General features: G+C 47.4%; 4 protein-coding genes and 1 long non-coding RNA gene across 37 annotated transcripts; 3 read left to right on the top strand and 2 right to left on the bottom strand.

The window, feature by feature from the left end:
• Nucleotides 1-12,639: 12,639 nt before the first annotated feature.
• LOC146396449 (uncharacterized) lies at nt 12,640-31,475 on the top strand. Its single transcript, XR_014828340.1, has 3 exons — nt 12,640-12,718; nt 20,859-20,923; nt 31,266-31,475. It is a non-coding gene; the product is annotated as an uncharacterized LOC146396449 (long non-coding RNA).
• Nucleotides 31,476-59,891: 28,416 nt separating this feature from the next.
• Nucleotides 59,892-98,798, top strand: ENTPD4 (ectonucleoside triphosphate diphosphohydrolase 4). 30 transcript variants are annotated; one of them, XR_014828325.1, is made up of 15 exons: nt 59,892-60,068; nt 61,733-61,934; nt 69,124-69,354; nt 71,018-71,215; nt 71,721-71,926; nt 76,793-76,943; nt 77,468-77,571; nt 82,023-82,082; nt 82,335-82,489; nt 84,067-84,233; nt 88,249-88,573; nt 90,757-90,842; nt 92,692-92,853; nt 94,237-97,123; nt 97,501-98,798. XR_014828325.1 is itself a non-coding variant. In XM_084997651.1 (15 exons), exons 4-15 carry the CDS (start codon nt 69,347-69,349, stop codon nt 94,463-94,465), a joined length of 1,851 nt encoding a protein of 616 aa, XP_084853777.1. In that variant the 5' UTR covers nt 59,892-60,068; nt 61,733-61,934; nt 66,950-67,253; nt 69,124-69,346; the 3' UTR covers nt 94,466-98,798. The 30 variants fall into 30 exon arrangements, 14 of the variants coding, with proteins under 14 accessions (XP_084853777.1, XP_084853776.1, XP_084853778.1 ...); XM_084997651.1 differs by adding an exon at nt 66,950-67,253 and having other exon boundaries at nt 94,237-98,798; XR_014828331.1 differs by lacking the exon at nt 61,733-61,934 and having other exon boundaries at nt 69,258-69,354; nt 82,335-82,465; nt 94,237-97,084; nt 97,567-98,798.
• Nucleotides 98,799-123,651: 24,853 nt separating this feature from the next.
• On the top strand, nt 123,652-228,825 carry LOXL2 (lysyl oxidase like 2). Of its 4 annotated transcripts, XM_021074115.2 has the most exons (15): nt 123,652-123,992; nt 124,203-124,344; nt 155,974-156,398; nt 164,504-164,679; nt 180,886-181,097; nt 186,946-187,168; nt 190,819-191,002; nt 199,730-199,881; nt 208,119-208,286; nt 210,089-210,251; nt 213,848-214,091; nt 220,853-220,968; nt 222,418-222,554; nt 226,981-227,092; nt 227,885-228,825. In XM_021074115.2, exons 3-15 carry the CDS (start codon nt 156,044-156,046, stop codon nt 227,962-227,964), a joined length of 2,322 nt encoding a protein of 773 aa, XP_020929774.2. In that variant the 5' UTR covers nt 123,652-123,992; nt 124,203-124,344; nt 155,974-156,043; the 3' UTR covers nt 227,965-228,825. The 4 variants fall into 4 exon arrangements, 2 of the variants coding, with proteins under 2 accessions (XP_020929774.2, XP_020929773.2); XR_014828318.1 differs by lacking the exon at nt 124,203-124,344 and having other exon boundaries at nt 222,418-223,729; nt 224,764-227,092; XM_021074114.2 differs by lacking the exon at nt 124,203-124,344.
• Nucleotides 228,826-229,769: 944 nt separating this feature from the next.
• R3HCC1 (R3H domain and coiled-coil containing 1) lies at nt 229,770-238,722 on the bottom strand. The gene is made up of 8 exons (NM_001435766.1): nt 238,665-238,722; nt 238,192-238,319; nt 237,596-237,733; nt 235,574-236,177; nt 234,469-234,641; nt 232,571-232,641; nt 231,068-231,163; nt 229,770-230,083 (listed from the first exon to the last, which is right to left on the bottom strand). The coding sequence occupies exons 2-8, from the start codon at nt 238,299-238,301 to the stop codon at nt 229,947-229,949; spliced, it is 1,329 nt and encodes a 442-aa protein (NP_001422695.1). The 5' UTR covers nt 238,302-238,319; nt 238,665-238,722; the 3' UTR covers nt 229,770-229,946.
• A 22,383-nt stretch (nt 238,723-261,105) lies between these two features.
• Nucleotides 261,106-274,602, bottom strand: CHMP7 (charged multivesicular body protein 7). The gene is made up of 10 exons (XM_021074113.2): nt 274,249-274,602; nt 272,227-272,398; nt 265,490-265,675; nt 265,219-265,352; nt 264,418-264,466; nt 264,066-264,185; nt 263,681-263,779; nt 263,412-263,472; nt 262,754-262,933; nt 261,106-262,550 (listed from the first exon to the last, which is right to left on the bottom strand). Exons 1-10 carry the CDS (start codon nt 274,545-274,547, stop codon nt 262,498-262,500), a joined length of 1,353 nt encoding a protein of 450 aa, XP_020929772.1. The 5' UTR covers nt 274,548-274,602; the 3' UTR covers nt 261,106-262,497.
• Between the last annotated feature and the right edge of the window lie 12,276 nt (nt 274,603-286,878).

The raw sequence follows: 286,878 nt of genomic DNA, 5'->3' as shown, positions 1-286,878 counted from the left end.
TGCACCCCTCTTTGGCCTCACCCTGGGCCCAAGATTCAGGTCACAACAACCCAGGAAGCTCTCAGGGATTTAAGGTTCAGTGATGTGAGCAATGTCAATAGAGGCTTCAAGGCCAAGGGCACCATCTCCCCGTTTTTGGTAGCTGCCAATAGTTCCTCCCAAGATGGGCTAGGTGGAAACAAGCTCTGTATTTAGTGATTGTTGGAGAAAAATTTCCCTGTTCTTACCAAAAGTGGTTTTTCAAGCAAGGTTGGTCAACACCTGTTGATACTCTATAAAAATGGATACCCTTTAACCAGTACATATTAACCCTTTTGCCCACTTCAGAGAATGTGACACAAGAGTCTAAGATAGGCATAACACTCTTCAAAGCATTATTTACAGTAATGAATAATGGAAAACAACCAAAATGTTCAACTGGAGAGGAATGGCTAATTAAATGATAATACCTGAATGAGTGAAATATTATGGGGCCATTAAAATTGTGGTTATGTTAGGCAACAACATGGGCAATGATTATGATGGAATGTTAGGTGAAAAATCAGAACAAAATTTTATGAACATTACATTTGCAAAGATGTAAATACACACATGAAAAGGGTAAAGTGGTTATTGCGATAGTGATGTAGGCATATAGGTATTTTCACTATATTTTTTCAGGCAAATAATGTTTGTATTATTTCTATAATTTTAAAAAAATGAAGGGAGTTCCTGTGTGGCTCAGAAGGTTAAGAACCCGACTAGTATCCATGAGGATGCCAGTTCCATCCCTGGTCTTGCTTAGTGGGTTAAGGATCCAACATTGCCTTGAGCTGTGGTGAAAGTCGCAGATGTGGCTTGGATCTGGCGTTGCTGCAGCTGTGGCCTAGGCCAGCAGCTATAGTTCTGATTCAACCCCTAGCCTGGGAACTTCCATATTGCCGCAGATATGGCCATAAAAAGTGAAAAGAAAAGAAAAGGAAAGAAAAGAACGAAAATGTGTCATTCTTTCTAGGATATAATCTCCCAATGCATATGAAACTCCCTAAACTCTGAAATGGTGATATTAGTGGTAAGAAGTGTCAGCCTTCAGATGGTTAAGAGGACTCCTAGCACTTGTGAACATGCCCATAAAACTTCAGAAACATGAGTTTTTTGTTTTTTGTTTGTTTGGTTGGTTGGTTGGTTTTTTAGAGCCGCACCCATGGCATATGGAGGTTCCCAGGCTAGGGGTCTAATCGGAGCTGTTGCTGCCAGCCTACGCCAGAGCCACAGCAATGCCAGATCCGAGTCGTGTCTGTAACCTACACCACAGCTCACAGCAATCCTTAACCCACTGAGCAAGGCCAGGGATTGAACCCGAAACCTCATGGTTCCTAGTCGGGTTCATTTCCGCTGTGCCACAACGGGAACTCTGAGACATGAGATTTTTTTTAAAAAAAATATTAAATAAATGTTAAACCAGAATCCTTTTGAAAATCCTTGGAATATTTATTATGAATATTCAATATTTTTTCTCACCAGTCTAGTAGAGGTGGTAGTTTGGCCCCTAGCATTCATTCATCTTAATCTTTTCCTTGTACGGTAGTGGCCAGAAAATTTTAAACCACATTTCCCAGACTTGTTTGTAGCTAGGAGTCTAGATGTGATTTACATTCTGCCAGTTGGATGAACTGGGGAGTTCTGGGAGGTGGAAGGCACATGAAGGCCACCTTCCTGCTGCTTTCATGTAATCTGCTGCCTTGGCAAAGTCACAGACTCTTGGGTTCAGAGCAGTTGGCTGGGCACAGCATTGCAGTGTCTGGACAGCATATTCCTGAATGTTGAGAGGCAGCTGTGGCCTTGGGAGCAGCAGAAGAGATGGTGGGAGCCTCCTGATCCCTGCATTGTCGCTTCAATAGGTGGTCTTCTTCACCTTTGAGGACACGGCGGAGGTTCCCTTGGGAAGCCAGTTTGACGATATGGGTCTGAGAGTCATCTTGGGAGACCCAGCCTAGGTTTCAGCTCCTTCTTCCATCCAACAATACTGTGTAGTGTAGCCAATAGGCATCGTAATGAAGGAGGCACTCCTGGATGTCAGGATACAGGAGCTGGCCCTGGTCCTAGACGCCAGTGGAGGGTCTGCTTGGAGGAGGGTGAGATCCCAGATACCAGAACCCAGTGCTTTGGCCATACCGCCAACAAGGAGGCAGCAGCAGGGAGGACCCAGGAGCAGAGCAGCCATCCTGCCCTGTGAGGTGGACCAGGAGACTCAGAAATGACTTGTTGGTTCCACCCAAGTCTTACATAAAGTTCCTGAACGTTGAAGATGTCATCATGCTGCCTTCACCCAACAGGGAGTCAAGCTCCACTTCGAAACAGGAAGCTACAGGAGGCAGAGGGTGAAGAGTTGGAGTCACGGACCTGTTCAAGCCCTGGTTCCACCACTTACCAGCTATGCGGTGCTGGCCCTTTTGGTTGGCATGCTTCCTCACCTGTTGACCATGAGTGTTGACACTTAACACACAGTGAAAGAAATATAGAAAGCTCATGGCGAAGTATTTATAATGTGAGGGTGCTGGGAGGAAAGAGGACAGAAAGGAGTTAGGAGTACAGAGGTAAGGAGTTCCCATCGTGGCTCAGCGGAAACGAATCTGAATAGTATCCATGAGGGTGCGGGTTCAATCCCTGGCCTCATTCAGTGCCGAGGGATCTGGCATTGCCGTGAGTTGTGGTGTAGACTGCAGATGCAGCTCAGATCCCTTAGTGCTGTTGCTGTGGTATAGGCCAGCCACTGTAGCTCTAACTCGACCCTTAGCCTGGGAACTTCCATGTGCCTAGAGTGCAGCCCTAAAAAGCAAAAACAAAAAAGAACAACAACAACAACAAAAAAAAACCAACAACAACAAAAAAGAAACAAGAGTACAGAGGTAAGAGGTCTAGGCTCTCTGCAAAAATCTTAGTTTTTTCACAGTAATTACCCAAGCCCTGGCATCCACCTGCCCACCCAAGCCACACACAGGTATATTAACACCCCATCCAGAATGTAGCCAATGCTGTGTCTCCCCCTGGAGCCCCAGAACCCCTCTTTCAGAGGGAGGCTGAGGCCATGGAGGACTGGCAGCTGGTAGGATGGCTCCTTGAGCATCATGTGCTGGGTAGCAGGAGGAGTGATGTGCGTTTTGTCTTTGTTTTTTGAAATGTGCACTCATCCACAGCTGCATTAATTTTTTTTTTTTTTTTTTTTTTTTTTTTTTTTTTTTTTTTGGCTGAACCCATGGCATGTGGAAATCCTGGGTCCAGAGATTGAACCCATGCCACAGCAGCAAACCAAGCCTCTGCAGGGACAAAGCCAGATCCCTAAGCCACTGCCTCACAAGAGAACTCCCATACACCTCTACTCCTTTAAAGTCAAGAGTAGGAGTTCTCCTTGTGGCTTAGCAGTAACAAACCCGACTAATAATCATGAGTTTGCGGGTTTAATCCCTGCCTCACTCAGTGGGTTAAGTATCTGGCCTTGCTGTGTATTGTGGTGTAGATCACAGATGCAGTTCGGAACTGGCATTGCTGTGGCTGTGGTGTAGGTGGGCAGCGGCAACTCCGATTTGACCTCTAGCCTGGGAACTTTCATATGCCGCAGGTGTGGCCCTCAAAAATAAATAAATAAATATAGTCAAGAGCATATGTTGGGAGGGCTGTGAGGTCCTCTAGACATGCAGGGTTCCTCCTTCCTATGCACATCGGCCCTGTAATCCTGGAACCCTTCACTTTCCCAAAGTCGGTACTGCGTTTTCCCTAAAAGCTCCGTCTGTGATTCATCCTCAAAGATGAGTCTTCCCGTGAGATGGAAGAAATGGAGGCAAAAGCTGACCGGCCCCCTCCAGAGCCCCCATCAAATAAGGAAGGGATGGGGGAGAGCCGCCAGGCGCAGAGAACAGAGAGCTGCCTCAGTGTACCCGGCTTCCTTTTACAAAGGGTGGTGCTCAGCAATGGTCAGAGCTGGCGGCTTAGTCAGTGGGTTGCGAGAGGAGCGATGCCCAGATCTGTCTCCCCAGAGTCTGCCGGGCTCAGCTGCTGCAGAGCCTATTGCCTGAGTCCCTTGTGATGGGGCTGGGCCCCCTGCCGAGACATTCCCCCCCCCTCCAATTCCTATGCCATCCTCCTGAGCAGCCGTCCCCTGCACTATCACGGACAGGACCCGTGATGCCAGCTGCCCCCTCTTCACCTCTGGTCTCCACACTGCAGTTGTTCCCACTCTCACTCAAGAATCCATCACTGAGAGGATGTTTCAGGGCCCCTGAAAGGGGGGAGGGGGAGCAGGGGCAGGGGGATGGGGGGTGGTCGAGGAGCCCCAGAGTGGAAGCAAAGCATTAGCTGAATTGTGGGTGGGGTGTGTTTTCCTGGGGGACCTTGGTCTATCTGCAGCCCCCCACCAAAACAGCTGGCATCTGTCATCTTTCCCTCTCCTCAGCTTTCTCCACAAATAAACTCAATCCTCTGGAGCCTAAGAAAATCCCTCTTCCCTGCTCTATGTCTCTCCTCCATCCTGAAGTCCCAGGAAAAAACGACTGCCCCTGCCCATTTCTCCCTACAATGCACTCACTCCTGAAACCTTCATGTGGCTTCTTACTCCTACACTTTTCTAAGGAAGCTCTTGGAAAGGTCGCCAGTGACCTCACTGCCAAATCAGCCCGCCTTTCCCGCACCAGCCTCTTGACCTCGGCCTCCTCTGGAATTTGTCCGACTTCCGCCCTCCTTCTGCCCTTCCCACAGCGCCCTTGGCCTCCTACTCGGCCTCTCCTTCCTCCCCACAGCCTGGCCTCACAGCCCCTTCTTCTCTGCCTGTTTGGTCCTCACTCCCATCCCGACGTTCCCGTTCCCAACCCTAGCTCTGTTTTATTTTATTTTATTTTATTTTTTGTCTTTTTGTCTTTTTAGGGCTGCACCCGCAGCATATGGAGGTTCCCAGGCTAGGGGCCCAATCGGAGCTGTAGCCACCGGCCTATGCCAGAGCCACAGCCAACGTGGGATCCCAGCTGCATCTGTGACCTATATCACAGCTCACGGCAATGCCGGATCCTTAACCCACTGAGTGAGGCCAGGGATCGAACCCGCAACCTCATGGTTCTTAGTCGGGTTTGTTAACCACTGAGCCACAACAGAAACTCCCCCTCGCTCTGTTTTAAATTCTGACTGTTCCTCTGCCCTCCAGCCCCAGATTTTTTTGTGCCTCCCAGGCAACTCCACCAGAAACTCACATTGTGGATCAGTGTCCTCAAGACCCCTCAGAAAACACCACAAAGGGGCAGCTCGAAACAACAGCAATATGCTCTTTCAGGGCTCTGGAGGCTAGAAGTCCAAGATCAAGGTGTTGGCAGGGCCATACTCCCTCCAAAGGCTCAAAGGCAGGATCCATCCTTACCTTTTCCCAGCCTCTCAACAATCTTGGACATTCCTTGACTTTATATGTGTCACTCTTGCCTCTGCCCCTGTTGTCACATCCCTGTGCGTCCCCATGTCCATGGCCAGATTTCCTTCTTCTTATAAGAACATATTGGATTAGGAGACCACATTAGCCAGGATGGCTTCGTCTTGATTATAATTTGCAAAGATATTTCTGAATAGGGCACCTTCCCAGGTTCCAAGCAGACATGAATTCTGGGGGGCAGGGGGCACAACTGAGCTCAGGACAGTGAGGGAGACAGGCAGCTGAAGATTATGGGCAAGGGGGCCTGGGTTCCAGTCCCAATGGATATCCTTTGTCCAGGCCCTTTATCTTCCAAAGCGGGAGTTGGACCCTGTGCTGCCCATCCCCCTCCAGCTCTGTCTTTCTGATGGAAAACTGAATTCATAATCTTTTCTGCTAATCGCCAACTCCTTGTAATGCTACTTCCTCCTGTATTTTATCTCTGTTTTACCTGGCAAGTGGCTGGCAAGTTTAGTCATTCCTAATTCTCCTCTTCTCCTCTCTAATCCTATCAGCCATGGGGAGATTTGGCCTCTGAAAGAGACACTTAGAGCTACAGTGACTGCATAATTTATCATCCAACCTAAGATGAGTTTTGAGAGTGACAAGGGGGAAGTTCCCATTGTGGCTCAGCAGTAATGGACCTGGCTAGTATCCATGAGGCCTCGCAGGGTGGGTTAAGGAGCTGGCTTTGCCATGAGCTGTGGTGTAGGTGGCAGACAAGGCTTGGATTTGGCATTGCTGTGGCTGTGGTGTAGGCTGGCAGCTACAGCTCTGATTGGACCCCTAGCCTGGGAACCTCCATATGCCACACAGTCCCTTTAAAAAGAGAAAGTGTGGCAAGGAGCCCTGGTAAGAATTACACCAGGACAGAAGGTATAAACTGAGACTGCCCTGGGAAAACTAAGACATATAGTCAACCGGCTTATAGCCAGCCCTTGCTTCCCATCCCAAAAACTCCTCCCACCCCCATGGTCCTGCCCCCTCCTAAGGGAGAGCTCTCAGGTCTCCACCTGTAGGAGGAACTCATTCTCAGCTCAGATGGCCCCTCTTCCGTGAAGCCTTTTCCAACCCGCATGAAGTGAACTTGAGGATGTAAAGTGAGTGAGTGATGAATATTTATTAAAGGAATAAGCATTTCCTTCAAAGGAGCTCCATGTTCCTATTAATTCATGGTCTCGAGGAAATGAAGACACGTTGCACCATAGCTTCCAAGGCTCTAAATGCAGACAGTTGGTGGAGAAGAGGGAAAAAAGTGACTTTCTCAAACCATTTTTTTTAATTGAAGTATAGTTGACTTGGCAATGTTGTGTTAGTTTCAAGTGTGCGGCAGATTGATTCGGTTGTAGATATATATATATATATATATATACACACACACACACACACACACACATACATATATATATATATATATGTCCTTTTCCAGATTCTTTTCCATTATAGGTTATTACAAGATACTGAATATAGTTCATGGGGTAAGACAGTAAGTCCTTGTTTCTTTATCTTTTTTATATATAGTAGTATGGACATGTTAAGTCCAAACTCCAAATATATTTCCGCCCTCCACTTGCTGTCCCCTTTGGTAACCATAAGTTTGTTTTCTATGTCTGTGTGTCCATTTCTGTTTTGTAAATAAGTTCGTTTCTATCATTCTTTTAGATTTCACATATAAGTGATACCAAATGACACTTATCTTTCTCTGATTTACTTAGTATGATAATCTCTAGATCCACCCATGTTGCTACAAATGAAATTATTTCATTCTTTTCTAGTCCATTGTATATATGTATCACATCTGCTTTATCCATTCACCTGTTGATGGACACTTAGGTTGCTTAAAAAGTGACATTTTATTTTCTTCTAAAGTACAAATGCTAAATAAAAGTACTACTTTTCTTAGGAGCCTGGGTTGGAAAGCCCAGGAACTGGAAGAGGCCTAGAATATGATCTAGTCTATATAAGTCCGATCTCACAGGGGACCAAAGAGATCTAAGAGGTAAGGTAACTTGTCCATGGACCCAGGGGTGGAGAGTGGCAGTACTTTTTCATTCACCCACCTTTGAAACAACCCTGGAGACTGATAAGACTCCTTTATTGCTGGTATTCGTCTTATCTCAGGTGCCTGCTCTGTAAAAAAATCAATAGTCACCAATGCTCCACTCTGCCAGGTCCACATGACACAGCACATTAGCACAGAGCCATATTGGCCACATTCCACAGGTGAGTTTCACCCTATCCTCATTGAGAAGAGTTTGTGGATCAGGATCCTCCAGGCAACATAGTTGCCATATTTCCAATGTCTCAAATAGACTGCTGAGCATAGATGAGGCGCTCTTTAGGAGAGTGGAAATGATATAGCAGAATAATAAAAAGCATGGTCTTTGGAGTCAGACCAGAATTAGGTAAATAAATACATGCTGTGTCCAGGAGTTGTTCTTCCTTGGTTGCTGGTGGAGCACCAACCACTGGGATTTTCCACTTGGGTTCCATATTTGTTTTCTCTGCCCTCAGCATCCTGCTATGCATGGCATGTCTCTCTTGACCTTTAATCACATGTGCCTCTCAAGTGTGAACCTCAGTTTCAGCTACTACTAGAAGACAATTGCAGAGCAATTGTGAATTTACAAGTGACACAACTGTGCTCAGGGCCACTAGTGAACAAGGCAGTGGCTCAGTTAACACAAGAGGTCTCTCGGAGAGAGAGAGGTTTAACCAAGGATAACCACTGCATTGTTCATCTCTGTGGTTCAGAAATGGAGGGTAGAAGGAAAGAGCCCTGTGAGTGGCCTCAAAAGAGCTGGACTGAACCCCTCACCTGCTGTGTTGGGGGCTGGAGCACAAGCTTGGCTATGCTAGAATGGGCTGGAAGCTACCTTCTCCCTAAATTAAAGCTCCAGGCTATGGGGAAAATCCAGCCTCACACCAACTCTGAAGTCCTTAATTCTGCTTTGTTAATTACCAGAGTTCCTTTTAATATAAGAAATGTATCCTCAGAGTTCCTGTTGTGGCTCAGCAAGTTAAGAACCCAGCCAGTATCCATGAGGATGCAGGTTTATTTCCTGGCCTCGATCAATGGGTTAAGGATCCGGCGTTGCTGTGAGCTGTGTTGTAGGTCACAGACTCGGTTCAGATCCCAGTGTTACTGTGGTGTAAGCCAGCAGCTGCAGCTCCCATTCAACCCTTGGCCTGGGAACCTCCATATGCCATGGGTATAGCCCTAAAAAGGCAAAAAAATAAATAAATAAATAAATAAAAAGGCAAAAAAAAGAGAGAGAGAGAGAGAGAAATACATTCTCAGATTAGCCCAAATTGTGATAATTCACGAAGCTTGTCTATGTAGCAGTATGCTACATAGGTTTTCCCAAGAAATTTGCCTACTTAAGGCAGGTTATCGAAAGCTAGTATTTGGATAGCATCATCAGAAGGAGCATTTTTAATCCATTTTTTTAAACTCCCCGTAACTATATAACCATTTGAAAAACGGTCTGACAGCCCTGACTGTCCTTGAACATACATGTATCCTCGGACCTGGCAAATCTGGACATATGTTAACGTACCCAGCAGAGGCTCATATTTTGTGTACCAGGTACAAAAACGCTTGTGGCAGCACATGTTGCAATTGTCCAGAAATAGAAAGAACCCAATTGTCCACCAAGGGCAGAATGTTATGGAGCAACCAGGATGAATGATGTCTGACTTGAGGCCACCGCATGAATGAAGCTCACATCCAGAATGATGAGCAAAAGAAGCCAGATGCAAAATAGTGGACAAAATGCAATCCTTGTTCTATAAAGTTCAAAAACAGAGCCAATCAATAGCATTAGAAATCAGCACAGCTGTTTCTCTTGTAACAGCAGAAAAACCTAAGATTCTGGCTGGGTTCTGTCTCTTTACCTGGGTACTAGTTACACAAGTGTGTTCATTTTGTGGAAATTTGTTGAGCTCAGCCCTTATGACTTCTGCACTTTTCCACATGAATGAATCAATACATGACTATGAATACAGAATTATTCATATATTTTGGAGGAAAAATAGAATATCTCTTCATGCGCTGATGAGACTTAAGGAGGATAGATCCAGAATTATCCCTTCCTGAATACTCCTCTTTCCCCTTCTCCATGCAGACGAGGGTGAGCTATGTGGGGAACCAGTGCGATGGAAAATCCCCCGACGTATAGAACCAAATATAGGGGGACAACCACTGCTCCTAAGCCTCCCAGGATGGCCCCCAAGTAGGAACAGAGGAACCTTCAGGTTCCCCCCACCCCATATCTCTACTCCTTCCTTCATTCCCTAAGCTGCACATTCTCTCAGGACCACATAGCCCTGGTGGTTCTCAGTGCCCCAGAGGCTAAAGCCATACTGACCCAGGCCCTGCATGGTCCAGGCCTCCTATCTGGCTTCCCCCTTGGGGCTCTGTACTTACTGCTCCCTCTGCCTGGAACACCCAGTGCCAGCTCTCCCTATGGACAGGTTCTGGTCTTCCAAGAACCGGCTCTAATGTTACTTCCTCAGAAAGAACAATTGAAAACCATTCCCACGGTCACTTTAAAAAGAAATGTGTAGCATGCAATACTTTCTTAAATGATCGTATTTGTTTATTCTCTCTCTCTTGCTCTCTCTATACACAAACACACACACACAAAATGTAAGTTTCAAGAAAACAGACACTGGGTGTCAGTCACATCTTCACAGCTCTGTCCCCCATACCTGGCACAGAGTAGGCTATGACTGAATACATGCAAATGAATAAATGCCACCTCCTCCAGGAAGCCTTCCCTGACCCTGATAACCCACACACATCTCTCTCCACTGACCTTCTCTAAGATCTGTGTGCTCTCTCACCCACAGGATGTTATCACTCACTTCCTTGTACTGTAGTTGGTTTCAGTACATGCTGCAGTCCCACAGCTAGATCTTATGTCCTGGAGAGCAGAATTTTGGGTTTATGCTCCTTCATAGCTCCAGAACCTAGTGCAGATTCCTGCACATGACAGGAAAGCAATAAACATGGGTTCAATCGATTGAGGAGGAAGGAGAACACAGCAGAAAAGGTGAACTGTGAACTCAGAAGTCCTGACTTTCCACTTACTACCTAGCTGTGTGTCCTTGGAAAAATTACACAGCATCTCTGAGTCTAGCTTCTCAATTTTAAAGCAGGCACATTAATTTTTATTTTATAGAATTTAAAAAGAAGCTATATAAAGCACTATATATATTCCTGTGTGTGTGTTGTGTGTATGTGTGTATATATATGTATATATATGTGTGTGTGTATACATATATGTGTGTATATGTGTGTGTATGTATATATGTGTGTGCATATATATATAAACATATATATTCAGAAATTTTATACATATATATACATATACTCAGAAGTGTCAGGAATTCCCATTGTGGCTCAGTGGTAATGAACCCAACTAGTATCCATGAGGATGCGGGTTCGATCCCTGGCCCCAATCAGTGGGTTGATGATTTGGTGTTGCTCTGAGCTGTGATGTCGGTTGAAGTTGCGGCTTGGATCCCACGTTGCTGTGGCCAAGGTATAGCTCTGATATTTGACTCCTAGGCTGGGAACTTCCATATGCCACAGGTGTGGTCCTAAAAAAAAAGCAAAAGGCAAAAAGAAAAAGAAAAGAAATGTCAGTCCCTCATTGGTGTTTGACAAATGTTTGTCAGCTCTTACTGTAGACATGGACATTTTTCATAACATGCTGATTTTTTTTTTTTTTGGTCTTTTCTATGGCTACACCTGTGGTATATGGAGGTTCCCAGGCTTGGTGTCTAATCAGAGCTGTAGCTGCTGGCCTATGCCATAGCCACAGCAACACAGTATCCAAGCCGCATCTGCAACCTACATCACAGCTCAGGGCAACACCAGATCCCTAACCCACTAAGCAAGGCCAGGGATCGAACCTGCAACCTCATGGTTCCTAGTCGGATTCATTAACCACTGAGGCACAACAGGAACTAGATAACATGCTGATGTTCAACAAAAATTTTCTATCTCTTAATCATCAGTCAGTTCTACTTTTTAAGTGCAAGTCTACAAAAGTTTTGTCAAAATGTTTTTGATAAGTGCAAGTATATAAAACTGGGCATGAGCAACTTGCCACATTTAATCGACTTCAATATTATACCAATTATTACCAATTCAAATTCTCACCATATGCTTCACAGTCAACAAAGTTACTTTAAGAGCTATAGCCATCTTTCAAACTGATCAGCTTGGTGCAAGTAAAGCATGTTTCCTTTAAAAGTCTATGCACTTGCCAAGATGTAAGGCTATTACAATATAACACATTTATACAGGTAGAAATACAGAGAGACTGGCCTGTCCTTTAATCACCTGTTCTGCACTGTGACACCACTGGGCTCACTTAGTCCCCATGTCTTTCATTTCCAGAATTTTGGCAACCAAGTCTCACTAAGATTAGCAACTCGGAGAACTCTGGAGAACTTACAAGCATTTATCTTATCTCATTTGATCCTTAGAGCTGTTATACAGTAAGATGGAGAAATGCAAGCCACATGGTATTATCTACTGGTTGGACTGATTTGTAGCTGTACTACCCAAGGAGGTTGATTAATGAGGCCAGTATTAGCAAGAAGGGAAGTGTGACACAGTACACTGTCCTTGACCAGGTTCAGTTCAACTATTTTTTTTTTTTAAATCAGCTATTGCAAAAAGTCATGGAATGCAAAGTTATCAGCCTCTTAGGAGACACAATACTAAGAGGAGTAGCTTTTCGGAATGCTAAAAGTCAAGGTTGTTTTCAAAATCTCTAAAAACGTAAAATTTTACCCTTAAATCCTGAAGCTGATGGACATGCAAGGCAGGACAGAGCCCTCCAAGACCTCACATGATGCTGGTGTCGCCCATCAGCTTAGCACAAGCCCCAGCTCCCAGAACATTTTTTCCTGGCTCTCTTTACTTGGGTGCCCGCTGCTTGTCCCTCCAGCCCTCATTTAGACGGCACTTCCTCTGGCAAGTGTCCTGCCCTCATAGTTTGCTTCTAGTTGCTCAAGCCCAAACCCTTGGAGTCACCCCAAAGTCCTCATTGTCACTCACATAGAACCTATGATCTATCAAGAATCATGCCAGCCCTGCCTCCAGGAGACAACAGAGTTGTATTTATTAATTAATATCCAATCTGATTTTTATTATGTATAGTGTATTCATTATGTTTTTGTCTGTCTCCTGCCAGTGGAATGTAAGCCTCCCAGGAGAGAAATCTTTGTTTTGTCATGGATACATCCCAGAATCAACACTAGTACCTAACATTGGTAAGAACCCAATAAGTACTTGTTTTATTTATTTATTTTGTTTTTTTAGGGCCACACTCATGGCATATGGAGGGTCCCAGGCTAGGAGTCGAATTGGAGCTGTAGCTGCTGACCTATACCACAGCCACAATAACACCAGATCCGAGCCGCATCTGCAACCTACACCACAGCTCACAGCAACTCCAGATCTTGAACCCACTGAGTGAGGCCAGGAATTGAACCTGCATCCTCATGGATACTAGTCAGATTTGTTTCCACTGAGCCACAACAGGAACTCCAATAAGTATTTATTTTTGTTTTTTTTTTTTTTTAAATATTTTGTAGACTTGTGGCTGCCTGATGGGAGAGGAAGGGAGTGGGAGGGATCGGGAGCTTGGGGTTATCAGACACAATTTAGAATGGATTTACAAGGAGATCCTGCTGAGTAGCATTGAGAATTATGTCTAGATACTCATATTGCAACAGAACAAAGGGTGGGGGGAAAAAGGTATACATGTAAGGATAACTTGATCCCCTTGCTGTACAGTGGGGTAAAAATATATTTTGTTGATGCATAGTTGATTTATTATGTTCTGTCAATTTCTGGTGCACAGCAGATTCAGTCATGCATACATATGATAGTGTGCATCTACTAATCCCAAACTCCCACTCTATCCCTCCCACACTCCTCCTTGGCAACGAGTCTGTCTCTATGTCTTTGAGTCTCTTTCCATTTTGTAGATAAATTCGCTTGTACCACTTTGTTTTGTCTTGTTTGTCTTTTTTTTTTTTTTTTTTTTTTTTTTAGGACCACACCACAGCATATGGAGGTTCCCAGGCTAGGAGTCGAATCGGAGCTACAGCTGCTGGCCTACGCCACAGCCACAGCCACATCAGATCTGAGCCACGTCTGCAACCTACACCACAGCTCAAGGCAATGCCGGATCTTTAACCCACTGAGCTAGGCCGGGGATTGAACCCACACCCTCATGGATACTAGCTAGGTTCTTAACCCACTGAGCCACAATGGGAACTCCCTTGTGTTATATTTTAGATCCCACATGTAAGTGATATCATATGGTATTTTTCTTTCTCTGACTGACTTATTTCTCTTAGTATGATAATCTCTAGGTCCATCCATGTTGCTACAAATGGCATTATTTCAAACTTTCTTGTGGCTGAGTAGTATTCTCTTATATATCTGTACCACATCTTCTTTATCCAGTCCTTTATCAATGGACATTTAAGTTGCTTCCATGTCTTGGCTATTGTAAATAGTTCCGCTATAAACTTAAGGGTGCATGAATCTTTTTTTTTTTTTTTTTTGTCTTTTTGCCATTCCTTGGGCCACTCCCGTGGCATATGGAGGTTCCCAGGCTAGGGGGCTAATCAGAGCTGTAGCTGCCAGCCTACACCAGAGCCACAGCAACGCAGGATCCGAGCCATGTCTGCGACCTATACCACAGCTCATGGCAACGCCAGATCCTTAACCCACTGAGCAAGACCAGGGATCAAACCCACAACCTCATGGTTCCTAGTCAGGTTTGTTAACCACTGCCCCACAACAGGAACTCCATGAATCTTTTTGAAATAGAGTTTTGTCTAGATATATGCCCAGGCAACTCTATTTTTAAGGTTTTTTTTTTTTTTTTTTTGAGGACCCTCCCTACCGTTCTCCATAGTGCTCATTTTTAATGAATGAATGAGTGAATAAGTGAGGGTGAGTTAGGTGCCCCATTGCCAGACCCCATCTCATCCGGCCATCCTCTCATCGTAAGACTCTGTACACTTTAGTGTAATTGGGGTTTATTCCTACTTAAAAACCTATCTTTTAATTATACGTTTGCCCATGAATAAACTCTTGTTGTCCTGTAACGGTTTGCTTGTCCGACCGTTTTGCTAGACTGCAAACCACAAAGAGCCCAGAGCTGGTATGCCTGGCCAACTGCTTGCCCCCAGCACCTGGCACAGTGTCCTACACAGAGAAATAACACATGTATTGAGTGCCAGGCACTCTTCTAATGTTTGCTGTGCACTAATTCATATAAGCCTCACAACCACCCAACGAGGCCTGTTCTATTCTTCTTCTTATTTTATAGATAAGAAAACAAGGAGTTCCCATCGTGGCGCAGTGGTTAACGAATCTGACTAGGAACCATGAGGTTGCGGGTTCGGTCCCTGCCCTTGCTCAGTGGGTTAACGATCCGGCGTTGCCGTGAGCTGTGGTGTAGGTTGCAGACGCGGCTCAGATCCTGCGTTGCTGTGGCTCTGGTGTAGGCCGGCGGCTACAGCTCCGATTAGACCCCTAGCCTGGGAACCTTCATATGCCGCGGGAGAGGCTCAAGAAATGGCAAAAAGACAAAAAAAAAAAAAAAAAGAAAAGAAAAGAAAAGAAAGAAAACAAGACCCCAGGATGTTGAGGCCCAGAGGCACACAGAAAGGGATGGATCTTGGACTCTGACCTAGGACGTCTGGCCCCAGAGTTCAAGCTCTAAACTACTAACTGAATTGCCTCACCTTTATGAGCCACCCAGTAAAACCTGTTTGATAAATGAATCAATGAAATAGGGCTGCCGAGGAAAAGGCAATGCATTCTTTTTGTTGTTGTTGTCTTTTTCTAGGGTCGCACCCACGGCATATGGAGGTTCCCAGGCTAGGGGTCTGAACGGAGCTACAGCTGCAGGCCTATGCCACAGCCACAGCAACACGGGACCCAAGCCACATGTGCGACCCACACCACAGGTCACGGCAACGTCGGATCCTTAACCCACTCAGCGAGGCCTGGGATCGAACCTGCAACCTCTTGTTCCTAGTCGGATTCATTAAACACTGAGCCACGACAGGAACTCCCGGCATTCTTAGACTGTGTAAGTAAAGGGTCAAGATAAGGGAGGCTTGTCCTAGAGGAGACTACATGTCAGGTCAGTTTAGGATGATTCCTTCTGAAAAGGAGATCAGTATGTTGAAGTGGGTCCCTAGACATTAAACCACAATGGCATCCGGTCTAGAGATTGTGAAAGAGTCAGAGACTGCTTTGAGGAGGTGGTGGTTCAAGTTCAGGGAATCCTGTGGGAAGGGGGCCAGTCTGATGCTCTGCCCCAAGCGCAGACCTGGGCTGATGGGTTTAAGTCATGTTAAAAGAGGTCGCTCACTGGGTAGAGGAACTGATAGAGACATTGAAAACCTGGGGGTCCATCAGTGGATGAATGGATAAACAAAAGGCGGTATTCACGTACTATGGGATATCATCCAGCCTTAAGAAGGAAGGAAAAACCTTTTTTTTTTTTTAATTGCTTTTTAGGGCCACACTCTCGGCATATGGAAGTTCCCAGGCTAGGGGTTCCGTCGGAGCTACAGCGCCAGCCACAGCCACAGCCACGCTGGATCTGAGCTGTGTCTGTGACCTACACCACAGCTCACAGCAATGCCAGATCCTTACCCCACTGAGTGAGGCCAGGGATCGAACCACAACTTCATGATTCCTAGTTGGATTCGTTTCCGCTGTGCCACATCAGGGAACTCCAAAAGAAGGCAATTCTGATATGTTTACAGTGTGGATGAATCTTGAAGATAATGTGCTAAGTGAAATAAGCCAGGCACAAAGGAACAAATCTATAGAATTCCGCTTCCTTAAGTTACCTAGAGCAGTCAAATTCACAGAGATAGAAAGACCAGTGGTTACCAGGGTATGAGGGGACAGAGGAAAAGGGAGCTATAGCTTAATAGGTATAATTTCTGTTTGGGATGATGAAAAAGTTCTGGAGCTGAATGGTGGGAAGTTTGCGTTACAATGTGAATGTACTTAACGCCACAGAGCTGGACAGTTAAAAATGGTTAAGATGGTGACATTTATGTTATGTATTTTACCACAATAAAATAAAATCAACAAGGTCTACCCTGTGAGGTAGTGAGGTCCCCATCACTGGCAGTGAACAAGGGGAGGCTGGACATCAGGGAAAACATGGGGGCATTCTTGAGTTTGGGTGGGAGTTGGACTGGATGGCCCTTAAGAGCCCTTTCCATTGATTAAGTTTTCATGTAACACTTATTGGGCACTCGCTAGGCAGGCATTATCTCACTGACTCTCCACCACTCTGTAAGATAGCGCTGCCCTAACCCCACCTCATACACAGGAAGTGGAGGCTTAGAGATCTCAAGTCATTTGCTCAAGGCCTCCCAGGTACTTAGCATAAAGCAGAGGATGGAAACTCCAGGGAGAAGGATGGAAGCTATAGAACACAGATGACACTGAGGAGGAAAACCAGAGGGTGGTGACTTACATAAGGTCAAACTGACCTTGTATCTGTGCCCAGGTCTTCCAGTACCGTCTGGGGCTCTTCCAGTAACTCCATCCTGCCTCTCCACTCTTCCCTCCTCCACCCTGGGCATCAAAGGCTGCATGGGGACCCTTCTGTTCAGTCCCAGAAGGGGCTACGCTGTCCTCAGCAAGACACGTCCTCAAACAGCTTCTGAGGATGTTACTAAGACCAGGATGTCCTATGAGAGGAATAAAGCCTGGACCAACTCTGCTGCACCATTACTGTTCTTTCAGGGGCAATGTTCCTGATTAATAAGCAGGTTATCTTGTTTTTTCCATCATTAGTTCCCATGGTACAACCTCTGCATTCCCTCACTTAAAAGGTGATTATAAACTGTGGTGTGAGAATACAAGCTCTTCCATGGACTCGAAGTCCATTTTAATTTTAGGAGCCTTGCACATTGTATTTGAGAGGGTCTTTAAACACTTTGAAGCAGCATTTTGTACCTATAGGAGGTGAGGGATGCACACAAAATTTATTGTGGTGGTCATGATTTTGCCGTGTATGTACATCAAGTCATTATGCTGTACACCTTACACTCATACAGTGCTGTTTGTCAATTATATATCTCTGTCTCTTTTTTTCTTTTTATGGCTGCACCTGCAGCATATGGAAGTTCCTGGGCTAGGGTTCAAATCAGAGCTGCAGCTGTCAGCAACAGCCACAGCAACCCGGATCCAAGCTATGTCTGCCACCTACGCTGCAGCTTATGGCAACGCCTGATCCTTAACCCACTGATCAAGGCCAGGAGTCAAACCCGCATCCTCACAGACACTATGTCGGGTTCTTGACCCGTTGAGCCACAACAGGAACTCCTGTCAATTATATCTCAATAAAACTGGGGTGGGGGAGGAAATGGGCTAGTCAGAAATGGTCTTGAAATCTGAAGTAAGAGTCACAGATAGAAACCTCAGTGGCACCTGTCTGTGCAGAGATGATGAGGCAGCTTGCCGCAAAGCCTCACGGTCCCATCTTATGACGTGGATGAAGCCAGGACACAAAGGGGACGAGAGTGCTGGTGGCATGACCACATTTCGGTGCCATTGGCTGGACGGTTGTGCAAAGCCCGGTTGCTTGTCCTGAGGCTACAAAACATCTGATTCATCTGGTTCCCATGGTTCTGGCTCTGTGGTCACCAGGTCACCCTCTGACTTCCATGAAGGTTTCCCTGCAGAGAGGGGCCATGCAAGGCCTCGCACATTTATTTTTCACTGTGATGCATGGGTAATCTGGCATTCACATGCCACATATTAATTTTGTGGGTCTGATAAATATGAACCAGTCCCCGAGAAATCAAAATACTCTCAGGGCACCAACAAAAGCAAGTGTCTGAGTTTAGAGGGCGTGGCCTATACCTTGGACTGTGTGGTCAGTCACCTTGCTGTCAGTGAAGGCCACCCACAGGAAGTAGCTACACCTCCAGTGGTCACACCCAGAGAATGGCTTATTCATTTGACACAACGTTTTTCAACACCATCTTAGCTGCTAGCCACTGTGCTGAGCTGAGAGGACACCAGGCCTCTGCTTTCTCCTAGCCTCTTGTTTTGTTTTCTAAAGCAACTTTCAGAGAAATTCCAGTGACAGCCCTTTCTTACCTCTTCGCAGACCAAAAAACTACCTTGTAAAAAAATAAAAGATCTGCAGTCCTATTTTGTAAAACCTTTGGGGTGGCTGACATGAAGTTTGTCTTTTTTTTCTCTCTCTCTGTCTTTTAGGGCTGCACCTGCAGCATATGGAAGTTCCCAGGCTAGGGGTCGAATTGGAGCTGCAGCTGTCTGCCTACACCACAGCCACAGCAATACCAGATCTGAGCCGCATCTGCAACCTATACTGCAGCTTGTGGCAACAACAGATCCTTAACCCACTGAGCGAGGCCACAGATCTACCTCATGGATACTAGTCAGGTTCTTAACCCACTGAGCCACAACAGGAACTCCCAAGGCTGTCTTCTAATGAGTGGTTCTCCCTGATGGGGCCCTTCTTGAAATCCAGCTCCGTCTTTGCTGATGATGCCAGGACAGAGGAGCCAGAGGGAGCTGCCATGGTTCTGACTCCAGCAGGACTGTCTGGAGCCAGGTGAGGACCTCCTGGAAAGCGTGCAGGATGCATGGGTGCCGTGGGGGTGCAAGAGCACTCAAGAGACAAACTCTCCCACAGCTCCAAGCTGTTATGGAGTAACCAGGGATCCAGCTGGGTTCTGAGGTTTTCCCTTTCAGACTAACTCTGTTCAGCAGTGTCCAGCATAGTTGATGCCATTGTTCAAAGAAGGGCTCCTTAGCGGGTGTGAGACGGAAGCTGCTGGCAATTCCATCACTTGTTCATGTACCATATTTAACCTCCCAAGAGGCTCCTACAGGGAAGATCTCAGCTCTATTTATCTCCCAAGGACTTGCAGGTCCTTAGGGTTGATTAAGGGAAGGGCGGGTTCAGCCTTGTATCAGAAACCATCCGCTCTCAGGCTGGAGACACGTGTGTGAAGGGAGATGTCTCAGAGAGGTGGCGGGGACAGTAAGATAAGCTGGGAGTGACCAGCCAAGGTGAGCACACCCATCCCAGAACCCAGGGGTTGGGGGGAGGCTCTTAAAGGGGCTATGTGAGTTGTTTTTGTTTCCCAGATGTGCTTTGATTGTTGAGAACATTCAACTGTATGACGGTGGCCTACAGGGTGAGAGGATGACTGTCCATCCATCATTGAGGGCATGGCAGGCATCATCCGGGGCAACTAATAGCATTTGTTCTTTTCATAGTCTCTACGGGACCGTTTGTAAAGTGTCGCCACTCTACATAGGTCATTCAGAAGCAAGAGTTCAAGGTGTTGTTGAAATAAAGCAGGGCTGCACAAGAATTGCTTCCTACTAAAATACAGATTCTGGAGTTCCCATCGTGGCTCAGCAGTAACAAACCCAACTAGTATCCATGAAGATAAGGGTTCGATCCCTGGCCTCACTCAGTGGGTTAAGGATCCGGTGATGCCAAGCTGTGGTGTAGGTCAGAGACGTGGCTCTGATCTGGTGTTGCTGTGGCTGTGGTGTAGGCTGGCAGCTACAGCTCCAATTTTGACCTCTAGCCTGGGAATTTCCATATGCTGCGGGTGAGGCCTTAAAAAGACCAAAATAATAATAATAATAATAATACAGATTTCCAGGGACTGCTCCCAAAGATTCTGATTCAGCAGGTCTGGGGTAGGACCCAGTATGCACTTTAGCAACTCTCCTCACCACTACCACTGCCTCTCTGACACACCCACACACACTCCAGGTGATTCTGACATGCAATATCTGAGGACCCCACTTTGCAAAGGCCTGTAAATAGGGCCCTGGGCTTGTCAATTAAAGGCCTGGATTTGGGAGAAGCTGTGTGACTTCGGAGAAGCCCCTTTCCCTCTCTGGGCCTTCCTTTCTGGGTCTCTAGAATGAGGGAACCCATCTTTGGACCCTCTCCAGGACCAATATTCTAAGAGTTTAAGCCCACTGGCAATACCCTCCCAAGGCCCTGGGAGTTCCAAAGTTCTTAGAATGGGAACTGACCCTCAGACTGAGCTCTCCCCTAAAGAGGGTCAGGTGACAAATCACAGAGCTTTCTCCCATTCCCTTCTCAGACTTAGGTCTCTCAGGAGAGACAAGACCACACTTCAGTCTAATACAACCCCCTTCCTCCCGGAGTAAGTCTAAGCCCTTCCACAGGCATAATTTATTTTTAGACTTGTGTAAGGCAGGGCAAAGGATGAGCCTCCCCTTTTACTGGAAAGACTGAGGCTCACTGAGATGGGCAAGCCAAGGGACAGCCCATCTCTCCTGGATTCCTAGGCGCTTATCTCCATCCTCTTGGCTTTTTTGTTGCAGTGACATTGACTCACTGGGAGCCACCCTCTGCTCGGCATCAGCTAGAGATAAAGACATCACCCTGGGTAAGGCTTATGAACAGGCCTTCTCTCTTCCACAGTATTTCTATGCATTGACCTCCCATATACACATCGCAGGAATGATCTGCACAGACCCTGCACCGTTCATAATAAGTGAGACCCTCCTTTTGAAAGGAATTTGGAACTTTTGTCCTATGTGTTTTCATTAGATCTGGACACCACCAACTGATAACATTAAATGAGCCATAATTTCCTACACTCAGAGCCTTGGAATGTAGTTGGAAATCACCACCCCTCCTTGTCACTGCCTGGTCATTGCAAAAGGAAAGAAAAATGAAGAACTGGACATACACATAAGAAAATCTTTATCTGTGATACTTGAGTTTCGGGGCTTCGTTTTATACCCTCCCTTCCCTGCCCTCATCTGGTTTTGAAAGAGTAGGACTGATATAATATTCCCAGCTCTGCAAACCCTCCTGGGCCCCCAGTTTTCTCAGATGTATAAGGTTGTTACAAAGGCTTCACTAAGAATCCCTTGCTGGAGTTGCCGTTGTGGCTCAGTGGGTTAAGAACCTGACATAGTGCTTGTGAGGATGCAGGTTCCATCCCTGGCCTCGCTCAGTGGGTTAAGGATCCAGCATTGCTTGCAAGCTGCAACATAGGTTGCACATGTGGTTTGGATCCGGCATTGCTGTGGCTGCGGTGCAGGCCTCAGCTGCAGCTCCAATTCAACTCCTAGCCCAGGAATTTCCATATGCTGCAGGTGCAGCCGTAAAAAAAAAAAAAAAAAAAAAAAACACAAAAAACTCTTGCTGTATCTTGGGAAATTCTTGTATAAAACCACAAAATCTTCCAGTAGATGCTGTATAACTGTTCTAAGTTTACAGTTTCTATCTTAGGGTTATTCACACATTTCATCTATTGGCAACTCGGTTCTGTGGCAAGAGCCCTGTGTCAAGAGCAAAAGCCTTGACCTTGATAGAGAACACAGCTTTGTAATAAATGAAGCTGTTCTTTCTTTTCTACCTGTACCACCTTCCAGACTTGAAGCCAGCACTTCAGAACATCACCAAAAGCCAGAAAAGAAGTGGAGGGAAAAAAAGGGGGTTGGGGAACAGCCAAAATAGATGCCATGAAGCATGTGTGTTCCTTTATCTTAGGGAATCCTCTTAGTGTGAACCCCACACACTGATTATTTTACAAACAATTCCAAGAAAACAATTCCTGCTAAAGCCATCAGCAAGAAAGAGGATGTTGCTTATAGACAGGCACTGACAGCACAACTTGTAGCAACTCTTAGAAATAGCAGAGCTGGGAAAGCTGTAACTAGATACTGTGTTCTCTTTAAGTACATAGAACATTCTAGAAATTTTTCTAGTCCAAATCATTACAATGTAAAAACGTCAAAGAAATTAAAAACTCTCACCTGAGAAGACTCGTTCACCAGAAAGTGGTTAAGTTTAACTGTAGTTAAATATTTATTATCAGTAGCTCTTAAGTCAAGTCCCTGGAGTGTGCTGGTTAATAGAATACAGGTGAGTAGAAAACAAGAGCTGTTTCCCTAGAACCCCCTGAACCAGGCTTGGCTAAATGACTCCCAGAACCTTTTTCTATATTTTTAGACTTTGAGGAATTATCTAATTTTGCAATAGAACCTGCCACTCTTTCCAAACATAGTGTTATCTATTTAAGTTTGGGGAGGGGTGAGGGTATAGTTAAAAGTAAACTAAAACTAACTTTTAAAGAATTTCTTAACTCTCTGCAATCCTTGAAAAATAACTGGTTTCTTATTACAAATGTGATTGTCAAATGTTGTGAAAATTTCAGGAAACAGATAAGGAAACCCAACGGGGAGTTCCCGTTGTGGCTCAGTGAGTTAAGAATCTGATATAGTGTCCATGAGGATTCAAGTTCAATCCCTGGCCTCACTCAGGTGGGTTAAGGATCCAGCATTGCCACGAGCTACGACATAGGTCACAGATGCAGCTCGGATCCTATGTTGCTGTGGCTGTGGTGTAGGCTGGCAGTTGCAGCTCTGATTTGAGCCCCCCTAGCCTAGGAATTTCTGTATGCCACAGGTGTGGCCCTAAAAAAAAAAAAAAAAAAAAAAGTAAAACTTATAATTTCATCCAAAGAGTTTGGGCTATGGACATACATCCTTCCAATCTTTCAAAGCATTTTAATTGAACAAGAGGTACATAAATACATATACCTTTTAAACACAATTAGAGCATCATATATAAAAGGAAATTTCCCGTTGACCATCTTTCATAATCCTAGACCCTTCCCTCTATTGAATTGACCAACCATTCTTGGGAGTTTGGTGTGTTTTCTTTCAGACCTTATAATTATTATATTAATGTATGTGCATATTATGTGTCGTGTTTACACAAGAGGCATCATGCTATAAGTATGATTTTGAAATTTAACAATGTTTTGGATATCTAATCGTGTTACTCTATAGACCAAGTATGTTTCTTTTAACTGCTGATACTGTATTTTATTTATTACTTTCTCTCCTTTTAGTAGATACTTAGGCTCGTTAACAATTTTTCACTACCTCCAACAGTGTTGCCATAAATGTCTTATATGTATTTTCCGTATCTTGAGAGTGTAAATTCCCACCAGAGGAAATTGGGGATTTAAAGCTATGCCCACATTGCCTCCCAGGTGGCTGAGCCTTTTTGGAGTATGAAAACAGAGTCTAAAATTTCCTTGTTCTCAGACTCTCTGTGACTCTTCACCTACCAGACGTTTCACAGTGGCCAGTGTATTAGGGGTAAAGCGATATTTCTTCAAAGTTTTCATTAGTGGTTACCCAGTAAAAACTGTGTTCAAGCATCTTCTTACATGTTTTTCCTCTTTTATAAATTGCCTATTCATATTCTTTGCTCATTTTTCTAAAGGGTGTTTAGCTCTTTTCCACATTTATCTGTTATACTCATTCCCTCTGTTACATAAGTTGCAAAATTTTCTTCCAGTCTTTAACTCATCTTTCACATTGTTTGAAGGAACTTTTTATATGGTTCCTTTTTTTTTTTTACAGTTTAGATGACATTTATTCATTAATTTAATTTAAATTGTTCAGCCTTTTACTATATGAGTTTTTATTTCCATGACTTATTTAAGATTTCTCTTTCCCTGGGATCATAATGATATTTCCCTACACTTTTTCCCCAAATACTTTAAAATTTATGTTTTGAGAATTAAGGTTTTTAATTCATCTAAACTATAATTTTGTGTATCATGTAAGGTAGGGATTTATTTTTTATTTGGTCAACATACAGCCGATTCTCTTAATACCATTTGTGGAATAGACCATTTTCCCTGCCCAAGTGAAATACTGTCTGTATCATATACTAATTTCCTATCATTGTTTCTGGATTTTTTTTTTTCTTTTTCTTTTTCTTTTTACAACTATACCTACAGCATATGGAAATTCCCAGGCTAGGGGTTGAATCAGACCTGCAGCTGCCAACCTACACCACAGCCACAACAATAAATCTGAGCTGCATCTATGACCTATGCCACGGCTTGCAGCAGTGCCAGATCCTTAACCCACTGAGTGGGGCCAGGGATTGAACTTGAATCCTCATGGACACTATGTCAGGTTCTTAACCTGCTAAACCACAACGGGAATTACCGGATTCTTTTTTTTTTTTTTTTTAATATTTTTTTTATTTTTTATTTTCCCACTGTTTTTTTATATATATTTTTAATATTTTTTTACCAGATTCTTTCTTAAATCATGTATTACTGACCTAGTTCTAGTCTAGTCTTATAAGAAAATGACACTGATTTACTTGCTCTGCAGTGTATGTGTGTGTGTGTTTACAACCTGGTTTTGTTTTACAATCTGCTGTTTTTACTGAAAAACTGCAGCAGGAGAGTGGATCCATTCTGAGAATCATACAATGACTCTCAGACAGTAACAATTAAAGGAAACTGGAGTTCCTGTCGTGGCACAGCAGAAACAATCCAACTAGGAACCATGAGGTTGGGGGTTCGATCCCTGGCCTCGCTCAGTGGGTTAAGGATCCGGCGTTGCCGTGAGCTGTGGAGTAGGTCACAGATGCACCTCTTATCCGGTGTTGCTGTGGCTCTGGCGTAGGCAAGCAGCTGTAGCTCCGATATAGACCCCTAGCCCAGGAACCTTCTTATGCTGCCAGTGCAGCCCTAAAAAAGGACAAAAGACAGGAAAAAAAAAAAAAGAAAAAGAAAAACAATTAAAAGATACTAAAAACAATTAAAAGAAACTAAAGCTATGCATATCCACATGGCTAATTTCCCAAAGGTAACACTGAGCAAAAGAAAAAAAAAAAAAAAAACAAGCTGCATAAACATGTAATGAAGAATAACATTTATATAAAGCTTAAAAACATGTAAAACAATATTTGAATAGTTAAGGAATACACATGTAATGCAAACTAAAAGGAAATGAACGTGAATGATAAAAACCAAATTCAAGGTTAAAGGTGGATATACCATGAAGCTTATGAAGCTTAAGTTCAAGCCTATTACTTAGGCAGAACCCTTTTGAGATCCTGTACTTGAATTTGATTTCATAACTGTGTACTTTTTTTCCTTGTTTTTGTCTTTTTGAGGACCGCACTGGCGGCATATAGAGGTTCCCAGGCTAGGGGTCTAATCTAATTATAGCCATTGCCGCCGGCCTACGCACAGCCACAGCAACGCCAGATCCAAGCCACATCTGCAACCTACACCACAGCTCAGGGTAACGCCAGATCCTTAACCCACTGAGCAAGGCCAGGGATCAAACCCCCAACCTCATGGTTCCTAGTCGGATTCGTTTCTGCTGCGTCATGATGGGAACTCCCTTTTTTTTTTCTCCTTCTTGAAGAGGCTCTCCTCTTCCAAACTGTATCAGACTCAAGCTTATCCCTAGAGGAGAATAGAAAAGGGGGAGGGGTGGAGGGAGGAGAGAAAAGGAAAATAGGGGAAAACAAAGAGCCTCTTCCAAAAGATGCTTGTTCCTCAGTGCCTGACTTGGCATTACCGGCCAGCCCTTGGGCACTTGTGCATGAAGCTATGTTTATGATAAACCAGAGAGTATAGCAGCTCTTGGATTGGACAGTGCAGTTCCTTGTACAGCTCCAGGCCTGGAGGACATTTAACACAAGTCACCTGCGGGGGAGGAGTTCCCAGGAGAGCTGCCTGCTGCTATACTTCACCCTTACTTGGTCCCTTCTTCCAGCCCTGGTGTGTCATTCATGCAAACACAGTGCTCAAAACACACAGTGTGGCCAGAGAAGTCCTCCAGGCCAGAGGCTGAGTGCTTTGGGATTGCATCCAGGAGGACAGTTTGAGACACGAGGGCACACTAGAACCACGATTCTCTTTCAGTTTCTTAAGCTTCCAAACTAAATCTCACTTCTTTTACTCACAGCATATACGTTTTCTTCTTTAAACAAACCAACGAGAATAAAACAAATGACAGTGAATTTAACAACAGAAATGTACATTATGAACATCTTTCCATGTTATTAAATATTCTTCTACTTTTTTTTTTTTTTTAAGCCATGCCCATGGCATGAGGAAGTTCCCAGGTCAGGGATAAAGCTGCACCACAGCAGTGACAAAGCAGAATCCTTAACTGCTAGGCCACAAGGGATCTCCTCTTCTGGAACATTTTTAAAAGCTACCTAGGACATGTCAAAATTGATTAGTCACTATTAGACATTTAGATTGGTTCCAGTTTTTGCTCAATGCAAACATCACTTCAACAAACCTCCGGCATACAGCCCTAATTATTTTTTTAGAAAAAAATTCCCATGAGTGGACTTCCTTTGTCAAACCCACTGAATAGGAGTTCCTGCTGGGACCAGTGGCTTAAGGATCTGGCATTGCTACAGCTGTGGTATAGGTAGCAGCTTTGGCTTGAATTCCATCCGCGGCCCGGGAACTTCCATATGCCACAGGTGCAGCCGAAAAAGAAAAAACAAACAAACAAGCAAACCACACAGAATATGTTCAAGGCTTTTGAGATAGGTTGACAAGTAAACCTCCAAAAAGGTTGCATTAATATACATGTCAGTATATGAATATTCTGTTCCCCAAACTGAAACCAATGCTAAATGTTTACATTAAACAAACACATGCTGTCCGTTGGATAGACCAAAAAAAAAAAAAAAAAAAAAAAAAAGCATCTCATAGCTTTAATTTGCCATCAGTCCAAGATTCGATTGCCACATGTTCACTGGACGTGTTTCTTCTGAGTTGATTCACTTTTCTTGTGTTTTGCTCTGTCCTCCTTTGAGACATTCCTTTTTCTCGTGGTTTATAAGAGCGTCTTATAACATTAACTCTTTCTTTTCCATGTACGTTAATACTTTCCTTTCTGTTTTGCCATTTGCCTATACATTTATTGTTGTTTTGACATACAAACATTTTAAAACCAGATATGTAAATTTTTCTTTTTTTTTTTTTTTTTTTTTTTGCTTTTTAGGGCTGCACCAGTGGCATATGGAGGTTCCCAGGCTAGGGGTCAAATCAGAGCTACAGCTGCCGGCCTACACCGCAGCCACAGCAACGCAGGATCCAAGGTGCATCCTTCGCCTACACCACAGCTCATGGCAATGTTGGATCCTTAACCCACTGAGCAAGGCCAGGGATTGACCCCAAAACCTCGTGATTACTAGTCAGATTCGTATCCACTGAGCCACAATGGGAATTCCTCAATTTTTTTTTTAATTTCTGATTCTGTCTTGGGTATTTTTAAAGAGTCTTTTGCCCAAAGAGTATTTAAATGTTCACCAATACTTTCCCCCAGTACTTCCATGGTTTTATTTTTGAAACTCTCTTTTTTTCCAAACAGTTTAATCATTTCATGAAAGTCACCTTTTTCTTACTGACTTTAAATGGGACTTTAATTATATACTGACTTGGATCTCTCTCTGGACTTTTCTGTCTTAACTGATGTGTATTCTTTTGCTAGCGTTATGTTAATTATTGTAATTATGGTGTACCCAATTCTAGTATTATGGAAAGTCCTCATTATTTCTTTATTTTGGGATTTGGTTTTCTTGGTTTTGTTTCAAGAATAGTTTGGTTATACTTGGATGTGTGTTCCTCCAGAATTTTTTTCTTTATTTTGTAATATTATGAGCGTTAATGATTTTTCTTCAACCCAAATGTGGTCTTGACCAAATGATGTGGTTGGAGAAGAGAGAAAAAGTATAAAGAAACACTTATCAAACTAGGTAAAATCTTACAGATTTTTTTTGCTCTAAGCATTTCCAAATAACCAGACCTTAAATTCTTCCAATATGTTCCAAAGTCCTACCACCCATGTGATAAATGAGAACCTTCTGTGTAAAAGGAGAAATGGAGACAATACAAGGCCGTCAGGGTGGAAATAAAAGAATAAGAACAGAATCTGAAATTAAGAGGAACACAAAGACACAGGAAATCAAAATGCTGAAAGGAACCTAAAAAAATTATCCAAGGTTTTCATTTTCATTCATTTTTCATTTCTATAAACAAAAACTCTGTTTTTAAAGAAACCACTGACATTTTTTAGTATATCCCCTAATCTAATCTGTGGTACATAGGACTTAGATTTCAGGGAGACGCAGAATTACAGAATCTTCGAGTTCATGTTCTGCCCAATGAAGGAATCTGCTTGTAGCTCTTCTAGGGGTCTGTCCAGCCTCTGCACGCCTACTGCTTGCCAAGGCCCTAATTCACTACTTCACTAAGCTCTTTTATGTTTAAACAGTCTAATTATTAGAAGGTTCTTGCTGCTATAATGTGACAGTCTGGCTCCTAGGATTCCCCTCCCCCACTCTTTGACCTGTTTTTGCATTTTCGAGCCAACATAGGACTTCACTGCTTTGGAGCCGGCTCTTCCGTCCCCCTTCTTTTTTTTTTTTTTTTTTTTTTTGTCTTTTTGTCTTTTTGTCGTTGTTGCTATTTCTTGGGCCGCTCCCGCGGCATATGGAGGTTCCCAGGCTAGGGGTCCAATCGGAGCTGTAGCCACCGGCCTACGCCAGAGCCACAGCAACGCGGGATCCGAGCCGCGTCTGCAACCTACACCACAGCTCACGGCAACGCCGGATCGTTAACCCACTGAGCAAGGGCAGGGACTGAACCCGCAACCTCATGGTTCCTAGTCGGATTCGTTAACCACTGCGCCACGACGGGAACACCTTCGCCATGACGGGAACTCCCCCCTTCAGTTTTATCTTCCACAGGCTTGTCATTCCTGATTAGTCCTTTGGGGACCTAGTTCTTGATTCTCTACACCCCGGCCTCTCCTCTGCAAGTGTTGGAAAATAGCTAATATTTCTTTTAAAGGGGAAATGCAGAAGCAATTCTCCAGATTGCATCAGACCAGTGCCATAAATTGGGAGTACTTCATTCCTTACTTGGTGAATGCACCTCAGGTTATAGTTGTGTTTGAGATAACAAACTCAAGCTTCAGCCATCGGACCTTGTCATCAAGGAAACAAGTTTGGTCCTTTGCACCAAAGCAAGAGAAGAGATCTCACGGGGGAAGATGAACTCCCAACAGACTTTGGTGAAATATGGGGGGAGTCTTTAAAGCTGAGAAATGGGAGAGGGAGGACCTTTCCTTGGAAACCTGAAGACTCCAGGCTGTGGAATCATGGGTGCTGTGAAAGCTCCTGTGCCCAGGGAAAGTGGGAGCCTGCCCACCAAAGAAGATACTCCTGGATGCATCACTTTGGGGGCTCCTTGTTCCAGGCATAGGTTTCTGCCCAGGCAGGCAGCTTTTGGGAATTGAGCTTTTGCCACTTTTCAGTCTCAGGATTGGTTGGGAGCAGGGAGGACTTAAATTTCTGTTTTGTCTATGCCAACATGTATGCCTGTCTACGCAAAATGGAAATTAATACTCAGGCCCCAATTACTCTGCGACTAGTACACTTGGGGTCCTGCAGAGCCTCAGTCGGGCCCTTCAGGCATCTCCTCTCTAATCCACAGAGAGCCTGACACCTGGGATCCCTCCTCCGGCTCATCTTTCCCTTTCCCTCCCCCACGGAGCCTGCCATCAGCACCTCAGGCCGACTGCGCAGGCGTGGGGGCAGGAGGCTGGCGGGACCCCTCCATGGAGCCGTGGCCCTGGGCTACGCCACAGCAGCGGTGCAGATCCAGAAACTGGCGGCCTCTCTGGAGCGTCTGATCGGCCCTCTCCTGCTGCCTTCAGACCGGAAAAAATCAGGCAGAGTCACAAATCGGCCCTGCTTGAAATTCACCGGGAGGCCTAATTACAGAGCTAGGGATCTCAGTTTTCTGTGTTGCCCTAAATCCCGGCATAGACCTTAGTGAATTAAGTCAGAAACTAAACATTGGCTTTCCGGCGAGGGAGGAGGCAAGAGGAGGGTGTGGGGGAGGGCGGGACCTCTTTGAGCTTCCATTGGTAGACGAGGAGCATGTGATCCTAAGGGATCCAGGATCTTCCTGAGCACAAAGCACACAGATGAGTCTTCCACTAGTTCATTGTTCGAGGGCCACGCCCACCTCACCTTTTGAGGGGCTTTGTTCTCTCAATCTGTCTCCAATGTGAAATTCATTTTGGAGGAGATTACATACATATCATACACTGCTAGTCTTCCTGGAAAATTAAGTCACTGAAAAAATACACGACAAACGGATTTGTCTGAACTTTCCCACCATCTAAGGATGAGAGATGGGGTTAAGAGGTGCTTTCTTGCTTTGGTTCAAGCCAGCTGGGAAGAAGGTCTCCCTTTGCCACGTATGCAGCGGAGCCCAGGGCTAATGCTTATAGAAATAAAGGGAAGGAGAGAGGGGGGGCAGCATCCTGTTTTCACATCTGCCCCAGGCTCAGCCCTGAGCCCCAAGACTCTCAGGTGAGAAGGAGTGAGTATGGAAAAAGAGAGCATAAGCGCTACGCAGGGGGACACAACCCAAGCCCTCCCTTTTACCCCCTTAGCCTCCACTAAGGTTTGAGATGTTTGTGGAAGGGTTGCCTTGTGTGCCTAACTTTTGTGTATCTTTTCTCCCAAACTCATACTCACAACTCATCCCTGGTCTCCAGATAAAAACAAGTCTTGAATGAATGAAGAAACCTCTAATGCTCATCCCACAGGTTCTCAGTGAGAGGCTGGGGTCTTTGGGGATGTTTCCGCTGACTGATCAACACTGGGGAAGCTTTTTAGCTATAGATAGATGGATGGGTGGATGGTTAGATAGATAGATAGATAGATAGATAGATAGATAGATAGAATATTATTTTTAAATAATAATAAATAAATAACCCAATCAAGAGTTGGGTTTGCTTTCTGTTCTAGACTGGACATTTACACTCTGGGTTAGAATATTCCCACAAAGCTCATGCACAAGTTATCTAACGACTTGAGTTTTTTTTTTTTTTTTTTTAATGTTTTAGCATGGCAAGTATCCAGCAAATACAAGAGAAGAGAGAGCCCCCTGTATCCATCGCTCGGCTTCAAGAAATTCAACTCACCGCTGATTTTGTGCCATTTACACTGCATCCGTTCACTATGCACCCTTCTCCCCAACCAGGATTATTCTGAAGCAAACAAAACACATCACTGTTATTTTATCCCTAAATATAGAGTGTATCTCTAACAGATAACATCTCATTTTGAATAATCACTTCTGTGCTGTTATTGAAGTGCTCTGATCTTTGAGGCAGAGCCTGAAGGCTGATTAGCTCCTTTAAGATATGCCTGGGTCAGGCGCCTATTATTGTCACATGGGACTCATGCGTGCACTAAAATCTTGGTTTATACGTACTCTACCACTACTCCCCATTTCCCAGTTGCCCATACTCTGGGGAACTGGCTTCTTCTTCTCCTTTTCCTTCTTTTTCTTCCCACATCTGCGGCATATAAAAGTGTCCAGGCTAGGGGTCAAATCTGAGCTGCGGCTTCCAGCCTACGACACAGCCAGAGCAACAAGGGATCCGAGCCATTCTGTGAACTATGCCACAGCTGCAGCCACACCAGATCATTAACCCACTGATCAAGGCCAGAGATTGAACCATATTCTCACAGAGACTATGCTGGGTTCTTAACCCACTGAGCCACACTGGGAACTCTGGAATGGTCTTCTTAAGAGAGGGCTACATGGTAGACTCAGAAGCCAGATTGGCTTAGAAATCTAGCTCTAGCACTTCCCGGTTCTGTGACTTTGGGCAAGACACTCAACCTCTCTGTGCCTCAATATTCTCATCTAAAACCTAAGTTAATTAATTTAAGCTCATACAACACAACGACAAAAAACAAACAACCCACTCGAAAAATGGGCGGAAGATCTAAATAGACATTTCTCCAAAGAAGACATACAGATGGCCACAGGCAAATGAAAAGATGCTCAATGTTGCTAATCATTAGAGAAGTGCAAATCAAAAACCAGGAAGGTACCAACTCACACCAGTCAGAATGGCCATCATTAAAAAAAAAAATCTACAAATAAATGCTGAAGAGGGTATGGAGAAAAAGGAACCCTCCTACATTGTTGGTGGGAATGTAAATTAGTGCAGCCACTGTGGAAAGCAGAGTTTTCCTCAAAAAACTAAAAACAGAATTGCCATATGATCCAGCAATCCCACTCCTGGACATTAATCCAGACAAAACTATAACCAAAAAAGATACATGTACCCCAATGATTAAGCAGTGCTGTTTACAACAGCCAAGACGTAGAAACAACCTAAATGTCCTTCAACAGACAAGTGGATAAAGAATACTACTCAGCCATAAAAAAAGACTGAAATGATGCCATTTGCAGCAACATGGATGGACTTAGAGATTCTCATACTAAGTGAAGTAAATCAGAAAGAGAAAGACGAATACCATGTGATATCACTTTTATGTGGAATCTAAAATATGATGCAAATCCACTTATTTACCAAACTGAAACAGACTCACATAGAGAACAGACTTGTGGTTGTAAAGGGTGGGGGGAAGGGATGGAATGGGAGTTTGGGATTAGGAGAAGCAACCTATTATACATGAAATGGATAAAAAACAAGGTCCTGCCATTTAGCACAGGGAACTATATTCCTGTGATAAACCATAACGGAAAAGAATATGAAGAAGAATGTACATATACGCATAACTGATTCAGTGTTAGCAGAAACTAACGCAACATTGTGAATCAACTCCACTTCAATAAATTTTTAAAAATAAAAATAAATAAAAGCTAGGTTAATTAATAGTACTCACTTCATAGAGTTGTTTTAAGGATAGGATTAAAAATGTTAAAAATAACATGAAGCTCTTGGAACAGTACCTGGCACAGGAAAGTACCATGTTATGGGTTTGCTTGTATTATTATTCTTTTATTTTTTTGGCTTTTTAGGGCCACACTTACGGCATATGGAGGTTCCCAGGCTAGGGGTCGGAGCTGTAGCTGCTAGCCTACCCCACAGCCACAGCAACATGAGATCCAAGGTGTGTCTGTGACCTACACCGCAGCTCACGGCAATGCTGGATTCTTAACCCACTGAGGGAGGCCAGGGATGGAACCTGGGTCCTCATGAATGCTGGTCAGATGCATTTCCACTAAGCCACGACAGGAATGCCTATTATGATTCTTTACTTTATACATGCATCATTTCCATCAATACCACCTACTCCCTGAGTTAACTGACAGACAATAATCCCTCACATGTATGTATTTCTCAAAGTACTTTCATACATGTTATCAAGTGCCATCTCCCTGTAACCTAGGATGGTGCCACGCCTGGGAGATTCAGAGGTGTTAACAAGGGAACTGCAAAGATTTAGCTACAATTATCCCTGTTTAGGACGAGGAAGAACTGCATTCAAGTCAAAGGGGTAACAGTAGAGATTGCTTAAATAAAATACATCTCATCTGTATGTCCTATCATCATAAATGTGGCAAAAGAACACATGATGATGTAAAAATTATTCATGCCAAATTAAATGAAAAAGGAAAAGTTACTCAAAAGTACAGAAAGTATGAATCTCTTGTGGTTTTTCTTTCCCTTTTGGTATATTATGTTTATTAAAAAGACCAGAAAGACAACATCAAAATATTAATGTTTGTTATTGCTGAAGAGAGCAAAGCTAAGTCATTTTCCTTCTTTGGGTTTGAATTTTCTGAATGTTACAGAATGAACACATATGACTTAGTCATTATGGAAAGGTTACTGTTTAAGAACAGAATACGTAATTCAGTTATATTTAAAAGAGCAGTAGATTAACGGAAGAACTAAGCGGCGCGCGCGGGGGGAGGGGAGTTCTTTGTATTTTTCAGGCTTTTCCAAATTTTCTGTTCTGAGAGCAATATGTTTGGGGAAGATGGTTCAGAGAGGAAACTGAGGCACGGCAGGCCGACGGGGAGGCTCTCGGGTCCCACCCACACCTCTGCCTGCCCTGCCAGAACTAGAGCAGGTGGGGTCAGTTCTCCCCAGCGCTGCCTCCTTTCGGGTTCATTCCTGACCCCTGACTTAGAGCTCCAGGCTGTGACTGTCCCATAATAACAGGGTGCAGTCCCGAGCCTTTCTGCGCATTCCTGACCAAAGAGCAGCGAGATGAGGCCAAGGGAGGAGAAGAGAAACGGGCTGCAAAACCTGGTGTGTGTTTCGGTGATGGTGGGGACGCTGGCCCCATCCCCCACCCCACCACACCCCACCCCTACTACCCACCCCCTACCGGCCCCACCACACCACGTCCCCCACCCCCCAAGAGACGTCACCCAGACAGTCCTTAGGGGCGGGGAGCCAGCCCGAAGATGCAGATTCGCAGCCATAGCGCCATCGCGCCATCGCAGTTGCCAGCAGGAGGGAGGAGTGAGCCGCGCAGCCAGGCGTGTCCACAGGAGATAGCCGCCCACCAGCCCAGATATGTGGGCCCCCCTGGGCTACTTCCCCAACCCGTGTGTCTGGAACAAAAAAACAAAAAGGGAACAAACAAAAACAAACAGTCATGGGAAACAAGAACATAAGGAAAAAAAGAAAAGAAAGAATGAGAGAAAAATACTTTCTCGATTTGATGGCAACCTAGGAGACAGGCAGCAAGGAGAGTGCTGTGGCCAACAGGCAAAGCTGCGGGTTAGAGCCACGGGCCAAGTGTCCCTGTTTCACCCACTGCTTACAACTATATGACCCAAGGTATGTCCCCGTCCCTTGGCAGTGCCCCTTTTGCAAGAGGCCAGCATCACCAAAGGGATAAGAAGGTCTCCTTGCTTCCGGAAGGGGTTTACTGTTGCATGTGGGCCTCCATGCCCAGGAAAGGAGCCAGGGGTTTGGCCACTTATGCCTGTTTGGACCGATTGACAAGGAAGATGGCTGTCACTGTCAGGCTCACTGCTTCCAGGTCTGCAGGGGAACAAAGAGCTCCCAGCTTGGCGATGCCACACAGGGAGGCTCTGGCTGGGTGGCCAGCCCTTGCCCTGTTCTGTCCTGTGTATGAGGACAGAGTCAGGCCCGGGCTGCTCTCCCAGGACAGGCCAATCAATTGAGAGACAAGCTGTCGGGACAAGGAATAACGACTTTATTCTGAAAGCCAGCAGACCAAGAAGATGGTGGACTTGAGTCCCGAAGAATCATGGCCGAGTTAGACATCAGGCTTCTTTGGGAAGAGGGTAAGTCCTGGTTTAGGCCAGTCTCTGGAGGGGATATGTTAATTTCTCCCTTCCTGCAGCCCTTCACAGGTGGGCCTGGTCAGGATGTTTCCTGGGGAGGCGGGGTTCCCAGAGATGGGCCATTGAGTATAAAATAAGTTTTTGGGCAACATCCCTTTAGTGATTAACTTGTAACACAAAGGTCCTTCCCTATTACACCTTGACTTGCGCCTTAGACTGTGCTGATTAGATTTTTGCATTATACTGTTCAAACCCGTGTTCATCAGCAAAAGGATTGCAATCAAAACGGTCATTATTTCAGGCAGTAATTCATAGAGTCGGTGGTTATTCCAAGAAGATAATATGTGTGATAAATGTCATCATTGTGACTCACAATTACACAAAAAGCACAAACACATCCAAGACCTATTGCAAAACTGAAATGCACATGTTAGCTCCTTCTCAAAGAAGAAATAATAAACCATGAATTGTCTTTCTGTTTACACATCTGGTCCCAAAGCTAAGATGCCTCATTCCAGTCACTCCTCCAAACACCAGTGCCATTTCTTGTTCCAAAGAAAATGGTTTAGAAATGGCTGGTGTGGCGCTTTTCTGCTCTCTGGGCACCCTGCAGTACCCTGGAAGTGAAAGGGTCAGAAGCAACCTGCTTACTTTTCCTTGAGCGCCCAAGAACTAAAGGGAATGCACACCAGGATGACGCTTGCTTAGGCTTTGTCAGAGTCAAAAGGATGGAGAAGTAAATGCACCCCCTCACCCCTCACTGGGCCCCCACTGGGCTTATTCTTGAGTGTTAGTCCTATTCTTTGTAACAAAGCCATTTTCTTCGGAGGGTGAAATCTGATGGTTTTCTTTCCTGGCTTTGCTCCAGCTCTTTTCTGGGATGGTCCTAATCCCTGGGCCTCAGCATCCCCACCTTCTAATTAGCAAGGCGAGCTCAGGTGATCATAAATGAGTGGGACTGGGAGTTCCCGTCGTGGCTCAGTGGTTAACAAATCCAAGTAGGAACCATGAGGTTGCGGGTTCGATCCCTGGCCTTTCTCAGTGGGCTAGGAAACCAGCATTGCCGTGAGCTGTGGTGTAGGTCGCAGACGCGGCTCGGATCCCGCGTTGCTGTGGCTCTGGCGTAGGCCGGTGGCTACAGCTCCGATTAGACCCCTAGCCTGGGAACCTCCATATGCCACGGAAGTGGCCCAAAAAATGGCAAAAAGACAAAAAATAAAAATAAATAATAATAAAATAAATGAATGGGACTGTACTTCCCAATTCTGATGCAACCCCCCCATTTTGCAGATAAGGAGACTGAGGCTCAGACACAGGAAGTGACTTGGCAGGGGTCACCCAGGGTTGAATTTCTATATGTCTTTGTCCTGTCTCCTCAGTAGGCTTGCCTGCCTCCTGAGTCCTTCCAGGGGTTCAGACCCAGAGTGGGATTCTGTAAGCCCTTGTGGACTCAGGGGACTGGCAAATGGAGCCAGACTGATTGGAGAGAAATTGCCAAGAGTGAGCCAGACTGTGAAGCAGACCCACATGGGCAGGTGTGGCTGGGGTGGGGGCCCTGGTTAGCCACTTATCACCTGGGTGACGATGGACAAGTTTCTTGACTTTTCTAAGCCACCGTTTCTTCAACTATAAGATACAGACGATAATACTTGTTCCACGCTGAAGGGATACTGACAAAGTTGGGGGCAGAACTCCCCTCTTACCCTGGAAAAAATGGTAGCAGGAGAGACAGATGGATTGGGAGTTCCTGCTGTGGTGCGACAGGATGAGCAATGCCTTGGGAGCGCTGAGACGCAGGTTCCATCCCAGACCCAGCCCAGCGGGTTGAAGGATCCAGAGCTGCCGCAGCTGCAGCTTAGGTCACAACTGTGGCTAGGATCTGATCCCTGGCCTGGGAACTCCAAATGCCATAGGGTAGCCAAAAAGAAAAAAAAAAAAGAGAGAGAGAGACAAAGATGGTTGTAAGACACATTTGAGGAAATCCCATCTCTGGGGTCAAAATATAGAGACTAACACCTAGATTAGCTCAGAGAATGGTTTCCAGCAGTGTGGCCATGATGACATATGGGCCACCAGGTCATTCCCAGGGTCTGCCCTTCTTCCAGAGAATCCTCTTCCCACTCAGGTGGCCTGTAGCCTTCAGGAATCCCTAAAGGTGGGATCAGAGTTAGATAATAACTCTACTAGTTTCTGGAAGCTGATGTGTTAGCCTCGTGGCGAGGGTGGTAGAAGGGACGTGTGTGTGTGTGTGTGTGTGTGTGTGTGTGTGTAGGTGAGAAAAGGAGAGAGATTTCAGGGCAGGGGAAAGGGGAGGGGATGTGTGGGGTGGGGACAGCAAGGAGGAGGCTTATTCAGTCTTTCATTCAAAGCTGCTGTCTGAGAGGTGACAGTCCAGGGAGAGAGGCAGGGAAAGGGAAAATGAGACGGGGCGGGGGGGAGCGGGGGGGGGAGAAAGAGCTGGGAAGGAAGGCTGTTTGAAAGAACATGCAGAGCTGTAGAGGCCAGGCAGGTGGCTAGGCAGGAGAGTCACTTTATCCTTCAAGCAATTAAAGGGACTCTTGCCTGAAAAGCATCAGCAGCCTGAACCAGTTCCTGATCCTCGGCAGGTGCTCAGCAAAGAGCAGCAAAATCCCAGGGAGGCTCCAGCCTCAACTCTCCAAATAAAGCTGAGTCTGGGTCAGACCAAGTTTTATAGCCTTGAAGCCCAGGGGGGAGCCTGGTTTCCTTTGTGGCTCCCTGAGGGCCTGGCCTGGGCCACCCTGGGACTGGGAATGCTTCCAACTCGAGGAGACCACTTCCTGTAGACACAGGCATATAATTTGCACACAGACTCTGCAAGGCGGCAGAGAGCACAGGCCATCTCAGTAAGTGAATATCAAAATGCCCTTCTCTAAGAATTAGGCAGGGCACCCCCAGGCCTTGCTTCGCTCATCCTCAGACCCCTCCTAGGAGTCTAGGGGAATTCACTTTAGCCAGCTGACCTTTACTGTGTATGTCCTGTCTGCCAGGCAGTGCGCTAGGTGCCGGAATACAATCCATTCCACACATTTCAGCAGCTGTCAATCTCATAGGAGAGAATACAATCTTATCTGTCTTATGGAGAAACTGATGCCATCTGTGATGTCATTAAAACATCCATTTGTTCTTTCTTTCACTCATTTATTCAGAAAACTTGCACTGAGGCTATGCAAGGTGCCAGGCCCCACGCTGGGCGCTGTAAGCTGATACTGAGAAGAGTCAGGCTCATTCTGCCCCACGTGATCACCTACATAGACAATGACAAATCTGTGGGACTTCAGGGGTTTAGATTTTGGTCATGCGCTGGAGCCTTATGACTTTCATCTATGTAGCTTTGGTTTCATCATATAAATGCCATTCGGTGGGGTAATTGGAAACTATGATACACACGCACAGAGGCTGTTGACATTGCTGCCTCAGATCCCAGGTTGGGGGAAGAAGGATGACTGGAGAATGACATAAGAAAAGAAAACCATCGCCAGTTGGACTAGTGGGGTGGCCTCTGCAGGAGGAGGGGAGACAGTATGGCCCAGAGCACAGACCGAGTATTCAACCTGCATCACGATCATGGTAAGAGTGTGGATTGGGGATGGGCAACACTCAATGGATCTGCCATTTGGTAGCCTTGGAGTCTTGAGGAAATGGCTCCATCTCTCCAAATCTCCTGACCTATAAAGTGAGGATAACTATCGATATCTCTCAAGGTGGGTACAGACCTCGTTGTGAAGAGTCACTGAAATGCTCTACGTAATGTGACTGGTGTGCCGAGGGAACTCAGTGAGATAGTCACCCCACAGTGTCGCCATCGTTACCAAAAGCGCCCCGTGGAGATGGCGTAGGAGTAAGAGAGGGTGACGGTGATGGAAGGGGAGATTTTTCCGGTTGGAGCAAGCTGGGGAATGAGTGATAGGAGCCCCCCCCATCCCATCTCTTTGAGGATTTCAAGCACCTGCAGGAAAGACCCTCATCCTGGGCTGGACCCTCGGGGCCAACCTGCATCTGGCTGGAGGGAGTGTGTTCAATCCGACAGTGAGTGAGTGGGGCTGGGGAGTCCCTGCTCTGGGGGTGGGGCCCCGGGGCCCTTGAACAAGGACAGCTGTTTGTTATGCTCGTCTCCACCCAACCCTGGGAGCCTCCCAGAAAGAGATAAACTCAGCTCATCAGTCTCCCTCCCCTAGAGCAGATACATTTTATTTTAAAACAACTGTACATTTTTTTTCTATTTAGACAAATAATAAATGCTATATTTGGAACTATATAAAAGTCAATTTAATAAAAAATTCTAAAAAGTAAAATTAATTTTAAAAATAAATTTAAATTTTTTTTTAAATTTTAATAAAAAAATTTAAATAGGAGTTCCCATTGTGGCACAGCAGAAACGAATCCAGTTGGTAACCCCTCACTCAGTGGGTTAAGGATCTGGCGTTGCTGTGGTGTAGGTCGCAGAAGTGGCGCAGATCCCATGTTGCTGTGGCTGTGGTGTAGGCTGGCAGCTATAGCTCTGATTCAACCCCTAGTCATGGGTGCAGCCCTAAAAAGCAAAAAAGAAAAAAAAATGAAATAGAAAATAAAATTTAAAAGTTTTAAATTAAAATTTTTAAATTTAAAAAGTTAAGAAATAAAATAAGTTTAAAAATAAAAAATAAAAATAAAATTTTTAAAAGGTGAGAATAACATTTACAATTACACTGAGTCTCACCACCTGAAATAATCACCTCCTGTATTCTAGATTATTAGTACATTAATTATTTTTGCTTAGTAAAAAATAATATAGTTATAAGAATATAATTTTATGCTTCTCTCATTTAATATTACATCATGATCTTTTGTTATAGACTTTATACACACAATTTGAAAAGTCTGCCTTTGGGAGTTCCTGTTGTGGCTCAGTGGTAACAAACCCAGCTAGTATCCATGAGATGTGGGTTCCATCCCTGGTCTTGCTCAGTGGGTTAAGGATCCAACGTTGCTGTGAGCTGTGCTGTGGGTCGCAGATGTGGCTTGGATCTGACGTTGCTGTGGCTGTGGCATAGGCTAGCGGCTACAGCTCTGATTCAACCCCTAGCCTGGGAACCTCTGCATGCCACCCATACGGCCCTAAGAAGCAAAAAACCAAAAAAGCAAAACAAAACCAAAAAACCCCAAAACCAAACACTTTGTTGTTAAAAAATGCTAACCACCATCTGAATGGTAATCTTTTGGCTGGTAGAGGGTCTTGCCTCAATTTGATGGCTGCTGACTGATCAAATGGTGATTGCAAACAGCTGGGGTGTCAGTGACAATTTCTTAAAAGGAGACAACAGTAAAGCTGGCCGAATTGATTGACTCTTCCTTTCACAAACAATCTCCCTGCAGCATGCAATGCTGTTTGATAGCATTTTCCCCCAATTCTTTCAAAACTGGAGTCAGTCCTCTCAAATCCTACTGCTTTATCTACTAAGTTTATGTATTATTCTCAATTCTTTGCTGTCATTCCAACAATCTTCACAGCATCTTCACCAAGAGTAGGTTCCATTTCAGGAAACCACTTTCCTTGCTTATCCATAAGAAGCAACTCCTCATCCATTAAAGTTTAATCCTGAGATTTCAGCAAGTTTGTCACATCTTCTGACTCTACTTCTAAATCTAGTTCTCTTGTCTTATCTGCAGCCGCTTCCTCCACTGAAGGCTTGAACTTTCAAAGTTATCCATGAAGTTTGGAATCAACTTCTTCCAAATTCCTGTTACTGTTGATATTTTAACCCATTCCCATGAATCATGATATTTTTAATGGCAGCTAAAATGGCAAATCCTTTCTAGAAGGTTTTCAATTGCCTTTGCCCAGATCCTGCAGAGGAATCACTATCTATGTCAGCTATAGCCCTACAAAATGACTTTTTGGTTTTGGATTTGTTTATTTTAGGACTGAACCCACAGCATATGGAAGTTCCCAGACTAGGGGGTAAAATTGGAGCTGCAGGTGCCAGCCTATGCCACAGCCACAGCAATGCCAGATCCCAGCCGCAACTGCAACCTACACCACAACTCAGGGTAACGCCAGATCCTTAACCCACTGAGCAAGGCCAAGGATCAAACCCACATCCTCATGGACACTAGTGGGGTTCATAACCGGCTGAGCCACAGCAGGAACTCCCCCAAATGTGTTTCTTAATAAGACTTGAAAGTCAGAATGACTCCTTGATCCATTAGCAGGAGCGAAAACATCACTAATCTCATTGTCCCCCTCCATCAGAGCTCTTGGGTGACCAGGTGCATTGTCAGGGAAGAGTAATATTTTTCTGAGCAGGAGGTCTCAACCGTGGGCTTAAAATATTCAGTAAACCATCTTATAAAGATATGTGTTGTCCTCCAGACTTTGTTGTTCCATTTGTAGAGCACAGGCAGAGGAGATTTTTGCATTTTGGGAGCGGGGGTGGGGGGGGGAGTGGTAAATGAGCACTGGCTTCAACTTAAAGTCACCAGCTGTGTTAGCCCCTGCCAAGAGAGTCAGCCTGCCCTTTGAAGCTTTGAAGCCAGGCATGAGTTCCCCTCTCTAGCTATGAAAGTCTTAGCTGGCATCTTCTTCCAACATAAGGCTGTTTTGTCTGCATCGACAAGCTGTTGTTTAGACTCACTTTCATTAATGATCTCAGCCAGATCTTCTGGATGACTTGCCTTGGCTTCTACACCAGCACATGCTGCTTCCCATTGTGCTTTTGGCTTTTGTGTTACGGCGTTAAACCTCACGAACCAATCTCTGCTGGCTTCAAACTTTTCTTCGGCAGCTTTCTCACCTCTCTCACCCTTCACAGAATTAAAGGCAGTTAGGCCCTTGCTCTGGATTAGGTTTTGGCCAAAGGGAATGTTGTGGCTGGTTTGACCATCTATCCAGACACTGAAACTTTCTCCGTATCGGTAATAAGGCTGTTTTGCTCTCTGATCACTTGTGTATTCACTGGAGTAGCACTTTTCATTTTCTTTAAGAACTTTTCCTTAGCATTCACGACTTGGCTGTCTGGCCGAGAGGCCTCGCTTTCGTCCAGTCTCAGCTTTCAATGTGCCTTCTTCACTAAGTTTAATCATTTCTAGCTTTTAATTCAGAGACAAGCGACTCTTCCTTTCACTTGACTACTTGGAGGTCATAGGAGGGTTACTGATTAGCCTAATGTCAGTACACTTTGTTTCAGGGAATAGGGAGGACCAAGGGGCAGGGGGATGGGGGAGAGAGAGAGGGAGAGAGAGAGGAAGAGAGAGAGGTGCAGGGGAATGGCCAGTCAGTGGATCAGTCCAAACACACACAACATTTATTAAATTCATGGTCTTATGGGAGTGGGCCTCCCCTCCCCTCCCTGGGTCTCTCTGGTCCACTCTCCTCTGTGCAGCCTCTATTCTCAGGCAGCCTCCCCCCATCCAACATCAGATGGCTTCCCAACAGCTCCAGGTGGACAAGCCCCACAGCGCCTGCTTCTTCCCTTCCATACCTGGGAAACTCAATCTGAACCATCCACGGTGGCTAGTGTGAGGAGATCTCGAAGTGGCCATGCCTGGGTGCACTGCCCACCCCTGGTGGACGGAACACACCAGAACCTCATGTTGGCAAGAAATAGCATGGTGTTTCGGCAGAAAACCTCAATGCTGTCATCATGAGGGGGAGGGCAGGGTACATCCTGGGCAAAACACAGGATGTCCACATTGGGTATCTACAGAGCAAGCTGGGGATGAGGGTCAGACAGCACTGAATCCCTGCAGAGGCAGGGCTTTGGACTTCTGGTGGTCACAGGGATGTGTGGCACGATAGGGTTGGCACTGATAACTTCTTAGGGGAAGTGGGGGATCATGTTATGGTCAAGTTTGTCCTGAATACCTAGAGCACCAGAATGGGGCCGTGGGGCCATCTAGTGCTGAGTGCTGGCGCAGTGGGGGAAGCCAGGGCACAAGACGGCCTCTCCCTGACGGCTCACTCCTTCAGTGCCAGATAGTTTGTGGTCTAGGAGGGGCAAGGGTCATTTGAAAATGTCTGAAGGTAGTGGGGGAAGTTTGGGGATGATGTGATTGGAAGCAGCTCTTGGCAATTGGAAGAACTGACCTCTGGAAGAGGGAGGACATGTGATCTGCGGGGCCCCGGAGCAGAATCAGCACCAATGCGAAGAAGCTGGAGGGCGGTTTTTAGCTAATAATTATAGTCAAACCGTCTAATGAAGAAGCAGGGTTTTCCTCCAAGACAGTGAGTTCCCTGTCCTTAGAAGCGTTTAAGTGGTGATTTGAATGCCTCTAGTCAGAGATACTATATACAGGCTCCTATTTGGGGTGTGAGAGCAAGCCAGATCATTTTTAAGTAGCTCCCAGATTTAAACTCTGTGACCTTGTTCACACTCAGAAGGAGGAAGAAATCCTCAGCCAAATGGCACAAGGGCTAACTGTTGCCTTCGACACCCTCCCACTTCCCATTTTGGACCCCTTTTTTTCTGTCTTCAGTCACCTCCATCTCATCCCTAGGAGCCTGCTGCTCTCCTGATGCCTACTGGATTCCCAGCCAGGTCTGCCTTTTAAACACAATGTCCCTGCCCCCAGATGAGTCCCCTTCTTCCCCTTCGAAACATCAGAATCTAACCGCCTACTATCAACAAACAAAGCAGATGTTAACTAACACCAGGAATGAGAGATTTTGAGAAACTGAGCACTGTCAGAGGAACTGTAAACTTAATGATAACCAGTCTGTATCATTCATTCTGAATCATTTTTCATTTTTTAGCTTCTATGTTCACCCTTAAATACGTTTTTGTTCCTCTTGCCTCCTTTAATGAGACAGTTAGAATCTGTAGGCAGAAGCTATATGATATAATATTCTGAATGCTGCACAAAACTTTGTATTTCAGTAATAGGAAATGAGTGGATTAAAATCAAGGTGAGTCAGCTTTATTCGTGAGATGGTTTGTTCATTTGTTCACAATGTCTACCATCCACACCCCAGGCACTGAGACACCTGAGAGGGTGTGGAGGTGAGTGAGATGGGGCCCTCGCTCCATGTGGAGAAGAAGTGAGACAGAAAGTGCCTACTAAGCTCTGGGCACTATACTAGATGCAAGGGGGCAGTCTTGTCACATTGGACTCTTCGACAACCCCATCAGGCAGGGATGGTTCGTTTCCTTTTTTTTTTTTTTTTTTTAGGGCCTCACTTGCAGCATATGGAGGTTTCCAGACTAGGGGTCAAATCGGAGCTGCAGCTATAGCTGCCAGCCTATGCCACAGCCACAGCAATGTCAGATTTGAGACATGTCTGCAAACTACATCACAGCTCACGGCAAGGCCGGATCCTTAACCCACTAATTGAGGCCAGGGATCAAACCTGCGTCTTCGTGGATGCTAGTCATTCACTTCCGCTGAGCCACGATGGGAACTCCAGTTGTTTTCTTTTTGACGTAAGAAAATTGAGCCCTAGAAATGATTGCCCAGAAAATAAGAGCCAAAACTCAAACCCAAGTCACTCTAGCTCCGTGTTGTCCGTAAACAAATAAGCAAAATACAATTACCAAACAATCAATTTTCAACGGGGCAGATAAAATTTCTTTCCTGAGCCGCAGGAAGAAGAGCCTTTTTTTTTTTTTTTTTAAACCTATGATTGGATCCACAGAGTAGAGCAAAAACTGCCTTCTAGGGGATGCCAAAATGAAATTCAGCAAAACCAGGGACAGGAGTGGCTGCGTCTCACCAGGTGGAACTCTGTGACTGCGTGCAGCCAGATGATCGCCCAGCTCCTCGTAGGAGCCTCACCTTCCCCCGGTTCTGGCCCCGCTTCCTGCGCTCCACGGTTCGGGCGCCATCTAGTGGTGAGTCAGAGGCCTCTCTGTAGCGCTCGGAAAAGGATCTGGTGCCAACACGCCTCATGATCCCTAAAGGGCTAAGGTTCAAGAGACCGCTGAAAGGGGTGGGTCCTGAATCCCAGGCCCGGAACCCATCGTAGCATCTCCAAAGACATTCATTCTCTGCCCATTTGCCATCTTATCCATATCCCTGAACACGGTGGCCTCTCTCAGCCCATACCGTCCCCTTCCAGGGTTTCTGGAAAGAAATTTGAATTCCCTTCTCTACTCTGCTTTTGTATTTCTATTCCTGTTAGTCACAAACAGAAAAAAAAAAACAAAAAACAAAAAACAAAAAAAAAACCTCAGTTAATCTAGTCTTGCAGCTACACACACACACACACACACCCCACCTTTGGCATGATCATTCATCAGAGAGTCTCCTCTTCAGGGGAATTTTTTCTAAACACAAGATCCAGGTGGGGAGAATCCAGCAGCTTGGGAAAGCGAAAGGATAAGGACCACCAAGGAAGAAAATGCTCTTGCAAAAGGAACTTCTGTAAACAGCTGCATCCTCAGCAGCCCCTCAAGGTATCAGGGTCTCCCTCCTGCTTTTCTGTCCCCTCTCTTTGCCTGGTATCCCACCCCTCAGACCCAGCCACCTGCCAATAGGGTAGGCACTTGTGCAGAGCCTGGATCTGGACAAGAAGGGAGACTGGCTGTCTCAGTAGTCCAGAGATGTGGGCTTAACTTTGGTATCAGGGGTGATGGAGAGGCATCCTGGAGGATGTCCTCTGGGTACCACTCGGTGATGAATGCTTCTCCAGGCTCACACTGACTTTTGTATTTGAGTCACCCAATTTAATCATTCATTATATAAGTGAACGAGTAATGTTATATGTTCTGCAAATGCGTATATTTTTTATTTAAAAATATATGTCCATTTTAGATCTTGTAGTAAGCAGAATAATCCCCTCCCTCCAAAAATGTCCACATGTTAATCCCCAGAACTTGTGAATATGTTACATAGACTTTATAGATGTGATTACGGTTAAAGGCCTAGAGATGGGGAGATTGTCTTGAATTACCCAGGCAGGCCCAGCGTAATCATATTAGCTCTGTAAAAGCAGAGAACCAGTGGAATGGACTGGGAATTTGGGGTTAGTAGATGCCAACGATTACACTTAGAATGGATAAGCAATGAGGTCCTGCTGTACAGCACAGGAAACTATACCAGTCTCTTGGAATAGAACGTGATGGAAGATAATATAAGAAAGGGAATGTGTATATATGTGTGACTGGGTCACTTTGCTGTACAGCAGAAATTGGCACAATATTGTAAATCAGCTGTACTTTGATTTGAAAAAATATATATAATAAAAATAAATAACAGCAGAGAACCTTTGCAGACTACGGCCAGAAAGAGGGAGAGAGAGAGAGAGTTGACAGCAGAAGAGAGAAATGTAACGTGGCTAGCTTTGAAGGTGGAAAAAGGAGATCACGCCCAACCAAGGAATGTGGGCAGCCTCTGGAAGCTGGAAAAAGCAAGGAAAAGCATCGCCTCCTAGAGTCTCCAGACAAGAATGCAGCCTTGTAGATTTTGGCCCAGCTATTAGGACCATGTCCAGACTTCTGCCCAACTGTAACATAATTTGCATCATTGTAAGCCACTAACTTTGTGGGAACTTGTTAGAGGAGCAATAAAAGCTAATACAGGCCTTCTTTTTTTTTTTAAAGGTTTGGAGATCTCATAGTCTCATTTGGCATCAAAGCAAGGACCTCCTGGAGCTGTGTTGCCTCTTTGCTCCGATGGGAGCCATGGTTTTGGGATTTTGGTTTCATGACCTGGGGGAAAGGCACCATTTCTGTTAATAATCTATTTTATTGTTCAGAAACGCAGAGACCGATTGTGTCCCAACTGGTGACAATCTGATGAATGTCTTCAGATTCTTCAAGGAGTTCTGAATTAAGGGACTCTTGGGACCTAGAGATTCTCATCCTAAGTGAAGCGAGCCAGACAAAGACAAATACCATGTGATATTGCTTATATGTGAGATCTAAACAAAAAAGATACAACTGAACTTATACGCAAAAAAGAAATAGATCCACAGACATGGACCACAAACATAGTTGTCAAAGGGGACAGTGGGGGAGGGGGAGAGAGAAATCAGGAGTTTGGGATTAACATATACACACTGCTATATATAAAATAGGTAACCAACAAGGAGCTACTATATAGCATAGGGAAGTAGACTCAAAATTTTGTAATAACCTATAAGGGAAAAGAATCTGAAAAAGAATATGTATATTCAGTTATACGTACATGTATATGTATATGTACGTATAACTGAATCACTGTGCTGTAATCTCCTGAAACTGACGCAACACTGTAAATCCACTACACTTCAATAAAAGGGGGGCTCTTGGGGATGGCTTCTGTACCCCCCATCATTGACTAGGATGCACTCTAGAAACAGATGTATGGGTATATTCTGCAGAGAGAGCACAAATGGATTATCTCTATCAGGAAGCATTGTCACCTTAAGAAATACTTATTTAATCATAAAGTTGTCCAAACCTCCTAACACGGTCATGCCATTCTGGGGATTTTGTATTTGAAACTAACTCTAGAGAAGCTAAATAAAATGTTCACAAAACTTTTTAACCTAAGATCGTTACAGTAAAAAACAACAATGACAACACAGGAAAGAGTCAAATTATATATATATATATATATATGTATATATATATATATATATATATGTTCGTTTTCTCATATTATCTTCCATCATGTTTCATCACAAGTGATTGGCTATAGTACCCTGTGCCATACAGCAGGACCTCATTGCTTATCTACTCCGAATGCAATAAATTATCTTTGGGTTTATATCTTTATACTAAGGGATAGAGCAGGAAGAAACATAAACCTCTGGACCTAAGTCCCCATGCAGAGCGGGAGTTGCAGGAGCTCTGGGCCAAGGAAACAGGGTCAGAATATACTGTTTAGAGACACAACAAGCAACAGCCTGGCAGGTCAGGAGGTCAGGCTCCTCCCCCGCAGGGAAGACGAATCCAGCTGTACACAGGGGTCCCTTCCAGGGGGGTCAGGAGGGGAGGGGGGGACACATCTGAGCCTGACCTGACATCCCTATGTATTTGGAAAACTTTTTCTGCACTAGGCTAAGCCTTGAGGGGCGACAACACCTGTCTCTGCCTCCCTGGACACTGAGAAGTTAAGTGGGAAAGCAGATGCTGCACTGCTTGTCATTTTTATGCCACTGTCTGTGTTGGATGCACCACATCTGCTGGGCCTGCATAAGTTTCCCTGTGTGAATGAGGAAAGTCAGGGTTTGTTCATTTATAAAATGCCTTCTAAAGACTGCAGCCATGGGACTGTGCTGGGCTCTAGGTCAAGGGCTAAGAAATCACTGCCCCTGACGCCCAGCTTCTCATCCAAAGACGCATTCATGAAGGTACAGATACAAAGAACATTCTGATGACTGTACAACTATTGGGCCCATAACGAAAGTGAAGGACAGACTCATTCACAGTGAATGTTAATTATCCGTCACGTCTGTGGAGGGTGGGGTGTGGTTAGGAAAGACATTTATAGAAATGCTGTCTTCTCTCTTGACTTACCTTCTCCTACCAGACAAGAAGTTGCTTTAAAAATTACAGGAATGGTGGAGTTCCCGTCGTGGCGCAGTGGTTAACAAATCCGACTAGGAACCATGAGGTTGCGGGTTCGGTCCCTGCCCTTGCTCAGTGGGTTAACGATCCGGCATTGCCGTGAGCTGTGGTGTAGGTTGCAGACGCGGCTCGGATCCCGCGTTGCTGTGGCTCTGGCGTAGGCCGGTGGCTACAGCTCCGATTCAACCCCTAGCCTGGGAACCTCCATATGCCGCGGGAGCGGCCCAAAGAAATAGAAAAAAAAAAAAAAAAAAAATTACAGGAATGGAGTTCCCGTCGTGGCTCAGCGGTTAATGAATCTGACTGGGAACCAGCGGGTTCAGTCCCTGGCCTTGATCAGTGAGTTATGGATCTGAGCTGTGATGTAGGTTGCAGACGCGGCTCGGATCCCGCGTTGCTGTGGCTCTGGTGTAGGCCGGTGGCTACAGTTCCGATTCGACCCCTAGCCTGGGAACCTCCACGTGCCGCGGGAGCGGCCCAAGAAAAGGCAAAAAGACAAAAAATAATAATAATAGTAACAGGAGTTCCCACTATGGCACAGTGGGTTAATGATCCGGTTTGTCTCCTGTGGAGGCATGGGTTCGATGCCTGACCCTGTACAGCGGACTAAGGATCCAGTACTGCTGCAGCTACAGCTTCGGCTTAGGTCACAGCTGCACCTTGGATTCAATCCCTGGCCCGGGAACATCCATGTGCAGTGGGGGTGGCCAAAAAAGAAAAAAAACCATTAACAGCTGACTTTTACCAACTCTTTTAACATGCGAGGCCGTGCGCTTAGCCTTCAACTTGGATGATGTCATTGAATCCTCACAACAACCCAAATAGCTGGGAACATACTCTCCATTTTGCCTTTGAGAAAAATAGAAGCTGTTTAAGTTAATGACTCGCCCAAGATCTCATAATTCATACGTGGTCCAGGACTTGGAAGTCTAGGTTGAGGATTCTCACCTGTGTGTTTTCACTGCCATTGGAAACTTGTGTCTGATGATTTCTACTCATTCTTCCAGCAAATGGAACAGCCTTCTCTGGTGGCCCCCTCACTGTCCCCTCTCCAGCCACGCTCCCGACCTCTTGGGCTTCATGGCTCTACAGGCTGCAGTTCTGCCTACCTAATGGGTTTGACGTCTCGCTTCTCCTCTCAAGCTCTCAATATGAATGCACTTCTGTCTAGTCCCTTTCTTCTTCACTGGTCCAAACCTCCCCTAGTATTTTATACTATATCTTGGGATCTAGCCTGCAAATGAGCATGTACCAAAATCACATGGCAGGCTTATTAAAATACAGATGACTGGGCCTCGCCTCCAGATTTTATGATGCAGTGGGCCTGGGTGTTGCCGAAATATCAGCTTTCCTCTCTATATCAATGACAAATAGAAATGTGGAAACAGAGTTGGAGGAAACAGAAAAAGTAGCTTTAAATGCCAGGAAAAGAGGGGAATACCACAGGCTAGTGTTTCAAGGACTGTGCACTCTCCCCCCCCCCGCCCCCCGAGTAGGCAGTGAGGAGCCCTAATGTTTGAGGAAGAGGGCATTTTCCTGATTGGTGGGTGGTGAGGTCATTGGGAGTCAGCATCATCCACCATCTGGCTCCAACCAGTCCGGGGTCTCTGTGCTTGTGGGCAGCACATAATTGACTTCTTCCACCTGGTGGGGCTCCAGCACCTGCAAAACAGGTCCAAGGCCATGGCTCAGAATATTATCTATAGTCTTTGAAGAAGAGCTCACTAAAGGTCTTTGACTTTGTTGAATGACTACACAATCATTATTCTGTCTTGCTTGACTGTTTTCCTTTTTCTCTGTATTTTCTCACTTCTCTGATTAAATCGCTTCTTTGGCTAAAGTTTTTCTACAGATACAAAGGCAGGTAAAGGACATAAGTTGGGGGGCTGGGGGGAGTCCACTCTGGGAAGACCTCCCAGGATCCTGCTCAGTTACACGGGCAGGCCAGAGAATTTGCATTTCTCACAAGATTCCAGATGAGGCTGATGATGTTGGTTCTGGCATCAGGCTTTGGGCATCCCGCCTCTGGGGAGCCTCTGCTCCACAGTATTTTCCTGTGTTGCTGAACTTCTTAAACCGACTCTTCCTAAAGACTTATATAAGAAAAGCTGGCTCTTATATAAGGAAAATCTACCCAGATTTTTTTTTCCCCTAGATCCCTGATCACAAGACAAGGAAGTGTGGTTCCCACTGACACTTCTAACACCCTCGTCTCACGATTTCTTTCTTCTTCCAACTCCACAGCCATGTCTATGCCAACCACTCACGGCTGGCATGGCTCTATCTCCAGCCCCATCACAAACAAGAAGGGGATTTTCAGTCACTAATCCAGGTGACCCCACCAGCCTGTGTGTGCTCCTTCCTGGCTTCTTGCCTGCTGGAGAGAGTCACAAAACTAGGATTGGGTCCATTATCTATTCAAGCCTCGTGACCTCAGAGGGAACCTCACAACCGCTCAGGTATTTTTATCATCATTCCCCCGCTGACTCACCTGCCACATCCCTGCCAGCTCCTATTTTAACCCTGGCCAGTCCTCGCCTGCCCGTACCTGCTCCTTACCCTCCTCCTTTGGGTTTATGGCCTTGCCACCAAAATGCTCACAAAAGGGATGTTGGCTATGTTCTTATTTACTTCAAAATAGCTCTGCCTCTTCATTTATCCACCCTCTTTCCCTCCTATTTCAAAAGAAGACTAGTTTTCACACCCACAGTGGGTTACCACCTCACACCTGTTAAGATGGCTACTATTAAAAAAAAACAACAACAGTAAATAGCAAGTGTTGGTGGGAGTTCCCATTGTGGCTCAGTGGGTTAAGACCCTGACTAGTATCCATGAGGATGAGGGTTTGATCCCTGGCCTCCCTCAGGGGGTTAAGGGTCTGGCATTGCTGTGAGCTGTGGCATAGGTCACAGATGTGGCTTGAATCCTGCACTGCTGTGGCTGTAACGTAGGCAGGCAGCTGCGGCTCTGATTCAACCCCTAGCCTGGGAACTTCCATATGCTGCAGGTGCGGCCCTAAAAATATGCTCAGTGAAAAAAGCCAGTCACAAAAGACAAACACTGCACGATTCTACTTATAGTCAGTATTTAGAGTGGTCACATTCATAGAAACAGGAAATAAAATAGTGGTTCCCAGATCCTGGTGGGAGGGGAAATGGGGATTGTTTAATGGGGACAGAGTTTCAGTTTTTCAAGATGAAAAAGTTCTGGAGGTTGACTGCACAACAGTTGAAGATACTGACCTAAGCATTTCAAAATGGTCAATTTTATGTCTATTTTAACACACACACACACACACACACACACACACACACACACACACACAGTCTTTCTTCCTCCTCACACTGTCTTTTCTCGTTGCATCTGCAATCCTTTCTTGGGTCACCCTTGCCAGGCAGCTGATCCTTCTATTTTTTCCCGTCCAGAATCAGCACGAATATTTGTAGGACTGCGGGTAACATTTGTTGTTGTTTAGAGAGGTTCCGGATTATAAACCCAGGAAGCCCACGAGTAAATAGAATGTTACATTGTTCTAAATTGAAACTATATTTTTGTGACAACAAAATGCAAAGGGTATAAAGAGATGGATTCTGTAACAATGAAGGTGGGTAAACTCTCAAGACCTGGCTCTCTAATTAAGCCTCACTCCCTTGACTCCATCTGCCCGTTTCTGCAGAGCAGAGGGGCCCAGGCCAGTCCACCCCTCCTGCCACAGCAGCAGCTTCCACAGATCCAGATTACTCTGCACCCTCCAGTAAATTTCTTTACCACCAGTAGGTTATGCATTCCTGCAATAGCCACAGAGCTGAGCAGAATTATGCTGCCAGCCTCGCATTATGCTGGGGCCTGGCACTCAGAAAAGCCCTGTGTTTGATTTCAGGTTCTGCTGCCACCGTCTTGAAATTCTTAGTAACTTTGGAACAAAGAGACTTGCGTTTTCGTTTTGCACTGAGTCTATTATGTATTATGCAGTCTGTCCTAGGTAGCCACACCCTCCTGGAAGAGATCTTAACCAAAGCCTGGGAGTGGGGAGAGAAGGGGATCTGGGGGATGCCCCCCAGGTCCTCAGTCCCTTCCTGTCCACTCCTCACCCCAGCCCAGAGGTAGTAGCTGCTTTTCTGCAGCCCTTCATGAAACCTCTTCTTTTACGTCTTTTAGTAACTAACCTCCTTCTACTAGTTAAAATCTCTTTCTATTACATTTTTCTTGTTTAAATAAGCTCTATGCTTTCTGCTTCCTGACTCATAGAGCAAGGAAACTCACAAAATAAGAAAATCGGTATTAATGCAGAGGACACATGCTACAGAGAAAAAGCAAAGCAAAATAGAGGGCACGGGGCCCAAGGGGGGGCAGCTTGCCATTGTAAATGGGGGTCTGAGGAGGCATCCCAGAGAAAGGTGTCAAGCTGAAAACACACACTGGACTCCTCGTCACCAATTCCAGCCGAAATGATGAGAAACTGCTGGGGCTCAATCTGCATCACTCACCGTCCAAGTCCAGAACCTCTCCAGAATTCCTTGCTAGACACACCAGGCAAGTAGGATCAGAGTGTTGTTACAAGGAAAGATAAAGCTTTCTATCTGGATCACCCCCAGCTTTCTCTTCTTTTTCTGTCCCCTCTCATCAGTGAATATGAAGGGTGGTAAGCAGAGAAGTGACCTCTCTTACCAAGCTCTATCTTCATAAATGTCTCCCTCTGATCAAGAAGATACTAATATCATTCATTCATTCATTCATTCATTCACTAATCACTTAGCAAACATGTTTTGAGCACCTCCTGGGTGCTTTGCACTTGGGTGGGCATGACCTAGAAAACACAGCCCCGGTCTTTAAAGAGATCACAGTCTCACTTGAGAAGATACAGGAGAGAAGAGATGTATGCAAATAGGTTTTATTCAAAACCAAAAAGGCAATGAGTAAGTTGGAAAACAAAACATGAATTCCAAAGGTTCAGGCAGATGAAGCTTAGCCTGACTTGAATAAGATGAAATCATCAATGCAGGTCCTACAGACATTACTGAGTACCTACCCCAAAACACACAGCATGAATTTCTTTCTTTTTTTTTTTTTTTTTTTTTGTCTTTTGCCATTTCTTGGGCCGCTTCAGTGGCATATGGAGGTTCCCAGGCTAGGGGTGGAATCAGAGCTGTAGCCACTAGCCTATGCCAGAGCCACAGCAACACGGGATCTGAGCCGCGTCTGCAACCTACACCAGAGCTCACAGCAACGCCGGATCCTTAACCCACTGAGCAAGGGCAGGAATCGAACCCACAACCTCATGGTTCTTAGTCAGATTCGTTAACCACTGAGCCACAACAGGAACTCCAACATGGATTTCAAATAGAGAAGAATTTGGAGACAGAAAAAAGTCCATTGCAATGGGTGTGTGTGTGTGTGTGTGTGTGTGAAATCTTTCTTCTCATGGAAGGCAAAGTAGTGAGAGCGTTCTGGAGGAATTCAAAACGGGCACACAGGTGTTTTTGAATTGAATTTGTGTTTGCCCCAGGCTAGGAATAGGCAGAAGTGTAAGACGGCAGCAAAGACCAAGAGAAGTTTTACCGAAAAACGTTGCTCAGCATCAGGGAAAGACTTTCTTGCCTGGGAAGGTTAAGGACAGCACACATAATAACACACGGTACAATTGCAAGGGGCAAAATGAAGGATGAGGAAGGATTCCAGCCCTAGGTAATGTGTGTGAAGACACAGAAACATGAAAATAAGGAACAGTCTGGGAACAAGCAAGTAGTTCAGCATGCTAGAATACAGGGGATAGGAGTTCCCCCTGTGGTGCAACAGGATCTGTGGCACCTCTGCAGTGGCAGGACACAGGTTCGATCCTTTAACCCAGCACAGTGGGTTAAAGGATCTGGTGTTGCTATAGCTGTGGTAGGCTGCAACTGCGGTGCTGAGATCTGATTCCTGACCCAGGAGCCCCATATTGTGGCCACAAAAAACACAAAACACAGGAGCTATATGAAGAAGTGTTAGGACATGAGGCTTAAAAAATTGGAGGGCCCTCAATTATGGTGTCATGCCAAGGAGATGGGTATTAGGCCAACTGTCAATAACATCTAATCACTCCACTGATTCCCAGAGTTGATTTGCTAAGAATTTCAACTCTAACCTAGAGGGGATGAGGAATTAATGAAGGATGCTGAGAAGGAGAATGGTAGATTATCTGGGATGAGAGAGACACACAGAAATGTTGAGACTGTGGGATACAGTAAAAAACCTGCTGTTTCCTGCCCAAGTCTGGATGCTCTGAGAAATGAAACAAAAACTGTATAAAAATAAAAATGCCTTTTTTTGCAAATGAAGCTGATATTGAAGAATGTAGCTTGTATCAGATTAGAACAGCATGATTCATGTGCCCGTCACAGTGGTCAGGGGATGAAATTACTCTGCTTAATGAGGCCAAGGTCATATGCTCTGACCCAAAAGTCATGAGTGTGAGATAAGTATGCTCTTTTAGGAAATTATTACCAAAAACAGAAGGATTGGTTGTGGGCAACAAAAGCAACCAAGTCCACACCCTACATGAGTGAGCGTGTGTGTGTGTGTGTGTGTGTGTGTGTGTGTGCGTGTGCGTGCATGCGCATGTGTATGTTCAATGACCCACATCCTGCAAGACCCCTTTCTTTCACAGTTAATCACACTGCTATGCTTAAGTTTGAAGGAAACCCTGTATTTTGATGTTGCTTTGAACTTGCTCTTTCTGGAGTTCCCATCGTGGCACAGCAGAAACAAATCTGACTAGGAACCATGAGGTTGTGGGTTTGATCCCTGGCCTCGCTCAGTGGGTTAAGGATCTGGTGTTGCTGTGAGCTGGGGTGTTGGTCGCAGATGCGGCTTGGATCCTGAGTTGCTGTAGCTGTGGCGTAGGCCGGCAGCTGTAGCTCCAGATTGGACCCCTGGCTTGGGAACCTCCATATGCCTCAGGTGCAGCCCTAAAAAGCCAAAAAAAAAAGAACTTGCTCTTTCTGAATCTCAAGTACTTTCTCTCCGTAACAAAACATCATATAATAAGAATTCTCCTGGCCCATTCCCTGCCTTAGGAATGCCAGGCTTATAAATGAGGTCATGTCTGTAAAGTGTTATGATCCTCTTAAAGACAAATGCTGTATAAATATATAGGATTATTAGCCAAGTCGCTCAAAAACTAGTCTGTGCATGAGTGCATTGGAAGGCAAACAGGACCAAGGAAGGGCAATAGGACTCATTGTTTCCAAGGGCCATGTGATTTCTTTGTTTCTATGACATCTAGTGCCTCAGTTACCTCCCCCCAACACCCACAGACTGCCAGCAGGGATGGGTTTGCCAACTTGAGCTCCCTGGAATGACGGGTTAAAACATCTGGAGAGAAAAGCCAACAGAGCACCAAGCTATGGCCGCATTGGAGTTTTTTTCAGAAAGATAACTAAGAAACAAGTCTTGTTTGAGTTCTAAATACTGATGTGTTTTCCACTCACCCTGATCCAATCATCAAGGTTCCTGTATACACAGTTTTAAAAGAATCTGGAGTTTAATTTAAAAAAAAAAAAGAGAGAGAGAGCTCTTCCATCTTATGTTTGATCTTAGGAGGAGCTGGTGGAGGAGGGAGAGAGGGGAGGGAGGGGAGGAGAGAGGGGAGGAGGGGGGAGGGAGAGAGGGGAAGGACCTTGTTTCTGGTCTCCTCTTTGCCTCTCAGAAATTATCAATTTTATTTTATTTTATCTTATTTATTTATTTATTTTGCTTCTTTAGGGCTGCACCTGCAGCATATGGAGGCTTCCAGACTAGGGGTCAAGTTGGAGCTGCAGCTGCCAGCCTCCGCCACAGCCACAGCACCGCAGGACCTGTGCTGCCTCTTCGACCTACACCACAGCTCATGGCAACACTGGATCCTTAACCCACTGAGCAAGGCCAGGAATCGAACCTGCATCCTCATGGATGCTAGTTGAGTCCATAACCTGCTGAGCCACAATAGGAACTCCAGAAATCATGAATTTTGGACGTGAGAGGTCAACCCAGCCACCTCTTCACGCCCTTTTTAAAATTACATATGGATGCTGAGGACCCATGAGGTAAACTAAATTTTCCTAAGCTTACTCAGTCAATTAGCATAGCAGGAACTGGGACCCAGTTTTCCACCTCCCAGTTTAGTACTCTTCACCTTCAATTATCCTGTCTCCCTTCTGGTTTTAGGAACCTGGCCAAGTCACTTTGCCTCTGAGACCTCAGCTGTCTGATCTATAAAATGAAAATGAAACCTAAACTGATTAAAGAAAGACAGCTGGGAAATAGGATTCCTTGAAATCCCTTCTGGTTTTCAATCAACCAGCCAACAAATATTTTTGAAGACCTAATGGCAAGTAATGGAATATTCAGCCAGAAGTAATTTAAGCAAACAAAAATTTTATTCTCCTCTCATAACAAGAAATCGGAGGTACACCCAGTGGCTGGTATTAGTTTAGTGATTTAGTGTTGCCAAAATGGACCTAGGCAACTCTATTTCTTTCTTTTTTTTTTTTTAGGGCCTCACCAGGGAAGTTCCCAGGCTAGGGGTTGAATAGCGGGCATACACCACAGCCACAGCAACGTGGGATCGCAGCCACTGTTTCTTCTTTTTTTGCTGATCAGTCTCACTAGGAGTTAATCAATTTTATTAATGTTTCCAAAGAACCAACTTGGTGGTTTATTTTGTCCAACCAATTTTTAAAAACTTCTTCCTTCTTTCTGCTCCCTTTAGGAGCAGAATTTTTAATTAATTTTTTTTACTTATCCTAACTTCTTAAGGTGGAAACGTAAGTCATTTTCTTTACTAAAATAAACTTTTAAAGCTGTAGATTTCTAAGTACTAGGGTAGCTACATTCCATGAATTTTGATGTATTGAATTTGATGTACTTAATGTACTAAATATGATATATTGTATTTTCTTTGCCATTGTATTTGAAATGTTCCCAAAAGCTTTTTTTTTTTTTTGCCTTTTCTAGGGCCGTTCCCATGGCATATGGAGATTCCCAGGCTAGGGGTAGAATCGGAGCTGTAGCCACCGGCCTACACCAGAGCCACAGCAACATGGGATCCGAGCCTCGTCTGCAACCTACACCACAGCTCACGGCAATGCCGGATCCTTAACCCACAGAGCAAGGCCAGGGATTGAACCCACAAACTCATGGTTCCTAGTCGGATTTGTTAACCACTGCGCCACAACGGGAACTCCCTGAAAGCTCTTAGAGCTGTGCCTGACATGAAGGATTCAGTAAAGTATTGCCTCCTATTAGCTTAGTTTTTTATTTCTCCTGTTAATAAGGGAGGATAAATCAGTAGCTCACTCTGACAGGTGTGTTTCTGCTCCCATCAGAGCCCCTTTGCTATTTCCACTGCTTGCAGCACTTCTTCATATAGACTCAGACTTCCTTTTTCTTCTAGATAATTCCTACTCATCTTATGGGTGTGACCTAAAACATCACTTCCTCAAAAAAAGCCTTCCGTGGTAAACAAGACTGGGCTGTACTCTCAAGTACAGACTCTCTCACCCTGGGTTGAATAGCATCCCCCCTGCCCCCAAAACTCATGTCCACTGGAACCTGTGAATGTGACATTGTTTGGAACTACCATCTTTGTAGAGGTAATCATGTTAAGAAAAATCCTACTGGTTTGGTGGGGGAGGGGTGGCACTAAATCCAATACGCCTGCTGTCCTTTTAAGAAGAGGGGCATTTGGACACAGACATACAGGAGAGCATTTTGTAACAACAGCACCAGAGACTAGGGTAATGCATCTACAAACCAAGAAATGTTGAAGATTGCCCACAATGACCGGAAGCTGAGATGAAGCAAGGAAGCATCCTCCCCTAGACAATTGAGAGAGAACACAGCCCCACCAACACCTTGATTTCAGACTTCTGGCCTCCAGAACTGTGAAAAAATAATTTTCTGTCATTTTAAGCTACCCAATTTAGGGTCATTTGTTATAGCTGTTCTAGGAAACGTACACCATGCTACATGTTGTCATATTTTCTCTACACTTCTTTTCTTAGCTCTGATCAGATATTCATTACTTACGAATTATAAGGAAATATTGATGGTGTGATAATACTAGTCTGGCATTTTAGGGGAGCTCTCCTTCAGAGAGAGACTATCATAGTACAAAGCAGTATCTCTAATGGTAAGGACTTTGAAAGGCATACAATTATGAAGGGGCCTGGTCCTAAAATCACAGCATGAAGGTGCCCATGTACCTCTGGGCAGCAGTGTACTCGTTAAAAAGAGAGAGGGGGAGAAGAAAAGGATAAAAAGCCATGGTTCTCGAAGTCTCTTCCAGCTCAGTGATTACAGGGCATTTTATTGTTGTGGTTGTTAAGCCAGAGAGTGAGGTTGTGAGCTAAGTACCAGGTCGTGGGGTCAATCTCAGGAACTGGTGCTGTCCATTTTACTATCTCTTCTCATAACTTTTCGTGTGTTGGGGGTGCTCTGTCTAACTCAGAATAGGCTCTGATATATGCAACTTTTGGCAAGGACGAAATCTTGATTCTTACTAATTATGGTGGACTTTGAGAATGTCAGTGAATGAGTGTGAGATTTCGTTTCCCACTTGTAAATTAGGGATAGCTACTGGCAACGCTGTAAAAAAAAAAAACAAGAGTTGAGCAAAAATGCCGTTTCCTAGGTTTTCAAGTGCTGTTTTCCATAATCCTAAGAAGCACAAAGGAAAGATGAACTGCGATGTTATAGCACTTTGCGGCTCGCTAACAACCACACAGGCCAGGACGCGTGGTAACCCAGCCACAGCATTCGCTACTTCTGTGATGCAACTTTCACTTTTGGCACTCTCGGAGCCCAGCTGCGCGCTCTGGGTTCTGCCAACAGCCAGGCTCTCGGCTGCCAGTCACCGCGGCGGCAGGCCCCGCCCACGGCGCAGGCCCCGCCCCTAGACGTGCGCGCTCCCGGCGCGAGCGGTGACGCGACGCGAGTGGGGGCCGAGCGGCGGTGGGGCTCTCGGAAAGGAGCCGAGCTTCTGGGAAGCCGCCCCCGGGAAGCCGCGTCCGCGTTGCCGGCGCTGCCTCGCTGCGGTGGCGGTGATGCGCTCCGCCGGTGGATACCCGCTGCCGGGAGCCGAGACCGACAAGTCGGACGCTGCCAAGCAGGTGAGGCTGCCTTTCCGGCGCACGCGGACGGGGAGGGTGGGCTGCTGAAGCGTCCGGCCGGCGCGGGGACTGTTGGAGCGGGGCCCGGCCGGGCGGCGAGGCCGCGGACTAGCAGCTCTGCCCCGGGGGTCCTCCCCACCGCCCCTGCTGCGCGGCGGCCGTCAGCGCCCGTGACCTGGGGCGGCAGGTGCTGTCCCCCGGCCTCTGGCGGGAGATACCTGGCAGTCGTGCTGTCGCACCCTCTCCGGTGACCGAGCTGGATTTTCCCTCTCTGACACGTAGTGAGCGCGGATCTGGCCCGCACTGGGGAGGGACCTGGCTGGGGAGAGGATGCTGCCCCGAGGACCTCGCGGTTTCTGCCTGCCACCTTGTCGTGACATTTACAAATCAGCATCATTTTTCGCTTTGCTCTGCTTTTACTGCGTTTCATGGTTTAGATTTCTCTAAAATCTCAATCTAATTAGCTCCATTGAAACAATAGAGCTAATTGAGCGATAAAGTGATGGTAAGAGCAGTGTTTCTCAAACTTGAGTAATACGTGGACACCTCTTAAAGGGACAGTTCACTTTTTCTCTGGAATTTGTCTCAGAACCCACAGGGGTTCTCAGATCCTAGTTAGATGAACACAGGTTTAGAGCATTTTGGAGAACATTTATCACTATTAGGAAAGAAAAGGAATGCTTTACAATTCAGAAACTTCCATGCTAGAGAATAAACTAGGTTGTTAATTCTAATTTAGAGATTCTGCTTTGTGTAATGAAAATAACTAATTTTCCAGCCTTGGAGAGGCCTAAAAGAATTAAATTCTTTGTATTATCTTCCATTTGATGTTATTATGTCTTTGTATCAGGTCTCTTCGTGCTGTTTGACACATCAGCAGAATTATAAAATGGAATATTAATTTGTTTAAGTAGTTTAATTGTTTATTTCTGTATTTACCTGCCCATTGATTTATCACTTGTATTCGTCGCATATTGAACCTATGGCTAACGTTCTTCCAGGCCTAAAAGGAATGCATGCTCTCAACCCTTGTGTATACATGTAGTCTGGAAAGAAAAAACAAAAGGAAAGTTGATCTACGTATTTATATTCTGCACATACTTATTCAGAATATTTATTTAAAATAGACTACACATGAGTAAAGGGCAGATTAAGAGTGTGGGAAAACATCAGGAAGTATAACAAGCTAAATCTTGGCAAAGAAAAATATTGACCTGGGCTTTGAAAGAAGTATAATATTGTGAGCAGAACATGGGACTGAGTGGCAAGAGACTTAAGTAAAGGCCCAGGGCAAGAATGAGAATAGCTTGATTGCAGGCGGAGGAGAGACCTGCCTAACTACAGCAGAGAGATGCTATCTGGGGCTGAGGGGAGAACAGGTTAGTGAGATAAGATGGAACCATTTGATGGATGGAAGCTCTCAGATGCCACACAGGGAAGTTAATGTTGATCTGTAGGCTCTAGATGGTTCTTGAGGTGGTCATATTTTGAAGTACTTCAGGGCATTTTGTTGTGGTGGTCGTTAAGCTAGAGTGGGGCTGTGAGTAGGTAATGTTTTACAAAGAGATGTTTCCAAAGAATGGTGTGCACGGTAGAAGGCAGAGGGGAGTGACCAACCTAGAAAACCTGTCTTGAGGTAATGGTACCTGCTCTGGTCATTTTAGATGTGTAGAATAATTAAGGAAGAATTGACAGGACCTGATGAATGACATGAAGTATCAACACACAGATAATTGGGACTCAAAGATAATGAGGACATTAAGATAATTAAGAACCAGGTGACCCCAGGAGTTCCTGTTATGGCGCTGCAGAAATGAATCCAACTAGGATCCATGAGGATTCGGGTTCCATCCCTGGCTTTGCTCAGTAAGTAGGTCGGGGATCCTGCATTGCCGTGAACTGTGGTGTAGGTCAAAGACATGGCTCAGATCCCTTGTAGCTATGGCTGTGGTATAGGCCGGCAGCTACAGCTCCAATTCTACCCCTAGCCTGGGAACCTCCGTGTGCTGTGGGTGCGGCCCTAAAAAGAAAAAAAAAGAAGAACCAGGTGACCCCATTCCGTGGTGGTTCCCCTCTTAGTCCTGGGGAATTTAGGAAGTGGTATTAGTTTGTGTTAAATGTTTGTGAGCCTAAACGGAGACTAATTGAGTTTTTGGTAATAGGGTAAGCTCAGGATGTGGAACTGAAACTTGAGGAAAGTCAGAGTTGCAGGTCTGGAAAACTACAGAGGTAATGCAGGAAAAGTGTGACCAGAAAGGGATCAAAATGGGGACTCAAAGTTTGCAAATGAACAGTGAGAGGTAGGGAAAAGGTTTAATTAGAACTTGCTATTGAAAAATGAAAGTAAATTTTTAAAAATAAGTAGTAAAGGAGTTCCCACTGTGGCTTAGCGGGTTAAGGATCCATCATGGTCTCTGAGGATGCAGGTTCTATCCCTGGCTCAGTGAGTTAAGGATCTGCTGTTGTCCCTGTCACAAGCTGTGGCATAGGTCCCAGATGTGGCCCAGAGCCAGTGTTGCTGTGACTGTGGCATAGGCCTGCAGCTTTAGCTCTGATTCCACCCTTGCCTAGCCCAGGAGCTTCCATATGCTGCAGGTGCGCCCATTAAAAAAAAAAAATAGTGAAGAAATTGTAGCTCATAAATGCAACTACATGCATTCTTTTTTTTTTTTTTCTCTATTTTTTTTCAAATTGAAGTATAATTGACCTACAACACTGTGTTAGTTCCAGGTGCAAAACATAGTGATTTGATAATCCTGTACATTTCGAAAAGATCACCACCGTAAGTGTAGTCAGCATACAAACTTATTAAAACATTACTGACTATATTTTCCAGCATATATTTCATCCCTGTAACTCATTTATTTTGAAACTGGAATTTTGTACCTTTTCATCTTCCCCACCTATTATTTCATTCATCCTCCTTATCCCTCTGTCAGCCACCAGCTTATTGATGAGTCTCTTTCTGTCTTATTATGTTTGTTTGTTAGATTCTACATATTAGTGAAATCATACAGTACTTGTCAGACTTATTCCACTTAGTGTAATGCCCTCCAGGTCCACCCATGTTGTCACAAATGGCAAGATTCCATTCTTTTTGTGGCTGAGTAATATTCCATTGTATACGTATAATCAGAATTCTTTGATCCATCTGTTGATGGGCACTTAGGTTGCTTCCATGTCTTAGCTGTTGCAAATCCTGCTATGAACATAGGGATGCACGGATCTCTTCAAATTAGTGTTTTTGTTTCCTTCGGAAAAATATCCAGAAATGGAATTGCTAAATCACATGGTAGTTCCTTTTGTAATTTTTTGAGGAACCTCCATCCTTTTTTCCTCAGTGGCTGCACCACTTTACATTCCCACCAGCAAAGCTCGAGGCTCCTCCTGCTCCACATCCTCACCAACACTTGTTACCAAGCCTTCTTCTTAACAAACAAATCAAGCCATTTCGATGTACTTTTCCCACCTCTAAGTGTCACGGAGCATCATTCTTCGTTGAAGCACCCTTCGTGCCATCTTACCTGTTCCTCTCAGAGGTCTAGCTCTTCACAGTCTCATTTGTCTGTGATTTTGTTTGGCTGGGATTTCAGAATTTTCTAATGTCCACATCCTTGCATCCTGAATTTGTCACCATAGGAGCCATTTCACTTTGCACTTGACTTGCACTGTTTTCATGTTTTCCTAGGGACTGTCAGTGAGAGTGTGACTGACAAAGACCTTGATTCAGGACCCAGTGGACCTAAAGAATGTTCAGCTAAGGGAGCCCACCAGATGAAGTTGTGAGAGTTAATGCATCTCTCTGGTGATAGGTCAATTTAGGCCTTTTAAAAACAGGCAATTTTAGGGAGTTCCCGTTGTGGTTCAGTGCTCAACAAGCCCAACTAGTATCCATGAGGACTCGGGTTCGATCCCTAGCCTTGCTTAGTGAGTTAAGGATCCAGCATTGCCATGAGCTGGGGTGTAGGTCACAGATACGGCTCAGATCTGGTGTTGCTGAGGTTCTTGGCACAGGCTGGCAGCTACAGCTCTAATTCGACCCCTAGCCTAGGAACCTCCATGCCGTGGGTGTGGCCCTAAAAAAAACCAGGCAATTTTACATAATTAATATTGCTAAGAGTTTGCCTCCCTAAACTCTGGTGCTGAGATTCTTAGCTGCAAATGCAATTGGAGTTTACTTTTTTTTTTTTTTTTTTTTTTTGTCTTTTTGTCTTTTTGCCATTTCTTGGGCCACTCCCGAGGCATATGGAGGTTCCCAGGCTAGGGGTTGAATCGGAGCCATAGCCGCTGGCCTACGCCAGAGCCGTAGCAACGTGGTATCCGAGCCGCCTCTGCGACCTACACCACAGCTCATGGCAACGCCAGATCCTTAACCTACTGAGCAAGGCCCGGCTTCGAACCTGCAACCTCATGGTTCCTGGTCAGATTCGTTAACCAGTGAGCCACGATGGGAACTCCTGGAGTTTACATTTTCAGATCAAATTACCATATTGTTGACTACTAGGGAATAGTTAGCTATACTTTTGTCCTAAATAAAAGTAATTACTTCAGCAGTTTATAAGCTATCCTATTTCAACACAAATTTTGTAACTTACAGAAATACTTGTTTATCCTCATGGTTAAAAATCATCACATATCTCAAAAAAATAAGTCCTGAGACAAACACCAGATTAAATGACATTTACTAAGTTTGCTATGAGGCTTCCTAACAATTCCTCTTCCTTGAAATGTATTCTGTTTTTTCCTCCCCACTCCAAAGCCTTCCTCCCACCTCCAGGAATCTTTCTGTTAACATGGTAGCCTTCATCGTGCTCTTCTCTGAACTCTTACAACAAGAATCGGGATCATTTAACATTGACCTATTAGCCTCTTGATTATTTCTGGGATATTAGTGGTTCTCACAACCTTTTTCCCTCCCACTGGTTAGCAAGGTATCATCAGACTTTAATCTGCCCATCTGATGGTGGTGAAGTCTTGGTTTTAATTGATATTTTTCTAAATACAAATGAAGTTAGATTTTATCAGGCATTTGTATTTCTTATTTTGTTAATCTCCAATTATCCTTGCTCATTTTTCTGTTCTAGTGTTTTTCTCATTTAGGCATAAGTACTTTTTATGTGTAAGGGATGTTTACCTCTTGTCATGTACCAGTAATTTTCCCCAGCCTTGTGTGGAAGGGATTTTTTTTTTTTAAACACTCTGAAGTCTTAAACGCATGAGTGGATATATTTTCATTTATTTATTTATGGTTTGATACTAAAGTCCTGTGAAGGAAAGTCTTATTCTAAAATTATGTAAATATCTGCCTACATTTTCATCTTATGTTTTTGTGGATTATTTAATATTAAATCTTTGAGCCTTCGAAATTTTAATAAAAGGCGTGAGATGGTAATCTCACCATATTCAAATGCTAAAAGGTAGCTAGCTACCTTATTTTTAAAAATATGAAAATGTATTTAAACATCTAGGTAATTAACTTTTTTTTCCTTTTTGTGTAAACTTTTAAATCACAAATATTGTTTGTCCTAAGCTTTGGATACGTGTATGATATGGACACTGGATCAAAACCTGAAATAATTAAAACAGCCTTTGCCCCTTTGTCAGGTCGGCATTATTAATCCATTTTACTTTATAACATCTGTGTGTGTGTATGTTTTGTCCCCTCTCCCTCATTATAAATTCTTTAAGGGCAGGTGCATATCTGATTCATTCTTATATCCGCTGTTCCCAGCCACCCATGAAACAGACAGTAGTTGCTCATCACTCGTGTGACTGGTTGCTGGGGAAACACAGGATAAGCGACTATCCCTTCCACTGAGGTGTTTGCCATGTGATGAGAAAGTCAACCACAATCATAATGCTGCTGTGATGAGCCAGTACTTTGGGGACATGAAAATGAGGGAAGTCCTCCTGGAAGGTCACTCTGGTTGCATCATCACAAGGAACACATAAGAGGCCAAGAGGTGCACCCTAGCGGAGTGTCATTCCACAAATGCAGAGGGATGAGGGCATCCCAGTGTCTTGCAGCTTGAGTTTAGTGTGACTGGAGCACAGGGCACAGATCTGTCTCATTGGTCTGTCAGGGGATAGGACTCGAAAGATGGAAGATGGACGGATCAGTCTTGTCTGATGCAGAAGCTGCCTGTGGCTGTGGAGCCCTTGAAATAAGGGCTCATGCAACTGACAGACTGAACGTTTTTCTCTCCCTTTTAAATAAATTTTGTTCATTAAAACAGCATCTTTATCCATGAAGATTGTTACAGACATTCAAGAGTTATTATTTATCCAGTATATAGTTCTTTTTTTTTAATTGAGGTATAGTTGATTTACAGTGTTGTGTAAATTTACAACACAGTGACTCACAATTTTTAAAGATTATGCTCAATTTATAGCTATTATAATATATTGACTATATTCCCTGTGCTGTACAGTATATCCTTATAGCTTATCTTTTTTTTTTTTTTTTGGTCTTTTTTGCCATTTCTTGGGCTGCTCCCACGGCATATGGAGGTTCCCAGACTATAGGTCAAATCGGAGCTGTAGCCACCGGCCTATGCCACAGCCACAGCAACGCGGGATCCGAGCCGAGTCTGCAACCTACACCACAGCTCACGGCAACACCAGATCCTTAACCCACTGAGCAAGGCCAGAGATCGAACCCGCAACCTCATGGTTCTTAAGCGGATTTGTTAACCACTGTGCCACGACAGGAACTCCTTTTTTATACATAGTAGTTTGTACCTCTTAATCCCCTACTTCTCTCTTTCCCCTCCCTGCTTCCGTCTCCCTACTGGTAACCACTAGTTTACTCGTTATAACTGTGAGCCAGGCAAAACTGAATTTTTTTATGTAACGGTTTTTTTGTTGTTTTTTGGCTACAGCGTGGAGTAGCTTGATGTGGGATCTCAGTTCCCAGACCCGGGATTGAACTCAGGCTGCAGCCGTGAACACACTGAATCCTAATCATTAGACCACCAGGGAACTCCCAAGAAACTGAATTTTTAAATTTTAATGACTTTAAGTAGCCACACATGGCAATGGCTGTCATATGGAACAACGCAAGACCAGTCAAGAGGGCCCCCTTTGCCATCCTAAGGAGTTAGGACTTTTTCCTGAGTGCGGAAGAAAAGTTGGGAGGTGGTACAAAGTGTCATGATTCCCACTCGTTTTAGAAAGATTCCTCTGGTATGTAAGTTTATTAACCTTTCTGGGTCCCAGAACTCTGAAATGTGACTTATTGCCAGGCCTTTTCCTAGAGGCTGCCATGCTGGGAGTGCCGCGGACAGTCAAGCAGACCTAAATCTGGCCCCTGAAGGGGCTTGCATTCTGGAGGGGGGAGACATATGAGCAACAGAAATGCAAACACATGCACTGCGTTAGAGGACAGGCTAGGGGTGTGGATTCACATACTTGAATGTCAGCTCTTTTATTTATGATCACCTTTTATTAGCTGGGTGACCTCAGACATGTTACTTAGCCTCTCTGCTTCATCTGTAAAATATTATGCAAATACTACCTACCTCGATGGTTAATAGGAGGAATAAAGGAGTTCTTGTAAAGCATTTGAGCAGGGCCTGGCACATAATAACCACTACACAAGTAGTTAATAAATAAGTAAACACCCAGGAGGAGAAGTCACTCAGGGAAGAGAGCTGGATGGAGGGGAGAGCTGACAGTTACAGATTGGGTGGCCAGGGCAAGGCTTCTTGAGAAAGTGACATTGAATAAAGACCTGAAGGGCATGAACAACTGAGCCATATGAATTATTTCCAAGTAGAAGAAGCAGCACATCAGAGGCCCTGAGACCAGACAGTGGCTGGCACGTGTGCAGACAGTGCAGACGCTGGTGTGCTGGACTGGAATGAGAAGGGGAGAGTGGAGAGGGAGGTCAGAGCAGGAACAGGTGGTGAGCAGTCAGGGCACGGCCCGTGGCCTTTATTTATGAGCGAAGGGAGCCCTTGGAGGATTTCCAGCACAAGATGAACAGGATCCTGGACCTGAGCAGGGGTAGGGGTGGATGTCAGTGTCAGATGAAGAATCTGCCTGAAGCTATTGGCTGAAGAGTTGGAGAGCCTCAGGTCAGGGACCGTCGTGATGGGTCAGGGGGAAGAAACTGACCTCAGGCAAAAGCCTGAAGGAAAGGGACAGATTTTAGATAAATCGAAATTAAAGGAATGGAAGGTCTCTGTAAGAAACTGGCTTTGGAGGATGAAGGGGTGGTGGGGGTGGATGAGGCACACTCCCTAGTTGCTGCTTTGAGCAGTGGGTGGGATTGAGCACTAGGAGCGGGTGAGAGCTGCAGTTGAAGGATTCCATTTTGGAAGTGTCTCTTCTGGGCCCGGGCAGTGTTCTGATGGGTGTAACAGTAGGTGCTTGAAGATGTGTATCTATAACTCAGAAGAAAAGCACAGGGTGGAGAAAGAAAGTTCCAGGTGTCAGATCATTGAAGCAGTAACTGAAGTTGACCAGAAACAGAGCTTAGAGATAGAAGAGATTGGAGCCAGGACAGAAGACCTGGGTAACAGAGTGGACAAGGTGTGTGTGAATGCGGAGACGTGGAAGACCCTGAGATGCAGCTGTTCAAGGGCTAAGAGGCAGACTAGGGGAATGGCACCCTGAGCGGCCTGGTCAGGGGTAAAGCGCTGCCACGAGACCGAGAAAGAGCCCCACTATCACACGGCCTCTGGATCAGGCAGGTTGGAAGGAGGCCCTGGCCATGGCTGCCTGTTCTCTCTGTGAGCCAAGGTCTGGGCTGGAGGAGTGGAAGCAGCTGTGAAGGTGGCGAAGAGCTCCCTAGGAAACGGAGCCTCACGTGGTACCTTGTACATGGAAAAAGACCTGGTAGACATTTATCAGATGACTGCCTGTCTCCTACTCCCACTCCCACCCCTAATTTTCTGTAGCGTAATGTAAAGTAGTTAAGACCTATTTGGTGACTTGTATTTTGGGATCACTGACTGATTCACTTTTAGGTAGAAAGCACTAACTAGTGCCAGACTATTGTTATCTCTTTTGATGTTGGCCTGAAACTAACTTCAAAATGTGTTACTCACAGTAAACCCTGCTAAGAGTTTCAGTGCCGGAATCATGGACCAGAGTACCTGTGCTTGGATTTGAACACTCACTTGATAAAGAACTTGGCTGTTTTCTTGGATTGTGCCACCTTTGTGTGTCTCACTTCCCTAGCAGGAGGAACAGGAGGGCTCTAATGCCAGGACTTCCGTAATGGTGCATGAGGACTGACTCCCAGTACCCTGCCTGACCTCTGACCCATCAGCATGGGGAGGTGAGTGATGGTGCCCAATCACTGGTGCTGAAAAGCCTGAGATTTCAGTGTCACAGAAACAGGTCTCAAGAGGGGGGAGAAAACCTAAATCCCGAGTGAAAAGTGTTCAAAGTTGTGCTACACTTCTGTTTAACCCCGTGGTTCTTCCAGGCCCCATTGGGGCTCCTGTCACAGAAGGAAAGTGATAATGCCACATGGGTCCTATGGGGGTTCATGTGGTTTATTTACAATAAGGGCATGCATGTTGGAATCTGTGAGGAGTTGAATTAAACACTGGACAACTGTCTGTAAGCCTCGGAGGTAGGAAGGAGTGAGCAGCTCCAAGGAGCAGCCCATGAGCCAGCATGGAGACTAGGAGCTACAAATAGAAAATTCCATCAGGTTAGCAGGATACCTCCGCCTCTGTGAGATATTTTAATCTGTGAGGCACTCTTTAAAGGGAAGAGTGGAGAAAAGAACTGTAAAACAATAGACTTTATCCTAATAGCAGCAAGAATTTTTTTAAGCCGAATTCCTGACATAAACTGAGAAGAAAATTGTTTATTTGCAAAAATGAATTCCCTCTGTGGATCAGTGGCAGGATCAGTGGCATCTCTGGAGCCCTGGGACTTAGATTTGATCCCAAGCCTGGCACAGCGGGTTAAGGATTGGGCATTGCTGCAGCTGTGGCGTAGGTCACAACTGCAGCTGGGATCTGATCCCTGGCCTGGGAACTCCACATGCCATGGGGTGGCCAAAAATGAAGAAAAAAAAAAGTCTCAAGAATATTTCTAAAAACACAGGACATACAAACTTATTTATCTACTGCTATGGGACTGTCATTAAATATACTGTTTTCTCCCATTTTCTCACACACTCAGCACGGAGAAGTTGGCCTTGGATTTCAGGGTTGAAAATCTTACTTCGCCTGGGCTGTTTATATGTTTCTACTCTAATGGGCAAAGATTTGGCCACCAGCACACTCAGCCACCTTGGCAGGCTTCCCTTATTATATGTATTTCTGTGCTCTAAATTCATCACCCTTTAACCTGGTTTCCATGTAGATTTATTTATTTGTCTCATTGAACTTATTCTTGTAAGCTGTCTCTAATTCTGTTTTTGGAGCAAAGCAGGGTACAAATAAAAACTATCTGTTTTTTGTTTTGTTTTGTTTCATTCTGTCTTGTGTTTTTAGGGCCACACCTGCAGTATACGAAGTTCCCAGGCTAGGAGTCAAATTGGAGCTGTAGCTGCCAGCCTACAACACCATAGCCAGATCCGAGTTGCAGCTGCAAGCTACACCACAGCTCAGGGCGATGCCAGATCATTAACCCAGAGTGAGGCCTGGGATTGAACCCATGTCCTCATGGATAATAGTCAGGTTGGTTACTGCTGAACCACAGTGGGAACTCCAAAAAAACTACCGGTTTTATTCAGATAAAAAAACAGGAAAGGGGGAAACACAGATGTGTCCTACCCATTGGGGCCTAATTCTCATTCACATTATTACCTAATGAGTTATGTAGCAAGATCACAATATGGACGGTGCTGGTACACAGATAACCCACTGGCAGGAAAACAGGGGCAGCCCCAGCAGAATGTCTTACTTTCAGATCAGTGTAGGGGTGGGCGGGGGCTCTCTGGAGCAGACTGCTTCGACTAAACCTAGCTTTCGGAATTTCAGGATCGGCATCTCCTGTCTTTTCCCTGCTTCCTGGCATTTCAGCATCTCTCCAGTGGGGTGCCCTCGAATTCTGAACACCAACTTACGCCAGATTATTGTTGTTAGCATTCTGGCTGCTGCTGTTTCACTTCTATACTTTTCCGTTGTTATAATCCGAAATAAGTACGGGCGGCTCTCCAGAGACAAGAAGTTTCAAAAGTAAGAGGAAAAACATTTTTTTTCTAGATGGGACACCCTACCTTCATTCTAGGTCTTCAAGACTTTGGGGATTAGGTTGGAATTTAAAGGAGCATGTGGCTGGAGGAAATGGATTTGGTACTGAATACAGCGTGGCATGAAAAATTAAACTGCTTAAAGCCATTTAATCATTAACCACCAAATCCATATCATAAGAGGATTTCAGCATAAGCTGCTCCTGTGATATCTTTTAAGCTGACTTTTCAGTTAATGTCGATAGTTTGGAAATGGAGTGTCGCTTTTCAGAACTTGTTGAACTTATTTAAAGGAATGACAAGTGTGTATCTGATTTAGATTTATCACTTTCACTTTTTTGTTTTCTTTTGATTTGTGAATCACTTGGCCATTGTAAAAGCGTCATAGTGGTGCTGCCTCACTGCTTAGAGATCACTGACTTGGTATTTATCTATTGCATTATTGATACTCTCTGTCCCGTTAAAAGCATATGTTTGTTTCTCTAAACGAGGTACTTGGCACGAGTCACTGACATTGAAGCTACAGACACCAACAACCCCAATGTGAACTACGGGATCGTGGTGGACTGTGGTAGCAGCGGGTCCCGGATATTTGTCTACTGCTGGCCCAGACATAATGGCAATCCTCATGATCTGCTGGACATCAGACAAATGAGGGACAAAAACCGCAAGCCTGTGGTTATGAAAATAAAGCCTGGTATGTAAACAACAAGTATTGGATTGTTATCCAGGTTCTTCGCCTGCATCCGCTGCGCTGGCTTTCACCCCATTCCCTTTTTCTCCTCACAGTCATCACCTTCAGTCAGAGCTCACACCAGGACCATTTGGTCTCCTTGTTTCGATTTCTTTTCCCTTTTCTATCCATCTTGCATAAGGTGACTTAACACCTTCATTAAATAGTCAAAGCCCTTGGCTGTCTTTTGTCTCCTGCAGCATTTATTGTAGTGCCTTGCTTATGGTGTCTGCTCAAATGTTTGCTGATTGACATTAATTATGGAGGGATTGTTTTCTCCTTGGTAGCCATTGGTTTCTATCCTTAATGAGAAGGTAGTTTCAGATAACTCGTGGATATCTGTACTTGACATGGATATTTGTTATTTTTGAACATTGCTGCCCCAGTGTATTTTTAAGTCAGTGTCTTATGCAAAAATTGGGGTTTGCCTTCCCCATTAGACAATTGACATCAGTAGTTCTCAGTCTTTTTCTGTATCTACACCATTTCCATGGGCAGCACCCTTCTCTCAGTAGTATTAGGAATGGAAGACGTCAGGAGGACCTTGAAACAGGCCTCTTGAATGGTTGATAATCAACAGTGCAACTGGACCATAGAGAGATTCAGCACTTTTATTTCATCTTACTATTGTGTTAAATGGCAAAATAGTAAATCTAAAAATTACAAGGAATTTGTCTTTTAAAATATTAGAGAATGATGATAAAAATAACTATCGTAGCTTCTTATCTCCTGTTTCAAAAATGTCAGTGAAAAGGAGATTTGCTTTTAACTGATAAGAAAACCTGCCCTCCTGAAATGATTCCTAACCAGTAGACTACAGACCCCTTGCATTCTGCTCATTCTTTAGTGATTAAGTCAGGCCACACTTCCTTCTTCAGAAAACATGTGACAAGCTGATTGTTCTTTGAGGTTTGGGCACCAACATATTGCTCAGAAAATTCAAAATCTCTACCTCATTTTTCAGGTTAGAGAGAGGAAGCTTAATATGAATCTCCGTACAAGCATTATTTTGATATCACAATACATGTCCATGAACATTTTTGGAAGTTATAGATTATTTTCTTTGTCTTAGTCAATAACTTAATTTTTAGTTTTCTATTTTCTTAAATTTTTATGTGTCTTTAAATATAGAAACACTTGCAGTGTTAAAGCAAGATTGACCAAATAAATTCATCAGAAAATTTAAAAATAAAACTCTGGAAAGCACTTTACGTTTCATCTGGCTTCATATCCCAGGTTCTCTCAGAGATTAACCTGCTCTCATGAAATAAGGTGAAAACTTCTGTGCCTTGGAGCTGTCTTTTGATAACAAGGAACAGCTACAACAGCATCCCAGAATCTCATTGAATTCTCTCTGATACTGCAAGAAATGTTTTAAGTGGAAATTCAAACGCCTTTTTATAGCACTTCTCTGTCCTGAGGTACAGACTCTTGTGTATAGCAGTATAACAAATTTCTTTATTTAGTAGATTCTGGATAGTACTGGTGTTGGTGCCTATTGAAAAAGCATTGTCTGTAAAGTCAGAAAAATCTGACTTTTTAGTCTGTTTGCTGCTGATTGCTTTGACATCTTTCTGTGCCCACAATTTCCTAATCTGTGAGATAAATTTTAGACTTCTAGACCCCCTCAGCTTTAATATATTGGCGACTAAATGACAGCTGGAAATAGTCATTCACTTATATACTCATTTAGCAAACATTTGCTGAGCATCTGCTATTTGCCAGGCACTGTGTCAGGTGCTAAGCTGAGAACACATTTGAATAAGACACAGTGTGTACCCTCAAGAAGCTTCCAGTTAAAATGAGACAGGCAAGCAAATAGGTCGTTTTCAATGCGGTGGAATGAGTGCTACATCTAGAGGTGGGGGTAAGCATGGAATGCAGTGAGAGATCACCTTCGGGGTCCTGTTAGGGGAGACCTCCAGACAGTAAGAAGCTCAGTGGGTGAGTAGGAGTCAGTCAGGTGAAGGAGGAGGGGGGAGATAGTCAAAGAGAAGGCTCTCCTTGGTGGGAATGCAGGGGCCCTAAAGGCAGAGTATGATGCAGTGTAGAAATTTACTCGGTCATACAGTTGAAGCGGAATGGAAGGAATGTGGCGAGTTTATATTGTTCTAGAGCTGAGCTATACCTGGGGGGCATTGAGGAGCCACCAGAGGATCTCAAGACAGGGACACCCTTTGCATAGCAAATGGTCAGGGGATTCCCAGGACTGGAGAGTAGGATGTGTTGCAGCAGGCTGGCTGAGGCTGGCGGTGTCTGAAACAGATGAGAGGTGAAATAATGTGAGAGGAACCTAGGACAGGCAATCAGTGAAACCCAGAATGCATGTTGGAGTGAAGGAGGGGGGCTTTATCTAGGATACTGGCTGGGGCTGCTGAATAGCCAGTAATGGTGGTCACTGAGGTAGCTAACAAGCAGTAAGAGCAGGTTTGTAGTAGAAGTCGAGTTCAGGTTTACATATGTTGCTGTGAGACAAGCACATGGCCATGTCCAGTGGACAGTTACTACATCCTGAGCTGGAGTTTGGGGCAGAGATCTGAGTGGCTGCTGAAAAGATTTAGAGATCTGAGACATAGATGGTGATGGCAGCTGTGGGATTGAGTGAACTTGCCTGAGGACAGTGCAGGCATGTTTTTTTAAGAGCAAGAATGAGCTTGTGCAGTTGATCCCATGTCTGGCACATAGTAGTAGCTTAATTAAGTCCATGTTTGATGACTGAGAAGAGAGCATAGGATTGAACATTTAGTACCACCATCATTTAAAGCCAAGACACTGTGGAAAGAGTTGCCAGAGGGATAGGGAAAAACTAAGAGAGTATGGTGTATAGCTTGAATTTCTTTCAAATTAGCCACATTAAGGAAGCATAACTTCTTTTTGTTTGTATCTCTAAATCCCCTACCCCATCTCACCCTAACACCCTTCTTTCTCTCCACCAGTGACCACTAGTTTGCTCTCTGTATCTGAGAGTTTGCATCTTTTTTATTGCATTTACTAGTTTTATTTCTTATAGTCCACATATAAGTGATAACATACAAGTATCTTTGTCTGACTTATTTCACTAAGCATAATATTCTCCAGGTCCAGCCATGATACTGAAAATGGCAAAATTTTTCATTCTTTTTTTCTGCCTAATATTCCATTGTGTATGTGTGTGCACACATTTGTATACACACACACACACACACACGCACACATATATAAAAAAGTCTCTTCTTTATTCATTCTTCTGTGGTTGGACACTTAGATAGCTTCCATATCTTGGCAGTTGTAAATAATGTTGCTGTGAACATTGGGGGTACATGTATCCTTTCAAATTAGCTTTTTTGTTTTCTTCAGATACACCCAGGAGTGGATTTGCTGGATCTATTTTTGTTTTTTTGAGGAACCTCAATACTGTTTTCCATAGTGGCTATACTAATTTACATTCCCATCAGCAGTATATGAGGGTTCCCTTTTCTCCAGCATTTGTTATTTGTGGTCTTTGTTGATAGCCATTCTGACAAGTATGAGGTGACTCACTGCAGCTTTGATTTGCATTTCTCTGATGATTAGTGATGTTGAGCATCTTTTCATGTACCTGTGGGCTATCTGTATATCTTCTTTGGAATAATGTCTATTCAGGCCTCCTGCCCATTTTTTAATCAGATTTTAGTTACATGAGCAATTTATGTATGTTGGATGTTAACCCTTTTTTGGTCATATCAATTGCAAATATTTTCTCCCATTCAGTTGGTTGTCTTTCTGTTTTGTCAGTGGTGTCCTTTACTATGCAAAAGCTTTAAGTTAAGTTAGCTTCCATTTGGTTTGTTTTTGTTTTTGTTTTTTGCTTTGCTTTTATTTCTTTTGCCTTAGGAGACAGATCCAAAAAAATATATTACTATAATTTATGTTAAAGAGTGTTCCACCTATGTTTTCTTCTAGGATTTTTATGGTTTCTGGTATCACATTAGATCTTTAGTCCATTTTGAGTTTATTTTTGCATATAGTGTGTGAAAATGTTCAAATTTCATCCCTTTACTTGTACCTGTCTGGTTTTCCCAGCACTGCTTATTGAAGAGATTGTGTCTTCTCCATTGTATACTTGCTTCCTTTGTAATAGATTAAATCACCATAGGTGCATGGGTTTATTTCTGAACTCTCTGTTCCGTTCATTGATCAATGTGTCTGTTTTTGTGCTGGTACCTTACTATATTGATTACTGTAACTTTGTAATATAGTCTAAAGTCAAGGAGTGTGATACCTCCAGCTCTGTTCTTCTTTCTCAAGATTGTTTTGGCTATTTGGGTTCTTTTGTGTTTCTGAGAAAATTTTAAAATTACTTGTTCTCGTTCTGTGAAAAATGCCATTGGTATTTTCATAGGGATTGCATTGAATCTGTAGATTGCCTTGAGTGATATGGTCATTTTAACAATTTTAATTCTTCCAGTCCATGAACATGGTATATCTTTCCATCTATTTTTGTGTTGTCTTTAGTTTCTTACATCAGTGTCTTATGGTTTTTTGAGTACAGATCTCTTACCTCCTTAAGTAGGTTTATTCCTAGGTTTTTTACTTTTTTCGATGAGATGGTAATTGGGATTGTTTCTTTAATTTCTCTTTCTGACAGTTTGTTGTTAGTGTATAGAAATGGAACAGATATCTATATATTAATTTTGCATTCTGCAGCTTTACTGAATTCATTGATGAGCTCTAGGGTTTTCTATTTATAGTATCTGTTAGGATTTTCTATTTATGGTATCATGTCATCTGCAAACAGTGATGGTTTTATGAAGAAACATAACTTATTAGCTAAAGTATCTACTTGTTAACATAAGTGTCTTTTTTCTGTAGGCATTTCAGAATTTGCTACCTCTCCAGAGAAAGTCAGTGATTACATTTCTCCACTCTTGAACTTTGCTGCAGAGCATGTACCACGGGCAAAGCACAAAGAAACCCCTCTCTACATTCTCTGTACAGCTGGAATGAGAATCCTCCCCGAAAGGTGATCTTCCCCCCCAGGGCAGGCCAGGCCAGTGGTGGTGGTGGTGATGGTGGTGGTGGGTTTTTCCTTCCTCATCCCTCGTCTGTCCCGCCTTGTCTTCCTCTCCCGTCATCATCACCATCATCAAAAGGAAGACATTAAAAATTCTTGCTTCAAATCTGGAATAGTAGCAGAATTATTCCCTTAGCCAGCACTCACCAAATGTCTTCTAATGTATTTATTTATGATTATAAATAGTAAACTATAAAGTCATTTTCTAAAAACTGATTTTCTGTTTTATTAGTCTAAGGATACATTGCAATTGTAGCTTTACATCTAGAAATCATATAATTTATATACCTTCCAAAAATTCCTTCCCCAAATAAACGATCTTTTCAATGAACTGTTTTGGTTTTAAAACTTACTTTTTTTCATATGGGATATATCAGAGCCATATGTTTTGTTTTTTTTTTTTCTTTCTTTTTAAAACAGAAAAATTCAGGATATAATATTTTGATACTGTAAATTTTTGGATTGCTTTACAGCCAGCAGAAAGCCATTCTGGAAGACCTTCTGACCGACATCCCTGTGCACTTTGACTTTCTGTTTTCTGACTCTCATGCAGAAGTAATTTCAGGGAAACAAGAAGGTTAGTATATGGGTCTTCAACTTGAAATTTGGGAAGCTGTTCCTTTAAGTCCTCCCAACCTTCCTTGTGTACCCTTTATTAAATTACTCTTAACATGCTAAAATTTGGGAAACCATAACCTTCAAATAATTTTTAAATGGCAAAATTTAGTTTCTTACATGACTGGTCTTTATTTTCCAAGCATTAAGCTATTAAAAAAATAACTTAGTTTATCTTCACTACACTTAGAAAACATATTTTGGACTCATTTTGATAGAAAAGGTTTGTGTTCCTTGCCCAAGTTATTCAGTTTTGTGAAATTATGATGATTACTGAGCTGTTGGAGCCTTCTACTGATTTACTTGCTAGAAAGGGAAAATTATTCTTGACTTTGATACACTGAGAAAATGTTCTGTTTTCAAAGAAATTACTTGAGAATGAAATGGCACATCAATGAAATTATTTCTAGCTTGCTAGAAAAGCATTTATTTCAAAATCATTTATCATTTCTCCAAATACCTCTTCTGTGAAAGACACAGTAGAGAATTCAGAATTGGGTGAAATTCACATACTTCCATCAAGCTGTTTACAGACAAGTGAGGTCCACAGTTAACTGCTTATATAAGGTTGAGTTTTAGACGCCAGAAGGAAGATAAGGAGAATGTATCATGGGAATTTGAAAGGGGAAGATTTTTTTTTTTTCCCTAGCTAAGGGCATCATGGAGAAAGTGACATTTGAATTGAGGGATTATTATAAATGCAGCATGCCAAAGCGTGGTAAGACTAGAGCTCAGAGAGAGAGATAAGAAGCTCCTTCTAGGCAGGAGAAATGATTTACATCATCACAATTGAGAAAAGCTGCACTATGGACAGAGGAATAAAAATGATTTAATTTGATGGGATTATTATGGCCCTTTAAAAGGTTATGGTAATATTGAAATTTGGAAGGTCTTAGTGATGTCAACATCTTGATGGCTTGAGTGGTCCCTTTATTCTCTCTCCTTTGATTTACAACTAATCAGACATCCATAACCAAAAAAGTGCCTCTGCACAACGCATCAGGACACCCAAGAGATCAGTTCCTCTGTGCCCACAAATGTGAGTGGACTGGACCTCAGAGGAGGCCGCAAAGCCAGGTGAGGGGCAGCAGAGGCAGCCACATCAGGGGTGATGTGACCCAGCATGACTTCTCTGGCAGAGGAGGTGGAGGGTGAAAGTGGTGAATGGGAGTAGGGAGTTTACCTGGCCACGAGTACTGCAGTACTTCAGAGAGGGACCCATTGCCCTCTCTGAAGAGAGACGACAGTGACTGGGGTCAGGGAAAGGAAAGAGAAGAAGGCAAAGAGAACTGAAGGAACCAGTTTCTTGCTGTCTGCCCTAGGATTCTGAAAAGAGGACTGTCCGTGGACCTCTGGGACACTCCCCCCCCCACACAAAGCTCCCCTTCTGGGTAATGGCACACCTAAAGCCCCAGGTGCTAAGCACACATCTCTTTCTAACTCTGTTGCCATTCTTTTTTTTTTTCTCCACCTTCACTGGCTCTTTTTATGTTCCTGTTCTCAAACTTAGTGATGAATCAGCTCTGGTAAGAGAAACCAGAAACTTTTGCTGCAGCACCACCTTGTAGAACATAAAACAAAGGCTTCTAATTACCAGTGCGTTGAATTGTTAGAATGAAAATAAGCAAAGCTTTACTTAAGTCATTCACTGCTTCAGATGCAATAACAGAGGCACTTTTCATCAAACACTGTGAAAAACCAAAGTAATGTATCACAAAAAGAAAAAAAAAATTATTTTCCAGCAACCGAACTTTAAGGCATGGAATATTGCAATCTAACTGATCATAAATTCAAAATAACTGTTAGGAAGAAATTTGGCAAGCTCCAAGAAAACTCATAAAAGTGGTACAGTGACCTCAGGAATAAAATGAACAAATGGAAGGAATAATTTACTAAGGAGATTGAAATTCTTAAAAACACAGAAATTCTGGAGTTGAAGAACTCAGTAAATACAATGAAGAATGCATTAGAAAACATTGAAAGTCGAGCAGGTCAAATGGAAGAGAGAATAAGTGAGCTCCAAGTGTAGGAATGTAGAAATGTTTCAGGTGGAAGAGGAAAGAGAACTAAGATTTTTAAAAAGTGAAGAAACCCCATGAGAACTAGCAGGCTTCAGTAGAAAAGCCAGTGTAAGATTAACAGGTATCCCAGAAGAAGAAGAGAAGAAAGGAGCAGAGCACATTCCGAGAAGTAACAGCTAAGAACTTCCCAAGCCTGGGGAAGGAACTGGAAGCTAGTGGAACACTTTATTGTTTCAGCACAAAAAAGACCTTCTCTAAGACGCATTATATTAAAACGGTCAAAAGTCAGCAAGAAAAAATTTTAAAGGCAGCCAGGGGAAAAAAAGACAATAATCTACAAACGAACCCCCATTAGGCTATCACCAGATTTCTCTGGAGAAACTCTATATACAAGCTAGGAATGGAATGACATATCAAAGTATTGAAAGATAAAAATTGTCAACCAAGAATGCTCTTATCAGTAAAGGTATATTTCAGATATGAAGGAGAAGTAAAGGCTTTTCCAGGTGAACAAAAGCTGAGAAAGACTACACAACTAGACTACAAACCATGTTAAAAGGAGAGATCTTCAAACTGAAGTGAAGAGATGCAGGTACACAAAACTCTGATTAAAGTGTTAAATAGGCGTTCCCTTCGTGGCTCAGCAGAAACAAATCTGACTGGTATCCATGAGGATGCAGGTTCAATCCCTGGCCTTGCTCAGTGGATTAAGGATCCATCGTTGCTGTGAGCTGTGGTGTAGGTCGCAGATGTGGCTCGGATCTGGAATTGCTGTGGCTGTGGTGTAGGCCGGCAGCTATAGCTCCAATTCAACACTTAGCCTGGGAACCTCCATATGCCATGGGTGCGGCCCTAAAGAGACCCCAAAAAAAGTGTTAAATAGAAAATTCACTCTTTTTAAAAATAGTGTATTAAACAATTATAGCGTAAAAGTTAAAAGGAAAGAGCTTTAGGAGTTCCTGCTGTGGTGCAACGGGATCTGTAGCATCTTGGGAGCACTGGGACACAAACAAACAGTAAAACGTTGGTTACCAGAGGAGGGGGTACAGGAGATAAAATTGATTGTGGTTAATGGTACAAACTTATAACAAGTAGTAAATAAATAAGCCATGGAGAGCTAATGCATGGTATAGTGACTATTGACAATAATACTGTTCTATAATGATGAAATGTCATACTGATATTGATTGCTGTATGTATTACAGTCTATAAATGTATCAAAGTGACACACTGTATTCCTTAAATTTGCACAATGTTAAATGTCAGATTTACTCCGTTCAAAAAAAAAGTTGGACAGGTCTTAAATTGTCTGTGGAGTTTGGCCTTTGTTGTCTAGATCAGTCCAGTAGAGAATAGAGTAGATTGGAGTGGGAGAGTCAGGGCAGGAAGATTAATTAGATCTCTGTACCAGCTTAGATCAAGGTGGTGGTGAAAATGGATAAAGATGGGGGAGTGCCTGTTGTGGCTCAGTGGGTTAAGGACTCAACATTGTCTCTATGAGGATCTGGGTCCAATCCCTGGCCTCATTCGGTAGATGAAGGATCTCTGGCATTGCTGTGGCTGCAGCTCCAATTCAGCCCCTAGCCCAGGAACTTCCATATGCTGTGGGTTCGGCCATAAAAAGAAAAAAGATTGTGTGTAGGAAATATTGTAAAAAGAGAATCAAGGACTTCCCTGTTAGCTCAGTGGGTTAAGAATCCCGCATTGTCACTGCTGTGGCTCAGGTCACTACTGTGGTGCAGGTTTGATCCCTGGCCTGGGAACATCTACATGCTGTGGATGTGGCCAAATAAATAAGTAGAGAATCATACTTGGGAACTGAGAGTGCAGGATAAAGGAATGGGGGAGTCGAGAGTTCATATGTTTTTAAAACTTTGTGCTTGGTAGATTTATTTTCATAAAAAGTAAAAGCTCCAGTATTTCAAAACGACCTATAAATTTCAAAGGAGCACCTAGGGAATTATATTTTCAACCTTCACAAATGATATGAAACTACAAAATTAAAAGTTGAGAGTTCACGGAGTTCACATTGTGGCTCGGCAGTAATGAGTCCAACTAGTATCCATGAGGATGCGGGTTCAATTCCTGGCCTCGGTCAGTGGATTAAAGGATCTGGCGTTGCTGTGGCTGTAGTGTAGGTCAGTGGCAACAGCTCCGATTCAACGCCTAGCCTGGGAACTTCCATATGCCATGAGTGTGGCCCTTTAGGAAAAAAGGGATGAAAAAAAGTTGCAAGTTCTTGGAAAACCAGTCAGAAAATATAAAATACATCAGTAGAAATGTATTTCCAATGATGTTTTCATAGGTTGTCAAAGAATGAAATAATTGCACAAAATGCATTGATCCGAGTTACATAAAATATTTTAAAACTTTATTCTTCTTATGTCTCTAGGTGTGTATGCTTGGATTGGCATTAATTTTGTCCTTGGACGATTTGAGCATATTGAAGATGGTAAGCATTATGTTTCCAACGAACATGTCTACCCGGAAATGACGGCTCTTTCGAATTAATGCACAGGACAAAAAGGGAGCTGAGACCTGTGACACAGCCACGTGGGAGGAGCTGCTGTCTCACACAGTTATTTGAGCTTAGCTGGGTTTGCCTAGAAATGCTTGAACCTACCACGAAAGCAAGATGACTCTTCATAAGATCCCACTTCTCCGCCTTTGTTCTGTTCCGACAGATGTGTCTTATCTTTTCCAGATGATGAGGCAGTTGTAGAAGTTAACATCCCTGGTAGTGAAAGCAGCGAAGCCATCCTCCGGAAAAGAACAGCCGGTATTCTCGACATGGGAGGCGTGTCGACCCAGATAGCATACGAAGTCCCCAAAACTGTAAGCTTTGCCTCCTCACAGCAGGTTATTATCTGTACAAATTTCCTTCTGTTTGATTTGGTTTTCATTTAACATGTCTCCATCCATTTTTGTTTTGTTTTCTGAGTCTGAACACATCTTTACTGTGCTTGCTGAGGTACCGCCTTCTCAACCCAGGAGAAAGGAGACAGGAGGAAACCAAGGCAAACCTCCACTAAGCCGTTTGTGTTTGTTCATTGAAGTCAGCTGGTTTGTTTTCTGAACTTACCTAGAATTGCTCTCGGTTATATACATCAAGCCACACTTGGGTTTTGGTTTCTATTTCCAGTCACTTCTTTTCTCAACAGCTAGTGTAAAACTTAATATAATAGCATCAGACTTCTTAAGTTATAATGGGGGGAAAATGCTTTTTTATGTGCGGCTCACGTGACTTTTGACTTTTCTGGAAAGTATAGAGGTTTGTATCCACTGCTTCCACATGTATGAACTCATGGTTTACCCTGTCATTGTGCAACCCCTTCGGTGCTATAGTTTCCCAGTGGGCTGGGCGGCCTTGTATAGGGGTGTCCAGATGCATTCCTGAATTGCTTCTGCTTTATTACTCTTTCCGTTCAGTGGTAGATCAATACCAAACCCTGGTTTCCCACACTATCCTCTAGCGGATTGAGTGGTTAGGAAAGAGTGGAGGGGAGGGGGACAGACATGGGCTGTGTCATCACCCTGTCCTCACTAGTGGGACCTTACACAAGTTGCTTAACTTCAGCTCTCTCCAGGTCTCCTCAGCTGTAAAGATGAATGCAAGTGCATTCATCTTTATTATACGGTTATTATTATAAGGTTAAATAAGGCAGTGAATAGAGCGTATCTAATGCACTGCCAGACACCTCATGTCACCTGGGTAAATGTTATTGATGTACTGATTAAGCTCTTTAGAGAAATGCTTTGCAAATTCAGGCATTAGAATTTGTGTTTCCTACATCCCATCCTGACTTGCCTCTAAGAAACTGTTACACTCTTTGTAAAAGGTCATGTTTTTCCCCTCGAGATAAAGTAAAACATATATATAAAAGCAAGTTTGGAAAAAAATACTGAAAAATCAGGAATAAAACTTTCCCATGAATGTATACATTTTTTAAAATTATTGTTAGCAGTTTGGCTTATTTCTTTTCATTCTTTTTTTCCTATGTATAGTTTTTTTTTAATGTGATTGTTAAAATCTTACTGTTTTTGTGATTCTGTGTCTTTTGTTTAACAACACATAAGCGTGTTCCTCCATAAACTGTTACCATAATTAACAACCCCCACCCCAAGTGTCCTAGGATTATTTTCAAAGCATTGGATTCCATAAGTAGATTTACTCCATCAGAGGATATGAAACTATATTGCTAACTTTCCTTTTCAAAGAGTTGTATCAGTATCACAGATGCACAGCCCATCTGAAATTTCTTAAGTCAGGATTGTTGTATTAAATTAGGAGGGATGCTTAGAAGGACCCTTGGGAAGTGCAGAAGCGGAAATTTTGCCCCTCTTAGATGAGAATCTTCTTAGATCCCTCTTTTTAACAGGAGGTAGTTGTTTTTGAATTGCTTAACATACTAAAGTTGATATCCTTACGTGTGCAGGAAGAAGTAGCTAAGAACCTGTTGGCTGAATTTAACTTGGGATGTGATGTTCACCAAACTGAGCACGTGTACCGCGTCTATGTGGCCACGTTTCTTGGGTTTGGTGGCAATGCCGCTCGACAGAGATATGAAGACAGACTGTTTGCCAGCACAGTTCAAAAGAACAGGTAAAGCACTTCCACTGCTCAGCTATCACTTTGAAACCTGGGTTTTTCCTCATAGAAAATATATCCAGACAAAGCAGGGAGACCTCAGTCAGCAGGAGCACATCGCACCATTAGCTGTTTATGCCCCCTGCCTGCTGAGGCGGGAGAAGAAATTAAAACATACCAGGGTCCTGCCTTCGGACCCCACCCACCAGGCTCCAAAGGAGGATCTCTCTCTCTCTCTCTCTCTCTCTCTCTCTCTCTCTCTCTCTCTCTCTCTCTCTCTCTCTGTCTCTCTCTCTCTCTCTCTCTCTCTCTCTCTCTCTCTCTCTCTCTCTCTCTCACTCAGACCCACAGCTCCCTGATGGATTCGAAGCTTCACTGTCAGGATATTGAAGTGCTTTTGAGCCCCGGGTGATGCTATTCCAGAGAAACTTGGCACCTAGGCCACTCAGGTGACCTGGAGGCCCACAGTAAGTGATGGTAGCTTTGAGTTATGGGATGTCCTGGCGATGTTATGAGGAACCAGCCCAAGTAGTTATTTAGTGGATAAGACCATAGTGGAGGCAGTTAATCAAGAGAAAGAAATGATCTAGAAGTCAGAGTTAGTGGGTTTTTTAAAAAATTTTTTATTTTTAACTTTATGGCTGTACCCAAGGCATATGAAAGTTCATGAGCCAGGGACTGAATTCCAGCAGCAGCTATGACCTACGCCACAACTGTGGCAACACTGGATCCTTTAACCCACTGCACAGGGCGGGGATCATACCCAAAAACCTCTGCAGAGACCCAAGCTGCTGCAGTCAGATTCTTGACCCACTGCACCATGGTGGGAACTCCCAAAGTAGTGGTTTTTAACATTGTTAGCAGTGAGACTTTTAAAAATGAATTTATGAAGAACTCTGGTACAGAAAATATATAAAAAGACTTTATCAGTTTAATTTTATAACTTTTAAGTATATAGCAATTATTTATTTGAGATTAGTACATAAGAACAAAGCCTTTTGCATGAATAAAAAGATCTGAAGTCTGGGATTATATAAAATATATCATTAATTACTATAGTTTGTTTTGTTTTGATTAAATAATTTTGAGGGGAAAATCCTGACAGAGATAAATGATAGTATATTTCCTTGATCAATTTAATCTTTTTTGTTGAAGCATAGTTGATATACTTCAACAGTCTATTTCAGGTGTACAGTATACTGATTCACAATTTTTAAAGGTTTTATTCCATTTATAGTTATTATAAAATATTGGCTAAAATTTAATCTTAATACACCTGTGGAGGCCTGGACCTTAAGAAAGGCCAAGTCAGGGAGTTCCCGTCTTGGCGCAGTGGTTAACCAATCCGACTAGGAACCATGAGGTTGCGGATTCGATCCCTGCCCTTGCTCAGTGGGTTAAGAATCTGCCGTTGCCGTGAGCTGTGGTGTAGGTTGCAGACGCGGCTCGGATCCCGCGTTGCTGTGGCTCTGGCGTAGGCCGGCGGCTATAGCTCCGATTCGACCCCTAGCCTGGGAACCTCCATGTGCCCAGGGAGCGGCCCTAGAAAAGGCAAAAAGACAAAAAAAAAAAGAAAGGCCAAGTCAGAGCCATTCAGTACCTCATTCTCCAAAAACTCACATATGTGAATAGGAAAAGCATTAAAAAATTATTATTTGTCTGCTCCAAACATTAACTGAATAGTGCTAAATTAAGAGATATTAACTAGGAGTTCCCATCGTGGCTCAGCAGAAACGAATCTGACTAGTATTCATGAGGACGCAGGTTCGATCCCTGGCCTCGCTCAGCAAATTAAGGATCTGGTGTTGCCATGAGCTGTGGTGTAGGTTGCAGACGCAGCTCGGATCTGGTGTTAACTGTGGCTGTGACGTAAGCCAGCAGCTACAGCTCCAGTTCAACCCCTAGCCTGGGAACTTCCATATGCCACAAGTACTGCTCTAAAAAGACAAAAGAGAGAGAGAGAGAGAGATTAACTAGTTCCAGTTTCTTTTTAAAAATGGTATGTTAGGAGTTACCTGGTAACTCAGCAGGTTAAGGCTCTGATGTCATCAGGAACTTTCACATGCCACAGGCATGGCCAAGAAAAATGATATATAGCACACTTTGATATAATTATTTTTAATAGTAGTCTTAACATAGAAATATTTTATAAGTGACATTTGAATTAGAATTTTAGAGAAAATATCTTCTGCTACTTTAGTTTTTACTAATTGATTTAAATGTTAAGGAGCTTGTATAATGGACAATGCAATGGTACTTCTTAATATAGATATAGAACAACTAAAAACTGTGTGTTAAAGAATTATTTGACTCATTTTGGGCCTTTATAATAATTATAAATGTTAATCATCACCTTTTACTTGTGTTGTGAATTGAGCCTTGAAATGCATTATTTTTATTACTTAAACATATCATTATTTATGTTATTTATTACAATAACATAATTTTTCTTTTATTTTTATTACAATTTTATTTATTACAATAACATTATTTTTATTACTTAAACATTTTTAATTAATGGCAAAGACCTTTATTTACTTATTTATTTTATCTCTTTTAATTTATTTTTTTTTTTTGCTTTTTAGGGCTGTACCTGCGGCATATAGAAATTACCAGGCTAGGGGTCAAATCAGAGCTGTAGCTGCCGGCCTACATCACAGCCACAGCAACACCAGATCCTTAAACCCACTGAGCGAGGCAAGGAATCCACCTCACTCGCATCCTCATGGATCCTAGTCGGATTCGTTAACCACTGAGCCACAAAGGGAACTCCTACAGACCTTAATTTCTTAATTCAAGTACATTTTGAGTTGCCCTGATCTTAGTAGTAAACAAGTTGTCATTTGAGTTGCAGGTAGAAACTTCACTTAATTTCAGTGCCTGAATGTTGAATCCAGGCACTCTCCTAATCGTTAAAAGCCTTTTAAACCTGTATGATTTCCTGTTATCAAACACTAATATAATTTCAGCTGTTGCAAGCTCTTTTCTGTTTCTCAGTTGCTTAATGGTGAGTACACATAGTAGGATGACAGTTCTGGACATTTCCTTGTGAAATAGTAAGCTTCAGTAAACACAGTTAAGATTTCTGCAGGAATTCTCAGAGCCTGTAGTGCCGTAGAAACTGTTATCTGCTACAGTTGGAATCAATAGTTGGTTAACTTTTAAAAACCAATTAAAACATTTTGTGAATGATAAAAATAGAATCAACCTCAAGCAATTTTTTAATAAAAATTTTTTTTGGCATATTGGCGACTTACAATGCTGTGTTAGTTTCAGGTGTACAGCAAAGTGAATCAGCCATACAAAGCATTTTGTTTTAAGTTATGTGTTCGGTTGCCAGTTTTTTGCCCTGGACTAACTAAAGTCTTTTCTGAGGCTACATCTGTCGTGTCTCAGGCAGGCGCCACACCCACTCATCCTGATGTCATTTTGGCTTTCTTTAAAGAATATCTTGGCCTTAAAGACATCTGTGAAGCAATTTAATACCAATTCCATCTAGATTTTTGTTAATTTTCCCAACATTTTGTATCTTAAAATTTGACAGCATTTTTCTAGCAGTTTGCCTTTATCATGTTTTTCTAAGGCATCTAACCTAGCTTTCACAGGACCTGTGACTTCTTTTCACAGTCACATTTCATTTATATGTAATTAAAATCACAGGCACTAGTGGCAAAAACCGGGCTAGAAACAACACAGTGGGTGGGCATTCAAATGCAGTGAGCAGGAGACTGGGAGGAGCTTACCAACTGTGGACCTTCAGCGACGGTGGGCTCCAGGCTGTGTCACAGAGCACAGAAAGCATCAGGTACTCTGACCAGGTTTCACTGGGCCCTGTTCAGGTGCCTGCTCTCCGCAGGTGTGTATCATGAATCTCCAGGCAGGAGCTCCAGTCTATGTTTGTCTAACTTAATTTTTCCAGAACCCTTTTATGTTCCATAGGGCAGAGTTTGAGAAACACTGACTTGCAACCCCTTTCTTCTTCACACAGTTTTCTGTTGGTCTCATGATGAAGTTTCCCTTTGTCCTCTAGGCTCCTGGGGAAACAGACAGGGCTGACCCCTGACGCTCCATACCTGGACCCCTGCCTGCCCCTGGACATTAAAGATGAAATCCAGCAGAACGGACAGACGCTATACCTACGGGGCACGGGGGACTTCGACCTGTGCCGGGAGACCATCCAGCCTTTCATGAACAAAACAAATGAGACACAGACCTCCCTCAATGGGGTCTACCAGCCCCCGATTCACTTCCAGAACAGTGAATTCTACGGCTTTTCCGAATTCTACTACTGCACTGAGGACGTGCTACGGATGGGGGGCGACTACAATGCTGCTGCGTTTACTAGAGCCGCCAAGGTAACCGCCGGGGAAGCCAGCTTCCCTGCGTGCCCTTGAGATGTGGTGTAGACAGCAGCAGGGGAGGAGCAGGGCAGGGTGGAGGGGGGAAGGCTGTGGTGCAGCCCCTTGGGAACCCCTTTCCCTTGGTTGGGCATGAGAAATAGTCACAACAGAAGCGGAAAGTCCCCTGTGAGCCGAGTTCTGCTCCCACCCCGTGGCCTGCGCTGTGGGCCATCAGCGGCTCCCGGTCTTTTACATGTAATGGTGATTGTGATCTGATGGTTCCTCTCAGGCTCCTCCCCTTGGCTGCCGGGCTCCTCAGCCCTTGTTCCCTACCTTCCTGACACTTTCCTGGGTTCTAAGCCTTGGTGGTCTCATTCTCCCCCGCTTGGCCCTCTGACCTTCGGGTTCTTGGATGGTCTTATCCATGTTCATGGTTTGCTGCTGCCTCTCGGGAGGCGGCTCCACACCTGACCCCCGCCCAGTGCCTGCTGGGTTTCACAGCTCCAGACAAACCCACTTTCGTCCCCATTCTGTTCTGTGTTGTCTCGGTCATGGCAATCCTAACCATCTAGTCCCCCAAACCCAGGAGTTACTTCTCCCTGCCAGTCATCCTCCCTCGCTGAACTCCCCCATCATGCAAGTCATCAGGCACCTTATTCTTTGTCATAAATACTTCCCAGACCCCTGCCCTCCTTCCTTTCTGTCCTTCCCTCACTGTCCTAGTCCTGGCTTTGTCCGTCACCTACTCCATTGCAGGAGCCTCCCAGTGGTCCTCCGGCACCTGGTCTCCTTCCATCATTCTTCCCCCTCTCTACTCCCGAGTGTTCTATCTAAACCCACGTGCAGCCACCTGCTCTCCTGTTTAAAGTCTCCAGCAGCTTCCTCTTGCTTCCAGATGAATTTCAAATAGCCTAGTGTGTCATCCCCTCCCTGTAGCCTCATCTCCCCACCTAGCCCTGTTCAGTCCGGTCCTGTCAGGTGCCTATTCATTCCCCTCCCGTCTGTGCTCCCTCTCATCCTGTCTTCATTCATGGTGTTTCCTCTGCCTGACATGCCCGTTGTCCTCACTCTCTCACCCAGGCTGAGTGCTGTTCTCTGTGTTCCCTTTTGCAGGTTTCACCGCCTCTCTGAGCCTCAGTCCTTGAAACAGAGGTTAGAGTAGTAGCCATGTCAAAGAGTTGTTGTAAGCATTACATTTGGAAAAGGCACCAACACAGTGTTCAGTAAATGTTAGCTCTTAAAATAAACATTACAAATAGGAGTTCCCACTGTGGCACAGTGGGTTAAGAATCCAACCGTAGCCACTCAGGTCACTATGAAGGACAGATTCGAACTGTGGTCCAGTGGCACAGTGGGTTAAAGATTATGGCATTGCCGCAGCCATGGTGTGGGTATCAGCTGCAGCTCAGATTCATTCCCTGGCCCAGGAACTTCCATATGCCATGGATGCAGCCATTTAAAAAAAAAATCAGGAGTTCCTGTCATGGCTCAGCGGTTAACGAACCCAACTAGCATCCATGAAGGCACAGGTTCCATCCCTGGCCTCACTCAGTGGGTTAAGGATCTGGTGTTGCCATGAGCTGTGGTATAGGTTGCAGACATGGCTCAGATCCCATGTTGCTGTGGCTGTGGCGTAGGCTGGCAGCTACAGCTCCACTTCTACCCCTAGCCTGGGAACCTCCATATGCCGCGGGAGTGGCCCTAGAAAAGGCAAAAAGACAAAAAAAAAAAAATCATTACAAACAACTTCAGGAAAATGTAGCACCTCTTTCCCTTCTCTTAAAGATGAAGCCTTTTGTTATCATCTTTGTGTTCCCAGAACCTTGCACCGTGTAGCCACGGACACAGGTATTCAGTCTGAACTAGCCGAAGTATCACTTCACCTTCTAAAAGTTTGTGCCTGTCCCATGCAGTCAGAGAGGGAGAAACTCAGCAGATTTGAAGAGGTTGGTTGTGGGCAGTGAAATTCTCTTTAATGATAACTTTAGCCAAATTTTAAAAGAACAAGTATTGTCTTTGCTCATCAGTAAGTATTCAAGGAGTGTTTGTGTGTCTCGTCCTCATGGGACAGACATAAACTAAGCTCATGTTTCTGAATTGGAAGGATGTGTTTGTTATGAATATGGTAAACACTTGAAAATGAAAAAAATTTAGTCAACCTTTGCTAATGATTTATTTGGGGGTGAAATTTCTTTCAGGATTATTGTGCAACAAAGTGGTCAATCTTGCGGGAACGCTTTGACCGAGGGCTGTACGCCTCTCACGCCGACCTCCACAGGCTCAAGTAAGTCACGGAGCCCAGGGTGTGTGTTAATTCAAAAATGCTAAGGCCTGGAGTTCCTATTATGCAAGGGAAACTAATCTGACTAGTATCCATGAGGATGCAGGTTCGAACCCTGGCCTTGCTCAGGTGGGGAGGAGATCTGGAGTTGGGCATGAGCTTCAGTGTAGGTTGCAGGCGTGGCTCAGATCCCTCATTGCCGTGGCTGTGACCGGCAGCTGCAGCTCTGTAGGCCAGCAGCTGCAGCTCTCATTGGACCCCTAGCCTGGGAACCTCCATATGTCAAGGGTATGGCCCTAAAAAGCTAAAAAAAAAAAAAAAAGTGCATTTGAGTTCCTACTATGGTACAGTGGGTTAGTGATCTGGTTTGTCTCTCTGGAGGTGGCAGGTCAATACTCAGCCTCGAAAGTTTCTTCAGGTAGAGGAAATTAAAAAAAAAAAAAGAAGAAACCACACATTCAGTCTTGACCACACCCTGGTCCCAACCTACCTTTCTATCCTGGTCAGTCCCTACTCCTCCTCTGTCCTGGCTCCTTTCAGATGGGTGGGAAGTACTCGTGCCCAGACATGTCTTAACAGTTTGGGGCTCAGAAGGAGGAGTTTTGCTCTTGCTTCTGCTGGAATTCTCTTACCTGTTGAGGCCCTGCCCAGACGTCACAGTCCAGTCAGAGGCTGTCTCTTCCAAGTCATCCTCTGTCCACTCAGCCAGACTCAGTCCCTCGCTGTATCTCCAGAGCACTCACTCCGTCTCTCTACTAATAGCGTTTTTCATGTTCTGCTTTATTTCATAGTTATCTCTTGCTCTGCAAAAATCCTCTTTCATTGTAAGTCATCAAGCACATTAGCTGTCTTATTATTTATTCTGATATCTTACCGCTTAGCCCAGTGCTTTGCAAAAAGAAAGCCTCTGATAGTTTTTTGTTGTTGTTTTTTTTTTGGATTTTTTTTTTTTTGTCTTTGTGTCTTTTTAGGGTTGCACCTGTGGCATATGGAGATTTCCAGGCTAGGGGTCGAATCGGAGCCACAGCTGCTGGCCTACACCACAGCCACAGCCACACCAACACCGGATCCAAGCCACATCTGCTACTTACATACAGCTCACAGCAATGCTGGATCCTTAACCCACTGAGCAAGGCCAGGGATGGAACCCACATCCTCATGGATACTAGTTGGGTTTGTTAACCACTGAGCCGCAACAGGAACTTCTCTCTGATAAATATTTAGAGTCATAGATTATCAGAGCTGAAACAGACCATCCTACCTTCTCATTTTGTAATTTGAAAACTGAGGTCCAGAGAAGTTGGAACTTGCTCAGTATTTGTGTGTGTGTGTGTCTTTTTGCCTTTTCTAGGGTCGTTCCCATGGCACATGGAGGTTCCCAGGCTAGGGGTCTAATAGGAGCTGTAGCCACCAGCCTACGCCACAGCCACAGCAACGCCAGATCCTTAACCCACTGAGCAAAGCCAGGGATCAAACCCTCAACCTCATGGTTCCTAGTCAGATTCCTTAACCACTGCGCCACAACGGGAACTTCCTTGCTCAGTATTTATTCAGTACTGGATTGAGTAAATAACAGAAGGCCTAGGGGGGAAATAATCTCTTATGGCCACACATTAAATCACTCTGAGACCAAGTTTCATGTGCAAATTGATGTTGACAGATGAATGAATGGTGTGGGACAAGATACGTAAACCAAGCGAATCGGCTCGAGGTGCATATGGTCAGTTTGGCCCTTAGAGTACGGGCCTCATGAAGCCTGTGCAGCCACATAGGTCACAGAGGGTGAGGCTGGCTCTGCTCATGTGTGTTTAGACCAGTGACTCAGTCCTCCTCATGTTTGGGCTGTTTGTAGGTATCAGTGCTTCAAATCCGCCTGGATGTTTGAGGTGTTCCACAGGGGCTTCTCATTTCCTGTCAACTACAGAAGTTTAAAGACAGCCTTGCAAGTTTACGACAAGGAGGTTCAGTGGACGCTCGGAGCAATCCTCTATAGGACCCGCTTCTTACCCTTAAGGTATGACCGGGAGTTTGGTAAGGAGAGCCTAATAGAAGATGCTTCTCTGCATCTGAGGTATCATGGCAGTGGTGTGTGTGGGTGTTCAAGGCATTGTTAGTGCCAGCCGGCCGTGGGCAGAGCAGGAGAGTCAGGGAGCTCTGACTTGGTCTCCCCTACAAGAGCCTCCTCCCTTCCCAACTCAGACAACCCAACTGAAAAATGGGCAGAAGACCTAAACAGACATTTCTCCAATGAAGACATATGGATGGCCAATAGACACATGAAAAAATGCTCAACATCACTAATTATTAGACAGATGGAAATTAAAAATTACAATGAGATACCACCTCACACGGGTCAGAATTTCCATCATTAGTAAGTCTACGTATAACAAATACTGGAGAGGGTGTGGAGAAAGGGGAACCCTCCTGCACTGTTGGTGGGAATGTAAATTGGTACAACCACTATGGAAAACAGCGTGGAGGTTCCTCAGAAAACTCAATGTAGAACTACCATATGACCCAGCAGTCCTATTCCTGGGCCTATATCCCGACAAAACTTTCATTGAAAAAGATGCAAAATCTTGTTTTTAATGCATAATATAAATACATAGGTTATAGAGGAAACCATTGTATTGCAATACATTTATCAAAATATTACAGAAGACAAACTTGAGTTACAGTAATATGTCCTCTCTGTACTTTCTGTAATTTCAATGTAGTGATGCCTGTTGATGATCTTTTGAGGCATCTGCAAAGCACCACAGTGTGATGTGAAGGATCCATGAGTTTCACTAGGAAACACAGTCACGAGTCCCGTTGCTGCTATGACAGGTTTTCGTCTGCATTCACATTCAGTGGAAATAACTGCTTTACAGCCAGAGATGGGTAAAGTGAGGATGGGCCTTTGCCTCCGGTCAGGGTCACAGACCTGGCTGTCAGTTGACGCCCACATAAGAAGCGTGGCTCACTGATAAATAAGGTTTTTTCCCCCTTCTTTTAATTAAGCATCTTCCAGCAGTACGTTTAGCTGGGTTAACTGCCAAAAATGTGAGTAGTGGGTGTAACTGATCACAAACGTGGTTTGATTCCACACTGGCTTCTGTGTGTTAGTGAAACCCTCCCAATTCTTCTAAATTTCTCCGAAATTTATAATTTGTTACCCAAATTATAACGGTGGTAACAGCTACAGATTTATGAATACACTTGGAGGTGTTATCTTGTTCATACTTGCAACTGCCCTCCACTGGGCCACGTCATTCTGCTCTTCACAGATGGGGACCCTGAGGTTACGCTGTCTGCAGAGCTGAGTCCCTGACCAGGCTCCCCCCTGCCCATATCCCCTTACACTGCCTTTCCTGCCTGACTTACTTCTTCGGTCTGTTTTCCTCCCTGCGGGCAGAGACATCCAGCAGGAGACCTTTCGGGCCAGCCACGCGCACTGGCGGGGCTTCTCCTTTGTGTACAATCACTACCTGTTCTCGGGCTGCTTCCTGGTGGTCCTGCTCTCCATCCTGCTCTACCTGCTGCGGCTGCGGCGCATCCACAGGCGGACCCCGCGAGGTGGCTCCGCCGCCACCCTCTGGCTGGAGGAAGGCCTTCCGTCCCAGAAGATCGCTGGCACCGTGTGAGCCACAGTCAGAGCCTCCAGAGACTCTAAAGGAAAAGCCATTTTTGCCTCAGGGTTTCTCCTCAGTCTCATTTTTTTTTTTTTTTCCCTTTCCCTTTTGTTCCTTGAAACAAAACCAAAACCCACTGTTCGTAAACCCTGCTGTTGTAGAAGTGTTGCGTTTGGCCGTTCTGTGTACAGCTTTAAATTGAGGAGTAGGGAAGGGAAAAATCACTTTGTTTTTGCTGCATAGGATAGTAGCTGCCAAAAATTACTAAGATTTTTGGTTTTTCTTTGAGATAGATTTGATTTTAAACAGATGCACTTTGAGGTCGGAGGGAAATAGCAAGGCGGTTTCTGTCAGTAGAAACCGAGGTGGGACCGAGGGCTGGTGCTTTCACAGAACCAAAAAAATGCAGTGACTAAAATGATCCTTCTCTCTAGTTGTCTGTCTTGAAAGCTCTGACCTAGAGATGGTGATAGTTTAATTTATTGTTCAGAGCTATTGCTGTGTGTTTTCTTTGCTGGTTTAAAAAACCAAAAACTGTTTATATCCACAATAGAGAGGAAAAGGTATCAGGAAATAAGTTTTTAAAATTGATGGTAGATACCTGAAAAATGTGAAATAATGACCAGAATGCCATGGAGGGGGCGTGTGAGAGAAATGCGTGTGTGTTTGTGAGAGAGTGTGTGAGTGTGTGTGTGTGTGTGTGAGAGAGAGAGAGAGAGAGAGAAAGTGTAACAGAGAGAGAGAGAGAATGTGTGTGTGTGAAAATTGCTGATGGGAGAGAGTGAGGGAATGTAGTGCTCTCACTTTTAAAAGCACACACTTCAGAATTTCATGTTTCATTTTATTTCAAAAAATCAATCCCCATCGCTGTTACCTTTTCCTGACCTCAGGTAGTTACTTTCTTCATCCCATCTTTCAGCGGCCTTAGAACGCTGTGTTTTTGAGTGAGTTGGAAAATTCATAGTTTCCCTGGTTTTGGTGTTATTAGAACTAGTACTGCCACCTGCCAACAGGCACGTTCGTAATTCTTAGTGGTTCTTTTGTGCTTGTTTAACTGTGGTCCAGTTTCTTCCATCTCCAAGTTGGTATCCACCCCTGCCCCCCGCCTTGTTAATCAGAGATGGTCTCAGCAGTTACATTCAGAGATCCCACTTAGTCTGACTCTGGCTATTGAGGCAATGTTGACAGGACCACTGTAAATCCAGACTAAGAGAAGAATTACAAGAAATCAGCTCACACTTCGAAGAAAACAAATTGAACATTTTAAACAAAAACCTAAAAAGGACAACTGGGGTGGCATATGTGAGATTGGTTGTTTTTCACCTATTTAGTTTAGAAGCTGTGTGTGTGTGCATGTGCGTACGCACACACACATTGTGTGTGTCCGCAGGCTATTTCTTAATAACTCCAGAACCAGATAAATTCGTCTAGTTGGTAGCAAATGTATATTTTGAGAACCATCAGCTACTTAAAAAAAATCACTGTTGAGAAAAAGAATTCAGATTCTGAAGTCCTCATTTAATTTAGGAGGGAAAAATGAATTTTTATCTTGTCCATTAATTACTTAAAAATATGGCATACTGTATATTGATAGAAGATTACAAATTTGTGAAAGAAAAGCAGATCCTCTTATTCTGCTCTTTAAAATGAATATTCTAACAGTGGAAAAATGGTTGGTAGTAAGTTTGCCTCTCAAACATAAAACAGTTGGAGGAGCCGTATGGTGTTGTAGCACCTGCCATGTAGAAAGACTCTTGTGTTCAGAGAGGGTAGAGATGGGTAGCTCTCGAAAAATCCAGCTTCTGAAATGCTGGTCTCCAGCTGTTTAAATCCTTGGTTCCTGGTAAACACTGTTCCTTATCAAGATGGAGCCACCCACGAGCTTGTCCTGGGTACCCAGAGGTAGAGGGAGCTGGCGTGCTTCTCCTTGAGTGCTTACGGGGGGTTCGCCCTGTGGGCTGTGGGAGGCATTAGTGGTGAAGAGGAAGTAAGTTTACATGTTAGCTTTTCTGCCGCCAACCACTTGGAATAGTAAAGCCCTAACCTGCAGGATGGAAATTTTCCAGTGCCTAGAGTATGGGATTTTGCCTTTCAAATCAAGGCAAGGATAAGCTAGCACAGGTACAGATTTTAATGGGGCCTAATTAAGATTTCCTCCCAGAAGTAGCCACTTTTAAAATGAAGGATGCTAATCTGGTCCAGCTCTGTACCATTCGGGAAGTGGAATAGAGACCACACAGGAGAATCCAAGCCTGAGCATCATCTGCAAGGACCTACCTCATTCTCTAAAAGAAGTTCCAGATGAGGTTTCCAGGGCCCAGTGGCCTTGGACTTTGCACAGTTAGGTGCCACGTCCCCCTGCCAAAGAACTCCGGAGCAGGCTTGACAGACTGTTACCCACAGGGGAAATCGAAAAGACCCTTGAGCTGAGAAAGGTGTTCCCATTTTTAAAGGGTCATTAAAGAAAAAAAATGAGGAATATGCAACAGAGACTACATGGGGCCTGTAGAGCCTCAAGTGTTTAAGAGACGTTTGCTGACGCTGCACAAATGGTCCCATTCAAAGATGGATACACAGGTGTTCCCGTTGTGGCTCAGCAAGTCAAGAACCCGACATAGCATCTCTCAGGATGTAGATTCGATCCCTAGCCTTGCTCAGGTTAAGGATCCAGTGTTGCCGTGAGCTGAGGCGTAGGTTGCAAATGCAGCTCAGATTTGGCATGGCTGTGGCTGTGGCGTAGGTCAGCGGCTATAGCTTTGATTTGCCCCCTAGCCTGGAAACCTCCATGTGCCACAGGTGTGGGCACACAGCAGCACCTCCTCCTATAGGAAGACGGCTGCCACCCATGAACACAGAAGGAGGCAAGAGAAGTGGTCAGTCTTCAGTCTCAAAATGCTTGTTTATGCACCCAAATTTCACTTCTTTTATCCTCTAGCTTTTTTTTTTTAGGGCCGCTTCCTGCGGCATATGGAGGTTCCCAGGCTAGGGGTCCAAACGGAGCTGTAGCCGCCAGCCTACGCCAGAGCCACAGCAATGCAGGATCCGAGCTGCATTTGTGACCTACACCATAGCTAATGGCAACGCCGGATCCTTAACCCACTGAGCAAGGCCAGGGATCAAACCTGCAACCTCATGGTTCCCAGTCAGATTCGTTAACCACTGCGCCACGACGGGAACTCCTCCTCTAGCTTCTTTTCCAGAGCGATTTAATAACAAACCAGGTAACATACTCCTCAGCCCCCGCTCCAGTTTGAAATGTGCTATTCTGGAGGGCTCGCTGTCTGCAGTCTCAGGAGGCCTAGGTGGTTTTTCATCGCCCTGCACCGCAGGGGGAGAAGACAGCCAGGACTTTCTCTCCAGGTGCGGGCTAGGATAGCCAGCATGCAGGTGGGGAACTGACCTCAGGAAGCCAAGAATTAACATCAGGTAAGGGCTGGCCAAGAAGATGCTACACTCTGAACACTTAGTGATAGGACTCAAGAGAGATTGGACTGGTGGGAACTTGCTAAAAGCCCCGCAAAGAAAAAACAGTCCATGCTAAGTCTTGGTGAACAGACTACTACAGTGAACGCTTCTGTTGCACCGTCATACCATGTGCTGCTCCTTTGTAAACCTCCAGAGGCTGTTCTCAAAGGTTTTACAGTCTGTTTAAGGACACCACCTTAAAGGTACAAAGAGACTGAGTTGTACCAGTGGGTTTCACACGTTTTCATCCTAAAACTGCTGGCTTTCTCCATCACTCCCCAACCTGGGGGTGAACTGAGAGTCGCTGAGGCTCGGCCTGGCCACCCTGGGGGCTGGAAGGTCCTCATGCTTGCCACCCATTGTCACACTTGCAAGCCCAGGTAGGCCAGCTCTAGATTACCTGCTGTTGAAATTTGAAACTCACTCCTAGTTAGGATACTTTTCCTTCTAAGAAGCATGCAACACTTAGCCAGAAACGCAAAAAGGCATATGTATTTCCCAAGCTTTTAAAAAAATCAGCTTTAGAATTTTGTGTGGTAATGTGCAGTGCAGCAAACCTACCTACAAGTAAATTATTGAGTTATTTATTTCTATTTCAGGGTTTTGTTTTTTTATGACTTTTATTGATTTTCCCTTTCAGTAATGAATGATGTGACCAACCAAGGAGAATTTTTTGTTCTGTTACTAAGAGTATATTTTACAATTAGGAATTATGCAAACGGAGGGGTCATCTTTAAATGTTTTTTATGTTTGTAAGTGGTGTTTTCCATTCAAAGAATAATTATCTTTGGGGGATTATTGTGGTGTCATATCACTTCCAATATTTTCCGTACTCCACACAGATGGGTGTTGAGAATCAATAAAGTGAAAGTTCCTCTGATGGCTCATGGACCCTGGTGTGTGCGTGCCTGCGCAGGTATATGCTCTCCTATGATCTAAAGAGATTTTTCTTAGATGTTTGAATCTTGTTAGAATGCTTGGTTGAACTTGAATGTAAATCAGTAGAACAAATTGTCCGAGTCTGGCCACGTGCGCTTGCTGTATTTGACGTGTGTGTTGTGAAGCTCTGCTGTGTGGGTGGTGGAGGGAGGGGTCCGAACGTCCGGCGGGAGACCAAGTGCTTCGCAGGGAGAAAGACAGACCAAGGTGTAACAGCAAGCCAAATTTACCAACAGTAAAAGCCATTCCAAGACTATTGTATATAAAGTTATCGTCTCAAGGGACCTTTTAAACTGTGTGTGTGTGTACACACACACACACACACAAGAAAAAGAAGTCATTCATCTTTATGTATTTTGTCTTAAAGTCAGGGCTGACCTTATATGGCACCACTGTGCAGTTAGATCTAAGCTTAGTCATGGGCTTATTTCTAGAGAAACATGAATCCCATCACCAGTGTTGCTAACACCTCTTAGCAGCCCCCCCTCTTTTCAGCTGTCTGAGAATATATAAATAGAGGTTTTCCTGCAGGAGGAAGGGCCTGAGCCAGAACCTGAAAATAGATGATAGAGACGGATGGAAAGGGCAGGGGACCAGCTGTCAAAAATAAAAGCAAAGCTGGTTCTGGGCAGGCAGAACGAACTGGGAGAGTGCGAGAGTGTGGAGGGCAGTGAGCACAAGGAGGGGGTGCCCTCGCCACCGCCACCGCCACCGCTGCAGAAGGGAAGGAATGATAATGTGCAAAGAGAACCTGCTTAAACACGAGGCAATGCAATAAATACAGGCCTCTGTGCCTGAGGGTAAATACATTAAACTACATCAAACATCTAAAAACGTCTACATTTTATTCCTCTTGACAGAAGAGAAGTAAATGACTCTGCAAGGGCTGCCTCTGTTGACAGATCTGCAAGGCAGCAGTTCTGGCTTTTTGTTTGTTTTTCATCTGTTTCCTTTTGCCCCCTGAGTCTGGAATGTGCAAGTGGAATTTTTTTTTTTTTTTTTAGATCCTGAAATGCTTATAGTTTGCAAAGAGGAGTTTGCAGCGCTCTCACTGGCCTGGAAAAGGTCAGCAAAGACAGAGGAACGCCCTCTCTCAGAGCCCCGAGGGCAGATGGGGGATTTGCCTGGAGCTGAGCGTCCCTCTGGAGGCAACACTACACCCAGAAAGGTGCCCCCCATCCCCACCTTGTCTGGGAGCCTGATGGCCTCAGCCTGTGATCTGCTGCTCTTAGCAGAGCCGATTGATCTGTCGCATTTTCTTTGCCCTTAGCAAGCTTAGCCCCCGTCCTGCTTTCTGTTAACGTCCATTAAGTTGAGGACTGAGAGACCCGCGGCCCTTGGCCCTCCGTCTCCGCCCATCACTTTTGATCCTGTGTGGCAGGTGGATTGCATCTGGGCTCCAGACTTCACGGCTGCTTAAATGTTTCTGTCAACAGCCCGTTGTGTGCTAGAGACCCAAACCAGAAGGCCCAGGGCGGCCATGAGATTTCCGCCCGGAGAAAACGACTGAACGCTCCTCAGGGAACATGGTGGTGGTGGGCCCCAGACCAGCCACAGAAACTCAACTCCGGGAGGGAAAAGGAGACTCTCCTTCCTGAAAAAAAGAAAAGAGGGCAATGTTGGTCTGTGGCCAGGTCACCGGAGGGCAGAGACGCCTGCCTAATTCCCACATGGGACATACACTGCCTTAGTTCTAGGAAGTCCCCAGGCTGGCCCTTCCTGCTGTTCTCCCAGGTTTATAATTTTGATACAATCTTTTACCCGTTTTTGTCTTCATGATAATCAGAGTTTGGGAAGGATTAATCATCCTCTTCTTGGAGTTCTCATCATGACGCAGTAGTTAACGAATCCAACTAGGAGCCATGAGGTTTTGGGTTCGATCCCTGGCCTTGCTCAGTGGGTTTAGGATCCAACGTTGCCGTGAGCTGTGGTGTAGGTTGCAGATGTGACTTGGATCCCACGTTGCCGTGGCTGTGGTGTAGGCTGGCGGCTACAGCTCCAATTAAACCCCTGACCTGGGAACCTCCAAATGCCATGAGTGCGGCCCTAAAAAGACAAAAAAAGAAAAAAATTATCCTCTTCTTGCCTGTGATTATGTTACCAAAAGTGGGTCTGGCTGCTCGTGGCTCTAAAGCCGATAAGGTGGCAAGTTTGCTTTATTTTGGAGACCAGCTACCGGTGGGGCGGGGTGGGGGGGGGGGGGAAGGACTCCTGTCCCACGGCCAACTCCCCCCACTGACCATCAGTGGGCAAGGCATTTTAAAGGGGAGTTTCAGGGGTGTACAGGGGGAGGGAGGGGGTCTGCATGCAGAAACAGTGCCGTCAGCTCTGACAGGCAGCTTGAAACTGGTCATGTGGTGGTGCGACCAGCATCATCTTGATTGTTGTAGGTCTAGTTTGCCTTCAGTTCCAGGGTCGTTTTGTTCCCATTTCCCTGAGGCCAGTTCTTGGAGTTGTGGCAGCTACGTCATGGCCATAGTCTGGTCCATGTGTAGTTGATTTCTTCCACGTGGTGGGCGTTTCACCCTCTATAAGAGCTTGTGGGATATGGCTCTGGATATTATCTAGAGCCCTTGAGGAGAAACAAAAGCTCCTTGACTTTGCTTAATGACTAAGCTATTACTATTTGGTCTCATTTGACTGTTTTCCTTTGCTTCTGCATTTTCTCACCTCTCTGATTAAACTTTGACTTAAGTTTTTCTAAGACAGAAGGCCGGCAGAGGACAAGGAGGAGAAGGACCATGGGCCCTGCTCTGTTTTAAGTACACATGACTTAAACCCCAGGAACCAGACTCAGCACTTTCTCTAAGAGGCCATCTTCTCCACTTTGCACAAGCCTGATGTATGACCTAGATTTTGGATTCAAAAAGCTTGAGACACTTAAACGTTTAATGGTCCCTACCTAGCCTTGTAAAGTTTTTTATTCGGGTCCTGGCAGCCAACGGAACTTTTTGGAAATTCCTGGCCATTCTCCATAATGTTCAAATTCCATTTTAAAATTCTCTTCAAACTTCTGTGGCCCTGTTGTCCACCAGTCTGTCTGTTCCATCCCTGAGTCCCCTTGAACATGGATCATGACCAGTCTTAGGCTTACTTCATCTGTATCTATATTTATAACTATTCCAACAAAGAAAACACCTCATAGCACACAGTTTCATAAATATTTGTAGTCTAATAAAAAAATCTGATTTGTCAAGTCACTAATGCTTTAGGGTCCTCAGATTTGCAAAAACACATTTTATAAATATTTTATTCTCAATCTTCTTTCTTCTTTCCAGATCAGAGTTTTGTGCCGATTTAAAGTCACCTGCAGGAGTTCCCTGGTGGCTAGCAGTTTAAGGATCTGGCGTGGTCACTGCTGGGGCTCAGGTTCGATCCCTGCCCCAGGAATTCCCACATGCTGCAGACCACGTACAGTGTGGTGTGAAGGATAAGATGGAATTCCAGGCCTCTCTCTTCCCTCCCACCATAAAGTTTGTTTAAGGAATGTAGCATTTTAAAGCTTTATGTAGAAAAAACTTAGGAGAACCAAATTTAGTTCAAGTGGCTTCTTCACAGTCTTGAAAAAAAGGAAAAAGAACCTCAAAATTAGATATTGATGAGTAGAAGCAAAGTAAGATGGAAGTATTCCGAATCTAGCTTGGAGAAAATAATTTCTCTATGTTGATCTTATTCAAGACATAGCTTCAGAATTCTTTTTCCTTCTAAATTGTCCTTAACATTTCATCACCTCATGGTAGTTCCCTTGTGGCAGAGCAGGTTAAGGATCTGGCATAGCCAAGCTGTGGCCCAGGTTGCAACTATGATGCAGGTTCAATCCCTGGCCTGGGAACTTCCATACACTGTGAGCACTGGCCAAAAAAAAAAAGTTGGTCACTTTTTAAACTCAACCCCCAGAAGCACCAAATGCAGGGGGGTAGTGGGAAAGATTGATTTAGCTGCATTGAAAGTAAGAGTTTCTGGACGTTCCTGTTGTGGCGCAGCAGAAATGAATACGACTAGTATGCATGAGGATGTGGGTTCGATCCCTGGTCTCCATCAGTGGGTCAGGGATCTGGCATTGCCATGAGCTGTGGTGTAGGTCGCAGACACAGCTCAGATCCCTTGTTGCTGTGGCTGTGGTGTAGGCCGGCAGCTGTAGCTCTGATTCAACCCCTAGCCTGGGAACTTCCATATGCTGTGGGCACAGCTCTAAAAAGAAAAAAATTAAAATGAAAAAAGGTAAGGATTTCTGTTCAACCTCACAGTCAAAGCTAAAAGGTGCAGACTGTAAAGGTGTTTGCAGTGACCAAAATTGAAAAGGGATTGGTATATCTTACACAAGATTTCTTGCAATCAACAAGAAAAAAGGAAATCCAAAAGAAAAATGGGCCATTGATGATTCACAGAAGGGCGAGCCTGAACCATGAACAATGAACAAAAAATAAACCAAAAGGGAGAAACCCAGGGAGCCAGAGATGCGCAAATGGAAATAAAGGGCTGCTACCTCAAACCCATGGAATTGCCAAACGAGGGGGGGACCGTCACTTTGGTGTCACTCTTGGTTGTAGAAACTTCTTCAGGCACTCTGGGAAGCAAGCCAGCAGCAGCACTTTTATTTTTTATTTTTTTTCTTTTTCGGCCGCACACACGGCATGCAGACTGGCCAGCAGCAGCAACCCAAGCCGCTGCAGTGACAGGGCCAGATCCTTAACTCACTGAGCCACACGAGAACTCCCCGGCAGCACTTTTTTGTTTTGTTTTGTTTTGTTTTTGCTTTTTAGGGCCACACCCTCAGCATATGGAGGTTCCCAGGGTAGGGGTCTGATGGAAGTTACAGCTGCCAGCCTACACCACAGCCACAGCAACACCAGATCCGAGCCGCATCTGTGACCTACACCACAGCTCGCGGCAACGTTGGATCCTTAACCCACTGAGCAAGGCCAGGGATCCAACCCACAACCTCATGGTTCCTAGTCAGATTCATTTCCACTGTGCCACGAAGGGAACTCTCCTTTTTTTTTTTTTTTTTTTTTTTTTTTAATGATTTTAATTTTTTTCCATTGTAGTTGGTTTACAGTGTTTTGTCAATTTTCTACTGTACAGCAAAGTGACCCAGTCACACATACCCCGGCAGCACTTTTAAAATTAGCTGTGTGCATGTCCAGATTCCAGTGTTCCCAGAGACATTTCTCCCTGGGTCCATCAGGGCTCTCTGGGAGGATGCTCTCAGCAGTGTTATTTAAGTAAAATGGGGCAGGTGCAGGCTGTGAGCACTGTGTGGCCAGCCATTTGCAACAATGAACTCGAGGTAAGTACAGCAAAATGGATAGATCTTAAAAGCAGGGTTGCAGGAGGTCCTGTTGTGGCGAAGCAGAAACGAATACAACTGGTATCCATGAGAATTCCAGTTCAATTCCTGGCCTCGCTCGGTGGGTCCAGGATCTGGCATTGCTATTTGGTGGGTCCAGGATCTGGCGTTGCTGTGAGCTGTGGTATAGGTTGCAGATATGGCTCAGATCCCTTGTGGCTATGGCTGTCGTGTAGGCCAGCAGCTGTAGCTCTTATTGGACCCCAGGCCTGGAAACTTCCATATGCTAGGAGTATGGCCCTAAAGAGGAAAAAAAAGGGGGGGGGGTTAAATACTTAAAAGAAATATGTGATTTGTAGCAGAATGCCATTTATGAAATGTAAGGCCCATAGCACTCTACATCTTATGAGGGTGTGGGTATTTCAACTATTAAACACTAAAATGGATGTGACGGGGGACACAGATGGGTTAGAGAAAGAGGACAACAGATAAAACTGGTCTCTCTGTTTTAGGCTGACTAGCCACACCCATTTGCTCAGGTCTTTCCTGGTTCTCACAGCCCAGTGAAGCCTCAGTCCAGGCCCCCCTCCCAAGGGGGGGGGGAATAGATAGTTTTTACCCGACCCCCACCTAGCCTGTCTTCAACATGGCAGCCTTGAAAAACCCAATTCAGACCCTGACACTTATTGAGCAAAACCCCTCCAGTTGGCTCTCTATGTCACTCAAAGGAAGAACCAGGAGTTCCCGTCGTGGCTCAGTGGTTAAAGAATCTGACTAGGAACCATGAGGTTGTGGCTTCGATCCCTGGCCTTGCTCAGGGCGCAGGAAGCGGCCCTAAAAAAAAAAAGGCAAAAAGACAAAAAAAAAAAAAAAAAAAAAAAGGGAAGAGTCAGAGTCTTTATAATGCACGATACTCCTCACCTCTCTGATCACATCTGGTTTCTCTCTCCTGCCTCTCTCTGCTCCAATCCCACTGGCCTCACCTTCCATGACTCGCTCTCCCGTGGAGGCTCCTCTGGCCACCTACTGAAAGCTGACACTTCCACTCTCCCCAGCACGTTCCATCCCCCTGACTCTGCTCTAGTTTCTCACCATGGTACTACCTCCCAACATGCTCACCTTCACTGTGCTGCTTGTGAGCCCTCCCCACCAGAACGTAATCCTCAGGGATGCAGGTTTTCCTGTTTGTTTTTGTCTTTGTTTTTGTCTTTCTAGGCCCGCACCCATGGCATATGGAGATTCCCAGGCTAGGGGTCTAATCGCAGCTGTAGCCACCAGCCTACACCACAGACACAGCAATTGCGGGATCCAAGCCACGTCTGCAAACTACACCACAGCTCACGGCAACGCCGGATCTTAAACCCACCAAGTGAGGCTGGGGATCGAACCTGCAACCTCATGGTTCCTAGTCGGATTCGTTTCTGCTGTGCCACAATGGGAACTCCCCATGTGTTTGGTGTTGGATGCCCGGAGTCTGGCACAGCCATAAAGGGTCAATAATTATTTATGGGATCAAGGAAAAGAAGATCTGTGCAGAAAGGGGTGAGAGCGGACTAAGAACCAAGGAGTATGTACTTTCCCTCTGCCCCTGAGGCTTGGGGGCAGGAAGCAGGGCTCAAACCCCTTCCTTTATTGGACAGAAAGAAAGGGCTTCCTGTGCAGAAGAGCTAATAGCATAACAGCTTGCGATGGGCCAGGCAGGCTGTTTCGGGTGCTTTAGCATCTCAGGTCATCCTGAAGACAACATCTTGAGGAGGTGCATTTATTACTCTCACTCTCTAGGGTGGGAAATGGGGAAACAGACGTGGAGAGGTGGTTGAACTTGGCCACAGCGACACAGCTAGTAAGTGGTTGGGCTGGGACTTGGCATCTGGCAGCCTGGCTCCAGTCTATTCTGGAGCTTCGCTGCCCACGGTGGCAGCCATGGTCCGCTGGAAATGTGGCCAGTCCTGAGATGGGCTACAGAGGCAACATATATACCAGATGTCAAAGGCTTAGTCCCCATCCCCAAATACATAAAATCTCAATTTGTTTATATTGGTTACATAAGAGGTGATGATATTTTGGCTATAGTGAGTTCAATAAAATGAGATATCATCTGTTCCTTTTACTTTTCTGACATGGAAATGAGAAACTTGTAAATTACTTGTGGGCTCACATTATATTTCCACTGGACCGCACTGCTCTGAGTCCTTGCTTCTCAAAGCATGGTCCCTAGACCAGCAGCATCAGCCTGGTAGAAGTGCTGAATCTCAGGGCCCGGCTGGGACCTCCTGAAGCCGATCCTCCATGCCACACCATCTCTAGGCTAGTCAGAACCCACATGGAAGGTTAGGCGGTGCTGGTCCAGCCAGGACTCAGCAAAATGTTCTCCAAATGGTCATATAGGAACAATTTTATCTTCCCAGACCATAAGATTTCTGTTCAAAGCTTACCTCACTCTGCTTTTTGTGGTGTGAAATGAGTCGCAGACAGCACGTAAACGAATAGGTGTGGTTTTGTTCTGATAAAAAAAAAAAAAATGTGTTCTTTATGGAAAGTGGGTGGAAGGCCAATTCCACCAGCAGACAGTGTTTGCCAGCCGCTCCCCTAGACCATGGCTCTTTGCTGGCCTGATAGGGGAGCTCGTCCGGTCTCCTGGTGCCAGCCTCTGCCTGTCATTTCTTCCTCTTGAGAGTTACCCCTTCCTGCCAGATAGGCCTTAGATGGCCCATAGGACCTCCTCCCTCTAGGCACCCCCTGGTAACTCAGACCAGAAACCTGCCTGTCATTCTAGAAGATTTCTTATTGCCCACCCTCTCCAATAATGGCCTCCAATCAAGTGTCAGAGTCACCCTTTTTCTTGGATATAAGTTTCCAGGTGCAGCTTCAGGCAGTCTGGATAGCTTCCCTTGAGACAGCCTGACTGATGGCCCCAGCAGCAAGGGTGAGACAGAACCTCACCGCGCACCCCCCACCCCCCACCCCCGCACCAGCCCCAACAGGGTCTGGAGTCCACCCGCCATCCAGCTACAGAAAGAGATGTTACTGCCTTGTGGCTTCTCTAACCCTGGTTTCTTCCCCACCTTCGCTTCTCTTTCTCTCTCTCTCTCTGGACCTCACTGCCCTTCTGAAGAAGCAATATAGCCTTTGCAGCAGAATCACAGGCTAAAAGTAATCATTTTATCAGTAGAAGTCCAGAAATGTGTGAATGTATGAAGCGCATTCTGTGTGAAAGCTTCCACAGGCCTCACTTCAGCCCCATGTTAGTGGGAAACCAGAGGCGTGATGATGCAGCCAGTTGGCTTCCTGGGTGACACACCTGTGACGGCCCAGGCCCCTCCTCTGGGGTCTCCACTCTCACTCACCAGAGCAAAGGCTGGCCTGGACCTGGAGAGCTGAGGTCTTAACCAGACAGATTCACCCCTCACCTCACAGGGGTGTCCTAACCCGAGCAGTGAGGCATGAGTGGCAGGCAGCGAGGTATTCACTTCAAATCCACACACTGGAAGAGCAAATAGATTAGTTTCTTGTAGCAGCCATAACGAATCACCACACATTTAGGTGGCTTAATACAACAGAGGGAGTTCCTGTCATGGTTCAGAGGAAATGAACCTGGCTAGTATTCTTGAGGATGTGAGTTTGATCCCTGGCCTCACTCAGTGGGCTAAGGATCCAGCATTGCTGTGAGCTGTGGTGTAGGTCACAGACGGGGCTCAGATCTGGCGTTGCTGTGGCTGTGGTGTAGGCTGGCAGCTGTATCTCCTATTTGATCCCTAGCCTGGAACCTCTATATGCCTCAGGTTGGGCCCTAAAAAGCGAGGAAAAAAGGAAAGAAAGGCAGAAAAACAGAAAGACAGACAGGAAGGAAGGAAAGAAAGAAAAGAAAAGAGAAAGAGTTCCCGTCGTGGCTCAGTGGTTAAGGAATCCAACTAGGAACCATGAGTTTTCGGGTTCAATCCCTGGCCTCGCTCAGTGGGTTAAGGATACAGTGTTGCCCTGAGCTGTGGTGTAGGTTGCAGACATGGCTCAGATCCCATGTTGCTGTGTCTCTGGCGTAGGCTTCAGTCCCTGGACCTGCCCACCAAGTCCCTGGACCTGCCCAGGCTTCAGTTCCGTTTTCCTTGGACTCCCTCAACCACCCCCACCCCCCACCCCCCGTTGCATGAGCCATGACACTTCTTTTTGTGCCTAGGAGCCCAAGTTGGAGAGATTGCAATTTCCACTTGGAATTGAAGGAGCACTGATGCCTTTCCAACGCTACCTCCCCAGAGTCAGGTCAGCTTTACAGGCTAAAGGCCCAGTCCCCCTCACAAGACAACCCTCACTTCAGACACCAGCTGAAACCTCTGGGGACCCCAGTCCCCTGCCTTTCTGACCAATGGGCTACAAATTCTGGGTTTCTCATGACACCCCCAGGTTTGATGACACTCTAGAATCGAAACGGACAGAACTAAGGGCCTGAACCCAGCCAGAATGCAGAGTGGGACTTGAACCCAGTTTTAAATTAGAATCACTCACTGGGTGTCTGGACTTACTGAAGTTCAGGTTCTTTATGCCTCCACGCAGAAGGAATTTAGAGAGAGACAAAGTGATAGGCAAGAAATGGATTTATTAAGATAGGACACTTGTGAGAGATGCAAGGAGGCAGGCAAGGAGGCCCTGCCCCCAGGATCCAGCGGGCTACAGTTTTATCATCCAAGGAGAGTTGGGGAACAGAAAAGACAGCCTCCTTCCTCTTTCTTCCAGTAGTAGTTCCTCTTTAGTATCGTGTAAGGTATGTATTCAAATTAGCAGGAGGCTGGTTCTCAAACTCCTGCCCTTGGTCTGAATCTGAATGCAGGCCTCATCCCATCCCCCACCCATTGACCAGAGGCTTTCTTGAGTAATTATGAACTTAAAGTGATCTCCCAAAGTCCCCTAGGTTTCCCTCTCTATCTATGGTCCCTTACTGGGACTTCTATAACTACCTGTGCCTGCTCCACCCCTATCAGAATAACTCACAGAACTCAGGAGAGCACAATACTTGCAATTACAGTTTTATTGTAAGGGATACAAATCAGGACCAGGCAAATGAAGAGACACAGAAGACAGGGTCCAGAAAGGTCCTCGACAAGACGTTTTTCTGTCCTCAAGATGTGTCACCCTCTAGGCACCTCAAGGTACATCACCAACCAGGAAGTGCCACTAAGCCTTGGTGTCCTGAGGGTTAATTGGAGGTTCAATATATAAGCGTGATTGGTTGACTCATTGGCTACATAACTGGATTCAATCTCTAGCCCCCTCTTCCAGAGATTGGGAAGTCAGACTGATATCATGTGGCCCCAAGCCCCAAGACTCTAAGCACATAGTGGGTCCTTCCGAATGGCCAGCCACCATCCTGAAACTAACCAGGGGCCGATCCTGAGTCGCCTCATTAGCATAAATTTGGGTGTGGCTGGAGGGACCCCCCCCCCCACGAACAATAGAGACACTCTGCCACTGGGGAAATTCCAAGGATTTAGAGGCTTCCTGTCCAGAACCAGGGACAAAAACCAGGCAAACTGTTTAATATACAGCCCCCACATACACACCACACACACACACACACACACCAAAAAAATCTAAGTTACCGCAATGCAGCTAATCCCCGAATAGCTCTCGGACTCTTTCCACTCCTCAGTTCTCCATTAACTAACAGACAGAACTTTCCCTGACTTTTTAGGGAAGAAGTGATTGTGTCTGTAAAAAGAGGAAAACAGAGAGGTATGAACTTCATATTTTCCAAAGGGAGAGAAGTCAGAAACTGACAGTAGGTGAGGATGCTGGGCCTGGGAGCCAAGCAGGACAGCAGGACCAACCCTGTGCCTGTTCCTCAGGACTCACTGGCCTCAGAGGGAACCAACCATACATTCCACAAATATTTATTAAACAAAGGTACTCGGAATAGCAGTGGAAAACTCGGAATAGCAGTGGAGAAAAATAAGGGAAATATAAAAGCAAGCTTGGCCACTGTGGCACTTACATCCCAGCGGAGAGGAAAACAAGTGAATAATATAACTAGTATGTGCCAAGATTTAAAGGCCAAATAGAGAAATAAAAAGCAGAGAAGAAAATGCCAGAGGGGAGGGAGGTGGAAGTTAAACTATTACAGTTGGGAAAGTTCTCCCAGAGAAGATGGCATGGGAGAAAACTCTTGAAGGAGGTGAGGGAGGAAACCCAAGGAGACCCAAGGAAATACACTTCCAGCACAAAGGAATCCGTGCAAAGGCCCTGGGGCAGGAGAAGGTCCGGGGCATTTGAGGAACAGCAGTGGGACCTGAGCAGAGAGGTCAAAGGGGAGATGAGGTCAGGAAGGCACGGGGGTGGAGGCAGGGGGCGTAGAGATTGTGGGCTGTTGCAACAACTTTGGTTTTTGCACTGGATGTGATGGGAAGCCAGTGCGGGGGGCTGATCTAAGGAGTGACAGGCTGTGAGTGATATTTTAAAAACAGCATTTGGACTGTGGGCACAAAAATCAACTGCTGGGGCCCAGGTAGAACAAAGCCATCAGCTGGGCTCTTCCAGTCATCTGAATGACAGGCGAGAAGTTGAGGCGTGAGGGGAGATCCATCGAAGGCAAAGCCAGCAGGATTTGGAGTGAATCGGGGTTAAAAGGAAAAGGGAGGCTGGAAAAGATGCCCTTACCCTCCCCAATGGGGGCAGATTTGGAGAGAGGACCAGGAGTGTAATTTGGGACATAACCCAGCTGAGGTGTCACTTGTATCCCCGGAGGTAAGGTTAGACATAGAGTGGCACACAGGAGGCCGATGAGTTTGGGGGAGGACCAGGCTACAGACAGACATTCTAGAATCGGCAGCTTATAGAAGTAGTTAAAGCCAGGCTCTTGAATGGGGTCCCTCAAAGCTGAGCTCTGGAGGCCTCTGATGACATTAAGAGATCAGGGAGAGACAGGTAGGGAAGTCATTACTATTTTAAAAAAGAGGAGTTCCCACTGTGGCTCAATGGTAATGGACCCAAGTAGTATCCATAAGGACTTGAGTTCAATACCTGGCCTTGCTCAGTGGATTAAGGATCCAGCATTGCTGTGAGCTGCAGTGTGGGTTGCAGACACGGTTCGTATCTGGCATTGCGGTGGCTGTGGTGTAGGCCCGCAGCTGCAGCTCCGATTTGACCCCTAGCCTGGGAACTTCCACATGCCTCTGGTGCAGCTCTAAAAAGACAAAAAATAAAAATAAAAAATAAAAAAAGAGAGAAAGAGAGAGTTCCCTGGTGGCCTAGTGGGTTAAGGATCTGGTGTTGTCACTGCTGTGGCATGAGTTCCGTCCCTGGCCCAGGAATTTCCACATGCCACAGGTATGGCAAAAAAAGAGAGAGAAAATGTTTGTCTCCAAGGCAGGGAGGTGGTGAGGGAAGTGCCTGTGGATTGTGGCGGTCTTCCTGGGATGGCAGTAGTCACCCAGTTCTGAATAGGATGGTAGTTATAAGGGTATTTGCTTTATATTAGTTTATTAGACCCATATTTTATTCCCCTTTGTGCATGAAAATATATTTTTAACGAGGTCGTATTCTATAATTTTAAATGTTTTGAGATGATAGATAGAGACACAGCTAGATATTGGAGTGATAAGGAAAAACTAGAAGAATGAGATTGAATGGGCATAAATTATTTATGTTAAGCTATAGGGAGCTGCATTTTCCTCCCTTCCTTCCTTCCCTCCCTTCCTCCCTCCCTCCCTCTCCCCCTTCCCTCCTTCTTTTCCCTTTACTACAGCTCAGGAGCTCCAGGGATCCTTTAAGGGAAAATGATTCCAATTCCTAAGGTAGAAGCCATGTGGAAAGAGGGGCCATGGTCTAAGACCGATGCTGCAATGGCTTAAGCAGCCCTGCCATGGTCTCCTAGCAACCAAGGAGGCTTGGAGCTGGGGACCGGCCTCTGACTGCACTAGTTTTCCGTGGGTTGCTCCTCTCTTTATTACCAAGTAATGATGGAGTGACTTCCCGTTTTACAGCAGATGGACGCTGAATTTCCTTCACCTTCTCAACAGCTCCGTGAGGTAGTTGCAGAAGGTATTTCTCAGTCTATAAGAAAGAACACCAAGACTCAGAGAAAATAGAACAAGGAGATTTTTTATCTAATTTGCCCCTCATTTCCTGCAGAGAAAACCTGGGGCTGAGGTCCAAGTTGCCTAACATTCCTGGCGCTCTCCTGACACAGGTCTGTCCGTCCGGAGGAAGCGCGCGGGCTGCTACTGGCACATCGCCAACTCCAAAGAATGAGAATAAGAAGGAAACTAAGATCTTAGGTTTATTATGAAAATAGTTTTGGGAACCCCAAGGGGTTACCCAGGCCACACCTGGAGAAGCACTGATAGCCTATGAGCGTGAGTGGCCAACTGGAGGAAGGGCGTGTCGGTATTCCCACATCTCTCAGGGGCCTCGATTTACTGGGTGGACCCCTTTGCTGGGAAGGCAGTGGGGGCTCAGCGAGAGGAGGGTGGTGGAGGAAAGTCCCCCAGGGTCACAGTGTTGGCCACGGCAGCTGTGGCTGGGAGGCTGTCTTAGCTCAGTTTGCTGTAACAGAACACCACAGGCACAGGTGCCTCAATGACACATATATGCTTGCTGTCTTCACGCAGCAGGAGGCGCGAGAGGGCTTTGATCTTCCTCTTCTCATCAAGTCATGAATCCCGCCATGAGGGCTTGGCCCTTGTACCCTATCTAACCCTCCTCACCTCCCCAAGCCCACCTCCAAATACCCTCAGCTTCAGCATCTGAGTTTAGGGGATGCAATTCAGGCCACAGTAGTCTTCCTGCCATTGAGGTGGTGAGCCCTTGGGGTCAGGGTTTTATTCTACACCCTTCCCAGATATTTAAAATAAGCCAACTGCCTTTGCAGGCTCTGGGGGGCTTTCTCCCCCAGGGGTTGGGGCTGGCGACAGCAGGATTCTGGCTCCTCTCCCTCCGCCGGGGTGCTGAACTGGGTCTGGGCACACAGGAGCCTTGTAAATGCCAGTGGCTAGAATGGAACGGAGTCAGGCTATGTCCTCAGCCAACCCTGAGAACCTGGGCAGCTGGGCAGGGCTTTGCTGGGCTGTGGCCGGAGTGGGGGCCCTGCCAGATGCCAGCCCGTCGCAAAGCAGAAAAGCTCTCATTTTTGTCTGGCTCCCCCTCCCAGTTTTAGCTGCATCTTGAGACAAGCTGGTCAGCGCTGGCAGAAGCCAGGTGTCTGGAAATGAGATTTAGACGTTTGGGTTTTTTGTTTTTTTGTTTTTTTTTGCCTCTAAATGACTGCGCTGGGTGAAAGTCTACATCTTCTCTCATCCTTTGGGTGGAGGAGGTAAGTGGGAAGTGAGGGGAGCAGCAAAATTATAATGTGGGCAAAGCCAGTCTTCAGAACCTGTCCCTGAATGTTCTGCAGCTTTGCCAGATTTCCAGGGTCCGATTTCCACCCTGCCCCCACCCCACCTGCTCCCAGGCTTCCTGGGGCTCCTCCTTGAACAAGGATTAATTTAAGCTGGTTTCCCAGTTCTGTGTCTTTCCCTCTTTTTTTTAAGCTCAGTGAATTTTATTGTATTTGTAGTTGCACAACCATCATCGCAACGCAATTTTACAACATTTCCATGCCAAACCCCCAGCCCATCCTTCTATAAGGTTTTCAAAGTCTGTGAGTCAGTATCTGTTCTGCAAAGAAGTTCATTGTCTCCTTTTTTTTGGATTCCACAAATAAGTGATAAAATATGTTTGTGTCTCACTGTCTGACTGACTTCATTTAGCATGATAATTTCTAGGTCCATCCATGTTGCTGAAGATGCCATTATTCCATTCCTTTTAATGGCTGAGTAATATTCCATTGAGTATATGGACCACATCTTGTTGATCCCCTCCTCTGTTGATGGGCATTTAGGTTGTTTTTATGTCTTGGCTATTGCAAATAGTGCTGCAGTGAACATAGGCGTACATGTGTCTTTTCCAGTCATGGTTTTCTCTGGATAGATGCCCGGGAGTGGGATTGCTGAATCAAATAGTAATTCTATTTTTTGTTTTTTGAGGAATCTCTATACTGTTTTCCACAGTGGTTGCACCAATTTACATTCCCACCAACAGTGCAAGAAGGTTCCTTTTTCTCCACACTCTCTCTAGCCTTTATCATTTGCAGAATTTTTTACACCACTCTGGCTGATGTAAGGTGATACCTCATAGTAGTTTTGATGCCCATTTCTCTAATGATTAGTGATGTTGAACATCTTTTCATGTGTTTTTGGCCATGTGTCTGTCTCTCTAGACTCCTACCTGGCCCAGCCTGGACCCCTTGCCCTCACTTCCCTGCCTGGCTAGTTCTCACCCTCTTCTCACACCCCTCCCCCACCCATGCGCACACCCACAGACCCCACACACCCCCTCTCCCTCTCCCAGACTCTCCAGTCTCTCTGGTCTCTACTCATTGTCTGGTGCCAAGCACTTTAACCTTAATTTTATACTGCTTTGTCTGGTTATTTAATGTCTATGTGATTTTTTTCTCCCAAATCACCATATAAGCCACAAAGCCCAATATGAGCCCAAGAACTGCATCAAATCTTAGTTATTCCTATTACCCATCCCTCTTCCAAATCCTGGCCATTTTACACACACACACACACACACACACACACACATACACACATACATGAAAACAGGAAGGTATGGTGGTATTCTAGGTGCTTTGTGAAAACTGTTCAAGAAAAAAAAAAATAAAATAAAGACAAGCCATAGACTGGGGAATAAAATCTTTGCAAAGCACATGTCTGATAAAGTATGGTTTCCAGAATATACAAAAACCTCCAAACCCAGCAATAAGAAAACAAACAATCCATTTAAAAGTGGAGGAACTATCTGAAAAGACACCTCACCCCAAAAAGATGGGCAGATGACAAGCACAGGAGGAGATGCTCCACGCCATGTTATCGGAGAAACGTAAATTACAACAACGAGACAACACTGCCACCTATTAGAATGGACAAAATCTGGAACACTAAGAACACCAAACGTTGGCAAGGATGTGGAGCAAGATGAACTCTCATTCATCATTGTCTGAGGGTATTCAAAAAGTACAGTCCCTTTGGAAAACAGCTTGGCACTTTCTTACAAAACTAAACATATTCTCTTCCCCCCACAATCACTCTGCTTTATGTGACTTTTTCCCCAGCAATGTCATTGTGGTAAAATACACAGAGCACAAAATTTACCATAGCGAATATTTTTAAGTGTACGATCCAGCGGTATTAAATACATTGATAAGGTTGGGCAACCATCGCCACCATCTGTCTTCATTAATTCCTTTATAAGATCTCATAACTCCATCTCATTCATTCTGTAAAACTGAAACTCTATACCCTTTAAACAATGATGGCCTGTTTCTGCTCCTCCCAGCCCCTGGCAACCACCATTCTACATTTTGTTTCTACGATTTTGACTACTTTAAGTACCTCATAAAAGTAGACTCATATAGCATTTGTCTTTTGGGGGTTGGCTTATTCATTTAGTATAATATCCTCATGATTCATCCATGTTGTAGCATGCGTCCGAATTTCCTTTCCTGTTAAGGTAGCATAATATTCTGTTCTACATATAAACCATTAAACTAAACATACTATTACCACATAATCCACCAATCACTCTCCTTTGTATGTACCCAGATGAATTGAACACTTAGGTCCACACGCATATTTGCGGCAGCTTTATTCATAACTGCCAAAACTTCGAAGCAGCCAAGATATCCTTCAATGGGTGAAAGGATAAATAAGTTGTGGTGTATCTAGACAAGGGAATATTATTTTGTAATAAAAAGAAATGAGTTAGAGTTCCCATTGTGGTTCAGTGGGTTAAGGACCCGACTAGTATCCATGAAGCTGTGGGTTCAATCCCTGGCCTTACTCAGTAGGTTAAGGATGCGGCATTGCCATGAGCTGTGATATAGGTCACAGAAGCAGCTCAGAGCCCGAGTTCCTGTGGCTGTGGCAGAGGCTGGCAGCTGCAGCTGTAATTTGACCCCCAGCCTGGGAACTTCCATATGCTGCATGTGTGGCCCTAAAAAGGAAAAGAAAGAAAGAAAGAAAGAAAGAAAGAAAGAAAGAAAGAAAGAAAGAAAGAAAGAAAGAAAGGGAAGGAAGGAAGGAAGGAAGGAAGGAAGGAAGGAAGGAAGGAAGGAAGGAAAAGGGAGGGAGGAAGGAAGGAAAAGGGAGGGAGGAAGGAGGGAAGGAGGAAAAAGAGAAAGAAAAGCTAACAAGCCATGAAAAGAAGCAGAGAAAGGTTCAATGCGTATTACATAACGAAGCCAATCTGAAGAGGTTACATACTATATGGATCCAGCTATATGACGTTCTGAAGAAGCCAAAACTACAGAGACAGGAAAAGGATCAGTGGTGGTCAGGGGCCAGAGGGGAGGGAGGGGTCCCACAGGGTGGGACGAAGAATGATTATTCACCCTAGAAAATAATATTATATGAATGAAATTACAGTTTTAAAATATAAAAACCAGGGAGTTCCCGCCACGGCTCAGTGGTTAACAAATCCAACTAGGAACCATGAGGTTGCCAGTTCGATCCCTGGCCTCGCTCAGTGGGTTAAGGATCCAGCGTTGCCATGAGCTGTGGTGTAAGTTGCAGATGTGGCTCGGATCTCATGTTGCTGTGGCTCTGGCGTAGGCCGTGGCTACAGCTCCAATTAGACCCCTAGCCTGGGAACCTCCATACACAGTGGGTGCAGCCCTAGAAAAGACAAAAAGAGCAAAAAAAAAAAAAAACCACACACACACACACACACACACACACACACACACACACTATACAAGGATAGACCACTACAGATTTCTGGATCTGAGAAAGGAAGGCCTGATAGACATCAACCAATAGAGGATCCCTGGAGCATGTGAATATGTGCTCCCCAGAGAAAAGTTAGCCATATCATAAGCACTCTTGAAAATTGTGTTTTCTGAGCAGATTTGTGACTCTCCTGTGGATTAGAAGATCTCTATATGGATTGGATTTCAGCACTTCTGCTAATCTGCTAAGGGACAGTGATCCCTGGGTTTCTGGTTCCATGTCTGAAAAGGAGATGCTTGGCCCAGATGTTCCCTAAACACCTTTGGTTTCATAACTTGGCGCCGACGAGTGCAAGCGTTCAATGCCGTGTGAGAAGTGGACCACTAGGTGGCGCTGCCTCCTAGGAGAAAGCAGAAGTGATGCCCAACCCTTTTGCCTATGAAGTGTCAACATTCATCAAAAGTGGTTGTGATACACAGATCGATGGAACAGAATATAACCAGAAGTAAACCTACACACTTATGGTCAGTTAATTTATGACAAAGGAGGCAAGAATATACAATGGAAAAAAGACACATTCAATACTCGATGTTGGGAAAATTGGACCAGCTGCATGTAAAAGAATGAAACAGCACTTTCTCACACCATATACAAAAATAAGCTCAAAATAGATTAAAGACCTGAATGTAAGACCAGAAACCATTAAATTCCTAGAAGAAACATGGGTGGAACACTGTTTGACATAAATCACAGCAAAAAGTTTTTTGGATCTCTATCCTAAGGCAAAGGAAGCAAAGGCAAAATAAACAAATGGGAACTAATTAAACTTAAAGGAAACTATCAACAAAACTAAAAAGACAGCCCTACCGGAGTTCCCTCTGTGGCACAGCAGGTTAAGGATGTCGTGTTGCCACAGCTGCGGCACAGGTTGCAGCTGTGGTTTGGATTTGATTCCTGGCCAGGGAACTTTAATGTGCTGTGGATTTGGCCAAAAAAGACAACCTTACTGAATGGGAGAAAATATTTGCAAATAATATGACTGATAAGGAATTCATATCCAAAATAAACAGTTCAAACAATTCAACATCAAAAAAAAAAAAAAACAAAAAATCACAATTAAAAAATGGTCAGAAGAACTGAAGAGACATTTTCTCAAAGAAAATAGCAGGCACATGAAAAGGTCAGTAGGGCTAATCATCAGGAAAGTGCAAATCAAAACCGCAATGAGATAGCACCTGCCAGGATGACTATGATCAAAAAGAACACAGGCGTTCCCTGGTGGCCTAGCAGTTAAGGGCTCGGCATTGTCACTGCTGTGGCTCAGGTTTGATCCCTGGACTGGGAACTTCCGCATGCCGCAGGTGTGCCCCAAAACAAAACAAAACAAAAACAACACAAATAACAGGAGTTCCCTTCATGGTGCAGCAGAAAGGAATCCAACTAGAATCCATGAGGATGCGGTTCGATCCCTGGCCTCCATCAGTGGATCGGGGTCCAGCACTGTCATGAGCTGTGGTGTAGGTTGCACACGTGGCTCAGATCCCAGGTTGCTGTGGCTGTGGTGTAGGTCAGTGGCTGTAGCTCCGAAAAACAAAACAAAATGAAACAAAACACACAAATAACAAATTGTTGGCTAGGATATGTAGAAAAGGAAACCGTATATGCTGTTGATGGGTATGTAAATTAGCGCAGCCTCTGTGAAAAAAATAGTATGAAGTTTTTCTCAAAAAAAACTGAAAAGAGAACTACCTTATGATCCAGCAATTTCATTCCTGGGTATATAGCCAAAGAAAACAAAAATACTAATTCTAAAAGATATATGCTCTCCAGTGTTCATAGCAGCATTATTTACAAGAGCCAAGACATGGAAACAATCTGAGACAATCTAAGTGTCCATCAACAGATGAATGAACAGAGAAGACACGGTGTGTGAGTGTGTGTGTGTGTGTGTGTGTGTTCCATTATATATGTAACCAAATTATATGAATTATATATAATATATAACAGAATATTTCTCAGCTATAAGATAGAATGAAGTTTTTGCCATTTGCAGCAATGTGGATGAACTTGGAAGGTACTATGCTTAGCGAAAAACGTCAGAGAAAGACAAATACTGTATGATATCACTTATATGTGGAATTTAAAAAATAAAGCAAACTAGTGAATATAACAAGAGAAACCAACTCTTACACACAGAGAGGAGGGTAGTGATTGACGGCGAAGAATGGGGAAGGGGAAAGACAGGAGTAGGGTAAGAGATACAAACTGCTATGCACAAAATAGATAAGCTACACAGATATATTGTACAGCCCAGGGAATATAGCCAGTATTGTATAATAAATATAACTGGAGTATAATCTTTAAACATTGCAAATCACTGTTACACGCCTCAAACTTATTTAATATTGTAAATCAACAATACTTTAATTTTTAAAAATAAAAAAGTGGTTGTGAGAGAACACTACAGACTTCTAAACCTGAGAAAGCCAGATAGTAGGGCCTGATAGATATCTGGCCAACACAAGGCCACTGGAATATGTGAAATATTTGACCCACATGATTCCTTTAACCACAACCCACCCCCCTCCCAGGGCCAGATCCAAACCCACAGCCTGGCCACTTCACATTCATTCCAAATCAGTTTCCCAAATCACTGGACCAATTTTGCTGATTGATTGCCGGTTCCCCTTTTGACTTAACAAATAGGCAAGTGGGAGGCTCTGCTTCAGTTCTGTAGATTGAAACTGCTAGTTGCTCTACTCTTACTCGCGTGGGTAATCATTCATGATATCCACTAAAAGTTGGTTGACTTTAATCAGACCTTGTGGGCTTTCAAGTGGTTTGGGTTCGATTTGAGTCACTTCAACAGACACAGATGGCCCACGACATGTGCTGCTGACCGCGGAGGTTAACAGGACAGACCTCCGTGGTTTCTGTGCACAAGGAGCGAGCTCGTAACAGTCCTCTAAGAGATAAATGGGATACACCAATAACTCTAACACAAATAGGAAGTGTGATGCACAGCGCAGGAATGATGCAAGTTAAGGGCTGCGGAGACCGGAGGAATGCGGATCTTCCACGCCCCTGTTCCCCACTCCAAGGCTCGCTCTGTGCCACGGCGGCGCAGCCCCCCCCCCGCTCCGCCCCTCCCGCCCCCCCCGCCCCCCCCCTCAAGCTGAAAGAGTACTATGCTGCCCTCGCCATCTCTCTTCCTTACTCCGCTTTGGTCTTGTCCATAGCACTTGCCACCGCCTGACTCCCACACTTCACTGTTTCTATGTCAGTGTGTGTCTCGCCAGCCTCCCCACACTGGCTGGCACATCTGCTGGGCCCCCACTGACTCCCAGGCTGTGCTTCCTGGATGGGACATGCCCAGACCCCTGGGAAGGTGATTTGGCAATGGAGCTCAAGAGCCAAGGAAAAAAAAAGAGAGAGAGAGAGAGAGAGCAGTCCAAGCCCTTGGACTAGTCTTCATGTCCCGGGAAAGGTGACTCCCGTGTCCCCTGGGGGGTGGGGCGGGACGGGGGCGGAGGTGCTGCGTGGGGCCTGCAGCTCGGCTCATGCAGGGAGTCTGCGCAGTGCGGGGCTCTCCCCTCTGGCCCCTCGCAGCCCTGCCGGAGCCGGTGCCAAACAGCAACTCATGGTGCAGCACCACAGAGCAGGGACTGTTTTGTGTCCTCTGTGCATCCAGAGCCCCTTTATTCCTCTATGGTTTGTATGTGTTTGTTGTTGTTGTTGTCATTGTTGTTTGTTTTGTCTTTTGAGGGCTGCACCCAGGGCATATGGAAGTTCCCAGGCTAAGGGTCAAATCGGAGCTGCAGCTGCCAGCCTAGGCCACAGCCACAGCAAGGCAAGATCCAAGTCATGTCTGCAACCTACACCACAGCTCAAGGCAGCAAGGATCCTTAACCCACTGAATGAGGCCAGGGATCCAACCACATTCTCATGGATACTAGTCGAGTTCGTTGCCGCTGAGCCAAGACAGGAACTCCCTCCTCTAGGGGGTTTTGAGTGAAGTGTTTTCTACAGGTGAAGCAAGTGAGGCAGAGACCGGTCCAGGGAAGTAAGTGGAGCCAGGATTGAGCCCAGGCCCTCTGACTGTAGAAGCCTGCTCAGAATCCATTGCGTGGCCCTTCCTCTGCCGCAGCACAGAGCCTGGGAGAAGGGGGTGGCAGATCCGGACTTAAAGTCATAAAGCACATGGCAATTATAACTGTTCCATCTAGAACAGGTGTCTACCACCTCCCTGAAGTGGTCTCCCAGGTCTTTGGTTCCACAAAATTACATCCAGGAACTACTCCATGCAAGCTTCAAATGCTCCTTTTCTCTTGGGAATGGGGGATGGAGAGGCACAGAGGGGCTTGTTGAGACCCGCAGTACACGCGGCTACTTAGAACTTGCAGTAGGGGCCTCACACCTCGTAGTGATCCCAGTGTGGCCACTTATCAGCTCTGTGACTCTGGGGAAATCACCTAGCTTCTCTGAGCCTTGACTCTCTCAACTGCTGCACCTGCAGCATGTGGAAGTTCCCAGGTTAGGGGTCGAATTGGAGCTGCAGCCATCGGCCTACGGCGCAGCCACAGCAACACAGGATCTAAGCTGTGTCTGCAACCTACACCACAGCTCACAGCAATGCAATGCTGGATCCTTAACCCACTGAGGGAGGCCAGAGATCGAACCTGAAACCTCGTGTTTCCTAGTCGGATTGGTTTCCACAAAAGGAACTCCTATTGGTTAATTTTTTAACAGGAAAGGTAGGACTAGAAGAGGAGGGATCTAAGAAAAGGGTGAGAGGAGAGAAAAGAGCTCAGGTCCAGTGGGGGTTTTTTTGTTTGTTTTTTTTTTTTTGTTTTGTCTTTTTGCTATTTCTTGGGCCACTCCCGAGGCATATGGAGGTTCCCAGGCTAGGGGTCGAATCAGAGCTGTAGCTGCCAGCCTACGCCAGAGCCACAGCAACGTGGGATCCGAGCCGCGTCTGCAACCTACACCACAGCTCACGGCAACGCCGGATCCTTAACCCACTGAGCAAGGGCAGGGATCGAACCCTCAACCTCATGGTTCCTAGTCGGATTCGTTAACCACTGCGCCAAGACGGGAACTCCCAGTGGTAATTATTTATCTCTAGTGAGGTCTCAAAGACCCAGGTGTTGCTGGGCATGTGCAATGTGAATGGCATGTGCAAAGGCCCTAGGGTGTGAAACAGGAACGGGGTGTGAATTAGGCATAGGCATAGGGTAAGTAAAAACTAGGCATAGTAGAACCTATTGGATGGGGGGAGTGGCTGGGAGATGGGCAGGCTGAAAACACCCTTAGGAGAAAGTGTCAGCTGTAATAAGAGGTTCAGGTAGCATCCTGAGGGCCCTGGAGTTACGTGGGCTTTTTTTTTTCCCCTCAGTGGACATTTTTATTGAGATAATTATAGATTCATAAGCAATTGTAAAAATAATACAGAGGGAGCCTTCCCACTTTGCCCAGTTTCCCCAATGGTGACATTTTGCAAAACTGTAGGACAAAATCACAACTAGAATATTGACTTTGATGCAATCCGCTGATCTTATTCAGATTTCCTGTTTTACCTGTACTTTGTGTGTAGTGTGTGTGTGTCCTTGTGTATATTAAGTTTATACAATTATATCACCTGCGTAGCTTCTTGCATCCACTACCACAGCCAAGATACTGAACAGTTCCAACAGCACAGGAACTCCCGGTGCCCTTTTAGAACCACACCCACCTCCCTCCTGTTCCTTGGCTTCACCACCCACCAGACCAGGGGTTGATTCCGTGTGGAGGGTAGGAAGGAGGGCAGAAGAGAACTCACAGGGTGGAGGGCTGTGAGTTAGGGTGCTAAGTTTGAGACTTGCTAGGTTAGCTGTGGCTGTGGGAATGTCCTAGAGAGCCGTGGATTTACGAAAGTCCACCCTAGAGGAGGGAAGTTTTTGCTGGAGTCTGAGATGGACTAGAGCTATCCCCCTCTAGCGGATCTGAGATGGACTAGATGAACTAGCCACCTATCAGGGCTAGAGCTGGGGTCTGCTGGGAGGGACCCGAATGGGCAGAGAGTACTAAGGACCTGGAGGAGGATCACCACCCTTAATGGAAGTCCTCTTCTGGGTTCTGTCTGCATAGACATCCCACAGATGGGTGCCTTGTTTTGCAGCTGGCTGCCTCCTGCCCAGCCAAACCTTGTTCTTGCTTAAGAGGTCCGGCAATCTCCTCAGAGGATGCCCCCAGCCCGCAGCACCCCCTCACTTTGCCCCTAGTGTGAGCCTCAGAACCAGGCATGGAGATCCTTCTGCACAATATGCGCCCTTAGCCCAGGCTTGCTAATCCTGGCCCTCGGGTGTGGGGACGGACCTTAGAGGTCACTGAGTCCAAAGCCTTTAATTACAAAGGAGAAAACTGATCCTCAGAGGAGAAAGAATTTTGGCTGAGGCCGAAGATGTGATCTGCTGGAAGAAAGGGGGCTCTTTGCAATCACCTTCGGAAACTGCTTCCTCCAGAGAGGAGAAACCCAGCAGAGATGGAGGAAAGTTTCTGAAGTCTTTCATTCATCAGTTTTTATTGAGCGTCTACTACGTGCCAGAAAGTGCCGGGTTCTGGATAGGAAGATGGATTAGGCACGGACCCGAATGCTGGTGGATTAGGACCACAAAGAGTTAAATTCCAGGATCTAGGCGGGGGGTAGGGGGTTGGAGTGTGGAAGAATCTCCCAGAGGAAAAGTCCGCTCCCTAGCTACTCAGGCTCCGGAAACCTGGGCGAGAAGAGCCTGGGAAGGGCTGCCCCATTGGCGGGCGGCTTCCCCCGCGGAACAAAAGGGGCAGGAGGCCGGGCCTGCGGCGGTGGCCGCCTTTAGGGAAGGGGGTGGGTCCGGGGAGGGGTTTGCTGTGGGGCGCTGGTTAAAAGTACCGGGAAAAGCGCTACTCCGGCGCTCGTCTTCCTAAAACTGGGAGCTCGCTTTTTCCAACGGCCGGAAGTTTCGGCTCGTCCGCTCTGTTCGGATAGTGGGCTCCGCGGCGCCGGGCGCAGGAGAGGGGCCGCTGTGGAAAGCCTGGCCCCAGCCGAGCCAGCGCGCACTTCTGCTGCCAAGTAAGAGCGCTGCCTGCGCGTCCCCTCTCTCCATGGCGGTTCTCGGGAAAGCCAGGGCGTCCTGGTGGGGTCTCCAGGCTCCGCTCCCCTCGGGGCCCCCCTCTCAGCCTTGCTTGGGGTTCCCAGGACTCGAGCGGCGGGCATCCAGAGGGAGGGCTTCATGTTTGGAGAGACGAGGACGTGCAGGCTAACGGGTCCTGCTCCGACTAGGGCGGACTCACCCAGCCCCACCTCGCCTGAACTCTGCGAGCCGACGCAGCAGGCGCGCCCCAGGGAGCAGGGCGCTTGGTTCGTTGCTCGCCAGGGGCTCCTGCGACCAGGCAGGATAGAGCCAGGAGAGACTCGGTGCGCGGTAGGTGCCTAGGAGCGCGGGACCCTGGGGGCTGCGCTGGTGCCCGGACTTCTGGCTTTTGAGGTGTGGAGCGCGCGCGGGGATGGGGGCCGCCCTGGAGTGTCCCCGGGGCTGTGGCTTTGGGGATGTGGAGCGCACAGGGCTGGGGTTGGCGGGGCGGGGTAGGGGGCATGGGGCTGAGCCTGGTAGCTCTAGAGCCCCCAGCCTGGAGTCAGTTTTCTCCCGAGAAAGCCTCGGCTGAGCGCAGGAGCGCCCTGAGTCCTGTGCGCTGAGCGACGAGGTCCGCACCCGAGGTATTCATTCTTGGCTCGTCCGGGTTCCAGGAAACCTCTCCCGCCGTAGTCACTGGGAGGCCCTGGAATAGGAAAGAACCAGCACAGGCGAACCCATGGGTCGTACGTGCAGGATCACCCTGGGGCTCATCCTGGTGGTGTGCGGATACTCCCTCTGTCCTCAGTGCCCCCAAGTTTTACGCAGGCGCTTTGGACACCACGCTCCTGCCCCCGCCCCCCAGCCCACACCTTCTGGAACGCTCTGAAGTAGCTGCCCGCCGGAGGTGTCGCTGTAAATCAGCGCCGGAATAAATATGATTGGAAGAAACCGGCGAGATGCCTTCCTCTTCGTCGTCATCCCTCACCCGAACCGGGAAAGACCACCAAAGCCCAGCCTGGGTGGAGCGAGGCGAGGCGGCGACACGCTGTGGGGGAGGGGGACTGAACTTCTCGAAGCTGGGAAACTTCGGGCCCTGTGATAGGAATGAAAGTTAGAAACATACCCCCGAACTAATTTCATCTCCTGAAATCTCAGAACTGTGGAGATGTTCAGATCAGTCCAATCGATTCTTTTTGCAGAAAAGGAAAAGTGCTGATGCTCAAGCTGCTGCGTAGTCAGTGTGGAGACTCGACCTATATCCCTTACTCCAGGCCCCATCCTTACCCCCACCTCTAGCCTGTCTGGGACCCGCAAAAGGCCATTTGTCACCCTTGTGGAATGATTTAGTTATTTATGGTGTATTGTATACTTATTGGTCAAGATGGGGCTTAGGACGAAGACGAAGTGCTCAATTCCGTGGTCAGTTCCCGATGAACGACTGACTCCCTGGACCCTGCCTGAGCTCAGTTACTCATCTCCCTCCTCCTTTTGTCCTCTTCCCCTTCCTGGCCCTTAGGATCTGTCCTTGGAATGACCATCAAACCCGTGGCAAAATGCTTGCATGCCATTGGCCCCTGGTGGCTCTTGGGGCCCAAGGGCATTGAGTCTCAGCGGTGTCTATGTGCCCTGCGACCGGCATCTGTTTGACTTTGTGTTGAAATTTGAATTGGTCTGAGGTCATTTAGCCATTAAATGGCAAAGGTGAATAGCAAACTTAGGTCTGGAGACAAAGCATCCACTTGATGTTGCAGGTTGGCTGACATTTGGTGTATGGCAGACAAGAGATTCTGCCTAGATGCGTCCATCTACCTCCTTGAGAGCTGAGCTCTTTGCCTGGTTTCTCTTGGCCTTTTCCCAAGTCCTTGTCCTCTCACCTCTGGATGACCAGTGTGCAAGGGCCTTGTGAATAAGATAGGTTTTCTGTGCATCTGGAAGTGACCGCTAATGGTGCTGTGTAGTGTCCTGGAAAATTCTGCCCTGTTTATTTAAAAATCATTTTTTTATTCTGAAAAATTTCAAATACGGATGATGGTAGGGAAAAGGCACCCATGTACTTCTCACACAGCTTCAACATTATTGACTTTTGGCCAGACTTGCAAACTCTCCTTTTCTTATTACTTTTTCACTGAGGTATTTTTAAAGCAAATCCCAGACATAAAATCACTTCACTCTTATGTATTTCAATGCAATCTTTAAAAATATTAAATACCCATTATGCCATTACTATAACTAATGAAATTAATGATAATTCTTTGGCATCATCTAATACCCAGTCCGTATTCAAATTTTCCTTGGTTGTCCCCCAAAATGTTTTCTTTACGGTTGACCTGAGTTCTGTTGATTTTCATAATTTAGGTGTATATTATATGTCATTCCTTTCAAGCCACTTTTCTATCCACTGTGTTATTTGAGTCTTACAACTTCCCACTAAAGAGTGAGGTGGGTTTTATTGAATTGATTTTACAGTTGCATAAATTGGCCAACAGATAAGCTGTCCAGATGGCACAGCGGGCCACTGGTGGAGCCAGGGCCTGACCCAGTCTCCTATTTCCTGGGCATCAGTGGTTCTGTTTCTCAGGGCTGCTCACAGAATATCAGCTGTTCTGTGATGCATTCGTCTTGGCTCTGGCTTCATCCTGGGCTTATCACTTCCTATACACCTGCTATCAGAAATCCCAGTGTAAATATTTAGTGATTGGCCATTTGGTCCTGGAGATAGATCAGCTGCAAAGGCAGGAAGCCTGGGCATATTTCCAAGCTTATAAAAGTGTATGAAAGCACTTCACACAGGGTGGCCCTCTCTGGACTAGGAGCCACCATCCAGTCCCCACCCTCTGGCTCCTAGTTCTGAAAGTAGGGTGAGTGAAATGACTGGAGTGGAAATTCCTGGAAGAGGCAAAGGCCTCAGGAAGAAATCTCATTGAGAACAATTACCCCTCACTGATCACTGCCCAAATATTTTGGCAGCGGGCATCTTTAGTTGGAGGCTGCTAAATTCTATGGCAGAGGAGAGGTTCCCCTCGAAGTCCTTCATTTACAGACAACTCATTTATTCTGCTCTTGGCCGATGAGGCTGTAGAACACCAGAACATTTTGCTTTTAGCCTGTTCACTGCTTGTGTTTATTTGCTTTGGAATGCGGCGACAACTAAGTCATTTTTACATCTTATTAACGAGACTCGTGAAGTGAAATTCTCCTTCCTTGGCTGGCTGTGTGGGAAAATGAAACCTCTTGTTTCTTGACTCCTAAATTTTTCTGCTGGCCTGCTCATTGTCCTGAAATGGACATCGAATGAACAGACCTTCCACAAAGCAGCCAGTTAGGGACAGAGACACTGGTTGCTCCTATCCCATTACCTAACCCTAGGGACTCAAAAGGGGCAAAGCCTTACCCTGTAACCACACTGCCCTCTGGCAGCCATGAATTCTCTTCCCCCTCAATGCCTGTCTCCATGGGGGAAGAATTTCTAGGTGATTCCACATCAGCAGTTACCCTGGCTTTCTTCCTTTTGCAGTTTTGGGAGCTTTAGGAGGAATAGTTTCCCTCCCCTGGGGCTGCCTGTGTTCAGAAGAACAGCTTATAATGACTATTGTTCATGTCCCTCTGGAGAAGGCTCTTGTGGTCAGTCTGCATGACAGTGTCTTGGAGACCCACCTGCCCTCTGGACTCTGGGGCCATGAGGCTTCAAATGAAGTGGCCACAGCTTGCCCTGTTCCAGACCCACAGAACCAGCAGGACTAGCAATCGTAGGCCACCAAAGGGAGAGCCAAGCTGATACCCAGAGACAGGTCCTCAGTGATGCACTACTCAACCTCATGTCTAGGTTGAAGCGAGTCTTCAGACCTTCTCATCCTAGTAATTCCAGCCATCCTCCTGCAGAAGGTACGTATACTAGGCAGGGAGCCCAGCCCGGCCAGGTGGGCTGCTCAGTCCCCACCCCCTACCTGCCTTCGAGACATCTTTAGGTAACAGAACCAGCCTTGCAGAATAGGCACTTGTTTGAGGGTGATAAAGCAAGATGGTGACAGTTTAGATAAGATGTCTGTCCAGAGTTGTAAAAACTCTCTTGCATTTCCTTTGGCAGAAACAATAGACCCTGATAAATGTGTGTGTGGCAAATCGGCAGATAATGAGGATGTGATTAGGATCAGAGTAAGGCCTTGTCCAAGGCTTCTAGATCCCTTCCCTTGAAACACCTTCAGTATTATGTTATAATGTTATATTGTATAGGAATGCTGAGGCATGTTCTTTTTAGCTTTTTTCTTGTTGGAATCTCTGTCAGATGAGCAGAGCAGACACAGCTGGCCCCAGGACTACCCCGTGGTAACAGTTCCCATATGTCCTTGATATGTTGCCAGCATGATGCTAAAAGCATCTTCTGAGAAAATAGTGCTGCTTTCCTATAAAGCAAATGGTTCATGAGAAGACAACGTTTGTCAATGACTTGTGAACAACTTAGTTTGCTCAGTTTCTTTGTACTGACTTCTAGAACTTGGATCCATAAACTGCCCCCCTCTCCTCCCCGAGCCTTGTCCCAGGGTGCCATTGATGTCCTGAGATAAACTTAGCACAGCTTTCCAGAATGCTGCATGACTCATGACCTATATTTTCTAAAGAGAAATGCAAAGCTCTTCTAAAACAAACACGAAGATACATTTGAGTAAAGTACCTTATTTAAGTGGCCCCCTTCCCAAGAATAGCAGATGTAAGTTAAAATGGCACCAATCCTAAGTATACAACGGGATGAACTTTGGGGTTTGTTTTTATTGTGGGAAAATAGACATAACATAAAACTCACCATTTTAAAGTGTACAGTTCAGTGATGTGACATAAAGTCACATTTTTTTACAACCATCACCACCATCCATTCCAGAATTTTTTAAACTTTCAAAAATGAAACTCTGTACCCCTTAAACACTGACTCCCCATTCTCCCATAACCCGGCAACCTCCATGTCTCTATGACTTTGATTACTCTCAATACCTCGTATAAGTGGAATCATACAGTACTTGTCTTTTTGTGACCTGCTTATTTCTCTTGACATTGTCTTCGAGTTTCATCGTATTGTCTCCAAGTTGTGGCACGTGTCAGAATTTTCTTCCTTTTTAAGGCTGAATAATATGCCATTGTTTGTTTATATCAGGTTTTCGTTTATCCATTCTTCTGTCCCTGGACACTTGGGTTGCTTCCACTTTTGATTATTGGAATAACGCCACCATGAATGTAGTTGTACAAATACCCATTTTAGCTGGATTTTTTTTTTTGCTTTTTAGGGCCACACCTGCGGCATATTGTTGGTTCCCAGGCTAGGGGTCAAATCAGAGCTGTAGCCACCTGATTGTTTATCTTCTTTACCAGAAGTCAGCTTATTTTGTTTTATCTTTTAATTTTTTTGGTCTTTTTGTCTTTTCTAGGGCCCCACCCTCAGCATATGGAGGTTCCCAGGCCAGGGGTCTAACTGAAACTGTTAGACCCCCGGCCTGGCCGGCCTACGCCACAGCCACAGCAAGATGGGATCTGAGCTGCATCTGTGACCTACATCACAGCTCACGGCAACGCCGGATCCTTAACCCACTGAGTGAGGCCAGGGATTGAATCCGCAACCTCATGGTTCCTAGTCGGATTCGTTAACCACTGAATCACGACAGAAACTCCGTTGTTTTGTTTGTTTGTTTAGGAGCCAGTTTAGAAGAGATGTTTGAGAAACACAGTTTATAATCTGAGAGGTGGCAAGATTGGTTGGGAGATTTAAGGAACTTCTTTCCTTAAAATGTCTAGGGAGAATAATACAGAACACTCGGGCTTTGCAGTTGCGGTTGAATTAGAACATCCGCACTGAGTATCATTCTCCCAGGCTCTACCTGGGCCAAGAGGGATTTGTGTCCACCTGGAGAACACCTACTGTTTTGTCAGCTTCTGCTAGATCATGTGTTTTATTTGTATGTATGTATTTATTTATTTTAATTTTATTTTTGGCCTCAGCTGAGGCATGCAGAAGTTCCCAGGGCCAGAGATCGAACCTATACCACAGCAGTGACATGAGCCACAGCAGTGACAATGCCAGATCTTTAACCTGCTGAGCCACCAGGGAACTCCTAGGTCATGAGTTTTAAGCCATGAGTGAAAAATTCATGGCTGAGTCCTGCCTTCCTTCCTTCCTCTTTCCCTTCCCACCTAGTCCTCTCTCTTCTTAACTAAAATGATTAGTGGCTTTCTATGTGCCAGACACTCTGCCAGTCTCCATAGGAGATAAAAATGAGTAAGACATGATTATCTGACATGTGCATTTAAAAATAAATTATCAGGAGTCCCCACTGTGACACACTGGGTTAAGGATCTGGGTTGCTGCAGCTGTGGTATAGGTCACATTTGTGGCTTGGATTCGATCCCTGGCCTGGAAACTTCCATATGCCATGGGTGTGTCCAAAAAAAAATCATCAGTCAAGAATAATATTCTGATTCCTGGCAACCAACCCCAGGGCGCCCAGCTGCCAGCAGCAGCCTGAGAGGAGAGCCAAAGAATGTGTGGCGTTTGGGCCTGTGGCAACACACAAAGAAAGACAGACTTTCCATCAGGTGATCTGGAATTGCTCTCGCATGCTGAAAACCAAATTATAAGAATAATTTTAAAAAACATTTACTTTGAATTCAGGTGCTCTGTCTGAGAGCACACTGCTAAAGGTAATTTTAGGACCATTTTAATGATTTCAGAAGAAAAAAATGAGAGTTCCCATTGTGGCACAGTGGAAACAGATTTGACTAGTATCCATGAGGACGCAGGTTCAATCCCTGGCCTCACTCAGTGGGTTAAGGATCCGGCGTTGCTGTGAGTTGTGGTGTAGGTCGCAGATGCTGCTGTGGCTGGGGCGTAGGGCAGCAGCTACAGGTTTGATTCGACTTCTAGCCTGGGAACCTGCATATGCCACCCATGCGGCCCTAAAAAGATAAAAACAAATAAGTAAAGGTAACGCATTTGAAAGAAAGAAGAAGTAAAAATGTAGACATCAGTGAAACACTGTGAGGTCTCTAATCCTGCTCAGTGACCCTGTTACTTTTCTTACACATATTCCCCAGGTGTTTTTGCTTCCTGCTGCTCTAGCCATGCCCACCCCTCCATCCCACCATCAACCCCCTAGGTCATCTGTTACCCCAACCTGATGGTACCCCGGCATCTCCTTCACCTGGAGAGAGTTGCTCATTTCCTATCCAGCCTCCTTTCCCTTTCCCTCTCGTAACCCTCTGTGTTAGTTCAGACCCGCTGGGAATGCGCTCCCTTCCCCACAATTGGCCTGTCAAACTCATACCTGTCTTCACAGCCTGCTCCGATGTTGCCTGTCTAAAGTTTTCCCTGTTCCTCCTCTCCAGTTGTAATCACAGTTCTATTTCTTTCTTTCTTTCTTTTTTTTTTTTTTTTACTGCTCAAATGAATTTATCACATCTGTAGTTGTATAATTTATGATCATAACAATCCAATTTCACAGGATTTCCATCCCATAAACCAAGCACATCCCCCCACCCCCCAAACTGTCTCCTCCGGAGACCATAAGTTTTTCAATGTCTGTGAGTCAGCATCTGTTCTGCAAAGAAGTTCAGTCTGTACTTTTTTCAGATTCCACATGTCAGTGAAAGCATTTGATGTTGGCGTCTCATTGTATGGCTGACTTCACTTAGGATGATAGTTTCTAGGTCCATCCATGTTGTTAAAAATGCTGGTATTTCGTTCCTTTTAATGGCTGAGTAATATTCCATTGTGTATATGGACCACATCTTCTTGATCCACTCCTCTGTCAATGGACATTTAGGTTGTTTCCATGTCTTGGCTTTGCAAATAGTGCTGCAGTGAACATTGGCGTACATGTGTCTTTTCAAGTCATGGTTTTCTCTGGATAGATGCCCAGGAGTGGGATTGCTGGATCAAATGGTAGTTCCATGTTTAGTTTTCTGAGGCATCTCCATACTGGTTTCCACAGTGGTTGCACCAATTTACAATCCCACCAACAGTGTACTAGTGTTCCTTTTTCTCCACACCCTCTCCAGCACTTATTGTTTGTAGACTTTTTGATGATGGCCCTTCTGGCTGGTGTAAGGTGGTACCTCATAGTAGTTTTGATTTGCATTTCTCTAATCATGAGTGATGTTGAACATCTTCTCATGTGTTTTTTGGCCATCTGTATGTCTTCTTTGAAGAACTGTCTGTTTAGATCTTCTGCCCATTTTTTGATGGGGTTGTTTGTTTTTTTTTGGTATGGAGCTGCAGAAGGTGTTTATAAATTTTGGAGATTAATCCCTTGTCAGTTGATTCATTTGCAAAAACTTTCTCCCATTCTGTGGGTTGTCTTTTCATTTTGTTTAGGGTTTCCTTTGCTGTGCAGAAACTTTTCAGTTTGATTATGTCCCATTTGTTTATTTTTGTTTTTACTGTCAATACTCTAAGAGGTGGATCTGAGAAGATGTTGCTGTCATTTATGTCAGAGAGTGTTTGGCCTAATGTTTTCCTCTGAGAGTTTTATAGTGTCTGGTCTTATATCTAGGTCTTTCATCCATTTTGAGTTTATTTTCACAGTTCTATTTCTGTAGCTATTTCTGTACTCATATGCTTCTCTAGATATCCTGGGATCTCCTCGAGCGCAGAACCCGTGGCACATTCATCTTTGAGTCCTAGCACCTAACACACTGCTTGCCGCGTAACAGATGCTTAGTAAATAGATACTACTAAACCGAAGTGCCATTTAAGTGAATTGTTTTTGCAACAGCTTCATTGAGGCATAATTCACATACCATACAATTCAACGATTTAAATCATTCAAGCCCATGGATTTTGGTATATTCACAGATGTGTACAACCATCACTAAGAGCAACCTGTGTGCTTTAGCCGTCCCCTCCTTCTCCTCCCCTCCTCCATCCCCCTCCATAAGTTGCCACTAATCTCCTTTCTGTCTCTATATTGCTAATTCTGGATATTTAACATGAAGGAATCACATATTATATGATTGTCTGACCTCTTCAACCTCTTGTCATATTTTGAAACTTCATCTGTGTAGTGGCGTGTATCCACACTTCATTCATTTTTTTGGTGATGTACCCGGCAAGTGGAAGTTCCCCAGGCCAGGGATTGAACTCGCACCACAGTAGTGAACTGAGCTGCAGCAATGACCATGCCAGATCTTGAACCACTGAGCTACCAGGGAACTCCTTCATTCCTTTTTATGACCCAGTAATATTCCATGGTAGGGATACACTGCATTTTGTTTATCTGTTCACTGTTGATGGACATTTGGGTTGTTTCTACCTTCTGGTGATTAGGAACAGTGCTGCTATGAATCTGTGTACAAATTTCTGTTCAAACATCTGTTTTCAATTCTCTTGGGTATGTAAGTAGGAATGGAATTGCTAGATCATATGGTAATACTTTATTTAATTTTGGGGGGAACTGCCAAACTGTTTTCCATTTTATATTCCATCCAGCAATGTATGAGGGTTCCCATCTCTCTACATCTTCACTAACACCTACTTTTCCCCACTTAAAAAAAAAATTATAGCATCCTCACGGGTGTGCAGTGTTATCTCCTTATGGTTTGGATTTGCATCTCCCTGATGACTAATATTGTTGATCATTTCATGGGCTTGTCAGTTATTTGTGTATCTTCTTTGAGCAAATGTCTGTTTCAAGTTCTTTGCTCATTTTTAAATCGGATTGCTTGTCTTTTCGTTATCAAATTTTTTTTTTTGTCTTTTTGTCTTTTTCTAGGGCCACACCCGCAGCATATGGAGGCTCCCAGGGTAGGGGTTTAAAGGGAGCTGCAGCCATCAGCCTACGCCAGAGCCACAGCAACTCCAGATCCAAGCCATGTCTGCAACCTGCACCACAGCTCACGGCAACGCCGGATCCTTAACCCACTGAGCTAGGCCAGGGATCGAACCCACAACCTCATGGTTCTTAGTCGGATTTGTTTCCGCTGTGCCACAAAGGGAACTCCTGTTGTTGCATTTTAAGAGCTGAAGATGATCTGTATACTTGACCTTTATCAGATATATGATTTACAAATATTTTGTCCCATTCTGTGGGTTGTCTTTTCATATTCTTCATTTTTTTTCCTGAGTTCACATCACACTGACTCAATATTTATTCTGTGGGCTGGTGACAGGAGATCCAGAGATGTCTGAGGCCTCCAGGGGATTCATAGTATGAGGAGGGAGACAGCTAGGACAACAGTACAATAAGAAGTTGATCAATACAGCTTCCTTTTTTCCAACCCCACTGCTGCTGCTCTGGTTCATAAAGCATCCTGATAGTGTCTTTTGGTGCACAAAAGTTTGTAATCTCTCTCTCTCTCTCTCTTTTTTTTTTTTTTCTTTTTTTTGCGGCACTAGCAGCATGTGAAAGTTCCCTGGGTCCGGAATGGAACTTTGGTTCCAAGTCACTGTGGTGACCACGCCAGATCCTTAGCCCACTGTGTCACATGGGAGCTCCTAAAAGGTTTTAATTTTTATGAAGTTCACTATACACACATTTTTCAATTTGTTGCCTGGGCCTTTGGTGTCATATCTAAGAAAACACTGCCAAACCCAAAGTCATGAGTAGTTACCTTTTTGTTTTCTCCAAAGAGTGTTTTAGTTTTAGCTTTAGGCCTTTGATCCATTTTGAATTAATTTTTGTAGAGGGTGCAAGGAAAGGGTCCAACTTCTTTCCTTTCCACGTGGCTTTCCAGTTACTCCAACATTACTTTTGTTTGTTTGTTTGAAGAGACTATTCTTTCCCCATTGACTGGTCTCAGTACCCTTGTCCAAATCAATTGATTATAGATGTATGCATTTATTACTGGACTTTCGATTCTGTTCCACTGATCTATATGCCTGTCCTTGGGCCAGTACTACCCTGTCTAGATTACCACTGCTCTGTAGTATTTTTTGGCAGCCTTCTACTTTGTTCATTCTCAGAACCCGTCTTGGCTCTTCTGGGGTCTCTTACAACTCCATATTAATTTTAGAATCAGCTTGTCAGTTTCCATGAAACAGTCAGCTGGGATTCTGATAAGGATCATGATGAATCTATAGATCAGTTTGTGTCCCCATCGTAACAATGTTAAGTCTTCCCATCCATGAACACGGATTTTTTTTTCATTAATTTAAATCCTCTTTAATTTCTTTCAACAATGTATTGCAGTTCACTGAGGCATAAATGTTGTATGTCTTTTGTTAAGCTTATTCCTAAGTACTCTATTCTTTTTGATGCTATTGTAAGGGGCATTGTTTTCTTAATTTCATTTTTGGATTGTTCTTTGATGCCATATACAAACAGCTGATTTGATGTTTCTGTCGTGGCTCAGTGTTAACGGACCCGACTAATGTCCATGAGGATGTGGATTCGATCCCTGGCCTCCCTCAGCGGGTTAAGGATCCGGTGTTAAGAATGGTTTTTGTGCTATGAAAAAGATTATATAAATATGTAGCTGAGTCACTTTGCTGTACAGCAGAAATTAACACATCATTGTAAATCAACTATACAATTAAAAAAAAAAAAGAATCTGTTCTTGCCGTGGGCTGTGGCTTAGGTTGCAGACTCGGCTTAGATCCCAAGTTGCTGTGGCTGTGGTGTAGGCTGGCAGCTACAGCTCCGATTGGACCCCTAGCCTGGGAACCTCCATATGCTGTGGGTTTGGCCCTAAAAAGACCAAAAACAAAAAAACAAAAACCAGCTATTTCTGTATATTGATCTTGTATCCTATAACCTTGCTGAATTCTTATAGCAGTTCTAATAGTCTTTCAGTATATTCCTTGGGATTTTTTAGATATACATACAAGCAGATTCTTAAACACAGAGTAGGTGTTCAAGAGGTGGACATGCGGTGTCCTAAAGCAGGGAGCAGCAAGTCCAAAGCAGGGTGGAGTGGAAGCAGGGTGCCTTCTGGGAACCCCCTGCACTTAGGTCAGTATGGCTAGAGCCTGGGGCTGTGGGTTGAAGCCAAGGGATGTCATGCTAAAGAAAGTGGAAGCATCCTGTAATTGCCAGTGGGAGCTGTGCCATGCTTGGAGATGCAGTCAGAGTATTAGAATCATTCTCAGAAGGAGGTCTGGAAAAGACTCGGGATCAGCACCAAAGTCATTGATCAGCTCTAAAAGTAGCTGAGAAAATCTGCCTGCCACAGTAAGAGCAAGAACTTGTAGCTCTCTGTGTGTATGCCACTACTCTGCAGATGTCATTATCTTGACACAGTGCTGGCTGGCATTGTGCAGCTGAGCCTGGCCAGGGTCAGTGAGGTGGCAGTGCCTACCTGCTGCTATTACTCACCAGGCTTCTGGAAGGGGGCCAGTGCCTCTATGAACAGCAGAATCCCTGATCATAGGCGCTTAACAAACTTTAGAGGTGAGCTCCTGCCACCCTCCCCTGTCTTGCCAGACATTTCTAGATAAGCCTAGGATGTGGCTGTGGCCTCTATACCAATTTCTCTTTCCTTCCTTGGGCTCTGGGATCCATTTCTCATCGAAGGGGTTCAGGCCTGAAGAATTGACCATTGATACAGGTTGCATTGCTTGGATGGAACGCTTCTGGAGACATAGAAGGTGTCCAAAGCCAAAGTTGAAACCTGCTGTGACTAGTGCGCCCTGCTACATGAAGGAAGCTAACTAGGGAGGGCTTAGGGAGGAACTAAGATAACTAAGGAACTTAGGAACTGAGCTCAGAAGGGGCTTTCTTGGTGGGTTTGAGGTTCCATCTCTTAGAAAAGCTGGTTTGTACACCCCTTCCATCCCAGAACTCCCTCCCCACACCCAGTATGCTTTGCTTACCCGCAGCTGTCCAGGCCCCTCTTTAGCTCAGTGTCCATGCCTGAACCAGCCCTCAGCACTCCCTCCCCAGAGATTTGCATGTAGTAGCTGCATCTCTAACTATACTTCCTGCCCTGGGAACAAGACTTGTTTGTTTGCAGTGATTGGCTTGCCTGCCATGTCAGCACACCATGCTGGCCCTGACTTCTGTTCTCCTCCCCTCCCTGCCTTTTATGGATTTTAGTATTGCTTTCAAAGTGGCAGAGAAATTCAGACCAATTTGGCTGCTGACTATTAGCTCTGGGAAACAGGGACTCTGAGAGTGCCTGTGGGAGGAGGGGGGAGGATGGTGAAAACCTGTTACACAAGAGCCTCGAAAAGAGTGGTCCATGGGCAGATGAATGGATTAAGAAGATATGGTACATATACACAATGGAATACTACCCAGCCATAAAAAAGAACAAAATAATGTCATTTGCAGCAACATGGATGCAACTAGAGAGTTTTATACTAAGTGATATCAGTCAGAAAAAAGACAAATACCGTATGATATCCCTTGTATGTGGAATCTAAAATATTTCACAAATGATCCTGTCTACAGAATAGAAACAGACTCACAGACATAGAGAACAGACTTGTGGTTGCCAAGCGGGTAGGGGAGGGAGTGGGATGCACTGGGAGTTTAGCATTGGTAGATGCAAACTATTACACTTAGAGTGGATAAGCAAGGAGATCCTGCTGCATAGCACAGGGAACTATATCCAGTCACCTGGGATAGAACATGATAGAAGATAATATGAGAAAAATAATGTGTGTATATATATATATGACTGGGTCACTTTGCTGTACAGCAGAAATTGACAGAACATTGTAAATCAACTATACTTTTTAAAAAAATTTTAAGAAGAGTGGTCGATGGGTAAAGTGACACCCCTCCTGAAATTTTTTCAGGTTGTTGCCTATAAAAACTCTTAATAGTTACCACTTATTACCCATTCGCTCTGAGCCGGTCACTGACTGTCCTGGGTAGTTGATACTTTTTCTATAACCCACTAAGACCCTGACACCCTTCTCTATGTGCAGAAACCAGATTTGAACCTGGGACCACTCTCAGTTGTCAGCACCACGTTCTTTCAATTACCATGTGTTATCCTGTAATCAAACCATATCTCCATTTTTTAGGGGTTTGGTGTGGCTAACCCCAATGGGCACTCCTGCCTTCATCTGTTTATTCTGCCTTCAAGCAGCAGCACTGGTCTTGGGCTGTAGAGATAAAATGTGTCTCTTACAGACACTGTGTATTTGGCTTTAGCCTTCTGATCCAGTCTGAGCGTCTCCAGTAGGCACTGTGTAAAGTGTTTGAAATTGTACCTTCATCCTCCCCAGGAAATAGCCTGGTCAGAATGAGATTCTACCCAGAATCAGAGGTGGCTGTGGGGAACCCCAATCGGTCACAACGAATTATGCCTGACAAAGGCCTCTTTCTCAATGCTGAAAAAAAAAAAAAATCAGCTTTGTGTGCCTACCTCCTGGCCATCTCACTGAGCCCTGACCATTCCTGCTTTGTGCCCAGAAATAGACAGGACTATAGAGGTGGAATCTTTGGCCAGGGGCCCAATGGACCAGCCCTAGCCAAGCCTGATGTCAGCGTCCGCATTCTTGTCTGAGGTGCTGCAGAAAGAGCCCCTAGTCTCCGCCCCCCTCCCTCCTTTTCAGAGCACCCCCCCCCTTTCACCCAAGACAGCCTTCTTCCACCAAGGAATGTGTTCCGTGTGGGGCCAGAGGCAGCATCCGACCACAGCTGGGGTAGCCTCTCTGGAACCATGAATGAGGACTATTCATCACTCCGGCTGGTGGAGCAGGGAATCTGGGGCAGGCAGCAGGGGGTGGGTCTGATGGAGGCCCCCCATCCCACCCTGACCCCAGATCTGAATGTCACCGCTGACATCTGGAGAGGTCGGGTGGAGCGTTCTGTGTGGGGGAAAGAATCCAGCCGAGCTCCCCCACTGCACCATTGGCTGACACTGAGTAAGTGACCTTTGCATCAAAGGCCCCTGCTCCCGGCCCCGGGGGGAATAGCACCGTTGCCAATGCGATGCTTCCCATTTGGAGCAACCGGCCCATTACTGGGGGATCCAGAGCACAAGAGGTGGAACAGAATCATTTCCCTGCCTACCAGGAACCCCCAAAAGGATGAGGCAAAGCTGGAGCCCAAGTGAGGCCTGTTTTAGGAGGTTCTGTGGCCCAGATAGGCATATCGGTGGGTGGGTGGAGGGGGGCAGTTAAGATCGACTGGTGTTAAAAGCAGTGCTTTTAGCTAAATGCACTATGCACAAACACTATATAATTTTTATAATGTGTTCCCCCCTTATCTATGCATGTCTTTGTCACTGACTAGGAAATAGTTGGTCATATTGGGCATTTTTTGACACTTGGGTGTCAGTGGTAAGAGGCCAAGGTCTTATTATTTAAGAATGCATTGGGCAAGTCCAAAGCCACTGGGCTTTTCAGAAAATGTTGTTGTACGCAGGTTCTACAACACAGACTGCCTTTTCTTAGGCAGATGGTGAAGTCATTTGAATGGGGTTGCTTTTGGGGGAAGGAAAACATTTGAGTGGCCCCAAGGAAATCTTGAGACTCAGACTTGTTTGGAGTAGGCCTTTGATGGTCCTTCCTAGGCGGAATGATTCAACTGTCAAGAGAGCAGCCTAAGAAAAGGACTCTGTAAATTCCAGTTTTACATTTTCTTCTTTTCCTTTCGGAGACATGTTGGGTCAAAATCAAGTAAAGGAGGAGCTCCCATCATGGTTCAGCGGTTATCGAATTTGACTAGCATCCATGAGGACACAGGTTCGATCCCCTGACCTCGCTCAGTGGGATAAGGATCTGGCCATCGCCGTGAGCTGTGGTGTAGGTCGCAGACGTGGCTGGGATCCTGCGTTGCTGTGGCTGAGGCTGTGGCTGGCAGCTGTTGGATTTGACCCTAGCCCGGGAACCTTCATATGCCACTGGTGTGGGCCTAAAAAGAAAAAAAAAAAAATTAAGTAAAGGATTTTCAAATATTCATCCATTATCAGTACAACGCCACTCTTAGTATCATAGAAATCAGTGTTTCTAAAATGTACTGAAAAGTTCCAGGGGGGACATATGTTTTGGAGCTAAAGCTGTGCTCTAACAAATGAAGTTTATCAGACAATTGAAGGAGCACTGTTCATGATGAACTGAGAAAACTGAGCAAGATCCAGGCTTAGAACTTTTCTCTCTCCCTCGGACCATGCCCTTAGCTCCAACTTGCAGCAAGACCAGGAAGCACTGGTTGATTTCAGCCCTGCTTAAAAGTCTTATTTGGGAGTTCCCCTCGTGGCGCAGTTGTTAACGAATCCGACTAGGAACCATGAGGTTGCAGGTTCGGTCCCTGCCCTTGCTCAGTGGGTTAATGATCTGGCGTTGCCGTGAGCTGTGGTGTAGGTTGCAGACGCAGCTCAGATCCCGCGTTGCTGTGGCTCTGGCGTAGACTAGTGGCTACGGCTCCGATTAGACCCCCAGCCTGGGAACCTCCATATGCCACGGGAGCGGCCCAAGAAATAGCAAAAAAAGACCAAAAAAAAAAAGTCTTATTTGCAGGCACCACAGCCTCCCTGGGGCCCACCGTCCCATGGAGCTCGGCACGACTTAGCACCTACTTAGATGTGAACACACTTTTTGATTTAGGCAACTAAGTTTTTCTCCAACACTGTGTATTCTGTGAAGCAAATGTCTCTTTCTGGTTTTCAAATAAGTTCTTGCAAGAGCTGGATCCCGGAGAAACTACCTCCGCTCACCCGTGGGAGTTCCCAACTTCCCAAATAACATTCGAGGAACTCTGAAGATCAAAATTAAATACATCTTAGCATCAACCAAAACGGTAGTTGGTACTTAAATAGCTTGACCCAGGCAGCACCTATTTGAACTAAAATATTTTGCTTGATTTTTTTTTTTTTTTTTTGGACCACCTACTATGGATCAGGAACTTAAGAAACAAGACCTTTGATTTCTCTAAGAGTTTTGAAATGAGAGTGTTTCTTGCTTTTCCTTTAAAAATTTACTTTTGGAGTTCCCGTCGTGGCGCAGTGGTTAACGAATCCAACTAGGAACCATGAGGTTGAGGGTTCGATCCCTGCCCTTGCTCAGTGGGTTAAGGATCCGGCGTTGCCATGAGCTGTGGTGTAGGTTGCAGACGCAGCTCGGATCCTGCGTTGCTATGGCTCTGGCATAGGCCGGCGGCTACAGCTCTGATTCGGCCCCTAGCCTGGGAACCTCCATATGCTGCAGGAGCAGCCCAAGAAATAGCAAAAAAGACAAAAAAAAATTTTTTTAAAGTTACTTTTAAGTACATATTGTTTCCATTTTATGGATGCAATACTAAGACTTAGAAAACCTGAGTATGCATATAGGAGCTAATAGGTGGTAGAAAAGGGATTTGAACTCAGTTTTGGGTGACTCTAAACCACTGGGTCATGCTGCTTACTGGCAATAGGGAGGTGGGGCATGTACAGCCCATTTTTCCTGGAGGATGAATGTTTAGGCTGCCTGAAAGGGTCACTGCGTGTAGAGAGTGTTCCAGGCCCCTAGGGAAGGAAGGTGAGCGGATTCTGGCTGATGTTTATCAGAACCGCCTGGGTTCTAATTCCTGGTTCTGTGAAAGAATTCTTTCCCCATCTCTCCCAGACACCCCTGGGGGCACAAGCCCTCTTGTCAGCAAATCTTAAATGGGTATCAACCGTGTGAGCTTGCATCCTCAAATGGGTTGTTGTTTTTGTTTTTTTTTTTTTTTTTGGTCTTTTTGTCTTTTTAGGGCCACAGCTGAGGCATATGGAGGTTTCCAGACTAGGGGTCCAATCAGAGCTACAGCCGCTGGCCTACACCACTGCCACAGCAACGCTGGATCCTTAACCCACTGAGTGAAGCCAGGGATTGAACCCGCGTCCTCATGGATGCTAGTGGGGTTCGTTAATCGCTGAGCCACAACAGGCACTCCTTCTCAAATGGATTGAGTTGAAGGCAAGAATGTCCTCAGTTGCTTAACCAAGAGCCCAGTGAGAAAGTACCGGGAGACACCGCTTTCTGCTAAGCCACGGTTGACACCGATTTCTTCTGGCACCCGCTGGCTTATTCGCATTAGTCCAGTACTGCGGGTCTTGGGCTTCTTGCCTTGACCCCCTGATGATGAGCCACTGCTAAGCTAAACTGTGTGAGGAATTGAGACCACCTGCTGCAGTAGCTCCTGGATTTCATTCAGATGTGGTTTAACACAATACTTTGCAAGGTAGGTCTTCCTCGTGTGGACCTTTCCTGGAGAGGGCTGGCGAAACCTGAACTGTGTTTGGTATGTGTGAACCAACTGCAGAAATGTTCTGCTGACCCAGTTGGCTTGTGTTCAGAGTAGAGGTTGTTCCCGGAGTTTCCGTGATGCAACCTCCCTGGCGTAGGCTCTTGGGCTGTGGATGACTTGGAGGTGTTTGCAGGTGAATGCTGAGAATAGATCGCCCTATTGTCTAAAAACTCTCCCAACTGTGCTATCAGATCGTTGTCTCCATCCGGCTGAGGACTGATAGAGCAGGTGGGAAGAGGAGAAATGTGAGTTCCATCAAAGCAAAGGTCATCAGGTGTCCAGAAGAGTAAAGGGAGAGTTTACCATATAACACACTTCAGTTTGTTTGGTTTTGTTTCCTTGTTCGTTTTATTCAAATTAAAATTGAAGCTTTTCTTTGCTTTTGTTTTTAATCTTTTGGATCCTGGTAGGTTTCTGAATGAAGCTCAACTCCTTTGATCCAAAGCAGTCTTCTCAAGAAATTAGTCCCTGGCCAATGCCTGATAAATCAGAGTGTGCTTGTCCCAGAGACAGAGATAAGAATAATTAGTAAAGGAAGGTATCAGTTCTGGTATCTGGCTGCCTGGGTGCAAATCCCAACTTGATTTTTTTTTTTTGGTCTTTTTGCTATTTCTTTGGGCAGCTCCCGCGGCATATGGAGGTTCCCAGGCTAGGGGTCTAATCGCAGCTGTAGCCGCTGGCCTATACCAGAGCCACAGCAACACGGGATCCGAGCCGAGTCTGCAACCTACACCACAGCTCACGGCAACGCCGGATCGTTAACCCACTGAGCAAGGGTAGGGACTGAACCCGCAACCTCATGGTTCCTAGTCGGATTCGTTAACCACTGCGCCACGACGGGAACTCCCCAACTTGATTATTTTTAGCTATAGTCTTCCTGTCCCTTGGTTTACCCTAAGGGAAACACAGAGGTTAACAGTAACTGTCTCACAGGGCTGCCTGCAGCTGTACCATCCAATATGGGGCCACTGTGCACTTGAAATGTGCTAGTCCAAGTTGAGATACTCTGTCAGTTAAAGTATAGCCCAGATTTCAAAGACTCAGTACAGAGCTCAAAGTATCCCATTAGTAGTTTTTAAATTGATTCCATATGGAAGTGATAATATTTGGGGTATGTTGGGTTAAACAAAATGTATCTTCGATGTTAATTTCTCCCATTTCATTTTACTTTTTTAGTGTGGCTACCAGAAAAGTTTTAATTACATATGTGGCTTGAATCACATGTGTAGCATTTCTATTGGGAAACGCTAGACTAAACCAGAGGATTAAATGAGTTCATACCTGTAAAGCACTTTTCACGCAGTAATGGACATAGAATATGTAATCAATAAATAGAAGTTTTTTTTTTTTTTAATCTAACTTTCTCTTGAGCAGAAGCCCAGTTTCAGCGCCAGCCCAGGAGGTGTCCAGGCTGCTGTATAAAAGCAGAGGTCAATCTTTTCGAACAAGGTGGGCGGGGGGTGGTGGGAGGTAAGTGCCTGCACAAAGTAGGCAGACAATAAGGAAGTCTATGTGGTCCCTAGGTGGGGGGAGCTATGTGGAAGGGCTCTCCCCAGTCCATGCAGGATAAAATGATCAGATCCCCAAAGTTAAGGCACATTTGCCTCTCAGCACCTTCCAAGATACTGTGATGCTAAAAGATAGAGCCTCTCGCCCTGGGAGCCTTCCTTCTGCCCCCCTGAGGCCAGCATCTACTTGGAAATGGCAGTGGGTGGCCTGGTAGCCTCACACATTCAGCAGGAGGAGATGCCCCACCCCCTGTAGCCTCCTGAGCTTAGCTGCAGGCATTGTTGGAGGTGAGCCAGGAGGGCAGAAGTCCAAGGAGGAAGTGGGATTTGAAGAATCCCTGTTGGTCTGCCCTGTGGGCCCAGCGGACACTGTAGGGGTCCCGTTCTCCCCTCTGAGCTGCAGCAGTTCTCCCCTCTCACTGCCTCTGACCAAGATGGGCCCTTAGGGCATCAGAGTCCAGCACAGATTTAGAAGCTCATCCTTTTGGGGGCAATCTGGTGTGTGCCGTGAGATGGCACATTTCCCCAGACATCAGCGTGTTGGGATGGCATCATGTCTCAATCTGCCTCTCTCACATCCAACCTTTTTTTCTTTCTTTTTTTTTTTTTGCTTTTTAGGGCCACCTCTGTGGCATACGGAGGTTCCCAGGCTAGGTGTTGAATCAGAGCTGTAGCTGCTGGCCTACACCACAGCCACAGCAATGCCAGATCTGAGCTTTGTCTGTGACCTACACCACAGCTCACGGCAATGCCGATCCTTAACCCACTGAGTGGGGCCAGGAATCAAACCTGTGTCCTCATCGATACTAGTCAGATGCATTTCCACTGAGCCACAGAAGGAACTCCCCACATTCAACCTTTTAACTCATGACTCTTGTCTAGACACAAGCATCGATTATGTGCTGGGATGAGGTTTAATGATCCCAGGGCATCTTCCCATAAATTATCCCCAGGTCTGCCTTCCACCTTTACAACACAGAGTGCACTTCAGAGGCATCAGGGTCAGCAGATTGGAAGGGCGCAGGGAAAGTCCACCCACTCGCAAAAAACCCAATTATCCTTACTTCCAACATTGCACAATATGAAAATTTTGGCTATTAAAGTTCTTATCTAGGAGTTCCTTGTTAAAACATAGACGGGGCCTCTTCTTAGAAAAGTAGTGAATTTATTCTTTGATGTGTTAATTTCTTAATGTGAAAAATTCATAAGGGATGAATTTATTGACTTGCTTTCCAATGCAATTAGGTCAGAAAGAAAAGGCAGTTTCGATAAGGTGTGAAGATTTGCATAGGAATTTATATTTATTCATTCAATAAATATTTGCTGCGTGCCTACTGAGTACAAGGCTCAGAGCTCCACAGTCGGTTGTTTGGAGGTGGCAGGAGGGAAAGAAGAAAGTGAATGTGAAGGAATCAGTGGTGTATGCCAGGGAGTTCCACGTTATCCCATTTAATCCTCACACACGCACCTGCAAGGAAGGCTATTTCCATGAGCAGGAGAGGAAAGGCAATACCCCCAAATCTGTAGGGCTGGGAAGGAGTAAAGCCAGGATTCAGACCCTTATGTTCTGATTCCAAGGTGCCCAACAGTCTTCTCTGCACGGAACCAATGGGGCCAATAGACACCAGGAGGAAAGGTTGCCAGGAAGCAAGAGGGACCCACACAATGGAAGGTGAGCGAGCCAGGGGCCACCAGCATCCACTTCATCTTAATAGCCCCTTGACTTGTGATCAAGGAGTAGAACTTGGAGTGCCCGCTATGGCACAGCAGGATTGGTGCTGTCTCTGGAGGGCTGGGATGTAGGTTCCATCCCCGGGCTTGGCACAGTGGGTGAAGGACCCAGCATTCCTGCATCTGCTCTGTAGGTTGCAACTGCAGCTTGGATCTGATCTCTGGCTGGGAAACTGCATATTCCTTGGGGCAGCCAACAAAAGGGAGTATAATTTATTTTACAACCATGGAGCCATATATCAAGTAACAGATGAGCCCAGTGGGTGAGGGTGGAGCAGCCCTGGGAGAAGGTGGTCCCAGAGTAAACACACACACACACAAACGGAGGCAGGAGGGCTGGGACCAGTGCAGTGTTTGGTGTGGGCTCAGCAGCAGAGCATCAGCTGACAGTAGTGCAAGATCCTGAGAGGTAGCATTACTGAGATCTAGCAGCAGAGTTAGGGCCACTGATATTGGACCAGGGTTTAGAGAGGGAGGGATGCAGCCCCTGTAAGTCTGCCCAGGAATGAGGGAGGGTCTGCTTTGTGCAATACGTGCCCTGTTATTGTCCAACCCCTTTTTATTAAGCGCCCGACATGTGCCAGGCACCGTGCTAGGCCCAGATATCCAACCGCACCCCCCCCCCCCGTCCGCGTGAGCAATGTGAGCAGAGAGGGGACATCCGTTCCCACGGAGTCTGGCACGTGCTGACCTGGCCTGGTTCGCGGAGAGGCCGCGGGGTTTCAGGCGCCGCTCCAGCACGGCTGCGGCGGGGCGAGGAGGCCAGGCAGCCGAGTCAGCGCGCGGTCCCCTCTAGGGGACAGTGGTCACCCGAAACGCCCCCACGGGCTCACGTGTGCTGCCCACCGCGGGCCGCGTGCGGCTGCTGCCTGGGCTCGAGGATTGCCCGCCCCGCCGCGGCCCGTAGCGCTATGAAGGGCGGGGAGCGGGGGACCGATCCTGGCGCTGCGGCGCGTAGCTCTGCAGCGGGACCCCGAAGAGGCTGCCAGCCCTCGGCCGCCCGCCCGCCCCCGGGAAGGGCGCTGGTCCCTGTCCCGGCTGCCGGGACTTGGACCCACCGCCGGCCCTCTCTACGCGCGCCCAATGGGGCTCCGTTTAAAACCGGACCAGCAGGATGCCAACAGCTTTGTAACGTGACGCGGTGCAGCAGGAACCACAAGGAGGGGGGACCCCCGTGGACAGATTCCTCTATAGGCCATCCTTGACCCCAGCAGCTGGGATCTTGGGCGGAGAAGGGACTGAACCTGAGTTCAAGTGCAGAACAAAAACTGGCGCATGGAGGGAGCGGGCGAGGCCTCTGATCCTTAGAGGTGGAAAAATGGAGCCCACCGCCGGGCAGAGGGGGAGCTTCAGGGCATTTTCTCTCATCCTCGGAAGCTCTGCTTTGGACGTTGGCGATTTTTCCCTCCTGATGGCTGGATGGATGCCAAAGTGAAAAATGAATTTTGCAGAGCAATAAGGGAAAGACATACAGTAGAATACCTTTTTTTCTCTCCTTCTCTTTTTTTTTTTTTTTTTTTGGCTTATCAGATGAAGAAAGTTGGAAAGCATGGCCAGAGCTAGGATTTTGAGGTTGTAGGGAAACCTACATACTGCAGGTTGAGAGGTACCCTGGCACAGTCTTTCTTGGGGCAGTTAATATTGTTTTGCAAAAGTATTCACTTTTTACCAGCCCTTTGACCCAGCAATTTTATGTATTTTGGGATACAAATATATCCCAAGATTGTGGAAAGTTTTAGCTACAAAGAGAATTCCCTTCAGCAATGTGTGTAGCAGTAAAACATTTACGGGTAAGATTATTCAGTGGTATGGTACATCCATATGACTGAATACTGTGTAATGAAAATCTTGTAAAAGTTAATGAGGCATGGTGTCTGCAATATCCCAGTAAATGTGAAAAGCACTTTAAAAAGCACTATGTAGAAAAGTATTCCAACTTTTAAGGGGAAGTATGTATCTACAGAAAGAAGGCTGGAAGGGGTGCTTACAATGATTACCAAGGGTATTGCATATTCTCTTCTACCTTTTACTTGTTTGCATTTTCCAGATTTTTATCACCAGCTTGTACAACTTTTGCAATAAGGGACAGAAAAGAACATTTTAAAAACCGTAGACATTATTTTTAAGAGAAAAGAGAAGCATCTGGGTCTAATATTTTACAATCCCCCAGAGTAGGGAGTAGAAGGCCCCACAAAAGAAGCAAAAAATTCAGGAGCACTTTTCTAGGAAAGATTTAGGAGTTGAACACTGGCCATTCCCACAAATGGAGAATCCAAGAAGATGGGTGGAGCAGTTTATAGATATGCAAATCCAGAGATTACGATTTCTTTTTTAAAAAGTGCAGAACCACATATTTTTTCCATTTCTTTTTGAGATGCGAATAGACAATCTGCAGGCCTCTTTAGCTCTCGTGTGAGGGGGAGCTTGGGGGATGGTACAAAAGTGCTGGACTGGAGCCCTTAGGACACAGTGGAGAAGGACACAGCTCAGCCTACTGCCCTCATTCAGAGCCTGCCTTGCTGCTTAACCAACAGCCCAACCTGGGACAACTTGCCAAAGCTCTCTGTGCCTTGTTTTCCTTCTGAGGGTAATAACGGTGTTTGCCCCATTAAGTGAATTAGTACAGCAAAATGTTGAGCATTGTGCATTTTAATGCACATTGTACACAGGATTGGTTTTAATCAGGTGTGGCAAGACATGCAGTCACAGAAAAGACTGTCATGGAGGAAGAAGGTTATAGTCTCAGATCCCTGGAAACAGGAGGCCTGGCGTGCCATCTAGGGCCACATGGAGAAGCATCAGGGTTGGTCGAAATCAGAAGGAATGAGGGGAGAAGAGCCTTTACTGACTTTCATAGTAAGTAGGCTAAACAGGTTAAGGATGGGCTTGTTGAATAATTTCAGCTTTGCTATGGGGCATAGGGCCATCTCTAGTTGTCTGGTACCTGATCCTGGAGTGATGAGGGCAAGAAGTAGTGGCCCAGAGTGTGAGATCTTGAAAAAGAGGGTAATTGGGAAGGTACAGCTCTAGTATGACTATAAAAAGTACACTTGTAGGAGTTCCCATTGTGGTTCAATGGGTTATGAACCTGACTCTCATCCATGAAGATTTGGGTTCGATCCCTGGCCTTGCTCGGTGGGTTAAGGATACGGCATTGCCACGAACTTCGGTGTAGGTCACAGGCACGGCTCAGATTTGGTGTTGCTATGGCTCTGGTGTAGGCTGGCAGCTATAGCTCTGATTCAGCCCCTACCCTGGGAACTTCCGTATGCCACAGGTGCAGCCCTAAAATAAATAAATAAAATACAAAGTACACTTGTTAGTAAGTCCTTTATCATGTCTAAGAATTACCCAGAGTAGTTTCTGGGTAGTCTTTCTCCAGCGTGGGCCAAAACCCCAGATGTCAAAACAGCAGAAATGCAGAAAAGAAAAAGACATGATTAATACACAGTGCCTGCCTATAGAGGCATTATAGTGTTTGCTTTATAATGCCTCTAACACTCTATAATGTTAGCTTCACACTGGTTCTAGCTCTGTCACTCTGTGTAACCTTTGGCAAGTCATAAACTTTCAGTCTTAAATTTCTCCAAGATGAGAATAGAAGCTGGATAGAAGAGAATAAACTTCTTGAATTCAAAATCAGGCCACTTGGAGTTTCTGTCGTGGCTCAGTGGTTAACGGATCCGACTAGGAACCATGAGGTTGTGGGTTCGATCCCTGGCCTTGCTCAGTGGGTTGAGGATCCAGCATTGCCGTGAGCTGTGGTGTAGGTTGCAGACAAGGCTCGGATCCCGCGTTGCTGTGGCTCTGGCGTGGGCTTGGCAGCTACAGCTCCGATTGGACCCCTAATCTGGGAAGCTCCATGTGCTGTGGGTGCGGCCCTAGAAAGGGCAAAAAGACAAAAAAAAAAAAGGGTCACTTGGCCCAGGTGGTTTAATCCATGAACATTCACTGATCTCCTGTTGGCAAACCAGAAAGCTAGACTGTGAATGCCCTGTCGGGACCCATCAGAACCACAGCAAGAGCACATCTGCTTTAACCACATGAGGCCTAAGGTGTACCAAGAGCTCAGTGAATGTTTGCTGAATGAGTAAATTGATTTAATACTGTGACCTCAATGGAAATTCAAGACTTTTTAACCTTTTTACATCATTTCCAAATATTGGGGGATTTTCTAGTTATTCTTTTATGATTGGTATATAGCTTAATGGTTCTATACTCAGATAACACATTCTGTAAGATTTCATTAGATGTGGTGAGACTTACTTTATGACCCAACTTAGGGTCCATTTGGGTAAATCTTACAAGTGAACTTGAAGCGAATCTGTCTCCTAAACTCATTGAGTCCAGTTGATTGAAACTTGTCAATTAGGTCATGTTTGTTTATTATGTAGTTCCCTTCTTTTATTATTTTTTTCTTATTTTTTGCTTTTTAGGGCCACACCTGTGGCGCATGGAAGTTCCCAGGCTAAGGGTCGAATTGGAGGTACAGCTGCCAGCCTACACCTCGGCCACGACAATGCAGGATCCAAGCCACGCCTGCAACTTACACCACAGCTCACAGCAATGCCTGGTCCCTGACCCCCTGAGCGAGGCCAGGGATCAAACCCGCATGGATAATAGTCGGATTTGTTTCCACTATGCCACAGCGGGTACTCCTCTAGTTCACATCTTTAGTGCTAGGATTTTTGGTCTGCTTCTCCTGACAATAGATGTGTAAAATCTTCTCCTATGACTACAGACTAGTTGTTGTTTTTTTTTTTCTGTTATTCTATCCATATTTATTTCATACATACTGAGTCCAAGAATACAAATTGAGGAGAGTTAATGTCTTCCTGGTGGACTGACTTTTTCATCATCATAAACTTTCCATGTTTGTCTCTAGTAATATTTTGTGTCTTAACGTTGACTTTATCTGACTTTGTACCAACTCTTTTGGGGATTAATGTGTGTATGGTAAATCTTCTTCCATCCTTTTCCCTTAAACCTCTGTGTCTTCTGTAGGAAACGCAAATAATGTTGCTTTGTTAAATCCACTGCAACAATCCTTGTCTTTTCATTGGACTGTATTTTTTAATCTAAAGTAATTACTGATATATTTGTGTTTGAATCCTCCATCCTACTATTTTTAAAAAATTTATGGAAAATGGAGTTCCCATCATGGCTCAGTGGTTAACGAACCTGACTAGTATCCACGAGGACCTGGGTTCGATCCCTAGCCTCGTTCGGAGGGTTAAGGATCTGGCGTTGCCTTAAGCTGTGGTACAGGCCCTGAAAAGTCCAAAAAAAGATTATGAAAACTATTCTATGTAACTTTTTCTCTGCTCTGTTGCTCTCATTTTGGATTAACCAGAGTTTTTAAAAATAATTTCATCTTTTCCCCCTTTATTAGTCTGTTCACTCTACTTTTTGTTCTCTTCTTACGGTGATTATGTAAAGACTACAGTGTGCACCCAGCTAAGACTATTAAGACTTGCTAATGTGTAATAGAAAAGAGTACTTTTTTTTTGGCCATGCCTGCAGCATGTGGAAGTTCCCAGGCCAGTGATCAAAATCACGCCATAGCAGTGACCATGCCGGATCCTTAACCCACTGAACCACAAGGGAACTCCAGACAAGAGTACTTTTACCCCACCTCAGAAGCACAAAGACCTTGGAACACTTCCATTTACCCCCCTCCTGCCTTTTGTGCTGTTGCCACCCTGTATTTTAATGATACGTATTTTAAACCCCACAAAACATTATGATTGTTTTACGCAGTTGATCTGCATTTAGATCCATCAGCATAGCAACAGCCTCTTCCTTCCCTTCACGCCACATGAGGATTATTTGTCCTGTGGTCTGAAGAACTCCCTTTAATGTCTCCATCTCGTGGATCCTCTGATGACAAAGTCTGTCCACCTTTGCGACAACCTTCCTTCTCTCCAGAGGGTATAGAATTCTAGGGTTTGTTTTTGTTTTGTTTTTTTCTTTTGGTTTTTGTAGGGCTGCACCCTTGGCATATGGAAGTTCCCAGGCTAGGGGTTGAATCAGAGCTACATACCTGCCAGTTTACATCACAGCCACAGCAACGCCAGATGTGAGCCGGGTGTGCGACCCATACCACAGCTCACAGCCATGCTGGATCCTTAATCCACTGAGCCAGGGCCAGGGATTGAACACACATCCTCATGGATAAGAGTCCCTTGTTGGGTTCCTTACCATACGAGCCACAATGGGAACTCCCTAGAATTCTAGGTCAACTTAATTTTTTCAACCTTTTGAAAATGTCATCTGATTATCTTATTTGTTTCCTTCTTTTTTTGAGAGCCCAGCTGTTAGCCCTATTCTTGCCCCTTTGAAGGTAACGCTCCTTTTTCACTTTGGCTGCTTATAGGCTCTCTGTCCTTGTCTCAGATTTTCCACAGTCTAATTTTGATGTGCCCTGATGTTGTTTTCTTTGCAGACTATCCTGCTTGGGCTTGATATTTTTCATCCAGTTCATATAATTCTTGGCCATTGTTTCTTCAAATATTTCTTCCAGACATTCCTTCTCTCCTCTTTTGGAATTCCAATTATATGGATGTTAGACCTTTCTAACACGTAGACCATAACTCTGCCCTAACTTCTGGAGTTTAATCCATCAGGGACCCCTGTCTGAAAGCCTGGGGCTGTTTAACAGGGCCCTTCCTCCTTTGTAGGCTCTGGACTCCGTGTCTTCAGTCCTGGGAGGTTGCCTGGAGCTTTGCTTAGCTGTTGACCATGGCCTTGGAATTGGCAAGTGGCTTAAGGGGAAAAGCAGACACAAGGGTCAGGCTCGCCTTGCTGTACTTCCCATCTCTCCGGATTCTTGGCTTCTTGAGTCCTTGCTGCCTCGGTAGCTCTTCAGGGTCTTCAAATACATGTTTTTGGCACTTTATCCACTTTTTCCAGTTGTTCTTGGTGGGAAGTTTTCTCTAGTATAAGCTAGTCTGCCGTAACCAGAAACATGCCATACTGGGTGGAAATGATAAGAGGTGGCTTCTGCCCCCAGGGACTGAGGCTCTGGTAGAGCCTGGCATGACCATGGTATACAGCACAAGCGGAATGTTTTTTTTTTTTAATATGTATAATCTATTTTATTTATTTATTTATTTATTTCACTGTACAGCATGGGGACCAAGTTACAGATACATGTATATATAATTTTTCCTCGCATTGTTGTGTTGCAATATGAGTATCTAGACATAGTTCTCAATACTACACAGCAGAATGCTATTTTATTTTATTTATTTATTTATTTTGGTCTCTTGCCTTTTCTAGAACCACACCCACAGCATGTGGAGGTTCCCAAGCTAGGGGTTGAATCGGAGCTGTAGCCACTGGCCTACGCCAGAGCCACAGCAACGCGGATCCGAGCCGCATCTGCAACCTACACCACAGCTCACAGCAATGCCGGATCCTTAACCCACTGAGCAAGAGCAGGGATCGAACCCGCAACCTCATGGTTCCTAGTCGGATTCGTTAACCACTGCGCCACGACGGGAACTCCCAGAATGCTATTTTAAAGGGAATCAGAGGAAACATTGATTCTGATTAGGTGCATCTGGAAAGCTTTCCTTGAAGAACAGGATGGATCGTGACACATTATTTAGAGAGAAGGGGAGAGGTGTGGATGGAACACGTTGATCTAGGTGGGAAAACTTAAGCCACTCTAGGCTGCGATGATGGGACAGCTGACACGTGAAGGGCTGCAGTGAGGCCAAGGAGCGTAGTTGAAGCCAGGAATGCAGGTATGTGCCATGTTGTAAAGGCTTCTAAATCCCAGGCAGAATTTGGATTTTTTTAATACGTGAGAGTGGGTGTTTTGGTAGCTTGGTATTGACTACTTCTGGCTTTACTGGCACTATCTGTGCATCTCCGGTGAAGTCTAACAGAAAAGTCCTCTGGTTCTTGATTTTCTCCCTCATAGAATAAGAATCCTCCTCCGTGGCTCCTTCACCCCTGCCTCAAGTTTCTAGAGGCACAGATGAGCCTGTGGAAACCAATGTGCCCTGATGGGAATGAAGCATGGCCAGGGTGGAGGAGGTGCATAAGGAGCCCCTTCAGAGCCATGTACTAGTTCGTCAAGCTGTGGTCTGAAGGGGGCAACTGCAGGAACCCCACAACTTTTTGGCCTGGTTTGTGAGTCATGAGATGCAAATGGCTGGAGCTCCAGTAAACCAGACGGCCTTCTGAAGCCCTTGGTATTGACTGTCCTCTGAGCCCTGGCCTCTCTGCCCCAGCATCCATGATGGGACAGGCACTGCCTGGCCATCCTGACGGACGTGGACCTGCCTCTCTCCGAGGTCGATCATCCTTCCAGGTGCTCTGGGCACTTATCTGGTCCTTCCTTGATGGTGATGCACCATGCACTGAGCAATAGGATTAGCCTAACCCTCTGTACCTGGTTGATATAGAAGGTGTAGCTTTCACCTGCTGGGCCCCACATCCCAAGTCTACTTCCCCTTCCGTGAAACACATCTGCAGTCCTTTAAGACAGCCTTGTCCTCTCTCTCAATTATGGAAGAACCAAGACACATGAGCATAAGTCTTTGTTTCCTGCTATATGAGCTTTTCCTGCTATATGATCTCATCCTGAAATTCTGAGGTAGGTGAGAATATAAAATTTTTGAGGAGTTCCCATTGTGGCTCAGCGGTTAACAAATCCAATTAGGAACCATGAGGTTGCAGGTTCGATCCCTGGCCTTGCTCAGTGGGTTAAGGATCTGGCGTGGCTGTGAGCTGTGGTGTAGGTCACAGACACGGCTCGGATCCCGAGTTGCTGTGGCTCTGGTGTAGGCCGGCGGCTACAGCTCCGATTGGACCCCTAAACTGGGAACCTCCATATGCCCTGGGAGCAGCCCTAGAAAAGGCAAAAAGACCAAAATAAATAAATAAATAAATAAGTAAATAAAATTTTTAAAAATTTTTTGAGAATTTGAGAATTTAAAATTTGTATTTATCAAATGCTCCTCTAGGCTTATTATGTGCCATTCATCCAATTTTCATAACAATGTTGTGAGCTAGATACAATTATTATCCCCATTTATAGATAGGAAACACTGAACAGCACAGAGAAGTTAAGTATTTCGCCCAAGGTCACACAGCTAGTCAGTATCAGAATGAGGGTTCAAATCCAGATTGTCTAGCTCCGGAGTCTGTGCCCCTCCCCCTCCCTCTACTCCAGTCCTCTGTTGCCTGATGAGGGGCCACTCAGCCCCTCTCCTGTTTGCCATGAGAACTTTATGCCTCCCCTCTGTGCCCAGGGCATGTGGGACTCAGCCCCCAGCAGCCCTCAGGGACAGAAACTATGAAAAGGGACGGAATTGTCACATGGGCCTCCTTGGCTTCCCTGAAGGCGGGAAAGGCACCTCGGGACTGTTCTTTGGGACTAAACTGCAGTTCAGCTAAGGACAGGCCCCGTCTAAGAGCTGTTTAGGGGGCTTTGCCTCTGACCTGGTTCAGCGGCCTCACCCGACTCGAGGCCCAGAGTGTAAGGCGCAATAAGATACGGGGTGAGGGTGAGCATGCCAGAGAGATGTGCACAGAGGGAACAGCAGTGAACTCTGGGAAGTTCATTGCTGAACTCGAAGCCTCTTAGTGTTACTCTCAGCACCAGAAGGGTCCGTGTCCATCCAGATCAGCTCACATCCCAAGAGAGGAAGGCCACCTTGCCTGGGAGTACCTGAGACCTCTTCAGTGTACACACTGACCTCTAGAACCAAATCACCTTTTCATTCCATAAACATGTCCTTGAACCTCTCATGTGTACTCTGGAGGAGCCAAAGAAAGCTGAGACCCAAGTTCTACCCTCAAGCGGTTTGTAGGCTCCTTGGGGATTTGAAGGTGTCTGAAAGGGGTGAGGAGAAAATCTAGACAACAAAGCCTCCTTGGCAGGAAGACCCTGGGGCTGCTCTGCCTGCCCTGCAGCCCGCTGCCCTCCTTCTGCCCACTCTCTGTGCCCAGGAGGCCAAGCCCTAGAGGATCCACCAAGAGATGGGCTTGGCTTCAGCTTGGGTTTGCCTGTAGGAAACACCGGGAGATTAGAAGCCAGGAGGAGAGCGAGCTCAGGCATTTGTTCCCCCTGCCCCTTCTGCTGTGGTTTGGCTCTGAGACCCATCACGGAAGCCACAGCTCCAAACAGAGCCCCCTCTGCTCAGCTGCTCCCTCCCAGGGGACTCCTCAGCCTGGGGATGATAACAGTCTCCCCGTCTGGCCAGCTTGGGTATCACACTGTCCTTTGTTCCTTTCCCTGACTCTGCTGGCAAGCAGCTACCAGAGCCATAGCAGTGACAACAGGGGATCCTTAACCCACCACACCACCAGGGAACTCCTGGAGATGGTCTTTTTAAACACTGTCCTCAAATGAAGTCTGAATGTGCTGTTTCCTGCCAAGAATCTTCCTGGCAAAAAGCATTTCAGCGATCTGGGAAGGTTGTGGGCAAAGAGGTGGGACTTCTCAGACCTGTCTGGCTGAAGTGCAAGGTGGGCGGAGAGAGAATGGACTCTAGACTGTGATGAGTTTTCAATACTAAGCAAGGAGCATGAAATCACTGGAGGTTTTGTTGATGTCTCTAACCCAAATTCCTCCTCTCTTCCAGGAAACAGCGGTCGGTTGGTCCTGGGCACCAAGCGCCCCCGTCTGTCAGGTCCTCCAGCCTGAGGACAGGGATGGAGAGGTGTGCAGGCTCCTGCCTCTGCAGCTGTCTGGCTGTGCTTGCCCTGCTGCCCGCCCTGAGCTTGGCGCAGTACGAGAGCTGGCCCCACTACCCAGAGTACTTCCAGCAGCCCGCCCCCGAGTACCACCGGCCTCAGGCGCCGTCCGACGTGGTCAAGATCCAGCTGCGCCTGGCGGGCCAGAAGAGGAAGCACAGCGAGGGCCGGCTGGAGGTGTACTACAATGGCCAGTGGGGCACCGTGTGCGACGACGACTTCTCCATCCATGCTGCCCACGTTGTCTGCCGGGAGCTGGGATACGTGGAGGCCAAGTCCTGGACTGCCAGCTCCTCCTACGGCAAGGGGGAAGGTAAACTGCTCTGTGCTTGGGGACTGAGCACTAGTGTTACTGGGAGAGCCCGGGAACATGCTTCCAGGCGGGTAGCCTGATCAACGAAGCTGCAGTTACTGTCAAGTACAGATTCCTGATAACACTCCATCTGGGCAGCCTCCGTGCCTTTGCTGGGAGGTGGGAGCAGAGGGAGGCGGGGGAGAGGTACAGCGACCACTGGTCCTGCTTTGCCCAGAACTTTCCTAGTTTTAGCATGCCAGGTCTGGCAGCCCGGGGAATGCCTCATCCTGGGCAGATCAGCCTGCTTAGTGACCCTAGGTAGTGGCTGAAGTCAGTCTGTGGTCATCTCTCAAGCCACGTGACTGCCTGGGGCTGCTGTCAGCCAGGGGAGACGACTTTTCTTCCAGCTGCCCTGGAGGGAGTACCTTTTGCTTCTTGTCACAAAGGCTGCCCCTAGGTTAGCGTTCCCTGACTCTCCCACCCTCCTGCCCCTGTAGAGTTCACACTTCTAATACCAAGATGCAGCTCTGGGCGTGGCCAGAACAGGAACAGTGCTGCTTAGGCTTTCTTACTTTGGCCTTTTCTTTCCTCCATTGTTAACCTCCATCAATACATTGAAAAAAATGGGGGGAGGGGATTTTGAGGGAGGGCAGGTATTGGGCCCCAGAACCTTGGGCTCAGTCCTGTGCTAACCTAACTAACTATATACTTTATGCGAAGACACTCATCTCCTTGGCCTCAGTTTCTGAATCTGGAAGTTAGGTTCTCTAAGAACTCTTGAAACTGTCATCATCTGTGGTCCCAAGCGGGGAAGTAGATAAGGGTCAAGAGCATTATTTCAAAATAAGATTCAAGGAGTTTCCACTGTGGCTCAGTGGGTTAAGAACCCAACTAATATCCATGAGGATGCAGTTTGATCCCTGGCCTTCCTTGCTCAGTGGGTTAGAGGTCCAGCATTGCCACAAGCTGCAGTGTAGCTCACAGATGCGGCTCAGATCCTGAGTTGCTGTGGCTGTGGTGTAAGCCGGCAGCTGCAGCTCTGATTTGACCCCAAGCCTGGGCACTTCCATATGCCACAGGTGCAGCCTTAAAAAGAAAAAAAAAAGTCAGTGGTTAAGAGCCCCCCTCTCAGAGTTGGTAAAGCAAAGACAGCTCCCCCACCTGGCTGAGCTGCTGTACAGGTTATCAGTGTGGGCCTGGCTGCTGGACTAAAGCAGAGGGGCCCCAAATCTTGTCCTGGACAAATGGATTAGTGCCACGTTGATGGCATAAGAATCCCCGGGGATTGCCCCTTAACCCCATGATATTCAGGACTAAGCTCTGGGTTGGAGTCCAGGACTTTCAGAAGCCTCCCAAGGAAGGTTTGGGAGTCACTGAAATAGATTGTTGTTATGGCCCCTCCCAACCCTTGCTTTCTGTTATTTTAAAAATTATAGACAAAAGCCAATCCCATCTTATACGTATCTCCCCTCCGTACAATTGAATATGTCCTTTTGGAATAACTGGAAGAAGAGACTCAGGAAAATGTTCTCTGAAGCTGACTCTGGCTTCCTGACCGTGATGGGAGTAAAACCGGCAAAGACCAGTTAGCACGTGCTAGGATTTTAAAACCCATTTCTTGTCTTCTTTTCAAAAACTCCGGACACTCCTTCATCCTTTCACGTCTCCACTTATTCTGCTAGCTGAGTGATCCAGGGGGAACGTCAGATTTATGTTTTCTATTCCAGGCTCTCTCAGCATAATTATTTCATTATTTCAGTACTTTCCAATGACTTTGCAGTTTTTCCAGCGACAACTTTATTTTTATTTATTTGTTTTTTGTGTGTGTGTGTGTTTTTGCCTTTTCTTGAGCCGCTCCCGCGGCATATGGAGGTTCCCAGGCTAGGGGTCTAATGGGAGCTATAGCTTCTGGCCTATGCCACAGCCACAGCAACTCAGGATCCAAGCCGTGTCTGCGACCTACACCACAGCTCACAGCAACGCTGGATCCTTAACCTACTGAGGAAGGCCGGGGATCAAACCTGCAACCTCATGTTTCTTAGTCGGATTTTTATTTCTACACAAACTTGAAATTTACAGGTGGCTGGAGAGGCGCATTAATGTGGCTCAGGCTTTGCCATCCAAGGATGATGCTGGGAGAAAAGTTCACAGGGATAAGGGGAATATTCAAGAGAGAGATTCAAATCAGGGAGCCCAAGCTAGGAAAGTAGGAGGATGCTCCATGGAGCGGTTGAAGAACTGGAGAAAGCTGTTGGGATCAACGGCCTGTGGATTGAGGTTGCATCTTACTAGAAAGATGAGGTGTGGTGTGGATGGACAGCAGAAGTGTTGAAATGGCAATGGAGGGTGTGTTTACTTGTATTGTCAAGGTCTAAGCTATGACCATGGGATGCTAGCGGATGTAGGGTGGAGGAGAGTCACTGGAGAGAGGAGGTGTAATGAGTAAGACCATTGAGACTTAGGAAAGGATAAGTGTCAAAGAGAAAGTGAGAAACATGCTCTCCTGTCTCCAGGACATTAAGGATTATGCTGTCTACGTAAAGTGGTACTTGGTTTGCCATGAGTGACCCTTTAAATATAAATGTATTTGAATGTCAGCATCATTTTGGGATTTTTAACACTGCGTACATGGTGGGCAGTCAATAAATATGAATGGACTGACCTGGAGCTCCCATTGTGGCTCAGTGAAAATGAACCCTACCAGGATCCATGAGGTCGTGGGTTTGATCCCTGGCCTCACTCAGTGGGTTAAGGATCCAGCGTTGCCGTGAGCTGTGGTGTAGGTCACAGACACGGCTCGGATCCCACGTTGCTGTGACTGTGATGTAGGCTGGCAGCTATCACTCCGATTCCACCCCAGCCAGAGAACTTCCATATGCTATGGGTGCAGCCCTAAATAAATAAATAAATAAATAAATAATTAGTGGACTGATACCATTTCATTTGGAAGAAAATTTAAAACAATCAGTAATTAGCATTTTGCACAGTGACCAATGCCCTGACCAATGCCCTGTGCTGCTATGGGGCTTAAACTTCGAGTCAACTATGTGGATGAATTGGAAACATGGCAGCTGAACCCATAAGAGGCCACCCCTCCAGGAGTGCCACCAGTTCCCACTCCTCTGAAGTTAAGTCTGCAGTAACGGAACCAGGGAGAGCAGCCATGCACCTCCTGGGTTTTCCAGCCTAGCCTGTCAACCGATCTCTTCTCCCAAAGCATCTCTGAGCTCAAGGAAATTGAGGGACCTTTTAGAGGGTTCCAGAGGGGACAGCTGCCCCACTTCTCATCCTCTCTCCTTGGCCCACCAACCTCAGATGGTTGCTCTTCTTGGCCTATCTTCAGATCTGAGGTTAGATGTGACTCCCCTTACCCCCTCATCCTTCAGATCAGAGTGACAAAGCCAGTGGGATCCTAAAGCTTCCAACTTGAATCATCCATTGCTGTGACAGCTCAGGGAAACACTGGCATTCACATGGAATTTTACTCATGATCTCAATCCTCAAATGGCCTGTTAACTTGTTTGTACATCTCCTCTCCTTTCATCAGGAGAAGCAGTTCTTAGGGTAAATGAGTGGAAAGAGTGCAATGAAATTGGGGTTCTGATCGACTGGCATTTTTTGTCCAAAACTGGAGTCCCACCTGGGTCCCAGGCGCCACTTTCCTAGCAGCTCTGAGATGCCATGTACTGAACTGTGCCCAGGACCACCCTGCATTCCAGCAGCAGAACCAGAAGCTGGTTGCTTTGGGATCAGAAGAGTCTAGTTAGTTGATAGGCATTAAGCATTCGGGGGGAAAAAAAAAAAAAAAAAAAAACAAGCCAAGTCAGTTTACCATGTATGGTGATGCTGTCTTGGTAATGCCATCATGGGCTAAGTAGAAATTTACAGATTTACATTTCCACTACCTAAAAAAAATAACTGGTGGGAATGCATAGAAGGTAGAATTATTGGGGGTGAATTAAAGCTTCTTAAGACCCCAACTCTTTGGGGGTAATAGTTCCCATCAGCACCCCAGGGTGCTAATTTCAAATGTTCCTTATCAGAAAGTACAGTGGCCCTGGGGCATGTGTTGGGCATCTCTTCCTGGTGCTTTTAGCTGTATGTGGTCCTGTTTCGCATCCCCTTCACCAGGGCGGTTTCTTTCACTGTAGATGGAATAAGAGCTCTGCTTCTTTTCACCATCTCTGTCCGTTCAGCAGCTTTGCAACAGAATGTTCCAAAGAAGAGGCCCCGCTTCAAATGTGGAGGGTCTCTTCCGTTGCTAGTACTTAGCAAGACAAACATTGGTTTGTTGTTGAAACAGCAATCGATTAGCAAGCATATGTTTCAGTGGAGCTTGAAGGCTTGGAACTGGGGCCAAATTGAGAAACCAGTTGGACAACCTCAGCCCAGATGTTTTCAATAAGCCCTTTGTTCCCTTCAGTGCATCTGACTGAGATGCTCTCCTTTGAGCCCTGAGCTGCCGTCCGTCACAGCAGACATGGTCCAGCTGGGCCCTGAAGTCCGAGGCCAGGCCCTGGGCATCCCCCACCCCCACCCTGAAGAGCCGCATATTCTCCTTGGTTTTCTCATCTCTACAATGGGAGTGTTTTTTCTTGCATCGTGGAAACGACAGAATTCATTGTTTTCCTGACTTATTGGAAGGAGAAAGGGAGGATGACCGTGTACGAGGCAATACATTATTTCACTGAATCTCCATGGCAACCAGTTTGTGGCTGTCATTGTGTTCACGTGAGAAATGGGCGTGGTGAAGTAGCCGAGGCGGTTACCTGGTGCCCAAGTGGAAGGCAGAGAAAATCTGAATCCAGGTTGTCTGACTCCATTATACAATCGAGTCTGCATGGAGTCAGGAAAAGGAGAGTTTTGACTTTGTTACTTTTTGTTTTGTAGTGATGCTTCTGAAAATCAATCACTCTTTGAAAACCCTCTAGCTCTTCAGAGTCTTTTCAAATTTTTAATTGTGGTAAAATGCACATGACATGTGCCATCGTAACCATGCCTCAGTGTCTAGTTCAGTAACGTTAAGTACGTCCACACTGTTGTGCAACTCGTCTCCAGAACTCTTTTCGTCTTGCAAAACTAAAACTACACACATTAAATCACCAGCCCCTGGTAAACACCATCCTACTCTCTGTCTCCATGATTTTGACTCCTCTCAGTTCCTTATTATACGTGTAGAACCACAGGGTGTTTGCCTTTTTGTGACTGATTGATTTCACTTTAACATGATGAACTGAGTTCATCTGTGCTGCAGCATGTGTTCCTTTTTAAGGCTGAACAACGTTCCCGTCTTTGTATAGACCCCAGTTTGTCAATGGACACCTTAGGTTGCTTCCACATTCTGGCTATTGTGCATGATGCTGTAATGCACATGGATGTACAAATACCTCCTTGAGACCCTCCTTTCAGTTCTTTTGGGTATACACCCAGTGGTGGGAATTGCTGGATTATATGGTAATTTTTTTTTTTTTTTTGTCTTTTGTCTTTTAGGGCTGCACTCAGGGCATATGGAGGTTCCCAGGCTAGGGGTCGAATCAGAGCTGTAGCCACCAGCCTACGTCACAGCCACAGCAACACAGGATCCGAGCCATGTCTGCGACCTACATACACCACAGCTCACGGCAACGCTGGATCCTTAACCCACTGAGTGAGGCCAGGGATTGAACCTGCGTCCTCATGGATGCTAGACAGATTCGTTTCCACTGAGCCACGACGGGAACTCCTCATATGGTAATTCTATTTTTAATTTTTGGGGGGACCCACCTTGCTGTGTTCTATAGGGGCTGTACCATTTTGATAGGAGTAGACTAAGATAATAATCAAATAGTTTGCAAAAGCCCACTGAGGGATCATCACTCAAGAAAGCAGGCTTATGTAACAACAGAAGCTGACTTGCTTAGCAACAAAACCATGTGATAGAGGCACGAGCTATGCCTCAGGACAATAAAACACTGGTAGAAAAATGACACCTTGGGAGTTCCCGTCGTGGCGCAGTGGTTAACGAATCCGACTAGGAACCATGAGGTTGCGGGTTCGGTCCCTGCCCTTGCTCAGTGGGTTGAGGATCCGGCGTTGCCGTGAGCTGTGGTGTAGGTTGCAGACGCGGCTCGGATCCCGCATTGCTGTGGCTCTGGTGTAGACTGGCAGCTACAGCTCCGATTCGACCCCTAGCCTGGGAATTTCCATATGCCGCGGGAGCGGCCCAAGAAATAGCAAAAGGACAAAAAAAAAAAGAAAAGAAAAATGACACCTGCATCCTGCCATTGAAGTCAGTGAGTTAATGATCTCTAGGGCAAGCTTCTCTGTAGATGACATTCCAAAGTAGAAGATCCTCGGAGTTATACTGAAACCTGAGATGATTTACCATATTTTAGCATGTTACTACCCTCTTTGCTAATTTACATAGCTCCCTGCTAGTCCTGGTTAGGCTCTCTAGGGACCAACGTAGAGGAGGAGCTGCTGCTGGAGGCTTGACATCTACTCAAGAATGAGGAAGAAGGTGGCCTTCTCCCCCTTCCCACTTTTCCTTCAATTATACTAACATAGCCCACCCAGCTCTCAGGGCAGCGCTTCCTTGCCTGCCCGCCTGTATCTCTCACAAACGTCCTAGGATATATATTTTTTAAATTTTTCTTTTATGGCCCCACCTGCAGCATACGGAAGTTCCCAGGCCAGGGACTGAATTGATGCCACAGTTGCAACATCAGATCCTTTAACCCACTGCATCAGGCCAGGGATCGAACCCATGCTGGAGCCACCACAGTTGGATTCTTAACCCACGGCACCACAGCGGGAACTCCTGAAAGTCCTATACTATTAAATCCACTTCTTAGCTATCACTTTGCCTCTCATTGCACTCTTTCTACGCCGAGACATAAAGAACCTGAGCTTCACAGAGCCCTGATAGGCATTCTGTAGTTTCAATTTTACATTCCAGCCAGCAGGGCACAAGGGTACCAGTTTCTCCACACCCTGGCCAACATTTGTTATTTTCTGCTGCTATTGTGGGGGTTTTTTTGATAGTAGCCACCCTAATGGATGCGAGATTGAATCCTCTAGTACTTTGCATGTAAAATTCCCTACTTACTGCAATTCAAGTAAATGCAGAGGAGGTGACCAGAACTCCACAGGGCTTCCCAGGCAGATTGTCTGGCTGCAAACCAGCCCTGCCTTCACCTGACTTCTGAAGCTTGGGGAGGCGGCGCTAGGAGTTAGTCTAGCTGGGCCAATTCTGGATCAGTGGGTGGGAAACATCAGGAAGTGGGAAGAGCTCTGAATGGAGCAGGGTTCTGGGCTCAGGGAGCTGGCCTTGCACGATGAGTCGCCCCCTCTGAGCTTGTGCCATAGTCAGTATAACTAAAATCATCACTATGTCATCATCATCATCATTTTTTCAGCAATAAAACTAGCATTTGTCATATATTATCTCTAATCTGCACACACCCCTGCCATTCAAGTTTCATTAATTACGTACTTTATTTATTTATTTGTTGCTTTTTAGGGTCACACTTGGGCCTATGGACATTCCCAGGCTAGGGGTCAAATCGGAGCTACAGCTGCTGGCCTACGCCACAGCCACAGCAACACGGGAGCTGAGGCACATTTGCGACCAACACCACAGCTCACGGCAACGCTGGATCCTTAACCCACTGAGCGAGGCCAAGGATCGAACCTGCATCCTCATGGATCCTAATCAGATTCATTACCACTGAGCCACTACGTGAACTCCTTAAGTGTCATTATTAATCCCCACTTTACTGCTGAGAAAAGAGAGCTTTAACCAGGGTCAGACAGCTCAGTGGCCGAGCCAGAATTAGTATCAAACAATTTCTTACCTAAATTCCCTGTTCTTTCTATTATACCACGTGACTGGGCGTAAACCAGATTTCTGCCTTAATCATGTTCAGTCTACCACATCTCCACATAACATCCCTCTGGCAAAGGAATTCAGATGGCCTAGAACTTCATGCCATGTCTCAACACACTGAAAACCAATTCATGACCACACATAGCTGCCAAAATTAGAGGAGAATTCTCTCTGTGTGCATACGCCCTGGGTGCCCCTGAAGACTCAAACCTACTCTGACGTAGTGCTTGGCTTCTCCCTTCTCTGCTTCCCTCAGGCCCCATCTGGTTGGACAATGTCTACTGTACCGGCCAAGAGGCGACCCTCGCAGCCTGCTCCTCCAATGGCTGGGGTGTCACCGACTGTAAGCACACAGAAGATGTGGGTGTGGTGTGCAGTGACAAGAGGATTCCTGGGTTCAAGTTTGACAATTCGCTGATCAACAACATAGAGGCAAGTCATGTGCTCTTGGTGACTCCTTCATGTGAATATTTTCCTTCTTCCGTGTAACTCAGTTCTTGCCTATGATCACTTGGAGGGGAGGGACCTACACCTTGGTGCCAGGGTTACTAAGGAAGGATTTCTGGAGAAGGGGATGCATCGGTGGGGAAAGGGCATTCCAGACACAGAGAATGGCTTGGACAAAGACCCAGAGGCTTGGACAGAGGCCCAGAGATGTGAGCTAGGGAGAAGCAGGTCGTACCACTCAAGACTGTAAACTGTGAATCTGAAAATAGTGTGAAATGAAGCTAGAAGAGATGGCCGTGACAGGCCTGGTGTACTATGTTCAGGGGCTTGCCCTTTGGACCAGGAAGATGTATCAGCTATCAACTGCAGTGTAACAAACGATCCCTCCCCCAGTCATATTTTGCAACTTCAGACAACCAACGTCCGGTCAGGAATCCAGGAGCAGTTACCCAGCTGAGGTTGCAGCCACGGGGTCAGCTGGGGACTCCTCCCCCAAGTTGCCCCCAAGTTGGCAAGTTGATTGTTGGCAGGCTTTAGTTTCCCTCTGGCTGTCAGCTGGAGCCCTCTGAGCCTTTCACGTCACCTGCCTGTAGGCTGCTTGAGTGCCCTTATGACATGGCTGGTGTCTTTCTCTAGAGTGAGTGACTCAAAAGAGAAGGAGAGAGAGGGAGCCAAAGATGGAAGCCGCATCTTTCCTAACCTCATCTCGGAAGTGACGCACCGTTGTTTCTGCTGTGTCCTCTTGGTCACTCAGACCAACCGTATATGGTGTGGGAGGACGTTATCAAGGCTGTGGCTACAGAAGGAAGTTAGAGGCACCTTGGAGGCAGACTGCCACAGGACTGTTGTCCCCAAATCTAGCTGGGGATCAGAATTACACTCAAATGGACTGGGGCCTCACCCGAGTGAGGCTAAAAGTCTCCCGTTGTGGGACCAGGTTGTTTTTGTAAGCACTCATAGATGATTCTGAGGTTGCCAGCCCAACCCAAGTCAGCGTTTGGGAATAGCAAAGGGGCTTGGGACTCTTCTGTATTTATAGCTAAATTTCAGATTTATCTTTTCAACAAGTTCTGCAGCCACACAACCAAATTAGCGAACATTCCCTGCCCTCCTGCTGTGTGCAACGTGTGCTGGGCACTGGGCAGGAGGAGGAGGCAGCCAAGACTCCTTCCTCAAGGATCGTGTGGGGTGCCGCCCCAAGGGGCTGTGAGCTCTGCCAGGAATCCAAGCCAAGGAGCTTTAACTAGGCTTAACCTCCAGCTGACCTCAGGACTAGCTCGGAAGAAAAGTGACTCTTGAAATTACCCTATTTGGGCTTCAGAGGAAGTCCTCCCCAGACTGTGGTCTTTACATTTTCCTCCCATGACTCATGCCGTCCCACTCCTTCTCCTGTGCTCCTCGAGTACACGGAATACACTGGGAACTTGTCCCAGCCCGCATGATAGCGTGGAAGAGGATTCCCAGCTTTCTCTCCACTGGCAGCCTGGGACCGCTTCTGGCTGACGCTCCCCAAACACTGCTATTTTATTTCAGATAACTAGAAGAGATGGTTACAGAGGTGATATACTTTATCTCATGTCCCAGTTACTCATGACAACTATGCTTTACCATGAAGCTTTTGATTTTTTTTTTTTTTTGCTTTTCTAGGGCCGCATCCACGGCATATGGAGGTTTTCAGGCTAGGGGTCCAATTGGAGCTATAGCTGCTGGCCACAGCCACAGCCACAGCAACAGGAGATCTGCGTTGTGTCTGCGACCTACACCACAGCATAGCTCACAGCAATGCCGGATCCTTAACCCCCTGAGTGAGGCCAGGGATCGAACCCACAATGTCATGGTTCCTAGTCGGTTTCGTTTCTGCCGCACCACAACAGAAACTCCATGATTTGAAGGGTGGGTTTGTCCAATTCACTTTCACACATTCCATCTCCACTCTTTATAACCTCATACAAAATAATTAGCATCCACTTATATATATCTCATCTTTCCGAGATTAGATGGTCCGAGAGGTCAAGGGCTACATCTCATTCCCCATCACATCCAATAAAAATAATGTTCAGTACCTAATGGGAACAGTGTCTTCAACTCTCAAATTTCCTTCTTCCCAAGAATGAAATCCAAAGATCATTATCCACTTCGGTGAAGAATATCCTAGGATAGGAGTTCCCGTCGTGGCCCAGCAGTAACGAACCTGACTAGTATCCATGAGGACGAGGGTTTGATCCCTGGCCTTGCTCAGTGGGTTAAAGATCCAGCATTGCCATGAGCTGTGCTGTAGGTTATAGATGCGGCTCTCATCCTGTGCTGCTGTAGCTGTGGTTGTGACCAGCCGCTGCAGCTCCAATTCCATCCCTAGCCTGGAAACTTCCATATGCTGCATGTGCAGCCCTGGAAAAAAAAAAAAAAAAAACAAGAGAGAGAAAGAAATGCAGAGAATTGCTACAGCATTGTAAATCAGCTATGTCTTAATAATTTTTTTAAAAAATAGTGAGGAATCTTGAGGGAAAAAAAAAAGAAATGCATAGAAGCAAATCATTCCTTCATACCATTACTTTGCCTAATAGGACAGTGAACTTCTGAGTGACGTCTTTAATGGGCTCCCATTGAGCCTACAACCTCAGGATGATCCACTTGGATTGTCAAGCAAAGATCCAGGCTTCTGGGCATAAAAAAAATCACTGATATATTGACTCAAAAGGGAGTGGGCCACAGTGTCGGTGGGTGTTGGATTGGGAAAATAAGACTCATTTGCCACTAGAAAAAGGAATGCTTCTGGGAAAGGACTCTTTGAAGGGCCCTTCAACAGAGAAGTGTTTATTAGAACACCTCTAGGGGCTAGTTCTAATACTTAGCATTTAAGGGGGAAATAAGATGGGTCATAGAGAAAAATTGGAATCTTCATTAGAAGGAATAGGCCGAGAAATGACGAGAAACCATGTGTTGGGGAGAACGTCCTTCTTCTGGAAGGGTGGAGAGTCCTTGATAGGAAAGCTTCGTATCTCCCTTTAATCTGGATATTTGTTGGGGGCCTGCTGTACTCACATCATGGTCTGGGATACCCCTGGGGAAAGCCAGCAGGACCCTAGCCCTAGCCTTCTAACCTGAGAAGACAAGACGCCTGCCTTGGGGGAAGCTCATTCTGAGCCCAGGAGCCTAGATCCTAAATGAGTTTACAGTAACCCAGAGGGGACTGGCTGGGGGACGTCTGGTTCAAAGGGCTGGATGACCTCTATAACCTCTAAGCTTCACATTTCCCTCGAAGCCTCCCTCTTGCTGTCATCCTCAGACTGGGTTCCCATGGACCAGCCTGGAAGGTCTCTTGTCTAGCCACAAACACCACAGACATTTTCAGTTGAGAGCAGTCCCCTGTCACCTCTTCTCTTGGATTCCTGCTGAAAGTAGGTCACAAACGGGGCCTAGATCTCAGGGTGTCTGATGAGAACCTTGGAGAGTTGCCTGAAGATTCTTCCATCCAGGACTTGGTGGCTAAAGCTCATGTTGACGGGCAGGACTGGCCTGATGGGCAGGGAGCCGCCCAGACCACCTACAGGGGATATTTGTGGGATGTGAGAAAGTTTCTCCGAAATACCTCATAGGATAGCTGTGTCAGAAACTGAAGTCATGGACTCACTCCTCTGGGCTGGAGAAATGTCCCCTGTTAGATGTGTGTGGACCAGAGGAAGAGATGTTGGTTTGGTGGCTGTGCAGTTGGGCGGAGTCATGACTAATGATACCCAGGAGAACTGCTCGTTAATTGGCATGAACGGGGTGGATGGTCTCCACCGGTGATGCCTCAGGGCTCTGCTTCTGCCTCTCCCCCATGTATCAGAAGTTTGCATGGGGATTAAAATATATACCGACCACATTTATAGGAGATACAAAACTAGGAGGGATTGCTGAAATATAACATTACGGAGTGAGATTCAGAAAAACCACACGAGGGTGAAATAATAGACCCACAGTGGAACGTATTAGAAATGAAGATATGGTGCCAGGGCATCATAAGTCCTGATCCCTTCCCGGCACCCTTTGCTCTGGAATCCATCTTTGCCAAAAGAAACGCATGCGTGTCAGGGAGGGTCCTCTGTCCAGTCAGGTGTGAGAATTAAAATGAGATGATTGGCTAAAGGTAAACAAAGGCCTGGAAGAACTGTCCTGTATAAGTGATTTAAATCACCCCTCAGGCGCACTCCTCACTCAGGGGAACACCCACACCTACACTCCTCTTTAGAATGTGTATAACTTCTTTGCTTCTGACTTAAATAAACTACTTCTCTGTGTGCTCTTCCCCACACCCCCCCCAAAAAAAAGAAAAAAAAAAAAAGAAATGAAGATACAATTCTTTCTTTCTTCTTCTTTTTTTTTTTCTGTCTTTTTGCCATTTTCTTGGGCCTCTCCTGCGGTATATGGAGGTTCCCAGGCTAGGGGTTGAATCAGAGCTGTAGCCACCAGCCTACACCAGAGCCACAGCAACGCAGGATCCGAGCCGTGTCTGCAACCTGCACCACAGCTCACGGCAACACCAGCTCCTTAACCCACTGAGCAAGGCCAGGGATCAAACCCGCAACCTCATGGTTCCTAGTCAGATTCATTAACCATTGAGCCACGACGGGAGCTCCGAGGATACATTTCTATATCAAGGTTCATGAGGGGGAAAAAAACAAAAACAAAAACAGGTGCAGAGTGAAACCCAGAGAACATGACTGAAAGCGTTGATTATATCAAAAAGATCCCTGCAGGGGGCTGTGTGATTCAAAGCTCAGTATAAGCCAAAGGTATGGTATGGCTGCTAGAAAAGTGAGTATAAACTGATACCCCGAGGAAACCTTATTTCCCTAAACTCTTTGCTTTCTGGACCAAGAACAGAGTTCCATTCTGGGGCCATCTTAACTAGGTCACCCAGAGGAGGGATGATCGGGTAGAGGCAGGTCTGGAAGCTACATCATAAGAGGAAATAAAGATATTGTGTCAGGAAAGGTGATATGGGAAGGGGCATGAGGAGATATGTTGAGTCTTTTCAGACACTGAAATGCTTCCATGGACAAGAGTGCTTCTGACTTACTCTAACTCCCAGAACTAAGATGGTTGAAGAGGGAATGGGATGCAGATTTCATCTCAGTGTGAAAACTCTGTAAAGGTTGAGTGATGAGGCTACATGTTTCAACACAGTGCAAAACTCTATAAACTGGGGACCGGGCTCCCCTGCTAGTGATGAGCTCCCTGTCACTGCAGGAGTTCAAGCAGGAGCTGGATGACCTCCTCCCAGGAATATGGAAGCCAGATTCCTACATGGGAAGGAAGCAGGATGAGGAGATTAGCAAGTTCTAAGATCTCTCGCCTCTCTGCATCTATGAAAATGCACGCAGCCAGCCCACGCAGGGGCTGCACACCGGCTGGATGTGGCAGTGTCCATCGTTATATGAACTGAGGTCATTCATGTTACACACACACACACAGAAGGAAAGCCAGCTAGTGTGTATGCTTGGATTTTCACTGCCTCTTCTCTGGCCTGTCATGAATTTGGCCTTGAAGGCAGACTTTTCACCCTCACTTTTTCACATCAAAGTGAGAAAGCCCCCATTCCCCTATAAATTAAAAAATGGTGTAAACCACCTATAATGGGAAAAATAAAAATCATTTAAAAAATAAAAACAAGGGGAAAAAAAGGAAAATACGAATAAGATTTTTACAAATGGCCAAGAGCGAAGTGTCAAGCTGTGCCTTCTCTGAATTTAAATGATTAGGCTAATGCATATGGATGAAGACACCCCATCTCTTCTCCCCCAGCTACTTTGCAAGGGTGTGGCCAGGCTGTAATAGAACATCCACCCTCATGGACTCCTGGAGTTGGGGGACAGGTCACAGACCATTAAAGGTGGTCCTCACAGGCTTGTGCCTTTTCTGGAGCACACTGGAATTCCCCAAGCAGAGACTGGAAGAAAACTACATCAGTCTATGGAGTTCCCATTGTGGCACGGTGATTAAAGAATCTGACTAGGAACCACGAGGTTGTGGGTTCGATCCCCAGCCTTGCTCAATGTGTTAAGGATCCGGCGTTGCCATGAGCTGTGGATCCTGCATTGCTGTGGCTCTGGCGTAGGCCTAGCCTGGGAACCTCCATATGCCTCGGGAAGCAGCCCTAGAAAAAGGCAAAAAGACCAAAAAAAAAAAAAAAAACCAAAAAAAACCTACATCAGTCTAGACCAAGTTCATCCCACTCTGGGATGCCAGGAGCGTGAGTCACTAAACACTGGGGCCAGGGTGATGGAATTTCACTCGATGAGCTAACTGTGCTTCTGTGGACTCCTTCTACATCTGTTTGGGGAGCATCCTCGGGGGACCCCTGGACAGTTCATGAATTCCTTCTAGAAGAGGGAAAAACTGCTCCTTCTTTCCACCCAGGGAGAGTTCGCAGGTTGGGCCCCTGAGCTACCTTGGCCAGCAGCCAGAGCCCAGAGCAAGTCCACTTTCTTTGAGATGAGTGAGTTGAATTCAGTCCCTTCCAGCTGTGACAGTCTCTAGTCCAGAGTGGTGGTGGTTTCTCCATCAGAATGGCATGGCACGCACTCATCATTTACAAGATAGTTTTAAACGTTCTGTAAGGGGGAAAATCAGATGATTGCTGTAAAAGTGCTTCGCAGACTTTCTTAGCACTGATTCACCACCAGCCTTGGTTCATTTTATCCAGAAAATTATCTGAGCAGGGTCCCGGTTCTCCCCTTTTCTGTGGTCTCCCCTTTTAGACCCCAGAGTGGAAGGCAGGCATTCTGGTCCCACTGGAGCCTGAGATTTGCAGCTGTGTGTCCAGTGACGGACCCTCCATGGGGCTCTGGACATCTCACTGTGAAACAGATTTTTCCACAGGAAAATGGATCTTGGGTCATTTCTCAAAAACCTTAAAAAGGGAAGCAGGGGAGTTCCCGTTGTGGCTCAGTGGCTTATGAACCTGACTAGTGTGCATGAGGCTGTGGGTTCCATCCCTGGCCCCACTCAGTGGGTTAAGAATCCAGCGTTGCCTCAAGCTGTGGTGTAGGTTGCAGATGAGGCCTGGATCCCACATTGCTGTGGCTGTGGTGTAGGCTGGCAGCTGCAGCTCTGATTTGACCCCTAGCCTGGGAACCTCCACATGCCTTGGGTTCAGCCCTGAAAAGCAAAAGCAAAAAAAAAAAAAAAAAAAAAAAAAAAAAAGGGAAGCAGGAGCAAATAATAAAATGTGAAATACTGTTGGTTTCAAGTGAATAGATCGTTTTTTAAACCTAGAAAACAGAGCTCCAACCAAACCTCCCAGGATTTCAGAGCCTCTTAAATCGAGAGGCTTTGTTTCCTGTCTGTGGTGGTAGACAAGTTGGAAAAAGCATTAGATAAGGAAAGATTACAAATCCAGATGCCCTCTCTCCACAGGCTGTTTTGCACATTGCTCAATCATGTGCTCCCGGGAAGGCTCGTGGCTGGGGCCACGTGCTGTAGGTCAGGGGACGTGCAGGTCTTTTCCTTTTCTTCACCTCTCCCTCCACCTTCCTCCCTGCCTGTTTTTAAGAGGCTCTTTTGCAAAAGCAGTTAGCTTCCAAAACTGATTAGAAATGCCAGGGCAGGAGTTCCCGTTGTGGCTCAGCAATAATGAACCCAACTAGTATCCTCGCTCAGTGGGTTAAGGATCCGGCATTGCCATGAGCTGTGGTTGTAGCTTGCATATATGCGGCTTGGATCTGGCATGGCTGTGGCTGTGGTGTAGGCCAACAGCTGTAGCTCCAATTCGACCCCTAGCCTGGGAACCTCCATATGCCACACATGTGCGGCACTAAAAAGACAAAAAAAAAAAAAAGGAGAAAAAAAGAAAAAGAAATTGCTGGGCTGTGAGATTGAGGGGTTGCCTGTCCCCAAGTAGCCCCAGAGCCTCAGTTTCTCCTTTGTGACACAGGCCACCAGGAGGTCTGGAGGGGCCAGGAGCAGGAGGATGAGGGCAGAGCTGAGAGAAGGATGCTGCTTCCAGCATGGGGAGAATCTGGTACCCACCCCCACCCTCACACTCTCACATCCTTCTGGAGGGGCCCTGAGACCTGAAACAGCTCTTTCTTCTCCTCTTAACCACAGGAACAGAGGCTGTTGTGAATTTTTTGAATTCCAGGAGTCCAGGTTTTTATTAGTCACAGTCAGCTGCCAAATGCTTCAAGGCTTCCCCCTCAGCAGCAGACTTATCTTCCCCAGCATCTGGGGGCTCGGAGAGGTGGAGGGCCCAGAGCCTGAAAGGGAGTCATTAACTCTCGAAAGGTCCAGGAGTTTCCACCCACCCCCACCAGAGAGGAGGTGCAGCTGGTTACACTGGGTGGTTTAGGACAGAAAGGGGGTCTGTTTTCATCTCTGTGCACTTTAGAAGGCGGTGGTCCCTCCAAGCTAAATATAGCCCTGCCTCCCCCAGTGGCCACAGGGTAACTGGTCAGCTTTCCTCTGTGGCCAGAGGAGAAATGGTAGCAAGTGAATGGTTTGTGCTGGACCCTTGAGCAAGAGAGCAAAGGGCCACGGTGGGAGCCCACAATGTCTGGATCCCCAGATATGCCGAACTGGCCAGCTGGGCGATAACATGGGGCTCCCCTGGGTTTTCTCTCCCAGCTGCCAGGGTGCCTGGGCAAGAAGATGTATTTGATTCTGTCCAGTGCTAACATTCCATGCTTCTGTTTATCGAGAGCCTCTACGTGGCCCCGGGCTCGCCAGCCACCACAAGGGGCATAAGAGAAGTAGTTCTAGGGTGACCTATTTTCCCAACTAAAAATAGGTCACAGCATCTGAAAAGCAAAAGGGCATTTATGCAGCTAACAGAACAGACTATTTGAAATTGTGCGCATTCTGGCAGAGCCGGGAACCTGATTCTTGGCCGGGGTGCTGTACATGCAAAAACGCACACACACACGTATATATAATAATATATACATATATAATTTATTTGTATATTTATACATTATATATTTTTATATATTATTTATATATATATGCCCTTGTAAATACCATTGTCAATGTTTGTGAGATGAAATAAATAATATTACTTGTTAGATGAAATCTATGAATAAGTAGCATTAGAGTTTGTTTTAGATGAAACAGCTGAGTGCCAGTATGTACTCAAACTTTGAACGGTGTGGATCAGATGGTAAATTATGTGGCACTTTGGGAAGGTGGTGAATGGGAAGAAATCAGTGGGAGGCTGTACCGAAGAAGTGGGGGCTTGAGCTGGGCCAGAGAAGGCCTCTCTGTGCCCTGCGTGGGCTGATCTGTTCTGCAGGTGGTCTCCTGATGTGACCTGGGGCGGGGGTGGCAACAGGCCCAGGGTTCGTCTGAGTCAGCTCAGCCATGCTGGAGGGGTCAGCGCCAAGGGATCCCCCCCCCCCCCCAACCTCATCCCGCTCAGGCTGTTGCTAAGGCAGCTGGATGCTGGGTCTGTTCATTCGTTCGTCCCGTATATTTTCGTTGCGCGCCAGACCCTATGCTCGGCACTGGGAATCAAGGGATTGATGAAGTGAAAGGACAGTCTTGCCCTCCGGGAGTCTGCTGCCCAGTCGTGGAGAAAGTCGATCTCGCAAGGCTTTACTTTGTCACCATGGTGATGAAGGCTAGGAGGAGAAGCACCAGGTATCCTCCCTTGGGAGCATGGGGGATGGTTTGGCCGGGCCCAGGACTCGCCTGGTCTGTGGCCTCAGCACCCCCGCTGGGCCAGAGGGAGCGGTTGCTGGAGCAGGTGTCCTGCCAGGTTCCTGCAGACAGCAGGGCTTGACTCTTCGCCAGAGAAGCAGCCTCGGTTACCTACCCCACTGCTCTCAGGTTGGAAAATGAAACACGGAGCATTCGCTTCTCCGGCAGCCTTGCAAACCTCTTGATTTATTGGAGGAGGGTCCAGACGGACTGCAGGCTTTTTCCTCCCGCGGCTCAGCATGACCTCAGCCCTTGGCTACTCCCACCCCAGCCCCCTCCGCAGGTCTGGTCTCCATCACAGAGAACTGAGCAACCGAAAGCCCTGCTCTGCCTTCCTGCTTCCCTTCCCCCACCCGCCCCCGTCTGGCGCAGACAGAGTCAGGGGCTCGAGAATGTTCCCAGCAGCTTCTTAGGCTGCGAAGTTCTGATTTGATCATCAAAAGGGGATAATTACAGTGTCGCCAGACTCTTCTGGAACAGCGTACCTCCTGCTGTTTACAGATGACACCCACTTGGATCAACCATCTAAACGTGTGCTGATGGTCAGGTCAGCTTTCCATTCAGTTCGCTAACTATGTATTAGCTGCAGCTTGCAAGGGGAAAGGAGGGCTGTTAAATAGCTTGGATGACAAGTGAACACGTGGAGAAAGTGCAGAAGATCTCCTTGCCCAGGGCGAAGTCGCACAAGTAGGGCTTATGCCGCGAAGAGAGGCAAGCCTCACTGTTTACTTGGCCTTAAACAAAGAATAAAGGGAATCTTTATTACATGTTTGGCTTGAGAGCCCAGCATTTCTAGTTCAGCCGAATTCCTGTAATTGGATTTTTTTAAATGATTATTAGTTTTTTTCAGAAATATGTGAGGATCCACTATGCCTCGTGTCCGGGGAATCCAAAAGTGAATAAAGCACAAGTCTGCCTTTGGGAGGCTCACAGTCTGATGAGGCAGCAAAAAGCCGTGGAAGGAGAAATGGTAGCACGAGGGAGGCAGTGTAAGGCAAGGACGAACTGAGGGAAATGCAGAGGCTAGAGGCATAAAGTCGTATCTGTGGGGGTGAGCTATGTGGGGGAGGGAGCCTCGTGGAGGAGGGGATGAGTGACAGCAGGAGACTTGCCCATCTGGTTGACCAGTGTCAGCCTCCCACAGTGCCTGGGACGCTGTCACCCTCAATAGGTATTTTTTTGAGTGAATGAATGAATGAATGCATGAGATTGTCCCTGAGGGTCAGGAGCATTCTGATCGGTAGGAAGAAGGAAAAAAAAGGATTGTAGGGGGACTTCCTGTCATGGCTCAGCAGAAATGAATCTGACCAGCATCCATAAGGACACAGGTTTGATCCCTGGCCTTGCTCAATGGGTTAAGGATCTGGGGTTGCCATGAGCTGTGGTGTAGGTTGTAGACACAGCGCAGATCTGGTGTTGGCTGTGGCTGTGGTGTAGGCCAGCGGCTATAGCACCGATTCGACCCCTAGCCTGGGAACCTCCCTATGCTGTGGGTGTGGCCCAAAAAAGACAAAAAAAAAAAAAAAAGGATTGTAGGGGCAGCTTGATGCTGGGATGAGAAGAGTGATGTCAGCCTGGCAGTTAGGGAAGCTCATGGCTGGAAAAAGAGCAGAGAGGGGATGAAGTGGGTCCAGTCAGGAAAGCTCTTGACCAGGAGCAGAAGAACAAGGAAGTTCTGACCCAGACGCATGAATGCACAGCAGTCAGCTGGAGGGATGTGACCTGGACTAGGTCAGCCAGCCAGCCAGAGAGAGGAGGGTCCCCCTGAAATGACAGAATCCTAGTGCCCTTCTCTTACTTCCGTGATTCTCACTGCACACCTGCCTGGACAATAGAAGTGGGAATGGGACAGTGAAGGGAGGGTAGGAAAAGCATTGCTGGGGAGAGGGGGCCTCATGAGCAAGGAAGAGAGAGGGAGCAAAAGGCATGGGGTGGGGTGCTTGTGGTTGGGATGGTGGCTGACCGGTCCATCCTCAGCAGGATCCCCACCCAGCACCACTCCAAGGATGACATCCCTCATGGGAAGCCCTGATAGCAAACCACTTCTACAGGGAGGGAAGTTCAGCTAAGCTCTGGCCCTTGCAAATGAGCCTCCCTGGGAAGGGATGAGCCCAGTGCTGACTTGGGGGCAAATTGTGAAGGACCTTCTTAGGCTCTCTTGCTTCCTTGCCTTACCCCCCTCTGTATCTCTCCCTGATGCAATCTCCAACTAGACTTTCAAAACTGGTGATTTTTCCTCATTGGCGACAGCCCCAGACTGTCACATTGCGGAATTTGCAAGTCATGCACAGCTGCTGTGTATGTCATTTAAGCACCAGACTGGGAGATCAGCCCTGGTGCTCCCTCACTGGGCTTTCTTTCCACCAGCCCACTCGTTAAAGCTGGGCAGGTCATGGCCTCAAGGCACCCTGAGTCTCCCCTTCAGAAGCAGGTGATAATCACTCCCAAGGTTCCAGTCCTCCCTGGGGAATGTGATGAGTTTTGAGTAGGACCCGTCCTGAAGGTTCTGTGAACTCTTTGGAGGAAAGAAAGCCTTTTGGAGAGCGGGGTGAATTGTTCTCTCTGGCAAGAGGGCCAGCATTCAGACTTTAATTTGAATTTTTAAAACCGGCCAGAGGCATTATCGACTTCTGGGCTCTTGGGCTTAATGTAAAACTCACAAGTGGAGAGAGAGAGACTTTTGTTAGAAGAGAAAAAATGTGGATGTGTTTTAGTGTTTCCAATCTTCTCCTTTGAAGTTGAACTTCTGGGGGGAAAAAAAAAGTCCTAACATTTGCGGTTATGGCAGGGATTCCACAGCAATGAGGTCAGGAGGGAAGTTCTGTGTGTACGTGTATGTTTTCCTACACAGAGGTCTCAGAGCGGCCCCCGGGAGCTCTCAGCCAGCAGCGAGCCCTGAATGTGTGCCATAGAGGGCTTCCCTGCCGCCCCCTGGCTGGGGCCCAAGGGCAGCTGGAAAGCAGCTCTCTCTCCCCTCACGTACACTCTGGCCTGACTCAGCTGCTCCAGGCGGGGTGAAGTGTGGACGGACTTTGAATGTGCAAACCTTGAAGGAACCTCCCAGAAGGCTGAGCCCCAGGCCCTGCCCCGTGTGGAGTTAGCTCAGTACTGAGCAATGCACAGGGCAGGGGGGTGGGGGTGGGGAGAGGGCAAGGACCCCTCACAGGCCCTCCCACCGGTTGTCATGGGAATTGAGGATGAGGATGGATATCAAGGTTTTTTGTGATTTTTTTGTTTATTTGTTTGTTTGCTTTTAGGGCCGCACCCATGACATATGGAGGTTCCCAGGCTAGGGGTCGAATCGAAGTTGTAGCTGCTGACCTATGCCACAGCCACAGCAACACAGGATCCAAACCACATCTGTGACCTACACCACAGCTCAGCGCAACACCAGATCCTTAACACACTGAGCAAGGCCAGGGATGGAACCTGCGTCCTCATGGATGCCAGTCAGATTCGTTAGCCACTGAGCCACAATGGGAACTCTGGGAGTTTTGAACACAGAGCCTGACATGGGTTTGATAAATGAGGGCCCTCAGAGTCATTATGGTTCAGAGAAAAGACAGGGCCCTAGAGTTGTGGCTTAGGGAGGCAGCTTGGCAGGGTCCATGGAGGAGAGACCGTATTTTATGGAATGAATGAATGAATGAATGAATGAGGTGGATATGAGCCCAAGAAAACAGGAAGGACTTGGTTCTGTAGAGGGAGAGGAGGAGAAGGAATGACAAACACGAAGCTCGCCTGACCGTCCCCCTCGGGGCTTTGGGAGGGAACCCTCCCTCTTCCTCCACCACGTAGGCACACACACGAAGAGACACACATTCCACACTTCGCACGGACACACAACCCTGTCACGTGCACATCATCCTGCACATGGACACACATGTGCAGTGCACTCCCACAGAGACACAGACACATGCAGAGGTACACTCAGGGCACACACACACACACACACACACACACACACACACACTCAGTGAGTTGGTGGGAGAGCAAGGACAGAGACACAGATTCTAGTGCTTTCCCTTCTTCGAGCCTCATTTCCTCCATCCAGGAGCCCACCTGGCTTGCCTGCCAGTCATACTTCTGCTGAGGGCACGCTGTCCTGCATCAAGACAAAGGGTCTGCTGAGCTCCCCACCAGGTCTTCCTCTGACTGGGTTCTCGCCTCACATCTCCCCTTAGTGAGTCTGCTGCCCCGCAGGAGGAGCAGGGGAGGGGCCGGGAAGGGTCTGCGAAATTAATAAAGTCGGCCTAGCCTGCCTGCCCCATGAAGCTGCAGGGCTGATGCCACAGCAGTAACTTTCCTTCTGGGCATCACGCGTTGGGTGCTGGAATTCCAGCCCAGCCTCCCTCCCGGTGGGAAGACGGAGGAGGGGGCTGGCCCACACGCCGGTCTAGACCTCAGGCCCCTTTCTTGCTCTCCCCTGTCCATGTGTCCTGGTGGCATGGTGTCTTGGGGGCTAAAAAGGATCCAGGATCCAGGCTGGCAAACTTTATCCTGCCACTGGCGGCTTTCCTTCCGCTCTGCATGGAAAGGAACCAGAGCCAAATGCCACCTCGCCCAGCCCACATACTTTCCACTGCCTCGCAGGACTGGGGAAGCAGGGCCTGGCTTTGCACCCTGCAGCCAGTGGCAAGGAGGCATGAATCCCTGGGCATCCAAATAATGGTCCTGTTCAAACTCATAGCTCATTTGCATCCTGGCTGGACAGGGGTTTGGGTCCTTTCTGTCAGCACCCTTGTCTAGCCTGACCTGGCCCGGCTCAGAGAGCATCTCATGCTGCACCTTAAGTGCTCCCTGCATCTGTGTGGTGCTGGGGAGCGAACTGGTGTCAACTGGTTTTCTTATCTGGAAAATGGAGATGACAATAGCTGTACCGACCTCACTCTATTGTTTGCGGATTAAGTGAGAGAATCGTGTGAATCACATATGGCACCGTTAATGTCCTGTCATAATTCATCATATCCGAGTATAGACTGGGGCCTGGGGACAGCGAGGGGGCTGAGGTGTGGGTGGGATCAGCAAGGGGCAAGATTAGCTGTGTTTTTATTTTTTTATTATTTTTTTCTATTTTTTGGGTCTATTTAGGGCTGCACCCATGGCATAAGAAGGTTCCCAGGCTAGAAGTTGAATTGGAGCTGTAACTGCTGGCCTACACCACAGCCACAGCAATGTCAGATCCAAGCTGCACCTGAGACCGACACTACAGCTCACGGCAAGGCCGGATCCTTAACCCCCTGAGCAAGGCCAGGGATCGAACCTGTGGCCTCATGGATGCTGGTCAGATTTATTTCCACTGAGCCACAATGGGAACTCCTAGCTGTGCTTTAGAAAGAGCCCTCTGGGGGCTGGCCCTGTGGCAGATGGATGGAGGGGGAGAGGGAGGCAGGGACTCAGTTAGGGAGCCTTGTGAGAGCTGCTGGTGGCCCCCTTGGGCAGCAGTGGCATAAAGAAGAAGGGCTGGAAGTTGAGAGATCCTGGAGCTTCCACAGTGTTTGGGGGCAGATGGCATGAGCCTTGGAAAAACATAAAAGGTATCACCGCAAATCCCAGGTAGACCCCTGCTCCTCCATCCAGCTTGGCCTTTTGAGGCCCCCTGTCTTGGCAAATCCCTGGGCCTGGAGTGTGCTTGGGGCCAGGACACAGCAGCTCAGGGTTGGGTGGGGGAGGGAAGGCCACCCTGCAGGGAGGTGGGAGCCTGCCCTCCAGCCCCAGCCTCCAGTCAGCTAGCAGGGTCCTGCCTTTTCACTCACTGCTACAGAAATGGGGTGGCGGGGGGAGGGAGCTTCCCAAGGGCCTCAAGGCATTCAGCCCAAAGACTGTGACTATTCCTCCCCCTGCCACCCCCAGGCCCCAGGACACCCCTCTCTGCTTGGCCAGGCTGGGTCCCCCCCCACCCCTTCCCTGCTCCTCTCTCCAAGCTCTACCCCTCCTCTCCTGGGATTTGCACCTCAAGATGCCCCTGGGGGTATGAGGTAGCGTGCATGGTGGCCCCACCAGCTTCAAGGTATCTAAGGCGTATCTGCCTGAAACTACAGTTTTCCAGAAAGATGAGTGGAGAGACACACACACTCACTCCCACGCCTGCACACGTATGCTTGGGAGTAAAACGCAAACATCCAAATGATTTTTACTGCAAAACAGGAAATTCAAGGAATGTGTTTTCTCTTCCGCTCTCCTTTTGAGATCCTGCAGGTAGAACCTGCTGCCCGGCTGTTTGGTAGGACAGGGGAGGAGTGCTGAGGTCAGCTGCATCTCTGGTTGTCCAGGTCACCCCTGCCCCCTCTCCTCTGGTCCCTGCAGCCACACCACCTCCCATGCACAAAGGGTAGCAACTGTGGCTTTGTGCTGTGTGCTCGCCGGAAGACCCAGAGCTCTAGCCCTCCCCCACCTCGCCCAGGGGCCTGAGGGGAGAGGCGGGCTAGCAGGGTGTCCAGCCTGCCGTCACCTCTCCACGGCCAGACCGGGAAGGTGACCCCCCCTCCTCCTTCCACGCCTCCTCCTTCCCAGAACATGAACATCCAGGTGGAGGACATCCGGATCCGAGCCATCCTCTCCGCCTACCGCAAGCGCACCCCGGTGACCGAGGGCTACGTGGAGGTCAAGGAGGGCAAGACCTGGAAGCAGATCTGTGACAAGCACTGGACGGCCAAGAACTCCCGCGTGGTCTGTGGCATGTTTGGCTTCCCTGGGGAGAAGACGTACAACGCCAAAGTGTACAAGTAAGGAGGCTTCGGAGGTTGGGGGGTGGGGCCTGAGGGCCTTTGGCCCCGCCCTGTTGCAGGTGAGCTCTGCAGTGGGGCCCCCCCACAAAAGATCATTTTGAGAAATCTGGAACTTGCAGCAACCATCAGGAAACTGAGAAATTGATGGATTCGATTTGGTTACACTCCTGCCCGAGTAAATCTTGCAATGCTGTTAGGGTCTCCAAACTTAATATCTCCCTGGGAGGTGGAAGGGGGGGTGTCCAGTGAAGGGTTTTAGCTCATGACAGGTGGATGTATTGGCTACTCCTGGGGTCTTCCTGTCCCCTCTAATAATGATTGTCTCTTTACTGAGTGCTTACTGTGTGCCAGCTCTGTTCTTAGTTACTTAATCCTCAGGACACTAGGAAGCTGGGGTCTATTTCAGAGTTGGAGGAATGGGAGCTCCTGTCGTGGCGCAGTGGAAACAGAATCCGACTAGGAACCATGAGGTTGTGGGTTCCATTCCTGGCCTCGCTCAGTGGGTTAAGGATCCGGCATTGCTGTGAGCTGTAGTGTAGGTTGCAGACGTGGCCTGGACCTGGCGTTGTTGTGGCTGTGGCATAGGCCGGCAACAACAGCTCCTTTTGGACCCCTAGCCTGGGAATCTCCGTATGCGTGGGTGCAGCCCTAAAGAGGACCAAAAAAAAAAAAAAGAGTTGGAGGAATGAAGTCAGAGAGGGCCGATAGAACCAGGAAGTGGCAGGTCCAGGATCCAAGCCTGGGTCTCCAGCGACAGGGTCTACACTCCTCAAGAGTCTAGGCTCCCTAACTCTTTCCTTTCAAGCCAATTAGAGACATAGCTTCCAAGCCAAGAGATAGGGAGGGGTTCTAGCCCCAGCTCTCCCCCCAGAGCCCTGGGGTCAGTGCAGGCTGTGTCCCTCCCTGGGCTTGGCCTGGCCGCCTTCGGTCGGAGCCCCCAGTTCCCCGCGAGTGTGCTGGCAGCCGAGCTGCCCCCTCGGGGTGGGTGAGCGTGGTGGTGACTCCCACCCCCCAGCCACCGCCGGACATGGCCTAGACCTTCCTGTTTGCACAGGGAGGGATGAGGGGAGGCTCAGGGTGGTCCCCATCCTCTAAAAAGTTTGGAGAACTCCTGCCAGCAGGTCAGCTCCTTCCCTGGAGACACCTTCTCAGCTTTTCCTTCCCATTGGAGCCAAGGAAAGCAGATCCCCTCCCCTGACAGGCCTCCTACCTGCGGGTCCCACGGGAGCCCGCAGCCTGGCTCAGGTCTGAGCCCAGCCCTGGGAGTGGGAAGGCTGCCATGGGCCCTGACCAGAGCAGGACGGGCATGCCCAGGGCCAGGCAGCATGTGGCTTGTTCAGATGGCATTTGAAAGCAGACCGAGCCCTTTTCCTGCTTTTGAGGAGGAATCTCAGATCGCAGATAAACCCGATCCAGGAGCATATGCTGGTTTGAAAACCCCTCCTTGCTCCTTCAGTTCTGTGTCTGTGGCTTTGCTTTTTCAAATGCAGGCAGGAAAAGGCTCCTAAGACTGGAAAGGTAGCAAAGGTGGTGGTGGGTAGTGCCGTCAGCCGAGATGCCGGATGATTAACAAACACCGGAAGCCAGCTCCTTCTCCAGCCCTCTCGCTGGAGATGCAACAGAGGGACCGGGGCACAGGCAAAAACCTTCTCAGCTTCTCAGCTTGTCTCTGTGTACTAGTCTCTGGGATGCAGCTGACACGCGGGCCCCCAAAGAGAAAGGCACGTTGGAAAGAGTTTCTGGGCCTTGGTGGTGCTGTTAGGGGTTGAGAGGAGGCTGTTAGCCAAGAGTGGACCTCCCAGGCCACAGGGGGTTCGGAGAGGCCACTCAGCCCAGGCTCCCAGGCTGCACAGGAGGGGCTCAGGCCTGAAAGGCAGTGCAGTGGTTGCGGGGGGTGGGTCACAAAGGCACTCCTGCCAGAGCTGCAGGGGAGCCCAGGTCTGCCCCAGGGAGAGCTCTCTGCTCAGCTTCCTCCACCTTCTGACCTGCCTCTGTTTTGCTCCGCCCCCAGGACATCTCTGGGAGTTAGGAAGAACTCTGACTTGAGTGGGCTGGCTGAATCAGGGTCCAAAAGGGGGCTCATCATCGTGAAATGGAAATGCTGGATTCCCCTTGGTTTCATGCACAGGGGGGCTTCAGAGGCTTGGGGACACTGGAATGATGGAATTAATTTGTCATCTAAGTCTTGGTCACCCACCCTGGGAGGGTCCAGAAGACACACTTTTTACCATGACTTGGGAGAATACATTTGTGAGGAGTGCCATGGCATTCTTAAGCACTCCTGATCCCTCTTCTCTGTTAAGCCAGACCTAACAGAGGGAGCTGCTGTCACCGAAGGTTGGGAAAACTAAATGCAGTGGGAGTCACTGGATATGGGGGTTGGGGTGGCAAGGGCCCAGTGACAGCACTCAACGTCAAGGTAAGGTGGGCATGGCTAGCCAGTAGCTAGCAGATCTGAATAGCCTGACTCCTGCAGATCTGTGGCGTTGGCTAGTGGATCCATTTGGCTGGATCGCAGGGTTCCTAGAAATGAAATAGAAAGTGCAAAAAAGAAAAGAGAGAGAGAGAGAGAGAGAGAAAAGAAAGTGCACTGAATTCAGAAAAATTCTAGGTCAAGAGAACAAAGATCTAACCCGAATGGTAAAAGCAGAGAGTTGGGTGTTCCCATTGTGGCTCAGTGGGCTGAGAGCCAGACGTAGTGTCAGTGAGGATGCAGGTTCGATCCCTGGCCTCCCTGGCATTGCTGCAAACTGCGGTGTAGGTCACAGATGCAGCTGAGATCCTGTGTTGCTGTGGCTGTGGTGCAGGCTTCAGCTGCAGCTCTGATTCGACCCCTATCCTGAGAGCTTCCATATGCCGCAGATATGGCCCTAAAAAGAAAACAAAAAAAAAAAAACAAGAGAATCACGGCCCCTCAGTCAGTGTCCGGACGAGCCAGCTTACAGACTCAGAAACCCGTGAATGAAGAGGAGGCTGGGTCCCGTTGAGGAGGGATGGTGGCACTCTGCCCAAAATTTATACTGTTACTCATTTGCCCAGCCTTCCCCAAAGGGGCCTACGATCTTATCAAGGCCACCATACTCTGGGGAAAAGGAAATAATCAGAGCTTTCGGGAGCCACTGGACCCTGAGCCCAGGGACCCAAACATCACTGTGGCCCATCAGAGGATGGACATCCAGGGATCAGGGGAGTTTTAACTCAGGTCTGTCTCACAGGGGGCCCAGCGGGACCCCACACCCATCCTGTGGTTATTTCCCGAGTTCCAGAATGCGTAATTGGAATCGACATGCTCAAGTAGCTGGCAGAATCCCTCAAAAGTCTGGCTGCCCCCTCAGCTTGGGACTTCTCATTTTCATTTGACCCAGTCCAGCGCAGTGTTACCCAGCCTGGACACGGCTTTCTCACGCAGGCTTCCCGCTTGGCCATGGCTGTCCTGTGACTGCGGTCGCCCACCAGTCAGCAGCCCTGGCGGGGGCTGTCCACACACCCTCCCCAGCGGCTCCTGTCTACACCCAGGGGCCTCGTGGAGTGAATCGCGGTGGGGGCAGGGTGGGCCTTGGCGGTGGAGGCCGGTGCCTCACAGCACGTTCCTGTGAGCTGAGGGAAGAGGGCAGCAGGCTGTCTGGGGAAGGAGGAGCCGCCCCGTGTCTGCTAAGGGAGCTTCGAGCTGTCCTTAGAGCTCAGTGCATCTGTGCCTGGGAGAGGCTCGTGTTCACTGAAAGCTGGGAGTTAGAAGCTGTTCCAGCCCCGGAGATCGGACCACTCCTTGTGCAGCTGATGTCCCCTGGGTGTGTTGGCTCGCCTCATTGCGGGGGTGTCATAACAAGCTGTGCCCCCCCTGGTGTGCTTCAGTCAGACGTGGAGGGTGTCATGGGGAACAAGCTGGAGGTTGTGTTTCCAAGTGCAAGGGCCCCTCAGGAAGTGGGGGAGGAGCAGTGGCGCTTGGAATTATTCAACCCCCCCCCCCCCCTCGCCCCGTGTGGTTCTCTGTTCTGGCTGCAGCCATGTTGAGCCCACGCCCTGAATTTTCCAGGATAATCCCTTTTTTGCAAACATTCTGTGTCACTGCAGCCACAGATACAGCAGAATTACTACCAGTAGCAATTTAGGGTTAAGGAAAGATATTGGTGGCATCTGCCGAGTTGTTTCTTCCTATTTGTTCACATCTTGTTCACTCATAGACAAAGCAGAAACTTCCAGGCCCCCTAGACCAGCAGGGACAGGACCTCACTTCTGCCTGTCCAGGGCCAGCCTGGCCTGGGTGGCCTACCTCTGCACCATCTGGCAATGATGCTGTCTGGCTCTCCCCAGCATCTCACTGGGTTCTGCCAAGCAGGGACTAGCTCACAGACCCCCAAAGATGAGAGGATGGGGGCCCTTCCCAGCCTCCTCCTTTTCAAATCCCACCATCATTCAAGGCTCAGTTCAGGAGTTCCCATCAAGGTTCAGCAGAAATGAATCTCACTAGCATCCATGAGGATGCAGGTTCGATCCCAGGCCTCACTCAGTGGGTTAAGGATCTGGCATTGACATGAGCCGTGGTGTAGGTTGCAGATGTGGCTCAGATCCTGCGTTGCTGTGGCTGCAGCTGTGGTGTAGGCTGGCAGCTGTGTAGCTCTGATTCAACCCCTAGCCTGGGAACCTCCATATGCCATGGGTGCGGCCCTAAAAAGACAAAAAAAAAAAAAAAAAAAGGAGGCCCAATTCAAACCTACTCTTCTGTCATCACTGCAGCCATTGGCTCCCTCCCTTCTCCTATCCTTCTTTTGTTCCTTTAACCAGTACAGTTTTTTGTTTTTTTTTTTTTTTGTTTTTTTTTTTTTTTTTTTGCTTTGCTTTTTAGGGCCGCACCTGCAACATATGGAAGTTCCCAGACTAGGAGGTCAAATTAGAGCTGCAGCTGCCTTCCAACACCACAGCCACAGTAACACCAAATCCTTAACCCACTGATCGAGGCCAGGGATCCAACCTGCATCCTCATGGATACTAGTTGGGTTCTTAACCCGCTGAGCCACAACGGGAACTCCTATATCTATATGTTCTTTTATATATATATTTAGTTATGTATTATCTATATTCTTTTCCCGATTCTTTTCCATTGTAGGTATTAGAAAGATACAAACCTGCAAGATATTGTGTGTAGTTCCCTGTGCTCTACAGTAGGACTTTGTTGTTTATTTTATATATAGTGCTGTGTATCTGCTAATCCCAAACTTCTAATTATCCCTCCCCCCTTTCCCTTTTGGTAGCCGTAAGTTTGTTTTCTATATCTGTTAGTGTGTTTCTGTTTCATAAATAAGTTCACTTGTATCATTTTTTAGATCCCACATGTAGGTGATACCATATGATATTTGTCTTTCTCTCTTTGACTTACTTCACTTAGTATGATCATCTCTCGGCCCATCCATGTTGCTGCCAGTGGCATTATTTCATTTTTTTTTTATGGCTGAGTAGTATGCCCTTGTGTTTGTCTGTTTTAGATCCCTTTTGCATTTTGTACTTAGAGGCTTTAGTATCATCTCACTGTGTGTGGAGTTAGTCCCTTGTCTCCTAGAATGTGAGCCTCCTGGGGTAGTAGGTCAAGCCATCCTTCTGGGTCCTGCTTCCCAGTGCTCAGCTCAGGCCCTGCATGACCGAGGACTCAGGGAGTGCTTACACAGGCGCCTGCAAGCCCTGTCTGGAGCAGGACTGAGCTCCCAGAGCAGGGACCGTGTCCATCCGGTCCCACCACCGGATCTGCAGCAGCCAGCACAGTGGCCAGCCTGGGCAAGGGTCCAGTGCCCAGCTGGAGGGAGGGGCGGGCACCCTGATATCTTGGTCACCTGCCCCGTCTCACCTTCTGCAGGATGTTTGCCGCCCGCAAGAAGCAGCGCTACTGGCCGTTCTCCATGGACTGCACAGGCACGGAGGCCCACATCTCCAGCTGCAAGCTGGGCCCTCAAGTGTCGCTGGACCCCGTTAAGAACGTCACCTGTGAGAATGGGTTGCCGGCTGTGGTGAGCTGTGTGCCTGGCCAGGTCTTCAGTGCTGATGGACCCTCGAGGTTCCGGAAAGCCTACAAGCCGGAGGTGAGGATGGGGCAGGAGCTTTGGCCACTTGGCACCTGGAGGGCTGGACTGGTGGTGAAGGGAACAGAGAGGGATCCCCAAGAGAGAGCAGAGAAAGCCCGCCCCAACTCAGACTACTTTTCTAGAGGGCAGGAAGGCAGAGAACACTTGTCAGGGCCAGCCTCACCAGTATATGCTATCAGTAGGATGTGACAAGCAGCTGGGCCCTCTGCCCCAAATTGGTGCCCCACCTGTCCTGCAGCACTGCTGCTCTACTCCGAGACCAGAGTCCCCTCTGTGGAGGACAGATGCCTGAGAGAGGGACATGCCTCATTACTGACCATCACAGGCTCTGCACAGCATCTGCAGACTGGCATGAAAGGTGGGGGAGGGGGGCTGGACCTGGGGCATCTGCTCAGTTCCCATAGGAATCGGTTATCCTGGGACCATTGGAAGCACAATCCAAACCTCAAGAGCACAAGAAATCAGCTACAAAGGTGTGCAAACAGGTCTTGGTTTATTCTGCAACAGGAAGGATAACAATTTTTTTTTTCTTTTTATCCTTTTTAGAGCCACACCCGTGGCATATGGAGGTTCCCAGGCTAGGGGTCTAATCGTAGCTCTCGCTGCTGGCCTACGCCACAGCCACAGCCATGCCAAATCTGAGCTGCGTCTGTGACCTACACCACAGGTCGTGGCAACACCAGATGCTAAACCCACTAAGCGAGGCCAGGGATCAAACCCGCAACCTTGTGGTTCCTAGTCAGATTTGTTTCCGCTGCACCACGACGGGAACTCCAGAAGGAAAACAATTTTTAAAAGCTTTCACCGAGAAAGTAAATGGAAACAGGCCATCACCATGTCTGTGTTGTCTTTACCGTGATCACGTTGTTTTTGTGACCCAGCACGTGGGTGCATGTGGGTATGTTCAAGAGACGTACATCTGCTCAAGAGAATTGTCATCCCCCTTTCAGCTGGCTCATTTCTCAGGACAAGCGAACTATTCCAACCACAGCAGGCTTGACCAAGCATCCGCGGAAAAAAGAGAAAGTGCACTATTCTGTCTTCCCTTGAAAACCATTAAGAGGCTTTTCTTTTTTCCTACCGCCCTTTTTTCATATATCCACCAAAGGTCTCTGGGATTTGCATGCTCTGGAAACTGCTAACTCGGGCCGGTAGGTGGGACTAGCACTTGGGACGAGCAGAGGGACAGGCGGGAGAGATAGCGGATTGTTTTATTAGGAAATGATTCCCTGTGCCAGATAAAGCCTGGTTTCTTGGGAATTGGTCCCCGGGGCTGGGACAAACTTCAAGTCAGCCCTGATCCCATCCGGGGTAAGAGGAAGGAGAGAGCCCTGATGGACAGGGGCAGATGGGGTAGCAGGCGGGTCCAGGTGGGGCAGGGGAGTAGCAGCCCCTCTCCAAGCCGAGACAGCCTCCTTCTGCACCTCCTGTCCCCGCTCCCCTCTGGCCTCTCCCCCATCTTTCCCCTCTACCCTCTCCAATCTCTCCTCTCCATCAACATCCAGCTCTGCTCTCGGGCAGGGGGTGATAACGCTCATCCAGTGGAAACAGGAAACCAGGGCAGGAACCGATAAACCACACTGGGTGCTCCCTCCCAGGCTGGGGTAGTGTATTTGGACAAGAGAAAAAGCCCTAAACCGAAGGAGTGAGGTGAATGCAGCAAACCCAGGCGTCAGCCAGAGGGTGCGGGAACTCTTTGCAGTGTCTTCCTGGTGCTTCCAGCCGGCACCCTGCCCTGCCCCCTTCTGTCCCCACCGGGCCCTGCAAAGCACACAGACCCCACCACACATCACACTGTGCAGCCAGGCCGCACAGGCATGCCTGGACAGTGCCACCCCCTGCAGTCCCTCTCTCCCCGCTCCTCCTGGCCACGTGACTTTACCCTGTCCTTCCTAGAGCCTCAGTCCGCACCTCTGAGCTTTCCTCGTGTGTCATCCAGAATACCAGGTCCTACTGTTTTGGAATTCTTACTGTGTGGTGCAAAGCAAAGGAATCAAGTTCATACTGAACCAATTAAAAATATATATATAGCAGGAGGGCCTTACATCACATTTTCCCCTGGTTTCTTTTGTTCCACCACAGCCAGCTGACTCTGCCTGGCCTCTGCCAGATGGGGTGAGGGTACTTGGACTCTGCCTCTCTTAAGCTTGGGTCACGAGGGGAAGAGCAGTGGGGGAAGGGAGAAGTCACAGTGCTTCCACAGTCAGGGGCTGGGGCCAGCAATGGTATTTGTCATGTTTTCTAAAGTTGGAATAAAGCTTCCTGAAGCCAGAGGGGTTTTTGCATGCCTCCCTTTTCAGAAGACCCCCTGGCATCAGGGTCAGTCCCTGAAGTCTGTAAATCTGGGTGCTGTCACAGCACCCCCACCCTGCCGTGGCAGCCACAAGGCACAGTCCTGGGGGAGAGAAGTGTAGTTGGGAGGGGACCTCAGCTGGAGGATGGAGACAGAGGTTCTTGCTCGTGCCTGGGCCTTCAAGGGGGCTGGTGTGTGTTAGTGCTTGAAAAGCACCACCTCCAACCAGGCCTGCTTGGTCCGGGCTGTTGGTGGGGAGGATGAAAGGAGTCCGGAGCTGAGGACTGCACAGGCCAGAGCAGAACAATGACTCTGGTCTGATCCAGCACATGGAAAGGCTGCCCCATCACTCTTACTCCCTCTGTGTTGAATCAGATGGCGTCAGCAATAGCGCAGAGCCTCGCAGGCTTCTGATTTCCCTACCTCCACACACACACACACACACACACACACACACACACGAGAGAGAGAGAGAGAGAGAGAGAGAGAGAGAGAGAGAGAGAGGGAGAGAAACTGATGCAAAACAGGATACATGGGCAGATGGAGTCAAATGACCATTCTCCTATCTGAGAAGGCATGATCCAGTGGGAATAAGATGCTAGATGATTAAGGCTTCTGGGCTGTCAGTGAGCAGTTAGGGCTAATTAAACTATAACCGCCCACTGTCTCTGCCTATCTGGTGGCTGCATCTTCTGAAGAGCTCTGCTGATTTGGACTTGGAGTAGAGTCAGGGGTGGCGGGGGTGGCAGGGGTGGCGACTGGGCCCAGCTCCAAGACAGATGGAACCCACAGGGGGCTCCCCATCCCCTTTCGGAGGACCCATCCCCAAGTCATGGCCATCTCGGTGAGGCCCCGCCCTCTATCGAAATAGCATCCTTGCAGCATGGTCCCTTTAGTGCCCTGGGGTCCCCTCCCACACCTCCCGTCCTAGACCACAGCATTCCGTTCCAGGCGTGATAAAATTATGATCTATTTGGAATCTGCAGACTTTGGGGGTAGCAGCTTCTTTCTGTAGCTCTGAAGCTTGAGGTTCTGAAGTGAGAGGTAGAGGGGTGTGCTGGTGGTAAGGTCCTCGAGGGGGTATAGGGTGGGGTGACAGGCTTCCCCGTGGTCCAGGACCAAAGCTCCACAGTTAGGCTGTACAGGGAGCTCACAGCAGAGCCAGCCAGGCAAAGTGAGCCTGCGCGCCAACCCCCCTCCAGCTGCTCCACCCCCACCACAGGCGCACACGCAAATCAAGCATGGTCAGCTCCCAGCCTGGCGCCTGGGTTGGGAGCCGGGGGTGGTCGGAAAGCGAGGGGAGTGGGCTGCCACTGCATCAGCTTCTGCTCAGCAGGACTGTGTGTCTCCTCAGCAACCCCTGGTGCGGTTGAGAGGCGGGGCCAACGTCGGGGAGGGCCGCGTGGAGGTGCTCAAGAACGGAGAGTGGGGTACCGTCTGCGACGACAAGTGGGACCTGGTGTCTGCCAGCGTGGTCTGCAGAGAACTGGGCTTCGGGAGTGCCAAAGAGGCCATCACAGGCTCCCGGCTGGGGCAAGGTAAGGTGTGGGGAGGATGCTCCAGGGCCTCTGGTCACAGAAAGTGTCCCACGGGGGAGCCCAGCCCGAGCTGGCCAGTCTTGTGCTTTGCAGGCTCTTCTTGCTTGGCCTCCTCCCTCCAGTAGCTGCGGCTCTGTTAGAAAACCAGGCCTCTCCCCAGGCAGTAGAGCTGGAAGGGCTTTAGGGAACATCAAGTCCCACTTCACGGATTTGGAAGCTGGGGCCAGAGAAGGGAGTAAATGCCCAAGATGAGACAACGCATTAGCAGCCAGTGAACACTAACGGAGGTCTCCCAGCTCCCAGCCCAGGGCTCCCCACCACCCCACTGAGAAAGTTGGGATGTCCAGGCCCTTGCTCCAGAAGACCTGAGAATTCATCAGGCCGTGGACCACCCTGGGCACAAAGGATCCTAAATGTCATCTGACTTTTCCACCTGGTTGGCACTGCAGGCACTCTCTCCCTGCCACCAGAGACCAGGATCAGGAGGCCCTGCTCCTGATAGCATGAGATGCTAACAAAAAAAGGGGTCTAGTTTTTATGAAGGGTCCCAAACAAATTACCATTTGAGCAAAGAACAAAAGCATAGGTGGCTTTCAAGCAGGTCACCCCTTTGAGAGGAATGTTGTAAACCTGGCATGACAGCACAGCGGAGAGCTTCCTTTCCCAACCCCAGTGAAGACCACTGATCTCTGCCAGCCCTGGTCCTGCAGAGGGTGGGGTTTTCACCCCAGACAGACTTGGCAGCCCAGTGAGTGTCCAGCCCTCCCCTGCGGAGGACTGTGTGTTGAGCAAGAGAAACCACTCAGCTCCTGGAATCTTTGCAGTGTTGACCCCCAAGGAGGCTGCTGTAGAACAGGTGCTGCCATTTCAGGGGGGTGGGGTGGGGGTGGGGCGGCTCAAGGAGGAAGGAGAGGGGGCTGCAGACGAGGGCCGGGAATCCTATCCTGTGGGGAGAGGAGGTTTCCATACTGTCAGGAATAGGGCCATCGCCCCACAGAAAGGAATGCGGTGAGGTCACCCAGCACAGCCTGGAGCAACTAATAGCTCTGTGGACCCAAAAGAGAGTCTTGGACTCATAGATGGCGCTGCCAGAGAAGGAGCTCAGAGGTCAACTGGCCCAACAGATGAGGAACCCGAGGCTCCGGACAGCCAGCCTGGGGTCCCAACGCTAGTTAGTGGCAGAGAACAGACTGAAACCCATGTCTTCTCATTGTCAGATGTGGGCTTCACCCTTGTTCCCACCTTGTCTCAGCCCCACTCACATTCGGGACATCGCTGCCTCCCTTCTCCAATCCCTGCAAGCTTCCTGGGGTACCCTGAGGTTGGGGGTCCAGGGTGGACTTGAACATTGCCTCGTGCCAGCTGGCAGTTAAGCCACGTGACAGTCTTCCTCCTCCTCCCCTGTCATGGTCAGCTCTCAGTGGTTCCCTTAGATCTCAAATAGGCCGCCAGTCCTTTGTACTAATTGGCTGATGTGTTGGTTTGTGGTCTCCCTGGGCCAACTAGACAAAGGCCACTCATTCTGAGGAGTTAACAAGCCCTGGATGACACAAACCTTCCGTTTATCATGGGTGTGTGCTATTTGACCCAATTATTTCACTGCCCAGAGCAGCCAGAGGTTTCCAAGGGCCTGTGGAACTCTGGGAGGGAGACACTCGGCATTTTGAATGCTGTCCTTAAAAGAACCATGGGATGACTTATGATCTTCGGCCCTGTTGGGCTGCAGGTCCCATAGGCAGAAAGGCAAAAGTCCACATTTGATGTCAAGTCCCAGAGCAGACAGGGTCAGTCCTGAGCCCTGGCTTTCGCTGGTGGACCAAGTGGCCACACCCACAGCCCAGGCGGTAAGAAGTCGAGGACTGCGAGGCAGGCAGTCTGAGTCTTAGTCCCAGCCCTGCCACCTACATGCTTGGTGAACTTAAGCAAACTTCAGGACCTCAGATTCTTCACTGGATTATTCACTGTGTCTGAGGTTCTGTCTGACTCCAGCCTTCTGAGAGTCTGCTCTTATCATCAGGATGGATGTTAGGTCAGAATCAGGCACTGTGCTTGTGCACCTCTGGACTCCAGCTGTCTATTTATATACCTTCCTCCCCCCTCACGTCGAGCTCCCAGTGCTCTGGGGATGCTCCTCTTATGAAGAATGAGTGAATGAATGAATGAATGAATGAATGAGTTCCAGTTGCATAAGTAGAATCAGCTGATCAAACACATGGGAAAGAAGTTTCAACACTCCAGACCCCACGCTGCCCATTAGACATATAAGGTGAGCTACATATGTAATGTTACATCTTCTAGTGGCCACGTAGAAAACAAATAAAAAGAAACAGATGAAATTCATTTTAATAATCTATTTTTCTTAACCACGTGTATCCAAAAGATTGCGATTTCAGCCTGTAATCAGTATAAATGCTCTTGATGAGATGGTCCACAGGTAGTGTGCCCACTCTGAAATCCAGGATGCTTTCTTATTTTTATTTTTTGTCTTTTTTGTCTTTTTTTATGGCCGCACCCACAGCGTATGGAAGTTCCCAGGTTAGGGGTTGAATCGGAGCTGTAGCCGCCAGCCTACACCACAGCTGCAGCAACATGGGATCTGAGCCGCATCTGCAACCTACACCACAGCTCACAGCAACACTGGATCCTTAACCCACCGAGCGAGGCCAGGGATCGAACCTGCGTCCTCATGGATGCTAGTCAGATTCATTTCCACCGAGCCAGGATGGGAACTCCCAGGATGCTTTTATTGTCATGGTCTGGACTGGCCACATTCCAAGTGCTCAGCGAGGCAGTGGCTGCCACCTTGGACAGGGCAGCTCTAGAGCAGTGCCCTTCAAGCCTGTTTGCCTGAAATCCCCAATCAGAAATACTGGCAGCACATGCCACTCATGTAAAGCTGTAACAAAAGTCTCTGGAAACAGTGAGAAACACTGTGCCATGTCCTTGTCTATTGAGAAGTGTTCTTAGGGAGTTCCTGTTGTGGCTCAGAGGGTTAAGAACCCAACTGGGATCCATGAGGATGCGAGTTCGATCCCTGGCCTCACTCAGTGGGTTAAGGATCCGGTGTTTCCGTGAGCTGTAGTGTAGGTCACAGACGTGGCTTGGATCCCATGTTGCTGTGGCTGTGGTGTAGGCCAGCAGCTGCAGCTCCAATTCAACTCCTAGCCTGGGAACTTCCATATGCTGCAGGTGTGGCCCTAAAAAGACAAAAAACAAACAAAAAAAAACCCAAAAAACAGTCTTCTTAGAAGTCTAATGGCAACCATCAGAGTTGATTGATACTGTTCTAAGAGGTTGGACGGGCTTCTCCCTAGCATTCTGCTTCCACCCCAGGCCTGTGGTCCCGGGGGCCAGTGTTTGCACCTGGGGGAAGAGCAAGGTGAACGTGGAGGAGGCATCATGAATGGAAGGAATTCAGAGGCCAGTCCAGAACCCAGGAGAGGGGAAAGCTGGGGGTCAGGGGGCAGCAGGTCAAACCCAGGTCAACAAAAGCAGCCAGGATCCCACAGACACCCATGGACCAGCCCAGCTGGACACCCAGGCTGATGTCCTTCAGTGTCACCTGCCACCTTGCCCGACCCACCATGGAGCAGGGAGGTATAGGGAACAGAGCAAGAGACACAGTTTCCCCCATCTCTGCACTCTGCCCTGGGGCACCATGCATGCTTCAGAAAGTGGCCTCTGCCTCTGGGGCCTCCTCCCCAGATGTCCAGAGACAGCCGCATAAGTTTACATAAGTTAGGCCAGGGGGTACTAACCAGTTACTAGTTAGAGTCTAAAGCGTGTTAGGCTCTTGAGTTAATCTTTTTCTCTCCTGCCCAGTCCCATAATCTAGCAGTCCATAGCATTTGTTGAGTATTATTTGGGCTGGAGCCTGGAATGGAGAAATTCATTTATTCCAGAAGCATTTCTAATAATAATTTATTCTCTCTAAGAGGTCACATCAAATGGGAGAAGTAAGAAATAACCCCAGTCAAATCTATTTTACACCAACAAATAGGTGACGACAAGAAATAATCTTTTTTTTTTTTTTTTGTCTTTTTGCCATTTCTTGGGCTGCTCCCTCAGCATATGGAGGTTCCCAGGCTAGGGGTCTAATCGGAGCTGTAGCCACTGGCCTACCCCAGAGCCATAGCAATACGGGGTCCGAGCCTCGTCTGCAACCTACACCACAGCTCATGGCAACGCTGGCTCCAAGGCCAGGGACTGAACCCAAAACCTCATGGTTCCTAGTCAGATTCATTAACCACTGCGCCACGATGGGAACTCTAGTAAGAAATAATCTTGATAACAGTACTTAACATTTACTAAGTCCCTGTTAACTTGGCACACTTTGTCTCATTCAATCCTTATAATCTCAACCCTGCAAGAGAGATATTCTTATTGCATTTAACAGATGAGGAAAGTGGAGCTCAAAAAGGTTCTGTCACTTCAAAGGAGATGCAGGCTGAATCTACTCTCAGGCTGGATGCCCAGCTCATTTCCTCAGGAGACAGAGAGAGAGCAGAGAGACTGTAAAAAGTAAATGCTGCAGACGAGGGGGTGGTGGTCAACCTGAGTCACAAAGGAAGATGGTACATGGTGCCCCTTGCTTCTGCTTTGATGGGCAGAGATGAGGAGGTGTTCTAGGAGGAGAGCGAGCCCCCTAGATCAAGGAAAACATAGGTGCTGCAGGAAGCTCAACTCTTTCCCAGAGCAAACTTCTGCCCTTTTCCAGCACAGGGTTTCCTCTCCTAACTGTCCTGAATGAGCTTCAGAAACTCAGCAAGATTATGCTGTGGGGTCAGACTGTCTGGTTAGAATTTGGGGGCCAGTTATGTCATCTTTGGTCCACAGTGAGGACCATTTTAATGGGTCATTTGGATAATTAAATGAATTAATATAAACAATGTGTTTAGGACAGAATCTAATACATAGTAAGTGCTCAATAAATGTTAGGTACCTTTATTACCATCATTGTCACCATCACCACCATCATCACCATCACTATCATCACCACCATCATCATCACCATCATCACTCTCATCACCACCATCATCACCATCATCATCACCATCATCATCACCACCATCACCATCATCACTCTCATCACCATCATCATCACCACCATCATCATCACCGCCATCACCATCAATCACCATCATCATCACCATCATCATCACCACCATCACCATCATCACTCTCATCACCATCATCATCACCGCCATCACCATCATCACTCTCATCACCACCATCATCACTCTCATCACCACCATCATCATCACTGCCATCACCATCAATCACCATCATCATCACCACCATCATCACCATCATCACCACCACCATCATCATCACCGCCATCACCATCAATCACCATCATCATCACCATCACCATCATCACTCTCATCACCACCACCACCACCATCACCACCACCATCATCGTCAATCACCATCATCATTATCACCACCACCATCATCTTTGTACTCGCAATTGTCAAACAAGCCTCTGCTCTAACTGTATACGCAACTTCCGGTTGCTGCCTGTTTATGAGTCTGTCTCAATTCATGAGCTGTGGCCCTGCTTGCTTCAGAGTCTCTGTTTAGGATCTGTATTTTGCACAGCCTTTCAGCGCTGAGTCCTTGGATATTTCCAGCCGTAGTTACTGATGTGTTTTTTTAAATTTTAGAAAATTCCAAGGAATTGGAAGCCTCGTCATTTATGAATTTCTAAGGAAGTGGAAACTTGGCTCTTACCTATTACCATGGGTTGCTCCTGGAAATTAATTTTTGGCCTTGGTGAGCCTAGATCCCAGGTGTCTCCAGAACCACCCCCATCCCCTCCCCACCCCCCTCGTGAGAGCCAAGGGTCTCTCCTTTGTGTTCCAAAGCACAGGTAGTCACCTCCATCTTTAATGATTACCCCATCATATTACAAATCTTTGTGTGTCTGCCTCCCCACCCCCCCACCCCGGCACTAAATGTGAGCTCCTCCTGGCAGAGGCTTGCCTTATTCCTCTGTGAATCCCCAACACCTGGCACAGAGGCTGACATCCAACAGGCACTCAGTGAAGTCAAGGACATGTATTCTGATGCTGTGGGGAGCACTTCCTATTTGCCGTGTTGCCTGGGAATTCACGAGGAACGCAGAAGTGGTGCCTGCCCTGGGGAGCCTTCAGCCCAGTGGGGAAGCAGACAGACATTGAACAGAGCCGCCTGAGTGCGGTGTGAAACAGAGTGCTTAGTGGAGGCTGCATGAGGGGACCCAGCTTAGATGGGGCTCAGCAAGACCATGTCATCAAAGTGACATCAAAGCTGAGCCCTGGAGGATGAGTAGGAATTCACTGTTGAGGAGAGGGAGGAAGAGGGTCCAGGCAGAGGGACATGCTCGATGGAACAGCCAAAGGAGACTGGAGTGGCTGAGCTGGGAGGAGCTGCCAGAAAGCTAAGTGGATGGAGGCTGATCACTTGGGAACTATGGATTTTACCCAAAGGTGCAGTGAGAAGCTATTACAGGGAGTTAAGACAGGGAGTGACACAATTCAATATGCATTTAAACACTCCTGGACTGGAGTTCTTGTTGTGGTGCAGCAGGTTAAGAACCTAATTGTGTCCATGAAGATGCAGATTTGACCCCTGGCCTCGCTCAGTGGGTTAAGGATTTGACATTGCTGTGGCTGTGGTGTAGGCTGGCAGCTGCAACTCCAATTTGACCCACTATCCTGGGAAATTCCATATGCCATGGGTATGGCCCTAAAAAGAAAAGAAAGAAAGGAAAAATCTCCTGGACTGTACTCAGTGAGTATTTTGGAATAAGCAAGTGGGAGGGAGTCTAGAGGTGATTTCATTCATCCAAATGGGAGATGCCAAGACTTGTGGTTGCCAAGGGGGAGGGGGAGGGAGTGGGATGGACTGGGAGTCTGGGGTTAATAGATGCAAACTATTGCATTTGGAGTGGATAAGCAATGAGAACCTTCTGTATGGCACAGGGAACTATATCCAATCACTTGTGATGGAGCATGATGGAGGATAATGTGAGAAAAAGAATGTATACATGTGTGTGTGACTGGGTCACTTTGCTGTACAGTAGAAAATTGACAGAACACTGTAAACCAGCTATAATGGAAAAAAATCATTAAAAAAAAACGAGAGATGACAGGTTCAGACTAGTGTCGTGGTGGCAGAAATGAAAAGCACCGAGATTTGTGGGGAGTGAATAGAACATGGTGATGGGTTGCTTGTCTGAGATAAAGGAGGTGGTACCTCTGAGTTGTGGGGAGACAACCAGGTGAATGGAGGTGCCACCGCCTGAAAGGGGTGGGGGATGCTGGCACAGAGGAACAAATTGGGGAGGTCCTCCTGCTGGAAATGGAAAGTTCAAGAACAGGTGACTCTTTGAAGAAGCTCACCCTGAAGGGGAGGAAAGTGACAGGCCAGAGGGAGGTGTGGGGTGAGGGGAGGGTCTCACATTGTAAAAATGTGAGATTTTAGCACTTTTGAGTGCTGCGGGACAGGATAGAAAGTGGAAGAGGATGACAGATCCGGAGAGAGGAGATCAAGGGGCAGGGCAGGGTCCAAGATGAGAGTCAAGGCAGCCTGGATCTCCCAGAAAGAACTGGATCCATCTTGATGGGTTAGATTTTTGAGCTGAAGGCTAGACAGACTAGGAATTGTCTCTCCCCAGCAGGGGGAGGCACCCCTTGCCATCCTGGTGCCTGTAAGAGAAGGTTCCCGTGAGCACGCACTAGAGGTCCTGATGTGTGTCTTCCATCTGCCCCTATAGCTCCACTGTCCGCCTTGCCCACATGGTCCAGGGCCCTGGAGGCACGTCTGGGAGTGGCCAGCAGGGAGCAATGGGGGAGATGGAAGAGGCTGGGTATTTATTCTGTCTGCAGGGCCCTTTCAGGCCCCTGTGCTCCCCGCCCCCACCAACGAGGGTAACAGCTATTATCCGGGAGCCTCCCCACATGGCTTTTTGCTCTTCTGGGGGGCCAGATATTGGCACCCTTCTGCAGGCCTGGGGGTTATTAGCCACTGAGTACTGGACTGTCTGTTGTGATTTTGCGATTTCCCTGTGCTTTGTCCATGCTTTGATTTTTAAAATCTCTTTCTCTAGCAGTTTGTCCAATTTGAGAAGGCCAGCTCTTTCTTTCAGGAAACCTGACTGCACAATTATCTTCACCCTTTTCAGATTCAGAAGTTCATGGAAAGTTGAAGGAGGCTTAGATGTCCTCTAGTCCCATTCTTTTTTTTTTTTTTTTTTTTTTTTTTGCTTTAGGGCTGCACCTGTAGCATATGGAGGTTCCCAGGCTAGGGGTCCAATCAGAGCTGTATCTGTGACCTACACCACAGCTCACTGCAATGCAGGATCCTTAACCCACTGAGCGAGGCCAGGGATCGAACCCACATCTTCATGGATACCAGTTGGGTTTTTAACACAGTAAGCCACAATGAGAACTCCTGTTCCTTTATTTCAGTAAGAAAATCAATATTCACAGAGGCTGAGTGTGTTGGTCAAGGTCACACAAGTTAGCAGCAACCTTCATTTGTTTTCATGGGACAAGGGACTCCCAAGACAAGAAACAATTCTCTCCAGACAGAAGAGCCTGGGTCATCAAGCTGATTATGAGAGGCAGTTGGGAGAGTTTCGAGGGTGGGGAAGGCATCTTCTTACAGTCTAGGACTTTCTTGCCCATGCCAGGAGCTTTCCTGTAGAAGCTTTCACAACACATGTTCATTTTCCATCCCCAGGGATAGGACCCATCCACCTCAATGAAATCCAGTGCACGGGGAATGAGAAGTCCATCATAGACTGCAAATTCAATGCAGAGTCTCAGGGCTGCAACCACGAGGAAGATGCTGGTGTGAGATGTAACATCCCCGCCATGGGCTTCCAGAAAAAGGTGAGGAGACGGGACCCTCAGAGGGGACAGTGTTATGTTTTGATCACTGAGGCCTCAGCAAGCATAGCCCAGGTGGCCTCGGGCTGAAGTTTTTCAGCAGGGGTATCAGGGTGCTCTGATGATGAGCTCTGAAAGTTGTCAGGTTCTCCTGCTGTCACTGTTGATGACTGTCACCTAGCCTTGGTGGATGTGCCAAATAAGAAGACCCCTGCATAAGCTTGATCATCCTTACTGGTAGATGTTGGGCATCCACTGTGCACGCCACCCCACACCAAGGCTGGACACACGGTATGATCACAACTCAGTCCTTTCTGTGAGGGGTTCAAGGTCTACAGCACTATGATACCCCTGGCGAAGGCCCTCTCCAAGGACCCAGAGGAACCATATTACAGCAGGTCTGCAAATTACCCAGATGTAAGCACAATACAGACAGTATCTCAGGACCAAAGACTGTATTTTAGGTTCCAGAGGGGAAGAAAAGGGAATCTTAACAGCATTATGACCAATACATAGCCCTCCCTTTTTGAGATGGGGTCTCTAAAAACCTGCATTGTGGAGTTCCCGTCATGGCGCAGTGAAAACGGATCCAACTAGGAACCGTGTGGTTGCAGGTTCAATCCCTGGCCTCGCTCAGTGGGTTAAGGATCCGGCATTGCTGTGAGCTGTGGTTGTAGGTCACAGACACGGCTCTGATCCTGTGTTGCTGTGGCTGTGGTGTAGGCTGGCAGCTGTATCTCTGATTGGACCCCCGGCCTGGGAACCTCCATATGCCACGGGTGAGGCCCTAAAAAAAAACAAAAATAAAATAAAATAAAAACCTGCGTTGCGTGGCCTTTCCCCCAAGGGTAGCTGACAAGTTGAACGCCTCTGTGCCAGGAGGTCTATTCAGTCCTACAAAAAGGCCCAGTAAATCCTATTGAGCAGGCTCATGGGCCACAGCCCCACGGCAGCTGGGACAGCTTGCCATCTGTAATGACTCAGTAGCATTCCAAGAAAGCCATAATAGAGCTATAAAAGCTGACGTGCCAGAGCCCCGGCGTGCTGGGCACCATTCACTTGGACAGATTGCACTTGGGTGGAATGGGGTTTTCAACCCAAATGAAAGACCTGAGCCAGAGGAAGTGAAGTTTTCCAGAAGGGTTTAATGGTGAGTGGAGCTGAGCCAGGCCACATGCCTGGTCGCATCAGCTGGGGCACCACACTCTCAGTGCAGACACGGACTCTGCAGGCTCTAGAAGGTGAGCCCTTCACTTAAGCATAGCATGTGGGAGCTTTACACCCAGATCTACCATTTCTTTTGTGTGTGTGTGTATATGTGTGTGTGTGTGTGTGTGTGTGTGTGTGTTGAATTTTTTTTTTTTTTTTTTTTTGGCTTTTTAGGGACGCACCTGCAACATGGAGATTCCCAGGCTAGGGGTCCAATTGGAGCTACAGCTGCTGGCCTACGACACAAGCACAGCAACGCAGGATCCAAGCCACGTCTGCCACCTACACTACAGCTTACAGCAATGCCAGATCCTTAACCCACAGATCAAGGCCAGGGGTCAAACTGGCAGCCTCATGATTCCTAGTCAGGTTCATTTCCACTGTGCCACGATGCGAAGTCCCCTGTTTTTTGTCTTTTGAGGGCTGCACCCACGGCATACAGAGGTTCCCAAGCTAGGGGTCGAATCAGAGCTACAGCTGCCGGCCTACGCCACAGCCACAGCAACACAGGATCCAATTACGTCTGCGACCTACACCGCAGCTCACGGCAACACCAGATCCTTAACCCACTGAGCGTGGCCAGGGATTGAACCCTCATTCTCATGGATACTAGTTGGGTTCATTAACCACTGAGTCATGAAGGTAACTCCCTGGATCTGCCATTTCTATCCCCACCCCCACCCCCCCACTAAGGAAAGGAGGACTGTCCCCTCTTAAGAAAACTCCTGTGAGCCACATGCTTCAGCCCCCTGCAGGGCCTGGCTTCAAGCCCCCAAGGGTGATGGCAACACCATTGGGCAGAAAATCTAAGATTCCCAAGTTTTATACTGTGTTAGTTTGCTGAGGGTGCCATAACAAAATGCCCCAGACTAGGTGGCTTAAACAGCCACAATTTATACCCCCTAGTTCTGGCGGCTAGAAGTCCAAGGTCAAGGGGGGGCAGGGTTGCTTTCTCCTGAGGCCTCTCTCCTTGGCTTGCAGACGGCCACCTTCTCACATGTCCTCACATGGCCTTTCCTCTGTGCACACACACCCTTGGTGTCTCTTCCTCTTCTAGGGACACTGGTCCTGTTGGACCAGTGCTCACCCATGTGATCTCATTTAACCTTTGTTACATCTTGAGAGGCCCCATCTCCAAGTCGGTCATGTTTGGACTAACATGGGGGTTGGGGCTTCAGCATATGAATTTGGGGAGCAGGACACAAGTCAGTTCATAACAATCACTCACTAGCTGATTCCTTAATCAAACTCTTTAACATTTCAGTTTCCTCCTCGGAAAATAAGGAGGTGATTCCTAGCTTCCCTACCAGCCCCCAGTTCATTAGGAAGTGACTTTTCTCATGACTGATAAAACACAGAGATTCAGAACCCGGTGGTTTTGTCCATCCAGCCACAGCAGAGCCACTTTTCTTTCTTTCTCTTTCTTTTTTTCTTTTTTTCTTTCTTTCTTTCTTTCTTTCTTTCTTTCTTTCTTTCTTTCTTTCTTGCTTCCTTCCTTCCTTCCTTCCTTCCTTCCTTCCTTCCTTCCTTCCTTCTTTCTTTCCTTCTTTCCTTCTTTCCTTTTCGGCCTCCCTGAGGCATGTGGAGTTCCCAGACCAGGGATAAGATCCAAGCCACAGTGTGGCAATGACCAATCCTTTAACCCACTCCTCCAGGACGGGGATGGAACCTGCACTCTGTCGCAGCAAAGATGCTGCCAATCCCATTGTGCCACAGTAGGAGGAACTCTGGAGCCATCTTTTTTCATTGCTGGGGAGAGGCACCAGGACAGGGGGGGACTGGGACTGGCAGGTGGGTTTACCAGGCAAGCTAATCTGACCAGGGGCATGGCGCCTGGGCTGACTGCAGGTCCCCTCTGGGCTGTGGGCCTGGCCCCGTCTGGGTAGCAGGACCAAGCCCGCGTGTGGAATGTGAGTTGGAAAGCGCCCATGCCGCCTTTCCTGTTAACATCTGGGTTGTGTTACCTTGATTTCTACCTGCCACCTCCAAAAATAGGTGAGGGACTAGCCAACCACAACTTTATCAAAACACAGGGTGGCCTTACCATGACCCCCTGGGTGGGGGTGAATGTTTTTGTTTTCCCTGTTCACGTTCAGAAAAATTCAGCTGCCTGCACTTCACACCCTTCTTGCAGACCCCATTCTGCTGCCACTAAGAACCAAAGGATAGGAAAAAAGAGATGCCTTGGGTTGTTTTAAGAAATTTGGAAGGGAGTTCCCGTTGTGGCACAGTGGAAACGAATCTGACTAGAAACCATGAGGTTGCAGGTTCGATGCCTGGCCTCGCTCAGAGGGTTAAGGATCTGGCATTGCCGTGAGCTGTGGTGTGGGTCACAGATGCGGCTCGAACCTGGCATCACTGTGGCTGTGACGTAGGCCGGCATCAACAGATCTGATTAGACCCCTAGCCTGGAAACTTCCATATGCCGCAGGTGTGACCCTAAAAGGACAAAAGAGAAGGAAGGAAGGAAGGAAGGAAGGAAGGAAGGAAGGAAGAAAGAAAGAAAGAAAGAAAGAAAGAAAGAAAGAAAGAAAGAAAGAAAGAAAGAAAGAAAGAAAGAAAGAAAGAAAGAAAGAAAAAGAAAGAAAGAAAATTTGGAGGATTGACTTTCCCCAGCATCCTCGAGGGGTAATAGGGTGGAGAAGGTGTGGGCCAGAGGCTCCTGGCTGACCCCGAGGCCTCTTGGGGTTCCACTGATGCTGGTGGAGCCAGAGCATCTTCTGCCGGGGATCCAGTTCACTTCCAGGATAGGGCACCCAGAGGTGGCCCTGGGAATGGAGAGCTGTGTCCTAGGCCTGGCTGGAACCTCGTGGCCGGCCTCTCTTGCACCCTCCAGACTTGTCTAGAAAATGAGAAAAGACCCCCCAGTACATGTTGAAGGGCCTTGGCTTCCTCATGGGCAGTGGAATCTGGTTCCCTTGCTACTCCAGACCTCCTCAGCCTCGGACCCACAGCAGAGGCTCGGAGCTTTGGGAAGTGCTTCAAGGAGAGGCCCTAGCTCGCCATCGGTGACCGAATGTTTTCCTGGCCCCAGCATCATGGTCCAGCCACATTCTTCAGCCAGAGCCTCTAAGACTTCTGTTGGCTTTAGACTCTAGGACAGGAACACTTGGCCAGCCAACTTGGGCTGCACAGGCAGTGGTGGAAAGGGTCAGGTTCTCCCAAAGAAAGTCCTAGAAACACTGCCTTTTGGTAGCAGGAAAAGTGTGAACTGGGGCTTCTTCAGCCTCCCCTGTCCTCATCTTTCACTGATCTTGGGGGCACCAAAATGAAGTCAGTTTTGGGGGGCCACAGCCTATGAGGGAGCTGTCTGCCCCCAGTGCAGTCAGCAAGGCAGGCCACAGTTGATAGGGAAATTTAAAAAAGAATTAAAAGTCATTATGCTTTTTTTTTTTTTTTGGTCTTTTTATTTTTTTTATGGCCACACCCATGGCACGTAGAGGTTCCAGGCTAGGGATCGAATCAGAGCTGAAGCCATCAGCTTACACCACAGCCATAGCAATGTGGGATCCCGAGCCACATCTGTGACCTACACCACAGCTCAGGGCAACGCCAGATCTTTAACCCACTGAGGGAGGCCAGGGATTGAACCCACGTCCTCATGGATCCTAGCTGGGTTCGTTAACCATTGAGCCATGAGGGGAACTCCAGAAGTCATTATGCTTTTAATCCTCACTGCCCGCTGGCATTCTGACCTTCAGTGCTAACCTAACCCATGGGAGAGGCCCTCTCCCCCAGCCTCCGCCTGCCCAGGCTGCGCCGCTCTGCGGGCCTGCAGCTCTGTCAGGCTGGGGTGGGACTCAGAAACCACACCGAAGGGAAAGCGAGAGGATCTGGACCTCCCAATCTGTGACGGCCTGATACTGCTGCCTCTTAGAGGTGCTGTGGGGCTGAATGTCCATAATGGCCTCGCACAGGGCCAAGGTCACGGTAGATGCTCGGAAAGTTGACCTGTCAATTTCTCAGCACCGAGCCTGCCTGCCACATAGTAAAAGCTCAATAAAAAGTGGATGAATGAATGGATCCGATGAAATCCACACAATTTATTTCCTCTCTGGGGAGGTGCCAGTGTTACCGGCAGCGTTCAGTAAGCACCTAAAGGCAGGATCCAGTGAAACGCCAGCCTTTGTTAGGTCTTGAATAAGCAGAGAGGATGGCTTGCGGTTACCCAGAGCCGACCCAATGGGTTGAAGGTACATCCTGCCCAAGGGCTGCTAGCTTTCCTCCAGATGTTGGAGGTGGGTTGCCTGCCTCTTGCTGAGGCTCAGGCCCTTCTAGAACTTTCTAGATGGGCTCTGCTCCTCTTATTTGTTTGCATTTTTACATAGTCATAGGTGACGCGCGATTCATACCAGTGTCCAGTGCTCACTTTCACTGCAGGCGCTCAGCCCAGAGGCGCTCAGGAAGGTAAACGTTGGCCTCCCGAAGGCCAGCCCTCTTCCTGCCTGCTCTGGCTCCTTCTAGCTTCTCCGAAGAGAGGTTTGCATTCAGATGGAGCACTCACCATATTGGTGGCCATTGCTCTGAGGCTGTCTGATGTTTCTGCAGCACTCACTGTGCACTGTCAGGGAACTTCACATGAATCATCTCACTTAGTGCATCCGCTCAACAGCCCCGGCAGGCAGACCTGTATCGTGGCGGCCTCGGCTTGTCTTGTTTGCCGGCTGACCTCACTGACCCTCCAGCCCCAAAGTCCATAAGGATTAAGACCCATGCCCTAGGGGTCCTACTGTTGCTAAGGACTAGCAAACAAACAGCAAAGGATTCCTGGAAATGTTATGCCTTATCTCGGAGGAATGACTTGTTAGAAGCATAAAGGGAAGCAGGGTAAAGAATTTGGATTAGGGGCTGCATTTTCAGAACCCTTCCCCAAACTCCAGATCTCCCTGCTTGAGCTCATCGACATCCGTCTGTGCTCTCCTTCTGCAAGATGGATCGTGTATTCATTCATGCCAAAGATGGCTGTGGCATGTGTAACTTTGGGGGAGGTGCTTGTCTTAGTTACTGACCACCCAGTACACCAGACAAACACAGCTCTGCCCTTTGGCGCTTATATTCTAGCAGAGGAGACACATTAAATTGTAAGTTAGCTTAATTATAATTGCCAAGAATGCAAAGAAGATGTATAAGCAGTGATAGAATGTGTAGGTGGGTCCTGAGCCCCATCAGAGGGACGTGCTATGGGGTACGAAATTGGAAGGATATACAGGACCAGCCAGGTGAAAGGGCTTCTGTGTGTATTTAATCGGCTTCAAATATGTGAAATGAGACTTACCGTGTGCACGTCAAGAAAATTAGGTAGCCATGGAAGCTGAAAGAAGGCCATGTGCCTGGAGGTCAGAGAGCAGGGAGGAGAGAGGCACGTGATCAGGCTGAAGAGGGGCGTAATGGGAAGCCACGGACGTGTGCTAGGGGAGGAACACGATCAGGTGTTTTTCAAGTGACTCTGACTTCTGCATAGAGAACAGGTGGATGAAGCCGAGAGGCAGCAGGAGGTGAGGAGGACTGGTTCAGGGGAGAGGGATGGTGCCTGGAAGGAGGGGCTAGGGATGGAGCTGGAGGGAAGGAGGTGGGTCCGAGAGAGACCTGGGAGAATTTCCACAGAGGAAGATTTTGATGGGATGTGGGGAATAAGAGAGAGGGCGATGCTGAGCTGTTGAGGCTGGCTCCCAGAGTTACGGCTTAGATAACAAGGTTCAGGATCAGCAAACTACAGCTTGCAGTCCAAACCCATCCCTCTGCCTGTTTTTTTTTGGTTTGTTTTTTTGTTTTTGTTTTTGCTTTTTAGGGTTGCACCTGTGGTATATGGGAAGTCCCACGCTGGGGGTCAAATAAGAGCTACAGCTGCCGGCGTACGCCACAGCCATAGCAACACAGGATCCAAGCCACATCAGCGACCTACACCACAGCTCACAGTAACACCAAGCCTTAACCCAGTGAGTGAGGCCCAGGATTGAACCCGCAACCTTATGGTTCCTAGTCAGATTTGTTTGCACTGCACCACGACGGGAACTCCCCCCTGACTGCTTTTGTCAATATGGTTTTAGGGGCACACAGCTGTGCCCGTCATTGACACACTGTGATGCCTGTGTTCATGCTCCACAGTTTGCTGCCCCTGGGACAGATGGTAGTGCCTTTAGCTGCCATAGAGAATGAGGGGGAGTTAGAGCACGAGTTTAGGTGAAGAAAGAAAAGATGACAAATTAAGGAGTTCCTTTTGTGGCTCAGTGGTTAACGAACCCGACTTGGAACCATGAGGATGCACGTTTGATCCCTGGCCTCACTCAATGGGTTAAGGATCTGGCGTTGCTGTGAGCTGTGGTGTAGGTTGCACATGTGGCTTGGATCCCACGTTGCTGTGACTGTGGTATAGGCCAGTAGCTGTAGCTTCGATTCAACCCCTAGCCTGGGAACTTGCATACGCCACAAGTGCAGCCCTAAAAAGCAAGCAAGAAAGAAGAAAAGATGAGAAGTTAGATTCGGGGTCTCCAGGGTGCCCAGTGGGACTGGCCAGTAGGCAGTTGCCTGTGGGGCTCTCAGAAGACGGTGCCAGAGGAGAGAACAGCAGGGGGCGCTGTGGGAGGAGGTGGGATCAGGAGCTGGAGCCAGGGAGTGGAGGATGTGGCAAGGAGAAGAGCCCCACCCCTGCCACAAAGGGCGGGGGGCAGGAGGGAGTCCGTCATTTTTAAGGCCCCTTGCTGCATCCTTCCAAGTGTCTGATCTAAGAACAGCCCCCATGAGTGGGCTGTGGGAGAAGAGGTGGATTTGGCTGTGCCTCTCAGTGGGGTCATGGGCCTCCCAGGCTACAGAGGCTTCTGGGGCCCCAGGATGCCTGCGACAGGCCAGGGGAAGGGACCCTAATGCAGAAGACCATGCTTCACAGAATGCCCCACTCCGCAGGCTCTCGGCGATGCTGGGGTATCTGTCACAGGCAGGGCCCCCAGCTTTGAGGACATGGGGACTCAGGACAGCACAGTGGGGAGGCAACCTGTCTGGCCTCCTGGTGACCAGGCTTTCCCTTCTCTCCACAGCTGCGCCTGAACGGGGGCCGAAATCCCTACGAGGGCCGCGTGGAGGTGCTGGTGGAGAGGAACGGGTCCCTCGTGTGGGGGACAGTGTGCGGCGAAAACTGGGGCATCGTGGAGGCCATGGTGGTCTGCCGGCAGCTGGGCCTGGGCTTCGCCAGCAACGCCTTCCAGGTGAGAAGTCCCGGAGGGCCTGGAACCCTCCATCCAGTCTGACCCTGCCCGTCTCTAGTCAGCCCCCAGCTTCTGAGAACCCAGTGATGTAGAGAGGCGGGAATCAGAGGCCAGATCCTCATCCAGGCCTTCGCTCTGCTCTGCCCCCAACCCTGCCCCACTCCCTGCAGCCCTGACTCCTTGAGTGGGTCCCAGGCCCTCTGGCCTCAGTCTCCCTGCTGCAGAAAGAAGGCCTGGACTGGTTTCAGCTCTGCCTTCACAGTCTCAGCTCTGCATGCTGGGATTTACCCCAGGCCAAGTATCCTGGGGTGTCCTGATGTGGTTTTTGCAGAGGGAAGCCAACTCAGTCCTAGGGGGCAGTGGAGACCACCCAACCCAACACCGCAGATGCCCTAGCTCACTCCTTTGGAGGTCCCTCTGCCCAGACCATGTTCCCCCGTGGGTGTGGACATTCCCCCACCCTCCCACTGGTGGGCTGGTAAATCCCGAAGCGTGGTTCACAGCAGCAGTCCCTCCTCCCACCGACTCTTCCTTAAAGAAAGGGACTTAGCTGAGGGCAGCTGAGCTCCTGCCCCTATCGGAAGACAGGGCTTCCTGAACCCTATACTGTGAGGGAACATTGTCAGAAAGGCTGGGAGTGGGAGGAGCAGGAGCCAGGGGACCTGGGGTTTATTCTCCCACCAGCCAGTCATATAATGGTCTGGGGGCAAAGCAGCCACCCTTCCACGCCTCCATGTGACATGGAGCGAATAGTCCCACATCCTTAGCATCCCTGCTCTAAACACTTTCCTTAAGCTGCTCCAAGAATGGGAAAGTGTCTGGAGTCCCATCTTGCTTTGCTAATGCTGACTTCAGCCCCAGGGCCCAGGCAGCTTGGGAAGAGCAGCTTCCGAGGGAGAGTTGTGGGAGAACTCAGGCAGCCTTGCTGAGCCTGACTGCCTGCTGTGGGCTGGCTGGTTCAGCGTAGGTGCTGAGTTCTGAGGAGGGGCTCCCTGTGGCTCCTCATCCCAGCATCCAGAAGAAGCAATCTTCTTATATCAGGAGCCCCCCGGGAGCCTAGCTTTGCAGGGCAATGTAATGTTTCTGCTAATACTGCTTATGACAAGCCAGAGCAGTAGGAAAAATAGTGCTTATTACAATAGAGTGGCTGTCCGGCTGTTTTTGTTCCCCATCAGCTCATTCTGTAAGACACCTGGGCCTTACGGCTGGAGCTGTGAAATGGGCCTGCCCCTGACATCCGTCCTAAATCCTCCCCTGATGGCAGGCCCTGTCCCTTCCCATGGCCTCAGTTTTTCTCCCGAAAGGATGAGAGGTGTGTAGTCAGGTTCTCCAGAGGAACAGAACCAATAAGATGTATGAATATGGGTACTGACATTGGTGAAGAGATTTCATCTCTCTTGCCAATTCAGATTAATTGGTAGTGTCTTCCTGGAGCAGTGTGTTGAGAATGATCCTGAGAGCATATTCAGGCTTAGAGGAGAGTGCTGTGATTGATTAGTAATGTCTGCCCGGGCTCAGGATGAGGGAGTGGGCAGCGCCAGCCGCCAGTCTGACACAGGGCATTCAGCACAACCTCAGCTGTGCTTTCCAGAAAGGGGGAGTGGCAGAAGACAAGGGTGAGGGTCTCACTTGTGCTGCCACCAACAAAATGCATGACCTGGGTAAGTGAATCTTTGTGCCTCAGCCATCTGAAAAATGGGATCATAAAGCCTGGGGATTTTGTGAGGCTGAAAGTTGATAGAATATGGGAAAGTGACAATTTAAGGTGATGTACTAGCCATTTCTTTTGTTGATTCATCCAGGAGACCTGGTATTGGCACGGAAATGCCCACAACAAGGTGGTCATGAGCGGGGTGAAGTGCTCAGGAACGGAGCTGTCCCTGGCGCACTGTCGCCACGACGGAGAGGACGTGACCTGCCCCCAGGGTGGGGTGCAGTATGGGGCCGGAGTCGCCTGCTCAGAAAGTAAGAGCTCCTGGGGGATCGTAGCCGCCCCACCCCACCCCAGCCCCTGCCAGGCTCCAGGAGGGGACCAGGGTCTCACTGGCTCTTCCTCGTAAGTCTCTGGGGTCTCTGCCATGAGCCGAGGGAAAGAGGAGAGCAGAGATGGATTCTTGTTAGGTGAAAAGCGTCGGGGAGTTCCCTTCGTGGAACAGCGGGAATGAATCCGCCTAGAAACCATGAGGTTGCAGGTTCGATCCGTGGCCTCACTCAGTGGGTCAGGGATCCGGTGTTGATGTGAGCTGTGGTATAGGTTGCAGGTCACAGGTCCCAGACGTGGCTCAGATCCTGCATGGCTGTGGCTGTGGTGTAGGTCAGCAGCTGCAGCTCCGGTTCAACCCCTATCCTGGGAACCTCCATATACTAAGGGTGCAGCCCTAAAAAGCAAAAAAAAAAAAAAAAAAAGAGTCGAGGCCAAGTGTACCCCCACCCACAACCCTGGAATCTTGCCTGAGGACAGTGGAGAGGGAGGCAGGAAGGAGGACTTGGGAGCCTGGGGGTCAAAGGCAGGGTCACTGTAGATTATCTAAGCGGTGTCCGGTGTCTGGTGAATTAAGTGACTAAGAACTTTTTGTTTGTTTGTTTGTTTATGCTTTTTAGGAAAGCACACATGGCACATGGAAGTTCCCAGGCTAGGGGGTAGAATCGGAGCTGTATGTAGCTGCCAGCCTACGCCACAGCCACAGCAACGCCAGATCCAAGCTGTGTCTGCCACCTACACCACTCACAGCAATGCCGGGCCCCTTAATGCACTGAGTGAGGCCGGGGATCGAACCTTCATCCTCATGGATCTTCATTGGGTTCGTAACAAGCTGAACCACTACAGAAACTCCCTAATGTATTTCGATTTATTTAATTTAAAAATTTTTATTTTATAACTTGAATACTTCCTCAGAGCATGGTCCTAGATTAGCAGATGAAGCACTTGCTAAGTGCTTAGTGAGTGTGCACTTCCTTCCTTCTACCCTGCTCCATCCATCACTTCCTGTTGTCACACCCTGGGGGTGATCTGGCCTCCTGGAAACACCCTAGGAGTGGGAGCCACCTCCCAGTAACCATGGGGATTCAGAATGACCAGCTCCCTATGTCCCTTCCAAGCTAAGAGGACCCGTAACAGCCTTGTGGGCATGTTCCCCTCAGAATCCCCACCCCTCGCCTTACTAAATACTCCCTTGTGAATCTGGGAGGTGGGAGAGGCTGGAGTCTGGCCAGAGAACTCCAGAGCCGACCCTGCCTGCCACTTATTAGCTGATCCTGGGCAAAGTTAGTTAACTCCTAGGATCCACAGTCGTTGTTGTTCTTCCTAGGAACTGGAAATTAGAGGTGACAGCGATGACATGCACGTGCTTAAAAATTAGTGATGTGCTGTCGTTCGCCATCACAGAGGAACTAGGGGGAGGATTGCACTTGGACTCAGTCACATCAGTTCTCCCGTCAACCCCTTTTAGACCCACTCAGCATTTCCTAACCCTTGTCAGGCAGGACTCTCAACCCCGCTCGAGCTTCTCTGGGCAGGTGTCACTAGCTCTGACATCCTGTCTGAGAGAAGAGAGTGACCTCACCGCTACCAGCCCCTCAAGGGGAGAGAAGTGGTCTGGCCCTCATAGGAAACTTTTCTTGGCTTGGGAATTTATTTATGTGTATAATATACCATTTTTTTCCAAAAGGAAATGAAGATAATATAAACCCAAATCAAGTTCAAGGTAGCAGATGGGAGCCTTCCACTCCCTACCCCTCATCCCATCCTGTGCCCTTTAGCTGCCCTGCGGTTCCACACCCAGTTCTGGCAGGTGGAGTTGCTCTCTAGAGGCTGCCCGGCCTGAAAACCCCCTGGGCTCCATGTGTAGCCTGGGGGCGGAGGGGAGGGGATGCCGACAAGAGGGGAGCGCTCCAGGCTCCAGTGAACTTGAGGGAAGCAAAGCCCACAGAGGCACTCACTTCAGAAACTTTACAAGCAAACTGTCAGAAAATAAAAGATGGCTTTTGTTGTAAATTATTCATATAAAACATTCTCGTGCATTGCAGTGCACTAGAAATATTCAATAGGATCTCACTTTTTTTTTTTTAGGGCCGCAGGTGTGGCATATGGAAGTTCCCAGATTAGGAGTCGAATCGGAGCTGCAGCTGCCGGCCTATGCCACAGCCACAGCAACGCTGGATTCCCAACCCACAGAGCAAAGCCAGGTATCGAACCCATGTCCTCATGGATACTAGTCAGGTTCATTTCTGCTGAGCCACAATGGGCACTCTCTAGAATCTCACTTTTAAAGGGAAACTTAAATCCTTTGGTAAAGAAGCTAATCCTTCTAATACAGTTGTTCAGTAAGCATCAGTGATTTTTTTTTTAGCACTTACCATGTGCAACATCTAACTGAGTAAATCAAGCTCGTTTTAAAAGAGGCATCTGGAGATCCCTTTCTGGCGCAGCAGAAACTAATTCGACTAGGAACCATGAGGTTGCAGCTTTGATCCCTGACCTTGCTCAGAGAGTTAAGGATCCAGCATTGCTGTGAGCTGTGGTGTAGGTCACAGACATGGCTCGTATCTGATGTGGCTGTGGCTGTGGCGTAGGCTGGCAGCTTTAGCTCCAATTGAACCCCTAGCCTGGGAACCTCCATGTGCCACAGGAGTGGCCTTAAAAAAGCAAACAAACAAACAAACAAACAAAAAGATACCTAAGGAAACAGTGCAAGTGGAAACTGGTAGAACCTGATATATCAGAGCCTTGAAAGTATGAAACCCTGCCCCCCCCAACAATTTTACTTATAGAAATATATTCTAAAGAAATGATTAGAATTATATATGAAGGCTTACTATAGGATGTTTATCACGGCTTTAACGGTGAAAAGTTCCAAGCAACCTGTGTATCTAAAAGTATGGGATGAGGTTATAAATTAAATATTATATAGCCATGAAATTGATATTGTATTGTATATTTATTAACAAGGAAATACGCCAAGATAGATTTTAAGAGAAACAGGATTAGCAGACTATAAATCTACAAACTGGGTGTTCCCTGGTGGCTCAGCAGGTTAAGGATCTGGCTTTGTCACTACCGTGGCTCAGGTCACTGCTGTGGTGCAGGTTCGATCCCAGGCCTGGAAACTTTTGCAAAAATAAATAAATTTAAAAATCTACAAACGTACACTGGGAAACATATTTGTATATTCCCAGAATACATTCCCAGAAGAATCAGACCAAGGTATTTAGAGTGTTCTGTCTCTGGGTAACGCAATTTCATGGTTATTGTTTGCTTTTTATTACGGAAAATCTCAAGCCACTCAGAAGGAGAGAGAAAAATATAATGAACCCTCCTGTACCCATTATCCAGACTGAACAACTGTCGACATCTTGCCCACGTGTACTGAGCTCTGCAGAGGCATCTGGGAGGACTCTCAGAGAAGCAGGAGGGAAGCAGGGGGTGGCGGTGGTGCTGGGCAGGGCTGCAGGCTAGTCCTAGCTCCCAGCTCCCAGCTCCCAGCTTGGGAGTCAGAAGGAACAAACTTGTGAAGCGGGGAGGGGTCTCCGGCCTGGTTTGAACCCCGTGTCTGCCCTCCCAGCCGCCCCAGACCTGGTCCTCAACGCAGAGATTGTGCAGCAGAGCACCTACCTGGAGGACCGGCCCATGTTCATGCTGCAGTGTGCCATGGAGGAGAACTGCCTCGCCGCCTCGGCCGCCCAGACCAACCCCACCACCGGCTACCGGAGGCTCCTGCGCTTCTCCTCCCAGATCCACAACAACGGCCAGTCCGACTTCCGACCCAAGAACGGCCGCCACGCGTGGATCTGGCATGACTGCCATAGGTGAGCCTCCCTGCCAGCGCCCCCAGCTGCCCCAGCCTGCAGGGCTCAGGGGGGATTCAGTATCACAGGGTCCCGTAGAGACCAGCCGAAGAGCCACATGGCCCTGGGAGCAGGGTTCTTCCTAGTTGGAGGGCGTCCCATCTGCCACGCTGGCTTCCACATTTGCTGACACTCCTCTGCTCCCCTCCCAGTGTCGCCGGCCCACTCGCCCTCCTTGAACCCATTCACTTTCTTGCCTCCATTGCCTCTAATGTTAGCAAACAAGCTTTGTTTTGAGAACCCAGCGGCTCTCCGTTGACCTTCTTCAGTCAATGGTTTTCAAGTGTGTCCACAGCAAATTCGTGCTCTGCGGGATGCTTGGGCTTCTGCAGTTGCTGGAGTCTGAGTTCGTGAAGAAATAATTTTTAGGATTTCCCATCGTGGCTCAGTGGTTAACGAACCCGACTAGTAACCATGAGGTTGTGGGTTCAATCCCTGGCCCCACTCAGTGGCTTAAGGATCCGGCGTTGCTATGAGCTGTGGCAGCTGCAGCTCTGATTCGACCCCTAGCCTGGAAACCTCCATATGCCACGGCTGTGGCCTTAAAAAGACAAAGGCAGGAGTTCCCGTCGTGGCGCAGTGGTTAACGAATCCGACTAGGAACCATGAGATTGCGGGTTCGGTCCCTGTCCTTGCTCAGTGGGTTAAGGATCCGGCGTTGCCGTGAGCTGTGGTGTAGGTTGCAGACGCAGGTCGGATCCCGCGTTGCTGTGGCTCTGGCGTAGGCCGGTGGCTACAGCTCCGATTCGACCCCTAGCCTGGGAACCTCCATATGCTGCGGGAGCGGCCCAAGAAATAGCAAAAAGCCAAAAAAAAAAAAAAAGACAAAGGCAAAAAAAAAAGAGAAAGAAAAAGAATTTTTAAATCCTGGTATACGTGTTTAGTATCCCTAGGAAGACAGTGGGCATGGACACAAGAGTTCTAGATCTAGGAGTCCTGAGGCCTGGTCTGTCAGCCCAGCTGTGCCTCAAACCAGCTGCATGATGTCAGGCCAGCTGGGCCACATCAGCCGGGACCTCTCGTGTCCCTTCCAGACCCCAGTCTATGGCTCTGAGCCCAGTGCTATATAAATCCTGGACAAGAACTGAGTGAAATCCTAGAGCCAGTCCCAGCTGGAGCCAACAAAACCACCCAGCTTATCTTCCTGCCTCTCCCCTCTTTTCTTTCCCTTTTGCCTTGTTTCCTACCCTAATCCAGAACCCGCTGCCTCTGCTTGTTCTCATTTTCTCCTCAGACTTGAGCTGGGCAAGTGGAGGGAACAGAGTGAGCACGCTGCTGAAAATGAAGCGAGGGAGGGAGGGAGGCCCCTGCCATTCAACACAATAGCAGCCCCCCCATCCCCACCCCCAGGGGTCCACAGTGAGCAGCTGCCCCTGTGCTCAGAATCCCGATCCTTACAAGAGCTTTTGCACTAGGTCCTACTTCCCTGAGTGAGGCCCGAGAGCTGGCAGCATCTGCCATCAGTGCTGAATCCAAGACCACTTTGCAGATTCGCATCCAAGTCTGCATGTTAATAGGGTCACCAGGGAACTGTGTGCACATGAAAATCTGAGAGGCCCCCGTCTGGCTGCCTCTCGGCGTCCTTCCAGCTCTAAAATTCAGTGCCCACTGTTAGGGGCATAAGAACTAACATTTATTGACCCCCTTCACGTGCCAGGGCAGGGAACCCTCGTTTTCCTGGGTCAGGAAATGGAGGCTCAGGGTTCATGTGACTTGCCCAAGATGACACAAGAAGCTGGGGCCCTCCCTATCTGATTCCCAGGCTACTGTATGCATTCTTTCTGTTATCTCTGCCCAATCTTCATGAGAAATCTCTTGGGGGTGGGGAAATTCCCATTGTGGCTCATCGGGTTAAGGACCCAAGGTTGTTCCTATGAGGATTCAGGTTTGACCCCTGGCCTCGATCAGTGGGTTAAGGGTCCGGCATTGCCAAGAGCTGCGGTATAGGTCGCAGATACGGCTTGGGTCCAGCGTTGCTGTGACTCTGGCGTAGGCTGGCAGCTGCAGCTCTGATTCAGCCCCTAGCCTGGGAACCTCCATATGCTGTGGGTGCAGCCCTGAAAAGGAAAAAAAAAAATCTGTATTGGGCTGCTTCTTCATGTCATAACATATGGATAGGTCACATTTGAATCTGTTTTAGGATAGAGCTGTTCAACCCATTTCAAAAGAAAGGACTATGGTAGAATTTTGGGGTGCTACAATTTCTTCATATAGTCAAGGACTATGGTAGAATTTTGGGGTGCTACAATTTCTTCATATAGTCAACCCTTGAACAACATGGGTTTGAACTGCATGAATCCACTTATAGTGTTTTTTTCCCAATAAATATAGTACCTACATGTATTTTCATTTTACAGATTTTAAATTAACTCAGTGTGGGGAAAAGTTGGATTCCACACTATGTGGAATCAAAAGAACTAGGGTTTGAGGCCCAATTCTAGCCAAATGGTTGCAACTTCCTGCCCTGGAGGAGGTGAGTCATTTATCAGCTTCTTGGTTTCCGAGGCAGAGACAGCAGGAGGTGATTTTTAACTCTGTGGCGGTCAGCACCCCTAACCTCTGCATTGTTCAAAGGTCAGCTGTAATTACTATCGGTATGTCCTAAAGTCCTAATTAGCCAAAGATGTTTTGGTCCTTATATGGAAGCATGGAGGGGAGTTCCTGCTGTGGCGCTGGGACTCAGGTTCCATCTTGGGGCCCACCAAAGTGGGTTAAGGATCTGGCATTGCCACAGCTGTGACTTAGGTCGGGACTTGACTGCAGCTCAGATCTGATCCCTGGCCAGGGAACTCCATGTGCCTGGGTGGGGCGGGGCGGGGGCACAAAAAAGAAAAAGAAAAGGAACCACGGAGGTCTTTTACAGGGAGGAAGTCAGGGAGTAGAATTAAAGCCATGACATACGGGTGCCTGATTTCCTTCAGAAAGCACATGGGCAGAAACACTGGCCTGTGGGTCTCTAAGTAGAAGGTAATTGCATCTCTGCCCTGCATATGGCGCTCCACCCAGGCACCACGTGGTGGGAGTCTCCCGGTGACACAGGCCTGATCTCCAAAGAACAGTCCCTTCTCTAAGGATACACATGGCGACGTTCTGGAAGTGTTTCTTCTGAGCTGGAGCTCCAGGAACTTTGACACCCCGCACCCACCCCTCCAACCCCTGCTTTTCCTGAGTTCTGTTTTATTTCTTTGTTTACGGATGTTGCAATCAATGATTTGGGAGGGATGGCTGGGAAAGAACATCCTGGCTAAGCATATGTCCCTTCAGGGCTTGCCTTCCTGGACCTTGGCTGAGAACCTCTGACCAGAAGTCCCCAGGGAGTGTAAGAAGGCCTTCTCCAGGCTCTGTGGGAGGACCTTTCAACAGGACCCCTGGCCCCAAATCTCTGTCGGGTCCCTGTGGGAGTGTGATGAAAGCTGGCCCATCCTCCACTCCAAAAAGTCATTTCTAGATGGAACATCCTGTGTTGGCAGATTTACAGACACCGAAGGCCATCTGTGGGGCCGAGTTGAGAACCCCGGCTCAAATAAGTGTGAGCAGGAAGACTCTCCCTCCCGATGTAGTGGGTGCTGCAGTGAGGAACAGAGCTCTGTTCCTTGAAAGCACTAAGATGAAACACAGAGACTGACCCCCGGAGGAGTCTCCTTAACAACCAGACCTAGAGGGAAATGCCAGGAGCCCTGCTCTTTCATATTCATGGCCCTTGATGGATGGGGGTCCCCCTCCCGCTGAGCATCCTGCCTGGACCACTGCCGCCCTAGAACTCCGGAATCGCACGGTTAGAAGGCTGTCCTTCCTCTCATCCAGGTTACAGTCACCTCTGCCTAGTGTCTGATATTCTTCCCCCCCATAGACTTCTGAAATTTTTTTTTGCAAATCAGAGTTTCCCTAACTTTATCCCATGGCTCAGCACCCCCCCCCACCCCACTTAGACCCCTGAAGCTCAGGACACTCAGCCTGAAGAGAGGAAATGTCCCCTGATCACCAGGAGGCACCTCCTGCCTTCTCAGCAGCCCTGCTTTGTGTCTCCTGGGATGCTTGTATGGGTGGTGGAGGGGGGGCGCCCCTGGTTGCAGGGAAATGTGGCCCCGGAGGTGATGTCCACATGCCCCCCAGACAGAAAGCATAGAGGCTCCCGCAGGGCAGCCAGCCAGAATCAGGAGGCTCCACACCAGCTGTTTCGCTCCTGGTGTCTGCAGGGGAAAAACTGAAGAGTTGGGGGAAGACTCTTAAATCAAGTTTTCAGGAAACAGGGGGAGCGGGAGAAGGTCAGCCTTACAAGAGTCCGTCTGTGGACTCCGTCTGAATTTTGTTTAGACAACGGAACATAGCCTATTCCTCTTCAGTCTTTCCAGCCGGTAAACATGGTAACATAAACCCCTCTCTGAAAGATGCAGACATGTTTTAGGCAGTGAGTCAGACCTCATGTCTCATCATGCTCTCTCCAGAAGCCAAAATAGACTCGTTCAAAATCATCCCTTCAACAGCCACAAAACACGTCCTTGTGAATGGTCCCTGTGGGCCTCTGGCTCAGCATCCTTTTACCCAGCAACATGAGTGACCTGGGAAAAGCCCAACTTAGGAACTTCTGACATTATTTTTAGCACAAGCCCAACACAGGAGGAAGGGAAAAGAGCCTCTAATTTCCTCTCTGCAGCCTGGCCTTTTAATCTCTCTCTTCCCCCTGTCCTCTCCTGCTCCTGTTCCAGCAAAGGGAACCTGAGACCAGCCACCTGAGGCTTGGGAGGCCAGGGAGCTGCTGTGGATCTGGGGATGATGGGAGCGATGGGAGCAGTGGTGCTGGTAATAAAATACGATGCCATCACTCCCAGGAGGGGTACAAGAATGAGCGGTGCCAGGTACCTAGTGCTCCTCAGTTACAAGCCCCAGATTTCAAGCAAGGAGGTATTTCTGTGATGTCTCCTAATCCATCCTTCCAGAAGCCCCCACAGGGGTCACGCTGTCATTCTGTCTTTCCTAAGGAGGGATCTCGGGTTGCACAGAAGCAAAACTCGCAATTCTATTCCCCAAGGCTGGGTACCTTGTTCCTGGTTTTCCCCCATTTCCCAAATGTCCCTGTAATGACAGAGACAAGCACATTCAAATCTGTGCAGCCGCTTGTGATTTGCATATAGCAGCTTAGGATGGGCCTGGCTACCAAGAGCCTCAGCCTGTTTCCCTTATTTATTCTGCACCAAACACAGGCCTTCCCAAGGATCTGCATCTGTTCTCATCTCCCCTCAAGGTATGAGTTGGGACACTGTTAAGGAAACACTCCAGCAGAGGAGTTCCTGTTGTGGCACAGAGGAAACGAATCTAACTAGTATCCATGAGGACATAGGTTCGATCTCTGGCCTCACTCAGTGGGTTAAAGATTCAGCTTTGCGTGAGCTGTGGTGTAGGTCACAGATGCGGCTCGGATCCCTGTTGCTATGGCTGTGGTGTAGGCGGGCAGCTGCAGCTCTGACTGATTTGACCCTTAGCCTGGGAACCTCCATATGCTGCAAGTGCAACCTTAAAAAAAAAAGCAAAGAAAAAAACAAAAGAAAACATTCAGCTGAGGCAAGAGGCACCGGAGTGCACAAGCGTCCCCCTCTGCTCCCTTCTTGGGCCCGCATGATGCACCTGCCACCCTCTCTTGCGCGCTGGGCAGGAAACCCTCTCTCCCCCTCCTTTTTATTTGCTCAATGTCACCTGCTTCGGTACATGGGTGCCTTTCCCACACCTCCTCCCCTCTTCAACCTCTCTCCCTCCGCACCATATTCCCACCTTAAAAAGTCTTCAGGAGTTCCCCTCGTGGCTCAGCAGAAACTAATCTGAAGAGTATCCATGAGGACGCAGGTTCGATTCCTGATCTTGCTCAGAGGGTTAAGGATCTGGCGTTGCTGTGAGCTGTGGTGTAGACCAGCGGCTACAGCTCCAATTCGACCCCTCGCCTGGGAACCTCCATATGTGTGGGTGCAGCCCTAAAAAGACGAAAAAAAAAAGTCTTCAAAAGACATCAAAGATGGAGTTCCCATTGTGGCTCAGTGGGTTAAGAACCTGACATAGTGTCTATGAGGAGGCAGGTTTGATCCCTGGCCTCATTCAGTGGGTTAAGGATCTGGCATTGCCACGAGCTTCGGTGTAGGCACATGTGGCTCAGATCTGGTGTTGCTGTGGCTGTGGCACATGCCTTTGGCTGCGGCTCCAGTTCAGCCCCTAGCTGGGAACTTGGCATGTGCCACAAGTGCGACCCTCAAAAGAAAGAGGAGAAAAAGACATCAAAGAGGGACTGACATTCACCTGCAGAAAGTGTACCACGTAGGAGCAGTGGCTGTGGCAGCCACCTGAGGGCTCAGGAAGGTACTGCACGCATCTACTTTAAAAAATCCTAATTTATTGGCCTTATTGATGCCAGCCCCGTGCTCATCAGTTTCCCTCGCACGTTCCCACGACAGCCCGTGTGTGAGGCATCATTATTCCCGTTTAGCTGACAAGAGACCTGAGGACTGGGAAGGGGAGCAGGCTGTCCCCCTCCAGAGCCCATGGAAGCCCTGTGGTCCCCGACTTCGCCTCCATCCCCCCTTCCCTTTGTGCCCCATGACCCGCTCCTCTCCCACCTGGGTCACTCTAGACCACACTGCTCTGCCCAAGGTGTACCCAGAGGGAAATGGCCAGCTGGGCTGGCAGGCAGCAATCACTCCAGAAACTGATTTCCAGCCCCCCTCTGTCTCACCCCCCAGGCACTACCACAGCATGGAGGTGTTCACCCACTACGACCTGCTAAACCTCAATGGGACCAAGGTGGCAGAGGGCCACAAGGCCAGCTTCTGCTTGGAGGACACGGAATGTGAAGGAGGTATCTGTGGGGGGGGGGGTTGGGAAGCTTGAGGGGGACGCAGATGCTCCTGTGGCTGTGCTCACCCAGCCCAGAGCCCAGGCCTGGCTCGGGACTCTGTCACCCTGGCCACCAAGGACTTTTCCCTCTGGGGACCATTCCCACTGGGAACCCCATGGCGAGAGCATGGGGCCTGGGCAGTGGGCAGGCCGGCCCATCAAGGCACGTGGTTGCCCAGAGTTAGACCAGAGAGCACTGGCAGGTCCACACGTTTTCCCGGGTAAGGCCCAAAGCCTCGGTCCCCTCCCACTCTGGCTGCCCAGCCTTTCTCTCTGTGCCCCAACACCAAGTGCCCCTGCACCACAGGCACTTACCTTCAAGGTCAAGCTCACACCCTCCCCCCCGCCCGCCCCCTTGACGTTTTCAGACTCTCTCAACTGCCCCAGGTGGAGGCATCACTTGCTCACGCCCCTCACTGCCGCCACACCTACACCGTGACCACCTGTGGGCACAGCTGCCAACCTGACATGGCCAGGGTCTCTGAGAGGGGACACTTGACCTTATCAGGATGGCCAGGCTTAGGGTGGTGTCCAGATGTGGCTGTTTCTCAATAAATGGGTGCAAATTGTTAGCTGTTGACGTGGCCCCTGGCATGCCATGGAATCACACAGCAGATGGGTCTGGGGCACCTACCATGTGCCAGACAATAGGCTGACCCAGGAGTCAGAGAGACAAGCCAGACGGAGCGCACATCCAGAGCAGATTCCCTAGAGGGAGACAAGACCCCCGCATCGGGCTCAACAGTAAACACCCAGACTTACCAGATAGGCACATGCTCTTCATTCCCAGGCTGATGTTCCTTAGAAAGGCAAGGGTGGGAGTTCCCGTTGTGGTGCAGCAGGTTAAGAACACGACTAGTACCCGTGAGGACTTGGGTTCGATCCCTGGCCTCAATCAATGGAGTAGGTTAAGGATTCGTTATTGCCGTGAGCTGTGGTGTAGGTCACAGGTGCAGCTTGGATCAGGCATTGGTGTGGCTGTGGCGTAGGCCTGCAATTACCGCTCCTATTCCACCCCTAGCCTGGGAACTTCCATATGCCGCAACTGAGGCCCTTAAAAAAAAATAAAATAAAAATAAAACGAGAAAAGAAAGGTGAGGGTAGGCCAGAGTAGCCAGGGAAGGCTTTGTGGAGGAGGGGGCCCGAAGGGAGCAGTGGGATGTGGGTAGGGAGTCCAGGGAGGGAATGCAATGAAAGGAGAGCACAGAGCAGGCTCTGAGCCCAGGTGAAGCAGAGGATGAGGGCTTGGGGGGAAGGAGAGATGTTGAGGGTGGAGTTTGGGGATGTCACTCACCCGGCAGAGCTGCTCAGGGCCCTTAGTGGGGAGGGTGTCACAATGACAGAGGAAGCCTCTGCGGGCAGTGGGGCCATGGGCGCCTGGTGACAGGCTTTCCTCTGCCCCTGCCTACAGACATCCAGAAAAGTTATGAGTGTGCCAACTTCGGCGAGCAGGGCATCACCATGGGCTGCTGGGACATGTACCGCCATGACATTGACTGCCAGTGGGTTGACATCACAGACGTGCCTCCTGGAGACTACCTGTTCCAGGTAAGGGGTGGGAGAAGGAGCTCCAGGCCTCTGCTGATGGGGGGAGGGCTCTCTGCCTTAGCGAGGGGGAGGCAGCCTCCTTGCTGATGGTACCCAGACGGAAAACACAGGAATGGGCGCCAGGCTGTCTAAAGTGCAGGAGCCTTGCACCCAGACACTGTCACGGTCACCCAGGTAACCCAGGTATGCGAGGCATACAGACTCCCTGAGACATCAGTTCCGTTAACACCTGGTGCTTACAAATCAAGATGCACCTGCATCTTGGTCCTCAGGCCAGCACTTTGTGCCACCCTCTAAGGCAACCTACACTTCTTGTGTCCTTTGGAGCTATAGTCTCACCTCTGCCCCGATTTCTCCCAGGGTCCTTATCCTGCCTTGGTCTGTGCTGTCAAGGATGAAAGCAAGCACACAAAGAGCCATTTACTCACAAGTGTTTGTGACTTACCTCTCCCAGAAATGTTTGCCTCACAGAAGAGGATCTGCAGGGAGGACAATTTTCAATGCAAAGAAATGAATCTATAATGGTAGAATGTCAGGCACTAGAGACAGTGATTGTGTGGGGACTTCCCAGGGTTCCACATACTCTGTCCAGGAGGAAGGGCGACCCTGGGGAGGAACTAAGAGGCTTTGGCCTCCCACTTTCCTGCAGATAGCTGCATGCCTCAGCCAGGGCCCTGACTGGTGGGGAGCCAAGGGGCACCATATCCTGTGGAGACTTCGTTTCACCTTCTCATTTTTCCCACATCCTCACCCATCTTGCTTTCCAGCTTGACGTTTGGGTGGCAGAGTGGGCCACCAAAAGTGTGTCATTCTGCCTTGTCATTCTGCTCCTAAGGGAGCATTCAGCCAGCCCAGGGCCTGGCCATGGTCCCCCACCCTACAGACACTCCTGGGAGGAACTGCCACCTGCAGGGAAGTAACCACAGAGGGGCTTTGAAAGTTTCCCTGGGCAGTTTCAGAGGCTGGAAAGCAGACAGCCAAGAGCTTTTCCACCCACGAGCCCAGAACCGCAGACTCAGGGAGGCCCAAGCAAAGAGCAGTGTGCTCTTTCTTTTAAAAACTTAATATCCGTGTCTCTGTACACATACGCCGTGCGGGGTGGCTGATGTTTGAGGTTTTCTATCACTTTGCTGGGTGAACCTGTAAATTCTGACCATGCCATCTCCTCGAGAACTATGGCTTGGAGTTCCCATTGTGGCTCAGCAGTACCCCGCAAGTATCCATAAGGACTCGAATTCGACCCCTGGCCTTGCTCAGCGGGTTAAGGATCTGGTGTGGCTGTGAGCTGCGATGTAGGTCACAGACACAGCTTGGATCTGGCGTGGCCGTGGCTGTGGTGTAGGCCGGTAGCTGTAGCTCTGATCAACCCCTAGCCTGAGGACTTCCATATGCCTCAGGTTTGGCCCTAAAGAGACCAAAAAAAAAAAAAAAAAAAAAAAAAAAGAAAAGAAAAGAAGAAAAGAACTATGGCTCATGGAAGGTCAGTGGCAGGCCAGACCCTGCCTTCCCCCTGTGAACACACTGTCTCATGTAACCCCCCAGGGAAGGGCTGTACCATCACCCTCAGTTCATCGCCAGGCAAACCTAGGTCACATCGACTCTGTATTCTATGTTCTTGACCCTTAAACCATAGTTAGCACATTAACTTCTTATGGGCACGTTCGTGGGAAAGAATATTTCCCTTGATACAGACATGGAGCTCTAGACGTGTGAAAGCCCTGGCCTGGGAGTCACTGGCCCTCTCCACTCCCACATGGACCCAAGCGCAGGCGCCAGGAATGCTGCACAGGCAGGAGAAAGCCGGGCCAAGGAGGGAGTGGCGTTCCAGCCAGAGGGGCCTGTGCACAGAGGCTCAGAGGCAGGGCCCAATGTGTTACTAGGACCCTGGTTCTCACCACTGCCTGGATCCACAGCAGATGTTTTTGTTGGTTTGTTTCAACACAAGACAGCTACTGCCACTTCATTTATTTATCTTATTTATATCTTTTAAAAATCTATTTTAATGTATGTATGTATTTATTTATTATCTTTTTAGGGCCACAGCCACAGCATATGGAAGTTCCCAGGCTAGGGGTCAAATTGGAGCTGCAGCTTGCCAGCCTACACCACAGCAACACAGAATCCTTAACCCACTGAGTGAGGCCAGGGATCGAACCCACGCCCTCATGGATACTAGTTGGATTTGTTACTGCTGAGCCACCATGGGAACTCCTTATTTTTTTAATCCTGTATAGCCGATTCACAATATCCCATAAATTTCAGATGAACAACATAGTGATTCAAAATTTTTCTAGATTATAATCCATTTATGGTTACTGTAAACTGTTGTCTGTATTCCCTGTGCTGTACCATATATCCTTATAGCTTTTTTGTTTTAGTTAATGTATTTATTTATTTATTTATGGCCACACCCATGGCATATGGAAGTTCCCAGGCTAGGGGTTGAATCAGAGCTGCAGCTGCCAGCCTACACCACACCCACAGCAACACCGGATCTGAGCCACATCTGTGACCTATGCCACCCCTTGCAGGATCAAATCTGAGCCAGAGCTGTGAAGCTTATTTATTTTATACAGAGTAGTTTGTACCTTTTATTCCCATACCCCTATCTTGCTCCTCCCCCGTTCCCTCTCCCTACTGGTAACCACTAGCTTTTCTCTATATCTGAGTCTATTTATTTTTTGTTATATTCACTAGTGTATTTCATTTTTTAGATTCCACATATGTGATAACCCAACAGTATTTGTCTTTCTCTAACTTATTTCACTAAGCATAATACCCTCTAGTCCATCCATGTTGTCACGAATGGCAACGTTTCATTCTTTTTTACGGCTGAGTAATATTCTATTCCTGTGTGTGTGTGTGTGTGTGTGTGTGAGAGAGAGAGAGAGAGAGAGAGAGAGAGAGAGAGAGAGATCTTCTTTATCTATTCATCTGTTGATGGACACTTAGGTTGCTTCCACATCTTGGTTATTGTAAACCACTATCCTCTTGGGTAAGGTGCTAAAGCCACTACCCACAGATCCTCAGGGGATGTAGACGTGTACATACAAGAGTTTGGTGGAATTGGGAGACCACTCGTTTCAGCCCCCAGCCCCGCGCCCAAGTGGGTTGAACAGACCCTGACAGCCCCCGCTGCCCTTACGAGCACCCATCAGGGACACCTGGGTGGGCTCCCCCAGGGGTGGGGCTGCTTGCTGTGGGTGAAGGGCTTCCTGAGCTTCAGTGGGTAGGTGGCTCTGCCCAGGGCTGTGAGCCAGGCATGGCCTCGGGCAGGGGACAGCTAAGCTTGTCGGGTGGAAGAGACATCAAAGAAAAGTCAGATCACCCCAAGCAGGACATTTCCCAGTCTTCGCTGAGAGACAGAGTCACTGGGAGGACACAGGCTAGGGCCCCCAGAGGGGCAGAGGCCCCCACTGGTCTGTTCCCACAGCAGCTCTGGCAGCCCCAGCCAGCCTGCTAAAGGGTCACGCCCAGGCCCTTCTGGGGGGAAAGGTCTGAGAGCCCCAAACCTAGCCAGCTGCCCCCCAACACACACACCCATCTAGGGCAGCTCTGCCCCCACCCCTTGCCTCCCCGGGGTCTCAGCCCTTCCGAGCGGAGCAGGACCCTCCAGGGAAGGTCTCATTTGTGTTCTCAGGCCCGGGTCCTGTCTCCTCACCCTCCCACTCCCCTCCTTCTCTTCTGGGTTCCTCATCCCAAATCTCCCGTATCTGTCCACTCACAGAAGCCCCCTCAAAATAATGATCCTTTGTGCTCCCACTTCTTTGGGCCACACCCTCTTACCTGGGGTGATGCAGAGGAGGAGGGGCAGCCCCCCAGAGTCCAGGCTCTGCACTGGGAGCAGGAAGGGCTTAGGGACCCCCCCCAGAGCAAACCAAGGCCTGGAGAGCAGAAGGGACATGTCCAGTGTCACACCATGGGGAGTAGTGTCGTCTCCAGCGCCCAGGGCAGCCCTCCTCCAACTCCCCACAGTGTCCAGTCCTTGTCCCCCCATCTCAGCACGTCCTGCTCCCCAGCTCCCTTCCGGCTCCTTCAGCAGCTGTTCTGTGGCCTCCAGAGGCCCCAGCTCCTGCCTCTGGACAAACCTCAAACCTCCCAGGGCACCCAGGAGAGAGGGTGACCCCTTTTTTGGAGGCTTACTCTTGATAAGGCTGTGTGTGTGTGTGTGTGTGCACGCGCGCGTGTGTGAATGACACCAAGACAGACAGAGGTGCGTGGCGGCCTCCCCCTCTGCCTCCCCGCCCTCACCTCCAGCCAGTCCTGCCCTGGCTGCTCTGGGAGCACCGCCCTTGCCAAGCTTGCTCCTTCCCTGAGGTCAGTCCTGCCAGAAAGGCGGGCCTGGTCTCAGCATCTCCACTGGGCCTGGGATGGAGGGCAGCTGAGGCAGGACCCCCCCCGCCACCGCGACCTGACTCGTCCCCAGGTTGTCATTAACCCCAACTACGAGGTGGCAGAGTCTGACTACACCAACAACATCATGAAGTGCAGGACCCGCTACGACGGCCACCGCATCTGGATGTACAACTGCCACATAGGTAAGGCACTGGGGCCTCCTGGGAAGCACAGCACCCCCAGGGTGGGCCCCCTCAGGCCTGCCAGCCCCCCCCCCCGGAATCCCCGACCCCCAGCCCTGCAGCCTACCTCCAGGAGACAGGCAGGAGCCTGTCATTTTCTCAAGAAACCAGAGCAGCTTCCTAATTTGGGTTAGAAACCTCAGGGCAAGGGACCAGCCACGCATCTCCACACACAGGAAGGACGTACTAGACACACAGGCCTGGATGGAGACGGGCTTTTCACAGCCAGCTCTGGTTAAGGAGGAGGGCCGTACAGAAATGGGTGGCCCGGTGCAGACCCCAGAGCTATTTAAGGACTGAGGCCACCAGCTCATTATGCATGAGACCTCAAAAATGTGGGCGTCAGCAATTTGTGGGCTCTGTGTATCATTTTCCCGTTGAGAGCTAGAAGCTGGTCCACCCCTGTGGCTTCTGGTTGCCAATAAAAGAAAGAAGCCTTTCCTTGTACTTCGTATGTGCAACCTGGGTTACAAAAGGGGAGGCTGGGCTTTCTCTCCTGCAGGAAAGTGAGGGCCTCGCTCTCGGTGCAGGCAGAAGCTAAAAGCACTAGATTTAGTCACTACCTTGCTCCACTTTGACAGAGCACCTAACACGTACCTGGCTCTGGAGATGACCAGCACCTGTCACGGCCCTAGTGGCATCACAGGAAGGTGGCCCCACTGGTCACCTGGGGAAGGCAGTGGGTGGCTCCAGGCTCCTGGCGAGGCCTGAGCCTACAGTTTGCCAAACTCTCTCCCTATGGCCTCCCCTCAGGTGGTTCCTTCAGCGAAGAGACAGAAAAAAAGTTTGAACACTTCAGTGGACTCATAAATAACCAGCTCACCTCGCGGTAAAGGAGCCATGTGGTCGCTCCCTGGCTTCAGGCCGCAGGGCGTCTTCCCCAACAACTGCAGCCTGCCCGGCTCCCTTCACCCAGCCCGTCTCGACCCCCTGCAGCCACAGCCAAGCTCAGGAGGACAACGAGGAAGGCGTGTTCCTGACGCAGCCTGGGAAGGCCTCTGGGGGTGGGGCTTGTCCACAGGGCTGTGGGAGCAGCGCCAACCAAGAGTCATCTTTCCAGGGCCGCAGGTGCACAGGCTGTCACCAACCTGTCCCATCCCAAACACGTCCACTCCCAGTCTGACACCATGCGCTCAGCTCACCCCAGGTAACATGGGGTCATTTTCTTCTCAGGTTACACGTTGGCAACCTGAGTTATCAAACCAAGGAGGTCAGGCTGAACCCAGTTTCTCCACCTCTTAGGTCATTTCCAGCCAACCTGAATACCTAGACTTCTCTTCCAACTAAACCAACTGCCTCTACTCTGTTCTATTCTATCGACACATATAAATAATGCTGCCACGCGTCTTCTGATTCGGTGAGCTCAGAGTTGGTGCTTCTCTTTCCCCCAGCCCCCCACACCCCTGCATCCTCTCGTTTTTCAAGATACTATTATTACCTTTTCACAGACTTTGAAACACCAGGTAACTTAGTGGCATTTAATATTGGGCATCTGGGCCTTTGAAAGCATAGCTCAAAAGAAAACCCAACCCACCTGTGTAAGTGACTCATCTTTCTGTCCTTCCAGTGCTGTGGGTAATTGATTCAGCGGTGCTATAACCAGGGTCCTGGGTGATGAGGACACTCACCCATCGCCATGTGTCATCACAGACACTTTACATACTTGAAACTTGGAATAAAAGATTTACAACCTGCATGTGTGTTTCATTTGGGCCTCTGCACCCAGCCACTGAACAGTAAGTTTCCTTCCCTTAGTTAGCAGTCAGGGAGCTTTGCACCCTTACAGGTTCTCATCTGCACAGATGTGGGTTCCTGGGCCCCTCCCATCCAGCATGGCCAAAGGGGCCTCCTTCAAAACCCACCGTGAAGGAGAAGCAACTCCTGCCCAGAGCAACAGTCTAGGAAATGAGGAAAATCAACAAATACAGGACTCAACATTTCATCAGCTCTTGTTTTTTTAGTGAAATGTGTTAGGGGCACAGCCTGGTGAGGACCAGATGGGACATTTAGACTCAAGTCTCAGGAGGCGTCCCCAAAGGGCCATGCCTGCACTGGGCTCTGGGGGAGGGTGATGGAGCAGAGCATAGCCCGTGTTCTTCCCCAGGAGCGGTGAGGGTGGATGCCAAGCCAGCGGCTGTCCCCAAGGCCCGGGGCTCCCACTGTCACAGCTCAGCAAGTCAGAGGGGATCAAGAGGACCTCGGAACACCCGAGTTGGGCCACTTAGCACCAACTCTACTCAAACCAGAAAGATGAGTCCACCAGGACCCTGTCCCCACAAAGGGCCTCCCACCTCTTCCTATGAGGGGAGAGAACTCAGCAGGCATCTCAGAGTTCACCTCTTAGTTGGTTCATGTTTATTTCTGCAAGGACCCAGTGGGACTCGCACAAAAGGCAGCACTAGGACCAGACAAGAGGGTCAGGGCCCTCAGCATTGCCAATAGCCCACAGCTGCTCTGGGGGAGGCTGGGCAGGTGTGGTAACAGGGGTTAACCCCCCTCCCCCCCCAAAAAAAAACCAGGCAGGCTCTATGCAAAGATGCCTTCAAGGCCCAGTTTCTCCAGCAGCCACAGGTCTCAAATGGAAGGCAAACAGCTCCCCCTAGTGTCCTAGGCAGACCATCACATTTTGAAGCACTTAGGTTGTAACTCTTAAATTTTTATTTTTTCTCAACTTGGGGAACTAGACCAAACTCAAGCCCACCATGCCCCACAGTGACGCCCCTAGGATGGCGCAGGTTCTAGTGTGTGTAAAGGCTTGTGGTGCTGGGGCACCAGCCGAATTGTGGGGGGCAGCGGTCCAGACTGGTTGGGCCTCTCAGGGCCTCAGGGTGGTGGGAGGCTCCATCGCAGGCCGCTCTTTCTTTCTGTGTTGGAGCCCCAGAGCTCGGGCTACCAGCCTCCGTGCCACGGCTGTATTTGTCTGTGGTCTCTCCTTCGCCAGACGCAGGAGCTCTAAAAAGAAAGCCCCACAGGGTGGAGACTTGAATTCAAGGCTATGGCCTCTCCTCCCAGTGACAGGGCAGCCTCAGAGGCCATTAGAGCCAAACTCCGAGGCCCAGCTGTGTCCTGGCGTGGCCAGACGCTGGTGAGAGGGGGCCACCTAGGACTCCAGGCCCCCTCTGGGGTCCTGACCTAATCCTGCCACCTCTCTGTGTGCTCCCCGTTTCTCCAGCTATGGGGGGAAGTATTAATCCCGTCCACCTCCCTGCTTTGTAGGGCCCTTTAAGAGGGAAGCAAATCAGGACAGGACACCTGGAGCTCCTGGATCAACAGACAGGATGTTTATTGTCCCCAAGACGTCTGGGACAAAGACCACGTAATCCACAAGAATGTGGAGGGCCTCAGCAGGCTTCTCCTGGGCCAGTTTTGCCAGTCACTGCTTTGCAACCCTGGAAAACTGGCCTCTAAAAGCCCCATCGTGCTTTCTGGAAGGAGGGAGGGGAAAGGGGAGGGGTCATCATTTCAATGGCACCTTGTGTGCCGCCGTCACCGCTATGGAAAGTCTTATTCACTCCTCTGGTCTGCTAGTACGGTATCTCAGAGAAAGAAACCACCTCACAGATGTTAGCTGACTTGCTCAAGGACCAGCTTAAATAAGTGCCAGAGCCAAGGTCACTCCAAAGCCCAAGCTCCTTTATCCTACAGCAGAACACGGTTTCCAGAAAGCTTTCCTCTGAGCCACCCCCAGAAGAGGAATGGATGGAGGGCAAGCCCAGGACGGAGCAGCTGGCAGACATCACTCCTGATGGGTCCTCGCTCCCCAGGCACCCAGACCCCCTGGGGTGGGGGTGGGGCGTGCACCCCATTGGCTACCGATGCCCAGGGGCCCTAAAGCAGAGAACTGAAGGCAGGAGTAAATCAGAGGGGAGGCCCCGCCCTGCCCCGCCCGACCCCGCGCTCCCACAGCCTTCCCACCCAGACCCCCGGCTGCCTTACTTGGCCTCTGCAGGGCCTTCAGCTTGGACTGCTGGGTTCCCTGCGTGAGGGGCCGGATCTTGAGCATAGAGAAGTCCCTGGTCAGAGCTTCAGCAGCTACGGAAAGAAGAGATCTGAAGCCATTCTCTCCTCCTCCTGCTAAGGCCTCCCAGGACCCAGGAGCACACAGATCACCCCAAAGCTGATGTAGCTGCTTCATACACCCACTAAAGCTCAGGGACAGGGCTGCCCTGCCAGCACTCTGGTGCGGCTGGGACAAACTCCATTGGCTGGCCTCATCCCCCAGAAGCCTGCAGGCCTCTCAGAAGGAGAGCCTGTGCCTAGCCCTGCTTCCACGCTCCTGCCCCAGGCTGCTCAGGAGCCACACGGTGAGGCTGCGGTTCTGCCATCAGGAGAGGCAGGCCCCTGCCTCCTAGAACCTGGGAGGTTAAAACAAACTCCATCCTTCCCCACTCAAACCCTCCCAGAGTGCGTGCCCTCACCGCCCCAAGCTGTGCCGGGCCGTGGAGCACTTGGGCCACTTACGGACAAGGCCTGTCAGAGCTGGGACGGGCTTCAGGTCCAAGCCACCGTACAGATGAGGACAGTGAGGCCAGGACATGGTCTGCCTGTGCCACACAGCTTAGGGGAGTCCAGAAGGCAGCCGCGGCCATGCCTGGCCCACTGCTCATCCTTTCCAGCGACCCGGAGGCCTTCCTTTCAGCAGCTCCTTCTCTAGGGTTGAAGTCCTCACCATGCCCTGCGCCTCTGGCTCCCTAGACACTGCCCCCCACACACACCGCCCCCGGCCCCTGGAACCCTCAGGCTCTCCTGAGGCTGGGCCTTCACCAGCCATGGCCACTCCCAGCTGTGTGTGCAGAAGCCTGTGGTTCCGAGAATACCAGCAAAGGGGGACCAGGGGTCACTTTTTATAACTAAACCCAGAGAGAGCAGTGGCGTGGCAGGCAGCTCAGGAAGGGGCTGGGAGGGAGGAGGAGCCCCGGAATGACAGCCAGGAGGCTGGCTGGCGTCCCCAGCTTTGACACCGAGAGGCTGCATAACCTTGATCAGACACTGACATGATGGGAACCGTCTCCCCGTCTGTAAAACAGAGGTCGTCTCACACACTTTTTGAGGCTGTCATGAAAACGGAATGAGAACACATCTGCTCAAACCGTATAAGATTCCGGCACTTGCATGCTTTGGACCTACATAAAAACAGCACCTTCATAGGCTTTCATTTAGTATGTGGCAACACCTAGGGCTTAGACTGTGACATGCGCTCAGTTATATCACCTGAACCTGAACCCTCTGAACTGAAGACACTAAGAGGAATGGTGTGGCCGTGAGCTTCCTGACCCAGAGCTCGTTGTGCCCCCTGGACTTCTGGATCCAGTGGCCAGGAGCTGCCCGGCCAGTCCACCGGCTCAGGGTAGCCTGTGCCCCGACCTGAGGAAACCAAGGCGCCCTCCCTTCCCAACAGCGGTCGGAGGAGGAGCCGAGCCCACTGGGCAGCTGCCTTACCTGAAGCCAGGCAGGGAAAGACTCCCAGTGCATGTGTGTCGTCCACCCACTGGATCTTGAACCCCTTCTCTCTGTGCCAGGGAAAAGACATGGTTATGAGAGCAGATGGGCAGAACCCCTTCTGCTGCAGAATGTCCCCTCTCACCACCAGTCCTTAAACACTGCGAGCTCAAGGCAGGTTTGTCTCACCCAGGAAAGAGACAACTGCCAGCGGCAAACTTTGGCTGAAGCCCATACAGTCAGCTTCAGAAAGCCTAGTATCACCCCTGCTGATCGGGTGGGCCCCCGACTCCTAGAAATGAAAAAGCCAGGACCCAAAGCTCACAGGGCACCACGCCAAGGGCCAAGAGGGCTCCTTACAGGGGCTGTCACACAGGTGAAGGGTGGGATCCGAGGCTGGAGACAAGAGGCTCATGTGGAGGGGAGACAGACGGGACCTAAAATAATCATGTCATTGCAGCTGCCCTGAGGAACTTTCTTCCTGCTGGCAGGAATGCATCCCAGAGTCTGGGGCCTGTGAGAGGCCAAAAGCAGTTCTGGGCCCTGCAGTCCCAGGCCCCAAGGTCCGGCCAGGCTGGCCGAGGAAGCCACCAGTGGCCCCAGTTCAGCTCCACCCCCAGGGGTCAAGGGCAGATGAGCCCCTCATGCTTTCTGTTTTTTTTTTGGTTTTTGTTTTTTGGTTTTTATTTATTTATTTATTTATTTTTGTCTTTTTTTTTTTTGCTATTTCTTGGGCCGCTCCAGCGGCATATGGAGGTTCCCAGGCTAGGGGTCGAATCAGAGCTGTAGCCACCGGCCTACGCCAGAGCCACAGCAATGCAAGATCCGAGCCGCGTCTGCAACCTACACCACAGCTCACGGCAACGCCGGATCGTTAACCCACTGAGCAAGGGCAGAGATCGAACCCACAACCTCATGGTTCCTAGTCGGATTTGTTAACCACTGCGCCACGACGGGAACTCCCCCTCATGCTTTCTGCCAGCTCAGGCTTGGGAAGGGCAAAAGAGGCTGTTAGCGCAGTGGTCAGACAGGGTGTCATGAAGAAAGGGATGTTTTCAAAGCCTAAGTAGGAAAAAAGAAGGGGGATGAGAGAAAAAAAAAAAAAGCATTTAGGAAAAGAAGAAAGGATGGGGTTCCCGCTGTGGTGCAACAGGATCGACAGTGTCTTGGGAGCACTGGGATGCAGGTTCGATCTCTGGCCCAGCACAGTGGGTTAAGGATCTGGCATTGCCACAGCTATGGTTTAGGCTGCAACTATAGCTCGTATGTGATCCCTGGCCTGGGAACTCCAGGCCAGCCAAGAAAGAAAAAAGAAGAAGAAAAGAAAAAGAAGAAAGGAGAAAAGACTGGGCTTGGATCCACGGAATTTGGGGAAACAGGAAAAGCCTTTTTCTCAATACATCCCACCTCCCATCACCACCCAGACTCTGTCCCAGAGCCGCTCAAGCCCAGTGCACCCCAGAAATTTCCATTCTCGCCTGGAGACGGCCCTCCATCTACTGACTGACTGGGTGGCAGGTCGTGGAGCAGGGGAGGTGGTGGCTGCCTGGGTCCCGCATCCTGAGGGCCAGCCCGCCGCGTCCTAGCTGGGTGCAGCCATGCAGGGGGCCAGGACGGAGGTCAGCTGTTTTGTCAGCAGGACCAGAACTCAGGCCTCTGGAAAAGTATCTATAACCAAAAAATTAGCTCTCCTCTTGCACACAGTCATGGCCAGGAGGCCGAACTGCGCAGGAGTATGGAGCCCAGAACAACCACAACCACTTCGTGCCTTTCTTTCTAGAATGCTGGGCATCAGGAGAGGGGCAAGCAACTGTCCCCACAACAAAGGGGTGTCTGAGCTCCTCTCCAGAAGCCGGGCACCCGTGCCCCTGCCTCTCCGACGCCTCACCGGCACTCACTGGAACTCAGAAAAGGCTACCAGCAGGTCCTCGGTCTTGAATGTTGGCTCAAAGTCGTAGATCTCCACCACGTGGGCAAAGTCCTTCTCCCCCGGCAGCTCCTCCGCAAAGGACGACGTGTCCACGTGGATGTGCTCTACCTGAATCTCCTTCTGGGTCAGGTTGTCCGTTATCTGGGGGAGAACAGGCCCTTTAGTGAGGGGGGCTCTGACCCAGGGCTCTAAATGACTGCCCTCCAAACCACAGGAGGCCTGCAGGCTTCCGGGCCGGCAGGGAAGACAGCGTCTGGGCAGGAGTCTGAGAAAGCCAGCAGGATGGCAGACTGGGTCAGAAGATGGAGAAGCATGAGTTTTAGGGCAGGAACTTACTTTTGTGGCGTCTCCACTGGGTGGCTGGCACTGACACATGTTACATTTCAGAGAATCCCCCAAAACTCTATGCTATAGACCCACTTTACAGATGGGTACACCAAGTCAAAGAACTAAATAATGCTGCCCCAAGTTGCTGACAGTAAGACACGGCTGGGCAAGCCTGGGATGTTTCCTACTCTCACTGACGATGAGATAATAAGCAAAGCTCTAGGGTCTCAGTCCTTCATCCATAAAACAGTGATGAGGATGTATCGCCGCTGGGCTCAGGGGCCGACACACCGCTCCGAGTAAAGGAGAGGGTAAGACACAGCTTCAGGCGGCAGAGTCATTTTCCTGACCAGCATCTGCAGTGCATCCCAAAGCTCAGGCCCCAACCTCCTTCCTATGTTACCTTGTGACACATGTGTTTTATCTGCTCTATTTTCAGGTGAGGAAATAGAGACTTAGACAAGCCAAATGACTTGCCCACGGTCCTCCTATGTGGTTGAGCTGGGACCCAAAGCCACACTGAATCCCAGATCCGGGGCCTCCTCCCTTCTGTGACATTAGTCCCAACTCTTGTGGGCCATGCCGCCGTGTCCCTCCCCCATGTCTCCTAAGGGACCCCTATCACCCAACACCCGGCCCTGCTAGTCAGCACCCCCCCCCACCCCGTGGCCCTCGGGCCCCATCCACCCTCGACTACACCCACCTCACTTCCGCCCTCCCTTTTCCGGGCTTAAGAGCCTCATCACCTCCTGCAGCAGCTCACTGTAATGGTCCTCAGAGCAGCTGCCCGGCCCCTCCTCTTCCACCTCGTCTTCCTCGTCTTCCTCCTCTGCCACCAGGCTCCTCTCCAGCTCACTCCCATGCCCCTCTTCCGAGTCTGGCTGCAGACTGGGCCCAGGCTGGGTGGCCGTCTCCGGCCCGTCTCCTGTCCCCGAGTGGCTCTCAGGCCCCGGGGGCTCCGTGGCCACTGGGTCCGGCAGCAACTCCTTCTCACAACTTTTGCCAGGGCCTTTTGGGTCTTCTGGGGCCTGAGTCACCAACACTGGAAGCTCCGGATCAGAGCTGGGGTCCCCAGCCCTGACATCTCCGGGCTCTTCTGGGGGCCTGCCAGCTGGAGCATCTCCTAGGAGCCCTGGCGCAGGGGGTGGTGCCCGTTCTTCTTGCCTGCGCCGCCCCCGGGGCACGTACAGGGCCTGGTCCGGCTTGCGTCCGCGATGCCACCGGCCGGCCCGCACCCCTCGGGGGCCAGCTGCCGCTCCCTGGCTTGAGGCAGGCCGAGGACCTCGGTACTTGCTGGGGTGGGAGGCAGGAGGGCGGCAGGGGCCAGAGGGTCCGTCTGAACTGGGTAACCTGGAGCAGGAGCAGGCGGTGATAAGAGCAGTGTTTGGGCCCCAAGGAAAATGGAGCCACCTACTCTGCAGCCAAGAGGCTCTGAAGTCAGCGTCAGGCAAAAACCAAAGCCAGAACACCTTCACAACGCATCGTAGTGGAGGCTGGATGCTATTCCTGAACAAGCCCCAAGCAGCCAGCTCTTCTCCGGTGATATAAACCAATTTAGAGACTGCTGAGTCCTCAGTTACTCACCAGGTGAGGTAAGTACTTGCATTCGGGAACTATGTTATTAGAAAAATATGTAACTTTGGGGCGTGGGAGAGGAAAGTTCTGGGAGTTTGGGATTAGCAGATGCAAGCTGTTACACATAGAACGGATAAGCCACAAGGTCTTACTGGATAGCACAGGAAACTATATTCAATATCCCGTGATAAACCATAATGGAAAAGAATATAAAAAAGAACCTGAAGACTGAAGCACTGTGCCAGACACCATGACCTAACACAACATCGTAAATTAACTATACTTAAATAAATAAAGTTCTCTGGTGGCCTAGCAGGTTAAGGCCCGGGCATTGTCACTGCTCTGGCTTGGGTTGCTGCTGTGGCATGGGTTCCATCCCTAGCCCACATACTGTGGGTGTGGCAAAAAAAGAAAAAGAACAATGACTGGACTTCAAAAAAAACCCCAAACTTTAAGTAAAGAAGTAAAAAGAAAAAGGTATGTAATTTGAAAGGCTAGGATCATAGTCATTATGTTAAGATCCTGCAAGATGCACATGGAAACAGGTAAGTGGGAGTTCCCATTGCGGCTCAGCAGTTAACAAACTCAACTAGCATCCAGGAGGTTGCAAGTTCGATCCTTGGCCTCGCTTGGTGGATTAAGGATCTTGTGTTGCCATGAGCTGTGGTGTACACTGCAGATGCGGCTCAGATCTGGAGTTGCTGTGGCTGTGGTGTTGGCCGGCAGCTACAGCTTGGATAGGACCCCTAGCCTGGGAACCTCCATATGCCATGGGTGCAGCCCTAAAAAGACTAAAAAGACAAAAAAAAAAAAAAAAAAAAAGAAAGAAAGAAAGAGGTATGTGAAGGCCCAGGTGTCCTCTCATGATCATGGCTTCTGAGAGGCACAAGCTCCCTGAGAGGAACACTGGGCAGACAGACACCGTTGCTGCCTTAACTACTCTCTCCTTCTCTCTTTTGGCCCAACAGTGCATAGCTGAATTATTAAAGGAATTTCACAAACAATGCACATTTACTCCACACTGGAGCAGAAGGCAGCAGTGTCTCTAAGCAGATGAGGCTGGGGATAGAGGCCAAGGCCTTCCAGCTCTGGACCGTGGTTCCCTCGGGATCCGGGAGGGGGAGGCGCTGACCAGCTTACCCGACCACCCCCAAAGAACCCCCAAGGAGCCTCCAAGGCGGCAGGATACACACCTGATGTCCAGGTGACAAATGACCGTCCTCCTTCTCCAGCCCTCCCCAACAGAGAAGCTGCTCAAAAGATCAAAATTCTCCGCTGTCCTATGGATCAGGTACCGGAGGCGACTGGAGAGTGGGGGGAAAAGAAGGACCCTGGGGAGGGAGGGACCGGAAGGAACCGCTGAGGTTTGGGAGGGGGGGTGCTCCAGGTGCAGTCCCCAGGCCTTATGCCCACTGAGGCCACTACCGGTTTAAAGACAGCTTAAACACTAGGCTCCCTCTGCCCCCTCGGGTCCCAGGTTGACTGCAGAGGACATGCCAATAGATTATCACAGGTCGCTACTGGCGCCATCCCCCTTCCGGCGCTGGGCCCCTTCAGTCTCGGGTTACGATTAGTGTTGCACAGAAAAGATGGAGCTGGGAGAGGCTTGAGAGCATATTATTAAACCTAATTGCCAAGGTAAGAGCCAGCTGCAAACCCGTTACTTTCGATGCACCACTGGGCAAGGTGTTTCTGGACGAACACTGCCCTCCTAGCAGCAGAGCTGGTGCAGGCAGCCCCCAGAACGCCCTCCTCACCCTCCCCAGGGCAAACCCTCACTCCAGTTTACTTTGATAGCTGCTTCTGCAGCAGGAAGCGGTCCAGTTCCTCCTGGATGCGGTGCACGAAGTCATTCTCAGCTGAAGAGAGGAAGACGCCGTCCAAGCAGAGAAGGGCCAGGGTGACAGGTGGGAGAGCCTGCGGGTCCACAGACACGGCCGCGATCAGAGCACAGACCCGGTGCCAATCCACAGCCAAAGTCTCTCCTCCCATCAGAGAGGAGCCAGGCTCCAAGGCGAGGAAAAGAGGTGTCCGGGATCTCCGGGCAGGGTAGTAGCCGGGCAGAGAGGAGTCTCCCGGCTCCCGCTGCGCTCGCTCCCGTGGTCCCCGGCCCTCGCGCCACCACCTCCGGCCTGCTCTGCGGGCGCAATCTACAGCTCCAAGCCCGGGAGCGAAAGGCCCGGGGTGGGGTGGAGAGCGAGCCTGGCCGCGAGAGAGCGCGGCGACCCTCCCCAACGCCCGCCCGGCTGCAACAGCACTCACCGCGGCCGCCCCGCGCGTCTCCGCCGCAGCTCTGAAGGTCCCCAGAAACCAGCGCGCCCTGCTGCGGAGAACCACCCCGGCCTCCGCAGAGCCGCAGCGCCACCGCGCGGGCTGGGGGAGGCATTGCAGTAACAGAAAAGGTGAGCTCTTTGATTGTTTTGACCCTGAGAGCGCACTGCCTCGAAGGATCAATAAAGTTCAGCAAATACTTTGGGGTGACTCCTACATGCTAGGTCATGGGGGTACTAGATTTTCCGGTTCATTGTTCCCCTCCCTATGGACACAAAAGAGGAATAAATAGGAATTTTCTGGACACCAAGTATTTCTTTGACCATTGTTGCCCTTCCTTGGAACTTGCAGAGGTCCCACTCACACCAACGGGTTACTAACAAGGTGTACTAGCCTTGTTGGTAACAGGGTGGGGTAGCCATTAGAATGGTGACTTGCAGGCCATCAAATGAGACTACCTTGCTAAATCTAAAAATAGTCCAACACCCACCTTAAATAATGCTTGAAGTTCTTGCCACTTGACAGCCTGTGGGATGGACTATCACAATCTAGGAGACTAGGGGTGACCCTCCCCCCTTTTCCCTGACAATGCTGAAATGCAAGCCCTTGATCATCCCAAATCAAGCAGGGCCCTGGAAGACCCAGGTTTCAGAACAGGGGTGAGAGGAGCTAAGTGGGCCCTGCAATAGGATATGGGCAAGGTCGGGGAGATAGTATCCCTCAAAAGGCCAGCTAGGAGAAGCTGGGAACAGAAAAACTAAGAAAACTTAAGATGCATTTTGCTCTCTTGCTATTTCTCCCAGAGTATGTCTTTTAAAAGACCACTTTACAAAAATCACCTTTCCAGGTTGTTTTTCAAGAGTGAAAAGGATCTAGAATAAGACAACACCAAGTGCAAAGAGAACTCATGAGAGAGGTGAGTCATGAGACTCCTTTTCAGACCTTTTTGTACAAAGGAACTCTAGGGAGTTCCCAGGTGGCCTAGCAGTTAGGATCTGGCATTGTCACTGCTGTGATGCAGTTTCAGTCCCTAGCGCAGGAACTTCTGTATGCCGAAGACACGGCCAAGGGGGAAAAAAAAAAAAAAAACCAATCCACTGGATCCTTTAACCCACTGCACCAGGTAGTCAGGCTGGGGATGGAACTTGCACCCCCATGTCATCCTGAGCTGCTGCAGTCAGATTCTTAACCCACTGAACCACAGAGGGAACTCCAAAAAAGAAAAGGGAGAGAGATTCTTAAGGTCTGATGGGTCCTCTGACCCAGCCTCCAGCCTAGGGGGAGGATGGGAGGGTAAGAAGGCAGCAGGAAGAACCCAGACATCCATTTGGATTCTGACTCTGCCAGCTCCACCCACACTCCACATTGGCTTAACTGAAGTGAATCAGGCCTGGAGAGGATCAGGCCACATAATGGCACCATTTATCTGACCAGGTTTCCCTGACGGGAGATATGAGGCTGGGAGGCAAGGCCACCTAGGAGCTATGGACTTGGCATGACCTGGAAGGAATATGCATGCTGACTTAGACAACAAAGGCCCAACTTTCTGAATAAAGTGGTCATCTCTCCCCCAAGTGAAGGAATAAGCCACCTCTTCAGAGCTGGTCCATGATACAGGGCTTCAACACATTCAGAGAGACTCAGAGACAAAGCTCTTGGAAGAAGGCTGCCCATGAACCCAGTTTCCACCACACTCTCTTCAGGTAACTTGGAGGCTTGTGGGGGAAGGTTATAAAGAGATGCCAAGATAAATGGAGAAGGGAATCAAAGGGCATCTACTCACACGGTTTGTGGACATAGCAGGTGAATATTGAATGGTCCCCAATCAGAGATAAACAAACAGGACAAAAAGCAGCATAAAGAATATGCAGGGGTTCCCGTCGTGGCTCAGCAGAAACGAATCTGACCAGGAACCATAACGTTGTGGGTTCGATCCCTGGCCTTGCTCAGTGGGTTAAGTATTTGGTGTTGCTGTGAGCTGGATCTGGCATGGCTGTGGCTTGGATCTGGCATGGCTGTGGCATAGGCCAGTGGCTACAGCTCCGACTGGACCCCTAGCCTGGGACCCTCCATATGTCTTTTGCCCTAAAAGACAAAAAGACAAAAAAAAAAAAAAAAAAAAAAAAGAATATGCAGAATTTCTGCAGAAAAAAGGAAGGAAGGGAGGGAGGAGAGAGAGGAAGGAAGAGAGCATAATAGGAAAGAGGATATGGATATATTGGAAAGTTCTTTTGAGAAAAGAGAAGAAAAATTCAGTTAATAACAACTTCACATTCTCAAGGAAATCAAAGAAAGACTGATTACCATGTCACAATGGATAAACCAACAGAATGAGATGCAAACAAATGGACAGAAGCCTGTAAAGACATAAAAGAGGTAATCATGTTCATCATAGTAGCAGCAAAAACTGAAGTCAACAAGCTGAAAACAAATCAGTAACAAAGAGTAAGGGCTTGTGAACATGAAGATAACCACTATGTACTCAAAGCTTGCCATAAAAACAGCAGGAACTTAATCTTTGCAGCAGCCCCTTCAGATGGAGATTGTGACCTGACCCTGATTACAGAGGAATAACCTGGGGTTTAGCCCAGGCCACCAGCTACAAAGTACAGAGTTGGAACTCAAACTAATTCAGATCTAGCCTGACTCTCACACCCACGCTCCTGAACACCACCCAATTAAGATTTTCCATCTTTAGAATGCCATTAGAATTGATACTGTGGCCAACAGCCAGACACAGAAGTCAGTCATTAAATAAATTAGATGAATCCAATCAGTTAGAGAAGCATGCTAAATGTGTGCTGAAGAGGTTTATGGGAAACAGGAGGTATGATGTGATGATGAAAGGATTGCATTCGGGGGACATGGGGCTGCAAACAGTCCCATCTGAAGGGATGAACCTAGAGTCCCCTGCTACTATAGTGACCCTAAATTGCAACCCTGTGTGCCTTTCCTTGCCATGGGTAGGATCACTGGCGGCACCCACAGCTCTAGAATCTATGTCCTAAATTCATATCTCCTCACTCTAAGCAACCTGAGATGGTAATACAAGCATTCATCTGTCTACCAGCAACCTCAGCTTGCATGAGATAGCCAAATGTTCTCTTCGCATGTAAGGTTACGTTAAGAATACCCAGTTTATGTTTGTTATTGAAAGTCCTTGCAATGTTTGCCTAGTTTTGATATATGTATTAGAGAATCTAACACAGTGGCGGGAGATTCCAATTTGAAAAATGAAATAGATCTCAGGCTTACAATTTTAAATGGGTGGATGTAAGAGTAGTCGACTAGAAGCTCCCATTGTGGTTCAGTGGGTTAAGAACCCAACACATTATCCATGCAGATTCAGGTTCAACACCTGGCCTCGCTCAGTGGGTTAAGGATCTGGTGTTGTCACAAGCTGCGGCATAGGTTGCAAAAGTAGCTTGGATCCAGCATTGCAGTGGCTGTGGCTGTGGCATAGGCTGGCAGTTGCAGCTCAGACTCAACCTCTAGCCCCAGGAACTTCCATATGCCATAGGTGTGGCCTTGAAAAGAAGAAAGGAAAAAAAAAAAAAAAAAGACTGTTCAACTAAATTTGTAAACAGCAATACGATATTAAAGAAAACTAGAGGAGTTCCCGCTGTGATACAATGGTATCGGTGGTGTCTCTGCAGCACCAGGACGTAAGTGACCTGGTCAATCCCCAGCACTGCACAGTGGGTTAAAGGATTAGGTGTTGCCCACAATTGTAACTGCACCTCAGATCTGATCCCTGGCCTGGGAACTCCATATGCTGCAGGGCAGCCAAGAAAGAGAAAGAAAAAAAAAAAAAAGGTGAACTGGAATCATAACATTTTAAGATCAATAAAAGTTTAAATCACATAGGAAGATTCTGTTTCAAAGTCTGTTGGGGTGTCCATTTGATATATAAGATTATATATATACATAAATCAGGGCTTCTGGAAAGATGGAGTAAACATACTTTTCCAGTTCCTTCCACTGAATACAACTAAAAGCCCCAGACATTATATATAAAACAAACATAAGGAGACTTTGAAAGGTGGAGAGAAGGCAGATGAACGATGGACCTCTGGTCCCAAGGAACAACAAAGTGCTAAGTTTCCTAGGTTTTCTTTACGTCTCAAACTCCAGACTCGGAGCTTGAAGAAGCCAGCAACCCAGACATACCAACAGACGCAGAACAAAACAAAGACACAATAACAAAACACCCAAACAAAAAGCCTTTTTTTCTCTCAAGCCAAAGGGGCAGGCTAGCCAGGCAGACACTTTGAGACAAAAACTGCTCGACCTCAGCCAAACACTATCCCCGCTCACACCAACAAAGGCCATGCTGGAGCCTAGACTGTCCCCCTCTCCAGGTTGTAATGAAGTGTCACAACCTTCCCACTGAGATGATGTCAAAGGAGGCCAAGTAGGGAACTGGGACTTTCACACCCTGGCACCTGCCTGCAGGGTCAGTAGAGTCTGCTGGAGAACGTGACTTCAGCAATAAAAGGGCACCCTCTCCTTGCCCTCCCCACTGGAGTACTGTCAGAGGAGGCCTGGTGGGCAGAAGGACCTTCCCCACCACCTAGAGATCAAGAGGCAACCACATCCCCCGTGGTGTCAGTGGGGGCCATGTGGGTGACAGCAGCAAGGCCCTTCTACCCATCCCAGCCAGGAAAGCATCCATGGAGACCTTGTAGAAAGCCAAACTCCCACCCTCACCCAGCAGTAATGAGAAGTCCACACTCGGTGGGGGGCTCATGGGAATGGAGCTTCAATGGAGGCTAAGTGGGAAACCTGGACTCTAACCCTCCCCTGGCTGTAACAAGGCAAATCCCTCCCCCATTTCCCCTGCTGGAGTGGTATCAGAGAAAAACAGCTAAAACAGATATAAAGAAGATCCTGAATGTCAGAACATAACACCCAAGATGTCCAGGAGTCAATCAAAAATAGCTTGTGATACCAAGAGCTAGGAAGATCTCAAACGCAATGAAAAAGTCAATGGATGCGAACACTGAGATGCCAGAAATGTTAACTTATCTGACAAAGATTTTATTGATTTTGTCTATTGTTTTTTTAATCTCCATTTTATTGATTTCCTCTTTGAGCTTTATGATTTCCTTCCTTCTACTGACTTTAGGTTTTGTTTGTTCTTCTTTGTCTAATTCATTTAGGTGTTGGGTGAAGTTGTCGATTTGAGATTTTTCTTCTTTTTTGAGGAAGGCCTGTATTGCTCTGACAAAGATTTTATTTGTTTGTTTGTTTGTTTGTCTTTTTGCTATTTCTTTGGGCTGCTCCCGCGGCATATGGAGGTTCCCAGGCTAGGGGTCGAATCGGAGCTGTAGCCACCAGCCTACGCCAGAGCCACAGCAACGTGGGATCCGAGCCACGTCTGCAACCTACACCACAGCTCACGGCAACGCCGAATCGTTAACACACTGAACAAGGGCAGGGACCGAACCCGCAACCTCATGGTTCCTAGTCGGATTCGTTAACCACTGCGCCACGACGGGAACTCCCTGCTCTGACAAAGATTTTAGAGCAGCCGTTACAGAAATGCTTAACAAGCAATTACAAACACATTTGAAATAAATGAAAAAGTCTCGCAAAGGCACAGAAGATATAAAGACGAACCAAAAGGAAAGTTTATAATTGAAAAATACAATAACCAAAAGAAAAAGCTCAGTAGCAGAAGAGAAGGAAAGACTAAACTAGAAGACAGAAAAATAGAAATTACCTATTATGAACATCATAATACCTAGAAGACAGAATAAATAGAAGACATAATAAACTAGAAGACAGAAAATACCTAGAAGACATAATACCTAGAAGACATAATAAACTAGAAGACAGAAAAATAGAAATTACCTATTATGAACATCATATACCTAATATGAACATCACAAGAGAAAATAGACTGAAAACAAAAATGGACAGAGACTAAGAGATCTGGAACCATAACAAACAGATTTAACATTTGTATCATCAGGAGTTCCTGTCGTGGCTCAGCGGAAACGAAACTGACTGGCATGCACGAGGATGCAGGTTTGATCCCTGGCCACACTCAGTGGGTTAAGGATCCAGCATTGCCATGAGCTATGGTGTAGGTTGCAGATACAGCTCAGATCCTGCTGTGGCTGTAGCTGTGGCCAGCAGCTGTCAGATTCGACCCCTAGCCTGGGAATTTCCATATGCCACAGGTGTAGCCCAAAAGACACACACACACATAATTCCAAGCCAAGATGCATCATTATTAAATTTCTGAAAACTAAAAACAAAGGAAATTTTGAAGGTAGTCGAAAAAAAATTTTTATCTTACCTAAATGGGGAAAATTATTTCAGTGACAATGTACTTCTTGTCAGAAACCAGAAGGACGGAAAGAAGTGGCACAACTTTTTTCAAGTGCTGAAAGACAAGAACTGTAAACCCAGAATCATACCTGGTGGAAATATACTTCCAGAATGAAGAAGAAATCAAGACACTCTCCCATGGAGGAAGATTAAGAGAATTTGTTGCCAGGAAACCTAGCCTGAAAGAATGGCTAAAAGTTCTCTACACAGAAGGGAAACAATGAAAGAAAGAATGTTGCAACACCAGGAAGGAAGAAAGAACACAGCAAGCAAAGAGGGAAGTAACAAAACAGATTTTTCCCTCCTCTTGAATCTTCTAAATTGTGTTTGAGGGCTGAAGCAAACTCGAACACTATCTGATGTGATTCTAAATATACACAGAGAAAATGTTTAAGACAGTTATGGTATATGGAGTTCCCGTCATGGCCCAGCGGAAACGAATCTGACTAGGAACCATGAGGTTTCGGGTTCGATCCCTGGCCTCGATCAGTGGGTTAAGGATCCGGAGTTTAAGGATCCGGAGTTGCCGTTAGCTGTGGTGTAGGTCGCAGACGTGGCTTGAATCCCACATTGCTGTGGCTGTGATGTAGGCTGGCGGCTACAGCTCCAGTTGGACCCCCTATCCCGGAAACCTCCATATGCTGCAGATGCCGCCCTAAAAAGACTAAATAAATAAATAATTTTTAAAAATACTACAGATAAATCAAAATAGAATTCTAAAAGAAATGTCCAAGTAAACCACATGAAGGCAGGAAAAAGTAAACAGGGGAAAGAAATGCAGAGAGTACAAACAAAACAAAAATAGCAGACTTAGACTCTAACTTAGCAATAATTTCATTAAGCGTTCTAAATACACCAATTAAAAGACAGATGTCAACTAAAAACCATGATTCAATTATAGGCTGTATTCAAGAGGCTTACTTCAATTATAAAAATATAGGAACATTAAAAGTAGAAAAACCAAAAAAAGATCTAGCATGCTTTAAAGGAAATCGGGGAGGTGGCTATATTAATTAAGATAAGGTAGACTTCAAAACAAAGAAAATTACCTGAGACAGTGGAATATTATATAATGATAAAAGGGTCAGTTCACCAAGAAGATACAGTAATCCTGGATGTATACGCATGATGAAATTGAAAACAGAAAAACAACAGAGAAAAATCAATAACACAACAACCAATAAAATTGATAAACCTCTAATAAAAATTATATGGAAAAAGAGAAGACACAAACTACTAATATCAGAAATGAAAGAGGGGCTATCACAAAAGCCCCTATAGTCATCAGAAGGGTATTAAGGAAACACAACAAATGACTTTGCACATGTACACTTGACAATTTACTGAAAAAAATCCAATCCTAAAAACTTACTTAGGAGTTCCCATCCTGGCTCAGCACTAATGAACCCGGCTAGCATCCATGAGGACACGGGTTCGATCCCTGGCCTCGCTCAGTGGGTCAGGGATCTGGCATTGCCAGAGGCTGTGGTGTAGCTGTGGCTTCCATGCTGCTAGGCTCCCGTGTTACTGTGGCTCTGGTGTAGGTCGGTGGCTACAGGTCTGATTAGACCCCTCGCCTGGGAACCTCCATATGCCATGGGTGCAGCCCTAAAAAGCCAAAAAAAAAACAAGAAAAAAACTGGATAAAAGGGCACGTAGGATCTCTCCGTATTATTTCTTATAATTACATATGACCCTACAACTTTGTTCATTAAATGCTTACAATTCATTCAAAAAGGAAAATCAAATGTATCAAACTTATAAGTGTAAATTAAATGTGTAACTTAATACATAGTAAAACTGGGACCAAATGTATAAGCGAAATAAATTTGTTCTGTCATTTTGAGTTTATCAAAGTTGTTTTCATTTTCTATAAAGTATATTAGAAATATTATTATGAGATTTAGAAATTAAAATTTAAAGCAATGAAAACTAGATATTTAAATGTCTTATTTTCATAAATTGATATAAATTAAAATCTAAATAACAATAAGAAATCTTTTGTGACAAAAAAGCCAGTCTCAGACAAGAAAAAAGCTCTAAACAGGAGTTCCCACTGTGGCTCAGCAGGTTAAGAACCCAATATAGTGTCCGTGAGGATGTGGTTCGATCCCTGGCCCCACTCAGGTGGTTAAGGATCTGGCATTGCCGCAAGATGCCATGTTGGGCCCAGATGCAGCTCAGATCTGGTGTTGCTGTGGCTGTGGTGCAGGCCAGCAGCTGCAGCTCCGATTTGACCCCTAGCCTGGGAACTTCCATATGCTGCAGGTGCAGCCATAAAAAAAAAGCTCTAAACAAAACTACGTGGAATTCTAAGAAAAAACAAGGAGATTAGGCAGAACACAAAGAAAAAATTTAAGTGTCTTACAATTTCCCTAGCAACTCAAATGCCAAAAGAAAATGGAACAATATCAATATACTTTTAAAGGGAAAATATTAAGACCAGAAAATTCTATCAATGGTGATGGCAACAGGAAGATGTTTTCAAACCTGCAATGACTCTGAAGTCTCTCATAGAAATTCTGGCCTGTCTCAAGTGGAGCTGCCAGAGGCCACTGGCAGACAGTGTTTACAGACAGCCTGTCACATAAGCGGCACAGCTTACATCTCAAGAAGTTTTAGAAAATCCACAAGTCATTGAAATTGTTTTATCTAATGACCTGGTCAATCTATTCCAGAGCAGACTGCCCAGACTGGTCTCTTTGACCACCTCCACTAATCACCTGATTAGAAAAATAAAATTCATTCTTCTTAGACTGGTACCTTTCCCCCACATTTTCCCTTCTATTTTCTATACAATTCCTTCCCCTCCGCCTTTATTTTTGACTTTGTTCACTGATAAGGATCTAATGACTATCTCTGAGGTGTGCTGATGAGTTGGTTGTACAAATCACTAACTTTTTTTTTTTTTTTGCTTTTTAGGGCCATGCCTGTGGCATGTGGAGGTTCCCAGGCTAGGGGTCCAATCAGAACTACAGCTGCCAGCCTACACCACAGCCACAGCAACATCAGATCCAAGCTGCATCTGCGACCTACATCACAGCTCACAGCAATGCCAGATCCTTTTTTTTTTTTTTTTTTGTCTTTTCTAGGGCTGCACCTGCGGCATATGGAGGTTCCCAGGCTAGGGGTTGAGTCGGAGCTGTAGCCACCAGCCACAGCAACGAGGGATCCGAGCCTCGTCTGTGACCTACACCACAGCTCACTGCAATGCCGGATCCTTAACCACTGAGCGAGGCCAGGGATCAAACCCGCAACCTCATGGTTCCTAGTCCGATTTGTTAACCACTGAGCCACCACGGGAACTCCAAATGCCAGATCCTTAACCCAACGAGCAAGGCCAGGTATCGAACCTGCAAACTCATGGTTCTTAGTGGGATTGTTTCCACTGAGCCACAACCAGAACTCCTCACTAACTTTCTAAGTCATGCATTGGCATTCATTATTCTTTCTGGGAAGCTACCAGAAGGCATAGTCCAGACAACCAAGAGATGAATCAAAAGAAATGACTCGCAAACTGGGGTGTCCTAAAGGAAAAAGCTATGTGATGAACAATTAATCGGCTGAAATATTTAATTAATTGACATAATCACAGTAACAAAATGGCATACAAATATAATTCTTGAAAGGAGGGCTACAGAATGTAAAAATAAAAGCACTTTAAAAATCACAATAGGAGTTCCTGCTGTGGCGCAGCAGGATCAGCGGCCTCTCTGCAGCATCAGGACACAAGTTTGATTCCCAGCCCAGCACAGTGGGTTAAGGGTATGGCATTGTCTCAGCTGTGGCGCAGGTCACAACTGTGGTTTGGATCAGATCCCTGGTCTGGGAACTCCATTTGCCACAGGGCGGCTAAAAAAAAAAAAAAAAAAAAATCACGATAGCTTAGGACAGGAACACCAGAATACATTCTAAAGTGTGCAAGAAGGGCAAATAATAGCAAAATCATTAAAAACTATTTTTTTCCAGAAATTCCTTTGCAGCACATTGGGTTAAGAATCTGGCATTGTACTGCAGCAGCTTGGGTAGCTGCTGTGGCTCAGGTTCAATCCCTGGCCCAGGAATTTGCACTTGCCATGGGTGCAGCCAAAAAAAAAAAGGTATAAGAGGAGTTCCCGTCGTGTCGCATCGGAAACGAATCCGACTAGGAACCATGAGGTTGCAGGTTCAATCTCTGGCCTCGCTCAGTGGGTTAAGGATCCAGCATTGCCAGGAGCTGTGGTGTAGGTCGCAGACAGGGCTCAGATCCTGAGTTGCTGTGGTTCTGGCGTAGGCCAGCGGCTACAGCTCCGATTGGACCCCTAGCCTGGGAACCTCCATATGTCTTGAGTGCGGCCCTAAAAAGCGAAGAAAAAAAAAAAAAAGAAAAGGGGGACAAGACGGGGATGTCTACTAATATCTATTTGGCCCCCCACTGCCTCCATTTTTCTAGAGGTACTAACCAAAACGATTTGGTAAAAGAAAAAGAAAAACTGGAAAGTTTGGAAATTTGATGAGACCAAATTATCACAGTTTGCAGAATATTTGATTTTTTTCACCTAATAATCCAAGAGAATCAACTGAGAAACTCTTAAAAGCAAGAACTGTTTCCAGAAATGAAGACCATCTGGGGCAGAGGCGGTGGGGGTGGCAACAGAGAAAGGCAGGGATGGGAGACGTTAGAGAAACGGAACATGCAGAAAGATGGAAGAGAGGCTGGCAGGGCCGGAGGAAGAAAGAAACGAGAGGAACTCACCCCTGTCCCTGACTGGATGCTGTGTGTGCTCCCGCTGCTGAGGGGGGTCCATTCCCAACCTGCCCCCAATCTCTGATGCCTTGGTTGTCTCTGTTCCCAAGAGACCACAGCCCCAGGCTAGCCCCTGTCCCAGCTCCCTTCTTAAAGGGCTGGAGTGACAGGAGCCCAGATGGGCTTTGGGCCTGGCAGGGGGGTCTGGCCAACAGGCTGTGGGGCTCAGGCCTGTTGTCATCTCAACCACAAGCTCCCGCCAGGGACTCCTTACCTGACATGACTTTGCAGATGCTTACACACCCACCTCCAAAGCCAGATCTCTTTCCCTCAATTTCAAGCATCATCACACATCAGAGCGTGTTGCCACTATGGGGTCTGGGGGACAGGAGGAAAAGTGAGTACTAAGATCTCGTGGGAGTTCCTGGTTGTCTAGCAGTTAGGACTCGGCACTTTCACCACTGCTGCCTGGGTTTAATCCCTGCTCTGAGAACTGATATCCTGCATGAAGCCACTGCATTCTGTGGCCCAAAAACAACAACAAAAACAAGCAAAAAAGACTTTGGAACGACAGGGCCATGATCCTCAGGCCCCTTTTGTGGAACTGCCTTGACGCTCTCTCATAACAAGTTATCAGAGTGATCTGTCAGAAGGTACATCAGGAGCTCCCATTGTGGCTCATTGGGTGAAGGAGTCAACATAGTGTCCGTGAGGATGCGGGTTCGATCCCTGGCCTCACTCAGTAGGTTAAGGATCTGGCATTGCTGCAAGCTGTGGTATAGGTCATAGATGTGGCTCAGATCTGGTGTTGCCATGGCTGTGGTGTAGGCCGGCAGCTGCAGCTCTGAGTTGAACTCTAGCCTGGGAACTTCTACATGCTGTGGGTGTGGCCGTAAAAAGAAAAAAAAAAGAGGTAAATTAAATCATATCATAATCAAATCATCCTCTCCCCTACATAAAATCCTTCAATGACTCCCCAGTTCATTACAATAACTTATTACCCGGCTCTAAGTTATCTGGCTTTCCACAGGCCTGCACGTGGGGGAGGCAGGGAGCCATGAACTTGAGAGTGAAAGCTCCGTGCCCCAGGCGCTTGAACTGCCTCAACTTAGCATCTCACTTACTACCAGGTACCCTCCTTCCCGCCCTGCCACGCTGGCGCCCTTTCCATGCCCCCATTACAAGTTTTTCCTGCCTCAAAAACTTGGCAACGGCTGTTCCCTTCGCCTAGGATGCTCCTCCTCTGGCTCTTTTCAGGCCGCTCTGGCTTGTCTGGGTTTAAAACCTATAACCAATTGAGGAGTTCCTGCTGTGGCTCAGTGGATTAAGAACCTGATGTTGTCTCTGTGAGGATGCAGATTCAATCCCTGGCCTCCGTCAGTGGGTTAAGGATCCAGCGTTGCTGCAAGCTGCAGCATAGGTCTCAATTGAGGCTGGGATCCAGTGTTGCTGTGGCTGTGGCAGAGGCTGCAGCTGCAGCTCCGAATCCACCCCTGGCCTAGAAACCTCTATATGCCACAGGTGTGGCCATAAAAAGAAAATTAACCTTCACATGGAACCTACTGGCAGTGGTTGCCTCTAAGACCCTCACTAAGCTCAGAGTGTCCAGTGGATTCTGGGCAGCTCTGCTTCTGTGCCATGGATGGGGTATATGAATCTGTGCTGAGACCAGAAACCTGGAGCCTGCATCCAGCCTCACCTGTGAAACACACAACCATTTCCTTTGAAGTCTTACCAAGGACTGGGCGGGTGGGTGGATGGGGGGTCCTCACTGAAGCTAGGATCCACAGACCCCAACTCTTTTCTTTTTTTTTTTTTTTTAATGGTTTTTATTTTTTCCATCATAGCTGGTTTACAGTGCTCTATCAATTTTCTGCTGTACAGCAAGGTGGCCCTGTCACACATACATGTATACATTCTTTTTCTCACATTACCATGGTCCATCATAAGTGACTAGATAGAGTTCCCAGTGCTACACAGCAGGACCTCATTGCTTATCCATTCCAAAAGCAACAGTTTGCATTTTTTTAATGATTTTTATTTTTTCCATCATATCTGGTTTACAGTGTTCCCATCTCTTTCTGTTTTCCTAAATTTCCTCTCTTCTTTCTCCCACAAACACGATCCCATCTCCTCCTCAGCGCTCCTAGTAGAACCTCCTAATGACTTTAGGAGAACAAAAGTCAGGAAGGTCAGTGACTGGCAGGCAACAGCGACCAGGCTTTGAAAGAAAAACAAAGCTCCCTGAGGCAAAGGAGCACAAAAGAGCTTGTAGTTTCGAGGGGAGGCAGAGGCCAAAAGAAGATACAGGAAGAGGCATGCAGTGCCAGGCACGTGGTAGGCACTCAGTTCTATCATTTGTTGAATGAATGAGTGAGTAAAACGATTTCCCAGTACCTAGGAAGAAGGAGAGGTGGAACGTCATGTGATCAGACTTCCTAGCGCCTTGGAATTGTTTTATAAAACATGTAAGTAGAGGAGTTCCATCGTGGCTCAGTGCTTAACAAACCCGATTAGCATCCATGAGGTTGCGGGTTTGATCCCTGGCTTCACTCAGTGGGTTTAGGATCCGGCGTTGCCATGAGCTATGGTGTAGGTCGCAGATGCAGCTAGGATCCAGCGTTGCTGTGGCTGTGGTATAGGCCAGTAGCTTCAGCTCTGATTCAACCCCTAGCCTGGGAGTCTCCATATGCCATAGGTGCCACCCTAAAAAGCCAAAAAAAAAAAAAAAAAAAAGTAAAATGTATAAGTAGAAAACCTGTGCTCAAAAACATGGTCACTGTCCCTGGGAAATACCAGGCAGTAAGTGTGGCTGAGGCTGTGAGACAGCTGGGCTCTGGTCTGGAAATCAGCAGAGGCCTCTGGAATTTCAGTCCTTGTGGATTAAGAAGGAATAAAAGTGCCCCATGCGAGGAGGGGATGAAAGCCACCCAACCACTTAAAGCCAAGGATAGAGGCAGAGCATCCCCGTTTATACAGTTATACAGAAAAAAGCTACATTTGCTGCCTCCTGGGAGCTATGGGTTTTTCCAGAAGGCGGAAGACCAAAGATGTTGCCTTGTGAAGAGTTCCTTGCCCAAGCCTACTGCTAGCCAAGTGGGTCAATGGTATTCTCAATATTGACATGGCTCTTAGCTGCCAAGAATAAACCTGATCTTAACTGGGTGCCCGGGGCAGGGTGGAGGCTAGCCCAGAATCACCAGACAAGGATGAGTGACCCACAGAAAGAGGGGAACCACCCACAAAAGAAGAACTTTGCAAACAAAAACTCTAAAACACATTTAAAAAAAACAACTACTACTACTACTACTAATGGTAAGAAAGGACACGTCAACCAAATATGAGAGATGAGCCTTTGCAGATCCAGATTCCAGCAAACCAATCTACTAGTGCACATATTTGATAAAGTCAGGAAAATCTGAAAAGCGGCTTGGGTACTAGACAATATGAAGGAGTGATCTTACTTTTCAGGGGTGTTCATTGTTACTCCTGTTAGGTTTATTTGTGTTTTTTAATACTAAAGTGTGTATGAATGAAATGGTATGTCTTAGGAGTTCCTGTCGTGGTGCAGCGGAAACAAATCCGACTAGGAACCATGAAGTTGCAGGTTCGATCCCTGGCCTGGCTCAGTAGGCTAAGGATCTGGCATTGCTGTGAGCTGTGGTGTAGGTCACAGACATGGCTCAGATCCTGCGTTGCTGTGGCTGTGGCTGTGGCTGTGTCATAGGCCGGCAGCTGTAGCTCTGATTGGACCCCTAGTCTGGGAATCTCCATATGCCACAGATGCAGCCCTAAAAAGCAAAAAAAGAAAAAAGAAAAAGAAATGGCATGTCTTAGATTTGCCTTAAAATATGTTGGGGAGGGAATAAGTGAGGAATTACAGGTAAAATAGGATTGGCAAAATGATTTTTTTTTTTTTTTTTTTTTTGCTTTTAGGGCCATACCCCACGCATATGGAGGTTCCCAGGCTAGGGGTCTAATCAGAGTTGTAGCCGCCAGACTATGCCACAGCCACAGCAACGTCGGATCCAAGCCACGTCTGTGACCTACACCACAACTCATGGCAACGCCAGATCCTTGACCCACTGAGCGAGGCCAGGGATCGAACCCACAACCACATGATTCCTAGTTGAATTTGTTAACCACTGTGCCACGACAGGAACTCCTAAAGCTCATTGTTGAAAATGGGTGATGACTCCACTATTTTCCTAATTATTCTGTATGGTTGAAATTGTCCATAATAAGTTTATTTTTTCAAGCCAAGTTAAAGCTCTTGAAAAAATAAAACAGTGGGTAGGGGATGGTATTCAATGCACAGCTAGAGCATCTTTAAATTCTTGGAGGGGAAAAGATAGAGCTAAGGAAGAATTTTAAAATTTGTTAGAAAAATGTATAGTTAGGTCCATATGCTAAAAATTTCAAGGTAACCACTGAAAGACCTGAAATATAATCTATAGCTTTCAAATCATCAAAGGAAAATAATAATGATATAAAAACTTTATCCAATATAAAGTGCAAATGAAGAAAAAGAGGTAAAAGATAGCAAAAGAAAATTTGTGTCTCTTTTGCCTTAATAAAAATATAAGGCAAAAAGGGGGAAAAAAGACAGGAAAAAAGTACAATAATTTTTTAAGGATGATCCCATGATCCAACCGGCCCACCTTTAGGAATGAATTTGCACTAGACTGAAAATGTTCTTTTTTTCTCTTTTGTCTTTTTTTTTTTTGGCCACCTTGAAGCACATGGAGTTCCCAGACCAGGGATCGGATCCAAGTCACAGTTGCAAGCTATGCTGCAGCTGTAGCACTGCTGGATCTTTTAAACTACTGTGCCAGGCTGGGAATTGAACCTGCATCCTGGAGCTGCAGAAATGTGGCTGAGCACATTGCACCAGAGCAGGAACTCTGCAGATGTTCTGTCCTAAGAGAACTGAGTGAAAATTAAGAATTTCTAATGAAAATCTAGACTTTTATTTGCTTAATTCTTTAAAATGTCTTTACATTATTTATTAGTCAACATTTGACTTTGAGGATCTTCATGTTTATTTTTAATCTAATGTCTATCAGCAAAATACTGCAGAGGAACAGACTCGGGTAAAGAAAGGCATGAGGCCAGTTCATCCAGATGCAAGCACTATTTAAAACACAGCAGGGAGTTCCCATTGTGGCTCAGCAGTAACAAACCCAACTAGCATCCATGAGGATGCAGGTTTGATCTCTGGCCTTGCTCAGCAGGTTAATGATTCGGCGTTCCCGTTAACTGTGGTGTAGGTTGCAGATGTGGCTCAGATCCCGCATTGGTGTGGCTGTGGTATAGGCCGGTGGCTACAGCTCCAATTCAACCCCTAGCCTGAGAACTTTCATATGCTGCACCTGTGGCCCTAAAAAGCAAAAATAAAATAAAACACAACAAAATGCAAGCCCTGATTTATGCATCTATTAGGACATCCAACATAATCACCCACCAGTAAGTGCACAGAGCTCCACAAATGACCTCAGAAGGTCCCTGGATGGACCTGTCCAGAGGGCAACAAGGGTTTGAGAACTAACAGAGGTTGAACTGGCTTACTCTATACCAGGCACCCTCTACGCCCTTCGCACTTTTTAATTTATTTACTCCTCACAACAATGCTTTGGGGTGGTACCATTGTTAGCCTTGTTTTATAGATGAAGACATTAAAGTATAGAGAGGTTAAGTGACTTGCCCCAGCTCACACAGCTGATAAAAAGAAGAGCTAGTTCAACCAGCCCTCCTCTTCCAGAGCCCACCTCAAAGACACAAGTCGGGAGGGGGTCAGGCCACAGCAGGGCAGATGCCTGATTTGTGTCTGAGACGAGGTTTCACAAGACCATGGCTCGGCCACCTGGGGGAAATGGCCCTGATTCCAGAGAGGGCAGTGCAGACACCCCCATCTTCATGATGCCCTTCATATATGGAGCACTTGATACTTTTTTTTTTTTTTGTCTTTTGTCTTTTTTAGGGCCGCACCTGCGGCATATGGAGGTTCTCAGGCTAGGGGTCTAATCGGGGCTACAGCTGCCAGCCTACACCACAGCCACAGCAACATCAGAACCGAGCCGCTTCTGCAACCTACACCACAGCTCATGGCAACACTGGATCCTTAACCCACTGAGCGAGGCCAGGAAGTGAACCCTCAACCTCATGGTTCCTAGTTGGATTCATTTCCGCTGCACCACGACGGGAACTCCACTTGATACTTTCAAAGAGCACTTATGTAGTTTCCATTTCTTCACAACACATCCTTTGATGTAGGCTAAAGATAAATCGTTATTTCCTTGGATCTTTTCTTCCATCACAGCCTCAGGCAGTGACGGAGCCAGAACTCAGATTTCTTGTCACCTGCCTGCATGGGTTATGCTGGCCCATCCCTGTACATGCCAGAAGCTAGCCCACAGTGGTCCCGAGTAGGAATAAGGGTGGCTCCAAACACCCACCCATCTCAGTGACAACAAACACGCATCTCTGCCCATGGAACAACAGAAAAGCCAGGCTGCAGACACATACAACTGTATTTTGTACAGAAAGAGGCAATGCCTGCATAAACACATAGGAAGGAAACGGGTCCTAAGTCATGTATTAAGATAGCCACAAAATATAGGTGTTCCATCCCCAAACTCTCCCTTCTCCCATTAGCCTCACATAGCACAGAGGTTATAAGGGCAAGTATTGAGGTCAGATTGTTTGAATACTGGTTTGACTGTTTGTTAGCTGTGTGACCTTGAGAAAATTGCTTAACTACCTATCTCTGTTTTAGTTCTTTGTCTGTGAAATGGGGGTAAGAGTGCTGGCCTCACTGAGTTGATCAACAGTGAAGAAACCCATAGAGAGATAACCCACGTAAAGCATCTGGCACAGTGTAAGGGTCGGGGAGATGGGACCCAAAATCAGAGAAGGCATTCTGGAAACTTCAGCTCCAAGAGAGCCAGATCCAAGGCTCCCCTGATCTCCTCCAGTCATGGCCCCAGGGGCCAGAGCCACAGAATCACAGGTCTGGCTGTTAGTCCTAGTCATGATCTCTCTCCACCACCCAAAACAATTTGGAGACAAAACTGGAAAGCACCACTCCATCCTGATGGCCCAACCTCTACCCTATGAGGGAAAGGAAGGATGTTATAATGTTCACCTAGTGACCATGGGTCCTGGCTGAGCAAGGGCCCCCGATGTCCTCACGCAGCCTGGCTCTGGGGGTCCTCAGCCTGCTCCCCCGCCTGGCGCTGGGAAAAGTTACTCCATATGCAGAGCCTCAGACATGTGACTTCCACCCACCTCTCAGGTCCCCTAAGCCCACCAGCATCCACTCCTGCCTCCTGCCACAGCGTCCCCATGTGCTATGGTCCTCTTCTCTGACTTCCTCAAAACTCACCTTCCCCTAAATTCCCTAGGGGAGGAGCTGGTTAATCTGCCAACTAATTTGTATGCTAATGAGAGCTGAAGAATTAGGGCTTAAAGAAGTAGGCTTCAAGACCAGCCTCTGCAGCTCCACGCCAGGCCCTGCCTATGTGAGCAGGGTGCCCGCAGCTGTTTGGAACCCAGATCCACTTGCCAGGGATTGACCTTGGGATGCTGGGAGTCCAAATGGTTCCCAACGGGAAGATAAGTCATGGTCCCAAGTTCCTGGTTTCCTCTCTGTCCCTCACTCACAGGGCAACCTTGGGAAAGCGCCTCCCTGTCTGCACTTCATCTTGGAACTCTGGTCTCTGAGGCTGATTTCCTCTTAAGTTCTTAATATCAAGCCTGCCCTGAGGGGGTTCCACCCATTTGTTCTCTCTCTGCATCATCCTTTCCCGATCACTGCCATGATCACCACCGCTACGACCACAATCACCATCGAGCAGGCCACTGAGCAGGTGCAGCTGAGGCTGGGGTTGCATCTCTGAACCCAGACAGGGAGCCCTGTACTGTTGGGCTGGCTCTGTCCTGCCCCATTTGCCTGATGCCAGACAGCAGCTGGACAGGGGTGAAAGACATGAGAACTGAAGGCAGCCAGGTCACCGGTGGCCACCAGAGCAGCCCTCGGGGTCACGTGCCGCTGGCAGCTGAAGGGGCTGGCCTGCAGAGGCACAAGGACAGGATGGAAGTGAACACATGATGTCAAAGGCTACCCAGATGTCAGAGGTCCCCAAAGGGCTGATAGCCAGCTGCCTGGCTTGCCACTTTCCAAGGCATCACCAGCAGAGCTACCAGAAGTTTCAGGATGACCAGGAAGAAAACAAGAACACTGGTGACCCTGAAGTGCAGGTGGCAAAAGTTCAAGACACCAGCACACGCCAGCACAAACCATTCTCTGCAGCCTGCAGTGAATGAGAAGTCAAAGGAGCGTTGCCATAACGCCGAGTCTTAGGCCTGCCTCACCGCTGCCCTGCCCTCTGCTGTATTGGGGTCTCGGTCACTTCTGGCTCTGCCATGAAGGCCTCCTGGCTGGGAGTTCCGGAGGCTTCTGCGCAAGCCTGAGATGAAGGACAAGGGCCACGTCGTGAGGCCGAGATGAAGGCACCAGCCTTCTTCCTAATATCAGCCAAACGCACCCCCCCACCCCCCCCCACCCGGCTTCCTGCGAGGTCGTTATCCCCGCGCTGAAAAGGTGCCCCTGATGGATACTGCTGTTGGAGGAGGTCTCCGCACAGTGCATAAAAAGACGATGTCCTGGATTTTCATCCGGTGAAGCGAACGGGGAGGTTTCGGTCCGTGGCTCCCGGACTCTTCCCAGCGTTACAGAAGGCGCCAGTACGAGCTGCAAACAGTGACTAAGGGCCCAGGGTCTGCGCTGGGGACGGATATGTGGGCACGAAGGGCATGAGCGCAAGAAACGGCCGGAGAGGAAAGCGTTACCTGAGCCAGGCAAGGACCGGCCGAGGGCACAAGGATCCGATAAGGAAGCGGACTTTCCGTCCTGTTCGGCCGCCTTCCCCTCGGGGATCCCACTTGGAAACTTTTCCCGCCGACAGTTCCTAGAGCCTGGCATCCCGCGTTCGCCGCAAAATGAGACGCGCGCCTTGCTCCAGAGCCCTGAGGTCCGGCACCCACCCACCCACTTCCTGCCGAGCGCGGGGCGCGTGAGTCGCTCTCACCTCCTTCCCCGGGCGCCCGGGGACCTCGAGCTGTGCCCGTCGCCTGAGCGGAGACTGCCCCCCAGGAGAAGGCCAGCGAGCGCGGGAACTGCTCTCGGAGAGAGAGAGCTGCAAATATTCCCCGCCTCCCGGAGTCCCCGCCTCCCGGAGTCCCCGCCTCCCGGAGTCCCCGCCTCCCGGAGTCCCCGCCTCCTCCAAACCTCAGGTGCACCAGAGTTGAGACTGGACAGCAGCGACTCTGAGTAAGAACTGTGACTTTGGAACCTTTCCTTCTAGAAGGATCACCTCTCGCTGGACTCGGAAGGCTCTCATGCTCGGGTGTCTATTGTTTCTTTGCAGGAGGAGAGAAGGAATCACACTTTCCCCAAAGAGTAGCTGCAACCTGAGTAAAAATGAGACGTTGGCGGAGAAAATAAAATTCTTCAAAAGAAAAGAGGGTTGCCAAACTCCCCCATCAACCTCAAAGCCATGCTTCGTTTAGTGGCCTCATCCTGAACAGCTTTAGCAGCTCCCTTTTCGGATGGCCTTGATTACATTTCCAGCATATCCTGACCTCTTCCGGGAGTCAGCTCAACCTTCAGGCAGGTGGTGATAATCACAGCAGTTTCACCCTTCCTCGTCCCTCTCACAACAGGCTGTCCGACCTCAGACCCAACCAGCTGCAGGGCTCTGGCTAAAAGCCGCTTTCAGGGAGGTCAAGGAGATTCTGAAGGTGAGCCCTTCCCCCTTTCCTCCCCGCCCCCCTCCCCACCAAGTGCTCAGTCCCCCCACTCCCCACCCCCATGCATGGAGTCACCTAATCTCTCTGCTTCTCCTTATGAATGAGAAAAAGTGCCCCGTGTTTCCAAAGCCATTAGTTAGTGGCTTGAGAATTGGAACCACATTTCCTGATGCCCAGTCAGGATCAGTCCCTGCCTGATATATTTTCTCTCCCTACTTGATTTCAGTGGAACCATGGATAGAGGATAGTCTATAACTTGTAGACTGCTTGACAAGATGCTGAAGACCCAAGGAAATAGTCAAGGGAAATGAGAGCTTGGCTGTCATCCCTTCAACAAAGCCCTCCCTGAGCCCCCAATTTGAGCTAAATGTTCTCTGGACTTCCTTGCTGTGTATCTGGACCCCATAGGGTACTTCACTCCCAACAAGGCAGTATCTAAACCTGATTCATCTGGGCCTGATCTCTTGCCACACAGAAGAAAACTCACCGGCTTCCTTAATAAACTAAGGCCAGACTCAGGCCCCTCACGGGGATGGCGTGCTGAAAATGCAGCCACCACCAGACTGTGGCTTTCTATCTTCAATCCAAACCAAGCCCAGAATCAACGCTTTAATTTCCTGTAGCGCAGCAGAGAACCAGCCTGAAACATTAAAGCAAGGCCTCCTTGGCAGCTCACGTCAGCAAAAGAGACACAGTAGAGCAGATAAGACTCATAGTCCAGGTCACTTACTTTTGGGGGGAGGGGGGGTCCCTACAACATACCTCCTCTGAGCCTGTCTTCACTCTAAGTGTCTCTGCTCTGGGCTTGCTCCCAGCGCCTTTTCCTGGTTGGTTCGCCTGCTGACTTACCTAGTGCTGGGGCAGATCTTCCAGCCCATTCTCGCTCAGCTCTGTTTCAAAGCCTGTCTCCCCCCATGGATGGCAAACCGCAGGCATGTAACAGATGCTGAGGAAATATCAATGCCAGACTGAAAATATGGTACAATCAGAGGGGCTGAGGAAAGTGGGTCATTTAAAGGGAACAGGGAAAGGAGTAAGGAAAATGGAATAAGGCACATTCCTAAACAGAAGGAGGCCATTCTGTAACAGTGTGAGAGCGATCCGCTGAGGAGTTGACCACTTTCACAACCACTCAGGACCCAGGCAGCTAGCCAGCGTCCTCCTATGGAGTCAGTAAAAGAACCCCAGTGTGTGGATGCCAGAGGAAGTGGAGGCATGAAGGGAGTATATATATATATATATATTTTTGTCTTTTTGCCATTTCTTGGGCCGCTCCCACAGCATATGGAGGTTCCCAGGCTAGGGGTCTAACCAGAGCTGTAGCTGCTGGCCTATGCCACAGCCACAGCCACTGGGGATCCAAGCCACGTCTGTGACCTACACCTGAGCTCATGGCAACGCTGGACCCTTAACCCAATGAGCAAGGCCAGGGATCGAACCCGAAACCTCATGGTTCCTAGTCGGATTCATTAACTACTGAGCCATGACGGGAACTCCTGGAGGCATGAAGGAACAAGGAACTCTATGTGACCTAAAGAAAAGACAAGGACAAAGCACTTGGGGTTTTTCTTTTAATTATTTACCAGATAAAAAAGAAAAAATAGTGATTGTTTCTCTTCATCCCCAACATTTCAGTTTCCCAAGGTCGAATGGGAGAGACATTTGTTGAACAGTGATTTGTGCTCCTGGCCTGGAGCAAATCCCTCCCCTCTGCTCCAGGTTCCATCAAGCAGGAAGGACAGAGCCAAGGGCCAGGCAGGCATCTGGGACTATGGCAGCAGAGTGGCAGTGTGGCTGGTATGTTTTCTTCTCTCTGCTGCCAGAGTGTTGAGACCCTCTCCTGCCTGGCCCCCCATACCATCCTCCCCCACTGGCCAAAGGAAGAAGGAAGATGGGCCTTCAGGAGACGGGGATGGGTGTAGAGCAGGACTGGGGAGCTCACAGCAGGCGTGGCAGGGGGCCACAGTCTTCTGCTTCTATTGCACATCCTGGCTCAGATCCCTTGCCCTGAGCGGTGGGCTACAAAGTAAAATGCTTCTGAAATTCAAATAAAGAACCTGTTGTTGTCTGCCAGGTTCAAGAAGGGGAGGTGTGTCATGTGGCTGGTTTTGATTTATGTATTTAAATTATGTTTAGTTATTCATCATGGGGCAAGGCAGAGATGATGCCTCTTTAAGAAAGCACATGGGGTTGGGATACCTGGGGCCCTGCAGTCACCCGGCTTCTCTCGCTCAAGTTCAAAGAACCAAGAATAACCCTCTGTCCATCAGCAGATCTCCTTTTGCATAAGATGGAAGAGGCGGCAGTGTCCACCAGCCCCACAAGGCCCCTCTCCAAATGTCAGGACTCTGAGCCACTCAGGGGTGACCTCTCCTTCTGAACGCCCAGAGAATTTGACAGCTAAGTCCGGAAAAAAAACTTTTACACTGTAGTGTTTCTCCACAGAGCAGTAGCTGTTTGATTCTCCTCACTACCAACAGAAACAGAGTGAGGCTGGGACACGTTGTGTAACAGACCTACAGACAGAATAAACTCCTCTATGCACAGTGGGGGTGGGGGACGAGGATAGATTTTGATTTGGCAAAGCTGCGAATCTTTCACTTTCGCTGGCCGGAACAAGGCTGGTGGGGGAGACAAACCTAACCCAGCCTGTAGCAGGGACTGCAGGCTATGAGAGACGACAGGGCAAACACAGAACCGTAGAAACTGTGGCACTATAAAGATGAGAAGGCAGGTTCATGACCCCAGCTGGCAGCAGGCCTCAGGGGCAGGCTTCCAGAAATTCTATCTGTCCGTAGTAAGTAGTAGCATCCAGATACATTAGAGTGCTTGTCGTTCCTCCTCTTCCCAACACATTCCAAAAGTTTCTCATTTAAATAACTATGTACACACACACAAGCATGGTCTCTCTTTGACATGAGGTCCTGCATTTGAGGTCCTGCAATGGCTTTAGAGAGTCGGTTCCAATTGTCTTTTTGGAGATTTACTGCTTGGGACCAAACCTGCAAGGAGAAGAAGGAACTGAACTGTATACCAGGTAGGTCTTCCAGCTGAAAGCATCCTGGTGTCTAAGGGATTGAATATTAATCTAAATAACAAACCACATCCTTCCCTGGCTTTGGTGCCCTGGCAGGTTGCATAACCAGGCTATTGTCACCCAGAGGGCCACATGCCCACCAGCGACCCTGGGAACACAGCTCCATACCTCCCTCTGATAAGGACAGTTTCTCAAGTTCAGCTTCAAGTTCAGCGTCCGAGATCCTAGGATTAGGCACAATGTTGGTATATAACTTCCTCCGGGGGTTGACAGACAGATCCGAAGGTTCTTTGGTGGTGTCCTGAAGGAGGATGTCCAATTCCTTCTCCAGTTCCTCACTGTCAAAGTCTGGAAAGGAAAGACGACATAGGACATATAAAGTCCAGGGATGAAATGCATTACCGCGTCAAGGATTGAGGATAGCAAGACGCAGCCCATCTTTACAAAAGACACCCATGCTTCCCTGCAGGTTAAAAAAATCACGTGAACTGGGAGACAGAGGGCACCTCTAAGCAGATACTCTTTTTCTACACACAGAGCTAAGTCATCAAGGAGGTCTATTTGCCAACACCGTGGAACTGACCCTGCTCCTCTGTGCCCTTGAAGAGGCCTAGTGAGTGAGGGACGCTGGAGGACCGAGGGGTCATGAGCACAGCTTATCAAAGCGGAAATGGCAATTCCTTCTCACTACTCCTTTGGAGAAGCCACAGAGAGAGGGTGACATGGGAGAGCCCCCGAAAAGCAGACCCACGACCCAATCTACCACAGCCCAAGGAGGTGAGGTCCTCCTAGAGAGGACGGAGGACAGAATCACCTGTCAACTCACCTAAGCCGTTGGTTACCCCACCAGCCAGAGTCTGAGATACTTCGTCCTGGGTGTCACACAGCTGCAAGAGAACAGCGCGAGGCCTTGAGCTCTGAATGGTGTTTCTGGGGAATCTCAGTCTCTGGGTCTCAATGTTGAGGGTTACAAAGTAATGACGCCCCATCTAAGGATCAGGGAAAGCTTCCTCAAGTGCACAAGGTAAAAAGGAGCCACATCCACCCTCAGGACCTGCCTTGTTTAGGTGTCCCCCACCCGATCCCCGCCTGTACCTCTTGGATCTGATCCACAAGGCTCTCTGCCTTCTCCACTGTGACATCCTTCATGGAGAGTTTCAGGGCTCCGACCCCGGCCTGATAGGCATTGAAAACCTAAACAAAACAAAGTTGTCAGTGCAGATAAAGAACACTGAGCAAAACAGAGACAATATTGTTTCATCTCCGAAGATAGCTTTGGGTCTGGTTTCTTTTTTCCCACCCATGCATGACTCACCCCATGTCCACTAAGGCCCAAACTTCCTGAGCAGAGAGGCAAAGGTGATCCCAACCATACCCTGAAAGAGCCCAGGCCTCCTCCAAATGGCAAAGCCACAGTGGAGGGAACGAGCCTGGATGCTACAGGGACCAGCCCAGCACCGGGGCAGGGGGCAGTGGCTACCATCTGATCTGTCTGCGAGGCGTAGATCCGATCCAGGATGCCTTGAACAGTGTCCAGCTTGGCGTGCAGGGCCTCGATGCGTTTTTCCGTCCGCTGCTTGGCCTTGAGAGACCTCAGTGCCTGGCGGGGTGTGGAGACTTGGTCAGACTCAGACAGGGCAGGCCAAAGGGCCAGAGGAAGAGAGCCCTTCCCCGGTGCTGAGACCATCCATCACAGGTTTGTAAAACAAGCTGTGGTGCCTGGGCCACCCACAGACTGCTCCCCTTCAGCCTCAAGAAGGCCGTTCCCCAAACTCCTGAACTCTCACTGCCAGCCCAGGGTCCAGGAACATAACTGGGAGGAGAAAACTCACCAGCTGCTTCTTTCCTGCTCGGCATGCCCGGCGGGCTTCTTCTTTATACCTACAAACAAAGCAACAGCTCAAGATGATGAGGCTGTAGGATGAGGGTGGCAGGGTCCTGAAGTGTCCCCAGCAATAGCACTTAGTGAAGGTACTTTCAATCTGCAGATCAAATTCATTCCACCCAATGGCAAGAAAAGTGATGCCCAAGCAAGCTGGGATGTGAGCTGGGGCAGCTGCATGTGGGGAAGGCAAAGGACCAAGGAAAAGCTGTTTCAACCCACAAGGTATAACATGCAGACAAGGCACCTTAAAGGCAGATTCCCATCCTGGGAGCCAGGAGGTAGTGAATGACAACCTTGGCCTTCCCACAATGTGGGGTTTATCCCACCGTAAGATGGTGTGAACAAGTACATTCTAATTCCACAGCTACATGCCTGTAGCAAGGACACCCTGCATGGGCATCTGAGGGCAAGAGCAGGGGTCCCTTGGCAAGACTCTGGGAAGGCAGAGCCATGTCTGCCTGTATCATCAGGTGCGCAGGACAAGGTCTGGCTCAGTCACGGCTGGTTAAATGGTTATTGGCACAGAAGAGCATAAGCATAGTGTTCACGGCTGTACTCTTTGGGGGATAATTCAGTTTTTTCTCTTTTGTGATACTACATGCTTCCCAAGGCTGCTGCACTGTGCAGTTAGCATTTTCATAATCAGTAAAAAGAAAGCTGTTTTCTTTTTTAAGAGCCCAGTGCTGGCAGCTCTGGGGACCGGCCAGGCTGGGGGCCGGAGGTGCTCAGCCCAGGGGTAGTTAGTTACCTCTCTGCTTCCTGGGATAAGGACTCCACCTTGCGAGAGAGCAGCTGTTCACTCTGCATTAGCTGATAAACCCCGACATCTACGTCGTTGACAGGAGAGACCTTGGCGTGTGGCCCCCGGGCAAACTTCACAATCTGAGGAACAGGGGACAAATTACTGCTGCTCCAAACCCAAATGCTGAGAAATGCCAAGGCAGGGAGGCAGGCGGGCACGTCAGCAGGCACCCGACAAGTCCCTGGTGAGTCGGGGAAGGAGCAGCGCATTTCCATACCTTCTCCCCGTTCTGCTCCAAGACAGTGACTCTCTTCTCTTTCTGCAGCTGCAGCAACACCAAGTAGAAGGTCCTCTCATCTGGACAGGAGCCGGCGCAGAGGGCACTCAGCTCCGACAGGGCCACCACAGGGTGGGAGGAGAGAGGGGAGTTCTGATACAGACGATACACCTCCTCTGCCTTCTCCTGCAGGGAAGGGGACGGGTGCTTTCAGGCCCTGACTGCTGCCCACGGAACCCCGCAAGCCCTGACCCCGGGCTTCAGTCCCACCACACAAGGCAAGATCAGGGGTGCACTGACCCTGTCTTCTCTAAACTAACAGTTTTGAAAAGGAAAAGGGATTTGCGTTTTTCTTAAACCTTGGAGGAAAGTTTGGTGAACATGGATAAGAAGGGGTACATGTATACGAGGAGCCAGCTGTGCGCTTGCCCTTCCATCTGGGATGTGGCACTTCTAAGCCTCCCTGGCCCACCATCCCCCAAGGGGAGAATGAGGCTGCGTGGTGTGGTGGAACAGCCATGAACCAGAGCTGAGGCCTGGCTGTCGGCCCCGCCTGGGACCCTGGACCAGAAGGTCTCACTGGTCCTCAGCATCCCACTCACATAGCATCTGCAGGTGGATGAGACGGCATCTAAACTCCCCGCCAATCCCCAGCTCTCCATTTTTATGCCAACTGGCGATACTGCAAACCAGAACATTACTGAGTCTATAAAGTGTCTCAAGAGGGAAGCAGGTGACAAATAGGTGGGACAGGATCCTTGTGAGAAATACAAGTTCAAGAAACAATGGCACTGTCTTCCTCCTTCATGGAAATTATTCTTTCAGTCTTTTGCAAACAAGAAATATTTAGTGAAGCAGGCACAAAATGCTATGAAAATAAAGGGAAGGAATACCCAAGAGTTCAGCAATTTCCCAGGAAAAAAATGGTTGTTGAGCAGAATTCTGTAGGGTGAGTAAGTCAGTAGGTGAGGCTGGTGGGAAGGGCATTTCAGGAAGAGGGGTGTCAGGAGCAATGGCTCAGAGTCTGAGTCCATGCAGTGTTTAGGGGTGAGGTTGGGAAGGGCCGAGAGAACAGAAGCCCTTCTTCCGCATGCAAACAGTAATGTCTCCTCGGCAGACAGCAGGCAGTCACCGGAGGGATGGCTATGGCTGGATTAACAGGGATCTGGCTGATGACTGGGCAAGGAGGGACAGTGGAGTTAGGTTCAGAGGCAGGAAGACCACCAATCCAAGAGAATATAAGGGACTGAACAGGGCAGTGGGAATGGGACAGAGAGGAAGGGATTCAAGCAAAAGTTGGAAGACAAGACGGGGCAGTCCGTGGTTACCGGGCCTGGGTGGGGAGGAGAAAGAGGTGTGAGTCCAGAACGACTCTTGGGTTCTGGCTTGAGTGACTGGGTGGACCAAGAGCAAGAATACAAGAGGAAAAGCATATTTCAAAGGCAAGAGAGAACATTCCGTTTTGGACATGTTGGTTTGGGATGCTTGAGGTACATCCAAGAAGATGGTAGAGCAGACAATTGGAAATAAAAACCTGAAGCTCGAGGGAGACACCAGGACAGGGGACATAACATACAGAAAGCAATCAAAATCCCAAGTGTAAAAAGTGTAAATGAGTTATCTAAGGAAATGCAGAGAGCAAAGGAACAAGCTGAAGGAAGACCAGCGTTGAGGAGATGAAGAAAATCCACAAACTGCTTAGGGAGAACCAAGGAGAACCTGCAGTGTAATGACAACAAAGTCAAGGAATTGGAAAATTTTAAGAAGTGACTGGTCAATAGTATCCAAGACAGCAAGAAAGTCTAATAAGACAGAAACTAGGAGTTCCCATTGCGGAAAAGAATCCGACTGGGAACCATGAGGTTGCAGGTTCGATCCCTGGCCTCACTCAGTGCATTAAGGATCTGGCATTGCCGAGAGCTGTGGTATAGGTCACAGATGTGCTTGGATCCTGCATTGCTGTGGCTGTGGTGTAGGCTGGCAGCTGCAGCTCCGATTGGACCCCTAGCCTGGGAACCTCCGTATGCTGTGGGTGCGGCCCTAAAAGCAAAAACAAACAAACAAACAAACAAAGAGACAGACAGACAAAACTAGAGCTTTCACTAGATCTGACTGTGCTGTCAGATAACATTTCCATAAAGCCACCGTAGGAAGGATGGTGTGGTGTCCACACACAACACGTTAATGGTACACAGCATTAACAAGTGAGGCTAGGAAGAAACAAAGTAAATCAACAGTACTTTAATTTTAAAAAAACAATTCAAAACAACCTAAAATATCTAAAAAAAAAAAAAAAATAGTGAGGTGAGGACAACTGGTTCTCCATTTGAAAGGAAAGAAGATTTTTCCTAACTACATATATAGAATACAGGCCTAATTATTAAAATTTAAATTGAGAAAATGAAAGTATAAAATAATTCAAAGAAAATATTTTAAAAATCGGATTAACCTTAAAACAGAGGATGCCTTCCTAAGCAAGATCAGAAATTCAGCAGCCATAAAGGAAAAACTGAGAAATGTGACTGTAGAAATACAAAAACTTCTACATGGTACAAGACATCATAAATAAAAAGGAAAAGCAAACGTGAGGCTGGGAAACAACATTAACATTCCCAATATTGTGTATATATGTGTATATATATATATATATATATATATATATATCCCAAACATACAGAACTCCTACAAATTAATACAAAAGAAAAACAATCCAAAATAAAAACAGGCAAAGGATATAAAAAGGTACTTCACAGAAGGGAATAAGTAAATGGCCAGTAGATAAGTGAAAAGATGCTATTTTATTAGGGAAAAAAATATTACATTTCTAAAAAAAAAATGGAGTGTATATGTATACATATATATGTATATGTGTATTCGCTTATCTATTTAACAAATATTTACTGAGTCTCTACTATGTATGCACCCGCCACTGCTCCCAGGGCCAGGGAACTTCTCCCTTCTGGTAGAGGAGACAGAAAATCAATAAGCAGGTATCTAAGATTTTCAAGAAGTACTAATGATACCAAGGAAATATAAGAAAAGATGTGTGTTTTCACAAACAAAAATGGGAAGGGAAAGTACCCAGAGATGGAAATGGGATGAATAGAAAAGGAGCTTTCATTTCTTTGTATGACTTTTTGTTTCTTTTTATGAGGTTCCCAGGCTAGGGGCTGAATGGGAGCTACAGCTGCCGGCCCACACCATAGCCACAGCAATGCCAGATTGGAGCCATGTCTGTGACCTACACCACAGCTCATGGCAATGCCAGATCCTTAACCCACTGAGAGAGGCAAGGGATTGAACCCACATCCTCATGGACACTCTGCTGGGTTCTTAGCCCACTGAACCACCATGGGAACTCCTGCATAATTTTTAAAATAGCAAAATGTATAGGCAATTTCTTTCGTTTTTTGTCTTTTTGCCATTTGTTGGGCCATTCCCACGGCATGTGGAGGTCCCAGGCTAGGGGTCGAATCGGAGCTGTAGCCACCAGCCTACGCCAGAGCCACAGCAACGAGGGATCTGAGCCGCATCTGTGACCTACACCACAGCTCACGGCAACGCCGGATCCTTAACCCACTGAGCGAGGCTAGGGATCGAACCCTCAACCTCATGGTTCCTAGTCGGATTCATTAACCACTGCGCCACAACGGGAACTCCTAGGCAATTTTTACTTTTTTCTATTTTTTTCAAATAAAATCAAAAGTTTGTTGGCTGCTTTCTGCGATTAGACTTGGGAAAATCAATTTACCTCAGAAACAGGCTTTGTTGTATAAAAACATCTAGATAAAACCCTTTATTTTCACACATAAAAACAAGTCTCCATCCCAGGAGAAAATAGTCACCTCCTCATATATTTGAAAACAGATGTCACCAAATGAGATTACGTGTTCAATGTTCTGTGTAGTGATGTAAGCTGGGTACAGACTGAACATTCCGGGCCCCTAAAGAGCTAGAAGATTTATTTTTCTCCCTAAGTAGGATCAGACTACTTTGTTGTCAAAAATTATTGTTGGTTCTTAGAAGATCTATGCAATGCCACTCCCACCCCCAATCCCTGCCTTTGCTCTTGAAAGACTGTGAGTCCAGAGTTTTCTTGTGGTGCAGTAGGTTAAGGATCTGGTGTTGTCATTGTAGCAGTGTGGGCCTGATCCCTGGCCCAGGAACTTCCACATGCAGTGGAGACTGTGAGTCCAAAAACCACACATGTGGGGGACAAATGGATCTACCTCCCTTGGCTCAAGCTAGAGAACACACGAGGGGAAAGACCGCAGTGAGGAATGGCGCTTGGCCTAGAACCACCTAAACCATCTTTCAGTTTCTGTGGGGCCTTGTGAGCCTTGGAGGTCCTGCAGGTCAGGGTACCAGGCCAGGAGGGGGTGCAGCACAGAGGGAGAGGTATCCTTCTGAGGAAAAGGCGTGCTGCTCAGTCAAAACTCCTGGGGGACAGGGAGACCTGGAAGATTTCGGAGACGTGCTCCCGAGTTTGAGGAGGAGAGGATGGGGTCTGTCGAGGTGAGGAGAAACCGGAGCTTCTCTTGGGGGTGGGGGCTGGGGAATTCCAACAGCTCCAGCTGTGTGGACGCCGACGGGGCTATGCAAGGGCCCTGAGGTTGGGCTTGGTCAGTTTCAAAAAATAAACCACTGTCTGCAGTGTACTTTATAAAGACACACACACACAGAGACACAAACACACACACACACACACACTCTCTTAAGGTTCCTGTAACCTTGCCCACAGCAGCTGGAGTGCTGTGTGGAGTGGTTGGGGTGAAGCAGGTTGGCCCTGGGTTAAACAGTGTGTGGAGGTGACGGGGGAGCAGCCTGTGAGAAGGAGCGACAGAGCAGTAACTAGGCAGGGCACCAGGTGCCACAAGGAGTCATCAGCAATGGGAAAAGTGAAGAAAGAGCACTGACAGCGACAGGGCAGGAACACACAGATAAGAAGGTAACTGAGGAGTTCCCATCGTGGCGCAGTGGTTAACGAATCTGACTAGGAACCATGAGGTTGCGGGTTCGATCCCTGGCCTTGCTCAGTGGGTTAAGGATCCGGCGTTGCCGTGAGCTGTGGTGTAGGTCGCAGACACGGCTTGGATCTGGCATTGCTGTGGCTCTGGCATAGGCTGGTGGCTACAGCTCCGATTCGACCCCTAGCCTGGGAACCTCCATATGCCACAAGAGCGGCCCAAGAAAATGGCAAAAAGACAAAAAAAAAAAAAAAAAAAAAGAAGGTAGCTGACAAGACAAAGGGACAAGCAGGGAAGGGACAGAGCCAAGCACACACATAGTACAGAGGAAGGACATTTCATCCTCTGAGCTTGGGCAGAAGGAAGGGCTGAGAGGAAGTCAAACTGGAGGTGGGAGTAGAGGAGGCTGAAGGCCTGACTAAAGGATTCCACCTTCTCAGTGCGGAGTCTGCAGAGAGCAGAGAGGGTGAGAATGCAGGGCATGTGGGAGGGGCCGGGAGGGGACAAGAACTCTGGACTGTGGGGTGGCTCGGAGGGCCCTCCTAAAGCTGGGGACTGTGAAGGGGCCCCAGACTTGGTGATAGAGCAATTTTCTCCAGCAGGGCTGGTGGACCATGGGGCTGGTCTAAGATGGCTAATTTGCTGGTGTCTCTTGTCTGGCCCTGAGAGCTGCAGAGGTGCTGAGAGTGTTGCTGAGGGAAGTGGTCAAGCATCCGCTGCATGCTCTAGGCTGCAGGGGGGAAGCAGACCAGGAGGCAGCCAATTGACCTGGACAGCAGGAAGGCACCAAGGACCTGTTGGCTTTCCTTTTCTTTTCTTTTCTTTTTTTTTTTTCTGTCTTCTTGCCATTTCTTGGGCCGCTCCCATGGCATAGGGAGGTTCCCAGGCTAGGGGTTCAATCGGAGCTGTAGCCGCCAGCCTATGCCAGAGCCACAGCAACACAACATCCAAGCTGCATCTGCAACCTATACCACAGCTCACAGCAACTCCAGATCCTTAACCCACTGAGCAAAGCCAGGGATCGAACCCGCAACCTCTTGGTTCCTAGTCGGATTCGTTAACCGCTGAGCCACGACAGGAACTCTGGCTTTCCTTTTCTTTTCTTTCTTTCTTTTTTTTTTTTAGGGCCGCCACCACCACTGCAGCATATGGAGATTCCCAGGCTAGGGGTCGAATCGGAGCTGCAGCTTCCAGCTTAACAGCACAGCCACAGCAATGCCAGATCTGAGCTTCATCTTCAACCTACACCCAGCTCACAGCAACAGTGGATACTTAACCCACTGAGCAAGGCCAGGGATTGAACCTGCATCCTCAAGAATGCTAGTCAGACTGGTCTCCACTGAGCCACAACAAGAACTCCCCTGTTGGCTTTTCTGATGGAGAAGTAAGAGACAGAGGAGGAAATGTGAGCCTAGGTTGCTGATTTAGGGGAAGGCGAAACTGAAAGTTACAAGGTCTTCAGGAAGACATTCTTGTCCATAAACTACAAAAGGCAAAGCATTTTCTAAATTGTGGCTTATCATTAATCCCTACAAAGAGAGAAAATAATCAACTGTGACAACTCCTAGACAAAGGCTTGCCCTTGAAATGTACAAGCCCAATTGGCAACTAAAGTCTAGCAAGTACTGCAAAAGGGAGGCAAGATGATCTGGTATCTACTCCGTCACCATGTGAAAAAGACCCATTCTCATTCTAACAATACACCCACAACCCCAGGAACATGGAGATGACTCCAGATGACACCCAGGTTTCTTGCTTCCAGCAACCCACCTTAAGCAGCTCCACAGCCACTAGCACCTCCTCAGCAGGAACCTTATTATCCCCCAGCATGTTGGAAAGAGTCCACTTGAGGGGCTTCAGCAGGAAGACTCCAACCCCCCAGGAGATCCAGCTGCTATCTACGCTGGCCATGAAGTCTGACTCCCGCTGCAGCTCCCCTCGACTGCAGGTGAAAAAAGAAAAGGGCATTAGTAGGTTTCACGCAAGGTCCCACTTCCCTCTTAACCCACAAAGAGGCATTTAATTATCATCATCATAAACGCCTTTTACCAGGCACCTACTCCGTGCCAGCTACTATGAGCAGCACTGTTTATGCTCCAGCTCTAAGCCGCGTAACAATTTTCTACAAGAGAAAATTGAGGGATTGAGAAGATGACAGAGGTCAAAACTAAACTATAATTTGGCTCCAATATGCAAGCTTTCCGCTAAAACTACAAAGGCACAGGAGGTCATGGGGCCTGTGTTGAGACTTCCCTTTACAAATGGAGTTCCAAATGATAAAATGAAAACAGCAACAATGGATTAGTGTCAAGGACAAGACATAAGGAAGAATACAAAGATGTTCAGAGAAAGAGTTCTCTGCTATTCCTAAGCCAGGGTGGAGATAAGACATAAGCATTTCATGGTACTAGTAATACGTTGCTAAATGTACTGAATGCTCCCATGGGCTGGTTATTATGCTAAGGGCCACAGAAAGAGTATCTCTTCAAATATAATAAATTCAGAGATCCTGCTGTGGCTCAGCAGAAACGAATCTGACTAGTAACCATCATGAGGATGCAGGTTCGATCCCTGGCCTTGCTCAGTGGGTTAAGGATCTGGCATTGCTGTGAGCGGTGGTGTAGGTTGCAGACACAGCTCGGATCCCGTGCTGCTGTGGCTCTGGTGTAGGGAACCCCTAGCCTGGGAACCTCCATATGCCGCGAGAGCGGCCCAAGAAATGGCAAAAAGACCAAAAAAAAAAAAAAAAAAAAAAAAAAGCAGCCCAGACTGTTCTTGCTCCTCACCGACTTCTTCAGCTACTGTCTCTCCTGCGCCCCATCTCGGGCCTGGACTGAAACTTTGATGTCAGCCGAGGCAAGAGAGCTGGGGAAAAGGAGGAGAGACCTCTTGATCAGAAAGAGCAGCAAGCTAAAAGCAATGTATCAAAGTTGACTTTTGTCTTCAGCCAGGCTGCTCTGGGTATGACATATACAACGTGTGCATATGCTTTAGAATAGAAGACCCCGGGGTCCAGTTCCCCCATTCCTTCTAACTAGCTATGCAACCCCAGGTAAGTCGCTTATCTCCCTTAGGTTCAGTTTCCTCTTCTGTCTGCTGAGGACACCTCGCCCACAGGACTGCAGAGGGGGTCAGATGAAATGGTGTGTGCAAAGTACCTGCACACTGTGAAGTGTTGTATGTGTATAAGATGTCCACGTTACCACCTGAGGTAGCTCCAAAACCCTGCACCTGTTGCACAGGTAGCACCTAAAGGGCACCAAGATACTCAGTAAAGCCCTCAACCTCCCTCATGTATTCTGCTCCAAACCGCTTGTGCCAAGGATAAGCCAAGACAGGCCAGACACATGACCTCTGCTGGGAGGCTGCTAGCAAGATCCCTACAGGCCTCTTCCCCACAACTGTCTTCTTAGCTCTGCCTTTCCTTAGTTCAATAAATCCTGTCTCATGGACCATTTATGTTTCGAGGTAATCTGAATTCAGAAGTCCCTACGAAATAACTACATAATGGGATTCCAGTCCAGACAAATCACTGTCACCTTCGACAGGCTGGCTTCCACTCTAAACCCTCTGCATCTCCGTAATGAGGCTACCCTGGCCTCTCAATTTCCCTCCACCCTCCTCCCTCTCTCTCCCAACACCCCCTAACCTAGCCTCCTTCTTCGCCCACAGAGCAAACAGAGACTGCCCAGGGGGCCAGCTCCTGGGCTGGGCGGCGTGCGCTCGGGAGAACTGCCGGGGTCCCTGCCCGCGGGGAGCCGCCCCGCCCCCCCGGCCCGGGCCCGCCCTCACCGCAGCAGGTCCTGCAGCACGGTGGCCAGCCCCAGCGGGACGCTGCCCTTGCGCTGAAAGGCCTCCTGCAAGTCCCGCAGACGCAGGCGCACCACCCCCTGGCGGCGGCTGTGGCTCAGCACCAACGGTGCCCAGAAGCCCATCTTGCTGTCCCAGTCGGTGCTGTTCACCTCGCGACTCCTTTTGAAGGCGGAGAACAGGAAAGACATGCGCTCCTCATCTTCCTCCCACTCGGGGGGCAGTAGGCCCGCCGAGTCTCCCCCGGCCGGGGCCTCGGCCTCCCGCTCCGGGGACCACATCGGAACCCCAGCCCCGCCAAGGCTCCGAACACAACCCTGGCCCTGGTCCCCTTCCGTCCTGGTTCCCTCCCGGCTTCCGTTCCTTGGCCACCTCCTCTTCTGTCATTACGTCACCGCCCCATGAAATAAGTCCCGTGTGTCCTCACGGCGCACGCGTCTCCGCCCGGCCTGCGCCCGGAAGTAGGATGATGACCCTATTTTTCGAGAAACTCAGAGCGCTTGCGCCAACCCCTCCTCCCGCAGCCTTTGTGCGGTAAGGAGGACGTCGCGTGTGCGCAGCGGGTAAGTGCGCATCGTCGCACCCCGTCTGGAATCGGGAAGTTTGGCAAAGCATCGTAGAGGCAAACGACTGTCCGCCGAACTTGTGGTGGTTTCTGATAGGACTGTAGAGTCCCGCTAAGGGGCGCCAGAGGCACGAGCGTCAGCCACGCAGATCACCTTGTAGCGGCGTTCTTCAGACATTTAAACTTCCGAGTGAGCTCCCTTTTACGATAACGTCACGGATAAACAAAACTCTCGATCACTTAAGCTCTGTGAGAGTGTATACCCGGATTTTCAAGGATATATAAGCTTTCACTCCTCACCTTCTCTATCTTGGAGTGTCCCTTTGTTACCTTCTCAGAATCAATATACCCTTAAGATCGCGCTCAGTTCTTATTTTCCTTGAAACCGTCTCCAACTGTTCTGACTCATCGTTGATCTCTTTCACGATGAAAGAGTACAGCATGGGCTGAACAATACAGCATTTACTATTCCGGGTCCTGTTCCCTCGTTCCCTGAGAGCGGTGCAATGGCTTTAATATCTGTAATGCATGGTGGTGCTGGAGAACTATTTCATAAACTGAAAAGGGCATACCTTGACCCTTGCCCTTCTAATTATCTTAGAATTGTTAGATTCTCTCACACACAGACACAAAAATCTTAACGAGTAACAGACATATTCAGTGTGTTAAGAATAAACTGGTTTTCTTTTTAATTGAACCATCTAAAAGGTGAAAAGAGTTTCTTATTTAATGGAACCAGGTAACAGTCATCAGAGTGGAACATAAATTTGGCCTCTGTCGCTCACTGGCTGTATGACCTTGGGCCTCTTGTAAAGTAATATTTCCTAATAGGGTTGTTTGAGGGAAATGTTACAATGTATGTAAAATACTTGGCAAATGATGTAGTGGGTGTTATCACTGAGTGACAGGATGTTTAGTAGTTGGGACTTAGTGTAAGGAAGAATTTTAATAAGCATTTTAAAGGAGAGGAAGTGATATGATTGGTTACGTAAATGAATGTGTTGATACTGATGACTTGTGTTATTCCTCCAAGCACTTTCACAGACAATACCTCATTTAATACTCATAGCAATTGACAAAAATTCTTGACCACACTCTAGACAGGCTCCTCTAAGTCTTCTTAACTATACCTGTCAACCTTAGTCTATAAAGATGTGAACAAAAACTAACACAGTTTCTAGCAGCTGAAGGCATATTTGTAAGGTGACCCTACCCCCCCTTAAAGTGCCTGCCTAAGAAAACTCAAGGTTATCAAAAAAAATTTACTATTTGTTCCAGCCAACACCTGAAGACAGAGCCCCTGTCTCCTAGCCTCTGTGAGAGGGGAGGAGTCTTACTTTGATAAGCCCTAGTTAGCAAACCCAAATGAGTTTTACAGGGATCAACCCTCCCTTCCTGCATTGTGTAATTTTTCACTGACTCTACTGAGACAGGCTTACCCTCTTCCCTATCCCCTTGTTCTCCCTTTAAAGAGCCCAGTCACCTCTGTACAAATAGAAGCTGAGTTCAGTTCACCCTGGACTCTTTTCCTTATTGCAGTAATATACTACTGATTAAAATCTGTTTGACGACTTTAGCCTCCGGCTTTGTAAACAAAAGACCAAATTTTGACACTTTCCTGTGCGATGAGTTTGGGTACTTCTTCCATTTTATAGATGAGAATGTTGAACCACAACTACGTTAAGTCTGGTGGAGAACATTCCAGAAAAGAAGAATAGTATGTAACTTGAGCAAATAAGCTGTACCCTGAGAAACACATTTCTTTCATGCTGTCATGCCCAATAAAATGGCTGGTTGATCTGTGTCATGAGAGAGACCAGGCTGTTTTCTGCCAGAGATCTCTGAGTCTGAGTCAGAATAGTCCAGATCCTAAGCATCTAAAGGAAAGCAAAGTTGGGCACTGGTGTCCACCTGCACCTGAAAGCGCTACTGGGTTCCTGACACCTCTGGGCGCAGACTTCCCTGCCTTCACCTTTTAGAGATTAGAAGGGCTGCAGGGAGTAGTGCAGAACCGAAAGGAAGCTCTGCTGATCCTGAGAGGGGCAGGTGGGTATGTGGCAAAGCTTTCACGCTCCAGGCTTCCAACCACTACTCTCTTCCTCTGCTCTGTGGGACTAGCTCATTTTCTTCCTTAGGTCACAGCTTACAGGTCACTGAAAGATCTTGTCTGAACACCCCACCTCACATAGCACCCTTGGCATTTTAGAATGGATGGGTCAGTTTGACAACACCTGCTGATTAATCTTAACATCACAGAAAGAAAGACAACCAGATACGACATACCTCCTGAAGTAATGTGATGGGAAGTACACAGAACCACCTATGAAGCATTTTTGTCCAAAAACTGAATCTGAATCTGATCAAGCCATTAGATCTAAGTATACTGGTTAATGGAAGTTAAAAAAAAAAATCAGAAAGTAGAGGAATATGCTAAGCGAAAACTGAGTTGCAATCAGCAAAATCCAGGTTGAAGAATTCTGCTAGATAATGACCTTGTTTCCTCAAAAAGATAATGGCAACAGGAGTTCCCATCTCGTGGCTCAGTGGTTAACGAATCTGACTAGGAACCATAAGGTTGCGGGTTTGATCCCTGGCCTTGCTCAGTGGGTTAAGGATCCAGTGTTGCCGTGAGCTGTGGTGTAGGTTGCAGACGCGGCTTGGATCCCGAATTGCTATGGCTCTGGCGTAGGCCTGCGGCTACAGCTCCGATTTGACCCCCTAGCCTGGGAACCTCCATATGCCGCGAGAGCGGCCCAAGAAATGGCAAAAAGACCAAAAAAAAAAAAAAAAAAAAAAAAACCTTAAAGATAATGGCAACAAAGAGACTTTTAATGTGCATTGTTATTGGGTCTGATTTGGGTCCAACTTACATAAAGATAAACACTCATCTATGATAGTACTTTCAATATTAACTGGATATTTGGTGATATTAGCAAATTGAGTGCAATGATATGGTGCTTATGTTTTACTGAAAGTATTTATATCTTGAAGATACCCCTAAAGTATTTATGAATGAGACTGTAGCATATTTGTGGCAGGAGATTGGGTGGGGAATAGTAGAGAAGTATCGGTGAGTGTGAATTTCATATTCAGTACCTGGAACATAGTTAGTGCTTAAATATTATTCAATTTTTTAATGAATAACGCAATCACTTAGATCTGAACTCTGGTTTCATCTTTATTAGTAAAGAGCTGCAAGACCTCAGACAAGCCGGGTTCCTCTCTGATTCCTTCTCTGTGAACTAAAGGTATCTATGCTATGATCTTGAGGTTCTTTTCCTAGTGCCCATTTTCCAATTCTAAATGTATTATCTACTGTAGATGTGTGACTGCAGAAGTTCTTTAGCTCTGGGGAGTCTGAAGAATAAAATGTCACATAAACATCAGCATATCATGGCAGTGATATTTATTTACTGATGCCCCAATGTGATTTTGGCCAGACCCCTAAGCAGCCTCACTTCAGCCGTGAAGCACAAGCAGAGCCGTTGCTTCAAACACTGCAAGGCGTCTGTGGTGCTACAAGATGCTCCGTGCCATCTCTCCTGCTTCCTAGGGATGCCTCATCATTTTTGTAGAAATGCTCATGACCTGTTTTGTTATCCAGTTATCTCTGTAGTCCACAGCCTTTAGGACTTGGCTAAAAGAGGCATGAAAAGGAAAATATATGATTCTTAGCGTAGGAGATTTCGAGGGGAAGAAGCCAGGCTTGTTAATATTCTGTTCAGGCACCACTATGTTATGGGAGCCTTTCCCGATCTCTTTCTTTCCTCTTCCGTCTTGCTCCAGGCCAGATTGGGTGCCCCTCATCTTTCTCTTGTGTGCCTCTCTATCATTTAACAGGCCACACTCCTTTCTAAGTTTCTGTTTATGCACCTGTCTCTCTGAAGTGCCTCCCGTGTCCTTAATATTTGTTTCTATCACAGCGCCTGGCACATCCAAAGGACTCAGTTTGTTGAATGAATAAATAGTTGAATTTAATTGACGAAACCATGAATAAAGACTCAATTTCATGAGGCCTATTATTTATTTATTTATTTATGACTTTTAGGGCCGCACCTGTGGCATATGGAGGTTCCCAGGATAGGGGTCTAATCGGAGCTGTTGCTGCCAGCCTACACCACAGCCACAGCAATGCCAGATCCTTAACCCAGTGAGCAAGGCCAGGGATTGAACCTGCAACCTCATGGTTCCTAGTCAGATTCGTTTCCACTGCACCATGACAGGAACTCCCCATGAGGCCTATTCTTTATATCATAAGAATATTTATGCTAATATGATGCACTAATATAGTAGTTGAATTTTTCATTTTTCAATGACATAGTTGTTTCTTTGTTCGGGGCTGAAATGCCTCTTAATTGTCTACCTGCGCAGACAGAGGTGTTAGAACAATCACAGATGTAGGAAATCCTCTTGCTTCTTTCTTCAAAACACCCAAACCACAGAAGGGTTGTTGCTGTCTATTCATTCATGACCATGATCTTCTCGAATGCCTCGGTGACCATTTGTGAAACTTCAATTTCACTCCAAGTAATTTACCCCTTTTTATTTTTTTTAAATTAAAAAATTTTTTCTTTTTAGGGCCACATGTGCAGCATATGGAAGTTCCCAGGCTAGGGGTCAAATTGGAGCTACAACTGCCAGCCTACACCACAGCCAGAGCAATGCCAGATCTGAGCTACATCTATGGCCTACACCACAGCTTATGGCATTGCCGGATACTTAACCCACTGAACGAGGCCAGGGATAGAACCCAAATCCTCATGGATACTATATGGGTTCGTTACTGCTGGGCCACAATGGGAACTCCAATTTATCCTTTAATCTCACTGTCTTCTCTTTCACTCTTCCCTTGTGAATTGCTCTGTGTTTCCAGTCCAGCATGTAAAACCCTTCTAAGATCCATCAGAGAATTGAGATCAAAGGGCAAAACTACTACCATGAAAACTGGAGAAGAGTTCCCGTTGTGGCGCAGTGGAAATGAATCCAACTAGGAAGTATGAGGTTGCGGGTTTGATCCCTGGCCTCACTCAGTGGGTTAAGGATCTGGCGTTGCAGTGAGCTGTGGTGTAGGTTGCAGATGCAGCTTGGATCTGGCGTAAGGCGGCAGCAACAGCTCCAATTAGACCCCTAGCCTGGGAACCTCCATAAGCTGCAGGTGCGGCCCTAAAAAGACAAAAAACAAACAAACAAACAAACAAAACGTGGAGAGACAAACAGGGAGATACAGAGAATCAGAATTTACTACAGCAGAGACCAGCAAATAAAACCCTCTTCCAGGAGTTCCCATCATGGTGCAGTGGAAAGAAATCCGACTAGGACCCATGAGGTGGCAGGTTCGATCCCTGGCCTCGCTCAGTGGGTTAAGGATCCAGCATTGCTGTGAGCTGTGGTGTAGGTCGCAGATGCAGCTCAGATCCCACATTGCTGTGGCTGTGGTGTAGGCCGGCAGATGTAGTTCCATTAGACCCTTACCTTGGGAACCTTCATATGCTGCAGGTGCGGGAAAGAAAGAAAGAAGGAAAGAAGGAAAGAAGGAAAAGAAAGCGAGAGAGAGAGAGAGAGAGAGAGAGAGAGAACGAGAACCGTCTTCCAGGAGCTCTGTCAGGTTTTCCAAAGTGAAGATCTGCAAAAAGAAAAAGCTGAAAAACCACGTTTTTTGCATGTGGATGTCCACTTGTTCCAGCACCATTTGTTGAAAGTCTGTCTTCGCTCCATTACATTGCCTTTGCTTCTTTGCCAAAGATCAGTTAAATATATTTATTCTAGATATTTTGTTCCACTGATGTATTTGTCTATTCTCAAACTTATGCCACACTGTCTTGATTACAGTAAAATTATAATAAATCTTGAAACTGAGCAGTTTCCATCTTTCAACTTTGTTCTCCTTCAATATTGTGTTGGCTATTCTGCCTTTATTATTATTATTATTATTATTATTATTTTTCCCACTGTACAGCAAGGGGATCAAGTTATCCTTACATATATACATTTTTTCGCCACCCTTGGTTCTGTTGCAATATGAGTATCTAGACATAGTTCTCAATGCTACTCAGCAGGATCTCCTTGTAAATCTATTCTAAGTTGTGTCTGATAAGCCCAAGCTCCTGATCCCTCCCACTCCTTCCCTTTCCCATCAGGCAGCCACAAGTCTCTTCTCCAAGTCCATGATTTTCTTTTCTCAGGAGATGTTCATTTGTGCTGGATTGTGCTTACATTCCAGTTATAAGTGATATCATATGGTATTTGTCTTTGTCTTTCTGACTCATTTCACTCAGGATGAGATTCTCTAGTTCCATCCATGTTGCTGCAAATGGCATCATGTCATTCTTTTTATGGCTGAGTAGTATTCCATTGTGTGTATATACTACATCTTCCGAATCCAATCATCTGTCGATGGACATTTGGGTTGTTTCCATGTCCTGGCTATTGTGAATAGTGCTGCAATGAACATGCGGGTGCATGTGTCTCTTTTAAGTAGAGTTTTGTCTGGATAGATGCCCAAGAGTGGGATTTTGGGGTCATATGGAAGTTCTATGTATAGATTTCTAAGGTATATCCAAACTGTTCTCCATAGTGGCTGTACCAGTTGACATTCCCACCAACAGTGCAGGAGGGTTCCCTTTTCTCCACACCCCCTCCAGCACTTGTTATTTGTGGATTTATTAATGATGGCCATTCTGACTGGTGTGAGGTGGTATCTCACGGTAGTTTTGATTTGCATTTCTCTTATAGTCAGCGATGTTGAGAATTTTTTTCATGTGTTTGCTGGCCATCTGTATATCTTCCTTGGAGAACAGTCTAGTCATGTCTTTTGCCCATTTTTCCATTGATTGATTCGCTTTTTTGCTGTTGGGTTGTATAAGTTGTTTATATATTCTAGAGATTAAGCCCTTGTCCATTGCATCGTTGAAACTATTTTCTCCCATTCTGTAAGTCGTCTTTTTGTTTTCTTTTTGGTTTCCTTTGCTGTGCAAAAGCTTTTCAGTTTGATGAGGTCCCATGGGTTTATTTTTGCTCTAATTTCTATTGCTTTGGGAGACTGCCCTGAGAAAATATTCATGATGTTGATGTCAGAGAGTGTTTTGCCTGTGTTTTCTTCTAGGAGTTTGATGGTGTCCTGTCGTATATTTAAGTCTTTCAGCCATTTGGAGTTTATTTTTGTGCATGGTTTGAGGGCCTGTTCTAATTTCATTGCTTTGCATGCAGCTGTCCAGGTTTCCCAGCAATGCTTGCTGAATGGACTTTCTTTTTCCCATTTGATGTTCTTGCCTCCCTTGTCAAAGATTCATTGACCATAGGTGTCCGGGTTTATTTCCGGGTTCTCTATTCTGTTCCATTGGTCTGTCTGTCTGTTTTGATACCAGTACCACACTGTTTTGATGACTGTGGCTTTGTAATATTTCTTGAAGTCTGGGAAAGTTATGCCTCCTGCTTGGTTTTTGTTTCTCAGGATTGCTTTGGCAATTCTGGGTCTTTTGTTGTTCCATATTCTGGCTTTTTTATCTCTTCGCATAAACTTGAGAATCAGCTTGTTGGTACCCACAAAATAACCTTCTTGGATTTTGACTGGGATTATGTTGAATCTATAGATCAATTTGGGAAGAACAGATATCTTAACTATATTGAGTCTTCCTTTCCATAAACATAGAACATCTCCCCATTTATTCAGCTCTTCTTTCTTTCATTAGAGCTTTGTAGTCTTCCTCATGTAGATTTGCACATGTTTTGTAAGACTTACTTATGCCTAAGTTTCCACTTTTGTGGGTGCCAGTGTAAATGGTATTGTATTTTCCATTTCAAAATCCACTTGTTCATTATTGGTGTATAAGAAAGCAATTAACGGGAGTTCCTGTCATGGCTCAGTGGTTAACAAATCCAACTAGGAACCATGAGGTTTCAGGTTTGATCCCTGGCCTTGCTCAGTGGGTTAAGGATTGAGCTGTGGTGTAGGTCGCATTGCTGCGGCTCTAGCATAGACCCCTAGCCTGGAAACTTCCATATGCCGTGGGTGCGGCCCTAGAAAAGAAAAAAAAGAAAAGAAAAGAAAGAAAGCAATTAACTTTTATGTATTTTTTGAGTCTTCTGGATTTTCTGCGTAAATGACGGTGTCAATTTGCAAACAAACAGAGCTTTATTTCTTTCATTCCACTTGGAATACATTTTATTTATTATTGTGTTAGCTATGACTTCCAGCATGATGTTGAAAAAGAGTGGTGGAGTTTCCGTTGTGGCTCAGCAGGTAAAGAACCTGACTTAGTGTTTGTGAGGATGTGGGTTCGAACCCTGGCCTTGCTCAGAGGGCTAAGGAACCAACGTTGCTGCAAGCTGCAGCTTAGGTAGCAGATGCAGCTTGGATCAAGTGTTGTAGTAGCTGTGGTGTATGTGGCCAGCAGCTGCAGCTCAGATTTAACCCCTAGCCTAGGAACTTCCATATGCCACAGATGCATCCCTAAAAAGAAAAAAAAAAAAAAAAAAAAGGAAAAAGTGATGAGAGGGGATATGTTTGTTTTGTTACTGATCTAAGGGGAAAACTTCTGGTTTCTCATCAAGTATGATGTTAGCTGAATGTTTTTGGTTGGTGTTCTTTACCAAGTTGAAGAACTTCCCCTCTATTCCTAGTTTGCTAAGAGTTTTTATCATGAATGGGTGCCGGGTCTTGTCAATGCTTTTCTACATCTTTTATATGAACATAAGTTGTTTGTTTTTTTTTTTTTTTTTTTTTTTTTTAGTTTATTGATGTGGTGGATTACACTAAATGATTTTCAAAATATGGAACCAACCTTGCATACCTGGGATAAATCCCACTTGGTTATGGTGTATAATTCTTCTCATGCATTGCTCGATGAGATTTGCCCGTATTTTGTTGGGGATTTTTGCATCTATGTTTGAGAAATACTGGTTCGTAGTTGTCTTTTCTTGTAATGTCTTTGTCAGATTTTGATAGTAAGATAATGCTGGCCTCATAGAATGAGTTAGGAAGGATTCCCTCTGCTTCTGTCTTCTGGAAGAGATTATGGAGAATTGGTAAAATTTCTTCCTTAAATATTTGATAAAACTCATCAATGACCCATCTGGGCCTGATGCTTCCTGTTTGATTATTGATTTGATTTCTTTCATAGATAAAGGCCTATTCAGATTGTCTATTTCTTCTTGTGTAAGCTTTAATAGATTGTTTCTTTCAAGGAGTTGGTCTGTTTTATCTGGGTTATCAAATTTATAGGCATAGAGTTGTGCATAATATTCCTTTATTATTCTGTCAACATCACAAGGATCAGTAGTTATGGCCCCTGTTTCTCTTTTGATGTTTGTAATTTGTCTTTCTCTCTCTCCCCCCAACCTGACAGGAGGTTTCTCAATTTTATTGATCTTTTCAATGGCCCAGCTGTGGTGTGAATTATATTCTTCATTAATTTCCTGTTTTCAGCTTTACTGCTTTCTTTTTTCTCCCCCATTTTTGGCTGCATTCACACCATATGGAAGTTCCCAGTCCAGAAATGGGATCTGATCCACATCTGTGACCTCTGCCACAGCTGCAGTAAGCTGGATCCTTAACTCACTGTGCCAGGCCAGGGATCGAACTGGAAATCACCAGATCATTAACCCACTGCACCACAGTGAGAACTCCTCAGTTATAGTGATTTCTGCTTTAATTTGTATTTATTCTTTTCTTCCTCTTACTGTGAATTTAATTTGCTCTTCTTTTTCTAGTTTTCTAAGGTGGAATCAGATTATTGATTTCAGATCTTTCTTTGTTTCTAATATGTACAGTCATATAAATTTCCCACCATACATTGCTTGTGCCGCAGCCACAAAGTTTAATGAATTTTATTTTCATTTCCATTTAATTCAAAATATTTAATTTCTCAGAATCCTTTTTCATTCAACTATGTGTGATTTAGAAATTATTGTTTTAATTTCCAAGTATTTTGGGGTTTTCTAGCTATTTCTATAGTTTTATTCTACTGTGGTTTGAGAGTAGACATTGTGTGATTTTTATTCTTGAAGTTTTGGTAAGGGGTGTTTTATGGCTCAGACTGTGATCTAGCTTGGTAAATATTCCATGTCAGCTTGATAAAGATGTATATTCAACTGTTGTTGGATAAAGCAGACTATAGATGTCAATGAGATGCAAATGATTAATAGTGTTGTTGAGTTCAACTAGGTCGTTACTGATTTTCTGCCTGATGGACCTATTGCTTACTGATAGAGGCTATTGATATCTTTAGCTATAATAGTGGGTTCATTTATCTCTCCTTGCACTTCTATCAGTTTTTGCCTCACGTATGTTTTGACACTCTGTTGTTAGGTGCACTCATGTTAAGGATTGTTAGGTCTTTTTGAAGAACTGACCTTTTTTTTTCATTGCATGTTGCTCCTCTTTATCCCTGATACTTTTCCTTGCTCTAATCTGCTTTGTCTGAAATTAATGTAGGCATTCCACCTTTTTAGATTGAGTGTTAGCATATTTTTCTCTACACCTTTACTTTTTTTCTATCTGTGTCTACCTTGCTTTTTTTCCCCAGACCTCACCCTCATATAGTTGAATATTTTTGTTTAATTTATTTTTATTTTTTATTTTTTTGTCTTTTTAGGGCTGCACCCATAGCATATGGATGTTTCCAGGCTAGGGATCGAATTGCAGCTGTAGCTGCTGGCCTATACCACAGCCACAGCAATGCCAGATCCTTAACCCATTGAGCAAAGCCAGGTATTGAACCTGTGTTCTCATGGATGCTAGTCAGATTTGTTTCCAATGAGCCATGATGGGAACCCCCCCCCCTTTTTTTTTTTTTTTTTTGGTCGAGTGTTTTTTATTTTTATTTTTTTAATTTATTTTTATTTTTTGACCACATCCACAGCATGTGGAAGTTCCCAGGGACCAGGGATTAAACCTGTGCCACAGCAACAACCTGGGCCACTGCAGTGACAACTGGAGACTTAACCCCTTGTGCCATAAGAGAACTCTGAGTGTTGTTTTTATTCACTCTACGAGTCTCTGTCTTTTAGTTGGGGTATTTGTACTATTGATATTTTAAATTATTATTTATAGAATTGAATTATATTTTGACAATATTTGTTACTATTCACTGTTCATTGCATTTTTCTTTGTTTCTTATATTGACTTCTGTTTTTTCTGGCTTCTATGGATTTAATTGGGCATTTTATATGATTTCATTTTTAACCTCTGTTAGCATATGTTTTACTTCTTTTTTTTTTTTAAAAACTTTCTAATTAGTTGTACTTTGGTTTAAATATACACTTAAAACTAATCCAAGTCCTTTTTCTAATAATACCATATAACTTCATGGGTAGTGCAGATAACTTATAGCAATGTTACCTCAGTTCCTCCTTCCCATCCCTTATAACAGTGCTTTCATTCATTTCATTCATCAAGAAGTTATAATCACCAGATACACTGTTGCTAGTATTATTTTGAACAAACTGTTATGTTAGAGCAAATAAAAACAAGCAACCTTAGAGTATAGTTTGTCTCTGGAGTTCCCATCCTGGCACAGGGGAAATAAATCCAACTAGGAACCATGAGGTGGTGGGTTCGATCCCTGGCCTCACTCATTGGGTTGAGGATCCCATGTTGCTGTGAGCTGTGGTGTAGGCCACAGACACTGCTCAGATCCCATGTTGCTGTGGCTGTGGCGTAGGCCAGCAGCTGTAGCTCCAATTGGACCCCTAACCTGGGAACCTTCATATGCCATGGGTGCGGCCCAAAATAGAAAAAAAAAAAAAAAAAAAAGAGTATAGTTTGTCTCTAATCTGAATGAAATAGTTAAATTTTATGGCACTATAACTAAAATATATTTGTCACTGAAGAATCAGAAAGTGTATTATATTTCCTAATAGATAAGCTCCATGGTGGCAGTCATTTGGTTGCTGTTATTCACCTTGAGTGTTCCGAGTCCAAACAGTTACTGGTTAATAGTCAGTGTTCAATAAAGAATTATTGAATATATAAACTTTCTTTCAAAAAGATAAACAAGAAGTAAAAGATTTTAATTCACCTTGTTTTATTTCTTCTCTAAAGCTTTTCC

The sequence above is a fragment of the Sus scrofa genome, chromosome 14 (genome assembly GCF_054392235.1).
Source record: "Sus scrofa isolate SSC_HxYL_T2T_F1_AM1 chromosome 14, Sscrofa_HxYL_maternal_Yorkshire_Landrace_v2.0, whole genome shotgun sequence".
Lineage (NCBI taxonomy): Eukaryota > Metazoa > Chordata > Mammalia > Artiodactyla > Suidae > Sus > Sus scrofa.
This window is presented reverse-complemented; position numbering and strand designations above follow the sequence as displayed.

Bases quoted from the DNA above. Each gene is read 5' to 3' on its own strand.
- ENTPD4 (XM_084997648.1), top strand. The intron at 77,572-82,022 runs GTTAGTATATGG...TTATGTCTCTAG, and splicing joins AATTTCAGGGAAACAAGAAG to GTGTGTATGCTTGGATTGGC. The intron at 90,843-92,691 runs GTAAGTCACGGA...GGCTGTTTGTAG, and splicing joins GCCGACCTCCACAGGCTCAA to GTATCAGTGCTTCAAATCCG.
- LOXL2 (XM_021074114.2), top strand. From the start codon at position 156,044: ATGGAGAGGTGTGCAGGCTCCTGCCTCTGCAGCTGTCTGGCTGTGCTT. The intron at 187,169-190,818 runs GTGAGGATGGGG...GTGTCTCCTCAG, and splicing joins GGAAAGCCTACAAGCCGGAG to CAACCCCTGGTGCGGTTGAG. The intron at 191,003-199,729 runs GTAAGGTGTGGG...TTCCATCCCCAG, and splicing joins AGGCTCCCGGCTGGGGCAAG to GGATAGGACCCATCCACCTC.
- CHMP7 (XM_021074113.2), bottom strand. From the start codon at position 274,547: ATGTGGTCCCCGGAGCGGGAGGCCGAGGCCCCGGCCGGGGGAGACTCG. The intron at 263,780-264,065 runs GTAGCCACTGCC...TGTTTTGTTTAG, and splicing joins CCTCGCAGACAGATCAGATG to GTTTTCAATGCCTATCAGGC. The intron at 262,551-262,753 runs GTATGGAGCTGT...TTCTCCTTGCAG, and splicing joins ACTGTCCTTATCAGAGGGAG to GTTTGGTCCCAAGCAGTAAA.